This window comes from Ostrinia nubilalis, chromosome 22 (genome assembly GCF_963855985.1).
Source record: "Ostrinia nubilalis chromosome 22, ilOstNubi1.1, whole genome shotgun sequence".
Lineage (NCBI taxonomy): Eukaryota > Metazoa > Arthropoda > Insecta > Lepidoptera > Crambidae > Ostrinia > Ostrinia nubilalis.
In genome coordinates, this window is record NC_087109.1 from 5,430,522 (window position 1) to 5,718,879 (window position 288,358).

The 288,358-nt window shown below is 37.1% G+C and overlaps 8 protein-coding genes across 9 annotated transcripts; 3 read left to right on the forward strand and 5 right to left on the reverse strand.

The window, feature by feature from the left end:
* The first annotated feature begins 433 nt into the window (after positions 1-433).
* On the forward strand, positions 434-19,977 carry LOC135082888 (facilitated trehalose transporter Tret1-like). The gene is made up of 7 exons (XM_063977650.1): positions 434-768; positions 8,975-9,204; positions 9,534-9,857; positions 10,536-10,668; positions 12,808-13,025; positions 13,526-13,711; positions 18,955-19,977. The coding sequence occupies exons 1-7, from the start codon at positions 705-707 to the stop codon at positions 19,189-19,191; spliced, it is 1,392 nt and encodes a 463-aa protein (XP_063833720.1). The 5' UTR covers positions 434-704; the 3' UTR covers positions 19,192-19,977.
* A 16,925-nt stretch (positions 19,978-36,902) lies between these two features.
* On the reverse strand, positions 36,903-83,105 carry LOC135083034 (sister chromatid cohesion protein PDS5 homolog A). Its single transcript, XM_063977798.1, has 27 exons — positions 82,861-83,105; positions 79,852-79,941; positions 73,560-73,754; positions 70,796-70,986; positions 63,648-63,855; positions 57,218-58,264; positions 56,698-56,875; positions 55,364-55,564; positions 51,561-51,654; positions 50,640-50,823; positions 49,822-49,974; positions 48,647-48,868; positions 47,478-47,615; positions 47,009-47,068; positions 46,600-46,763; positions 46,434-46,527; positions 46,251-46,364; positions 46,068-46,181; positions 45,885-45,998; positions 45,702-45,815; positions 45,519-45,632; positions 45,323-45,449; positions 43,673-43,791; positions 42,350-42,493; positions 41,490-41,654; positions 40,255-40,356; positions 36,903-37,056 (listed from the first exon to the last, which is right to left on the reverse strand). Exons 2-27 carry the CDS (start codon positions 79,930-79,932, stop codon positions 36,955-36,957), a joined length of 4,539 nt encoding a protein of 1,512 aa, XP_063833868.1. The 5' UTR covers positions 79,933-79,941; positions 82,861-83,105; the 3' UTR covers positions 36,903-36,954.
* A 3,141-nt stretch (positions 83,106-86,246) lies between these two features.
* On the reverse strand, positions 86,247-128,059 carry LOC135082891 (retinaldehyde-binding protein 1-like). 2 transcript variants are annotated; one of them, XM_063977654.1, is made up of 6 exons: positions 127,876-128,059; positions 96,114-96,376; positions 92,799-93,020; positions 92,207-92,400; positions 91,083-91,199; positions 86,247-90,750 (listed from the first exon to the last, which is right to left on the reverse strand). In XM_063977654.1, exons 2-6 carry the CDS (start codon positions 96,364-96,366, stop codon positions 90,508-90,510), a joined length of 1,029 nt encoding a protein of 342 aa, XP_063833724.1. In that variant the 5' UTR covers positions 96,367-96,376; positions 127,876-128,059; the 3' UTR covers positions 86,247-90,507. The 2 variants fall into 2 exon arrangements, with proteins under 2 accessions (XP_063833724.1, XP_063833725.1); XM_063977655.1 differs by lacking the exon at positions 127,876-128,059 and adding an exon at positions 101,731-101,807.
* Positions 128,060-129,438: 1,379 nt separating this feature from the next.
* Positions 129,439-132,363, forward strand: LOC135082896 (NADH dehydrogenase [ubiquinone] 1 beta subcomplex subunit 9). Its single transcript, XM_063977660.1, has 3 exons — positions 129,439-129,585; positions 130,073-130,215; positions 132,127-132,363. Exons 1-3 carry the CDS (start codon positions 129,485-129,487, stop codon positions 132,318-132,320), a joined length of 438 nt encoding a protein of 145 aa, XP_063833730.1. The 5' UTR covers positions 129,439-129,484; the 3' UTR covers positions 132,321-132,363.
* Positions 132,364-136,008: 3,645 nt separating this feature from the next.
* LOC135082751 (derlin-1) lies at positions 136,009-141,890 on the reverse strand. Its single transcript, XM_063977519.1, has 5 exons — positions 141,505-141,890; positions 140,679-140,882; positions 140,060-140,208; positions 138,555-138,665; positions 136,009-138,087 (listed from the first exon to the last, which is right to left on the reverse strand). Exons 1-5 carry the CDS (start codon positions 141,655-141,657, stop codon positions 137,946-137,948), a joined length of 759 nt encoding a protein of 252 aa, XP_063833589.1. The 5' UTR covers positions 141,658-141,890; the 3' UTR covers positions 136,009-137,945.
* A 1,367-nt stretch (positions 141,891-143,257) lies between these two features.
* Positions 143,258-156,063, forward strand: LOC135082748 (probable enoyl-CoA hydratase). The gene is made up of 6 exons (XM_063977515.1): positions 143,258-143,451; positions 143,804-144,036; positions 144,290-144,440; positions 149,826-149,975; positions 155,004-155,201; positions 155,779-156,063. Exons 1-6 carry the CDS (start codon positions 143,322-143,324, stop codon positions 155,967-155,969), a joined length of 1,053 nt encoding a protein of 350 aa, XP_063833585.1. The 5' UTR covers positions 143,258-143,321; the 3' UTR covers positions 155,970-156,063.
* A 492-nt stretch (positions 156,064-156,555) lies between these two features.
* On the reverse strand, positions 156,556-159,990 carry LOC135083116 (proteasome subunit beta type-5). Its single transcript, XM_063977882.1, has 6 exons — positions 159,764-159,990; positions 159,586-159,687; positions 159,321-159,420; positions 158,495-158,688; positions 157,480-157,618; positions 156,556-156,755 (listed from the first exon to the last, which is right to left on the reverse strand). The coding sequence occupies exons 1-6, from the start codon at positions 159,905-159,907 to the stop codon at positions 156,589-156,591; spliced, it is 846 nt and encodes a 281-aa protein (XP_063833952.1). The 5' UTR covers positions 159,908-159,990; the 3' UTR covers positions 156,556-156,588.
* A 70,654-nt stretch (positions 159,991-230,644) lies between these two features.
* LOC135083036 (uncharacterized) lies at positions 230,645-233,949 on the reverse strand. The gene is made up of 2 exons (XM_063977799.1): positions 232,232-233,949; positions 230,645-230,699 (listed from the first exon to the last, which is right to left on the reverse strand). Exons 1-2 carry the CDS (start codon positions 233,947-233,949, stop codon positions 230,645-230,647), a joined length of 1,773 nt encoding a protein of 590 aa, XP_063833869.1.
* Between the last annotated feature and the right edge of the window lie 54,409 nt (positions 233,950-288,358).

Consider the following 288,358-nt stretch of genomic DNA (forward strand, 5'->3'; position numbering starts at 1 on the left):
ATCTTATGTTCTTGTTCTGAAAAAAACTTTTATCTGCCGTACAATGGTATTAATTTATTCACATGCACATTTAAAATACCAATTTCTTGAATTATACGTTTCATTTCCATTCCACACAAACTCCCGTTGGAAAACTGAAACTGAATTCTTTGATTTCAAACAACATTGTTGTATTTTCCGTTAATCAACAATCTGATATTAGACCACGCATTAAGGTTGAAATTCTTATGAAATCTTTTAAAGTCATCGTCTATTGACCTTGGTCAGCATTTGTGGGACCAACTTAACTTTGCAGTTAGTGAAACCAAACGATTTCGTATTTTCGACTCTATCTCTCTATTGTTACCACTCTAAAAACGAGCGTGGTGTTCGGATCTGTTACTATGTAACTTGTCAGTATACGTAACTGTTTGAAGAGTATGAAGTTATTCAAACACATTCTACTAACTCGCATTCGTCAGTTCAGTCGGTGGTTTCGAACGGTGCGTTTCGTAAAAACAATAATCAATGAAAAGTGGAAAACTTATGAACCATGACATAAAATACTTGTAAAAGCGGTTATTACATAATGTGAACGTGTATTTGTGGATTTCAAATCGAGTTGTAAGAATCAACGTGAAATATAACCTCAAAGTGTGTTTATAAAGTATTCGTAATACGGGAGTAATTCTGTGAAATACAAATATTTACTTTTTGAGCTCAAAATGAACGAGTCGGCACGAAAAAGTAGAGGCAATGCCCGTAAACAGATTTTAACTGCATTGTTAGGTAAGTTTAAGTAGTTAAAATAAAAAATAAATTAAATAAACATCGTTAACACTCCCTCTACTCTAATAAGGTAACTCTACATTATCTTTTTAATGTTATTATCGCGATTTCGTAATGACTACGCTTCTTTGTAAGTTATGGAATAAAATATTTAACTCAATAATAATTTAATCAATTAAAATTACAACGGAACTCTACTTCAACGCACTTGAGTTAAGGTGAATGTAGCAGGATGGGTAAAGTTTTTTGTATTACAGGACATCGACATGTTAAGTAACTACAAATATTTTCGCGCAATTTCCACATTAATAGTAAATAATCTACCTAGTTACTACTACTCAATAACGTAAGCCAGTGTTAAACGCTAGATTACAGAATCAATATGAGTAAGTAGTAAGCTTATCAAGCAAATAAATGGATTTTGATTTGATTTAATAATAAAGAATTTCAGGAAAAGAAAAATTTTCAGTTCCGAATCTTAATACTCTGCTTAATAGAAGCATAGACATAGTATAGGTATTCGTTTTCGATATAGATTCGTTAGAATCAGTCTTAAAAGCGAAGCGAAGTCAAACAATCACGAATTATCCAGACATCCTGTATTTCAAATTCCGATGGTCTTTCTCTATGGCTTAATGCATTTGGACAAGTCATTAAAAAAGAATGTATAAATGCATAGTTTAAGCTCGATTAGTGCTTATCGTAGGATTTTAAACCAATAATTAACAATATAAATAGTTAACTAAGTACCTACTTATGTAATGTCTTCTTGTCTCTTTCACGTAAAACTAAATGGATTTTGATGAAGCTTCATAGTACAGGGTGGCCCAGAAGAAAGTTCACTTTTGAAAATTCAAGGAAACGAAAACTGTACATTTTTATAGAACTTTAACTATTGCAATTCAAAGGAAATTTAATGAAATTTATTTTTAAATTAACCTTTATTAAATTACATCGCCAAGGAGATTTCCTTGACGCTCACAACATTCGATCAACATACATCAAAATCTTGAAATGCGTTCGTTAGAATTACTCGAAACCTATTTTCAATTTTTTGCCGAATGCTCAGCTTTAGTTGCTCCATGGTTGTTGGATTATAAAAGTATACTCTATTCTTAATGTAACAACACAAAAAATAATTTTCTGGAGTGAGATGAGGGCTTCCTGGTGGCCAGGAGATGTCACCCCTGCCTGAAAATATTTTTTGTGGGAACATGTCTCTTACCATCTAAATGCTCTCATTTGAAGTGTGACACGTAACCCCATCTTGATGAAACCAAGTCCTCCGGTCATAGCCTTGTGAATCTTGCATCTTTGAAATCAAAAAGCTTTTCAGCCTACCAGTATAGCGCTCTTAAAAATTAATCATCCTTTCAATGCAAGAAACCAATTAACCAGGGGTGAAATCTCACTGCCTCTGAGAAGCGCTAATCTCATTCCAGAAGACTTCTTTTTGTGGGATTACCTTATGAGCAGAGTATACTCTCATAATCCAAAAACTCTGCAGCATTCATTCATCCTGAATCCATTTCGAGGTAACTCTAACGAAAGTTTACCAAACTTTTTATGTATGTTGACCGAATGTTGTAAACGTCAAGGGAATCACATGTACGATAAAATTTATAAAAGAAAGTAAATTTTCAAATAAATTGCACTAAATTTCCTTTAAATTGCAATAGTCAAAGTTCTACAAAAATGTACAGTTTTCGTTTCTTTGAATTTTCAAAAGTGAACTTTCTTCTGGGCAACCCTGTATTACTGTTTATTATTATGAGCATAAAGACAATAATTTACAACGACATTGACTGAGTTAATTGTTCAAATTATTATCATAACTGTGAAGTAGGTAAGTCGGTCTTTTTGTAACAAACTGAATTTCACGCGAAGCCGCGAGCAAAAGCTAGTATAGTTCTTGCAGCTCATGAAGGCGAGTGAGCTTTACTTTTGTGTGTACGTGTGCATGCATATAACGATAGTGTAATGACTATCAAAACTTGAAAAATGAATAGAAGCGAGCCACCACACATGTAAAGCTCACTCGCATTCGTGATTTGCAACAACTATACCTAACTAATAACTTAAGCGACAATACAGTGTGAGTCACGTTAAAGTGTACATATGAAAATAGATGAAACTAGACCTATTTTTATCGACAAAAAAGAGATCAATTTTTTTTTTAGATTTTTATTTTATTTTTTATAGAATTTTTTTTCTTCCAATTACTTATTGTAAAGAAAACGTAATAACTTTTAAACTAAGCGGTATATCCTGATAAAATAAAAACAGTAATAATGCTAAATAACAGACGATACTAAAAAAATACATAAAATACACAAAAAATGCCAATAAATAATAAAAAATGATACTTTTTGAAAAAAATCTGCTTTAAAATTCGTGTTTTTTTGGTTATTTGATAAATTTCTCCAAAAAATGCCCCTATAACAGGTGGTTTTTATTACTTTTTATTATTCTCTATCGTATTATCTTTGTAAAACCAAAAATCGCATGTCTCTATCCCTATCACAACATTTTCTATGAACGTTTGAACAAAGGCCTGCCACAACATTATTCTCCGCTACAGGTAGAGAGAATTTTAATTTTAACTAAAATGCTTATTTTTCTTCGAAATCTTTTGTTTTTATTTGAAATCTAACTTGTCTTTATCAAAATTACAAATCTAGAGCCATTTTCAGTTTCGTTGTTAACGAAGCTTTGAATGGCGCGCCCGGAGAGGCTTAGTTCAAACGATCATTGCAAACGTTGTGATAGGGATAGAGACATGCAATTTTTGGTTTTACGAAGGTAATACGATAGAGAATAATACAAAGTAATAAAAACCACCGGTTATAGGGGCATTTTTTGGAGAAATTTATCAAATAACCAAAGAAAAACACGAATTTTAAAGCAGTTTTTTTTTTCAAAAAGTATCATTTTTTATTATTTGTTGGCCTTTTTTGTGTATTTTATGTATTTTTTTAGTATCGCCTGTTATTTAGCATTATTACTGTTTTTATTTTATCAGGATATACCGCTTAGTTTAAAAGTTATTACGTTTTCTTTACAATAAGTAATTGGAAGAAAAAAAAATTCTATAAAAAATTAAAAAAAAATCTCAAAAAATTTTTGACCTCTTTTTTGTCGATAAAAATAGGTTTAGTTTCATCTATTTTCATATGTACACTTTAACGTGACTCACACTGTATAACGTCAGATGCATATGTTGACTCAAAAGGTCTGGCACCAGGTTTGTGACCTCATTCGTTCGCAAACTAAACTATGGAAGTAAACAACATAAACCTACTCGTACGTATGTGACTAGCTAATAATGTCAGAAGAATGCCCTGTTACTCGTACGAAAACCCTTTAAACTTTACCTACCTCCTAGGTGGTTGACACCATTAGGTATCCATCCAGTAATTTTAAAGCACAACATAAATATAAATGCACCAAATTACATAGCTAACAAACTGTAAGTAAAATTGGATTTACTTTGCTTTAAAATCAACTGTCAATTTGGATAGGTAGTTAAAGTGATTTAAAGGTTAATAAAGGATAGTGCCAGGGTCTAGACCAAGTGTTGCCCAGAATCAACCCATATTGCATTTTGTTCCTCAGGCCTATACTAATGTGTAAACCGAAGCGCACTGAAATCTATCCCTGGAGTTAAGAGAGAAAAAGAGTTTTGTTTTGAATTATTTTGAACTCTTTATGTTGAACATAACCATACTGCATCCGTACACGTTACTTCAGTGCGATTTAGACATTCTTTATAAACGATCTAGCGCTGTTTTAATTGTTTGGTAAGTTGACAGAAATTCATTATTTCCAAAATGAAGCAAGAAGTTTTAGTTTTCTATCCTTGCAAAAAATCAATATATTGGTGTATTACAATCGATTATTGAAGTTATTGTAAGCTAAAACTTGTTGCTCCATTTTGGAAATAATTAATTTCTGTCAACTAACCAAACTACTGCAACAGCGCTTGATCGCTTATAAAGAATGTCGAAGTCGTACTAAACTAAAGTAAGGTGTACGGATGCAGTATGGTTAAGTTCAACATAACGAGTGTTATTTAATGCCAAAATCGTGAAATCTTATGCGTAATACGTATACATCGATGATATTTTGTACGTAAATAAATAAATAAATAAATAAATAATTCAAAACAAAACTATTTTTTTCTCTTAACTCCAGGGATAGATTTCAGTGCGATTCGGTTTACAAATTAGAATTGGCCTGAGGAACAAAATGCACTATGGTTTCATTCTGGGCAGCACTTGGTCCAACTTCCATACATGGATTGGCACTGTCCTTTCATTTTTCATAAACTCTTGAATAGCTAAATCCTAGAAATTACTCGTATGTAAAATAAATATTGAAATCGGACGGCAAACAAAAAAGATAGGTTTGAACCAGCATTTGAACTTTGTAAATAGCTGAGCGAAAAAACATTGGAAAACAAGATAGTGACGACAATAATGACAATAAGCTTCCAAAAAATCTGTATAGATGACCCACGCTGAACTGTCCCGCCAAACTCAATGACAGGGGGGCGCTACCATCGTTCAACTATTATGGTTTCCAACATGGCAAAAATCGGAACCAGCGATCCGGTATGACGGTGGCGCCCCACTGTCAATGTCATCGATAGGACAGTTCACTATTTTGGAACTATAAATGAATCATATTTTGACAACTGAAAAAAAGTATCAGCCCCCCTAGACAAAACGCACTTTTTGATCGAATCGAAAATCGAATCCGTCAAAACTCCATACAAAAAAGGGGCTTTTCGACCACTTTTCGACTGGTTTGCGATTATAATTTGCACTTTGTCTAGACCCACTGAATTGATTAGCATTGTGAAATGAATTGCCCAATTCTCCATTCAATAAAACTACTTATTCTAGTTCATAAATAGTCCTGACACTCCTGACAGTTGGTAACTAGTTATCCAAAGAATAATGAGGTAACTGGGTCAATAACTGAATTGCATTTCAATTCCTCAATTTACGTTGCCGCAGTGCCGTAAGAACGCTACGTGGAAAGTCACTTACATTTTTTATATGCGATGTGTACCTGCCTAGTTTCGTATTTCTTTGTTGATTTTTTTATCGCTACCTACATTATTACACTCATGGTATTACGAGTAGGTACCATAGGAATAGCCTAAATGAATATTGACTCTATTCTTATGATAGAGTCGCTGATTCTTTCTTGGTAGAGCGTTTCGTGCCCGCGCCAAAGCTTTACTCACGTAGACGTAATGCTCATTATTATTAAGTGGGTAAGTAGGTAAGGTTATGTTTTACAAGAAATATTGATAATATTAGGACTGCAATACTTATGAGTTTTTGGTAGAGACGGGGACAGAAACTTTCTTGCTTGGAACAAAGCGATAAATAATATGCAATGGGCATTTTTCGTGCGAATGAAAGTCATCAAAACGTAGCTAACTTTTTTATTGTTACGTTTAACTACTCAATCATTGTCACGACTCGCAAGTGGTCACGATAAATCGGCTGTGTACATAACTGTCAGCGAACAGCGAACGAAATCGAGTGCAGAACGCACTCTCGCCGCGGTCCTCATAAACAACAACGGCATACAAATTAACCAAACTGTCGTCATCAGACAGGAAGTAGCTCGACAGCATTTGACTTCCAGCATAAACTTATCAATACAGGTTTCTTGTTCTTATTTTTACACATAACATAAAAATAATCTTATTCAAACTCCAATGTTCTTCCGTAAAACAACGTCATTTGCTAACGAAGGAGAACTCCTGTTCTCGTATCAAAAATCTATCAAAAATAATGAAACCTGCTATTTGTTACAAAGGGACAAATGCCCACGCTCCTAAAACTGCTCTGACGAGAAGAATTTGGCCGCCAATGTCAAAAATAGTGAACACTATGGTCTTTAATAAGTATACCTCCACCGTGGGACCGTACTATGAAGAAAACCCTGGTGTATTAGACTTGGCTCTAGGGGCAGACTATGTGACACGGAAATCATCTTTACCATCTGATTTTCCAAATTTTTATAAAGCTGCTACATTCTCCCACTACTAGGAGGACCGACGATCTGGTGAAGATCGCGGGATACGGACAATGTATGATCGGTTTTTCTTTGTGGAAATCCTTGAGGACCTTTGACCCGCAGTGGACGTCATTTGCCTTCTATATATGTGGGAATAAGGAGTTTGCTTTAGTTTTTATTTTTTAAATAAGTTTATGGTGAGATGTCAGATTTGGTTTTAGAGATGACGTTAGCTGTCTGTGCAAAGATGGACGATTTTGTAAGACGATTTTATTAAAATGAAGAACGAATAAAACCATTATTTTCAATAGAACAATCTCACAATTCCACAACTTTTTTTGGGGGCTCGTCCGGGATTAGCGGGATTAGGGGGATATGAGTGGATTGATCATGGGGGTCAAGCTCATCATTGAAAATTAGTGGTTCAAGACGACGGAAGACGAAGATTCAAGACGTAAAAATAAGACGAAAGATGTTGAAGGTGACTTGTTACGACGGTGATCATTTCTGATGAATTCGAGTAAAGTATCTTACTGTACACGACGACGACTTACGACGAAGACGAAAAAGACGATAGATATTTTACCGAAGATGCCGCTGAAGAAGAAAGGTCAGGAACCGAGCGAAAATGAAGAATACCAAGAATGTCAAGATGTTGGGGTTCAGATATCGTTCCGAGACTTAGAGAAGTCAATGAATGTTTTTACTGGCGATGATACCTATCCTGTAACGGAATTTATAGAAGAATTTGAAGACGTTGCTGATTTGATGAAGTGGACTAATGTGGAGAAGTTAGTTTATGCGAAGAGACTGCTGGGAGGAACTGCTAAGTTATTTTTGAGGTCTATTGGTAGAGTTAAAGACTACACTAATTTGAAGAAAGAGCTTATAGAAGAATTCGCACCCAAACTAAATAGCGCGACGATCCACAAGAGACTAGTTGCACGGAAGATGAAGAGTGATGAAACTTACCAACAGTACTTTTTGTCGATGAAAGAGATAGCATTACATGGGAAAGTTGAAGATGCTGCCCTGATGGAGTACGTTATAGACGGAATTAGAGACGTTGAGACGAATAAAGTTATACTTTATGGTGCCGCGGATATTAAGGAGTTCAGGAAGAAACTACAGATATACAGCGAGTTTATGAAGAAGTTAGCGAAACCAACACCCTCGACGTTAAATCACCAAGGAAGTCAAAGTAATCGAAGATCAGGCAATGATGATAATCCGAAGAGAAGATGTTATAACTGTGGAGCTTTCGATCATCAATCTTCTGCATGTGAAAAGGGAATTAAATGCTTTAGATGCAATAAATTTGGACACAAAAGTGATGATTGTCCTAATAATGAAATAAAGAAGAGCAAAGACTATCAGATAGAACACCGACCTAGTACTTACCGAGACGACTGCACGACTGAAGAAGGCACAAAATGAAGACGAACCTATTCAGATGCTGAAAGAATCCTACCAGAATGACATGTTGCCCAAAGAGAGAAATGAAGATGGATTATTTGTAGTACCAAAGAAGATGCATGACGAAATTATAAGAGAGAATCATAAGGGAGGGAAAGAAGGACTGTTTGACCGGATTAATAAAGGAGATGATGAACTTATTACGATGATAGAAGAGGAAAACGTAGAGAGGATGGACGTGACAAGACAAGAGTTAAGAGAAAAGGCAAGAGAATCTATAAAGACAATCCAGGATGGAAGTGTTAGAGTTTACAACAAGAAAAGAAAGAAAGCTACAACATATGACGACGGCCCTGATAACAAGACTAGTTCTGCTGATTTTATGAAGACGTTGATTGTTACCGAAGACGAAGGTATTTCATCTGGGACAGATGAATAATCAGGAAGGCCGTGTGGGAATAAGGAGTTTGCTTTAGTTTTTATTTTTTAAATAAGTTTATGGTCAGATGTCAGATTTGGTTTTAGAGATGACGTTAGCTGTCTGTGCAAAGATGGACGATTTTGTAAGACGATTTTAATAAAATGAAGAACGAATAAAACCATTATTTTCTATAGAACAATCTCACAATCCCACATAGGTATTATATTCTGCTGTTGTGTTGTACCTAACTTAGAGACATGCGAACGTGTCATTGTCTCTATGTCCTGCTCCACATAAAGCATATTTTCCACTTTACCTTCTCTCTTGCAGCTACCATCCCGACCTTCACCTACGGCATCCAAATTGGCTGGCTGTCGCCCATGGGCCCTCTCCTCAAGTCGGCCGACACGCCTGCGCGAGCGCCACTCCGAGACAGCGACATCTCGTGGATGGCGGCCGCACTGCCTCTCGCGGCCATCTGTGGCATACCTTTCTTCAGTTACAGCTCCGACAGGTTCGGAAGGAAGATCTGTGTGATTGCTGTCTCTTTGCTGTCCTGTGTAAGTTGTTATTGTAGCCTAGTTTCAAAATAGCTGTCCATTTCATATCTTGAAACGCTTTGAATTCTATTGCTTCTTCATAGATTCTATAGTTATAAGCAGGTAGTAAGTACGAGTTCAAAATTCTTTTAAAAATGACCTATTCAATTCACTCAGCTTTTCTAAGCAGTCTTCCTTTTATCCCCGAGTTGTCTGGAAAAGAATGCTTCCTAGCGATAGGTAATATAAGAACGCCTACTCCTACTGTAGTAACATAAAGAGTACCTCTACATAAATACAGGTATATCTATCAATCTATTCCCTAATATAACTAACTTTTTCTTTCGCAGATATCATGGATCCTCAAGCTTTCAAAAGTGACGGTTCCCTCCCTAATAGCAGCCAGGATCATCGCCGGCCTAGCCGCCGGAGGCTGCTTCGTGGTCGTCCCGGTCTACGTCAAGGAGATCTCAGAAGACGCCTGGCGGGGAGCCCTAGCGTCCCTCACTATGACCGTCTGCAAGATGGGAGTCATCTTCGTATATGCTATAGGCATGCTCCTGTCGTACTCCGCGAATCAGGCGGTTTACCTGGCTCTGGCGGCGACGCATGTAGTCGTCTTTTGCTTTATGCCAGAGTCACCGAATTATCTGCTCAAGATTGGGAGGGATGAGGTACGTTTTTGAATGGCATCATACAGATTCTATGTATAGTGAAGAGGTTGAACAAAACATGTCGTTTAATGAGACAGATAAAACGTTGACCTTATTGCACATTTCGTTTGCGTGATTTAAAGTTATTTTGGGAACCGACATGCGCCGAATTTTTTTACATTATGTTGCGTTCTCAAGTAAAGTTACTGAAAAATGTTTAGGAATTAGGTTGCTAAGTTTACTGAGAGCACTTTTACTACCAAGATAGATGCATATATACTTCTTCATCGGGATATCACACATTCCTTCATCTCTTGTATTATCGTGTATGAGTTCATCACGCATTCAGTGAGTAATAGCACTGCTTTATCTCATGTAAATTTTCTAAACAAACATTCCTTTGTATGATTACCAGCCTTATGTATGTACAATGTTGCCTACCCATTTTAGAATTTGCCACCAATGTTGCTTTCATGTGTTGTGGGCTAAAGGCTATAAGGACACCATTTTTAATGGGAACATTATCATAGGAGGACGACCTATGATCTTCTGAAGGTACTTACCTGGATGCGGGCAGCGCAGGACCGGTCTACGGAAATCTTTGAGGGAGGCCTTTATCCAACAGTAGACGTGATTTGACTGAAAACTAAAGAACTTAAGATGCTATGCACATATAAAATATAATCATTTTTCACCCAGAAAGCCGCCAAGACTATCAGCTGGTTGCGCAGCGTCAACCGCAAGAGCAAGCTCGTGCACGAAGAGCTGGCCAAACTACGTGAGGAGCAGCGACTGTACGAGGAGGCGCCTTCTGTCACTCTACGGAGTATTGGTAAAGTACGTCCAAGAGTCATTTTAAAATCGTAAAATCTTTTCAGCCAATGGCAGTTCTGGATGTAAGCTGCGTAGAAACACCACAAACCAGGGGGTATTCCTCGAAGCGCACCCATGTTGTAAAGCGCTAAGTACTTAGGTGCGCTTCACAAAATGGGTGCGCTTAAATGTTATGTTGCTCTGGTTCTTTTTATTCATATATTAGTAAACAAAGTTGATATCTTTTAATAGTAACACAACAAAGTAGATAGTTTAGGAGCACCTCAAAATGGGTGCGCTTCGAAGAATAAGTACTTCCAAAGTAAGTACGATCTTCCGATGTTTAATATTTATCCAGGACTGGAGACCTAATGATTTATTTTGCAAAACCCATCAAAGTTTTCGTAGGTATTAAACGAAGCACAAAAATTTTTAAATATAGATAATTTAAATAGGATATCTAAATACGTTAGTTAAATAAGTATAAAAATCTAATTAAACAACGTTAGATTAGACTATACTCGTACTCACTTAATGCTTGCATGATGATTTTAATAATACAGTTATTACTTAAGTACTTATTTACCGTTTCGTACCTGCTATAAAAATATTAAGTAAGAAATCTTATTAAATACATTAATTATACAAGACGCAATTAACTTCAATATTAAACGGGTAATTAAATAATGATGAAATCACTTTCTTTCAGTTTTATGTAATTGTTTTCGCGTTAATTTGACAATACTTTATACAGGGTGTTAGGTAAATGGGTATATGAGCCGACACTAGCCCATGTTAACATGGGCATATAAATGGTATGGTGAAGTCAGAAATTCGATATCATCATTTTTTTATTTTATTTTCATACAAAATAAATTTTATAAAATCCGATATGTATTAAAATTAAAATAATTAAAATGAAGATATCAATTTTCTAACTTCACCATACCATTTATATGCCCATGTTAACATGGGCTTGTGTCGGCTCATATACCAATTTACCTAACACCCTGTATAGAGTTATGTTTGACTAAAAGATGGATATCCGGCAGGGTAGCCAGGGACAAAAGTCGTTGAAAGGTTGGAGGAACCCCAAAGGCTGTAGATAGATAGATAAGATGTTTGACTAGGTACTTAACTAAGTAGGTATACAAAAAAGTTAAAGAAACTGAAAAATGTCTGTCAGGAGGAGCTAATACTTATTATGATTCAGTAGGTCAATAAATTATGGAATGGTTTCATCACATGCAATAAAATTGAAGTTCGGAATTCCCGATGATGTCACGGTAACAGCAATATTAGGATCGTTACGGGAACTCGTTTTAATCAGCAATGAGTTGGTCATTACATTAGATGTCTGATTGGATCAGCAATTCAATGAATGGCGGTTCTTTCACATTCTTAATAATATTTAATAGGTAAATGGGAAGTGTTAGAAATCAGGGGAGTGGGTAACCATTATAACGAAAATTCGCGAACGAAATGAATAGTTAACATACTCGTAGGAAAATGGAGGATTCCTTAAGTACCCGAGCCTACCCAGCCAGCGTAGGAAAAACGGGTTGTAGTCCGCATATTTTTTCTTTAACTACTTACATAGTCGTCTTCTACGACATCCACACTTCCAAGAGTGTGTGGTCACATGCTCTGGCGAAATCTCAACTTGCATCTTCCATTTGTAAATAATAAAGTCATGCTGACGGTCGTGCTTGGTTATGCTCATCTAGTTCGTTCGTTCGTTTCAGCCGGATGACGTCCACTGCTGGACAAAGGCCTCCTCCAAGGTTTTCCACAATGAACGGTCCTACGCTGCCCGCAACCAGGCTCTTCCCGCGACCTTCACCAGTAGGAGGCCTGCCCACGCTACGTCTTCCACCCGGCACCCGGGGCGTCCCTCCCCCCCGTCATATTATATCCTATTAGGCACCCCCTGGTCCCCCCCCCCCCCCAATTTTGGGGTTACCTACCGATTCGAAGATTGAAAGACAATCGCACTCCCCCGCCCCCCCCCGTATCTTGACATAGACCGTAGACTTGCCCCCACCGCCCCCCCCCCCCCTTTACCTAGTACCTAGAGACAAAAATTACCTGAATGGGAATGAAAGCAATATTCGAGACCAAATGGCCAGATTGATGAAAGTTTTCTTCTCTTCCACAGTAAAAGACAAAGCGACCTTCTCAGCGCTCCGCATGACGCTCACGCTCATGGCGATGCAGACGCTATCCGGGTGCTTCGCCCTCATGAATTTTGCAGCAGATGTGTTCCGTCGCGCGGGCACGGACTGGAGCCCTAACACCCTGGCGCTGTTCATGGGCTCGCTGCAGCTGGCTGGGTCCTTCTTCACCACTATGTCTATTGAGAAGTTTGGGAGGAAGGTAAGAGAAGAGTTTAGAAAAGTTTTTTGAGTTTTTTTTGTTATACTAAGTACTTACTCGTAACTCGAAAGGAGTTGAAATCCTTTCTGATTAAAATGTTAGCTGGACAGGGCAATCAACCCTTACTGGTTGGGTTTCATTCATTGGAGTCCAAGCTGTAGATCCTGCCAGGAGGCTATACAGGAGTTGCAGTGGTGGGAAAGAGAGGAGTGATAGTATTAGATGTCCTTGTGTAGACGTAGCTACCAACTGTCGAATCGTCAGTCCGACACTGATACCATTGCTATAATTGTCGCCATTACAAGTTTATTTATGAAGCTCTCACCTGATGGAAAGCGATGATCAGGCTGAAGCTAGAAGCGAACTTCACCCGAAATTTTCAACCACAAAAGAATTGGCTATCTTAACCTCCAACTGCTGAAACAAATCAATACTTTTAACATTAATTGTTATCACAACTCTTTCAACATTATTATTAAAGTTTTATTCCATATCCACAGTACCCGCTAGCCTGCAGTTCCCTGGTCGTATCCATCTGCATGGCAACCCTGGCGACGGGTTTCCTGGTCAGCACCAAGTCGGTCCCCTGGCTGCCCGTGGTGGCAGTGTGCCTGTGTATCCTGGCCTACGGAGCCGGGCTGGCGCCGGTGCCTATGGTCATCATGGCTGAGGTCTTCACTTTCCAGGTAAGTTTCCACTTTAATGATGATTATGAATTACTACGAGTAAAATGACTTCTTCAAGATATCTCGTCTGAGCTGACTTCTATATGACTTAGATCGAAATTAATAAATGAAAGTGACAGAGACCATTCAGTATTTATTAAAACTTTAATTTAAAGGAGAGTAAAAGGCGAACTTAAAGCCAAAAGGCATTCTCTGCCAGTAAAGCCTAGCGAACGTGCCTGTTATGACTAGCTGACATCAAGCTAAACGGTCTGTGGTGTGGTCTCTTATTTTTTACAGACGACAGCACATCAAGCTGCTCACAGCTCATTCTAATTCTTATCTAATTGCAATAGACGCTATTTTCGATATTGATAAATAAAAGACCCGTCGTGCGTTCTATACTGCGTTTATTATTCGACTGGCAAGAGCACTGGACAAACAGAAATGTGGATACCCACTTTAAACAATATATTGTGTCACATTACTTTTATGTGAATACCTTACAAAACTTAATATTCATAACATCTCCACCCTTATTTAAAGATACATACACAAAAATATTATCTAAGTATATTATATTATACTAGCTAGGTAGGTAGGACGTATTTTCGATACATTATAAACAAAATGTATTTATTCACTTATATCTAAGTAACTTACTACAAATAACAAATCAATTTTACACAAATTAGACAAATACTAAATTATTATTTTTTTTACTGATCGTGTGGTTAACCTACACCGCAAAGATAAGAATGATACTAACTAATCAATTTCAAAACCATATCGAACTGGTGGTCTACGTATCCTACATTCCCGGTGTGGCGGTCCCGGGCTCGCCGGCGCCGCCTCCCGCGGGCCCGCGCGCGCCCCCGCGCCCCCCGCGTCCGCGGCGGCACCGCCATCGCCGGCGGGGGCAGCCGCGGCGGGCACGGCGACGCACACTGAGCTCGCGAGAGGCCGCGGTTCTTCCGCGCCGAAACCATCGAGCCCCGAACCCTCCGATCTAGCCCCAGCCACTGTTTTCCCTGATAATCGCTCGCCCATTCGCTCTTGAGTTGAATCTATCTTTAGCTCACGCCTTTTTAATTGGTCAACATGACGATGTACGATTTGCCCATCTAACGAACGTATGTGGTAATCGGTGTCACCTAACTTTTTTACAACTGTACCCTTTTCCCACCTAGTTCCTGTTCCAAAATTTCTATACCACACGTCTTTCCCTTCCTCAAACGAACGTAACCTACCACCAGCCATACTTCCTTGCTTTCGTTGTAAATTATCAATTTTCTTTTCCCGATCTGGTTTTATACAATCAAGTCTAGTTCGCAAAGAACGTCCGAAAAGAAGTTGAGCGGGACTTTCTCCCGTGGTACTGTGACTGGTATTTCTATAGATCAATAAGAACCTATTCAAAGCTATATCTACATCTACTTGTTGGACCAAGGCTTTCTTAATAACCCTTTTACAAATCTTTACTGCATTTTCTGCCGCACCATTTGAAGCAGGATGATATGGGGCTGTAAATATTGATTCTATACCGTTACATTTATAAAAATCATTCATTTCATCACTCGAGAAAGGTGGACCGTTATCGCTGATTATTTGTTTAGGCAGGCCAAAACGTGCAAATACTTCTCTAAATTTATTTATAACCATTTTTGCGGTAGTGGTTGTCATTTTAAAAATCTCTATCCACTTGGTGGTCGAATCTATTATGACTAAGTACTTAACGCCATGAATAGGTCCCAGAAAATCAACGTGGATTCGTGACCAAGGCCGCGGCGGCCACGGCCACGCGCGCGGCTCGTGCGCCGGCGGGGCGCTCGCCAGCGCCGCGCACACCTCGCACGCGCGGCACCGCGCCTCCACTGCCTCGTCCACTCCCGGCCACCACACATAACTCCTAGCCAAGCTCTTAGTTTTTACCACCCCCATGTGAGAATCGTGAAGTTCGCGCAATACTTTATTTTGACAACTTTCCGGTATGACCACCCGGTGACCCCACATAATGCAGTCTAATTCGCAATATAATTCCGACCTACGATTGTAATACGGTTTTAATTCCTTTATATCGACTTCATGTGGCCAACCATCACGAATATAGCTTAACACCCTACTTAGAATATGGTCTTTTTGTGTTTCTTTACGAATAATATTATAATCAAGTAAAAGGGCTTCAGATGCAAAATGAAGGTAAGTTTGCTCTGGATACTCTTCGTTTTTACCTGAGTTATCCTTATATGTAGATATCAATCGAGATAATGCATCAGCCGTGTTGTCGTCCGACTTTATGTATTCTATCGTAAAATTGTAGGCTGATAATATTAGTGCCCAGCGTTGTAAACGACTGGCTGTCATATTTGGTATTCCTGCCACCGGTCCGAATATACTTACTAATGGTTTATGGTCAGTTTTTAATGTAAAATGGCGACCATATAAATACTGGTGAAATTTTTTTACCGAAAAGATTATGGCTAAAGCTTCTTTATGTATCTGGCTATAATTGATTTCTGGCGGCGTGAGCGCGCGCGAAGCGTAGGCTATGACGCGCTCGGCGCCGGCCGCGTCCCGCTGCGCCAGCACCGCGCCCAGCCCGTGCGGGCTCGCGTCGCACGTCAGCACCAGCGGCCTGTTTATGTCATAATATGCAAGCACTTGCGCCCCTTTTAGCAATTCTTTAACCTTATTGAATGCCCTTTGCTGACTTGGACCCCAAGTCCATCTAGAGTGTTTTTTTAATAAACTATACAAAGGGGCTAGCTGTTCACTCAAGTTTTTAATAAATTTCCCATAAAAATTGATCATTCCTATAAATGATCTTAACTCACTGACATTATTTGGGGGTGTCATTGATGTTATTGGTTTTATTTTCTCTGGATCTACCCTTATTCCCACTTTATCTATCACAAACCCTAAATATTTCACCTCATTTGAAAAAAAAGAACATTTTTGCTTTTTAATTTTTAAACCATATTTTTGCAAAATTTCTAAAACAATATTTACCGTTTTTATATTTTGCTCAAGGGTAGGTGTACTGATTAAAATATCGTCTAAAAAATAGCTAACATTAGGCACGTTTTTTAACAATTCATTCATCAATCTTTGAAAAATTCCCGGACTGGAAGCTAGACCATAGACTAATCTGTTATATTTAAAAAGTCCTCGATGTGTATTTATCACAGTTAACTGAGTTGACTCATCATCTAAAAGCACCTGGTTGTAAGCTTGCGATAAATCTAATTTCGAAAAATATTGACTACCGCTAATTTTAGAAAATACATCCTCTATCTTTGGAACAGGAAATTTGTCAACGAGCAGGGCTTGATTCAATGTGACCTTATAATCGGCGCATAGGCGAAGCGATCCATCAGGCTTATGCACAATCACCAGTGGCGTGGCCCAGTCGGAGTGGTCGACGGGCTCGATGACGCCGGCGCGCAGCATGGCGTCCAGCTCGGCGTCCACGCGCTCGCGCAGCGCGTACGGCAGCGGGCGCGCGCGGCAGAACACGGGCCGCGCGCCCGCGCCTACGCGGAGCCGGGCCCGCCCACCGGAGAACTTCCCTAGCTCTTCATTAAATAGCTCCTTGTACCTACAAAACATATCCTTTATTATTTTATCACTATCTACATTTTCAATGTTATTAAAAGTTGTTTCGGTGGAAATTGATATTTTTGGTATAGGTATGTTTAACTCTGCTAACCACTGGCGACCTAATAAATTTGTTGCGCCGTTCTGAATTACATAAAGATCTAATAATTTTGTTACTTTGCCGTAGGTAACATTTACTTCAAAAACCCCTAGGGGTTTCGCTTTTAAACCATTGTAAAATTTTAAAGTTAAATTACATTCTTTTAACGTGAAATTAGTGAAATTTTGTCTATATTCTTTATCGCTAATACATGATAATGCCGAACCTGTGTCTACTTCCATATTAATTAATTTATTTTGTACACAAATTTTAATGTTTACCGGCTTGTAGTTCCCAAGTGACATTAAGTACATGGGCTCCTCCTCCTCCTGTTGCTCGCCGTGCTGGCCCTCCCGGCCCTCGTCGTCCTCCTGCACGTAGTGCGCGCGCGCACCGCCACCGCCGCCCGGCGCCGCCCGCCACCCGGCGCCGCGCCGCCCGCGCCCGCTGGCGCTCGCCGCTCCGCCACCGCGCATGCCACCACGCACCGGCCCCCCTCGAACCTTGTTTCCGTCCTGAGGTTTCTTTCCAAGTGGACATACCCTTCTCAGATGGCCTATTTTTCTGCACCGACTGCACTCAAAAGTACGATAGCGGCATTCGTTCCAGTAATGTCCTCCGACGCCACAGGCGAAGCACCCCGTCACTTTCATACGGTCCATCTCACTAAAAAGCCGATGTACGTCCTCTGTTTCATTCGAGCCGGCGATGCTGGAACGCCGTCCCCGCGCTGCTGACGTCGCTGTATAGCGGTCTCCCGCGCTGTTGTAGGTAGTTACCTCCGCCGTATCCACTACCGATGCATCCCGGGCCGCTGACTCGATAATATTGGCTAATTTATTTGCATTTGCCCAATCCAAATTTTCTTCTGCGAAAAGTCTCTGTCGTATAGTATCATTACGTAGCCCACACACGAACTGGTCCCTTAGGTTTTCGTCTAGTCTGTCCTTGAAGTCGCACGACCGTGACAATCGTTTCAACTCAGCCACGTATTGAGTGATTGTCTCACCGTTATGTTGAAATCGCTGCCTAAACACATATCTCGCAGCCAGTATAGATGTCTTTGGCTGCAAATGTTCCGACATAAGCTTCACTACGTCATCATATTTCATTTCGAACGGTTTTCTCGGACTACACAAATTCACCATCAATTCGTATGCCGATTCACCAATAATAGATATTAATGTCGGCAATCTATTTCCCGCCGCGATGCCATTCGCCACAAAATGCATTTCTAATCGTTCACAATATGAAGTCCAGTTTCCTGTGTCCATGTTAAATTCACCGAACTTAACCGCCATATTTTTTTTTTACCGTCCTCGTTCGCCACTGATAAATAAAAGACCCGTCGTGCGTTCTATACTGCGTTTATTATTCGACTGGCAAGAGCACTGGACAAACAGAAATGTGGATACCCACTTTAAACAATATATTGTGTCACATTACTTTTATGTGAATACCTTACAAAACTTAATATTCATAACAGATATCATCCGTACCTACTTGTAATATGGCCGATTAAGCAATAAAAATGTATGTCCTATTCATCTTTTTCTATCTCTTACAGATGCGTGCGCGCATGGCCGGCGCTTCCATGGCGTTCTCTTTCTTCTGCAGTTCCATGACAGTGCTATTCTACACACCCGTAGCGAACCAGTTCGGAGAATACGTAGTCTTCTATACATTCGCTGCTGTAACTCTATTCGGAGTTGTGTACACTCTACTATGGGTCCCAGAGACGAAAGGAAAAAGCTTGCAGCAGATACAAAGGTACTGGAAGGAACCAGACCCTGAATTTGTTTGATACTTGCCTATTTACCCTTGAGCAAACTGCGGATTTGTGCTTCCCATATCAATGAAGGCTATCGTTTTAGCGCTCACCATTTGGCGCCACTATAGAGGTAGAGAAAGGCGCCAACTGTACGGCTAGCACGAAAAACTTTCGAATTCGAATCGTTTGCGTATTCGAATCGCCATCGAAAAGATTTAGTACGAAAACTACAACAGCGCCCTTGTGAACGTGTCGTAAAGTGAACTTAGTATGAGAAATGGTTGCACTAAACTCATTTTGAGAATCAAAATTGTCACGTTATCGTTTAATTTGAAGGTTGAGTTGATCGGTCGAATACGCAAACGATTCGAAGACGAAAGTTGTTCATACTAGAGGTACTGGTGAGCACTGAAGCACTTTCGCATTTGCTCTTACCAGGATGGCGCCACTGTAGAGTCGGGTCATGTCAATAGCCGGTGGTGCCAACCTTTAGGATAAAAACGATAGCCCTCATTGGAATTTTGGAAATCTGTGCTGTGAGAAGATACGGTTACAACCAATGGAAATATTATATTTTAGGACTATTTAGGGGTTAAGGGTTTTGTATTCAATTCCGGCCAGTGTTTGTGAGATTATAAGGTTAAGGATTATGTATATTATAGGGTGTGTATGAATTTATTTATGTAGGTGTAAATAAATGTATGCGGCTGTTGAACACAAATACTCGAAAGTAATACGAAATCGTCACAAAGGAGAATAGGAAATATTTATACCTGTACCTGCATTTTTAATGAATAAATTTATACTTCAACAAAACTATGTTGTTTAACTTTAATAAAACCGTCTCTATAGTAAATTAAAATCTGGATGAGATTAATAAAAGTGAAAATATATTTTTGAGTAGATCTGACATAAAATATAACGCTATTTAACAAAAAGTTTGGTTTTTCTGCCAGATATCTATGATAGATTAATAATAATCTATTTCAGAATAGCTCTGAGTCCGGTACTTTATATTATGTTGACTATTCGACCATTTTAAAGTTACTGGAAAATTTAAATAAAATCACCAAATATTTGTTTATTATTTTATTTAATACATAACAGTAGATGAAGATTAGGGTATCTGGATCCAACCATTCAGGATCCAGATACCCTAATCTTCATCTTTTCAACATCGTATATTTTATGATCAGACCTAGATTACTAGATTATCTAGACAATAAAAATCTCTATAATGTATACTCGAATCGAGAGTTTGACAAGCTTGCATTCAATTTCACTATCGTCATTTCGTTATTTGATCTACATTCTGCATCGACTCTAAGAATGTAAAGGTTGAACGATGGGTTGAAGTTTCTTCCTATTCGATGGTATTCTATTCGAATTATCTACTGCATTGCATTATCATAAAATAAAATCACCTTTTCTAATTAACTGTTTATTAAATTACATTATATTCATTCTTATTATTTATAAAATTACATACATTCATAAAAACATGTTATGTACTAGAAAAAAAAATTAAAAAGGTTGAGACACAAAAATAGTTCCTATACTTTTGATAATATCTTTAACTCGAGCATAAATGTTATCATTGAACACGTTTTCCACAACGTGTTGAGCACAAATTTCTGCATTACACTGACACACAGATTTGGTAGAGTTTTCAAACTGTTCCGCATCGTAAATTTCTATTCGAATCACTTTTGCTCCATGCGATACCGTTCGAATACTCGAATACAATTTCTTCTGTTGGTTAATGATGATATCACCATATCGTTGATTTTCATTTTCCATATTGTTTATTATTCTTTGCACACTCGTAGGACTCATCCTTCCAGATGCTGGTGGTGAGAGCGGTGTATATGATGGTGAATAAGACCAATTTTCGTGCTGAAACAAATAAGTAATATGATTAGACATTTTTTTTACAAGTGTAAGAAAAAACATTTGTAAATAAATATTTTATAACTTACCGCCATTATTGCTAGCAATTATTCGTTCGTTATGCTTTAGGTACTAAAAAATACTAATTAATTCCACATCTCAGAACCCTTCCTTTATATTAAAAAGAGTGCTTACGAAATAGTTTAAACACCCGAGGTAATTGGTCTATATTACGTTATAAGCAGTTTTTAATAATAGACCTAACTTTACACTTTTCTATAAAGAATATTACGTTAGTAGTTTAGTGCTATGTAGAGCTTTTCTGTATTTGGTGCTGTCCAAATACGTACGCTGACGTCTGTTCAGTTGCTAGTCTATTAATGTTTGATCATGATACTAACTAATGTCTACGACTTTGTCCGGTATATTAAAAACTAATTTTTAGTTTACATGTTGAACATACTTCCGTATCCTACAGTTATACGTAAATACGAAACTTTGTATGTATAAAAGTTTTGTTACTCTTTTATAAAAATAACTGAACGGATTCTGATAAAACTTAACAGTTTTATAATAACAATATAGGTTATTAAATAAATATTTTAATAATGATAATTATATCCTTCTAATATTTTATACGTAAAGGTTTGCAGGTAAGTATAGATGTTTGTTAATCTCTCATACAAAAAAAAATACTGAACAGATTATGATAAAATTTTACATTATTATTATTGTTTTATATATCAGAATAACCTAAAGGCTATAATTCAATACAATCAACAACATATGGTAACGATCTATGACAAACTGAATTTTATATGGGTAAAGCCGCGAGAAAAAAGCTACTGCCTCTTAATCTTTTAGGATTAATCTATTTCCATACAAGTTTAATTTTGATCAGTAAATTTTTATAATGGTGTACAGACGTAAGAAACAAACAAACCCTTTGATATAATATTATAGACGACTAACTTTTGCTTGCGACTTCATCCACATGCATCACACAAACTGTATGACTTACTCCAACCCCCTTCAAATGTTATTTTATTAAGATAAAAAGTAGCTCGATCCTTACCCAAGCTCTATTCCATCTATCTTTATACCAAATTTCATCAAAATCGGTTTAATGGTTTAGCGTAATTAACAGATAAAGTTACTTATGCATAAAATATTATCTATAGTGATATTATAAATACGAAAGTTTGTATGTTTATATCAAGTTGTTAGGTACAATCATGCAGCAATCGTTGGATGGATTTGTATGTTTTTATATACATATATAGACTATGATCTGAACTAACACGTGTTGTTACTCTACGAATAATCGTGATCGAAACCATGTGATGATAGTTAGTTTACCAATATACTTATAGGAGAAGGTTAATAAATTAATAATGTAACCAAGTAAACATAGGGTGTAAGCATTGTTTAGATATTCTTCACTTGTCAACACTTTACATATTTAGAAAACTGCAGATTGCTACTTTTTAACATACGAACTTAACTAATAAGGAAAGGATCCACGTCACAAATCTTTTATTTAAATAGCTCAAGTGCTGAGTGAAAATCACACAGATCGATTGTTATCCTACGGGAAGCTAGTCATTTGAAGATCTCTAGTACCAGCCAGCCTCAGAAGAACCTAAAGGTTTTCTCAATAATAAAAAATGTAAGTACCAACTATTATTATCTACTCTGTATTGTTATTTTACTTACTGAATTGAATATACTTTTTAAAGCTACTACAAGACTCTTAGGTTCGATTCCTAGACTGAACATTCGTTTTCTGATCTATTCATGTTTTCTATTCTGATCTATTCATGTCTTCATTCATTTTGTATATTCAATTCATGCTATCTATTCTATTTATTGTCTTTATTCGTTTTCTCTATTCTAAGACTATGTCTTAATTAAATTTCTTTATTCGATTCATGTTCTCTATTCTTTTTTATTGTTTTAATTAATTTTCTGAATTCCATTCATGTCCTCTGTTCCGCTCATATTATCTATTTATTGTTTTTTGTTCATTTTCTGTATTCAATGAATATTCTCTTATATTCGTATTAAACTGTTTTTTTTTATTGTTTACAGGTCGAAATTGTTGACGAAGGATCTATTCCTCTCCAGTGACGACTCTGAAGTTGAGTCAAAACCTATAGAAAAGAAGTCTAATAAGCGCAGAAGCTCAAGCAAACCGAGAGAAGAGTCGAAGGTGAAAAAAACGAAGACAGCCATCACACCGTACACCCCACCACCTCGACTTACAGCGAACGATCTATTCGGTGAAGACAGCGATGAGGAACATCGGGTGAAACCGTCTACATCCAGCAAAAGCGGTAATATACCACCTCTACTTTCTTCTTTTACAAGAAGAGAATCAAGAGGGTTCTCCAAGCAAATAAGTGAGACAAAGGAGGGAAAGTATTATGTGGAATTAAAGATATATAACACGGAGGAGGTACAGAAAATAGCGCCAATGAATAGATGGCGATACGCCATCACAACTATTAAAATGAAACTTGATGAACATAAAGATTCATGGCATACTTTAAAGGAGTTCGTAAATCTAATAAAAAAGGACTTTAGGAATTGTCCAGTCTCATTGCTTGGGTCATACGAAAGTATCATATAATACGTTATAATATTACCTACTTACATTATTATTATATACTTACCTAAATAACTATGCTATTTACCTACTATAATCTAACCGAATAAGTTATGTGACAGATATTGTAATCTTTGTTCACTGTTATTTTAATTTATAGAATTAGTGTCTTCAATAAATATCAGTATTATTATTTATTTTTTCTTTTCACAGTTACTGTTGCACACCCTTACGAGACAGCAAGAGCTCAAAATTCTATATACTGTGACAAATGCAAAGTTCTAGTACTGAAAAGACAATATCCATATCATATGAAAACGAATATACATAAAGCTAATTCTTTATTGAATACACAGATTGAAAATATTAATATTGTTGCAACTGCATTCAGAAACAGAATTGTTACATACAGATTAAATGTCGATCAGCAAGTCGAGTACCTCGGCTTAGAGGCGATGCTGTATGACAACCAAGAACAATTAATAGATTTGATCAATTTATCGTTAAATAAACATGACTGCATTAAACTAAATTTTGAATTGTTTGCCTATTTTATGTTGCCAAAATCTGATGAAACACAATTAAAGTCGTTTAATACAAAATATATGATTGTATATAAGAATACTGATTTGAAAATGTTAATAACGAATATGATGAATACATTTAATGAAAAGTTAACCGAATTTCAACATTGTCAATCTGGGTGGACCTTTGTTTCGTTTAGTCATATCGAAATTAATATTAATAAATATTCTCCTATGAGAGGATACTGATAGCTTATAATATTTAATATACACACACGATTTTTATCATGAGATGCATAATGATATTCAAATGTATGATACTAGCAATTTTGACATAGATAACCCTTTTCACATACCACAAGTTAACCCCTAAAATATCCGGATTATGGAAACATGAAATGGGTGGACGAGTTGATTACAGAATTTACTGGTTTACGTGCAAAGTTATATTTTATAAATAAATAGTGTTAAAACTCAAATAAAAAAGCGAAAGGCGTGTCTAAGTCAGTAACTAAAAATCTTGAATCTATTGAACTAAAAGTCTTTCAGACTAAAAATGAAGTACTCAGAAGTAAAATGAATATGATAAAATCAATTAAGCATGTTTTATACTCTCAACAAGTAGATAAACAAGTTTTAGAGGGAAATGATGATAAAGTTCAAGTATTACAAGATCAGATTCACACCATACCATGGGGTCATTGTGATTCAATTCTTATGGATTAGTAACGATGTGAGAAAAGAATTGTATGAATAAATTAAGATTGTCAATGGAATAATAACCTGTTTCATAAATAAATTTCCTATATTAATAGATATTGTAACTAAATTATATTATAATTGATTATTTAATTTTAAGAATTATTATATTTTGAATAAAATGTGATGAATAAATGATTAAATGAAATACCATTGGTGTTTTTTTAACCGTAATCTTTTGTTTTCTGCTCATAGTAAAAACCACTACACCATTGCGATCGATGTCAGTTCATTAAAATCTATCAAACAATACAGTCATATATCAAACCTGTTATGAAATTTCTTAAACAAAAAGAATCACTTAAATTACAATGTATCGATCCTACATCAAGAAACGAGGTTAAACGTCATGGAAACTTACTACCAAACACTATACGCAGTATTGTCTGTGGTCCATCGAATTGTGGAAAAACTAACTTAGTTATCAGTTTATTGTTACACCAGAATGGACCACGTTTCCGTAACCTTTATGTATATTCAAAGTCTTTATATCAACCTAAATACTTATTTTTAGAAAAAGTATTGCAGAAGGTATCAGGCACATCTTATTACACGTATAATAATAATAGTGAAATTTTGAGTCCACACGAAGCTTCACCTAACTCAATTATAATATTTGACGATGTAGCTTGTGAAAATCAGAACAACATACGTGATTATTTCGCTATGGGTCGACATAAGAACATTGACTGTTTTTATATTAATCAAACTTATACTAAGATACCTAAGCAACTAGTAAGAGATAATGCAAACCTGATCATATTGTTTAAGCAAGATGATATAAATCTGAGACATATTTATGATGAACATGTAGGGTCTGATATGACATGGTCTCAGTTCCGTGAAATGTGCTCAACCGTATGGAGTAAACCTTTCAATTATGTTGTTATAAATAAAGACTGTGAACGAAATAAAGGCTGTTACAGAATGAAGTTTGATACATTTATACTAGTAGACTAAACCTTTTAAATAGCTGCTATATCACAAAGCCATCAGTTTAATTTGATTAGTTGAACAGAGTAGAATCAAACAATGGAACGAGATCTCAAGAAACAAATTGTAAAATCTGCTACAGCTGTAAAAAGAAAGGTAGAAATGATAAAAGATGCAAGAAATACAAAAGATCTGGCTTTGAAAACAATATTTAAGCCTATCGTTGATCCGCTTAATATGCTAACTAGAAAAACTAAAGAAAATAATAATTTAAATGAAGATCCAGAGCAAAATCGTCTTATAAAAAAAATTAAGTGCAGCGAAAGTGAGTCATCAATTACTTCAAGTGATGAATTTGAGGATCTTGTTAATAATGAAGAAAACTCTGATAACGATGTTTACACAACATCCAACAAAACCCTCACTACCTCGCTTTCTAAGGATGATTACGATGCGAATGATTTTTCGTTTAAATCACTTCAGTCATCACCAAGTATTCCAAATGATTCTTTATCATGGTCTATATCATCTGAAGTACTAAAAGATGTACCCTATGGTGTTCGAAATGAACATGGGAAACTTATGCTTGGTACAACTCGCGTCTATGACGATGATGACATCCTAAAAATCGGGAATCATAGTTTAAAAAAAACTCTTGGCTTAAAAGAGTTATTGTTTAAAAAGTTACCAAATTTAGATATCATAACAGAAGAGGACTTACACAATTATAAGTTAGTACTTATGGATACCAATGCCCACAAACGTAATTACGATCCATCTAAACCTATAAATAGTAACAAAGGATTTAAATATATGAATGTGATCAAACCTTTGTTTAAGTTCTCGAGAAATACAAGCGGTGTAGAAAGTCGAAGTAAAGGTGAAGGAATTGATATTTTGAAAGAAGTTAAGAAGGATACTGATTTGGTTTATTGGGATGATCCAAATGAATTAGTGGAAAGGTTAAAATTACTACTCGGATCATGGGCAGCTGGTAACACTGGAGTACAAAATGAAATTTATGCAATAATAGAGGAATTGTATGAAGCTGGTATCATAAAAGATATGAAATATAAAAAGCTTCCAACAGGAGGTTTTGGCAGTACCATTACACTACAGAAGCCGAGCAGACGGTAATGAATATAGATAAATTCGGTCACCATGTTCATAAGCGTTTAAGACTATCTGAATTTACTAATATTCTTACTGACACATTAGTAAAGTCAGATTCAGGTGATTTTGATTTAAAATCATCGAGATTAAAAGGACTATTAACTCCAGAAAAGGATAATGAAGCTGTAAACAAACAGTATGTGGATAAATGTGTCCAAGAACTTAAAAATGAATTGAAAATCATACAAAGTAATATAAAAAAATATCTTAATAATTTGGAAAAATCAACTACTAATAATTTGACTACATTTTATTACACGAAACAAGAAATTGATGTGATGATTGCTGCTAAATCTAACAAGAATGAGTAAACAAGATCTGGTAAACGAGCTTCATAAAGCAGTGAGAAGAAACTTCATCCGTCGACATACAATTATCAAAGGAATAGATGATTTATGGCAAGCTGACCTCATGGATTTTCAGAAATACTCAGCATTTAATAAAGGATATAAATTTATGTTCTAGTCGTAATTGATGCTTTGTCAAAATACGTATGGGTTAGACCATTGAAGTCTAAATCCAAACAAAATGTTACTAATGCAATGCATAGTATATTAATCGAATCGAGTCGAAAACCTAAAAATTTGCAAACCGATTTTGGTACTGAGTTTTATAACGATTCTTTCAAACAGTTAACTAAAAGTTATAACATAAATCATTATTCCACATACTCGATTAAAAAGGCAGCCATTGTGGAACGAGTAATAAGAACGATAAAATCTTATCTCTATAAACTATTTAGTTTATGTGGTCGATATCAATGGTTTAAAAATAATTTAGACACCGTTGTACAGCAATATAACAGCACTATACATCGCGTTACAAAATTTGAACCAATAGATGTCAACCACTCCAACGAGATTGTTGTTAGATCTAATATTATTAAAAATCAAAGGCCACAAACACGTCAACGATCAAATTTTCAAGTTGGTAACTTTGTTCGAATAAGTAAATTCAAAGGAGATTTTTATAAAGGTTATACGCCTAATTGGTCTACAGAAATTTTTCGTATTGTAAAAGTTAATCAAACAGTTCCTCAAACATATCAAATAGAAGACAAGCATAATCAAATTATTCTTGGTTCTTTTTATGGATATGAATTACAAAAAACTAAATTGACTGACCTTTATCTTATTGAGAAAGTTATAAGGAAGAAAGGAAACAAACTTTTTGTAAAATGGCTGGGTTTAAGTGATAAGGAAAACAGTTGGGTGGATAAAAGTGAAATTGTGGTGTAGTTATATAAATAACATAATTTTCACTCTTTAACTCACTTTATGATTATCGATGAAGGAAGGTAGTGGTATAATTGATACCTTGATAGATCATTTACCGTTTGAGTTACATTTACCTGGATATCAATATTGTGGTCCTGGAACTAAACTCGAGAAACGAATACTTAAAGGCGATCGAGGGATTAACAAATTGGATGAGGCTTGTATGCATCACGATATTGCTTACTCGAATAAAGATTCTAGTTCTCGACATAAGGCAGACTTAGAACTGTTAAATATGGCTAAAAGAAGGCTTAAATCAAAAGATACTGGAAAAGGAGAAAAAATTGCTTCATGGATAGTTAAAAATGCTATGAAAGCAAAAATCAAAGCAGGTCGAGGTATAACATCATTTAGGAAAGGGATACAGAAAATAAAATCAGAATTAAAAAGAAATAAATGTAAAGATAACCATTCTGCTATAAAATATGCATATGCAGCTGCAAAGAAACTTTTTGTTAATAAAAAAGGAATACGTTTACCTCGATGTATTCCTCTTCCAAAAAGTGGAGGGTTTTTACCACTTATTCCTATATTTGCGGGGCTATCGGCTTTAGGTTCTCTTGCTGGAGGAGCAGCTGGTATAGCAAAAGCTGTTAATGATTCTAAAGCTGCCCAAAAGAGTCTAAAGGAATCAGAAAGACATAACAGAATGATGGAAGCGATGGCTCTCGGTAAAGGGTTGTATATAAAACCACATAAAAATGGAGCAGGGCTATATCTGAATCCTTCAAAAAACTAATTATGCGGCTACCTAGACGTGCGCTCACCGATGTGGATATAATAGAACATGGAAGTAATATTCCATTCTTTCGTGGTGTATTCATGAGAGATACATTACCTGCAAAACCCAAGAAGACAGAATGTGCAATCATGAATTTGGATAGTAACAAAAATCCTGGTACACATTGGGTAGCCTTTGTAAAGCAAAATGATTATGTTGAATATTATGACAGTTTTGGTAATTTAAAACCACCGTTGGAATGAGTTCAATATTTGCGTAACTTACCTATAAAATATAATTATGTGCGACATCAAGCCTTTGGTACGATAAACTGTGGTCATTTGTGTCTGAAATTTTTAAGGAATTATTGGAAAAAGCATTTAAATAATGAAAATTATTAATAAAATTGTCAGTATAATAATGTCTTTCACTGTGTCTATAACGGGGACAGGAGCCTCATTAACAACCAATTATTCACCGACTTTAGAACTTCGGGGAGACTATGAATGTGGTCTTTTATATTTTTCAACCTTCAATTCTATTCCCAACATAGATGAAAGAAACAACAAGTTTTACTATGGTGAAAATGAAATCATTGAAATTCCAGAAGGATCTTACGAGCTTCAGGATATTTGTGATTATTTAAAAAATAACATCAAGAACACTGCATTACAACTAACTTGCAATAATAATACATTGAAAACAAATATCTATTGTTCTAAAGACATTCATTTCAATAAAAGTAAATCAATTGGTAAAATTTTAGGATTTGGAATGGAGACAATAAATGCAAATATAAGTACTGAATCACAGTATCCTGTAAGCATTCTATCAACGACTATTGTGCGGATCGAATGCGATGTAGTTAGTGGTTCATTTGTAAACGGGAAAGCTAGCCATATAATTTATGAATTCGTGCCTAATGTACCACCTGGTTATCGAATAATTGAAATACCTAAAAATTTAATTTATTTTCCTGTCAACCAAAGTTCTATAGTCGCTATTAATATAAGGCTCTTGGACGCTGAAAACAAAGAGATTAACTTAAGGGGTGAAGAAGTACAGCTGTATTTACATTTCAGAAAAAAATGATCAATTTCAATAAAAGCTCTTCTACATTGAGTACTTCAGTCAGTTCTAAAAGATCATTTCACAAAGACAGACCGCTTCAGCTAAAAAAGAAGCTAACCAAGACTAATAAAGAATTTCTAAAGTTAATTGGTTTGATAAAATGAATATTTTAAATATATCTCAGCAAACATCATACGATAACAGCATTGAAAGTTTTGAGTATCATTCATACAAACCATACGTGACAAGTTTTAACAAGAATGATGAAATACGAATACCTATCAACCAACAAGACTTGTACGTGTTACCTTCACTTAGTAATCTTTATATCGAAGGAAAAGTAATTGTGTATAACAGCACCACCAAAGAAAAAGTATCAAATGTACATTTCATAAATAATCCAGCTCTTTTTCTCTTCCAAGATATTAGATATGAACTAAATGGAGTAGAAATAGACAAAATTAAGAATGCAGGCATTACTACAACAATGAAGTCTTACCTATCGTTAAATGACAATGAATCTAAATGTAGTCGAGTTTGGGGCTGGTCAACCATAGGAACAAACAATGCCAACGGTGGATCATTTTCTGCATCTATACCGTTAAATAGGATACTAGGATTTGCCGAAGACTATGAAAAAATTATTATTAACTGTAAACATGAGTTAGTGTTACTAAGAAGTAATACTAATCTTAATGCGGTGAAGTTAAATGCAGGCGAAGTTGTGGATGACATTATAATCAATAAAATTATATGGCGAGTTCCACACATAAAAGTTTCGGACCGTGAAAGGATTAACCTATTGAAACACTTGGAGAAAGATCGAGCTATTCCATTAGCGTTCCGTAATTGGGATCTGTATGAATATCCATTACTACCTAAAACACGTAAGCATACTTGGTCTATAAAAACTTCTTCGCAAATAGAGAAACCACGATTTGTTGTCATTGCCTTACAAACCAACCGTAAACATAATGTTGCAATGTCAATGGCAGAGTTTGATCATTGTCATGTGCGTGATGTAAGAGTGTTTTTAAATTCATCATATTATCCGTATGAAGGACTAAATGTTAGTTTTTCAGAAGATAGGTATTCTTTATTATATGATCAGTATGCAAGATTTCAACAGTCGTATTACGGACGTCGGTCAGAGCCGTTGTTAAGTTTGAAAGAATTTAGAGACATAGCTCCTTTAATTGTTATCGACTGTTCGAGACAACACGAAACGTTAAAAGGTTCAATCGACGTGAGAGTTGAAATCGAAACAGACCAAGAAATACCAGATCAGACATCTGCTTATTGTTTGATTTTAAACGATTGTATATTCGAATACAAACCTTTGAGTAACATCGTTAAGAAAATATCATGAATAGCAATATAGTCATCGATCTGCAAGGATTTAAAAATAATAGAAATGAATTTATAATAAAAGAATTTGCTATAGCTACTCAAGAGCATACCCATCTATTTTTAGTCAAGCCTCCATACCCATTCTATTCATTAACTGTTGAAGAGAAAAGACAAGTTTGCTGGATTGAAAAGAACAGAGGGTATCGGTGGAACGAAGGACATATTGACTACAGAGAGTTTCAAAGAATTATCGTACCTTATTTAAAAGGTAAACATATTCTTGTGAAAGGAGATGAAAAGATTAAATGGGTGCATAATTTATGTGATCAAAATAGTGTAATGGACGTAACTTATCTAGGTGCTCCTAGTTTTAATACTCTTTACAATCTTTATTGTTTAGATAATCCTAAATTATTTAACTGTGTTATTCATGAAAAAATATGTGCATTAAAAAATGTAATATGTATAAAGAAATGGTGTGATGAAAAAAATGTAGCAATATGATTGTACTGTAGGTACTTATTATTATTCTAGTGTTACTTTAATTATTGTGTAAATAATGAGACCTAATTACTGTTTTATAAATATTTTAAATGATAAATAAATGTGTTTAATCAATAATAAACTGTTTCATTTTAGCTAAATCTAAATTATTTAATTAAAAAAAGTTTAATGTATTCAATTTTATTAAGAACTTAACTAAACACAAACCTCTTATTTAAGCTGAATTGTATTACTATTAACAAATACCCAGATATTATATCTTACTAGCTGACCCGGCGAACTTCGTACCGCCTTAGCGTAGAGATTTTCTTAATATTTTTTTCCGTAAGAACCATCCTTGGACTTCCACAAACATTTAAAAAAAAGAATTATCGAAATCGGTTCAGCCGTTCACACGTGATGCCGTGACAACGCGAAACGGGTTTCATTTTTATATATATAGATAGATTAATCAGTTTCATATACGTAATAAAAGTCTAAAGGTTTAGATATGATTTTATGATTTTTTTACACATTTACAGTTAAACGGATAGTTATATGGATGAAATTTCATAAATATAGAAAATAGTCTAAAACAACACATAGGGTACTTTAACAACATTTAGCTGACTCAATTACGTTAGAACGGGTGAACGGATATGAATAAAAATTTAATGAATTGAATTGTTATACATATGAAACTTTGAATGTTTAGTTTTTTATTATTATATTTTGTTTACTTTAATCGTATCAGAATAGCTGAACACTGAAATTTCACTAGCTCTCGCTTCGCTAGAGTTGCGTGCCATAGAGGCTCTCCTACTTATCGTAGATGAATTCTTTTAGCAAGTGATCAAGTCTCACAAATGAATGCAAGCTAGTCAAAACTCATGATTCAAGTATACATTTAAAAAGAGATTTTAATTTTCTAATCTAGTCTGATCATAAAATATATGCTATTGTAGTCTGATCATAAAATAAGTATATGCTGTTGAAAAGATGAGGATTAGGGTATCTGGATCCGTTCAACCTTTACATTCTTAGAGTCGATGCAGAATGTAGATCAAATAACGAAATGACGATGGTGAAATTGAATGTAAGCTTGTCAAACTCTCGATTCGAGTATACATTATAGAGATTTTTATTGTATGATCTAGATAATATGTAATAGTCTAGATAATCTAGTATCTAGGTCTGATCATAAAATATACGGTGTTGAAAAGATGAAGATTAGGGTATCTGGATCCTGAATGGTTGGATCCAGATGCCCTAATCTTCATCTACTCATAACTACAGAGAATCATCACTGCGCCGATGCGGCCGACGCCCCACACTTTACTCCAGACGTTTTTGGTAAACTTACAAAACAATTTTAATCGACAATGTAATAAAAACCAAAACACTTTGCGTGATAATATAATGAATCAATTACATAATAAATACGAGCACTTTTTGTGGTATAAACCAATTCATTTTGATCTGGTTGCTCGATTTGATAAACCTTAGCTGATGCTTGTGCGATTCTTTTTACTAGATGGTGCTCGTCATACTAATCCATGATAGTTCAAAGTAATAGGACCCAGCGCTGTTTAAACATTCTACTGGTGGGTATATTGCCACCATCATTGAACTTTATTACGACGAAATAAGACTCAAACCAATAAAACATATTTCTCTCCATACCGAAATGGTACGGTTCCAAATTATGAAGTAAAAAGAGTCGCACATTAAAACTTATAGAAAGCTAACATTTTATAACATTTTACAAATTAATAGCCCTACATCACACTAATTAATTACTTTAACATAAACGTAATGGCAATTATCAACTAAAATTGATTTAACTCTGGATTGTTTCATACCAAACTTGTTATGAAATCAAATGCAAAAAAACACGATGTTTTTGTATAATAATACGTAAGATCTGTTATAATCCATTTTATGGTTTATGACTGTGTTTGTTAAGATTTAACTATCAAATGTAATTACTGGAATTATAACTGCAATATTTCTTAAGATAAAGTCAGTTATCTGTTGAGGGGCTTAGCTAAGCCACTATCAGAGAGAAATTGAACTATATTTGTGACAACTTTGGTATGAAACGCCAACGAAATGAGTACGCAAATGACGCAACTATCGTAACTATCAGGAAATGCCGATGCCGACGAGGCAAGGAGCCAAATTATACAGACAATATAAAATTACAAAGGGATCGACCAGCCGAATTCGAATTACAACTAAAACAACTTTCAAACAAACATTATGATAGTAAAACTTATGATTTAAAAACTATAATACAGACTCATCTCTCATTGGCCAATGGCCTAGTCATCATTCATTATTCTTTACTCAAATAAAGAAGCTGTGAGTTAAAAAGTGTTTGAAAAGGGCATAACAGATTGAATTAATTATATGAGATACTCAATGATAACTTTCAATACTTGTTTTTGTTTTTCAGTACTGAAACACCCTTTATTACACTAAACAAACATTTACGAGGTCATACAATAAAAGTATAGTTTCAAAACGATTTAGACTTGTCTGATTTTATAATTGGAAAATTAATTACGCAATCTAGATTTGGGCATAATCTTCACGAATAAATAAAAAAAACTGCGGATAATTCTGGTTTAAAATGAATTTGTAACGCACACAATAGTGAATTAAATTATTCAGATGGATATTTTAATATTGAAACATAATTCAACAGAAATAATAGTTGGGTTTACATCTGACGAAGTATAACCACATGATTATCTCATAATCATCTTAATTGTATTTTTATAAAGTTCTTTTTCGTTTAAGTTTATTTATACATTATAAAGACGCCAAAGATTCTAAATGCGTATTCTCTCAACCATTCCTTACGAAGTAAACTTATAGGTACATACAATAAAATGTGGTTACAGTGTAACCAGCGTCTCAAACGATTTTTATCTTTATTACAAAGATGGTGGTGTCAAAGTCCAATGGTTTGATGTGATCGGCTAACACGATACATCGTGGCGATGCGTTGGCGTTTCGTAGCGAGATTTTTGACCAATATTAAAGACAAAGTTTAAACTCAAACATACAACTGAATGGATTAAATTATGATCCAAGAAAGGTGCAAAAGTGATACTTGCCCAAAGGACGCATTTATGCCATAGTTAAATAAGACAGTTTAAATAATGATTAAGCTAACGAACACGTTTCTAATGTCTATCTATTTAAATAGGTATTCAGTGGTCATAATGACTTTATTTGACAACTCATTCGAAGAGATTTGTGGTTTGTGCCTGATAGCGTAGTACTTATTATTATTCTGTGCTGATAGCAAGTTTTAAATCATTTCTTAGAATACACAAAGCCTAAAATTATGGGCAATACTTTGCGACGTGAATGAAAGTCGTTAAGAAGTAGTCAAGATCGCTACAATCTCGTTACGATAACGCCAGCACCGTGCTACGTGAACAGTCTTCGTAATGTTAAGCGTATTGATACCTCGGGTCGGTTTACACCCAACGAGACGGAGTGTTTGTCTGTCCGATTGTGTTGAGCGACCCTGTTTTGATAATACAAACTTTTTTAGATAAATGATAATACTTTTTACACCTAAGAACATAGGTGTTCTGGAGATGTTCTAAAGGAAACGTCTTTAGTTTGTTCCTATGTATGGTTCCAGCCAGATTTTGTAGAATATTTAATTGTTTTAAAAATATATCATTCTACAAAATTTAACCCTTGCTGTGTCAAGAACACAAATGTAGCACAACTGCATAGTGAAGGTGTTAAATATCGAATAGTTTGGTCAACAAAATAAGATCGCTCTTACTGTCTAAGGATCTTCATCGCGCACGAAATCGTAAGTATTTATTTCTTACAAAACGTTTACATCATGAAAGTCTCAGAAAACGCTACATGTTAAACCTTTAAAAGGCAAAGGCAATAATATAGTGTGGACCGAATTCCAACTGGGTCTAAAACCGATAAATATTTCAAGTTGCCTTGCCCGTTAAAGGGTTAACAAAATCTGAAATTTAACTGTCACATTGACAAGCCGTTGTACAGTCAGCGTCAAACAGTTCGTGACACCCAAAGTGGCCAAAAAGATGACAACACAACCTTATATTGGAATATTGTAACAAAGACGCGTTGCGAACTTATTGGCTTTGGGTCTCACGAACTATTAGATTGTACAGTCACTGAAAAAGTTTTTACAATGAAATAAATACATGGTCTGGCGCGCGATAAAACACTTGATAAATAAATAAACAAATGCTACCAGTTTGTTTGCAACATCACATAATCAGTGCCTAATATGGCGGGTCACGTTAGGGTCTCTCATAAATAATTCAGCCATGCTATTCTCAAAGTAAACCTACAAAATATTGTGTTCAAGTTGACGATTTAAGTTGGAGTTAATATAAAGTATTGAAAAGTCAAGATCTCAGCAATCTTTTATATTACCTACTTTACGTTTAAAAGTAGTAAAACAAATCAACCGAATTCAGAACCTCCTCCTTTTTGAAGTCGGTTAAAAATGTAGTGAAACAAGACTGATCTACAAAAAGGATATTATCAACATTTTCGCGGCAATACTTATCTTTATTACAGTATTTTTATAAATATAGCTTTAGTTTTTAGCAACTAGTTAGACAACACTCGAGCCCTCAAATGTTGCCTCCTAGATGGCTATAAGAAGAGCTATTTTATTTAGTTTCAATAATAAGAACTGCTTTGAAAATGTTGACCATCCATTCTAGCAGGGCTAAGATACGCTATGATATAATCTTTTCGAGGCATTTTATCGATTTTGTACCCTAAGCCCATACATTTGTCGACAGATATCGTCGATAAAACTTATCGACAGATGATAAAGCCATACATTTATCGACAAAATCCTCGATAAGATTTTATTATGACGCATCATATCCCAATCCAATAAAGTAAAAACTAGTAAGAAAACAAATGTATTTGTCTGTGTTGTTATACCATTTATTGGAGAATAGCTTAGCTCATGGGTGTTCACTCGCTGATGGTGCGTTTCGCCTGAGGCTCCTCTAGATCCGTCTCTGGCGGTTGTTCAAGGCCCGGTAGTTGGATCTGGGTGTCAGACGCTTCTGATGGCTGTGGGGAAAACGCGTAAGTATGAAAATTCAAAAAAAAATTAAGACGGTTTGCTGAGTTATTTTGCTTATGATTTAGGACCTTTTTTTTTAGCGCATATTATATGGGACTTTCTCCGCCAGAAGGGCAGGGCCTATCATAAAACTCGACGACTCCGGAGCCAATGAAACGGAGCCGAGAGTTATTGTACAACTTGGAAGATTTAGGGCTTACTTTAACATGACTTAGTAGATCGGTACTACTTTAAAAGCGCAAAACCTTGGACGAATAAACCACTGGACGCGTAACGAGTGACGTTTTCGTCTTTACCCCGCTAGCACTTGCCAAGGCTAAATTAGCCATGGTAAATGTTTTCAGGTTGTCACTTTGTCAGTATGACGCGAGCTCTCGAAGAGTAAAAATATCACGAAAAATGGGTAAATGCGCCGTACTTTATTGCAAAAATTATTCCGGTCACACAAGAAATGTTTCTTATCACGCGTAAGTACATTTTAAATCTATTATAGTAGCTATTTTTTCGTAAAATAAATAAAATTTGATATGTAAACAAAATATGATTACGTCATTTTAAAAAGTACTCATTGTACATGTAAATGCTTAAAACATGTAGCATATTTAATTTGGTTGGATTATAGGTTTCATTCATTCATTCACATCTCATTTTTTATGACGTAAAGGGCTTGAAAAATGTCGATAAGTTTATCGATATACCAAACAAACTGAAACTTTATTTTATTTTACATTTAAACTTTTCATTGCATCTAAATATTAATAATATCATCACAAAAATACGCCAAATGACTACGATTACATATTATTATTTTTTATTTTATTAACAGGTTTTATTTTCGGTATGCAATACCGAGGTGGAACCTTTTAGATCTGTGTCATCCGTCACGTTTACTGAAATACCGGGGTGGTTGGAACTTGATTTGGTCCATCCTGTCATCAACTGTTTTTCAATGGGACGACTTCTGAACATACGTAAATTAGGCCACTGAACTCTTCAAAACAAAACCAACACAGGTGAAATATCTGAGCATCTCCCTTGACAACAAATTGAACTGGGCGAGTCATATCGACAACATGCATAGTGCCTAGCAAGCATAGCGGCCACGGGTTGTATGAGAACCACTTTATCGGCATCACTTGACTTCTTTCTGAATCTCAGACATTTAGACCTCATTATTCAGGAGGAAGCACAAGCACCCACTCTAAGACTTAAAGGAAACGATCTATGAAAGCAAAACAAGGAGACAGGATATTCCGCGATTCTGCACAAAACCCTAAAAGAAATACCCCTCATCAACAGGATAGGTACCCTGTGTACACATCTTCGACCAAAGATAATATCCAGCTTTCAGCGGAAACGCGAAATTGCTCTGGAATCAATGAAGTTAGGATATACCGACGTCTTCAAAACCGAAATAAGTACTGGGAGGTGTCTTCTCGAATGACCTAAACATAAGAATATCAACAACATTAGATAAGAATTAAATAATCTCAGATAGTGCATCCGTACTGCAAGCGCTACAAAGCAATACATTGTCATAATGTTATCAAATTGTGTTTCATGAAATGTATAGAAATAGGCTATTGATGAAACTTTTGTCCGTGACGTGAGACAGATTATAACATTTTTTGTTGAGACCAAAAGCTAGTTAGCAGTCGATCGTAACAGAATATTACTTGTTTATTGTTTTACGAATTTGATAATGATAACACAGCAAAAAAATATTTCACCTAGTTACCTACCTATATGAATAATTTGTAATATTATTTGTACCTATGATTTACCAATGGCACTATAATAAACACGATACAATAATTAATTATAGTCTTTCAATTAAAGAAACTTTCAATATTAAATCAATCCATAATTCATTTATCTCGTTAGGTTCATTCATTCATTCATTTACATAACTATCGATAAAAATTTACGATCTTTTCCCAGCACTAAATGTCATCATTTGACAATTGTCAAACCTCTCCCCCCGCAAAAAGTGGTTGATCGTGTTTCCTTAGAAATCTTGTAGGTTTCGTGTCCAGTGGTTTATTCGTCCAAGCGCAAAACATACTGATGGTATCAGAAATATTCCAGATATTCTATGAAATTGGTAGTTATAATACAGTATAGGTAGACAATTAACCAGTAATTATTTATAAGATATCTTTTTTACAAAAACATTTCATTCTAGCGCTGTAAAATTAAATTGAGTGTACTGTCAAAGAGACAAAAAGAATAACTAATGTTACCTCAATATCGATACTTCCTGAGCGTCCAGAGGAGAGCTTGGAACAACATCACGGGACGTTACAGGGACAGACAGGAGTGGGACACATGCTTTAAGCTTACAATTACTAATACTACCACAGAATAATAATAAGTACTACGTACAGAAGTTTTACTTCGCGAAGGTATTTAAAAAAATTATGCTCAATGTTATTAACAATATGGTGTAATTTAGCCTGTCTCAAGAGTCAAGCACCATTTTTTTGACAAACGTCAGTGATCGGCACTGCGCCGAAGCTATAGGGCTGACTTCGGTAAAATGATGTGACGTGAGGTGCCAAACTGCGGAAAATGGCGGAGGAAATACATGATATAGCATGAATTATCATGAATAATATTAACTACTTATTTACCTCTCAGTGTCTTCAGGCAACTTAAAAAAGTACATTCTGTGTTTTTATTATTATTTAGGCAGTTAAATACTGCACAGTATTTAGTACACCATTTTCTTTATTTTTTTCCATCATACACAAGAATACGCGTGCGTGAGTCAAAGTTCGCTCGTATGTGAGGCCTTGTCGAATAGTACTCCTGTAGGGGGCAATCGTGCGTGTTTTGTTTTCGATGTAAACTCGCGGAGATGAACAGGCCTGATACTACTAATATTTCTACAACAGATATGCGAGTGAATAGTAATTGTATGTTTATTAAATGTTTTATGAAGTGATAAATCAAAATTAGTTTCAAACATAATAAGATTAAAGCCTACAATTTATTGTTAAACTTTAATATTTACACCAAGGAATAAGTATTTTTCACTAATCATAATTTTACATGAATTTCGACTGATTGGTATAATTTTAAATCAGGCGGAAACATTTTAGACTGATTTTTTGCAGTCAAAAGTGCTTTTGACCAGAGACATCGGTCAAAAGTGGTTTTGACCGATTAATGGTTTTTCTTACCTCGGCGTCGACGCTAGATTCATCGGCAGGAGAGGCGCGCGGGCGCTTCTTGCCGCGCGGCGCCGGCACCTCTGTCGTTGTAGGTGTCCGCTTCGGCTGGAACTGAATATTACACCATTAATCTATACTAATATTATAAAGCTGAAGAGTTTGTTTGTTTGTTTACTTGAACGCGCTAATCTCCGGAACTACTGGTCCAATTTGAAAAATTCTTTCAGTGTTAGATAGCCCATTTATTGAGGAAGGCTATAGCTATATACCATTACGCTGCGAGTTATAGGCGCAGAGCAAAAATGAAAAATGTTGCGAAAACGGGTTTTCACGCGTACGAAGTCGCGAGCACAGCTAGTATTTTATAAATCTCATTTTAATTTTGCAAGTAGACTTAAACCTTACTAAGTCGAAATTTTTCATTGTTTTTAGACCTTAAGACAAGGGTTTAAGGTTGAATTTAAGGTGAGAGCTATATTCCCATAGCCTTATTAAGGGTTAAAAAGCACTACTCATGCTGCGAAGAAGCATCGCAAGAAACTCGGGTACTTTTGTCAGCCTCCAATAACAGTTTATAGCGTAAACCCTTCAAACATCAGCCTTTCTTTTGAGTTGATACAGTTTCTTGTGTTGCTTCTTCTCAGAACTGGCCCATTTATTATCCCGAAGCACTTGTAAGGTTGTTATACTGGGGGTTGTAGGGTTGTTATATTATGCGCTTTTTAAAAGCCGTCCCTAATCGGGTAGTGACAATGATTCCCTGAATGCGAACCCTATACAAGATTTCAGTTAGCAGGACTACTGAGCCCCGATTATGGTAACTTTTAACGTCTACAATCCAGACACGCTTCATCGATTCTGCGATACGATAGGTCAAAACAGCTGACGTACGCTGTTTACGCTGGCGTACGTCAGCTGTTTTGACCAATCGTATTGCAGAATCAGAAACGCGTCTGGATTGGAGACGTTAAAAATTACCGTAATCGGGGCTCTGGTCTAGTGAGACGTTCACCTACAAGGTGGGTAGATGACCTAATAAAAGAAGCAGGAATGCTAGATACTGGTCGCCGTATCAGGTTGCGCATGAAATATTGAGCGTTCTTTGGCTGAAATGATGATGATAATGATGAGTTAACTAGAACTAACCCACAGCTAGAGCAGTAGGAACACGCGCGTAGTACTCGGTAAGAAGGCGCCCAGCTGATGATGATGATGCAATGATGATGATGATGACTAGAACTAACCTGCAGCTCTGGCGGCAGGAACACACGCGTATTGACGAAGTACTCTGACTGCGGCGCGAAGTACATAGTAGGGATGCGAGCGTCCGATAAGAAGTCTCCCAGTTCGAAGCTCGACGAGCGCACCCAGATCACCGACATCGCCAGGTCGCATACCGCCCACAGTTTCTGCGGAAAAAAATTGTTATTAATAATTATGGTACAATTAATTTTGTGGACAGTAAGGGGGCGTCCATTAATTACGTCAGATTTACGCGATTTTTGGAACCCCTCTTAGCCTAGGCGCAGACCGACGATTTTTCGTCGGCCGATAGTTTAATCGGGTAGTTGATCAGTATGGGTATGTATGGAAGTGCGCACATTACACCGATTTGATTTGGCCGATTTTTCATACAATTGAAATCGGGCTCAACTATCGGCTAACTAAAAATCGATGGTCTGCGCTAAATAAGATATCGTGAGGGTTGACTCTACCCATTACCACTCCCTTTAATCTCACGTGAGGTTGCTCAAAATGCGTGTAAATATTTTAATAGGCATGTTATTCACACTGTTTCTTGACCCCCTTTCCCCTATAGACTAAGAGCCAGTGCTAGACCGACGACATTTTATAAAAGCTGAAAATTTGTCAGCGTATGCTCACAATATAGGTTAGAATGTTGGTGCATCATGAAGTTTGGGTCATCGTGGCTTTGGCAGCTGGGTAGCAGCCTCGTACAATTGTCTAGCAAGAAGTTGGAACTGTCAAAACTGTCGGACTGATGAGAAAACAACTTCTTTAAACGTATAGCTAATAAACGTTCTCTCTGTCTGCCAAAAAGGACAAATTCTCATTGTAATTAAGTAATTAATCATATACTTACATAGTTAACAGCGTCGTCCGTCTCGTTAAGAGCGTCCTTGTGGTTCTTCATCCGCTCCACCAGGCTCTTGTAGAAGCCGTAGCAGTAGAAGTCGTTGCGCGTGATGAGCGGCTCCAGGATGAACCAGAGGCATTGCTTCACCACCTGGATGGAAATGTTGAGTTTAATGACGTAGCACACTTATCAAGCCGGAAAGGTTGATAAGTCTGCTATGGCTTTTAATCAAACAGTTAACTACCGAAGTTCCAGGATAAGCCACAGGCAAACTTTACCACCTGGATGGAAAGGTTATGGTTTAATTATAGTGTTAACTAACGAAGTTCCTGGATGAACCACAGGCATTGCTTCATCACCTGGATGAAAAGGTTACGTTTAATGAAAGACTTAGCTAATTTTATCATCGAGGATGATGATCGTCCAGTTCATTGGTTTTGGCTGACAGGACGCCCCTCTCTTTTCCATTCGATTTGGGTTACAGGACATATTAGAGAAGTTTTTAAAGAAATCAATATATTGACTGTGGCTTCGCAATACATATTTGATAACATTATGTATGTCCGTAAACATATACATTTATTTACTAAGAAAAGTGACGTCCACTCATTTAACACGAGACATAAAAATAAACTTGCTGTTCCATCATTTAGGTTGCATAAGATAGGTAATTCATTCTTGGGGAAATGTATTACCATATTTAACAAAATACCACACAACCTTGTCGAATTGCCAATAAACAAATTTAAGATACATATAAAAAATACCCTTATGTCCAAAGGGTACTACAAGGTTCGAGACTATATTGATGACAAGGATGCGTGGTCAGTTCAGTCTGCACATATTTGATGTACTTAAATTTGACTATTCTTACCGTTAGATAACTTATAAAATTCCTGGCAATAAGTGGTGACTGAGTTTGTTCCGGCGTTTCTTCTCAGCACTTGCCATATGTTTGTCTCGAAGCGCTGGTAGGGCCCAAAAGATAAGGAGACATGTAAAGTGCCCCATAAGGGCTACCTTTTCTTTTTTTATTATTTTCTATTGACGTTCATAAGTGCCACTTGTGGTCTAAACTGAATAAATATTTTTGATTTTGATTTTGATTGATTAAGGCCTCCCAGAACTGTCTGGCATAGGGAGCGCTGACAGATGGGTTGAGGAGGCCCGATGTTTGTATACTTACGAAATTCACGGAAGATGTGAAATGACTACTTCAAATGTATTAGGTATCATTATAAACGACTAGTACATCTCGATCATCAGCTCTAAAAATAACAAATCGAAAAACGCGCACAGCAGTGTCCCCGGCCAAGTTGAGCACATTACCTTGAGCTGAGCGACGTTGTCGTACGCCGTGAACGCCGGGTCGTGCGTCAGTACCGGCACCGCGAACACCAGCATGTAGTCGGGCAGGATGTGCGGCAGCTGCGATACTGCGCGCTCCACTGGAAATGATATAAACGATTGAAAAAAAAACGGCCAAGTTCAAATTTTACGCGTCACGTGGTTATGAATAAATAAATAAAATAAATAAATAAAAATTCATTTATTTCCAAATATACTTGTACAGAGTTATTACCGAGTCTTCCCGGTAAGTAGTCAGAGACACTTGTATTGGGAATAACTCGCTACTTCCCATTAGGATATCTCTAATTAATTCTAGGAGTATTAGTTCACTAAGTAAGCATTTACTTTGGTATGTAAGAAAATTACAGCAGTATATTGTAATAAGTTATGGTTGATATGAGATTATATTATTTATACAGTTATCATCGAATGTCCATTTAATCTATATATATAAAAATGAAACCCGTTTTCCGTTGTCACGACATAGCATGAAAACGGCTTGACCGATTTGGCTGATTTTTTTTTTGTAGTTTTCTAATACTCTGTACAAGGTTTTTACGGAAAAAAATATAAAGAAAATCTCTACGCTAAGGCGGTACGAAGTTCGCCGGGTCAGCTAGTGTTAAATAAAAATAACTTTAAGACTAATGCCGACAATGACAAAAACAATCTTAAAATGTATAACAATTGTGCATCGCTACAATGATTCTGACTTCGTTGATAACTTCCTAAATAAGCATACCTGAAACATCACTATTTACCATGAAACAAACCTTACCTTTAGGCCCAGAACAGACGGTGAAACGCAACTGCAACGAAACTGCAACTTTCTGATGATTCTTATGAATGAAACTGAAACTGAGAGTTTCAAACTGGTCGCGTCATGTGTGGTCTCTCAACGGACGCTATGGCAGAAACTTAGATGCAACTCAAAAGTAACTAGCAGTTGCAGTTTCGTTGCAGTTGCGTTTCACCGTCTGTTCTGGACCTTAGTGCCAACGGCCCGCAAGCGCGTACATGCCCATATGAAGTCCATGCCCATGAAGTCTAATATGCCCATGAAGTCTAACATCCCCTTGAAGTCTAGGCCAGGCCAGGACTCACCTTTGGTGCCGACGGTGATGTTGCGGATGTACTCGCGGCGTCGCACCACGTCCGCCAACATGAACTGGCGGATGACGGAGCGGATGCGGCGGTCGGGCTCTCGTCGCTAGTACATCCCCATGAAGTCTAGCATCCCCATGAAGTCTAGCATCTCTATGAAGTCTAGCATCCCCATGAAGTCTAGCATCCCCATGAAGTCTAGCATCTCTATGAAGTCTAGCATCCCCATGAAGTCTAGCATCTCTATGAAGTCTAGCATCCCCATGAAGTCTAGCATCTCTATGAAGTCTAGCATCCCCATGAAGTCTAGCATCCCCATGAAGTCTAGCATCTCTATGAAGTCTAGCATCCCCATGAAGTCTAGCATCTCTATGAAGTCTAGCATCCCCATGAAGTCTAGCATCTCTATGAAGTCTAGCATCCCCATGAAGTCTAGCATCTCTATGAAGTCTAGCATCCCCATGAAGTCTAGCATCTCTATGAAGTCTAACATCCCCATGAAGTCTAGGCTAGGCCAGGACTCACCTTTGGTGCCGACCGTGATGTTGCGGATGTACTCGCGGCGTCGCACCACGTCCGCCAACATGAACTGGCGGATGACGGAGCGGATGCGGCGGTCGGGCTCGCGGCCGCTAGTACATCCCCATGAAGTCTAGCATCCACATGAAGTCTAGCATCCCCATGAAGTCTAGGCTAGGCAGGACTCACCTTTGGTGCCGACCGTGATGTTGCGGATGTACTCGCGGCGTCGCACCACGTCCGCCAACATGAACTGGCGGATGACGGAGCGGATGCGGCGGTCGGGCTCGCGGCCGCTAGTACATCCCCATGAAGTCTAGCATCCACATGAAGTCTAGCATCCCCATGAAGTCTAGGCTAGGCAGGACTCACCTTTGGTGCCGACCGTGATGTTGCGGATGTACTCGCGGCGTCGCACCACGTCCGCCAACATGAACTGGCGGATGACGGAGCGGATGCGGCGGTCGGGCTCGCGGCCGCTAGTACATCCCCATGAAGTCTAGCATCCACATGAAGTCTAGCATCCCCATGAAGTCTAGGCTAGGCAGGACTCACCTTTGGTGCCGACCGTGATGTTGCGGATGTACTCGCGGCGTCGCACCACGTCCGCCAACATGAACTGGCGGATGACGGAGCGGATGCGGCGGTCGGGCTCGCGGCCGCTAGTACATCCCCATGAAGTCTAGCATCCACATGAAGTCTAGCATCCCCATGAAGTCTAGGCTAGGCAGGACTCACCTTTGGTGCCGACCGTGATGTTGCGGATGTACTCGCGGCGTCGCACCACGTCCGCCAACATGAACTGGCGGATGACGGAGCGGATGCGGCGGTCGGGCTCGCGGCCGCTAGTACATCCCCATGAAGTCTAGCATCCACATGAAGTCTAGCATCCCCATGAAGTCTAGGCTAGGCAGGACTCACCTTTGGTGCCGACCGTGATGTTGCGGATGTACTCGCGGCGTCGCACCACGTCCGCCAACATGAACTGGCGGATGACGGAGCGGATGCGGCGGTCGGGCTCGCGGCCGCTAGTACATCCCCATGAAGTCTAGCATCCACATGAAGTCTAGCATCCCCATGAAGTCTAGGCTAGGCAGGACTCACCTTTGGTGCCGACCGTGATGTTGCGGATGTACTCGCGGCGTCGCACCACGTCCGCCAACATGAACTGGCGGATGACGGAGCGGATGCGGCGGTCGGGCTCGCGGCCGCTAGTACATCCCCATGAAGTCTAGCATCCACATGAAGTCTAGCATCCCCATGAAGTCTAGGCTAGGCAGGACTCACCTTTGGTGCCGACCGTGATGTTGCGGATGTACTCGCGGCGTCGCACCACGTCCGCCAACATGAACTGGCGGATGACGGAGCGGATGCGGCGGTCGGGCTCTCGTCCCGCTAACGCGTACATCCCCATGAAGTCTAGTGGTAGGCACTTGTTGGGGATGCCCTAAAGAGAATAAATATTTAATTAATGAATCCCGTACCATGGGTAGGTACTATTTGGAAATGCCTTAGGAGGATTAATTAAAAGGGTGCTTCTATACAAGAAATGTGTGAGCAAACTGTGCTATGATACATAGCAAGTATGTTATTATGTCTAAATGAGCGCGGTAATAGGATGATGCTCTTTTCAAATATTGTTTTTTAAATACTTCAAGTGTATAACTAAAAATTGTGATGAACGATTTTTACCTTTGAAAGTCCTTTGTGTAATTTTGTTGCGAATAATTCTCTCACTTGTGGTACTTCATCCTGAAATAAAATTAATCTCAATTAATGCTAATGATAGTGATGATCTCTTTATAGTATCAAGTTCAACAACTGACAGTGAAAAGAAACATTGAATATTACGATTGAGTTGGTTTTATCGCTAAAGTCCGGTCGCCGAGCACGTAGAATTTCGTTCAATGATCCCATCCCAAGCTACCCATCCTTATCGCTCGCGCGCAATCATATTGCTGTCGCGACTGTGCGACGGGCGGCCGCAGTGAGTGTGCGAGTGCGACAGCAATATAATTACGCGCGAGCGATAAGAATGGGTAGCTCGAGGTCATTGGACGAAATTGTACGTGCTCGGCGACCGTACTCTAGAAATGAACCTCTTCCAGATAACTCTAGAAAAAAACAGTTATAAGAACTATCTATTTTATAGTAAACTCACAATCATCAAATGCGACAGGTTATAAAACTGTTCCGCCGTGAACTGGTCGCCGACGCCCTTCTGCTCGCAAATCTTCAGCATGGCCGCGCCGGCTGCCAGCCGCAGATGTGCCATCTCCGCTTTCGACAGCTGGTTTTGCTGTGAACACAAATGTCGGCTTACAACTAGCCTCGGCTGTCCGCTGTTGACATAGAGCCTTATTTGATGCTGTGACTAACTGTGATTTGGAAAAAACTGTTTAAATTTCTATTTTTTTTTTTTTTTAAGATTATTAGTCATTTGTATTGCACAAATTACTAAGGTTAAGAACTCACGGCGCGATTTTCACCCGCGCCCGCGGCGGTTGTGGAATTGCGGTTTTATTTCAAAACTCACGGGAGCGGTTATTTGCGCGGTTATTTTAAGTACAAAATGGTCGCCCGCCGATCGGGCGACCCGATTACAACCGCGCCCGCTGCGGGCGAACACCGCGTCGTGAGTTGTGCATTAGTTCTTACATAAGTATCTGCATTCTACAGAAGCTGCGGGCTCGCAACCGCCGCGGGCGCGGGTAAAAATCGCGCCATGAGTTCTTAGCCTAATAGTCTCGTTAGCCCCTCGTACTAAGCTAAATATGCTTGTGTCACGAGTGGGCTCACCACAATAGTCGAGCGGTAACGGGATTCAAACCTGCGTTCCCCGGATCACGAGTCGGCCAGTCCGACCCCTTCACCGTTCGTATCAAGACTTCTAAGATACATAATAAGTTACACCAAAAAATAAGAATTTACATTCGTGTGTTATTTCAAAATCACAGTGTGACACAGCTAATTTTAATGGGAATGTTGAGGCAATAGAGTGGACTTTTTTAAACATCATCATTCTCATTCGAAGCTGGAGACCGCAGTTGAATATTTAACTACTGGCAAATCCACGGTAGCATTAGGCCGTCAGTCATAATATGACCGCCTTACAATCAGTAGGGACAATGACAGTCTTAAAATGCCAAAGATCCTGAAAAATGACACCAGTTATTAAATTTAAAGTAAGTAGGTAGGAACACGTTGATCGGTGTTGTCATCACGTCTATTGCTAGTGAAACTTTATCCTACATCGGCAGTATTTCTTCTCACTTCTCTGCTAATCCTTAATGCTGTCGGCTGCCTCTAACATCAATTCACAAAACTTACTTGCAACAAGTCGCCCTTGTGAACTATAAACGCGTTTAGCATCCTGAAAGTCTTCTGTGCTGATAGCTCGTCCTTCTTCAAGCCGAGCAACCATCGCGCCATGCACTTGAGTCCTTCTAGTTTGCAGCGGGTTTCTTCTGGTAGGTCCTCCTCTTTGCACCAGTCGCCTTGGGGCGCGTTTGGGCCGCCGCCCCCTTCGCGAACTAGGAGCTCTTTTACTATCTGTAAGATAAAATAATACGGTTTAGAAAATAAAAAGAAAAATGTGACTGATCAAGGTATCTTTTTGGGGCCTAGATATGCATGGGGCAAGTTGGCAAGTTGTGGCTACCAGGCTGTTAGGAGCTAATAGCAGGTGGCAGCATCATATCTCGATGTCCCTACCTTCCTGGAGACGATATTTTACATGCATGGGGCAAGTTGGCAAATTGTGACTACCAGGCTGTCAGGAACTAGCAGCAGGTAGCAGCATCGTATATTGATGTCCCTACCTTCCTGAAGACGATATTCTTGGAACAGGTGGCCCACGAGGGATCTAGATACCGTAGCAGCTGCCTAGTTGAGTTTCACTGAGTTACCAGGCTGTCAGACTCTAGTGGCAGTGTGCCTACCTTCCTGGAGACGATGTTCTTGATGTGCAAGGGAAAGGCAAGTTGTGTGTAAGTACCAGATATTGTGAGCAGGTGGATGCTACATTAAATAAAACTCCCTACCTTCCTGGAGACGATGTTCTTGATGTGCACGGGGAAGTTGTGACTACCAGGCTGTCATATATTGGAAGCAGGTGGAGGCAACATTACAGCCGTGTGCCTCAGTGTCCCTACTTTCCTAGAGACGATGTTTTTGGCACAGGTGGGACCTAGATACCGCTGCATCTGCCTAGTTGAGTTTGACGGAGGTACCAGGCTGTCAGACTCTAGCGGTAGTGTCCCTACCTTCCTGGAGACGATGTTCTACATGCATGAGGCAAGTTGACAAGTTGTGACTACCAGGCTGTCAGGAGCTAGTAGCAGGTGGCAGCACCCTGTGTTTGAGGGTCCCTACCTTCTTGGAGACGATATTTTTGTCACAGGTGGGACAGCAGCTGCCTAGTTAGGGTCCATTTGGGGCCTAGATACGATAGTTAAGTTTGGATGATGTACCAGGCTGACAGACTCTGGTGGCAGTGTCCCTACCTTCCTGGAGACGATGTTCTTGATGTGCACGGGGAAGTTGTCGGGCAGGTTGTGCGCCACGTGGCCCAGCGTGACGATGGCGGTGCGGTAGTGCTCCGAGTGCGGGCTCAGCGTGGCCTTCAGCGTCTCCAGGATCTCCGTGAAGATCTGCGTCTACTGCTCTAAACCATTTACTTAGGACTTTCGATGCAACCCAACTGCTAAGCAGCCCTGCCCTATAAATAACCTGCCAGGAAAATGCGACCCCAACGCTAATTCGCCCTGCTTGATTCGACCCAGACAGTAGAGTAGCTCTGATCATCTCAACCCTGCTGATACTCGACGCCAGCACGTGTATAAAAGTCGTGTCGGGAGCGCAGTGACGACAGTCTCTCGGGAGTCATCATGGTGACTAGACCTTGACTGATCTAGGAATCCACCTGGGACCTAAAAACCGCAGCAGCTACCTGGTTGGATTCATCTGGGAGACTGGGACCTGGATATTTTAGCAGCTGCCTGGTTCGGTTTGACCAGGCTATACGAAGCTGGGAGGAGGTGGAGCCTAAACTATAGGGTTCTGGTGGTAGCTGTTCGTCTGAGGATCCCGACCTTCCTAGAGACGATGTTCTTGATGTGCACGGGGAGGTTGTGACTACCAGGCTGTCATATATTGGGAGCAGGTGGAGGCAACATTACGGCCGTGTGCCTCAGTGTCCCTACCTTCCTAGAGACGACATTCTTGGAACAGGTGGTCCACTTGGGACTAAGATACCGTAGCAACTGCCTAGTTGAGTTTGACGGAGGTACCAGGCTGTCAGATTCTTGTGGAAGTATCCTACCTTCCTGGAGACGATGTTCTTGATGTGCACGGGGAAGTTGTCGGGCAGGTTGTGCGCCACGTGGCCCAGCGTGACGATGGCGGTGCGGTAGTGTTCCGAGTGCGGGCTCAGCGTGGCCTTCAGCGTCTCCAGGATCTCCGTGAAGATCTGCGTCCGTTGCTCTGGTACGTTCACGAATAGGCACCTGGGATGGAATTGGGTATGAGTTATAGCTTTGTGGACCCAGTAGCTTTTGAAAACTAGTCAATTAAATATTTACATAGGTTTAGAAACTGGTTCTTTAGCTAATTCTTTTTAGAAATATACTGGTCATCACAAAAATCGGCCCACCTACGTTTTACAGGAAAACTCGTTTCTACTGACACAATCATGGTACCCCAAAAATATTGGAGTTATTTGAAAGCCCAATAAATATCCTTAAAGAAAAACACATTTAATTTCTTAATAAACGATTTAAACGATTAACATATACAATAAATGTGACTTAAAAAAAAGACCTCACTTTGGGCTCACCTCTGGGATCAATTAGACCAATTTTTATGGTTATAAAACCAAATAATGATCTCACGTGTCCTCTTTAACAGATTGATAGCGATTAATCCCAACTTAACAGTTTTATAGCCATCAAAGTTGGCTCAAGCGTAACTATCTATTTTTTGAAGAAGTGACTCTGCTCTCTTCTTCTACAGACACATTTTTGGGGTAAAAACCTTTCCTTTAATGAAATGAAGTTTAGAACTAGGCTTTTAAATGGTGCCAATATTAGTGGGAAGTGGGGATGCATACGTTTGAAAGTGCTTGTCGCAGGAGGGTCGATTTTTGTAATGACCAGTGTAGTTCCTTCCACAAAATTAATTCTTCTAGTTTCCTTTTAACGTGCTAAATCCTAAAAGATAGGTAGAAGAGAAAACACCGACATACCTGACAGCATTCTTGGCTTGTTTGGGCGTGCCGACCTCCGCGTACGCTTTGCAAAGTGTGATTAGTTTCGGGAACAGCGCTGGACATGCGTCGCCTGAAAATAAAATGACATGTCAAAATACTTATTGCATTTCTATGCAAAAAGTAGCCCCTTTGTGACTTTTGAATCGACCTAAGCTATAATCCAGCTGTATACTAAAGATTTCCATACAGTTAATTCAGTACTAATTTAGGTTTCCAGAGCAGAATTCAGAGAGCAGTAGCCCTAGAATGCGCGCCGCGATAAGCGGTTATCACGCCATTTTATCGTTTTTGCCTATACATTTCGACGTCGATAAAGTTTATCACGGCGCGCATCCTAGCTCGGCTGACGGCGGACTTTTAGAGTAGCTGTATTTAAGGTTTCAACTGCCAAATTCTAATATGTACCGAGATGTTAAAGTATATTAATATTATAATCTTCCGAACGTTAAATACTTACTGAGCGGCCTGTATTTTCCAAGGAACGTGAGCGCGGCCAGTATGTGAGGCTTCACTTTCGTTGTCGAACTCCAGTAGATTCGTCAGCCGGTTCAACACGTCTTCGTGCAGTAAGTAATAAAATCAACACGTCTACGTGTAGCGAGAACCAGAGAAAGGCACTAAAAAGACTAATTAACTTACTAAGCGGCCTGTATTTTCCTAGGAACGTGAGCGCGGCCAGTATGTGAGGCTTCACTTTCGTTGTCGAACTCCAGTAGATTCGTCAGCCGGTTCAACACGTCTTCGTGCAATAAGTAAGAACAAAGTACTAATAAGGTTGAATGACTTACTAAGCGGCCTGTATTTTCCTAGGAACGTGAGCGCGGCCAGTATGAGGCGCTACACTATCTCCAGTAGATTCGTCAGCCGGTTCAACACGTCTTCGTACAGTAGGTAAGAACAATACTAATAAGGTTGAATGACTTACTAAGCGGCCTGTATTTTCCTAGGAACGTGAGCGCGGCCAGTATGTGAGGCTACACTCTCGTCGTCCAACTCCAGTAGATTCGTCAGCCGGTTCAACACGTCTTCGTGCAGTAAGTAATAAAATCAACACGTCTACGTGTAGCGAGAACCAGAGAAAGGCACTAAAAAGACTAATTAACTTACTAAGCGGCCTGTATTTTCCTAGGAACGTGAGCGCGGCCAGTATGTGAGGCTTCACTTTCGTTGTCGAACTCCAGTAGATTCGTCAGCCGGTTCAACACGTCTTCGTGCAATAAGTAAGAACAAAGTACTAATAAGGTTGAATGACTTACTAAGCGGCCTGTATTTTCCTAGGAACGTGAGCGCGGCCAGTATGAGGCGCTACACTATCTCCAGTAGATTCGTCAGCCGGTTTAACACGTCTTCGTACAGTAGGTAAGAACAATACTAATAAGGTTGAATGACTTACTAAGCGGCCTGTATTTTCCTAGGAACGTGAGCGCGGCCAGTATGTGAGGCTACACTCTCGTCGTCCAACTCCAGTAGATTCGTCAGCCGGTTCAACACGTCTTCGTGCAGTAAGTAATAAAATCAACACGTCTACGTGTAGCGAGAACCAGAGAAAGGCACTAAAAAGACTAATTAACTTACTAAGCGGCCTGTATTTTCCTAGGAACGTGAGCGCGGCCAGTATGTGAGGCTTCACTCTCGTCGTCCAACTCCAGTAGATTCGTCAGCCGGTTCAACACGTCTTCGTGCAGTAAGTAAGAACAAAGTACTAATAAGGTTGCATGACTTACTGAGCGGCCTGTATTTTCCTAGGAACGTGAGCGCGGCCAGTATGTGAGGCTTCACTCTCGTCGTCCAACTCCAGTAGATTCGTCAGCCGGTTCAACACGTCTTCGTGCAGTAAGTAATAAAATCAACACGTCTACGTGTAGCGAGAACCAGAGAAAGGCACTAAAAAGACTAATTAACTTACTAAGCGGCCTGTATTTTCCTAGGAACGTGAGCGCGGCCAGTATACAGTGTGAGTCACGTTAAAGTGTACATATGAAAATAGATGAAACTAGACCTATTTTTATCGAGAAAAAAGAGGTCAATTTTTTTTTTAGATTTTTTTTAAATTTTTTATAGAATTTTTTTTCTTCCAATTACTTATTGTAAAGAAAACGTAATAACTTTTAAACTAAGCGGTATATCCTGATAAAATAAAAACAGTAATGATGCTAAATAATAAGCAATACTAAAAAAATACATAAAATACACAAAAAATGCCAACAAATAATAAAAAATGATACTTTTTGAAAAAAATCTGCTTTTAAATTCGTGTTTTTTTGGTTATTTGATAAATTTCTCCAAAAAATGTCCCTATAACCGGTGGTTTTTATTACTTTGTATTATTCTTTATCGTATTACCTTTGTGAAACCAAAAATCTCATGTCTCTATCCCTATCACAACATTTGCTATGATCGTTTGAACAAAGGCCTGCCACAACATTATTCTCCGCTACAGGTAGGGACAATTTTAATTTTAACTAAAATGCTTATTTTACTTCGAAATCTTTTGTTTTTATTTGAAATCTAACTTGTCTTTATCAAAATTACAAATCTAGAGCCATTTTCAGTTTCGTTGTTAATGAAGCGTCGAATGGCGCGCCCGGAGAGGCTTAGTTCAAACGATCATAGCAAATGTTGTGATAGGGATAGAGACATGAGATTTTTGGTTTTACAAAGATAATACGATAGAGAATAATACAAAGTAATAAAAACCACCTGTTATAGGGGCATTTTTTGGAGAAATTTATCAAATAATCCAAAAAAACACGAATTTGAAAGCAGATTTTTTTCAAAAAGTATCATTTTTTATTATTTGTTGGCATTTTTTGTGTATTTTATGTATTTTTTAGTATTGCTTATTATTTAGCAATATTACTGTTTTTATTTTATCAGGATATACCGCTTAGTTTAAAAGTTATTAGGTTTTCTTTACAATAAGTAATTGGAAGAAAAAAAATTCTATAAAAAATTTAAAAAAAATCTCAAAAATTTTTTGACCTCTTTTTTCTCGATAAAAATAGGTCTAGTTTCATCTATTTTCATATGTACACTTTAACGTGACTCACACTGTATGAGGCGCCACACTCCCGTCGTCCAACTCCAGTAGATTCGTCAGCCGGTTCAACACGTCTTCGTGCAGTAAGTAACAAAATACTAATCAGTTTGAATGACTTACTAAGCGGCCTGTATTTTCCTAGGAACGTGAGCGCGGCCAGTTTGTGAGGCTTCACTCTCGTCGTCCAACTCCAGTAGATTCGTCAGCCGGTTCAACACGTCTTCGTGCAGTAAGTAAGAACGAAGAACTAATAAGGTTGAATGACTTACTAAGCGGCCTGTATTTTCCTAGGAACGTGAGCGCGGCCAGTATGTGAGGCTTCACTCTCGTCGTGTAACTCCAGTAGATTCGTCAGCCGGTTCAACACGTCTTCGTGCAGTAAGTAAGAACAAAGTACTAATAAGGTTGAATGACTTACTGAGCGGCCTGTATTTTCCTAGAAACGTGAGCGCGGCCAGTATGTGAGGCTTCACTCTCGTTGTCCAACTCCAGTAGATTCGTCAGCCGGTTCAACACGTCTTCGTGCAGTAAGTAAGAACAAAGTACTAATAAGGTTGAATGACTTACTAAGCGGCCTGTATTTTCCTAGGAACGTGAGCGCGGCCAGTATATGAGGCGCCACACTCTCGTCGTCCAACTCCAGTAGATTCGTCAGCCGGTTCAACACGTCTTCGTGCAGTAAGTAATAAAATCAACACGTCTACGTGTAGCGAGAACCATAGAAAGGCACTAAAAAGACTAATTAACTTACTAAGCGGCCTGTATTTTCCTAGGAACGTGAGCGCGGCCAGTATATGAGGCGCCACACTCTCGTCGTCCAACTCCAGTAGATTCGTCAGCCGGTTCAACACGTCTTCGTGCAGGAAATGTGCGGGGAACACGAATGATAGCATCACTAACAGCTTCAGACCGCGCTCGGCGCATTTCTTTATGTCTATGCCTGGAAATGAAGTAGGTATTGATTTAGTAGTGTCTCTGTGATTAGGAGTATCTCCTTTTTTGGTAAAGAACAAATTTAAAATTGGCCTAAGATCCAACAAAGTTTGACTGTTACGAAAGTTATCGTCTTTTTTTGCATTTAATTAATATTCATTTTACACACTTAAAAAGAAAGTATAAAATAAGCTTGTAGAGGCTTGAAATCGATCATCATCTGTCGCCATAACAACAATGTTAACAGCATTGTTGTGTTCCGGCAGTTAGAGGTAAGATAGCCAGTTCCTCCGTGGTTGAGGATTCTGGGTGAAGCTCGCTTCCACCTTCGGCCTGATCATCACTTACCATTAGGTGACATACAGGCCAAGAGCTTCCTTTTCTTGAAGCTTCTTCATCACCAGCAATGACTTACCACACTCCTCGGCGAGGGACTGGTCGGTGCCTTTGACGGCACCGTCGACGTAGCCCACCAGTATCAGCAGAGACTGGTGATCGATCATCACCGAGCTCACTCTAGCAGCATCTTCACCATACTCTCATCACCAGCAATGACTTACCACACTCCTCAGCGAGGGACTGGTCGGTGCATTTGACGGCACCGTCGACGTAGCCCACCAGTATCAGCAGAGACTGGTGATCGATCATCACCGAGCTCACTCTAGCAGCATCTTCACCATACTCTCATCACCAGCAATGACTTACCACACTCCTCAGCGAGGGACTGGTCGGTGCATTTGACGGCACCGTCGACGTAGCCCACCAGTATCAGCAGAGACTGGTGATCGATCATCACCGAGCTCACTCTAGCAGCATCTTCACCATACTCTCATCACCAGCAATGACTTACCACACTCCTCAGCGAGGGACTGGTCGGTGCCTTTGACGGCACCGTCGACGTAGCCCACCAGTATCAGCAGAGACTGGTGATCGATCATCACCGAGCTCACTCTAGCAGCATCTTCACCATACTCTCATCACCAGCAATGACTTACCACACTCCTCAGCGAGGAACTGGTCGGTGCCTTTGACAGCTCCGTCGACGTAGTCCACCAGTATCAGCAGAGACTGGTGATCGATCATCACCGAGCTCACTCTAGCAGCATCATCACCATATTCTCATCACCAGCAATGACTTACCACACTCCTCGGCGAGGGACTGGTCGGTGCCTTTGACAGCTCCGTCGACGTAGCCCACCAGTATCAGCAGAGACTCGTGGTCGATCATCACTGAGCTCACTCGCTCTAAGAGCATCTTAACCGTGTTGTAATACAGATTCGTCATCACCGGCTGGCCTAGTTTCTTGAGAACGCTTGACTGCAACAAAAATGATTAATGAATTCAAAGTATAAAGCTGTTGTCACTAGAAAACCCCCACATCGTGGAATTCATGGCGTTCATGAAATTAAAAACGTTCACAACTCTTTATTTTTTCTTTTTTGGTAGAAAATACATTTATTTATACTGACTCGAATTCCGAGAAATTACATAACTAAATTACTAATAGTGACTGAATTTCTTGCGCTGCTTCTTCGCAGCATTGGCCCATATTAGTCCCGATACAACTAGTAGGGTTGGAACGTGTACGCGACTCTTTGAAAGCCTACTTATTACTAATAAATACGTTTTTATGACTATAAAAATACTATAGATACTCACAGTAGTGCGTACGCACACTTCGCAGCTCACGTTAGGGTTCAGAATAGTCTCCATTCCTTGCAACAGTTCAGGAGCTTGCTTCATATGTAACGAAAATTTGTTCAGGAACTCTTGCGCCTTTACCGACTCCGGCAGGAATTTGGAGCTTATGTGCAGCACTTTAGAGATCATTTTCTTTTGTACGGCCGGCGTGGGAGGTTTCCTATGCAGCTCTATCCACTCTGCCACCGTGCGTCGAACGGCCAATTGGTGTTTTTGGAGTTCAATGAACGCTTTTGTCGCGTTATCGTCGACATTTGACATAAGGTAATATAGCTTCTTCATCCGCACAGAGGCGGGTAATGTGTACGGAACCAGTGAGGTGTTTAGTAACCGTTCTACTAGCAGCCGGTCTTCTAATGCCGTCATGTAGTATCCATGAAGGATTTTGTCTTTGATCCACCGCACTGCTATTTCTGTCGCTGGAGGCACGCTTTCTTCTGTCAGAAACTTTTTGTATATCATCGCCAGTCCCGACATGGCCTCTTTTCTAATTTTGAATTTCTTATCAAGTGTTCTTTCTCTGACGAAGTGTAACAGGTCTTCCGACTCGGCGACTGCTTGGAAGTCTTTCTGCGCCGTCGCTATTATAGCCATGACCACTTCATAGCGCACTTGCTCATGCGCATCGTGCTGTCTCATCTTGAGTGTTTCCGTTATATCTTTCCTCAAATCCGGGTGGTGTACTAGAAAGTGCATGCAGTATTGCACGCATTTGATTCTAATGGGTACAGATAGGTCGTTGAATCTTCCCAGGAACGCTCGCCAGAGGCCCGGGTACTGTTTGGCGAGTTCTGACCCGGGCTCTGAGAACATCCTAGCTAGTAAGGCGACGCCGCTGAGTCTCTCTTGGAACTGTGCGGACTTGAGTTTGCACTCCAGCTGTGGTAGTACTGACAGAAGTAGGGCAGGACAGCACTGGTAAAGCTCGTAGATAAGCTCGTATACTTTGGAGAAGATTAACAGCTCTTTTTCTTCTTTGCCGAGGATTAGGACGTGGTTGAAGAACTGTAACAAAAATAACACAATTAGTATACAAAAAGATAATAATTTAACGACATAATGTTACGAGTATTATAGGTAAGTAAAGTAAGTATCTACGATTTATTATAAACAAATTACTTTGTATTTCATGTCAAACGATAAACAAATCGTTAGAATGACTCAAAGATAACTGATAAGCCAAATATCATTCATGTTTGACAATCTCATGAAATCAATCTTATGTTAATATCAATTAAGCACAATTGAAAACACACCCACGTACCACTAATGAAGAATGTTATTTGATTGAGTTTGCACCTTATTTTAAAGATATAAAGTTCAAAATACATTGTAGATCGTTGTTTTGCTTGATGCTTGTGCTATCGACAGTACATAACAACTTTATCGTTTAGGAATGTTGTAATGATCTATGCATAACTAAAACACAATTTGTTTTGTATACCGTGACAAAAATAATGTCTATTTTCAGGTCTTTGCGTGTCTTAAACTATTTTACAGTCAATTTAGACTGGTGTCTAAGACAGTACTTTGGATAACCCTGTAAAAATTTGCGAATTTTACATAATCTAATAAATTCGTTTTGAGATCAATGGAAGAAAGATTAATTCGGATGAGTTCGCTGTTCGGCACCTAAAAAACAACTCCCGGATGCCCGTTTTCACGTTCAATCCCTAATTTTTAAGTGACCCCTTTGGTAACACATAACAGGCATTTTGTTTTCATAGGGGTTACTTAAAAATTTGGGATTGATGGTGAAAACGGGCATGAAAGAATTTAGTTTCTCTTCTTGCCAGCTATCTCTTGTGAGCTAGAGATACAGATATGGAAAGAAAAAGATAAAAAAGAGTGAATAAGTTGTCGTCTATCATGGCTCAATTACATCGATCGACAACATGACGTGCACGATTTTATTTTTCTTTATCGGACAATGATATTCATTCAAGCATGCTATTTTTCAACAAAATTATCAACTACATTCAATAAGTTATTTTTCTTTTTATATATCACACTAACGAACTAGAGTCTAACCCCCTTACTAATAACAGGCTCGTTGAACAGTGTTTTTGTTGTTGTGACGTTTAGTATGGAAATGTCATTTTAAAACCACTAGACATTAATTCTTTAACCACTAGACTTCACTCAATTACAGTGAAAAATCTATACATTATAACGACATTCAAGGGACTGAGCATTAATCGACGTTATAGAGAGAGGACGTTAAATAGAGTGACACGGTAGAGCGGATAGAAAACAAGGTAGCCCAATAAAGTCAAGCAAATTCGACGTTTTGAGGAGTTTGTCGTTAAATCGAGTGACGTTATAAAGTTTACACTGTTATTCTTAGAAATACATAATATATTCCATGCTTGCAAGCGAAATACAATCTCTGATGACAACACGTGCAATCAGTATGTAAAAGAAAGGTGTATTATCTATTATGCTGAAGCAATCAATCCTTAAACCAGTATAGAGAAAAATAAACCTTATTTCATCTTCATATTGTTCAAAATTAAGTGACAGTTAAACGACTACTACGAGAGTCAAAGATAAGCAAATGTTTAAAAACTCAACATAAAGTAGGTATTACAACACAGATGCGTTAAATGAATTCACTGCATTTTTCATCAACCATCTTTACAATTCGGTTCATTGACGCGTCAAAATTGTAAACAGCTCTTATCCCGTTAGCATAAGACTCAAATTAAACTGCGATATCGTTATCAAAACCTAAAAGTCAACAACCAAGCTTCATCGTGCACTAACCCAAATACATTCAAAGCTAGTATAATAATAGGTTGTTTGCTCGAAAACACTTCATGTTTATTTGATTTACACCGTTTTCCGATATAAAAGGATAATGGAAGAAACGAAAATAGATCGAAGTATTCATAAGGCTGAGGCTACACTAGGCTGAGGACCGGGAGAGCGAACGATATGGTTATAACCCGGTTAAGTTAACCGGGCACCTGGCGGCCGTGACGTCACATCGACGCTCTGATACGAACGGGAGACGGGAGATGAACATGAACGTACAACCGGTCGTGTTAACTACGCACCTGACGTAACATCGACGATCTGGACGAACGGGGCAAACACGGGGAGATGTGCGGGTGAGTGCGAGGAAGAGTCGCATAAAGGGTGATTCATTGATAGGTGAACAAACAAAAAAGATGGATTACCTACTTTAGCGAAAATTAAGAAATAGCATGGGTATATTAATTAGTAGATTCTGTTGAATTTCAGTATTTCTAAATTAATAGAAGTTATTATAATATTTGCTCAGGAGTTTTCTAAAGAGTGAAAATAAATTAGAATCTGTATTTTTTATCACATCACAGAGTAATGTAGTCTCATCCTAAGGTAAACGCTCTGCTACAAGGGCTTAGCTGGTTGCTAGGCAACTACATATTAAGTTGGAGATCGAAGGACATGATCGACTGAAGTTAATACTTAGATGAAATTGTAAATACCTTTGCCTATTACTTCTGCATGAATGGTCGCGAAAAGACGATATTCCCCGATAGATATTAAACTCTATAACTGTACTACAGAGTTCAAAATGTGTGTTGTGCTGGCGTCTGAATCTACACAATACTCACATTTCGAGCATATAAGATTTTTTATTTATTTTTTGTATAGGTTCTCTGCGTGGGTTGAACTTTGACATCTAAAGTAATAACAACTATTTATACTTGAGAGCCATGAAAAATAAAACAATGTAAATTCAAAATTGTGACTTGTGTGTGTACAAAAAACACTAAGAATAATTGTTACTAAAAACACTAAACTAATAAAGATGCAAATCTGAAATGAATTATTTTACAATTTTATTTATTGGCCACAGATTAGTCACCAACCAAACTTCGACTTTATAGTGTATTTATTTTATTTACTTGTCAAATTCACAAACAAACTTCACTATAGTGTGTTCCCAGCCTTAGTGACTCCATAAATAACGTCAGCTTAGAAGGGAGAATAAAGTGTGCGGATAATGTTCTATGTCCTGTAAAATATGACTCCATTCGTATGACGTGTCTCAATCTATACGTCATCTATACTAATATTGTAAAGCTGAAGAGTTTGTTTGTTTGCTTGAACGCGCTAATCTTAAGAACTTCTGGTACGATTTGATAAATTATTTTTGTGTTGTATAACCCAATTATTATTAAGAATATTATTAAGAAGGCTTTAGGCTATTATAACATCACCCTAGAGCCAATAGGGGCGGAGCAGTAAAGAAATATTATTCAATTTATTTTTACGCGAACGAAGCCGCGGGCACATCTAGTCTGATAAATAGAATTAGGCTTATAATAGGCAGGTAATTTTCTATAAGGTCAACAAGAAAATCGTAAAAAACCTCTGCAAGATACAGCTGCCATTTTAATGTAAAAGTTGTTTGTATTGATGAGTGTATTCGCTTCCGTGAGTATGGCGTAAATTGGAACCGATTCTGGTTTAATTTGCAAAAAGTGACGTCACATTTACATAGAAAATCTTTGGGGAATCACGTTTAAACAGCTCGTAATAAGTATGTCAACTGATTGGGGGTGACAACTACCCCAATTATCCAGAAGATTCACTGACACCTGCATTACATAACACCGTATTTACATATGTGTGCTCACGCCTCGCGCGTTGAAATGTTTCACGAGATAATATGTACAGTCTACCGCACAAAGACTACACATTTTCGTTGAATAATAGTACCTATTACGACTAAAGAAGGCACGTAGCTGGATGTGCAGTCGACTGTACGAGAACCGACGCGAGTTGCTTGTTTATAAACATTCGCGGGATGTTCATTTTGACGCTCGCACGCGAGTTCCTACTGGGAGTTGTTATCGGATGACACGATTTTGCCAGTAAGTTCTTCGTTAATTTGTTTGCCAGTTCCTTCAGTTACTTCGTGATCATGGCGCTTGCAACAGTGTCGAAATTAAGGTACATGGTAGCAATCCCGTCAATAATAATTATTTCGTTAATTTGAATTCGTCATTAATTATTGCCGTTATATTGGAAATAGGTCATATTCATCGTATTACTTTTTCGTGATCTTCATCGAGCAGAGCCTTATTATTCGTTAATCGAAGCGATTTTAACGACATTTTATATTTAGACTTACAATAAATCTAATGACACATCACATGTTGTAAAAAAAACACTCAATACCCGAAAGCGCTCAAAAACTTTTTACGGCAGTTAAATAACAAACAAATAGCTTATTTGCCAGTAAAAACATGGCAGAAGGCACGGTACGACCTAGTTTGATCATTATCCCCTTAACAAACCACTAAATCATGCGTACTGCATATTTAGTAGATTAATAGACAAAATGGTTTAAAAAAATATTGGTGGTTTGGGAGTCTGTGGCTAAAGTTCACTATACAGGGTGTCCCGTAAATTTGGAAAATGTGAAGATTTGTGGCAACACGAGTAAAAAGACCGTCACCTGGAGTAGAATTTTTTGAATTTTTTTATATGCCTATTATTTTGAAAATATGCCACATAGATTTTTTTTATATTTTTCTGATAACCAGCACAACTTGCCTCAACACCCAGTTCCGGCTTGACGTTCCATTACGGGACACCCTGTATATTTACGGTAATGTATGTAATCAACAAAGAATCCTATAAAGTCTACCTTTATACACTGCCTTTGACTTTAGTACTTAGCAGCAGTATAATGCCGTGATATTTCGAATAATTCGTAATTTCGTATTCATTCGCTTTTGTTTGTAGTAACTACACACTCTTTTGTTGGTGTTGACATTGAAAACTCTAAACAAACAGCCAGGGTCAGCAGGTGTGGATAATTATGCAAAATGGATATGTATGTAATGTGCACATTTTGCTGTGACATCTGAGAAGGTATTGAATTGAACATTATTTATTTTATTTTATTATGTATAATTATTTAAGCAACTCGTTTGTCTAACAAGCTATTTCTACAAATTTTCACAAGCTAGTTCACGAACTTGATCGTTTTCTTTCAGAAATACCTAAAGTAGCTCATACCGCCTGTCTATACGGCTCAGCTGTCTCGAAGATCTTCACTATGAGTTATTGAAGAACATGTACGCGTGCTTTAATTCACAAACTTCTTCACGAGCAGATTCATGAATTGTCAGTGATAGTTCTTTAATGGTCACGCAAGCGTGCTTTAGCTCGTGAGCTAGTTCAGTAACTAGTAAACGAACTAGCTCGCGAGCTAAGCGAACTAGCTGAAATTATAGAAATTATCCAAAAAACCTCTTACCGCCTAAACATACGGCTCCAGTCTCACTTATCTTCACTAAGAGCTTTTTAGCGAGTCATACTGCTTGTTCACAATCAAGCTCGCGAGCATTTGCTGAAAAAAATATCAATCCAAAATAGCTCTTACCGCCTGAATATATGGCTCCAGCGTCTCGCTGGTCTTCACTATGAGCTCCTTAGCGAGCGCGTACGCGTACTTGTGTTCGCGCTTGTTCGGCTCCACCAGGTTCGTCAGGATCACGTTGAGGAGCTCGTTGGAGACAACATCTGATTCTGTGATGAGGGGACAGAGGACGTCCAGCATGAAGGACTTCACTTTCGTCGAGTGTTCCGTACTGTTGGGAAAATAGAAGTAATATTAGCTATGTGAATGTAATTCGTCGTGTGGTTCCGGCAGAGCATAATAGGACCCCACTTCTAGTGGATATCGGTAGGTTACTAAAGCACCAAACATGCGAAGATCAGGCCTCATCAAGCTACCTCCCCAGTGTAGGCCAAATTCTCCTTTTGCCTCGGGTATAAAAAGATCATTAAGATTCCATACATTTTCTCACTAAAAATTATCTCCTCTGAGAAGGTCAAGCTCCTGCAGTGGAAAATGAATACCAAATAGATGATGATGATGTACAGAAACAATTATAGAAGCCATCACACGTTAAACGGTTATGTCGTTTGCGTGCGATGTAGTTACACATTTGACAATGTAATTTTCTAGAAAAAAAATTCGAATATTCTTTTATTCATTCGAAATGTGTACTTCGATAATTAATTTCTATATCGGTCCAGTCATTCTCCAGTTATCTTATCAAAACGCTGTTCTCATTTAATATAAATAGATGTTAAACTACTATATTTGATATTGCTTGCACTATTAAATAAAATACTTAATAAACATTTTGTCTATTCAAGCATGTAAGGTCATATCGAAATACACTGAAAAGAAAATGTTTTAAATCATTTGTTAGCGTAGTAAAATAATAGCTGCTTGATTAGGCATTATTAATAACGTTTTCAAGGCTACATTATATCGCTTGTGCAATATTGTAACATAAATGATGAATGAGTACTAAATCTTACTTATTTTTGTTTGGAATGAATAGTCGATTTCGGTAGCACATCAGCTTAATTATTGTTTTGTTTGAATTCAAATCATTTAATTCAATACTTATGCCCTTTCCAGAGCACTTGTACAAGTCCCAAATATAGCTTGCCCTACCACCACTTCGGAACAACAAAATGCAATATCACACTTTCAACTTCATAAAATGTCACAGTAAGGAACGAATTATGACATTTTTTAACACTATACCTTTGATTGTCATTAAGTCGTATTACAATTTAATTAACCTTTAACTGGTGACATGGTTTTTGTGTAACGTAACTGGTGACGTACGGTCTGAGAGGCCGCTACCGTATCAAGACTGTAGCTTAGAAACTAGGTAAGGTAGCATACCACAATCTTTAAAAACAGATTATTAGCATATAGAAGAATTAAATTAAAATAAAATAATAAACTCTAAATATCATTTTTAATGCAGAACATGCTGTTAAATTATATTTAGTAATAAAATTAAAAAAACTAGAGATGAGATCGATAATCGCAAACAAAGAAATTTAAATCAACAAACTATAACAAAATTAGTATTTTTTATTATAGTCCAAATAATAATCAATTAAAAAAAACCTATCACACCTAGGTAACCTATCATTTTAGAAAACTGGCAGTGGTGAAACTTTTGTATTTTTTATTGGCTGTCAGGGCATTTATTGTTTGGCATAAAGATGGACCGTCATTTTCACTTTCTGACTGATTCTCGTCAATTGGTCCTTCATCTTCAAAAACACTTTCTTCGGCTTCCGAATCATGGTCACTTTGCTCCTGAACGATGTTTTCAGGGACATATTCGGCTTCCGACCCAATTGAGTCTTGATTTTCCAGATATTTTTCAACTGGTCGAATTTTCAAGTCGTTTCATAAAGTATGGGACTATATTCCCAACTAATGACAACAAATGATCCAACGCACTTTTTTGGAGTTATTTAAGTATAAATTGCAAGTAAAAACAGTAAAAATACAAATAACCTGTATGAAAAAAATGTCACGTAACTGGTGACATGCGGTCTGAGAGACCGCTGCTGAACTTTACATCGATGTAACTTGCCGATTTGGAGCTGAATGATGCAAATATCCTTATCTACGGCGTAGACACAACTAAACTCGAAGCTACTGAAGCGGTGAAACATAGGAAGTACGGGGAAGGGGGTGAAACGATGTTTCACTGACGCCGCCCGGCCTGTGAGACCGCTTGTCACCAGTTAAAGGTTAAGTATTAATTCCTCTGATAAACAAGAAAGTGATATAGAAAAAATATGATAACATCTTTTTTCATATAGCCTTGACCACATTTTAATACTGTGTAAAAGTTCGCAAAATATTGGCTCTCATGTACAGTCAGCGTCAAATAGTTAGTGACACTAACGCCCGTATTCACAAACATTACTATGAGGTCTCTCGGTGCGCGTGAACGCACAGGGTGACATACGAACCAATTACAGAGCTCTATTCAACGCTGTGCGTTCGATTTGCTGCTTCATTTAAGCAAGCATCGCTTGTGAATACGGGCGTTAAGAGCGTTTACGCCGTTTGGCTCAAAAACAGTACTTTTTCAACTCGTTACAATCATTAACCAGTTACATTACAAATATGTTATAGGCATAAATAATTAGGCAATTTCGTCGTCTAAATAGTTAGTTGAGAAAATATTTCGATTAGTGTAGTATTTAAAAATTCTATCAAGATAAGTCCACACAGGTTTTCAAATTTCCACTTTAGCGTCAGTTTACAAGCTGAAATTTTTATAAAAAATATTGTGAAAACGATATAACAAACATTTATATCCTATATCATAGGTCCTTAGGCAAATAGTTAATTGAGAAAATTCTTAGATTTAAGCATTTTACAATAAGAAATCACAAATTCAATGAACGTGAAATACCCAAAAATCAAAGTGATTTTTACACCATTATTCTTCTTTAATTCAACATAAAAATAGCTTAATATAATAAAATAACATCTTCTTTAAAATATTTACTTTGAAACGATATATAATTCATTGTTATTGTTTTGCTATAAACATTTGAAAACTATTAAAAAACGCCGCGCGCGAATCATTTCCAATGATGCCCCTTGAAACGCCGCGCTTCGCGTAAACGCTCTTAAGGTACCGTAGTCAGTGAGTTTGTAACACGTCCTTGTTTCAATTGGAATAAAAATGTGTTGTCAACTTTTTGAACATTTGGGTGTCACGAACTTTTGACACCGACTGTATCAACCAATTTTCAGTTCACCCTTTCTTTTTTCCAGGAATCTGGTATAAATTATACTCCCTTTTTCGTAACAAGCCATTTATTTACCAAAATTGGGTCAACGCCTGTCGCCTAAACTAGTAGTTACTCGTATATTAACGGATAGGAAAAGTTTTTATATTTATAGTTCACAGTTAACCTCATATTAAGAAGTTTGTTGTGACGTAATCAACGTTTCTGAAGCCATACAGTGTATGTTGATAAGTTTACTTGATGAGAAAAGCCTACCAACTTAAGTCTACGTGACCTAATTGTAAATAACTTGCTATTGGCTGCTTGTTAGATGAAGGAAATAGAACAATAAGTTCATTTAGACTGCGAAAATTTTGAAAGTATTTTAGAACAAAAAGTGCCAGTATTTAGCATGATGAACGATGGCACATACACACTATAATGTAGATATCAGTAATACATGATAATATCAGTGATACAGAGCAATGAATTAAACTTAGGTCTTAGGTACTTCTAGAATGATCTCATTCTGACTCAAAAATATTTGCTCCGATGAGGTCAGTCATTAATCGTCTTTATAAATAGCTTTAATCCCATAAAACAAACATTGTCACTATAGTTTTAAAAATACAAGTGCTGCATTACTACCATTACTACAGTCCTCTCAACTTAAGCTGAGAATTGCATTTGTGTGAGTGCACATCGATAGTGTAGAGTGGCAATCGGCTTGAGGCGCGGCGCGTCCCGCGCATGGTTTAAACCGGTTTATACTAGTTTATGGCAATCGGCCTGAGGCGCGGCGCGTCCGCCACGCGTCACTTCCCTGCCGCTCACATACTTCACTTCACCCCCGGTACTGGTAGCAGAACTAGCAGATAGACGTGTAATTTTATGTAATTGTGTTCCAAATATTAGTGAAATGGCTCCTACTGTAAGTGAATTTCCTGTACGAAAACCATTAAGCAGGCAAGTGAAACAAATTTTATGCTAATTGAATACGTATTTTAAAGGTGTGAACGAAAAGTTTTTAGTCTGTTTTTATTTTGTAATTTTATAAATTTGTTTGTCTTTTTGTTGTATTTTGTAAGGCTGGCTGGACACCCTCTCTATTTAAACGGTGCTCGCAGAATATCAGCGTCGAGGTACTTCGTGCCTTGGCAATTGGCATAATATGATGAGCGAGGACCTGTTTTTATTTATTTATTTAAAAGGATGTGTCAAGTGTCGTTACATCGGCCCAATTGGTAGCTAGTGTTTTATGGAGTTCCTTTTAATAAAACATTAATTTTATTTGTATGTGTTTTACTAACTGTACCTTTGGCGATCACTCACACAAATGCAATTCTCAGCTTAAGTTGATAGGACTGTACCGTCTTATGACTGTTGTTTGTTTATTGGCGGCGGGCCAACTAGACTGTCAGAGCTGTCCCGGTCACCAAAGAGAACTGTCACTTGGTTAATGAACCTTCGCGTATGACAGAGTTCATGGTATAAACAAGTGTGTTACAACGCCGATGCGTATACTATAAGCACAAAATATAACAGAAGGTAAACTCATGTATGTACCTCGCTTTGCATACCTCTCTCGCTCGCACGCTCGGCCGTCGCGCCAGGGTTGTCTTGTCATGTGTTGTGTTTATTTCGTTATGATAGAAAAATGTTACTCTTAATACTATGCAAGAAAGACAATAACAGATATCCACGTATACTTATTTATATTTAGTACGTTATTATAGTAATAGTTTGCAAACAAATACACGAGAAGGAAGTAGTATTTAGTTGAGTGGTTGACACTATTATCCAACTAATATTATAAATGCGAAAGTTTGGATGTCTGGATGTTTGTTGCTCTTTCACGCAAAAACTACTGAACGGATTTTGATGTAACTTTACAGTATTATTGTTTATAACCCTGAATAACATATAAGACGATCTGTGACAAACTAAATTTCACGCGGGTGAAGCCGCGGGCAAAAGCTAGTTATCCAATAATTCCTAAAACCTCTCTAAAACAATTCGATATTCCTAATAATTGAGTTGGCTTTCAATTTCAATTGAAATTCAAATAAATAACTTACTTACCTCCCCGAATCAACTGGTAATTTAAAAAATGAAAATTCGGTATTTAATGATGAGTTTAAGCAACCAAATACCGAACAATTATAATACGACTTTTTCTGTTCACTCATTTTCGTCAATTTCGCAAAACAAAATAATATCACAGGCGGTTGACCGGCGCGTGACTCAAGCGAACCACAGCGAACGTGTGGCGAACATCTGTCGCGCCACGTCGCGCTCGCATTCGTCCAAGACAGTCTTGCTAGGAGCGGTGTCTATGTGAATAGAATAATGTTTCCTAGCATAAGACTGCAATTATTTAAACGAAGCCCCTATTGTATGGCTATTAAAATATATAACAAGTTGCCTGAATTTTTTAAACTGTTGCCACTAGAGTTGTTTAAAAAAAAGGTCCATATCTGGCTTTTGAATAAATGCTATTACTCAGTACAAGAATACTTTGACGACAAATTATTATGACTAACAGACTATTTAATTTTCTCGACTAGAATTATTTATTGTAAAGCATGTTAATATAATCCATTGTAATAATAATCCTGACATTCAAACGCTGTAATTTATTATTGTTATTTTGTACTTACATTTTTTTTTCTCAATATTTGCATGACTAATTAAGTCAACATGTGGACATGCCAATTGTAATAATAATATCTTGTAAAACCATGTAAAAACAAATAAATATTTCTGATTTCTGATTTCTGATTTCTGTGTGCGTGGCTCGAGCGCGTTTAGTATGGAGTTTGTCTTCTGTTATATTTTGTGCTATAAGGCTGAGTTGCACCAACATATTTTACCCGTAACTTTAACAATAACCGGTGCTTTTTGTATGGAGTTTGACAGTTTTTCGACGTTTGTTAAAGTCAAAGTAAGATGGTGCAACTAAGCCTAGTGTATTTTTCCTTTGATGCGGATTTCGGCAACCGTACGATTAGCTAGTATTTGTACAGTAATGAACATAATCCATTTTGACACTTTACCATCTTAAGCAGGTGTAATGTGTTATTTTGAAACAAAATTAATCTGATGAGACTATGTAAAGTCATAAAGGAGATCGTACACAATTTGCAATGCCTTTGAAAAGGTGATTGTTACAGTCAAGTACTATCGTATCTACAGTAACACATAATAAGTGAAATACCTGAATACTTTTGGCAAAATGCCACAAGTAGGTACGTTGTCACGTAAATTGCGTCATGTGATGATCACAAATTATATTAAAATATATTGTATACGTATCTTCTATCAGTGACGGAATTTAGTTTTGTTTCAAGGAAAGCAGTAGATACTCCCCTAAAATTCATTTTCTTCAACAAAACACCTTTTACCAGATTAACTATTTCATCGCCTACACGCATCGCACTCAAATTAGCTTGAAAATATTTTCTAACGCTGCCAATTTTCCTTTGATCGATTGGACATTCCACTACGGTTGAAATCGGTTCGTAGTTGTATTTCTGTAGAAAGCATTATCATCATCTTCTTCATCATCATTAGATTCATTAGGTAATTTAGTCTCCACTCTAGGACTAGAAGCAAAAGAGAGAATATAGCCTACAACCCCTTACTGGCCAGACGGGTTAGGGAAGCCCATGTTCACATATTTCTTCTTAATTACGACTAATTGCCTCTTACGACATCCATCCAAGAGTGGTAGATGGTTCTATTCTACTCTGCCGGAACCACGCAACTTGTCAATATTGTTTATTAATTTGAGTTTCTTAGCTACCGATACTCACAACAATTTTAGAAAAACGAATTATCGAACTTAGGAATTAGGAAATGGTCCTATACTCTGCCGAACCACACCGCTTATTAATTTTGTTCATTAATTTAAAAGTTTCTTATAACAATTTTAGAATAATAAATTAACAAACTTACTTGACAATCCTGAACATAAGCGAGAAGAGTGCACAGAAGATCTCTTGACAGTCCTCCAGTTCGAAACACATGTTGAAGGACTTCACGTAGGCCAGGTTCTCTAACAAGTAGAAGTATCGCTTGAACGCCGGATCCTTTGGGTCTCGCAGACCTTGTAGTTGCTTGATCAGGAACAGGAATATCGTCTTGACCTGGTGATGGAAAATGAGGTCAGTTGACATTGACATAAATACCATTTTAGGTTGACTCATAAGTTTAGCACCCCCGCATATACCAAGGCCAGTAGCATAAGATATCAAGTTATTATTGCAAGAGATAAGACCGCCTAAATTGTCGTGATATTTTTTTCTGTAAGTCTTCGATAGTGAATTGGAGTTGAATTATAAAACAGTAGCATTATAATAATTTAGACAACAAAATAGGTCAGTGACTATGCAGTTGTTGATGGGGGGTAAGTAGTGTCATTAACGCACGAACATTCCACCACTTTGGCCTGATCATTATAGAATAGAATAAAATAGAAAGATTATTTTCTACATTATTTTCTTTGTTATGAGAGAGATAGACCAAGAGCTTTTCCGTTGTAGGTAGAAAAATATCATAATACTTTTTATAGACGTTCGCCGCTCCATCGTCTTCCGAGTGTTCAACATTACATATTTTTTGATCCTTGAAACCTTGCTTCTAACTTAATAGTTCCTGATCTTTGCCCGGAGCTTCTGGCACTCTAAATACATCCATTGCAGCTGCTTATTCCAGCATACCTGTTCCTGGTCTTTGTATGAAGGTTCTAAACAATAAACTCTAAAGAAGTCTATTTTTGCAATGCAGCAGGCTGATTCCTAGTAAGAAGACCACCTGTTGCTGGTCCATTGTGTTCCTTTTTACCAACATACCTGCTCCTGGTCTTTATACGGTGCTTCGGGCGCGTACACTCGCAGCACGTCCGCGATGCAGCACGCTATGAGCAGCTGCACGTCGCGCGAGGCGTGCGTCAGGAAGAACTCGTCGGCCAGGTGCAGCGCCAGAGGGATGTACTGCTGGTGCATGCCTCCCAGGCCCTGGAGTACCGTGCCTCCAACGTACCTGCTCCTAGTCTTTGTACAGAGCTTCTGGAGCGTATACTGCAAGGATTCTATGGTACCAGCCTGATTCTTAGCGAGAAGACCATTTAGACTGTTTCGTCCCATTGTGTTTCTTGTAATCTAGCCACCAACTAACCTGTTCCTGATCTTTGTACGGAGCTTCTGGCACTCTAAACACATCCATTGCAGCTACTTATTCCGCCACCTAGAAGACCGCCTGAACTGTGTCGTTCCATTTGTGCTACACCAAGCTACTTCCAGCATATTCTCTTCAACATACCTGCTCCTGGTCCTTGTACGGCGCTTCGGGCGCGTACACTCGCAGCACGTCCGTGATACAGCATGTCCCGATCCTAGAGTACCTATGTTCGGCATCAGCATTCTTCTTGGCCCCAAGTTACCTGTTCCTGGTCTTTGTACGAAGGTTCTGAACCATAAACTCTAAAGACGTGTACGTCTGCAATGCAGCAGGCTGATTCCTAGTGAAAAGACCACCTGTTGTTGATCCATTGTGTTCCTTTTCACGAACTTACCTGCTCCTGATCCTTGTACGGCGCTTCGGACGCGTAAACTCTAAAGCACGCCTGATGCTGCTGGTTATTTGGCTATCTAGAAGACTGCCTAAGGTTGTCGTCAAGCTGCATTTTAGCAGACTGCCTCCAACATACCTGCTCCTGGTCCTAGTACGGCGCTTCGGGCGCGTACACTCGCAGCACGTGTGATACAGCATGTCCTGACCCTAGACTCCTAGAGTAACTATATTTGGCACCAGCATTCCTCTAGGCCGCAAGTTACCCATGGTCTTCTAAGCTATTAACTCTAAAGACGTGTACGTCTGCAATACAGCAGGCTGATTCCTGTTGAGAAGACCACCTGTTGTTGGTCCATTGTGTTCCTTTTCACGAACACACCTGTTCCTGGTCCTTGTGTACGGCACTTCGGGAGCGTTAACTCTAAAGCACGCGTGTTGCTGCTGGTTATTCCGCTACCTAGAAGACCTAAGCCCTGTCGTTCCATTTATGCTACACAAAGCTACTTCCAGAATATTGTCTCCAACATACCTGCTCCTGGTCCTTGTACAGCGCCTCGGGCGCGTACACTCGCAGCACGTCCGCGATGCAGCACGCTATGAGCAGCTGCACGTCGCGCGAGGCGTGCGTCAGGAAGAACTCGTCGGCCAGGTGCAGCGCCAGAGGGATGTACTGCTGGTGCATGCCTCCCAGACCCTGGAGTACCGTGCCTCCAACGTACCTGCTCCTGGTCTTTGTACAGAGCTTCTGGAGCGTATACTGCAAGGATTCTATGGTACCAGCCTGATTCTTAGCGAGAAGACCATGTAAACTGTGTCGTTCCATTATATTCTTTGAAACCTTGTCACACAATTATCTGCTCTTGGTCTTTGTACGGCGCTTCAGGCACGTACATTCTAAAGCACGCCTGTTGCAGCTGCTAATTCCTCTACCTAGAAGGCCGCTTAAGCTGTGTCGTTCCATTTGTGCTACACCAAGCTACTTCCAGCATATTCTCTCCAACATACCTGCTCCTGGTCCTTGTACGGCGCTTCGGGAGTGTAAACTGTAAAGCACGCCTGTTGCTGCTGGTTATTCCGCTACCTAAAAGACCACCTAGGCTGTGTCGTTTCATTATCTTTGATTCTTGTAATCTTGTCACCAACATACCTGCTCCTGGTCCTTGTACGGCGCTTCGGGCGCGTACACTCGCAGCACGTCCGCGATGCAGCACGCTATGAGCAGCTGCACGTCGCGCGAGGCGTGCGTCAGGAAGAACTCGTCGGCCAGGTGCAGCGCCAGAGGGATGTACTGCTGGTACATGCCCTCATCCTGGCCCAGACCCTGGAGGGTGTGAGCCAGTACCTGGGTGAGAGAAAGTTGGATTAGAAAGCTTCATTCGTTCGTTTCAGCCAAATGACGTCCAGTTGAACAAAGCGAAGACCTCCCGAGGATTTACATAAAGATCGGTCATGCGCTGCTCGCATCAAGGTACTTTCCGCGACCTACACCAGATCGTCGGTCCACCTAGACATCACCTGCCCACCTGTCACTTGATTGATAGATTAGCAAGGTTAGGTAAGAACAAGCAATCTGAGATGTATCTTCACGAATGCCAGCTCTTTCGCATTTCGTATTGTCACAGAAAGTTATTATAAAATCTAATCTATTTTAAAACATGTTTTATTTGTTACTAAATATAAACGTTCATATCCCCAACTTGTGAAATAATGAGTTCACAATACAAACGTTCCTCCCCTATTTCAATTCCTTCAAGTTTTTTGCGACAAAAGGATGCCTACGTCCTTCCCCAAGGTCTAGTGTTTCTCTAAAGCCCTTTATACGCTGCTAGTTTTTTGTAGCGATACAAACGCGTGTTTCACAGCTGCCGACTGGAGATAAATGCTAAGATATAATAGAGAGTATAATTATGCGACTTCATCGATGCTACATCGAGACTGGATTAAGTTAAGTAGTATCGCTACATAAGTCCTAACTTACAATGTGTATAGGGCCTAAACTAAAATTCAATACACTGGGATCAGAACGGATAAGGAAGACAGAAATTATTTACTTTTACATTTACTTAGTCTTTTTAACATTTATGTATAGATGGTACTTAAAAACATTGTATCTATAGCCAAATTATACAAATGAATAATTAAAACGTTAGCTTTACTTGGGGACCAAGGTTGATAAGGTCGTCCATGACCTATACCACTCTTGAATACTTGATCCGCTACCGTCATTACGAATAGAGGATCCCAAAAGCTATCGATTAGGAGGGAGGAGTGTATAAACAAGGCTTCTAGCCGGGTCTGCAACGCGTGTTTTGCAACAAAATTGCCTACAAAAATGTTGAATGTTGACATGTTTTTGTTGATTGTGTAGAACAAAACACGCGCTGGAGACCCGGCTTTACATTATCCAGAAAAGATAACGGGACTATTCCCACCTCTCTTTCCCACCACTGCAACTCCTGTGTAGCCAGGATCTACAGCTTGACCGCCAATAAAAACCCAACCAGTAAAGGTCAAGTTGGTCCCGGGGGAAAATTAAACTGTCATTGGACCCGCAACGAAATTAATCAGAAGAACATAGGAATTTGAAGTTAAGGTTCGACTTCCCTTCGTTGCAAAGATAGATGAATTGTTTTTCTCAGTACCTAAAGAAAGTAAGAAAAATGAATTGTTTCTCTACGTAGCAGGGGAAACAATAAAATTCAGGACTATAACAATAACTGCCTACGTGGCGCAGATAGCTATATCAACATTGCTGTAGCATTTTATTTTCATCTACATTTCATAGCTGCGTACTATTTTCGAAAGGTATTTCTATTCATTTCTTCATATTATGCAATAGTTATTTTAAGAATACAAACATAAAACTGGTACAAAAAGTTTACAGTCAAAGCTCGACTATAAATCCTGAAAATCTAAGGCTGAGTTGTACCACCTAACTTTGACGGTAACTATAACGATAACCGGTGCTTTTTGTATGGAGTTTGACAGATTTTTGACGTTTGTCAAAGTTAAAGTAAGATGGTGCAACCCAGCCTGGTGCAAAAAAGAAGTAAAAGTTTACTTTTTTTAAGTTACTAATTTGGATTACATACAATGTACTGCCACTGGGAGGTCGTCCTTCCTATTTCCTAAAGATATCAGATAATAATATGGTCTTTCAAACTGACGACTTCTTATTGATCTATCCTCAACTTTTCCAAGTTACAACTCTAATCCGTGAGCTCAATCGGGATCGGAAATCGCTGATGGCACATTTATCCGGATTCCGGATATCCGGCTCGAAGTATTTCTGGGACATTCCACTTCCGGTACTTGAGATCCGGATAACAACATCGATCTGTGTGGAAACGCGAACATGTGCCAGTAAGGCCCGCCATACACGGAGTTAGCCAGTGATCAGCAGGCCTACTACGAAAAACTAAATCCGTCAAAACGACAATCGAATTCGAAATTGCTCACTATGAAACATTTCGGATCCGAAATAGGAAACGAAGTCCATTCTATGACGTATTTTGATGTTCCCTCCGAAAAGTACTACTATGAAACACGGACCGCTCTTGCAGTCATAGTCACGATGAAATTTCACCGTGAAACCGCCCGAAGCAGTCACAACTGCTCGAGCGATTCCTTCTATGTGTGTACGTAGAGGACTTGTTTGCTATGCAGTCGCAGCTTGAAGCTGTCGATGCTAGCTGCTTCAAGCTGTCCGTGTATAGCAGGCCTAAAGTCCGGTAAATAAAACTAGTTCAAAACTATAATTGGGTTAAGGCGTAACTTATTGAACAAGGTAAATGTTAGTTTTACAATTGAAACGGTCGTTTTCCACGAAGTTGGAAGGAAGCAATAGTTGCTGATTAATAGTAGTAGTGCTGTGGTTCTACAAACTTTTTGTGCCTGTTCATAACATAAGTTCAACTTCAAATTACAGATTTTAAAAGCCTTTTAAATATGGATAGGTAGACTACGTAACTAATAAAAGATTTCATAAACATCAGGAGATTTACTTCTTGACCCTGAACTTTTTCCAAAGGCCAAATTGATCCCTAATGATAACACGATAAGAAAGAACTTGGATTGCGACGAATGTTTGCTCAAGGAGACGATTTGATTTTGTTTTTGTCTATAAGAAATGAAGAAGATAATGCCGTTGGTCATCGCCTTCAAATAGAAAGCGTTTAAAGGCGCTCAAGTGGCGTATGTCCCTATCACACCACTGTGTCGATTCTATCAACTAGGTTTACTCTTTCACGTTTGCAACACAAAAGTATGAAAAATGAAAAAGATCATAGTTACGCCACTGCAGCGCTACATCACGCTTCTATATTAAAAACGCCCACAAAATGAGGATTTAATAAAAAAGCACTAACTTACAAAAAATCTTATTTAGGCTAAGTCTTATCTTCATTCCTCCATAATCTAATTACGTAAGCCCGTATTACAGCAGTCTCGTACACTGCCCGTAATAAGCAAGTTATGCTGCTGTACAGTCAGCGTCAAATATTTCGTGACACCCAAAGTAGCCAAAAAGTCCGCAACACATCTTTGTTACAATTGGAATAAGATTGTGTTGTCAACTTTTTGACCACTGGGTGTCACGAAGTATTTGACGCTGACTGTACAACCAGGTAATGCCTTAAATTAATTCCGGCGTTTCTTCTCAGCACTTGCCATATGTTTGTCTCGAAGCGCTGGTAGGGCCCAAAAGATAAGGAGACATGTAAAGTGCCCCATAAGGGCTACCTTTTCTTTTTTTATTATTTTCTATTGACGTTCATAAGTGCCACTTGTGGTCTAAACTGAATAAATATTTTTGATTTTGATTTTTATTTTATTTTTTTAATTCTGGCAGCATATTATGTTTTTGACACAAATCTTGTTTCGCGCGAATCTAATCTGAATATTGCAGTGGCAGCACCGTTATTGCATTTAAGGACTTGCCACACTGGATGCGATCTGCGGACAGCGGTCAGGTCAAAGTGAATGCCGCCCGTATCATGTATGAATAACATTGTCGGCGTCTCTCTATACATTTTGTATTGATGCGATCTGACCGTGCGGGCACGAGCAAAGAACGCAAACCAGAGACTATAATCCGGGCCTTTTCAAGGCGATAGTGAATAGGCCCTTACAGGGCAGATATGTACCATCCTAGACTGCATCCCTTAACATCAGGTGCGATTGTGGTGAAATACCTGCCTTGTTATGCATAAACTGCAACGCTGACAGATTGACAAGGCAATCTGACCACTGACAGATTGTATTGCCCGGACCACTGACCTGACCGACAATAATGTTCATACGTGATGCGGGCTGCGTTCACTTTGACCAGCCCGCTGCCCGCAGAACGCATTTAGTGTGGCAAATCGTTTACGACTAGGTCTGCCAATGTGTGTATAAATGATGACTCTATAGAATGGCGGCAAGGCAATTCTGCTGAACCATTCACTAAACTTTGACCTTTCAATATTGGTCAAGTTATCAGCAGATCGCCTAAAAATCTATTTGCTTTTAGAGCTTCTGCGTTAGGCTTATTGCGATAAGTGTGCTATTTTGAATTACAAGCTATGATTTGATAAATGTTACATCAAAAACCAGTAGTTACGAGATGAGCTGGTATGAGTGATTGTAAACGATGACTCCGAATGTAAAAGATAAAACGGTAACAGCGTTAGAAAGTATGCTGATTCGTGGAAGCTATATTATTTACTTTTTTCGTTTGACAGTTACTTATTTGCTTTTGTTCACGACGGAGAAAAATGGACTATTGACTTTCATATAGGTAACTTTAAGCCATATTATGTCTCTCTCACTATAAAGAACTGTTGAGCGCAATTCCAAAGCTTTTTTCCAATTACCTAAACGCGAGTCGATTAACTATGGCTTTTTAGCCTAGGCGCAGACCATCGATTTTTCGTCGGCCGATAGTTTAGTCGGGCAGTTGATCAGTATGGGCATGTATGGAAGTGCGCACATTACGCCGATTCGATTTGGCCGATTCTTCATATAAATTAAAATCGGGCTCAGTTACCACAGATATAAACAATGTAGGTCAACCATAATATTCAATTAGTTCTAAAACCATAATATTATAATTTATTGAATACAAATAATTAACCTCTCAGAACAGGCACATTAAGTGATCAATCACGGTTGTTCGTCTCGTAGCCCATTGAACAATATGTTGCACGATTGCTATGATTTAGGGCGTAGTTGGATCCGACGAGCACATCCTGTGATAGCACCTGCTTCTGTTTCATTACAATAAGGCTAGGAATACACGGTAGTGAATATTACAAGTTGGTTATCTACATGGAGTACCTAAGGCTGGGTTATACCATCTTACTTTAACAAGCGTCAAAAATCTGTCAAACTCCATACAAAACACCGGTTAACGTTAAAGGTTATAGTTCCGGTTAAAGTTAGTTGGTGAAACTCAACCTAAGAGCCTACTAACTTGTAAATATAAATCGACATGCATTTTAAGAAATATCTAAAACCAAATTCTCTCAGAGATTTTGTGACAATAGGAACCTATGTGTGACGTCCTTGATGGCTTTAACGCAATCGACTGCGTGCTCCAAAATGGCTAATGTGATTAATTCATTTATTTAATTTGTGGCCAATCGATTAAGGCCGGAAACGCGCTAAGATAATCAAAAAAGATTTTAAGCGCTACTTCATACACGATGAGTCAATGACTGTGCTATCACTGCTACCATACAAAATGTGGGTCATTCTAAAAATACGCGCGCAAATATCATGTCAAAGTGTATTCTTTTGCAAAAAATACTCTGGCACGGTCGTCATTCACGAAACATGCTGGGATATGTTAACAAACGTATGCATCGGCAATATTGTGCAATGCGACATGTTGTAAGCTTTGTGGACAAAGGATGTATGTTACATTATATTCTGTCACATTGTATTGGTTTGGTAATTAACATAGAGAGTATTGTAGTAGAAAACTAAAGTTCATAATTTTAAATAAAACAAAAAGACTAAAATCAAAAAACAGAGAAGGTGATAAGAAATATTGTTTATTTTTTCAGACTATCCTATTGATGCTATACATGTAGCGATACACCTTTGTGACCTTAAAAATGTTGAGCACCGCTGGCTTCTACTGTTAAAACCTCAGATCATAGAACTATGATCTGAGGTTAAAACCATTCACTATTCTTCTCTTTCTTTTTCGCCAAAACAAATGAAAACATACTGTTTATTATTTATGGGCTGTATCAAACTAAAATAGGCCTTTTTGTTAGACTATAACGAGTCATTTATTTTGGAAGATCTTCGTTACCTAAAAATCTATCAGCTTCTCTATTGTGGGTACTCCTTAAGAGTAAAATGACGATTTGTAAGAACTATTTTAGTCTAAACAAATAAAGAAATTTTGACTTTGACTTTGGGTAAAAGAAATCTTAATGAGGACATACCTTGAGTCTCCGGACCAGCTCATCAGCTCCAAGGTCATCGGTAATGGGGCGGCAGCCTTGCGGGTACACTATTTCCGCCATGCTGCCAATCTGTACAAAAAATATATTTTTATTACTTTTTGGTGATCATGATCATTTATCATCCTTTCCTAATTTACTTAAGGCAAATTGAGGGTTATGCCTACACATAAAACAGTAGTTATTACAATGTGCTGTTCAATGTATGTATGTATCTATGTCAGAGTTGTTAGTGACCATGAAGGATAAATGGAATTATCAAGTTAAATCATTTTATTAAAAGCTTTAAATCACTTTAATAAGACAAAATTTTAATAGAGACCCATATTTTTAGGTGGCAAGGCAAGGTTTGATTTAAAATTTTGCAACAGTTGTCCTCAAAATTTTTCCTCAACGTTAAAAATAGTTGATTATTCTCATTTGATGCCAATATCAATTCAGGTTTAATGTCACACTTAGACGATTCAACAAAAATAAGTTTATTTAAGAAATCATTAATTATATAAATCACTACACCAGTCGTTCATCTATCAAGAAATTATAATAAGAAAATAATCATGATTCACAATCAATTACACTCCATTATTTTTAATTGACGTTTGATACATGATATGGACACGCAAAATAATAAGAAGTTTAGGTAAATTATTTATCATGTACCCTTATCAAATAACTAATGTAATACATTCATTTCAAATCAGTAGAGATACTGTTATACAATAAACTTTGTGGATGACTTTGTAACAATGCATTTTTCCTGCAGATCTGTACTATTACAACGGAGTGGGATATTTTCATGCATTTAAATTAAATATATTCATTAGAATCTGTCAATTTACAGTGTACTGAAAACTTTATAAGACAACATCAAAAATTCATTAACTAACAATACCTATATCTGTAACATCTTAAATTTATTTAGCTGCTAAAAGTCAATAAACCAACGCCACATACAGTATTTCTAGACAGCCTTCCATGTGAAGTCAAGATCAAGAACACTATATGCCAAAAATAGAATTTGGCAACCTTTTTAAAAATGTACTTAATGAACGGCTCACAGAATCTGACACTATGACTGTGAAACCCATTTTCTGTTGGTGAAGAGGCTATAGGAGGCCGTCAGCGCAAAAGTGGCCTAACCCACATTTTTCATATTCGTACTTATCTATTGCAATTTATTCAAAACCTAATACATTTTGATGCTAAAGCGGCCTATCCCTAGTTTCACCCTTAGTAAGAGATGGGGCGTTGTAAACATTATTTTTGCGCGCATTGTTTTTGCCTACGAAGCAGTATAAAAGTGGCCTAACCAAGTTTAGGCTCCATACTAATATGATAAGCTTAGGCCACTTTTGCGCTGACGGCCTCTACAATGTTAGAATCTAGACCAGTCCTATAGTTACAAACACCAGTCAAATTCAACTCTGTTAAATGTACGTTTATGTGCGTTATCAGTCAATCAGAACACTAATTGACATGAGATTTTACAGTTGTGAATTACAACTAAAACTACGAATTAATGCCAATTCCAATTAATACTTCTTTATAGATTTAAATGTTACAAATTTTCATTACGGTACATGTTTGTTTATTGCTCTTCAGATGTATATTGATGGTTGTACAGTCAAATATAACCAAAAGAAAATTCTCCTTTAACAATTACTTTAAATGTTTACTGAAAAATATTTTTTATTTTCATAATATCTATAAATTACTGTAGTAGAATTTTAATACTGACCACTTTGGTATAATTTTCTAAAGTACAAAAAACTTGTTAGCTTGCTGCCAATTAGGTAGGTATTTTTTAAGCAATAATCTTAATAGTGGGGTTTTATTTAATTCACTTGTTTAACCAGTTTTTAGCAAATTAGTAAGCTTGAATGTTTAATTTTAAAATATGCCATAATTGTTATTATTATTTACTTTACAGTTCAATAATTTGTTAAGTACTCTCACAGTCGTAACATCGTAAAGCATTATGAGCTGTAAGAATGTAATTTCTCCATAGATATTAATTCAATGGCCTGGGTACTTCAATAAGTATTAATCAATATAAAATCGAATTTCACCTAATTGAACACAGCCTTATTGGGTCATGAACAAAATAATATTTTACTATTGATAAATATTGATATTAAAAAGAAATTATAATTAATACAAATTAAAACTTTATATCATCTGTTGCCCCGTACTTATCTGAGTATATAGAATTAAAAAATCTTATGGGAATATTTACAATAGAGAGAGATGTGATCAGAACCACAATCTTTTGTTGAGGCAAGTATTTAGCTAAAATAAAGATATTTCTGTCAACAGTGTGCTATATGACCCCGTTGAATATGGAGTTCTAGGGACAAAAAACATGATATTTACCCTAGCCTCTGACCATTGGCACTAACAGCCTAGTCTTTTCTAATATCATGTTTTTTTATTACAACCCCAAAACATTACCTTTTCTATGAGTTTACTTTTGATGTATGAAATGAATTCTTGTCTAAGATACAGTTCTTACTGTGTGAAACAACATCAGTGCTCCAAGCCCAGTGTCAACAGGCATCACTAACTTTCTTTGCAAGTGACATTTATTGACCAATAAACCACAACTGTTTATTGATTACCAAATAACCTAACAAATGCCATACTATTACGAAGTTGCCAAACAAAATGAACCTCAATTGTTGCTCAATCTATAATCATGATCACAAACCATCAAAGTATGATCATAACAATATTTTTATGACAACCAAACGAGATTTAAATACGTACACGATACACGAATGCAAGTGCATTGTGAATACGAACAAAACTGCATTCGTGGTTCTACAACAAACACTTCCAATCATGGGAGGCCCATCTTTTATTGCAAACCAAACATCAAAATTTCGAGGTTAAACTTTGGGGAGTAAGAACAAATCTCACTATTTATACACTTATTTTGAATAAATAACATTAAAATAGTAAGCGTATACCGATAATGGCTAGGATACGTACAAGAAGTCATAGACGTGGGGCAATGTTCCTCCTGATGTTTACAAAAATCACCACAGTACACGGGAACAAACAAAACAATCACAGTAATAACATCGTCGTCTCATCAAAACTGCACTGGAATATAAATCATATAAGTTCTGAATTGTCCTATTGATCTAAATACATAGAAATTTCTTGTAATAATTTTTTCAATCTTGTGGACGCCAAACTGCGGGAAAAACTACACCGAAGTTAGCAACGTTTCTCGTGCAATTCAAGGTCATTGCGCTGTCTATGGATCAAACACTATCTATAAAGTCTATTGTCTATTATTTTAGAACGAAAACGTCAAACTGGTAAAAGGAAACATACTGATCAAAATGTGTTCCATTTTTGGTAATTTTACACAATTTTAAATAATTCGATTTAAAACTAAAGCGCTCTATACACACCAAAGCACTATTGGCGGCATTATTTGAAAGTTGGTAACTGCCAATTTTTATGCAAATAAAAAAACTCGTAATTAGACATCCTACTAATATTATAAATGCGAATGTCTCGATCGACTCTTTCACGCAAAAACTACTGAACGGATTTTGATGAAAATATACAGTATTATTCTTTATAACCTAGAATAACATAATATAGGCTATAATTTATGACAATCTGTAACAAACTAAATTTCACGCGGTTGAAGCCGCCGCACTATGGAGCGAAATTGAGATTTATGGACATAGCGATTTTTTTCACAATTTCTATTTGAAAAAAATACCTATCGATAGGTTACGTTATTCTGATGAATAAATGCTTCACAAGTTTTTCTCTAAAACCAATAGTTTGACTGGAAAAAAATATTTTCCATTTTCGTTGTATGGAATGAAACATAAAGTGGTCGATTTCGACTAAGCCTTGACAGATCTTGCTTTGAAACTACTTAAGCCTTGTTCTATGGCTTGTTGACTGTAATCCTACGCTATCAGCGCGCATCCAAAGTTGCCCGTTCACAAGTTATGAGGTTCTGAAAAACTAAAAAAAAGTAAGTAAAAGTGACTTTTTTTTGGAATATCTTTTAAGATTTAACAAAAATATAAAGATTTTATACGTTAATAATGTAAATTAACCTTAAATTACTGCTAAAAACACATTTTAATAAACTTAAAAGGAATTAAATCAGCGATTTTTTTTTCACAATTTGTTTAAAAAAAATACCTGTCGATAGGGTATGTTATTCTGATGAATAAATATTATGAACGTTTTTCTCTAAAACCAATAGTTTGGCTGGAAAAAAATATTTTCCATTTTCGTTGTATGGAATGAAACATAAAGTGGTCGATTTCGACTAAGCCTTGACAGATTTGCTTTGAAACTACTTGAGCCTTGTTCTATGGCTTGTTGACTATAATCCTAGACTAACAGCACGCACACAAAGTTGCCCGTTCAGAAGTTATGAGGTTCCGAAAAATGAAAAGTAAAGTAAGTAAAATTGACTTTTCTTTAGATAAGACGACAAGAGAAAGGTTAATTACATTACTAAAGTATATAATTTTCATGTTTTAGTTGAATCTTTAAAGATTTATACCCAAAAAAAGATACTTTTACTTACTTTAATTTTCATTTTTTGGAACCTCATAACTTCTGAACGGGCAACTTTGGGCGCGCGCTGTTTTTGCAGGATTATAGTCAACAAGCCATAGAACAAGGCTCAAGTAGTTTCAAAGCAAAATCTGTTAAGGCTTAATCGAAATCGACCACTTTATGTTTCATTCCATACAACGAAAATGGAAAATATTTTTTTCCAGCCAAACTATTGGTTTTAGAGAAAAACGTTTGTAATATTTATTCATCAGAATAACATACCCTATCGATAGGTATTTTTTTTAAACAGACATTGTGAAAAAAAAAATCGCTGATTTAATTCCTTTTAAGTTTAGTAAAATGTGTTTTTAGCAGTAATTTAAGGTTAATTTACATTATTAACGTATAAAATCTTTATATTTTTGTTAAATCTTTAAAGATATTCCAAAAAAAGTCACTTTTACTTACTTTTTTTTAATTTTTCAGAACCTCATAACTTCTGAACGGGCAACTTTGTGCGCGCGCTGTTAGTCTAGGATTATAGTCAACAAGCCATAGAATAAGGCTCAAGTAGTTTCAAAGCAAATCTGTCAAGGCTTAGTCGAAATCGACCACTTTATGTTTTATTCCATACAACGAAAATGGAAAATATTTTTTTCCAGCCAAACTATTGGTTTTAGAGAAAAACGTTCATAATATTTATTCATCAGAATAACATACCCTATCGACAGGTATTTTTTTTAAACAGAAATTGTGAAAAAAAAATCGCTGATTTAATTCCTTTTAAGTTTATTAAAATGTGTTTTTAGCAGTAATTTAAGGTTAATTTACATTATTAACGTATAAAATCTTTATATTTTTGTTAAATCTTAAAAGATATTCCAAAAAAAAGTCACTTTTACTTACTTTTTTTTAATTTTTCAGAACCTCATAACTTGTGAACGGGCAACTTGGGATGCGCGCTGATAGCGTAAGATTACAGTCAACAAGCCATAGAACAAGGCTTAAGTAGTTTCAAAGCAAGATCTGTCAAGGCTTAGTCGAAATCGACCACTTTATGTTTCATTCCATACAACGAAAATGGAAAATATTTTTTTCCAGTCAAACTATTGGTTTTAGAGAAAAACTTGTGAAGCATTTATTCATCAGAATAACGTAACCTATCGATAGGTATTTTTTTCAAATAGAAATTGTGAAAAAAATCGCTATGTCCATAAATCTCAATTTCGCTCCATAGTGCGCCGCGGGCAAAAGCTTTTACATATTTTAAATGCGTATCTAGGGTTGCCAGGTCCAAAATCACAAAAGCCGGACTTTGTGTTTCATTTGGCCGGACATTTTACCCTAAAAGCCGGACATGTGACGGGGGGGGGGGGGTGCAATTAGTGTCAGCTCATGAGTGAGTACTATCATCATCGGTTGCTAACCAACATCCTGATGCGTGCGCTTCATAGATTCTGTGGCTCGACTTTCGCCTGGCGCGGCAACCAAATAAAAAGCCTAACAAAAGCCGGACAGGCCGGACAAGGCAATATTTGGCCGGACAAGACCCTAAAAAGCCAAACATGTCCGGCTAAAGCCGGACGCCTGGCAACCCTATGCGTATCCCAACTTTTTACTAAAAATATCGTAATAAGTTTATTTTGTTAGTCATCATTATCATTTTAGCAATCAATCTTGTTTTATTTTAAACTTTGATGTAATTGAGTATTACTATTTATTTACTTGGCAGGAACTAATAAAATAGCTATTGAGTAAGGTAATTAATAGGCTTAACAAAACATTAACCTATTGTAGGTATAGTAAGCATTAACAGAATGAATAAAACAGCATTGTTAATTATAGTTTTTATTTATTTAAACCCTATGTTGTAGGACATTACCGAAGATAGTAGGTCTCATAGATTTTATAACTACAAAATACCCTAACTAAAATCATGTTCACATTATAAAGCAGTCACATTTCGTAAACTTTATATGCAGCAGTCAGGTTGTCATGTCGAAGGCACCGTAGGATCTTGAAGCAAAATACCACCAGTCGTATTACGAATTCTCTAAATTATGACAAAAAGGTAGGATTTCATATACACATACGTGGACCCACAAATTCATGCTCAAAAACATTTCAGCAGTAAACAACAAAGTAGCGATAGATGAGTAAAGATCTTAAGAGCCATTTTACATTTTCGTGCGAATTTCTAAGATTTTGGAAGCATGAATTACTATCTTAAGCAACACCCAGAGATTATTTAATAACTGCGAAAGATAGGTCAATCCTTGGTGTTGACCATTAATGAAACGGATTTACTAAAACTCTTTTGCTTAATTCACAGTGCCCCATCTCCCACAACCATTTTACGGAAAAATTGCCGCAGACTCATTTTCAAAGTCCTGTATCTATTATTTATGCTCATATAATAAGCTTAAAAATATATAGTAATCATCGGACATATATTCTTGTAGTCCATTAATGAAATAGATTCTTGAATTTCATTACCATTATTGAGTAAAATCTAAAAATAATTTGGCAAATTTGAAGATTAACGTCACATTTTGATCGTGGTTTTTGGTTTAAAAACACAGCAATAACTGCAATAAAAGTATCCCAAAATAAAGAATATTCATTGTAGAATAGATTTCTACAGTTATTGTTTAAATATTAGTAACCACTTTGTCAAAATATTGATGTGAATATCAGTATAAATTACAATACGCAAGCCGACATCGATTAGTATGGCGCGAGCGCCCGTCAAGGCAGGACCTGTGTCATTTTTCCCGCCGTGACGTTTACGTGCGTTCGTGTCGTGAAGCGGTGATTTGTACGGCGACCAAATGCATTTGATACTATGCCGAGAGGCTGTTTCGAGTCGGCCGGCCGAGCAGAAATTGAAATGATGAATTTTAATTTCTTTGACGGATCTGGGTGTAACTATGTATAATATGTAGGGACCATGTATTTAATTTAATAAATAAATTATAAAAAAGTATATCCATTATGCTAGCACCCTTAACACAAGCATATTGGTTGCCTACTTTTGGACTAGATGGCGCTGTGAAATTGTCCAAAGATTTGTTTATTTATTTATCCGCTTTGAGTTTTGTTTCGTGAAGAAGAAAAAGAAGCGTTTTGTTTCGAGAGGGAAGCTTTGTTGTTAAATCTATACTAATAAAAGAGGAAAGATTTAATTGTTTCTTTGTTTGTTTGGAGGCAATAGGCTCCGAAAAAAAATTCTTTCACGATTTAGAATCCTAATTTTTTTCTATGTAGGCTATAAATATTTTCAAAAACTTTAGTCCAAAATCTTTGATAAAATTCGACGTTTAATAAATAAATTAGATAACATATTATTAATACTTTTTTTTTCAGTACGATTTTAGTACTTGTTTTTCAGAAATTCTACGATTTAACTAAACTTCTTAAGTGTTTATATTTTATGCATAATTTATTAACTTCTAAAATATACATATATCCTATTGATAGATGACGTGCTTCGTATTTTATTAAAATTATTACCTGACTAGGTTAAAAAGGTGTGGAATGTTATTTTGGAGATAACTTGGTTCCATAGAAATATAGAGAGATGCTAATTAATGCGCTGAGTTCGAAACTCAGTGTCGTATTAGAAATTCACACACACAAAGAAATCAAATTATGTGCTCATTATCCACTGCGGTATCAGTATTCAACGTTCGAATAATCTTTAGTACTATGCAAGCAATATAAACTGTTTACATAATGACGTCGCTACTGTCATCATTGCTTTCACAAGCAATATGTTCCATTTTGTCCCTTGTCACATTTCCCTTTAGTTTCTGTGATCTGTGCTTGTTTCTAAGTTGATATCAATGAAATATTCCTTAGTACTTTTGATTTAAATTATTTTTTTTTATTTTGACACGTGTTTGAAAAATCAAGGTCAGATAACAATAAAATAACAAGTGAAAACGTAACATTGCATTGCAACTCGCAATTTCGCAATATTGATGAGGAGATTCTATTGGAAAGTCTGTATTCATTCTTAGGATTCCCCTAACACCATCAAATTCAAGAGAATTCAATAGAGTGCAGTTTCCCATCTCATGCTTATGGACCACGGTTTAAAATAGTGTGGTTGCATAGAGCCTGCAACGGGCAACCGCGTGCGCAGCTGCTCATACTAATTTTCAATACAAAAGTACGAGTAAGTGTTGGCGCCCTCACGAGTTTTAGCGGAGTTCATATGGTAGCGGAAGTAGACTTAATGGAAATCTATGCTTCTCCGACGACCAGTTGTATGTGGAATACTCCAGAGTATGCGCACACAATAGCCTGGTGATTTTAGCACCTGAAGGAAAAACAAAAAAACATTGTTTGCAAAGAAATCTGCGGCAGGTGTAGTGTTTTAATTTTGTTTTAGAAAGATCTCATAATTTTGTAAGTATTCAAATATTTAAACAATAATTTGTAGATTTTATATCAAAAAATATAATCATTTAACAAAATTAATTTTCTTAGAATATTTTAATTCTATTAGAACCATTTTCCACTTCATCGCAGAAGAAGTCGCGGGCAAAAAGCTAGTATGAAATATGTAGTATTGCCCGCGGCTTCACCCGCTTGAAATTTAGTTTGTCACAGATCGTCATAAATTATAGCCTATACATTGTTATTCTGGTCGACGCCAGGGTTGGATGAGCGTCGCTGTCGCTGGCGACAGGGTCTTCTGGTTCAGGGTTCATAGCGTAGGTCTCAGTCAAAATGAAATCCACTCGTAGAAATTAATAAACTCAGTGTATTCACGAAAATGATTACACACAGCACTAGAGTCGTATCGGAACTGAGTGAACCAAAGGTCTTGCGATAGGAACGTCCGACCCGAGTGATAGTTGAACACAGACTGCCTAGTACTGCTGTACTGTACTGTAAAGTTTCATCAAAATCTGTTCAGTAGTTTTTGCGTGAAAGTGTAACAAACACCCAGACATCCACACAAACTTTCGTATTTATAATATTAGTAAGACTAGTAAGAAGTAAGATAGTAAGATGAATTATTTTAGTTATTTGTTTACTTATAATAATATTTATTTATTTATTTCTTAGCTCTGTCTGATAATGGATCTGGAGGAGATGCAATGGCCACCTCCGTAACAAAACAATAGAACCCTATGGAGTTTGGGCTTGTGTGATTCGCCTTGACGAATAGTTCGTATCCAGGGTCCGATGATGGAGCTGTAAGGGGGCAGATTTTTTTTTCAGTATGTGACTGTCTTTATTTTGTACTTAATATATATTTTACATATTATACCTATTCGTGTTTCATTATTCGTATCCAGGGTCCGATGATGGAGCTGTAAGGGGGCAGATTTTTTTTTCACTATGTGACTGTCTTTATTTTGTACTTAATATATATTTTACATATTATACCTATTCGTGTTTCATTATGAATCGAAATATAAAAGACTTAATAAACTCTATTAAAAATTAATTTATCAAGTTTGAATACCTCATTCTACCTTAAAATTAATAACTTAAATCAAGTCTTAATACGGTCACGGCTCAAGATTTTTTTGTCCATTTCAGCGTTCTTTTTACTCTTTTGACGTTGCGTTGACAGCTTTTACCTAAATTCGCGCGGAATATTTTTGTGAAATGGCTCTTAATTGTTACGTTAAAATGCAAACTGAAACATCGGTTGGCAATGAAAAACAGATAAGAATGGTAACGTGACACCACCGACGGCTGCCACTAGCTCTCTAGTCACTTAAAATAGGTAATTAAAAGTTAACACGTAAAATACTCCTGCGATTAAATGGAAAATAATATTTAATTAAAAGCAAATCTACTTCCGAAAATCTTACGACTAAACAATGAAAGCTTGAGATCTATTTTACGTCAATGTGGAATGTGTTTACCCACCCCGTTATGTTTCAAAAATAATAATTGAAATTAAGTGTTGATTTAAGAACACGTTTTTTGTAAATTGATTCACATTAAGAATGTAACAAATAACTTACAAAGCAATGAACTTAACTATCGATGTAATTACTGTTAATCTAATTATAAATTGTTTTATTACTCAATGATACGTAAAATTATTGAGTTAAAAACTATTTTCTAATCCAGTTCTAATTTCCGGAATGAACCAGCTGTGGAATGGATATCTTGAGTGAGGTCATTCTTCTCCAAAGCATAGAGGTCGACGCACATGTCATCTAGCGCCAATAGTTCTTCTCTGCGTTTCAATAGATTCCGTTTTAGCTCTTCAATCATATCCCTCAACGGGACTGTGCCCCCGTATTCTTTCGGCAGTATTGATGGATCGACGTGCTTTGTCAAATCCTCACTTGAACGGTGGAACTGAAAAATAAAGGTGAAATTAATAATTCTGATGATATCGCCGTTAAAATAATGTCGCGTTATTTTTTATAATGAATTCGCTAAGTCAGATTTAACACACATTGCTGTATTTTATACTACAAGAATAAGACAAAAAAAGTTGGTCAGTTGATTATTGTTTTAGGGTAACTTATGTAATAGTGTACACTCAGCTTAATACTTTTATTTATTTATTGTATTGGCAATAAACTGACGTCACAACTTTTGATTGGGCATGACAAGTGAAAATAAAGATGGAGGGAAACTTAAAAATTGATAAACTTTTTTTACAATGAAATGAATATTTTTCTTACCATTACGCGGTCTTTTAGTTTATCGCTAAGCAACGACACTGCAAATTCGAAGAATCTGACTCCGTAGGTCGGGATGTTGACGAAGTGGGTCCGCTTGTGACGCATTGGCGTGGAATTCTGGGAAGGAAAATAAAGTTATTTAAAAAGTTTATTTACTTAAGATAATAATTACAAGACCATTATTTTTAATTATCAGAAAGTTCTTTTCGTATCAACCAAATGCCTTCCACTGTTCGACAAAGGCCTCCCCCATGGATTTCCAACGAGCGGTCTTACTTTTGGCGCAAGTACACTATGCGGGAAATAGGCCAAGAGCCGAGATGATTGTAATAGTGTAAACACCATCTTACTTTTTCCTCCCACCCGTGCGTCGCCCATACTTCGTCTCGGTCAATTTTCCGCATAGTGTACTTGCGCCATTTGTCCGCATCCAGGGTCTTTCCGCAGTTGGGTGCAGCAGCTGTGACCGCGGCTCGTCCAGCTGATGATGATGACGATGATAGTCACCTGGATGCAGTTGAGCATGATGCGCACGTCGCTCAGCGACCACAGGCTCACGTGCGGCATCTGCATGCCGGCCTCGTCGTTGACGTGCGTGTAGCCCAGCAGTTGTGAGCGTGGCTCGTACAGATGATGATGATGATGATGATGATTATGATAGTCACCTGGATACAGTTGAGCATGATGCGCACGTCACTCAGCGACCAGAGGCTCACGTGCGGCATCTGCATTCCAGCCTCGTCGTTGACGTGCGTGTAGCCCAGCAGTTGTGAGCGCGGCTCGTACAGATGATGATGATGACGTTGATGATGATGATGATTGTCACCTGGATGCAGTTGAGCATGATGCGCACGTCGCTCAGCGACCAGAGGCTGACGTGCGGTATCTGCATGCCGGCCTCGTCGTTGACGTGCGTGTAGCCCAGCAGTTGTGAGCGCGGTTACTGCTGATGATTATGATGATGATGATGATAGTCACCTGGATGCAGTTGAGCATGATGCGCACGTCGCTCAGCGACCACAGGCTCACGTGTGGCATCTGCATGCCAGCCTCGTCGTTGACGTGCGTGTAGCCCAGCAGTTGTGAGCGCGGCTCGTACAGATGATGATGATGATGATAGTCACCTGGATGCAGTTGAGCATGATGCGCACGTCACTCAGCGACCACAGGCTCACGTGTGGCATCTGCATCCCAGCCTCGTCGTTGACGTGCGTGTAGCCCAGCAGTTGTGAGCGCGGTTCGTCTAGAAGCAGCTCTACGATCATGGAGTGCACGCGCGCCATCACGCAGCTGTCGAACACGTGCGGGTCAAAGCGGCCTGGAACAAGGAAAACATTATGTCGTAAGATTTTCAATTTAACCTTAAAATTGAAGATATTCGAAGCTAGAAGTTTCAGAGCACAGACAAGGTGATTTCGACTAATAAACACATCATAAAAGGCGTTGTAGAACTTATGTGGATGCAAAAAGTTTGTATGCAAGTCACATTAAAAGTAACCTTCGCGTACGAAGTAGCGTAAAACAGCTAATAAAATCAACATTGTAACATTGAGTCATGTTAAATATTATGTACCTGCGTTTTATTTTTATATCTTATTTGTGTTCAAGTGTAAAAAATGCATCTCTACCTTTCTACCACCACCGCGCCAAATTTTCACCCAACCCTCCTAGCTTATAGCTCCTATGAAAGAAAAAACATCCATTCTAACAACTTACCCATACAAGACAGCACCACCCTTCTGCCTTCAGCGTCTCTCTTCGGCAACGGCACCAGATACCCAGCATCAATGACAGCGGCGATTTTAGGATCCAACGGGTCCAGCTTCTGGAACCACTGGGGGTACATCTGCCGGATGGTCAGGTACCGTTCCAGCATGGAACAAGCTTGGGGGATGGAGTACTTCTTGGTTCGGAGGAAGCGGAGCAAGAAGGGGGCGTCTGGGGAAGAAAGAAGGTACATGGTTACTCAAACACAATCTTTTTTATGATCATTGCACTTTATTCTGGGAAATAAATGCTACTCGTATCTAATCTAGCTGACAATTGGGAATATGGACCTTAATTTTTACCTTTTTTTTCTACCACAATGTGAAAATGGGCTAAGTTAAATAATAATTAACAATACATAGTGATTAACAATGGGGGTTGGCCCCCAAGAACTTGAGAACTTTAAGAACTTGGGTTCTCAAGAATAAGATTGACTCAATTTTTTGGGTCTGGCTTGGCAAAAAAACAATACCTTCCTAAGTAACTTCCTCATCTGCATCGAATATATTACTAATTTATATGTTTTCTTAAACCCAAGGTTAGTCTGTAAAATAGCCTGTAACAAATACTGTAAAACTACTATAATATAGTTAAGTTCTGAAAAATTTAACGCTACGAGTAAGTATGAAACAAGTATTTTACTTTCTGCATTAACCATGAGTCCTATCGTAGTTTTCGAATCGATTCTCAACTGTCCTACATAGTCTGACATTAAAACAATTGCCTTAACCGTATCACGTATTCCGAAGTGCAAGTGAACCTTGGTGGAATAGTAATGGCTTCGCGCTGTGATTTGAATAAAAATCTGTTGCGATGAGCATTGCTTACAATTTCACATGCATCGAAAGCTGTATGCTGGCCGTCGCACTGTCATTTAAGGTTAAAGAACTTTATTCTCATAAGAAATTTACATTTCACTTATAATGAGATACTAAAATATTTAATAAATAAGTTACAAATTAGCCACTGGTACTAGTAGCTGCTAGCCTGCTATGTGTATCTTAAGTTTCTTTTTAAAAATATGTAAACTTTCACAATCCTTCAAGTCGTCAGGCAAACTGTTGAATAGCTGTGCTCCCTCAAACAGTACAGTTTTTGTTCCGTAATTGGTCCTTGGCGTTATTGTTTTGAGTTTAAATTTATTTCTTAAGTTATGTGTATTACTCTTTATGTTTATTTCTATATTAGTTTTAATATTGTCAGTTATAATTTTTTTAATCAAAATGCATGTATTATATCTGTATAGCTGTGATAAATTAAATAATTTAGTTTTTACGTATAGTTCATTAGTGGGCGTGTGGAAAGGATAATGGAATAAGACTTTAACAATTTTATTTTGGGTTCTCTGTAATGGATGAATAATGGTTGGTGCAGCAGATCCCCAAATTTCAATAAGATAATTCAAATGAGATTTTACCAGGGAATTGTAGACAGTATGTTTAATTTGTTTCGGAATACAATGTGAAATCTTTCGAAGTGCTCCTAGTAATGATGTTAGTTTTGATTTAACATAGTCAATGTGCGGTCTCCAAGTTAATCTGTCATCTATAAGTAACCCTAAGTACTTTTCCTGGTAGGATCTTTTGATAGTTACGTTATTTATTCTCAGCGCATTATATTTGGGTATTACTTTATTTTTTGCAGATAAGATCATATATGACGTTTTTTGTGTATTAATTGTTAGCAAATTCTGCAGAAACCATTTATTTAGCAAGTCCAGGTCTTTTTGAGCGTCGGTGATGATTTCATGGATGGATTGACCAAAATAAAATAAGCATGTATCATCGGCGTATAGTGTGAGATAGCCGGTTAGGCCTATTTTATTGATGTTATTAACATATATCAGGAACAACAATGGCCCGAGTATGGATCCCTGGGGTATTCCAAATGAGATACCTTCAGAATTGCTCTCGAAATCATCAAGTTTAACAATTTGACGCCTGTTTTGCAGATATGATTCAAATATATTTAGCGCTTTATTTCGGATACCTATGTCGTTTAGCTTTAGAAGTAGCTTTTGGTGACTTACAGTATCAAAAGCTTTTTTTAAATCAATAAATATACCTAACGCAATATTTCTTTTGTCAATATGAGTTTTAATTTTAGTTATTAGGTCTATGGCAGCTGTTAATGTACTTGATTTTGGGCGGAATCCGTATTGTTCGTCGATAAGAAAATGCTTTGAGGTAAGATAGTCATTAAGCCGATTGTACAAAAGTTTTTCAAATATTTTTGATATTACAGGTAACACTGATATCGGCCTGTAATTGCTGGGGTCAGTTTTTGGACCCGATTTATGTATAGGACTAACCTTAGCTAATTTAAGTGTATCAGGGAAAATACCTAGTCTAAGACAGGTGTTTATTGAAGATGCTAACTTTTCAACGATTAGACTCTTAATACATTTAATTGCTTTAGTGGAGATTCCATCTAAACCGGTGCTTGTGTTAGCATCCAAGTCATCTATTATCTTACTTATTTCGTCTGTACTACAAGCTTGGATTTCATTTAGCGTAATATCATGTGAGTGGTTTTGTCCATAGGTTAAAATATTTTCTGTGCAACTGTGATATTCATGTGGTATTTTACTAGCTAGTTCTGAACCAATTGAAGAGAAAAAACAGTTAAACAAGTTACATATTTCTGTGCCGTCAGTTATTAATTTGGAATTAGATATTAGGTTTGGGAGAGCAGAGCTACTCTTAGTTTTGTTTGATGCAAGGCTATTAATTTCTATATTTAATTCTAAAAATATTACTGGTTACGACGACACTGGCGCGTCTATTGTACGAAAGGACAACTTAAGTTTCCGAATGATGGTCAAGATGTAGTTTTTAGTTCTGTTTTACGTGATGCTTTTCATTCAAAGTGAGAGTTCAAAAAAATAGGTAATTTAAGCCTTATGGTTCCCGCAAAGCAATTGGCTCACCTGCATCTTTCCCGTATAAATCGTAAAAGATGACAATTATGGGAGTATATGGCCCGCTTTCAGCATTAATCTCTAAATTTTAAGTGACCCCTATGAAAACAAAATGCCTGTTATGTGTTACTTAAAGTTAGGGGTCACTTAAAACATAGGGATTGATGGTGAAAATGGGCATTAGGCTCCTAAATCCGTCCCCAACATCAGGCCTCCTCTATCTACCCGCGAAGGTAATGTAGGCCAAATCAGCCAAATCCTCTGTCTCTGGTACATTGAGAGGGTCATACTTCCTCAGTAGAGTCAAAGACTTTTAATAGGTATTTATGAATAACACAACTTACCAGTCCTACATTTCTTGATAGCAGGATGTTTGTCAATGAAATGCCTCATCTGCGTCAGGGCCTGTTCCCTAAGCGCCGTTTCCTCTCTCAGTTCCACTCTAGCCCTCTCCCTCAGTTCTGGTGGGAGGTCCCCTGTCTCCCTCTCCTTTCCCTCGAGGATGTGGAGGCGCTCCTCGTCGGTCACACGTGGCTCCAGGTCTGGTTTGGGCTCGTGCTTCCGACATTCTTCTGGCTGGAGCACTGTGGTTGCCATTTTGAGTTAACTGGAAAGAAATATATGAATTTCAATAGGATTCTTTTCGTCACAGAAAAACTTACTTCTGCTAAAATCCATTTGATTTTGACTATGCATTGGAAACAAAGTTCATAAATTACTCGGAAATTCGTCTTTTACCTAATTCTTTTGTTCGGTAGGTTGACTTGCTGGCGAGGGCCGACTCCACTTAAGTACAAATTGAGCAAGGTCTAAAGCTCAAATTGAAAGAATTGTACCTAGTTTCTTTGTCATTTTAAAAAGGTTTTGTACACAGAGCAGCAGGTCAGCTCAGGGTCACAAATTGCATTAAATTAACAAACATTTTATTATGGTCAACAAGAAAAGAAGTTCATAATAAATGTATTTCCGCAAAATGTAACTGGTAATAAAAACCTTAACCTTCACTAGAATTTAAACTTTAATAAAAATGTTTTGGAGGTAATTTGCATTTTTCAGGTTCCGCGGTACCGTTCTTTTGTTTCCACTACTTAATAGTAGGTGCTTATTTTAAAATATAAAGCACTGGCAATACCAGTTTTCGACTTTATAAAGTATTGTTCAAAGTTTTGTAATTCTATTAACTAACCACCGCCATGTGACTTTTAAAACTGGTTCCCTCGTTTTGTCATACGCAAGTTATACAGTGTGTCCGGGCATGTAGTGATCAAACTTTAAAGGCGTAATCTATGGACAATTTTATCGATGAAAATACTTCCAATTTGGGGCCTGACCCATTTCTCGAAAAATTACATCGATTTAAGTTTTTAATTTTTAGTTTACAACTCTTCTTTCAAAAACAAGTGAAAGCGTGGGTAGCCTAACATTAATAGGCAAATATTTTGTATCATGCGATAGCCAATAAAATTATCTATTAGTAGAAGAAGAAAGCAGACACAAGTTTCATACATTTTATGGGAGTAAGAATGGATTGAATTAGAAAAATACATTAGTTACTTTTTTAACTTCTTTTTCAGTTATTTTCCAACACAAGAAAAACCAGGTCGTTAAGGTATGTTTTATTTGGATTGTATTTTTAGTATTTGAGCTATTCTACAAAACGAATGTAAATTTATTAGTCTACGTCTATTAGTTTCGACGTAATCGTTGAACAAAGATACCCCTTCCCAGCGGTTTCCATAGTAATCGGAATAGGTTGTGTGATTCTTTCAGGCAGTGCATTTTCGCATGTCGCGTGCGCTATGGAAACCGCTGGGAAGGGGTATCTTTGTTCAACAATTATGTCGAAACTAATAGACATAGACTAATAAATTTACATTCGTTTTGTAGAATAGCTCAAATACTAATAATACAATGCAAATAAAACATACCTTAACGACCTGGTTTTTCTTGTGTTGGAAAATAACTGAAAAAGAAGTGATAAAAGTCATGTATTTTTCGAATTAAATCCATTCTTACTCCCATAAAATGTATGAAACTTGTGTCTGTTTTCTTCTTCTACTAATAGATAATTTTATTGGCTATCGCATGATATGAAATATTTGCCTATTAATGTTAAGCTACCCACTTTTTCACTTGTTTTTTAAAGAAGAGGTGTAAACTAAAAATTAAAAACTTAAATCGATGTAAATTTTCGAGAAATGGGACAGGCCCCAAATTTGAAGTATTTTCATCGATAAAATTGTCCATAGATTACGCCTTTAAAGTTTGATCACTACATGCCCGGACACACTGTATAATTTTATTTTAAAGTATTTGGTCACACAAAAGTTGTATTGACGACTCTACATTTTGGTTAATAGAGTCTGATAAAGAGAAAGAGAAGAGTTAACTCTCAGTCTCTCATCCCATCAATTTTGTGCTTGGATTGTTTTATTTTTAAGGCCAAAAATATCCTTAATTCCACGTAGTTACATAAGCCGCCACAGTGTTAGTTAAATTAAATGAATAAGAAAATGAATAATCCAAAAGAAACCAAGTCACGCCTACTTAATTAAGAAGAACCGTGTCACGACGATAAATATTAGTAGAATGATCTTACTGTACGCGTAATTTTAGTGATACAGTATCGATTAGTTCGATAATAATTTGATGCTAAGTTTGACTAACATTCAATAGAATTCAATAGATTTACGTGACTGCTGCGTACACGCAGAACATGCAAGGCTGCATCCAATAATATAACTACCTAACTAGTATTATATTATCTGTGCTTAAACTTAATTACTTAAATATTTTTTACTTAGTAGCCGACTTCAAAAATGTTAAAAAGGAAGTTTAGGTCTTGTTGTTACAATTGAAATAAGGTTTTGTTTTGTAACTACATGAAAATAAGGTAAACTTTTTGGCCACTTTGGTTGTAACGAACTGTTTGATCTGTGAACTGACTGCCTACCTAAAAGTACCTAGTTTTTGACTGTGAAAAGGTAAGTTAAAATTAGTTAATTTTGTAGGTAATTTTATTTAGTTATCAAAGACAGATCCCATTCCAGTCTTCATTGTTGGTCTATCTTTAATCCAAAATAAAACAAAACTACAAAAATACAGCGAAAGTATTCCAATTCATTCTTGACCATTCTAATGACCACATTCTCAGCACATTGTTACGCAAATGGCTGCATTATCCGACGCCACGACAAAAGAATTCGTTTTTTGTGTGTACAAACAGACTAACTCGCTCTTTAAATGTTTGTCTACGCCCATGCTTCGTTTGTTTATGAGTCATTAACATCTATTTTGCGATTTTAATTTAGAGGTCATTTAAAATGATCTTTCAAACCATGTTTTAATACGGTTGTGGTAGAGTTCCTAAGCCAACAAATCCAATGTCATAAAATCATAAGCTCCAGGCTACCAGCGACAGACCATCCGAAAAAAAGTCTACTGAATTTCAAAAGTTTGCATCGTGCGGTCCACTCAGCTTATGACCGCAGTCTGTGGAGGAACACTATCAGCTGTGGTCGCGATCCTCATCAGTGAGGGCCGGACTGAGGAAGAAGAAGAATTTCAAAATACCTATACTGTCCCATTTACAAATGACTGAAAAAACCGTTTAGATTTGAATTTAAGTCGGAAGAAGTCATTTTAAATTGGGATATTTTAAAAGAGTGCAGGAATATATTATTTATGAATATTTTGACGTCGTGTCACGCGGAACGTGCCACAGCACACGCGAGAGATGTGAATCCGACTCTATTAGTGACACACGCGAGCTTACATTACACATTATAGATAGGTACTTTTAATACATAATATTGCTAGTTACTTGAAAACAGAGGGTCTATGCTAGACAAAGTAGCATATCGAGATGTTACAGAAAAAGCGCCGAACGAAGCAATTTCGGGATGAAAACTTTACGATGGGAACTTTTTCTAGAGGGGCAGATCCTAAAATGTCGTTGCTTGGCGCGTTTTTGTCTTAACTTTGTCTTTGTTCTTACATCATTAGCTTTGCCTAAAATATTTCCAAACTGTAAATTGCGCGTTCTATTCCGGCATGTCGTGACCTTCAATCTTGTGGCACAAGTCCACAACTTTCACTTGCGCTTTCCAAGTGTTTTGGCAAAGCACGATCATGATAGACAGGGCCAGTAGAGCTACAATACAAAGATTTGACAGCAACTTTTATAGACGTATGTTACAAATCGCGATAACCTTTACACTCTTTCGGAGGCGTGTCGTGTACTGTTTACCTATTTATAAATGGGTAATAATCAGTTTGCTTAGGTGGGTACATTACAGAGGTGTGAAAATGAGTTATTGACGAAAATCGAGCTCTGTAAATCTATACTTCTATACTAGTCTATACTAATATTATACATAATTGCGAAAGTACTCGTAACTCTGTCTGTCTGTCTGTATGTCTGTCTGTCTCTCTCTCTTTCACGCCTAAACCACTGAACCGATTTTGATGAAATTTGGAATAGAGATAGTTTGAGTCCCAGGAAAGGACATAGGATAGTTTTTTTCCCGGTTTTTGAAACAGGGACGCGCGCGATAAAAAATTTCTGTGACAGACAAAATTCCACGCGGGCGAAGCCGTGGGCGGAAAGCTAGTAAGATATAAGTTGGCTTATGTACTATAACTAACACTGAAGACTTACTGAACAACTGAAGGTTGAGATTTATAATAAGAGAGAGACCATAACTGTTTAACCACGACAGGCTGTCTACATATGTAGTTATAGGGGGAAAATTCATACTTTTAAAATAAGACTCTACTCATGATACATTTCCCTTATTTATTTATTTATTTAAATATGAGACAGATCCAATGAGTTAAAATTGCAATAATTATAACCTTGCACAGACATTGAGCACTTTGGCATCTAATTTCGATGTAATAGGGCCACAATGAACGGTCCTACGCAGCCCGCATCCAGGCTCTTTCGGCGACCTTTGCCAGATCTTCGGTCCACCTAGTAGGAGGCCTGCCCACGCTACACTTCCAGCCCGTGGTCGTCACTCGAGAACTTTTCTGCCCCAACGACCATCGTCTCTACGAGCTATGTGCCCCGCCCACTGCCACTTGATTTTAGCAATTCTTCGAGCTATATCTTGGGAGAGGCCTTTGTCCAGCAGTGGACGTCATTTGGCTAAAACGAACGAACGAACGAGGGAAATTTCACCCTGTATAGACATGAATTTATATTTCTGATGTCAACGGTAAGTAACGTCGAATCTTATTCAAAACCATTCATTCAAGCCAGATCAAAGCCCGATCATAAAGGTGCAGGCGCTCCTGATGCGTATTTGATATTCTATTGCCCATCAATAGGCCATTTGAAGTCGGCAGGCGTGTCATCGGGATGTCAACGTCATTGTTTGAAACAATGGCGTATTTTGAACTGTATCCAGGTGAAATAAGATGCATAATGTGGCAAATTGTTTCGAGTCTTATGATAGTTTAATAAGACTTTCCTGTTCTTTGGGATTTCCATTATTAAGAGTGAAGGTGAGAGAATGAAGCAAAAGATTAGTAATTAATTCTAGCCACAATTTTTTTATTCTTAACATAATTGAACTAGGTATTCAATTGTCATTTAAAGAGGCTTAAAGCTACGACTCCGTAATGCAGCCGGCAGAGGCGCCGGGTTCCGGGTTCGATTCTAGGTATGGGTCAATTGATATTTTTATCGCGTTTGTTAGGGGATCTGGGAAAAGCTATTAAATAGTTTTTAAATTAGATATTACCCCGCAACAACAGTGTTAGCTATAAACAAGGTTAAAAATGCTATTTCTCAAATTGCAAATAATTTATCAAAAAGTAGCACTTTAATAAAAAAAAGTTATTTTTTTGCTTTCAATGTACCTAAACTCCGTCAACGCGACTACCTTCAGTAACATACGCATTTCATAAGAACCGCACTATAAAAGGACAAACGCGACACAACACAGCACTTACAGGTCACATCTCTATCCAGCTCCGCTGCGGGCACATGCCGGCGCGACACGACCCTCAGCAGACGTGGGCTCACTTCGACTGAGTTCCAATTTCGATTCAAACTTCGAACGCCCGGTCGATGCTCCCGGTCCTGACCGTTAACTCCCAAAATATTGCGACAGAGGTTCCACTCGAAACCGTTCCCGTATTTTTAAATCAATCCATCTCTCTCACTCACCTTCTGATGAGAACGAAACAGGTAGAGTCGAATATAGTCAAATCGATTTGCAGATAGGGCCTCGAAGTTCAAGTATTCTGGTGCGTTTACCTTTGCCTATCTGCCGTGAAATCGGGTAATTAAAAAGTGAGAATTAATCAGTTGACTATTTGGGAAACACCTTTGATTGACATAGTAATGATAGGGTAGAGCGTGCTTACCAAATGTTGATGATAGTAAGTAATTCAATACTTACTCATCTAGGTATTTCATATGGATGCTAAACATCGTTTAGGTAAATCGATGTGTACTAGTAGCCATAAAATACGAGTCTTGTATATTGCACACGTCTCTATCTTAATGATCAATGATCAATATAAGCTTTACAGTAGTAAATTTAATGAAGTAAGTTAATAAATTATAGAGACATAACAAATAAGTAATCATAAGAATTTATTGTGTACACATAAAACTAATTACTTTACTCTACCTAGGTATAAAACAGATTAAAACATAAACTAGATATTTGAAATATAAACTTAAAACTGTTTGCAAACTACAATATTGATTAACCTTAAGCTTAGTAGATACGAAAAAAACAATCAGTTTTTCGCCTTTGACTGCTCTACGTGGGAGTCGAACCATCGACAGTCCAACTCAACCACCAGACCATGGAGGCTAGGCGTGACGTAACACACGCAACAATAAAATTGCCGTTACATACGACTACAAAACAGCTATAGTTATAATGTAACTGTTACATCATGGAAACTGCATTTTGCAATGTATTAAGAGCATTTTCAATAAGTGTATTGCAATAGTGGATACAATGCAATATATTGCAATCAAACTATTTCTAACTCCGTTATGCTTGACCGGTTTTAAGACGAAAATATCCGATCTTTTGGCAATATTTTGCAAGTGCTAACATCAGACTAAACCTACATTTTTGTTGCAAGATCTATTTCAACAGCGGCAGATGCCATAACTTTACGCATAATGGTATTTACAGTAGCAAGCAAGGGATACTATGACTTCAATTTCCACACACTTGGGCTAGCCCATGGCAAGTCCAAAAAAATAATGACAAAATTCTCTGAAACCACTATATCTACAAAAAGCTCACTCACTCATCAGGAAATCTCAGAAACTACAAATGCATAATGCATGGGGGTTCCTTTTAGAACGCCGGTGCTCACTAAGACGGGATTTTGCAAAATTCAACTCCTAAGGGGGTAAAACGGGATCCACGCATACAAAGTCGCAGGCGGCCGCTTTATTTATTTTATTTATTTATTTATTTATTTACGGGATTATCCTACCTCTCGTTACCAACCGCTGCAACTCCTATGTAGCCAGGATCTACAGCTTGACCGCCATTAAAAACCCAACTAGTGAAGGTCAAGTTTGTGCCTAATACTCTATTCAATAAATTCATCTAAGGTTTTGTTGGCGACACGACAAGAAGAAGATCTATTAACATCCAAGAGGTCCTGTATTAACCTGAAAAACGATACTCGTATGAATTACTTGTCACTGGCTGAACGTTCAACAGCCAGAAGCCATAAATGAAGAAAAAAAAAACCAAAAGAACAGTTTGATTTTAAGAAATCGTACTGATTAAAAAAGTGCAAGTCAAGTGCGGTCGACGCACCCGTGCACCGTTACTGCCGAATTGCAACATCCCGTGGGACATCGACTGGTCGGGCGACTTGTTTGGAGATCCCTGGCAGTGGCTGAAGACCACCGAGTGATATATTTATGTTCTTTCCACAAATTGTTTTCCATTTCCGTATATTGGAAGTCAAGAATTAAGGATAAGAGTCTTCAATCCAAACCATTTCACACTTCAATAGAATTTAAAAACACACGAAGCAACCATTTTCCAATTAAGACCACCTATGGCCCACTGCTAAAGGGTGCCCTCTCAGACGCATAACATTTTTCATCATAATTTAGTTTGGCATAACAGTATTTGCATAAAGTTTTTTCGCATAAACTTTGATATGCATAGTATTCTAAATGCATAATGGTTTCTTAGGCATAATAATAACTTTCTCTAATTTTCAATACCATAATTTAAATAATCATAAATGTAAAGAACATAATTTTTATATACATAAAGTTTGTTTTTCATAAAATACTATAAACATAATTTAATTATTTATAACATTTAAAGTCATAAATATTGTCTATAAGAGCAACCAACATTGAAGAGTAAATAATTATGTATTTGTGATGTTGCGAACTGTTAGGCCGGGCTTTGATAGAGTCTTTTTAAAAAAAGGCTAATTATTCTGGCTAAAATAAAATACAATGATTGGATTTGAAAGAGGCAGCCGTCACGCACGAGTGGTAGCGAAGAACTGGCGAGCCCGTGAAGCGGGCGAGCCAACTCGGGCAAAAATGCTGATGCCGCAGGATTTTCTGGGCATCAGGGGTTTTATGTACATCAGAGGGATGTAACACCTCCCCCCATCAAGAATAAACTTAGGGGTTAATCTCCTAAGTTTATGGGTTTAAGTAAATTTATCTAAAGGTTCCTGCGAATTTTGGGGAATGAGGTTCCCGGGTTCTGTTCGGATTTAGATTCTGCTTTAGGAGCGGTACGAGTAATCGCGAGTTCGGTTTGTTCGACATCGTGAATGCTGCCTGTTTTTATTTTAGTAAAATTATTATACTTATAGACTATTACAATTATTACAATTATGATTAGGAATAGGATAAACGACGAATAGTGTGCCCCGTATTTAATGATATGTGGTTCTTGAATAACTTTATTTAATTCGGTTAAAATTTTATCATTAGTGTATTTTCCAAAATTTACTTTATTCAGATCGAGATCTTTTAACTTGATGTTGGGTACACCATCAGCCATTTCCTTGAATTTACGGATATTACAACAACTGTCATTAATCAAATTAAAGTCTAAGTTAGATGAAGGTAAAGTTATATTTAATACATTATTTTTTGGTATCAATTGGGTATCTTTACAATAAGCTTTACAAGATGTTGGAATTTCTATGATTCCGGTTCCTATAATATTAGTTTCTAACGTTTCGGAATTTGAACAATCTATTGACAATTTACTCAAGGTGGATTGAACAAATATCCACTTATTATTCCGGAGTGGTTTCCAAACGTCCAAATTACCACGGATGAATTCCGTTCGACACTGATTAGGTAGTTTTGTTATTACTTTAGATAATAGTTCACTTTCACAATTGGGGTTTTCACTGGTTGGGAACACATTCACTGATTCACAGATATAGTTTTGTTTATTGGTATGTTTGCACTTTTCGAGGGAATCCAAGTTATTGTAGTGTAGTTTGTCCTTTGTTATAAGGATATACTTATGGCTAGGTATTACAACGCTGAATGAGTCTGGTCTTGTTAAGTTATGAGGAGTTGGTAACGGTATATTATTATACAAGTAAAACTGGCGTGGACCTACTAGGGGCACTTGTAGTACAAACATTATCTTATTACTAACATAATAGCTAACTAAATTACTAAGATTTAAAATAACATGAATCAAACTTATATCTAAGTCTACGGCAAGTTCCAAATCACTGGGTAAGTGTCGGTAGTTATCGGCAAGCTCTCTATAAAGTTGTTGCGGAGTTATTACTGACGGATGAATGACGTTAACATTACTAAATAAGATTGCATTGATTATGTCTTCGATCTGAAACGATAAGGTAAGCAAAGATGATTCTAAATTGGTGAAAATTTCATTTATTTCAGAAGTTATTAATAGACTATTGGTAGTATCAGAGATATTTATAAGTTTGGCTGAGAGCTTGTTGATAGCTGCACTGAGATTATCTTCGTTAACCTTGATTTTACTTAATGTTTCATTATAAGCGGATAATACAGATGTAGTGACTAATATGTGGTCTTTCATTAATGAAGCTAATCTCTTTTGGTTGTTTTGTACATGTTTTATAGCCGCATCGTATTTGATAGCATCATCTTCGTCCAGAGTACCGAAGATCTGCTTCATAAGGGAGCCTATTCCGGGGATCCATGCGCTACGTTTTACTCTACTGTCTATTAAATGAGTTATTGAAGAATAATCTTTGATTATATCTTTAAAACGGATTGCAAAAGGTTGAAGGATGTTAAAGCACTCGGAATTATCTAGCGGTTTTATTTTTTCGCAAATGAATTTGACCTTATCCAGTTCCTGATTAATATTTTGTATATGCGGCCTTATATATGAAATATCTAATGGAATCAGTATCCTTAAATTTCCACTAATGATTTTGGCTTTTCCAATATAATCAAAATAGATGCCCGAACTTGTGGGTATCGGTGTTATGAAACTTGGCGTAGCCGTAGCCGACACGCTGAAAATAAACAAATTAAAAGTAAGTTCTAACGTCTAGTGATAACTAACGATAACTAACCTATATTACTTAACTAAGGAGAACTGGGAAAGACGCCAGCTAATTTCACCTCGTCGCAGTGATGTTTGACGTGACGTCTATTGATTAAAAGAGTGAGGGTATTGTTGTTGTGAACAGCAATAACCTTGTATGGACCTTTCCATATAGGTGAAAGTGCTTTACGCAGTCTTACATGATTTTTCAAATATACAAAGTCTCCCACTTTGTATTTAACGGGACGAGTCCTGCTATCGTAGTAGCCTTTGGATCTTTCTTTGGATTTTTCAATGTTTTCAACAGCCCGTTCCCAGGATAATTTAAGTCGGTGTTGGAGCATCCGGACGTAGTCGGGATAAGTAGTGAGGTCTTGACTGTAAATGGAATCGGGAATAAAGGCCTTGTGCCCAAACAGTAGTTCGTAAGGGGTGAAGTTCGTGGTACTATGAATGGCTGAATTGTAAGCTAGGATAGCCGTGTAAACGTAACGGGGCCAATCATCTTGGTTCTCGTTAACGTAAGACTTCAGATATTCTTTAAGCGTCGAATGACTTCTTTCCAGAGCTCCTTGAGTTTGTGGGTGGTACGGAGTGGACCATATCTGTTTTATTTTGAGGAAAGAACAGGTCTTTTTAAAGAGGTCAGCGGTAAAGTTTGTGCCTTGGTCAGTAAGAATTGAAACTGGGATGCCGAATAGGGAAATGAAGTGGACCAGACAGTCGGTTGTTTCTTCGGAAGAGACACTACGTAAAGGATAAGCTACTGAGAATTTGGTTAGATCATCCTGTATTGTTAGAATATATTTAAGTTTTGCGGGACCTGATTCGGGAAGTGGACCTACAATGTCCAGGGCTATTCTTTGAAAAGGGCTAGTAGAAGTGGTGGTTATCTGCATGGGCGCCTTGTTAGTTCGTCTTAGGGCTTTGTTTTCCTGACAGGAAGTGCAGTTTTTAATATATGATTCTACGTCGCTTTTCATTCCTTTCCAGTAATAGCGTTCTTGGATTCGGCTTAGCATTCGATTGCAACCCAAATGGCCAGCAATCGGGAGGTCGTGATTTTCTCTTAGGATTTTCTTTATCTCACTAAGGCTTGGATGAATTATATTGTTGTGGTAGATATTTACTGTAATATTAGTGTCGTGGAAAAGGTAGACAATGATGTTGTATATTTTAGCAAAAGAATGTTTTTGGAATGGATTTTTAAAGTCGGGTAATGCGATTTCGATTACGTCATCTGTTGATTCTAATAAGTGGTTTCTTACAGTTTTCAATGTTTGGAATATTTCTGGGTAAGTACACTCGTCAAAGTGATTTACTTTCGGATAGATGAGATAAATTGATTTATTATTAATGTCAGGGATTCTCTCGAATGAGTATAGTTGTTTTTCTGAATACAGTATTTCTTTGGGGTCTGTAGCTTGTTCAAGAATTTCGGAGATATAGGCATTCGATTCGTCTAAATCGATGGACGTAGGGACTAGTAGGATTTTGGCATGAGATTTCAGAAGGGATTGATTATGTTCTAACACCTTTGTGTTATAATTTCTGTTTTTATTATTGATTTCTTTCAGGAATTTGGAGTAATCATCACCGAGGGCTACGTGTTCTGGACTGGAAGGTAAGTTGGGACTTAGGTTAAGTGTTTCAGGATCTTGCAGGGGAGAGTCAGGCGTTGGGATGAGCTGAGGTAAAGTATCTTGATTTCCAGGTGATGGATCGGGAGCATCTAGGAGCGGCTGAGGAGGTAAGTTTTCTTGCATTTCAGGATTCGATTCGGCGGGAATGTTTTTACTTGTAGAAGGTGTAGGGTCAGGAGTAGTTGTAGTAGGAATTGCAGGTTCAGAGGATTGAGTCGGGTTAGTTTCTTCAGTTCGTTTGGATGTCGTCTGTCTACTAGTATGGACAGGATACGCAGAGGTATGAAGAGGTTCCAGGTGAAGATTGAGATTTGTTTTGATATTTATCGGCTGTTCTGAAGTATTGGCGACTGTTATGTTAATTTTATCATTTTCCTTGACTTTTACTAAGCAGTTTGATATTAGTAGGTTCTGGGATATATGCTGATCTAGAATGACACCTTCTTTAAGGTCAGGATTAGAAACTGAACACTCTATTACTTTCTCTGAGCGTGCTGGAACGGTGTAATAAGGATCCGTAAAGAATAACTTCAGGATATGTTTTCCAAGCTTCAGGGCTTCGCGCGTGAAGTCGATGCTGCCATTGAATTGGTTAAGGAGGTCGTTACCCACGATGCCGTCGTAGGGGAAATCAATGTCTCCCACTACGTGGAATTTGTGTTTGATGGAAACTTTGGGTTTGTCTTTTATGTATAACGCCAAATTAAGTGAGCCCAACGTTGGGACGGATTCGTCAGCAGAGTTAAAGCCCTTAAGTTTGAGCTTTTCCTCGTTCAGCGGAGTTTGAGGTTTGATACACGACTTTTTGAGTAGGCTTATTGAAGAACCTGTGTCAATTAAAAGCGACAGTGGCATTTCAGAAGCGGCTGTGTTGATTACAACGTGTGGTAACGATTTGATTGAGGGATCAAATGATATTTCGTAAATTTGTGTGTTTTTTCCAGTTGGCGAAGTCGTCAGGGAAGGCCTGCGCTTGGGTGTAGTAGATTTTGCATTTGGTACGGTGGTTGACTTTGATGCAGTGGATACAGGGGTCGCCTTTGGTTTGGCGGATACAGTGGATGCAGTGGATGCAGTGGTCGCCTTTGGTTTGGCGGATACAGTGGATGCAGTGGATACAGTGGTCGCCTTTGGTTTGGCGGATACAGTGGATACAGCGGTCGCCTTTGGTTCGGCGGATACAGTGGATACAGCGGTCGCCTTTGGTTCGGCGGATACAGTGGATACAGTGGATGCAGTGGATACAGCGGTCGCCTTTGGTTTGGCGGATACAGTGGATACGGTGGATACAGTGGATGCAGTGGATACAGTGGGTGTCTTTTCATTTGGAATCAGGGTTGGTTTGCGTTTTGGACTCGCGGGACACCGCCGGGAGTCCACTACTCGTTTAAATTTTCTGAGGGATTGAAGTCAACTTCGTCATGACCCTCGTCGTCCTCCTGTTGGTCCTGGTTGAAGTTGACCCTACGGAACTGAGGATTTGGGGTGTTGAATGGAGGCCTTTGACCCCTCATTCTGTTATTGTATTCTCGTTTTCGACAGACGTCGATAGTGTGCCCTGGGGCTTTGCAGTATCGACATACGACAGTGGAGTTGGAACCCGAAGGTTGAGGTTGAGATTGAGATTGAGAACTTTGTTGTTGGTTGTTGAAATTCTGACGGGGTTTCGTGAATCGATTATTGTTGTTGTTGTTGGGTCTTTGGTCGGGAACAGGTTTTTTGTATAGAGTCTGTTGTATCCGTTCTTCGGATACGGCGAGGTTTACGGCTTCGTTGAGGGTTGATGGTGAGCGACATCTCACTATATTGGAGATACGGGGATGTAATCCCATTAAGAGCCATTTTACATTTTCGTGCGAATTTCTAAGATTTTGGAAGCATGAATTACTATCTTAAGCAACACCCAGAGATTATTTAATAACTGCGAAAGATAGGTCAATCCTTGGTGTTGACCATTAATGAAACGGATTTACTAAAACTCTTTTGCTTAATTCACAGTGCCCCATCTCCCACAACCATTTTACGGAAAAATTGCCGCAGACTCATTTTCAAAGTCCTGTATCTATTATTTATGCTCATATAATAAGCTTAAAAATATATAGTAATCATCGGACATATATTCTTGTAGTCCATTAATGAAATAGATTCTTGAATTTCATTACCATTATTGAGTAAAATCTAAAAATAATTTGGCAAATTTGAAGATTAACGTCACATTTTGATCGTGGTTTTTGGTTTAAAAACACAGCAATAACTGCAATAAAAGTATCCCAAAATAAAGAATATTCATTGTAGAATAGATTTCTACAGTTATTGTTTAAATATTAGTAACCACTTTGTCAAAATATTGATGTGAATATCAGTATAAATTACAATACGCAAGCCGACATCGATTAGTATGGCGCGAGCGCCCGTCAAGGCAGGACCTGTGTCATTTTTCCCGCCGTGACGTTTACGTGCGTTCGTGTCGTGAAGCGGTGATTTGTACGGCGACCAAATGCATTTGATACTATGCCGAGAGGCTGTTTCGAGTCGGCCGGCCGAGCAGAAATTGAAATGATGAATTTTAATTTCTTTGACGGATCTGGGTGTAACTATGTATAATATGTAGGGACCATGTATTTAATTTAATAAATAAATTATAAAAAAGTATATCCATTATGCTAGCACCCTTAACACAAGCATATTGGTTGCCTACTTTTGGACTAGATGGCGCTGTGAAATTGTCCAAAGATTTGTTTATTTATTTATCCGCTTTGAGTTTTGTTTCGTGAAGAAGAAAAAGAAGCGTTTTGTTTCGAGAGGGAAGCTTTGTTGTTAAATCTATACTAATAAAAGAGGAAAGATTTAATTGTTTCTTTGTTTGTTTGGAGGCAATAGGCTCCGAAAAAAAATTCTTTCACGATTTAGAATCCTAATTTTTTTCTATGTAGGCTATAAATATTTTCAAAAACTTTAGTCCAAAATCTTTGATAAAATTCGACGTTTAATAAATAAATTAGATAACATATTATTAATACTTTTTTTTTCAGTACGATTTTAGTACTTGTTTTTCAGAAATTCTACGATTTAACTAAACTTCTTAAGTGTTTATATTTTATGCATAATTTATTAACTTCTAAAATATACATATATCCTATTGATAGATGACGTGCTTCGTATTTTATTAAAATTATTACCTGACTAGGTTAAAAAGGTGTGGAATGTTATTTTGGAGATAACTTGGTTCCATAGAAATATAGAGAGATGCTAATTAATGCGCTGAGTTCGAAACTCAGTGTCGTATTAGAAATTCACACACACAAAGAAATCAAATTATGTGCTCATTATCCACTGCGGTATCAGTATTCAACGTTCGAATAATCTTTAGTACTATGCAAGCAATATAAACTGTTTACATAATGACGTCGCTACTGTCATCATTGCTTTCACAAGCAATATGTTCCATTTTGTCCCTTGTCACATTTCCCTTTAGTTTCTGTGATCTGTGCTTGTTTCTAAGTTGATATCAATGAAATATTCCTTAGTACTTTTGATTTAAATTATTTTTTTTATTTTGACACGTGTTTGAAAAATCAAGGTCAGATAACAATAAAATAACAAGTGAAAACGTAACATTGCATTGCAACTCGCAATTTCGCAATATTGATGAGGAGATTCTATTGGAAAGTCTGTATTCATTCTTAGGATTCCCCTAACACCATCAAATTCAAGAGAATTCAATAGAGTGCAGTTTCCCATCTCATGCTTATGGACCACGGTTTAAAATAGTGTGGTTGCATAGAGCCTGCAACGGGCAACCGCGTGCGCAGCTGCTCATACTAATTTTCAATACAAAAGTACGAGTAAGTGTTGGCGCCCTCACGAGTTTTAGCGGAGTTCATATGGTAGCGGAAGTAGACTTAATGGAAATCTATGCTTCTCCGACGACCAGTTGTATGTGGAATACTCCAGAGTATGCGCACACAATAGCCTGGTGATTTTAGCACCTGAAGGAAAAACAAAAAAACATTGTTTGCAAAGAAATCTGCGGCAGGTGTAGTGTTTTAATTTTGTTTTAGAAAGATCTCATAATTTTGTAAGTATTCAAATATTTAAACAATAATTTGTAGATTTTATATCAAAAAATATAATCATTTAACAAAATTAATTTTCTTAGAATATTTTAATTCTATTAGAACCATTTTCCACTTCATCGCAGAAGAAGTCGCGGGCAAAAAGCTAGTATGAAATATGTAGTATTGCCCGCGGCTTCACCCGCTTGAAATTTAGTTTGTCACAGATCGTCATAAATTATAGCCTATACATTGTTATTCTGGTCGACGCCAGGGTTGGATGAGCGTCGCTGTCGCTGGCGACAGGGTCTTCTGGTTCAGGGTTCATAGCGTAGGTCTCAGTCAAAATGAAATCCACTCGTAGAAATTAATAAACTCAGTGTATTCACGAAAATGATTACACACAGCACTAGAGTCGTATCGGAACTGAGTGAACCAAAGGTCTTGCGATAGGAACGTCCGACCCGAGTGATAGTTGAACACAGACTGCCTAGTACTGCTGTACTGTACTGTAAAGTTTCATCAAAATCTGTTCAGTAGTTTTTGCGTGAAAGTGTAACAAACACCCAGACATCCACACAAACTTTCGTATTTATAATATTAGTAAGACTAGTAAGAAGTAAGATAGTAAGATGAATTATTTTAGTTATTTGTTTACTTATAATAATATTTATTTATTTATTTCTTAGCTCTGTCTGATAATGGATCTGGAGGAGATGCAATGGCCACCTCCGTAACAAAACAATAGAACCCTATGGAGTTTGGGCTTGTGTGATTCGCCTTGACGAATAGTTCGTATCCAGGGTCCGATGATGGAGCTGTAAGGGGGCAGATTTTTTTTTCAGTATGTGACTGTCTTTATTTTGTACTTAATATATATTTTACATATTATACCTATTCGTGTTTCATTATTCGTATCCAGGGTCCGATGATGGAGCTGTAAGGGGGCAGATTTTTTTTTCACTATGTGACTGTCTTTATTTTGTACTTAATATATATTTTACATATTATACCTATTCGTGTTTCATTATGAATCGAAATATAAAAGACTTAATAAACTCTATTAAAAATTAATTTATCAAGTTTGAATACCTCATTCTACCTTAAAATTAATAACTTAAATCAAGTCTTAATACGGTCACGGCTCAAGATTTTTTTGTCCATTTCAGCGTTCTTTTTACTCTTTTGACGTTGCGTTGACAGCTTTTACCTAAATTCGCGCGGAATATTTTTGTGAAATGGCTCTTAAGAAATGGTGGAGAGCGAGATCCTCCATTGCGGCTGTCCTACCGGGAATTTCTTTGACTTTAGTTTGCGACAACGATATCTCCGTCAGGAGTTGGGACAGGCATGTCTCGACTCGGAGCGCGTATTGGCTGACGTTTTCATTACCGCTCTGCTTACTCTCTTGGAGGTCCATTAGCAGGTGCGCATAATGTTTACGCTCACTGAATTGAGTTTTCAAGAATTCCTTCAATTGTTCCCAATTGGTGAATTCTTTTATGGAGCACGCGACTTCCGCTTTCCCTTGAAGTTGGCATAATATGTATTTAAAGACTATATGTTTTTGGGTCTCCGTGGCTAAGTTGTAGGCGTTGTTGCAGTTTATGATAAAAGAGTTTAAGGTTTCTCTACTGCCATCGTATGGCTTTATGAATTTTAGGAGGATACTGAGGTCTAGATTCATTGCAATAGTTGAGGGAGCAGGTTTTCTGCCCCTTTTTTCCCTTTGGACGTCCGCTACTGGGCTTGTGGCTCTATCGTCCTCCGACATTGGCAAGTCCACGTCTACCGGTACGGGGAGCACGTCCTTGGGTACTCTGAACTCTGATTTTGACATTTTGAATTGATGTAAAGTTAAACTTCTTAAACCGTAAATGATTACAAAAGGAATACACGATAAAATTGGTCACAACGCCACACAAAGAATTGAATCAATTGAATATTAGATAAGGTACAAAGAACAAAGGCCAGACTCACTACAATGTTGCGTAGACGGCGAACGTGAGCGCGACGACGGGAAGCGGCTGCATTCCGGAGCGATAAGGGCGTCTCAGGCACGGTGTTACGCGTTGATTGTCTTGAGTTAGGATGATATTTATTTCAGGTTGCGGCAAATCGGGATACGGCGGAGCAGGATACAGCGATGAGATTCTTCTTCAGGATGCAGTGGAGATGGTAAGTATTTTCTTTCAGGGCCAGCGATGATGGTGAGTTCGACGACGGTTGCGGGACACAGCGGGAACAGTGGGACACAGCAGATACAGCGGGACACAGTGGGACACGGTGAAATGTAGCGGGACACGAAGAGGTACAGCGATGATGCAGTGTGATGCGACGAGAAACGGTGAGATACGGCGAGATACAGTGAGATACGGTGAGATTCTGAGTTCGAACTTGGATCACTTGCACACACACTGTTTGTTCACTATACTATACTTCGGACGCGGTACCGAGGATTTTATAAATCCCTTGAGCTGCCACCAATGTTAGGCCGGGCTTTGATAGAGTCTTTTTAAAAAAAGGCTAATTATTCTGGCTAAAATAAAATACAATGATTGGATTTGAAAGAGGCAGCCGTCACGCACGAGTGGTAGCGAAGAACTGGCGAGCCCGTGAAGCGGGCGAGCCAACTCGGGCAAAAATGCTGATGCCGCAGGATTTTCTGGGCATCAGGGGTTTTATGTACATCAGAGGGATGTAACAGAACGATCCTCCTTCCACCTTTATACTCTTTCGGCCTATAGATTTGCAAAAACTAAATTCTCTGTATCATTGTCATTTTTGTTCTTAATTTTTGACCTGTCTCTTAGAAAACTTAAGCTCGTGAAAATACATTCTGTTTGATCTCGAATCCCTCTTATCTATTATAACGCACATATTATACAGTCCACATTTCTTTTACAACATTAAGCTTGCCTGGTCTGAAATTATGTTGATCCCGACTGGCCGTGATCTCTTTCACGTGGTACTAGTCTGCCCTATACTAGAGTGTAATTTAAAAGCCGGAGGCGCGGAGGGAGTGCGGTCCTCGCTCGCTGTAACATATATCCATATATGGCATGCCGGGTATATGTTACGCCAGAGCGGAAGGACCGCACTTCCCGCAGCGCCGGAGATAAGGCAATCCTAATGCTTGCTTGCATGCTTGCTTGCTTGCTTGCATGCGTGCTTCCTTGCTGCTTGCTTGCATGCTTGCTTGCTGCTTGCTTGCATACTTGCGTGCTTGCTGCTTGATTGAATTCTTGCTGCTTGCTTGCATGCTTGCTTGCTGCTTGCTTGCAGGCTTGCTTGCTGCTTGCTTGCAGGCTTGCTTGTTTGCGTCCTTGCTTGCATGCATGCTTACATGCTTCCTTGCAGCTTGCTTGCATGCTTGCTGTTTGATTGCATGCTTGCTGCTTGCTTGCATGCTTGTTTGCATGCTTGCTTGTCTATTTATATTTGTTAACTTATATTTTATATGTATAACATTTTTATATTTCATATTTGTTAAAATTATGGTATATTGTATATTATGAATGGTAATATTTATGGCATTGGTTTAGATGCCAATAAATGTTATGCCTAGAAATCGTTATTAAAAAAACAAGAATACAGAAAAAATATATACTAAAATATTATTATAATGAAAGTGGTTATGGCAAAAAAAAATATGCATTATTATTTATTCTGTATGAACGTTATGCGAAATGATGAGTATGCCAAAAAACTTTATGCACTCTTAAATTATGACAATATTTTTTATGCAACCGAATATGGACCCACTGCTAAACACCATGATTGGATAGACTGGATATTATGGTGCCCGGATATTCATCTAAATGTGAAATAACCTTGAAGACTATAGAAAATATACGATTTAGTCGAGGAAAACTTAATATCCTCGTCGACCACTGGTGGACTACATGGTGAACCCTCTTCTAACATACAATGAAATATAGTTTGTTTGGGAAGGGTAACATTAAATTAACAGGGATATTGATAATTGTTTTCGTAAAATAACTAGTAACCTTTAAAAAAATTAACACGAAACCTTCGCCCGGAATTCCCTTCCATCTTGGCTGACAATTTTTATACTTTTTGTCATGGCCGAACTCGTTTCGTGGACTTCCGCGATCGCCGAACCCGCGGACATATGGCCACAGCGCCCACTTAATTGGCCCCTGAATAATCGGACAGTTAGGTACCATCGACTGGTTTTTATGATGATGAGGTGAACACGGGCGGAGGCATGGTTGCATATTTCGCCTCCTTTTATTGTTCTAATTGTAATAAAAACAAATGAAAAGTACAGCTCGATACTGGCTTGCGTAAGCAATGGAGAAATAAAACAAATGAACAAAGAACTTGAAAAGAATTAATAGTCCAGTAGAATTAGCTTTTAAATCGGAAATAATTCCTACAAAAGATTTTATTGTTTTAATGGCTTCTTTGGTTGCCCATTAAGACTCTCCTAAGTTTTCGACTTCGACGGAGTTGTGCTTAAGTGGTGGGGGCCCCCGAAAGAGGCATTTTTTCGGTTTTCCGGTTATACCGCGTAAAGGACTTACCCTATCAAAAAGTGGTCTTCATGACGGTTGAAGGGCACTTAATCCTGCATTGAATAAGACCAAATTCATATGTTTTGGACAAACCGTTCTCGCGCTAAAGTTCGGCAAAGTAGAAAATATACGTATAATTAATGACCCTCTCCACGTCCAATGGTTTGTTACCCACAGGCTTCCAAGTCTTGAAAAGGGCCACCTCAACCAGTGTAACCCTATCAAGGCTTACGAGCTTGATGCGCCTATCCTTGTTCGTCCCAGACGTTCCTTAACTGCGGTTGCTGCACCTCTTCCTGGCACTCACCTGAACGACTCTGTCTTACCTACTGTGGCTGCCCCTCTTCCTTGTATCCTCCTGCATGACTACGTTGCCTAGCCGTATGCCTGGTCTAAGGTTCGACGCCAAAAATCAACAACAACAAGTTCATATTAAAACGCCGAAGAGTTTTTTGTTTGTTTGTTTGAACGCGCTAATCTTAAGAATTACTAGTTTGATTGAAATCATTATTTTTGTGTTGAATAGCTCATACATTGAGGAAGGCTATAGGATATATACAATTACTCTACGACTAATAGAGGCGAAGCAGTAAAGAAAAATGTTGCAAGCACGGGAAATAGTATTTAAACTATTTTAACTCGTACGAAGTTGATTTTGTGGCGTCGAACCTTGGACCAGGCATATGGCTAAGCAATTAAATCGTACAGGAGGGTACAAGGAAGAGGGGCAGCCACATTAGGTAACACAGAGTCGTTCAGGAGAGTGCCAGGAAGAGGTGCAGCAACCGCAGTTAAGGAACGGCTGGGACGAACAAGGATAAGCGAATCAAACTCGTGAGCCTTGTTAGGGTTACACTGGTTAAGGCGACCCTTTACAAGGCTTGGAAGCATGTGGGTAACAAGCCATTGGACGTGGAGAGGGTCATTAATTATACGTATATTTTCTACTTTGCCGAACTTTAGCGCGAGAACGGTTTGTCCAAAACATATGAATTTGGTCTTATTCAATGCAGGATTAAGTGCCCTTTAACCGTCATGAAGACCACTTTTCGATAGGGTAAGTCCTTTACGCGGTATAACCGGAAAACCGAAAAAACGCCCCTTTCGGCGGCCCCCACCACTTAAGCACAACTCCGTCGAAGTCGAAAACTTAGGAGAGTCTTAATGGGCAACCAATGAAGCCATTAAAGCAAAAAAATCTTTTGTAGGAATTATTTCCGATTTAATCAATTTTTGTATTTAATTCTACTGGCCTATAAAGAAAGATTTGAAGTTGCAACAGCTGTCTCGAGAAAAAGCCCACGTGGTTTCGTGATGATCAACTACGCGTATTTAATTTTGTAAAACTGAATTAACTAAATAAAAAAAAAAGCCTGGTAACAAGCTTTTAGAGCTAGCTACGGCTGGATCTATGTATAATTAAGGCATACCATAAATTAAAAGCACATAAAATAGATGCGGAGGGGTTATACTGCACACAGACAGGGCGGTACAGAGTATGGTTTGACTACATTTTCACAATGCATTTTTAACACGTGAACTCCAATCATCAGATGAGAGTAGTCTGTCCTTAGAACAGAATGGTTGTAGTGTAGAAATCTGCGAGAGACCATTTGTCCAGCTGGGTAGTAAATAGGAGTCGGATCATTAGTCTCCATTGCAGGAGCACGACTCTCAGATCTATTTGTGACAAATTAAGGGTACCTACTTTTAATATCACTGACAAATCAACAGCTTCAGAGCTATTTAAAACGCATTTGACCTCTCTACACCTATCGCCTTTACTACTGTTTTTAATCATTAATCAACTTTATGGTTGTTCCTACTTCGTAACGGCGTATTGTTAACCAATATAATTGCTTCTTAATATGGCAGGTTATTGTGTCCATTCCAATGACCTAGGCAAGTTGTGCGTCTCAAAATCATTGACGCAACTACTTCGTGAAATGTTGTGACAATGATTTGATTTATTTGCTTCGTTCAGCATTGGCCGGCGTCTTTTGGCATCGTGACGTAAGTGGCATGGCTTGGGCTTAGTGACGTTTGTAAATTACGAAATGCGGTAGTTACAAGAGTTTTCTACGATTTTTTGGTCTCTGCTCGTAACCAACTGTATTTTGGCGAAATTGTTGGTAAACCGAGACTGGAATCTACATACGAAACTGTTTTTCATAAAATAGGAAAATACAGGTAGATACAACCCTATTTTAACTTCTATATCCTAAACGCGAAATACCACTTACTGATTAATCACGATAACTCAGAAACAAAAACTACAAACATGGAATTTGGCAGGTAGGTACCTAATAGGGTTTAGACATCCGCTAAGAACGGACTTTACAAAACTCTACCTCTATCCACGCGTACAAAGTCGAGGGCAAACGCTAGTAGCACATTACACACTCTTTAGTAACAGTCTGGGATAAAATATTTAATTGTAGACCCTGAAAATACTCGTAGCTTGATCAGTCTACTGATTGTAGTCCTATACCTACGGTATATTCATAAATGAAAGATCCATGATGACTGGAAAGTAATGTTGACAATACGGGGTCCACTCTGGAAAACTACATCCTCACACGTTACAAACACAGCAAGGAAATAAAATAAAACAATTCCGTTCAAGATATCGTGTAAGATTCGTCTCGGGCGCAGTGAAAGTCGGCAGTAGGCGCCCAGCAGAGCAGAATGGGGGCGCGTGCAGGGTTGCCAGGTCCAAAAACACAAATGCCGGACTCTGTGCTTAATTTGGCCGGACTTACATTAAAATTACTATTAAATAATCATGTATACGTAGCAGACGAGGCGAAGAAAATTGAAAAGACTTGGAGAGCGATCAAACGCGAAGCTCAAAACTAATAATATTGTCTAAAATGTTGGTGTTAATAAATAAATAAAAGCCTAAATAATAATACTTTATCATATACCTTAATTCTTTAGAAATTTCCTTAAATGTAAACAAACACTTCTGCACACAATTCCGCACCATAATTACTTACGTGTTCATAATATCATACACATTATTTCACAAGCCCATGAAACCAACTTTATTCTCACGATTATACAAGTTTGGAATCAATCTTTAAACAAATTATTTTAGCAAAATTATGTGAAAGATGAAAATTTGTGAGACTTGTCAAATTGACTTGAAGTTTAAAATTATGTGTTATCTCCATGTTGTCTCTGACACATCAGTGTTGTAACCTGTAAGTCATAGACAATAATCGGTAAATTTAATCGATTTTATTTCAAATATTCAATCATTTTTATTACTGATTGCATTTAAATAGATTTAAATAGGGTCTTAATCAACAATGTATTTTTTCTTCATTGAATGTACTACTAATTGTTTAATGCATTGCTTTATAAAGCATTATAAATTATTTCTATAGGTACGTAAGTACTACAATAATTTCAATCCGCGATTAACGAGAGGTTTTGTCGTCTCACTAGGGCACAGATTAAAAATGTTTTTTTGTCAGTTGGCCATATTTGTTTACATTTAGGGAAATTTCTAAAGAATCCGACTTTAGCTTCTTAAAGTTCTTAAAGCCGTTAATTCTTAATATAAAAAATTCTCGTCATATTTTCACTTGAGCAGTTTTAACTGGCGCGGCAGCCACATAAAAGCCTAACAAAAGACAGGCTGGACAAGAAAATATTTGGCCGGACACTTCCATAAAAGCCAAACATGTCAACCCTAGACTCGCGTGAGTCAGCCGCTGATCCAGTAAGTAACGCAGTTTCAATGTCATGAACGGATTTTTGTACACAGCACCAGACGATGCCTAGATATGTACATGTTTGTTGCAAAATAATATCAATAACAACGGCATAAGATATAGTGGTTCGATGAGCGTGTGTACCTACTATATTGGACCAATATTAGACGTAAAGTTTTCTCTACATTAGCAGATTTAGGCTGAGTTGCACCACCTAGCTTTGACCGTAACTTTAACGATAGCCGGTGTTTTCGTATGGAGTCTGACATATTTTTCACGTTTGTCAAAGTACAAGTAAGATGATACACTCCAGCCTTAGAGAACTATCACATCAACATCATCAGGGTAGGGACAATTAATTTGATTTTTTTTGTCGAGGGAAAAAGACGTAGGTAATTCTTACACATCACATCATCATACGTGACGTAGTCGGGTGTGGTGGGAGATGGATCCATTCTATTTATCCGACTGCGCCAGAAGGAGGGTAATGTTTTTACTCAATGTTTCCAATTTATATGTACTTAGGTAGAGTAAGCAATTGGTAAATAAGTCAACTATCTGAACCAACCGTTTGATGTAAAATTGCAGAAAATTTTGAAATTACAAGAGGCAATTTCAACTTCTTAAACGGTGTAATTTAGTAGCTGTAACCTACCTACTTATTATTTTTCCATTCACTTTCATACATCAAAATACTATTTCCGTAGAGTCATGTTATTATACCAGATAAAACTTAGAACTTAATTATTGGTTTAGGTTCCACTAAGTTGAAATTCCTTTAAAAATTGCGCCACATAGCGGAAATTTTGTAACGTTGAATGGCTCAGATTTTCTGGCTGGTTGACTAATCGGGTACAACTTCAAGTTTTCATTGAGTACCTACAAGTTGAGCACTGCGTGGCATGGAAAACCCATTAAGGTAAATTTACACTGGTAAAGGGGCGTGTGCGGGGAATTACTACGAAATTACATGCGACATATTATTTTGTAAAAGACACGGACTTTAAAAATAAACAAATTGTTGAGAATGAAAAAGCCTCCGGTTACCTTTTTCTGATGAACTTAATCTGGTGAATAAAATGTGCACGAATGTAACTACAACCTTCGCACTATGCTTCGCTCCGGTGAAGTCCGGTGCATATGCTTCTAAGATCTGCTCTCTCGTTCGCTCATTATCTACTAAATAATACTTAGCCAATGCTGAACATATAAGCCTTACACCTTGTGGGTGGATGTCCTACACTGCGCTTGCCGGTACGTGACCTCCACACCACAAACCTGCCACTTCAGTTTGCTTATCCTTCGGGGTATGCCAGTGACTTTAGTTCGACTACGTCTAAATAAGGCTTAAAATTCTTTCCACAAAGGGACAAGACGACCCGCGCACGCCCCGTAGCTATGTGACTCTACCTTTACCGACCCGCTCAAGCCCCGAAGCTATGTGACTCTACCTTTACGGTTACCTAAGTGCTGGTTCACCGACTGACCAAGTGCTCGACTATAAAGAATGTCGCCGAGATTGCACGGAGGAGGCTGGCTACTTTCCCCTTTTTACCAAGCAATGGTCTGTAGATTATAGTTTCTTTTTTTATTTTATTTTATTTTTCATTGTCGTTGATTCACTACGGTCTTGTTTTTGAAATGCCTATTTTATTTTCTGTTTTTAAAAACTATTAGGTATATTATTAGTTATGCAAAAGATGTACCTACTACCTACTTATTTTTTGCATTAAGAATAATTGCATTGAAAATTTATTTTCCCGGAAAAGTCCTTACTTCCTTACATGAAGATTGTAATATCCATATTTGTAAAAAAATGTTCTTTCATTAGTTGTGCGTAATTGAAATTCAAGAAGTCATTAAGTATTTTTTTTACTATGTAGCCATTTTCAATTGCAAGTTGTTTACCATTTAGGAAGTGTTTCGACGCATCTGATCAATATTCCTTATTTCGAAACCACTAGTGTTCTCTGTGAAAATAAGACAGAATTTGTATAACTTAAGCAAATGGAAACTCGCTACTATTTCACAATTACTCAATATTCTGCAACCTAAAACGACATTCAAATGTAAGGAAAGTTGACTTTTTGACACCAAGTTGCTGAAATTTTTTAAAAGTGTAAAAAAAAGAAAATCGTGTGTAAAAGAAAGTAGTCGAAAAAGGTTAAGTTACCTACTATTATTACTTAAGTTGACTGACATTGTTACAAAATTAGTTAAAACTACACAAACAACCAAATACAAAGATAGAGTTGCTAAACGTAAAAATCAAATAAGTTTTTTCTGGATTTTCCCACATCGAGGAAAACTAGTTTATGTATCACCTCTATTTATTTCATAATCGTCACTATGCAGTTATGGATCCTTCCATATGCAAATTATGAGGTAATAATTAAAGACAAGTTTGTACAAAACCGGATTTGCTCGAAATCAAAAGTTCTATTTTTTAAAACATCGGGCCGTTTTTTTCAAACATGTTGTTTCTTATTTTTGTTGCTAAACTATTTAATGACTCTACTTTTATGTTGCCAGCCACGTGCGAATTGACGATTGACAAACTGCTCACAATTCGTGAAGAAATATTTTCCATGGCATGACATGTCCAGAAAGCATGATTTCCACTTAAAAGAGGCTAAAAGGAGATTGGTCAAATACATCTCGGAGTCTTCATTACTAATCTAACCAAAATGTGACTAATCAAAACAATAGTTGTTTAGTGTCTCGTTTTGAGTTAGATCTTGTGCTATCAAATAATCAAGTCAATTACATAAAAAACACAGGCAAAAATTTTCAAGTGCAGGCTGCTACTAACCGGGCGATGTGGAAATCATTGGGAGAGGCCTATGTTCAGCAGTGGACGTTTTGAAGCTGAAATTTATGATGATGATGATGATGACACTGGTCTCAAATAAGACTCAGCCCAATTTTTTTTATTCCAGTTTCATTTTATCCAGTACAAATCCAGTATTGTTACCTAAATGGAGCTGATGTTGGCAACGAGTGATTTTATACTAGCCTTGAAATCCGCGCTATAATGAATAATTCATAGTGTTGACATAACCCATCCAAGCTGTTGCGCTACGGTATGTTTGAGCAATCAATCTGCTGCCATGGGTTTAGCCATGGCTAACATATGAGTATTTCTCAAAAAAAATGTACGTAACGAAACGGTAGTAACGAAATAGTAAGGCCATAAGGCTTGTTATACATTGGCGAAATATTGTGAATGCTCTTCATTTATTCAATTCGAGATATTTGTAAGTATGCACCCAAATACGGGGTAATATTAAGGGGTTAGAAATAAAATAAGGGAGTAATCATTCATACTATTTTAATAAAATTATTTTTGTTCCATCATGTTTATCCATTTTGAGTCGTTCTCTGTAAGCTTTTTGCCTTTCGGCATTGGTTTTTGGCGGCATTCCTAAAAAAACAAAAGAAGTAATCACCTAAAAACGTAATCTAAATGATTTGATTATTTTTTGCTGGTGGCACTTCTGTAAAGCAGATAGTATCCAATCCTTTTGTTATTGACGCTCTATATTTTTTGAAATAAATTAAGTAGTTAATATTACTATGCTTAGTCAGGTAATAACAGTATACACTCAGCATTATGTTGTACTTTTTCGTAACGTAACGAAATTCGTAAAAAACGTAACGAAATATTAGACAAAATGAGATCAGACACAAGTATTTTTTTGATAAAAGCTGTTACAGCAAATATAAAAGCTTACTAAATGTTCGTACCACACGTATTACAAAAAATGGTTAAATGAAGACTTACCGTTCTATATAAAATCGCTGATTTTACTTCCTGTTACGAAAAAGTAATCCCACAAAACACACACGTTTTCACTAATTTTCGCGATAGATGTAATGGCGGAGACGTCAGGCCAACAGCCATTCAGAGTGCAGCTATTGTTGTCCGTGTAAAATAAATACGGTATTGTTCAGAAACCATGGGAAAGTAGAAATAAATCGTAACTAAAGAGTAAATAACGAAATAGTAAATGAGAGCGACTCATTTTGTTTTTTTGCTTTAAATTGCCAATTCATTATGACACCCCATAGAAAATCAATTTGATACAGAAACTGCGATTACTGTAGAACGATAATACAAAGAAATTTACAATAATTTAGTTACGTATCGCATTTTATGAAACAAAAATACATGAAAAAGCTAGGGTGGCAAACAGGTTTTTGTATGAAAGGTAAAAAAGGACTATTTTTAAAATATCTAAATATTTGGTAATAAGTAGGATTATAGCTACAATTCTTCGTTATCTTAAAGATTAATAATTATTCATCCTTCAAAATTGTGTGTGTGTTTTTTTTGTGTGATGATTTATAAACATAAAACTTTTGAACTGTTTCAAAGCACACTTTTTTTTTCAAAATGTACATTTTTTTTGAGAAATACTCACATCGCTAAAGCAATACAAACCTTATTTAATTAATATCAAAGACAATTTTCTTTTGTCTTATTATTTACTTAGTTTTCAGCATGCGGTATGCTGCTCATGAGTGAATATAAACGCCCGTATTCACAAACGATGTTTTCTTAAGTGAAGCAGCAATTCGAACGCACAGCGTTGAATAGAGCTCTGTGATTGGTTCGTGTATCACCTTATGCGTCCACACCACGCGCACTGTGAGACCTCATAGTAATGTTTGAGAATACGGGCGTAAGTCACCTAAGCAGTATCAGATCTAATTACTAAGTCCTAGGGTCGATTTTAGGTTCCACAATTAATACATCTACAGGGTTTTCATTAAATTGTGTGCAACGATAAATTATTTCTAATTGAGCTATGATGAAAAGCATGTCGACTAATGTCGAGATACAGCATGGCGTTCAACTGGCCAACAGCTTAGAGATAATTTTAATTTATGGTATTATTTTAATTGCTTGCCGCAGTGCAAGAAGGTGTAAATTGCCATAGATAAACAGTGTTACAACATTAAATAAATGGTATTACTTTTAAGTAAGAGCTTTTAGTAAACTTGAGATTGATGTATTTTTAATTCACATAGTACTAACATAAAGTAACATAAAATACATAACTATAGAATACTTAGGTGTTTTTGTTGTAATTTAGTTTAATATTGACCTAAATACTTAACAATGAACATTAAAAGATCACGATGCACAAAATGAAAGCACTATCCGAGCTTATTAGAAAGAGAGAGCGATATTTTCACTTTCTACCGGTAAAAGTAACCTACCCTACATTTTTGGCGTTCGCAAATCTGTGCGAAGTGCTCGTATAATTTGCAAGAAAGTCATGATCATCATGATCATGACAGTGTTGCATAATGATCATGGCATGATCATGATGCAATGCTTATTTATACTTTTTATGATTGTGTTGGCTAAATCTTAAAATGTGTGTAATGCTTTTGACGACTTTCTCACATATACCTTACTCAAAAGATGTAAATATTTAGCAAATTCTGAAAACAAAACATTATTAACAGTCTATAATCATTTATAATAACGTTGGTTATTTTATTTCAGATTAAAAATAACGGAGTCTATTTCTCAATTTATTTTAAGTTAATCATAAGTTATTTTCATAAACATCTTATAAAATTATGATTTATTCGTAGACTAACAGATAAGGTATTTCAAAACATTAGAGAATCAATAGAACCTTATTAGGTCCTTATTTAATTTTGTCCTAACAAAATGGTAAATAAATAACTTCAGTAAACAATTGATCTTAAGTGTAAATTGGAAAACCAAATGATTGCAACCTTGGCATCTTCAAGTAGGCTACTTAAAACCTGAAAACCTTGATAGTACATGATAAGTTTCATAATACTGGTTAAGTAGGTAGGTACTTATAATTTAATTCTTATGTCGATGTGAAAAAAGAATGTCATTTTTATCGATGTCCATTGACAGGGGTCATCAGGGGTGTCGCCAAAAGTGCTAACGATTTAACAAATCAAATTGACTATCAAATAACTAAAAGCTTTTTCAAGCCTGTAATTAATATTTTTATTGAAAGAAACTCTATTAATACAAGCTTTAAGTTAGAATTAAGTTTGGTATAAATCATTGATTTTAATCAAGAACATTGTAATAGTCATGAGAACGTGGAACGTAACGTGGTATTCCAAGTAAAAGTTAATATTGACCTGTATGAAAAAAGCATTTAATTTTGTATTATTTGAAAATAAACCTGATATACAATTAATGATTCATGATTCAAATCTATAATATGCAATTTAGTTTACAAGATAGAATACGAATTGAGCAATTTATTTTTACAATATCAAGAACTAAACATAATTAGGTACGCTCCACGATTTAATTGTTTAGCTATTGTTGTCTACTACAATCATTTTATCTAGCTCAATCTCGAATAACGTACATACTAAATTAATGTACAAAACGTGCGGTGTTATTAATGCAGCTAGACGTTCTACACTAGTTGTCTTGTCTAATTTCAGTGTCTTCTGGAGTATTTTGCTATGCAGCTTTCTAAGATTTGTTGTTTTCTAAGATTAGTTACTTTTTATGAACTAGATTTCATTTTTGGGCCTGACAAACATATTATAAAATATGTTTTTATACAGTTTGTCCCAAAATTTGCACGTCGCACTGACATACTGGAGGTAGCTAGGCCTAAGATCCGACATCGAACACACAAGCCTAATACGAGTATGTCCATAGAAAAGTTTGGTGAGTTTGAACTATGTATGACTTTTTGGGACACCCTGTATAAAACTTAAAAAATATCAAGTAATATTAATTTCTTGTTTGACGTACAAAGAAAATTATGTAGGTAGGTAGGTATTAAGTAAATCACCGGTAATGGCTCTACTTATTCTTTATCGTCCTAATAAGCATCATAAAATATACTACACATAGAACCAAAATATTCATCTTTAGGTAAATTAACACAGAACCAGTAGGTAGCTTCGCTCAATAAAACCAATCATCTTGTGATACCACCTACTAACGTTTACGTAAGTTATAAAATGCCTTCTCACTCCACGACAGTTCCTTATCCCAACCGGTCCCGTGGCACCATTGCGGTGCCCGCCTCACCCACTTTCCAATACGGGAAATGTGTGCTACAATAGTCTGTTTACTCTATGGATGCGATTTGAATTTGGAACATTTTTATTTTTAAAAGGTTCGATGAGAAGAAAAAAGTTTTGTTAATGTTGTAGAAAAAGAAAATAATGCTTTGGAGTGGCCAGGTTCTTGTAGATTTTTTTTAGATCCGTACCTATGGACTCTTATAACACCGAATTAATATTTAATAGAATTACTATTTACGAGCGATATGTTACAAATTGTAAGATTTATATTTATTTACATCGATGTTACTAATGGATAAGCAAATGGCCGTAATTTGATTAATTAATTACAAGAAATAACAATTACTCTTACTTTAAATTATTTGTTTGTAATTTTATAAACATTTATTGCACAACCTCATTCATGCCTTTCATTTATTTGTAATGTAACGACTTTACATTCTTTAGCGTGCTTATAATTTCCATTTATTAAATTAACATTAATAATTACAAAAATAAGTCGATAAACAATACTGTTTCAAACTAATTTAAAAACAAAAAATATTTACCTATTAACAGTTGCAGTAGAAAAATTCCAAAAAGGTCTGTTCCAGGATAGGTGTGTTCACTAGTACGGTTTTTGAACTATATTTTATTTTAAACACTACACGTAAAGAGGTACTAGGAGAGTAGAAGTACTAAGCGATGGCTACCCACCGCACCGAGTGTCGGCATAACACTGGCCACCGTCACGTCTACTAAAGCTATCGAACAAGACCGTGATTATCTTTAGACTTTCTACCAAGAAAAACACCTGAAATAGCTGACATTATAAATGACCTAATTGGAAGAAAACCTCTTTGGAACAATTGTTTTTTAAATCTTCAAAAAAAAAATTGGCGCGATTTCATCACAACCGGTTGCATGGTCATCTCTCTTAAAAACTTTCTTTGACCCCAATTACATGGAGCTGTTACATTTTTGTGATCAGTATTTATTCTCAGGAAGCTATTTTCAATAAAAGTAAGCTCTGTTCACAAGTTCTGCGTATTTATTAGTTTACGAAAAACGAATTTCATTATTTAATTATTAAATAATAAGAGCTAACGCGTTGAACTCTTTTCTTCTTAAATTACTTTTTCTTCAAAACGTCTACTATTTTCTTCTGATTAATTTAACAATTTAACTTCCCTTGGGACAAATACAGCCTTTACCGATTGAGTTTTTATTGGTGGTCAAGAAAAGCTTAATACCTTAAAGAATTCTCTTCCAGCCAACTGTTTGGTTCAACACAAATTTAATCCTAGACGTAATGTATGATTTTTGTTGTAATTTCTTTCTATTTATGACACACTGTCTGAGTGGCGGTGATACGCAAAACCATGGTTATACAACAATCTGTGTCACACAAATTATCACTTTCCCGCCACTGCGCCAAGGTTGTGATCTGTGGTGCGCCCGCGCCGCACGAACGCAACGCGCCCTTGTGCCCGATGTGGCGAATCTCTGATGACCAAGGCTACATGCATCATTTGTATCGGATGATGATTGTGCAGTTGCGTGCGATTTTATTTTAATAATATGAATTGATTATGTTTGTTTTTTATATAATTAAGTTTTGAGGAGTTTCCGCGCAAGATATAATCAAAATGTGGATCCGTAGGAGAATTAAGTGACCCCTACAGTCCACACAACCAAGTGGCAGTGGGCGGGGCACATAGCTTGTAGAATAGATGGCCGTTGATGCAGCAAACGCTCTTGAGTCGCAATCACAACGCATGGGAAAACGTAATCACAGAGTACTAATAATTAGACGTATTTCAGATCCAAGCAGCATACGGAACCGGATGCTGTGGAACTCCTTGGGGACCGTTCTGCGGACAGCAGGATTTTTTCTGGATGAGAAGGAGAAAGAGAAATATAATTTGAGATGATTGTATTTACAAAATTAAAAACAAGTAAGGTCTTTTTAGTAATTAAATCAAACTTTTAATATGGCAAACCTTAAAGTTTTAGCCGATTCTTAATTAATAACAAATAAAAAAAAACAACAGACTGAGATTATTACATTTTTTCTAGTTAAAACGTAGTAGGCTTATAACGGACCGCAAGCAATCGGGGTGTCATCGCCCCAGCTGGCTGTCAGTGTCATTACTGTCATATGTGAAAACAAGAAAAATGGCGGCGCAGGTTCCTCTGGGTATCAAAACCCATGTTCAAAAGATTTGCTCTGTTTACAAGCAAACCTTACGCAACTTGGAGGCATTCTATGACAGGCGGTAATTATTCTGCTCTTTATTAAAGGGTCCTCTGTACGTCCTGTATTTACATTACATAACATAACCTATTCTTCAATTTTATTTTCAGATTTCTTGAAGATTTTCATTTTACCTGAGCCCTATTTTATGCCTATCCTTATTCTCCTGAAGGTCTTTTATTTTAATATTCCTTTAATCCTTTACATACTTTGTTTTGGAATAATTATTACTTGTATTATTTATATTTTGTTATCTTAGATTCAAAGCTAAACAATGATCTTTTTTACTTGAATTTTTGTAGTTTTATCAATTTAATTTGATCAAAACTTATGTATTATTGTCTATTCATGTAGTAAAGTAACTTTTATTAGTTAGCCATTATACCTAATTATTGTTTATTGTTGTTTGATCAGTCTACTAATACCTAGTTTACCAATAATTCTGTATGTTCCCTAGTTACTCAGGGCATAAATTGAGTATAATCAATAACTAATCTTCTATTTTCCAGTAATGTCTACCGCTACCATGCTGTGCAAATGCGTGTGCGTTTCGATGAGATTGTGAATGAGAAGGATTTCCGCAAGTCCCAGGAAATGCTGAAGCAAGCACAAGAGGAACTGTTCCTTACGCAGCATCCTATCCCTAAGAAGTGTAAGTTGATTAGGTGGAATTAATTACTTAATAAAGATTTTAGATTGTCTGTCTAACGGCCGAATACTGAAACACTACTCAAATCTGTCACTCAGCTGACGGGCTCCTAAATTTAAGTATCCTTCAATTTTAAATGGTATTCTCAAACGCTACTCAACGGATTTGAAGCCGTGATCAGCTAAGCAGCTCTCAAATGTTTACATAATGGCAACATTTACCAAAAAAAGTATGTTTTCATTTACACAAATGATAACTTTACGTCTTTTATCCATTACACGCAGCATCGTTTGGTTATGTATTGTCTTTTATGGAAATATACTCAATCAACTTAACATAGAACAGTTTATTTTTAGTTTCTATTATATATAAATCTCGTTTTATCATATAAAAAAATTAATGCTTGCATTTTTATTTAATTAAAAAAATAATTTTATAGGTGATACTTTTTATTGTTGAAATCTATTAAGTGGCGATCGTGGACCGAAACGTAACCACAATTGACATTTATCATTGTTGACTGACAGAGCATCAAATTGACAAATCAACAACTCTTGGAAATGCTGCCCCCCTAGACAAAACGCACTTTTTGATCGAATCGAAAATCGAATCCGTCAAATTCCATACAAAAAAGGGGCTTTTCGACCACTTTTCGACTGGTTTGCGATTATAATTGCACTTTGTCTAGACCCCTATAGTTCCAAAATACTGAACTGTCCTATCCATGACATTGACAGCGGGGCGCCACCGTCAATACCGGATCGCTGGTTCCGATTTTTGCCATGTTGGAAACCATATAGTTGAACGATGGTAGCGCCAGCGCCCCCCTGTCATTGAGTTTGGCGGGACAGTTCAGCGTGGGTCATCTATATGCGATGTCCCCTTTATCCTCAGAAATAGGCATGTTTATGTAAAGCGATTTCATAGCAGCTATTTTGGTTGTTACTTCGTGCACTATACGATGCACAGTTGGCTGTTAGATTTGGAAGATATCACCTAGTACACGTTCATAACTTCCCGTTGCGTAGAATAGTAGGGTTATAATAAGTATTTGGTCCACTGGTTGTAAGGCATTTGGTGAGGGGTTTCAAAGAGCTTCCAAACTATGAATCCAGAAACAACACCGTTTCTTTAGGGACGCGGAACCTCGCTCGGAATTGCATGTCATTATAATAATATTTTTCAATAGCGTTCAGCCTTATTGCGTTCCTGCGATTAGATCTAGGTATTTCCTCGAGGCTCGAAAGAAATGATAACGATGACACACATTATTTACCACTATTTAGGTCGATTTAGGTATAAGAATAGGATTTAAGATACCGCGCAAGCACTCTCAAATTTAACAGCTGCTTAAGACGATTTGACAGTTGTTTGAGTAATGCTAAGCGTTGAATGGCGTTTCAGTATGCGAAAATTCATTTAAGTGGCGTTTGAGTGCAACTTAATTTGAGAGGTGCTTAAAAATTGAGAACTGCTCAGATATTGTTTTGAGTTATGCGAAATGTAAGTTTAAGAGCTGCTTAACTATTTGAGAAGCCGTCAAATATTTAAATGGCGTTTCAGTATTCGGCCGTAAAACTTTGAATAAAATAGTACCTACTTAATCTATGATAAAAATTACAAACCATATTTTTGGGTAACTTTAGCCCTAGAGGGCAACTTTAGCTCAAGACAAAAAAGAGGATTTAATTTCCTACCTCTTCACAGCAATGTTGATAAATGTTACATAGCATTACTGGAGCCTATTTATAAAAAAAGGTAGCAAGATAGTTTGCTCAATTTCAACACTTTTGTTGAGCCAAAATTGCCCTCAAGGGCTAAAGTAATCTACCAGGATTTTTTGATGGTTGCCAGAAAATTTTGTCTTATAAGTCTTGCTCAGCAACAAACCAGTAACCTTTCTCTTTCTTCCAGTCCCCCTCAGTCCTGGCGGTGTCGCATACGAGCGTATCGTGAACCCTCCAGATTGGGTCCTGGACTACTGGCATCCTCTCGAAAAAGCCCAGTATCCGGAATACTTCAAGAAACGTGAACAGAGGAAGAAGGAGTTTATAGCCATGTGGGAGAAGGAATATGGCAAATATGACCCTAAGAGCGAACACCATTAAACATTGTATAGTAGTTTATGATAGTAAATTAATTGTTAGTGTATGTTTGGTATTTTTTTATTTCTTCCATTCAAAAATTATTATTTTCTACCTACTTTCTATCTACTTTTATGAACTTAGCGCCAGGTGAAAATAGGTATTTTTAAATAGGTTCTAGTAGGTAGTTTAAAATACATGCACAGAAGTTTTATAAGTCTCAATTTTTTTCGCATTCGAGAAAAAATACAGACCGCCTATAAAAGAAAAATGGACAGCAAGCCAATGTAAACTAGAGTTTTTTCTTTGATCGATCATGCTGTTTTTTGTAGCCAACCAAACTAATATGGTTTACCATTTAATAACTTCCCCTACCATAAAGACGGACACGAGGAGTCGAATTAAACCAGAGCCCCGATTACGGTAACTTTTAACGTCAACAATCCAGACACGCTTCTCGATTCTGCGATACGATTGGTCGTTCAACAGCGTACGTCAGCTGTTTTGACCAATCGTATCGCAGAATCGAGAAGCGTGTCTGGATTGTTGACGTTAAAAGTTACCGTAATCGGGGCTCAGAACCACAGACAAGAGAGATTAGAGATAATATTTTTAATCTGTGGTACCAGTGATTCAAACAACAATGGCGGCTGAACATACGGATCAAAAATTTAATAGAAGCGAAAATAATTCAAGTACAGCTCCATATTTGCGTGAAATGATCGAGTTAAAAGACAGGTATTATGACAAATTATTAGAATCGTATAATTCTCAAACGGGTCCAGTAGTAAAACCGTGGACGAAGGATAAAGTATTTGAGGTTATCGAGCATATCAAAGCCGCTAAGGTGGCCATGGAATCTGATCATCGACGGAATACTATCCGATACTGGCATTTGAGGTACGATGTTATTAAAATTGCAGAAAAAGATGTTCTTATTATGAAAAAAACCAGCCCAGATTGCCCAGTTGTACAGGTGATGCCAATGGAGGATTATTATGACGTTCTTTTAGATATTCATACAGAATTTGGACACTGCAATAGCGCCAAATTTCAGGATATTATCAAAACTAAAAATCTTATTATTACCAAAAAAGCAGTTGACGTATTTGTGTCCCTATGCCCCATCTGCGATTCGCAATTAAGCGGAAATTACAATAAAAGTGGTTGCATTGGTATTATTGATATGCAATCAGTGCCAGATGGTCAATTTAAGTGGATTCTCTACTATCAAGATCAAGCTACCAAGTTTATTCATGTCAGACCGCTCTGTTCAAAAGAAGGGAGCGAAGTTGCTTTCGAATTGCTTAAAATATTTCTGGATTTCGGAATGCCGTACATTTTACAAAGCGATAATGAATTGGACCCTACTAAAGTCGTTGAGGAATTGATAAAATTGTGGCCTGAATGTAAGAAAATAAATGGCGTTCCTTTGCCTCTGCAGACGCATCGCAGTGAAGATTCCATTAGTCAGGAAATTGAGAATTTGATTTGGGCTTGGATGCGGGATAATATTACATCCGAGTGGGTTACTGGTTGTTTTTTCGTACAGTACAATAAAAATACGCTATTTGATAGCAAATTGAAAAGAACGCCATTTCAGGCTACTTTTAGATCAGAGCAAAATTGTTCGGGTATTTCTTTGATTTCACAGGGAACTAACACGTCAATTATGGTAACTGAAAACACAGGAGGGTCTCGAACTATATCCACACAAGTTTCTCCTAAAGCTAAAAAACGGAAAATTAATCCAGCTTCACCAATATACGTATCAATGTCACCAGGATACTCACCCACGACACCGCCACATCAAAACCAGAATAATGCAGCAGATCAATCGTCCACAACTAAAGAGTCACCAGTATATGCACCATCGTCACCAGTATATTATGCACCAGCGTCACCACGATACTCACCAACGACACCACCACATTTAGCAACGTCTCCAGTTTACACTCCAACGTCACCTTCATACCAAAACCAGAATAATGAAGCGCAATCGTCCACAACTAAAGCGTCACCAACATATGTAGCAATGTCACCAGTATACGCTCCAACGTCACCAACATACGGAGCAACGTCTCCAGTTTACGCTCCAACATCACCTCCATACCAAAACCAGAATAATGAAGCGCAATCGTCCACAACTAAAGCGTCACCAACATATGTAGCAACGTCACCAGTATACGCTCCAACGTCACCAACATACGGAACAACGTCTCCAGTTTACGTTACAACGTCACCTTCATACCAAAACCAGAATAATGAAGCGCAATCGTCCACAACTAAAGCGTCACCAACATATGTAGCAATGTCACCAGTATACGCTCCAACGTCACCAACATACGGAGCAACGTCTCCAGTTTACGCTACAATGTCACCTTCATACCAAAACCAGAATAATGAAACGCAATCGTCCACAACTAAAGCGTCACCAACATATGTAGCAATGTCACCAGTATACGCTCCAACGTCACCAACATACGGAACAACATCTCCAGTTTACGTTACAACGTCACCTTCATACCAAAACCAGAATAATGAAGCGCAATCGTCCACAACTAAAGCGTCACCAACATATGTAGCAATGTCACCAGTATACGCTCCAACGTCACCAACATACGGAACAACGTCTCCAGTTTACGTTACAACGTCACCTTCATACCAAAACCAAAATAATGAAGCGCAATCGTCCACAACTAAAGTGTCACCAACATATGTAGCAACGTCACCAGTATACGCTCCAACGTCACCAACATACGGAACAACGTCTCCAGTTTACGCTACAACGTCACCTTCATACCAAAACCAGAATAATGAAGCGCAATCGTCCACAACTAAAGCGTCACCAATTACATATGTAGCAACGTCACCAGTATACGCTCCAACGTCACCAACATACGGAACAACGTCTCCAGTTTACGCTACAACGTCACCTTCATACCAAAACCAGAATAATGAAGCGCAATCGTCCACAACTAAAGCGTCACCCACATATGTAGCAACGACACCAGTATACGCTGTAAGGTCACCATCACCAACATACGGAGCCAAGTCTCCAGTATACGTTCCAGCGTCATTATTATACACATCTGTGTCAACTTCGTGTCAAAACCAGAATCCTTACAGCACGAGAATGTCTTCACCAGTCTACATAGTACCTCCTTCACCACCATATCAACTAAATAAACCAGACCCTGTACAACAGAGCACACAAAAGTTGGAAACAGACAACGCCAAAAACGAAGAAATTAATCAACAAATACTACAATATCTCAAAAAACATCTTCCCATCACCGCCATAGACCAATTATTTCGTAGTTATGCAGAAACTTATAAATCGTTTCCACCTGTAATACAAGCAGAACTAATGATGGAGATTGCGAAGTTGTTTTCAGAGAAACAGATGGAGGTTCTACGAAATAACACCAATGTGAACAATAACGCTTGTACTTCAATGGATTTGGACTCAAATAGATAAACGAATAATCTAAATGTAATCTACAACTCATCGAGCTAACTGCACACCTCGCTGGAATGCAAATTTCTCCCTCACACTCACCCGCACACCTCGCGTTTGCCCCGTCCGTGCCCGAGCGTCGATGTGACGTCACGGCTGCCAGGTACGCAGTTAACTCGTCCGGGTTGTAAGATGTGTAAACGGGTATTGATTGACCTAAATCTGATTTGGGTGAATGAGTGATAACAAAAATACATTATACAATTTTTATTGTTAAAACAATTTCATACAAAGATATCTTCCACATTATGTACACAAGTGAGACTGATGAAAGTTAAAAAATAAGTTTGCTCTAGAGACAATAACTTTTTATTCTAATTTCGGTTATTCCAGTTGATTTCTACAAAGATGATCACAAAAAGTGTATGCTAGATGTTTCAATCCTTATTAATATTTTTGGATTTATTATGTTATACAAAGTATTTTTTCTGAGTAAATGCTTTAATACAGCATTGATTTCAACAGGCACTGCTTGTAGTAAGTGACCAGACTCGCACACCTATGACCTAACGAATCAAACTATGTTATTTGAAAATAGCACTTTACAACTAACGCCATAAGGTTTAGTTTGATGTGTCGACGTCTGTACTACTTTACGACTCGATTATAGCAGCTGCCTTGTCCGATGCCCTAAAAATATGCGCACACGCAGTCTGTCAGCTTTATAATATCTATCACAATCACCTGCTATGCCATGGCAGGTTAAATATTTCTGCTTACAATCTATGAGCCGTCCCTGGTGATATTAGTTATACAGGGTGATGTTTTATGTCAGACATTCCGAAACTGATATAAAAGTACATATTTATGTAGGTATATTATAACATCATTTTGAGTTAAATATTGTTCGGAAAAATAAATACTTCATTACTATCGCTAAATATAGAACTGTTGATTAATTAAACTAAAAACCTCAGTTGATAATTACGTAATTATAGTTATGACGTCAAATATTGAAAAATATAAGTTATACAGAGTTCATTACTTTTATTAAAAACAGCCAGTTATAACTACAAATTACCCACAGTTTTCCAAAACATTCGTTTTCACCTAATTTCAAAACACCTTCATACATTTTAAGACATCCATTCGTCATAAATATAACATCAATTTATTATTACATCTAAAGTGGAGGTTGAATATAAAGTATGTAGTTCTATACTTTTGAATAAAACCAAAGCTTAGAGCCATGATAGTAAAATTATAGTTTTTTACATTTTTGAATACCCAAAAACCATAGCAAATGATTGTTATTCTTGACCTTTCGAAGCAAATTTAAATATAACTGCATACAAAAACATGCCATGCCATCCTTATAAAACAAAATTAAAGATTACTAAAATGCAAAATCTTTCCTAAATAAAAACCATCTTCATATAGAACCTCCGTTCGAACATCGAATACCGTTTACAGCACAGACTATTCAATTTTGTTGTGAAATAGCATCTATTCCCACTACATAGATGCCACAGTTTACCTTGACGTGCTGTGGTCTGTATAATACATAAAGTTAATTCTTCGGAATAGAGCAACAACCACGAGCTGTCAAACGAAACCGATTTTAGGATCATTTGTGTGTCATTTTTCAGGATTATTTCACTGTTTTGTAAATCCCAACTAATATTATAAATGCGAAAGTAACTCTGTCTGTCTGTCTGTCTGTTACGCTTTCCCGCTTAAACCTCGCAACCGATTTTGATGAAATTTGGCATAGAGATAGTTTGAGTCCCGGGAAAGAACATAGGATAGTTTTTATCCCGGTTTTTGAAACAGGGACGCGCGCGATAAAGTTTTTCTGTGACAGACAAAATTCCACGCGGGCGAAGCCGCGGGCGGATAGCTAGTTATTAAATAAATCAATCACTGAACCTCATTTTTACCATAGTGTTGCTGCTAAAGCCCGGTCGCCGAGCACGTAGAATTTCGTCCAATGACCGCAAGCTACCCATCATTATCGCTCGCGCGTAATTATGTTGCTGTCGCGCTCGCACACTCATTGCGGCCGCCCGTCGCACACAGCTTGGGGTCATTGGACGAAATTCTACGTGCTCGGCGACCGGACTATAGTGACATCTCGTTGCTCTATTCCGCTAGGTATAACTTTATGGTACAATAGGGTGACCATGCGTTCAGTTGCCGCCGAGGACTTGCCCGCGACCCCAGTGGTGTCCGCCGAACATGGTGTCGCCTGGTCGCGCGCGCTCGCCGCCCACCGCTTGGGGCGCGGTGCCGAAGCCTCCCACGAATCGGGAGTCGGGGAACATCCTTTTCCTGGTAAAAAATATGGGTAAATGTATAATTTTCCCTGAATTCCCTAGTTTCTCGTGTTAGCTTACAGCTATCTGATACATATTAGACATTTATTTATTTATTTTAATTTATATAAACTTGAGTTTTAATAAAGCTTTACTCTACAGAGTCAAAGAATGTGTTTTATTAACTCTTTGCCTCTCTCTCTGCTAGTCGTCTTGGTGCAATCCAAGAGTACCACATTATGCTGAGCAAATAGCATTTTTAGAACTTTAGGTTTAATTTTCAGACAAGATATTCTTTTAGTATTTTTTTCAGTGTTGCTTTAGTTGCTATTTTTTTTTCTTTGGAATTCTTAATTTTAGCATGATTGTGCGAACAGCAATTTATCCATAATCCCAAAAAGAAATCGCTTTGCATCACGAAAGCTTATGTAACAGCTTAGTTTAAGTATGTGGGCTGGTCAATAATACAGAATAAATACTTACAAGAAAGCAGGTGGAGTCAAGATAGCAGGGCCGCCGAATTCTTGCGGGTATTTGAACTGCAGGAAGAACGAGAGGTGACCGATGAGAATGCCCACCAGCTCCATTGCACCACTGGAAAAGAAACAATTTATAGAGGATGTGATTTCTTCTTATTGTAATTAGTGACTATAGTGACTTTCTTGCGCTACTTCGTCTCAGCACTGGCCCATTTATTGTCCTGAAGCAGTGGTAGGATTATTACTGGGACGTGTGTTTTTTAAAAGCCTACTTGTAAAAATAAAATGTTAGTTTTACTGAGTTTTTTTTTGTTAAAACGGCCATGTCTGGGATATTACGGCCCACATAGTGACGTCCCCAATGATTTCCGCCGAAGTCACGTTGTTACCGCTTATGCTATGACTTTAGGCAACTTTAGGCTTATTATGACAGCAAGCCACAATTTTTTCAGTTCTAGTACACGAAATGTGCAGATAACAGCACATCAGACTATACATTTTTGTAGCAAAACCAACCCTGTTACAAGTATATAAGAGCCCAGTGTTTTAGCTTGACATACCATCATCTATTCTCTAACATAAAGTTTGTCTAATGTTGCGTCCAGACTGGGCGCACCATAATATAGCAAAAATGGTTTTACTTTATAAGTAGTGCCAAGTCATTAATTCTTTAATTATAACTTTAATGTCCCAGTGACTCATATTTCAGTAGATAACCAGTTGTTCTACATTTGTGAACCAGATAAGAGCTTTGAAATTGTACAACAAACGCATTCTGTCGTAATTTAATTACGTTAATTAATTTACTCCATATTGGTCATTGCTTACTGTTAATACACACTAATATTGAAATAGAAACATATTTTATCCGACATTAACCTAAATAGGGATAGAATACAGTGTAAACTCTTTATAATGTTACTCGATTTCGTTAAATCGAGTAAACTTACAAACAACAAAACAAACAAACTCATTAAAACGTCAAACTTTCTAGACTTTGTAAGTTTCCCTTGTTTTTTTTTATATGCTTTACTGTGTCACTCCATCTAACGACCACTCTTTATAACGTCGAAAAATGTTTGTTTCCTTGAGTGTAATTTATAGAGTTTACGCCACATTTCACTAGACTATAAATCTTAACCGGTATAAGTATACCATGTTTTATGCAATAAACAATTTTATGCTATTCTATTAGGTCCAAAAACACAAAAGCCGGAGTCTGTGCTTCATTCGGCCGGATATTTTACCCTAAAAGCCGGACATTAGTGTCATAGCTTACGAGTGAGTACTATAATCAGTTGCCTTACATCCTGATGCGTGCGCTTGATATTATTCTGTAGGTCGACTTTTTCGCCTGGCGCGGCAGCCACATAAAAACCCTAACAAGCCGGACGGCCGGACTAGCCAATATTTGGCCGGAAAAGACTGTAAAAAGGAAAACATGTCACCAACAATTAGGGTTGATACCTGGCAACCCTAATTCTATTCTAAGGATATAAAAAGCCTCACCCTCCGCTAAGGATCATGTTGAACGCTAGCAACACCCAGGGCAGATACATCGCCTTGAAGCGGGTGCCGAACCAGAACGACACAACTACGTCCTTGTTCAGCTGGCACCACACGTACAGCACGGACAGGACTAGCGGGTCCATGATCAACTGGAAAGATTAAGGATTTTGTATGAAATGAATGAATTAAGGATATTGTTAATAAGGTTCATATTCGAAAGCTGGAGAGGTAGGTTTAGATGTATTGATACTCAAGCTAAACATTAAGGCTGAGTTGCACCAACTTTAAACTTAACTATAACAATAACTGGTGTTTTTTGTACGAAATTTCACAGATTTATGACGTTTATTAAAGTTAAAATGAGATTAACAGCCTAAGAGTGTCAGATATAATTAACAGACAAGTACACACATAAACAATCTATTCCTTCACTCTTCCATTGACTAGTTTTTGGTATCAGATAAACAATGAAATAGAGAAAAAGTAATGTTAAACATATCTCATTTAAACATTGCTATCAGGAACTTACATATTTTTACAGTGAGAAGTTTAAAAAAATTAAAGAAAGCCACAACACAAGTAAACAGTTGTAATGAATACCATTACAGTTAGAACTTACCGGCACATTAATCATCAGTCCAATAATAACGCAGCACACCCAGTTGAAAAGGAGCATGTACAAGTAGTCTGCAGGCTTGCCCTGGAACATTCCGGTCTCCAGCCGCTGCGAGTATGTGTACAGGAAGTAGCAGTTGATCAGGAAATGGAAACCGGTGCCTGGACCGATGGGGTAGTAGAACGCTGCGGTTAGCGGCCTCCATATCTGGAAAGTTTTAGGGTTTATGAAGAGACAATGAAACATCGTGATTGAGTTATTGCACTGCTTCTTCTTAGTGCTGCACCATATTATTGCTGCATCGGGAGCAGTGCTAGGTTTGGGATATGTAAATAAAAGTGCTCATTGCGAGCCTATTTACAGAAAATAAGTGAGTTTATTAATTTATATCATACAAATAGTACTACAATATTAATTTTCATGAGGAATATGACAAATAATACCCTGGTATCCTTTTACTCTGTAATACCTAAAAGTCAAATTCTTTATGCACTTTTAGCACTAAGAAAACATGATTCTCTCAGTTCTGCATATAGAAAGAAATGCTATTTACAGAAAGTAACAAAATATTCATACTATAATAAGAGAATAAAAACAATATGTGTGTATTCTTTTTAACATTTAGAATCTATTCTAGAATTACAAAAGCAATTAATTAGCTACCTAAGGATACTTTTGGCTGTAAGAATCTATAGGTACCACTAGAATGCTAAAAACAAGATGTAAACAAATTGCTTTGATTGATCTAGAGATTGATTTCTTGGTTCCGATTTACCTAATTACAAAAAAGTTGATAAGATATAAATTTTATTATGACATCAGCACTTACCTGGCACTCAAACACGAAGGGGTAGAAGTCGAGCAACAAGTAATAGGGGTTAACAAGTCCAAACCGGCCGATAAGGCTAAAAACTATCGTCAAAGTTAACCAAGTACGCGTAAAAAACGGCACATTCCTGTACCAGTCCTTAAACTCAGACATTTTTGTTGGTTTTCCTACAAAAACACAATAGCTCTACAGACACACTAACATCCACAAAACACTAAGTCTCAACACCCGAAACCACTTTGGTGGTGACTCTTTCGGCTTGATGAGCGCAATATTTATGTTGGTGATGAAATTAAACACAAATTAGAAGCAAGTACACGTGTCCTATGAGAATTTGTCCAGAAAATCGGAGAAGGATGATTTTTATTTATTTTGACATTTAAAATAAGGTGTTGCACTATTTGAAAATAATATTGATTGATTGATAATGATAATTGAAATAAAACACTGTTGTTTATTTGCATAATTAACAAACAATTCCAAATAGTAAAGTATAAATTATCGATCTGCAGTTATGTCTTAAGAATAATTTTATATAAAATAGCTTTGAAAGCTTTCCATTAACATAATTTAAATGCTGTATATCTCCTAATTTCCTTGTCTTCGTCTAACCAAAAATAAAAAAAATTCAATGTTACCAGCTTAAAAGTTTTTGCAAAATTTAAGGGAAAATATCCACTTTGGAGAACTTTATATTAAAACAAAATGTCAATATTTTTTTTATAAATTTTTTTTGAAAGTAATTTAGATTATGAAAATTTAAATTTGCAATTCACAAACATTTTCAAAGTAGCGCTAGTAATAGAAAGGACTTGATATGATAAATCAACTTGACGAAGGGGCCACGGTAATATTATCATACAGTATTGTAACTTCATATAAACGGACGAAACGCGAGAATTCCTTCGAAATTCAAATCTCGGTATACGCTCGACATGCAAAAGTCGGGGGTGTCGCGAATGTGCCACTGCAATAAACGGACGATGTGTTGTTTTTAAACAGTAAGCGCTCTTTTTTTATAAAAATAATTATAAGTACCTATTTATACAGGGTGTTAGGTAAATGGGTTTATAAGCCGACACTAGCCCATGTCAACATATGCATATAAATAGTATGGTGAAGTCAGTGATATCATTATATTTTTTTTAAATTTCCATACAAAATAAAATTTATAAAATCAGATTTGTAATAAAATTCAAATTAATAAAATGATGATATCAATTTTCTGACTTCACCATACCATTTATATGCACATGTTAACATGGGCTAGTGTCGGCTTATAAACACATTTACCTAACACCCTGTATAATAATCAAGCATTTTGTACGCCTCAGTCGAGACGCATACATTTTGCGGTCGGTTTATAAGATTTGTTACTAAATCATATATCATTACAAATATATTTTTCAAATGAAATCTACTAATCACAAAACAACATGCATTTTTATCCTATTTCATTCACGAAGTATTTTGTTTTTCAAAATAAAATTAAAAATTACAATCACAAAATTAGATAGAAATTATTAGTAGGCAGATGTAATGAAAATAGGGTCTGCAGGTGGGCAGCCCTATCGCATGTTGTCATACCGTGACGTACCGCGCGGCTGTTGACATTTATTTGAAAAATATGACCGAGTTGGAATACTGTATAGATTGTATTACCGTGAAGGGGCCCTGTTTTTGGGATAATACATAAATGATGGTAAAATGATTGGTAATGCATTGGTATCCCTACCAAATTTTGACATTTCCTCAGCTGTCTGCTCTGTCAGTCTTGCTTTTCAATTTTTCATTTTATTTTTCCGGTTTTCGCAAAAATGAGAAGCGTTTTCAGAAGATTAGTTTCTGCTAGCAATTTGTCGTTAGTTAGGAGTAATAATGTACGCTATTGCTCAAAAGAAGTGGAGAAAAAGAAAGATAAGGACGATGAGGATGAAGTAAAGAAAAGTAAGGTTATTTTTGTTTTCTTATTTATTTACCTTCAAATTACTATGATAATTCGTTTTACATTACGTATTGGCTGATTATTACTTAAGCCTTATTACTTTTCGTCATCAAACAAAGTAGAAATTATGGTGTTTATATGAATACTGCATCAGAAAGCATAATGTAGATTTTGTACTGTAAATAATTAAGTACCTACGTAGTTTGACCATAAAATATTTATTTATCTGTTTTGTCAGTACAATTTATTAAATTTCATCCCTTCTTCTCAGAAATAAGATTCTTTTCTCATTAATAGGTTGATATCAATGTACACGCAGTGTAGAATGTCTATTTTCTTTTTTATATTTTTCAGATATCGTAATAGAAAAGTTTGGAGCCATTACCACTCTAAACATTGACCGTCAGCACACGAGGAACAGTTTAGATGAGGTAACTCTCCGTGAAATGACTGCTGCAATCGAAGCCTTTGATAAAGATGAATCGGCTAAAGTCCTGGTGTTCAATGGAGAAGGAGGCTCCTTCTGCTCCGGTTTTGATATAGACGAGATTGGGGAGAAAGGGTACAATAATGTTAAAGATGCAGCAGTAAGTATTATGCTTAATAAAAGGTCTATTCCTTAGATTTAGTTGCCCTTGTCCTTAACTTTAAGCAATTTTAATCCATCCAGAATATTTATACACAAATTCATGAAATTTTGCATTAAAAAGAATTAAGCATACAATAATTTTATTGGTGTAAAATTTTAAAATTTTCTTTTATACTTTTCATTCTCAAGTCAAGTTCATATTAAGTTTATAATTACTGCAATCATTCAACGTCTATTCTCTGCATTTACAGTCGCGTCTCTTACGCCGCCCACTCTGTGACAAAGTGACCATAGCAGCAGTGTCTGGGTATGCAGTAGCCGAGGGCTTCGAGCTGGCATTAGCATGTGATCTGCGTGTTGTTGAAGACACTGCTGTGCTGGGATGCCTGGGCAGGAGATTTGGTATGAAGACAGTTATTTTTAAATTTATTTTGAGCCAAAACTAAAAACAAAATATGTGAACTAAAAACCTGATTAAATATTAAATACAGGGATGATTATGTATTGCAGGGTCTAGCTAGAATCCCAATCACAATTTATGGAAATGCTTGATAGGAAATCTCCCATTTAATTCCATCTTTGACAGTATTACTTCTTAGTATTAATAAGAAAATGTATTGAAAATTTGACATGTAATGAACATTATAAATATTAAATTCATATTTATTTATTTAATTAAAATGAAAGTGAGCTTACAGACTTATTCTTATTCAAAATAATCTAACATATACTGGCAGAAATGATTAAATCTAGCATTATAATAATACTGTTAACATCCCTGTACTGCAGAGTCTAGCTAGAATCCCAATCACAAATTATGGAAATGCTTGATATAAAATCTCCCATTTAATTCCATCTTTGACAGTATGACTTCCCAAAATAATCTAACACATACTGGCAGAATAATGATTAAATCTAGCATTATATTACTGTCATCATCCCTGTATTGCAGGGTCTAGCTAGTATCCCAATCACAATTTATGGAAATGCTTGATAGAAAATCTCCCATTTAATTAGTCATTTATATATTTTTTTCATTTAATTAGCCATATAGTCGGCCGTTTGGTGTAGTGGTTCAGAACGGACTACTATGCCGAGAGGTCCAGGGTTCGATTCCCGGCCGGGCAGAAATTGAAATGATGAATTTTAATTTCTGTGACGGGTCTGGGTGTGACTATGTATAATATGTATGTATTTAAAAAAAAAAAAAGTATATAAGTAGTATATCCGTTAAGCTAGCACCCATAACACAAGCATTAAGTTGCTTACTTTGGGGCTAGCTGGCGCTGTGTGAAATTGTCCAAAGATTTATATTATATTATATTATATTATATATTTATATTATATATTTATATTATATTATATATTTATATTATATTATATTATAATTCCATTGTTGACAGTATGACTTCCCAAAATAATCTAACACATACTGGCAGAATAATGATTAAATCTAGCATTATAATACTGTCATCATCCCTGTATTGCAGGGTCTAGCTAGTATCCCAATCACAATTTATGGAAATGCTTGATAGAAAATCTCCCATTTAATTCCATTGTTGACAGTATGACTTCCCAAAATAATGTAACACATACAGGCAGAATAATGATTAAATCTAGCATTATAATACTGTTATCATCCCTATTTTTTTTTTTTTTTTTTTTTCTTTTATATCCGTGGTCCCAGCGGCAATCTGTAGGGAACTACAATAATCCACTCCTGTGTCCGTTTGCACTGTTCTTTGTCATGGGTAGGGTGGAGTCCAGTGACTCAGTTGCCCTCAGTGGTCATGGTTTCTCAACTGTCCTGGAATCTACTAAGGAGACCCCTGACACTAGCTCTTTGCAGTCTGCTGAATAGGAAGCCTTCAATGGTCATGAGTTGTTGTACTGAAGAGTTTGGATGATTTGAAAGTCTATCCTTGTAGCGGAGTGTGTGGCTCTTTATTTCCTCTCTGACTGTGGGCAATGGCAAGTCCTGATAGATGAGCTTGTTGCTGATATACCATGGGATTTGGTAAATCAAACGTATGGCTTTTGTCTGAAAGCGCTCGATTATGTCGAGATTGGAGTTGGCAGCTGTTCCCCACAGCTGTATCCCGTAGGTCCAGATAGGTTTAAGGATGGTTTTGTAGACCATCATTTTGCTACTGGTGTTCAGCTGTGACTGGCCTCCGACAAGCCACATCATGTTTCTTAGTTTGGCATCTAGGTGCTTCCTCTTTGTCCATATATGCTTTCTCCAGGTTAGCCTGCGGTCCAGGTGCAAGCCCAGATACCTAACGTCCTCAGCCTGAGGTATTTGGATACCATTAAGTTTGACCGGTGGGCAGGAGTTTCTTCTGAGAGTGAAGGTTACATGCACAGATTTTTCTCCGTTCGCTTTAATACGCCATGAATGGTACCATTTCTCCATTTCCGTCAGGCTTTCCTGGAGATAGAGTGAGGCCGTGACTGGATCGTCGTGTGTTGCCATTGTTACCGTGTCGTCAGCAAAGGTTCCTGTGAATGTATTTGCAGTTGTTGGCAGGTCTGCGGTAAACAATAGGTACAGCACAGGCCCCAAGACACTACCCTGGGGTATACCGGACGCTATGTTGCATAGGGCAGAACAAGAGTCTCCAGATCTGACTTCAAAGCATCTGTCTCCCAAATACGACCTAAGTATTTCGTAGAACGGGCATGGGAGGTTCTGTTTCAGTTTGTACAAGAGCCCTTTATGCCAGACCTTGTCGAAGGCTTGACTTATGTCCAAGAACGCAGCTGAGCAGTATCGTTTCTTTTCTAGTGCTTCTGAGATGATGTTTATGGTTCTGTGGACCTGTTCAGTAGTGGAGTGTCTTTCCCGGAAGCCAAATTGGTGTTCAGGTATCAGATCACTGATGTGGGGCTTCATTCGTTTCAATACAATTTTTTCGAATAACTTCGACAGCAGCGGTAGAAGACTAATAGGTCTGTAGGAAGATGTAGCGTTTGGGGGCTTACCGGGTTTGAGAATCATGATAATTTGAGCAATCTTCCATTGGCCCGGGTAGAGTCCAGTTCTCAAGATGGCGTTGAATATATATGTTATTAGCATGATTGCCCTTCTAGGCAGCTCCTTCAATACCCTGCCAGTGATGAGGTCATAACCTGGCGCTTTGTTTGGCTTTAGGTCTTTAATTATGTGCTGTATTTCTCTCGGCGACACATGTCGAATTGGCAGGGAGAGCTGATTGCAAGACTCGAGGTACGTGTCCATCTCAGTTTCGCTCCTGGAGTAGTTAGTCGGTGGATTCGGTTTGAAGACGTTAGTCAGATGTTCCGCAAACGCATTGGCCTTTTCTTGGTCACTACGGGCCCATTCCCCATTGGGTAGTTTTATGGGGGGAGACGATTTTATCGGGCGATTCAGTGTCTTGGTTGCCTTCCAGAGCGAGTAGTCCGTGCTGCTATCCGGGGTAAGATTTTTTAGATAAATTTGCAAGGACTCATTCTCAGCCACCGAGATCAGCTCAGTAACCTTCCTGGAGCAATGATTGAAGTTCCTCTTATCGTCCGGACATCGTGTTGTCTGCCAGATTTTTCTTAGGCGTCTTCTTTCCTTAATTTTATCTCTAATTAGGTTGTTGTAAGGCTTTTTGTGGTGCATTTCTTTGGTGTTATATTGTGTTGAGTTCCAGGCTGCTTGTTGGATTTTGACATTCAATTGCTCTACGCCTTCTTCAATGTCCTTGAGTGACTTTAACGGGACATTGAGGTTTAAGTTTGTGTCTAGGTTTTCTCTGAATTGATCCCAGTCTGTCGATCCATTGTACAATCCCGGAGGACTCACGTTGAGTGCGAAGTTACCACTGATACTTATGATAACAGGTGAGTGGTCAGAAGATAGATCAGCCACGCTTTCAACGGTAGCGTAGTTTCTGGATATGCCTCTCATTACAAAAAAGTCCAGGAGATCAGGGACTTTGTTTGTATCCGCCGGCCAATAAGTTGGTTGCCCGCCTGAGAGCCACTGGATCTGTTCTTTCATCAAAGCCATGTAAAGCTGTCGCCCACGAGGGAGTATCATGCGGGAGCCCCATGCCGTGTGTTTGGCGTTCCAGTCTCCACCTGCAATAAAGCGTAGGCCGAGTGTATCGAAGAATTTGATGAAGTCTTCATGCTTGATGCTATGCCTAGGTGGACAGTATATTGCTGATACTGCAAGGGGTCCCGTCTTCATCTCAACCGTCACCGACGTCGCCTGGAGGAAATCCTCACTGAAGTGTTCTCTTTCGTGGTGTTTAATGTTGCTTTTTATGATTACTGCGGTACCTCCATGGGAATTTCCAGAAGGATGGTTGGTTAGGTAAGAGCTATAGCCCTTGAAGTTAATGTAGTTCCTTTCTGTGAAGCGGGTCTCGGCTATTAGCATTATGTCTATATTGTTAGTTTGAAGGTAGGATTCTAGTTCTTGTCTTCTTTCAGACAAGCCGTTGGCGTTCCAAATGGATATTTTTATGGCAGTCATGGTTTAATTAGCTTGGACACTAAGTCGAACATACGGTCCATCATTTTGTCGATCATTTTCTCGATCGTATTTTCAAATTTTATGAACATATTTTGCATCAGTACTTCCATGTCTTTTTCTTTGTGGGCATTACCCTTCACTTTATCAGCGTAGCTGCTTTTGGCGTGTTCTGTGTAAGTTTTGTTTACATTTGGTTTTTGATTGATGTTAGTATTACTAACAGTTTCTCTAGGTGTTATTTCTATTTTATTCGGTTGAATATTCGCAGATTTATTTTTTGGTCTATTTTTATCAAATATTTCCGATTTGTACTGCTTGTATTTAGTGCAGCCTTTATAGCTGGCAGGGTGGCTTCCCTGGCAGTTTACACATGTTGCTGGTGTATTTGGTTCTTTCTTGCAGTAGGATGTTGGGTGATCATCGCCACATTTAACACAGCGGTGAGGCCTGTGGCATAGATTTTTGGTGTGCCCAAATCTCTGGCATCGTTTACACTGTACCACTTCATTTCTTTTGTAGGGAACTTCGAATCTTACGATGGTGTTACTGATAGATTTTATTGAGTAGATGTCTTTGTTATTTGAGTTTGGTTCCAGTTCTACAAAGTATAGGGGTAGTGGGTCTTTTGTTTTATTGTGTATTACATTGGTGATGTTTCTGACAGAATGTCCAAGATTCCTTAATTCGGTTTTTATAATGTCTTTGTCTTCTGTAGCATGGAGTCCTCGAAGGACTACTCTGAATGCTTTTTCATGTTTGAGCTGGTATGTATAGTGACTGACATTAAGTTTGATAAATGTTTCTCTAATGATTTTGTACATTTCAATATCGCCTGGTAGAATTTTTACAGTGTGCCCATTTCTTAGAGTCGTAAGGGTGTAATTTTTGTCTGTGTTTGTGATTTCTTTTAACATTTTATGGAGTTCTTTAATGTCATTTACTCCTGTTACAAATATTGGTTCGGGTTTTGGGATCGTCATCCTTTTTTTATTTGAATTATCCGTATTTGTATCTTCATTGGATTCATTCTGTAGTCCTTCAAAGCTATTTGATGTTGGTATCGCAAACGTAGTTAGAGTTTTTGGCCGTTTTTGAGTTGAGTCCTGTGGTGGGCTTGTGTCTTGCCTTTTTCGTTTCATCCCTATATTGCAGGTTCTATCTAGAATCCCAATCACAATTTATGGAATCTACCATTTAATTCCATCTTTGACAGTATGACTTCACAAAACATGTAACACATGCAGATAACGTAACAGATGGCAGAAAAATTTTAGCATCAAAATTTCTTTATACAGGGGTTCCCCAAGGCATGTTTGGTGGCAGGAAGCTGACTGCACTCATCGGTCTGTCACGAGCGCTAGACTTGCTGATCACTGGCAAGCTGATTACTGGGACAGAGGCACACCAGTTCGGACTTGCGTCTAAGCTCACGGCTACTGGTACAGGTTGGTACTAGAATATTTTACTGCTGACACTGTTTTGTATCAAAAAACTAATTTATAATATCATGCTAAGAACAATTTAAAAACAGAGATTTTAATTTTTAAATTATGATTCTTTATAGTGGTTCTAACTTTTAATAAGTGTGTAACACAAAATCACAAACCTTGTTTTATAAAAAAATCTTTCCTGAAAATACTTCAGTAACTTCTCTTATTTTTTTTTTGTTTTTTTTTGTTTTATGGTTTAATCATGCGATCAGTCCTCAAAAACTATAAGCAGATGGGGTGGATTCTTTTCGTCATTTAGAGCACTGCTCCCAGCGGAAACAGGCCTTTATTTTTCTTAATCTCAGGTTTATTTTCAGACTAATTCATTGTCGAAGATATCCCGCCGCTTCTTAAGCCGCCGTATGGTTTCTGGGATAGTGAGCTGCCCAGCCAACTGGTTCGGGTGCTTTGACAGTCTTAGCTTGTAGCTGTTTCCATGGGTGTCTATCTCTTGCTTCACCATAGGCACGTTCAATAACTCGTGCAGCTCTGTTGTTCTTATAAACCATGGTGCATTCGATATTTGTTTCAGGATGTAGTTTTGCACTCTCTGAATTATCATGATGTTAGAGGCACTTGCAGAGCCCCACAACTGGATGCCGTAGGTCCAAATGGGCTTCAGAATCATTTTGTATATGAGCAGCTTGTTATCCAAACATAGTTTTGAATTGCGCCCCAGCAGCCAATAGAGACCCTTGTATTTTAGATTAATTTCGTCTCGTTTGGTTTTTACATGTTTACTCCACGTAAGTCTACGGTCCAAGTACATGCCCAGGTATCTTACAGTTTCTTGGTGTGGTAATTGGACGCCGTTTAGGGTAACTGCAGGACAGTCTCCTTTACGGAGGGTAAAGGTTATGTGCACCGATTTGGATGCACTGACTGCTATTCTCCATTTGGCCAGCCATTTTTGAACTTCATTCAGGATGTTTTGCAGGATTCGAGAAGCTTCGATAGGACATTTGGAGGATGTCAGTAAAGCCGTGTCATCAGCGAAGGTTGCGACGGTGACTTCTGGGCTCTGCGGTAGGTCGTATGTGTACAGGGTGTATAGGATTGGTCCCAATACAGAACCCTGGGGGACTCCTGCCGATATTTGATAGAAGTTGGAGGTGCAGTCATTCTCATTCACTTGAAAGATTCTGTCAGACAAATACGATTCCAGGATTCCGTAGAATGTGTGTGGCAATATTGATTTGATCTTACACAATAGGCCTTTGTGCCAGACTCGATCGAAGGCTTGTTGGATATCAAGAAACACAGATGAGCAGTATTCTTTTTTCTCCATTGAAGATCTGATTACTCTGCACACTCTATGTACCTGTTCAATAGTTGCGTGTTCTTCTCTGAAGCCAAATTGATGTTCCGGGATTATTGATCTTTTCGTTATCACTTTCATCATTCTTTGAAGTATAGACTTTTCAAGTAGCTTTGACATTATCGGCAAGAGGCTGATTGGTCTGTATGATGTGACTTCGTGAATAGGTTTCCCAGGTTTATGGATCATTATGATACTCGATACCTTCCACAGGTCTGGGAAGTATCCAATCCTTATTATGGCGTTAAATACCATTGTTAGGTACACAGCCACTTTACGAGGGGACTCTTGTAGGACCTTTTTGTCTATGAGGTCATACCCCGGAGCTTTATTGTTTTTGAGCGACCTAAGGTTTCTATGTATTTCTCTTGGTGTCACCAGTCTCAGGGGTAGATCAAGTTGGAAATCTTGATTCAGTACTGATGCGATTTCAGTTTCATCCATGTTCATTACAGCGTCATTTGGCGTGAACACTCGGCTGAGATGTTTAGCGAAGGTTTCCGCTTTATCCTGAGTCGTTCTTATCCACTGACCGTCACTTGTTCGTAAAGGTGGTTTTTGATGTTTTGGTTTATCAATGTTTTTGCATGCTTTCCATAGTGAATAATTGGTCGTTTTCGTGGCTGACAGGCCCTCCAAGTACTTATCCAGTGCAGCATCGTTAGCGTCTTTTATGAGTGTCTTAAGTTCTCGAATGGCTCTGTTCAACTTCTTTTTGTCGCTTGGATGTCTACTAGTGTGCCATACTCGACGTAGCCTTCTTTTTTCAAGTATCTTCTGCCTTATCAAATCAGAGTACGTTTTACTCTGTGGATGTCTGTTTGAATCTTCAGGCGTGGATAACCAACAACATTCCTGAATGACTGATGTTATTTTACGAACAGCATTATCAACATCTGATTTGGTTTTCAGATCTATTTTCATATCCAGTTTTTCGTGAACCAATTCCCGATAAGAGTTCCAGTCGGTACGCTTGTTGTAGAGTTTTGCTTTATGTTCTATGTTTAGAACTGTATTGCCGATAGTCAGGATTACCGGAACGTGATTAGTGTTAGAGTCCAAACAAGTTTGTATGTCATGAGAGAATCTTGATAGCCCTTTGACGATGAAGAAGTCTATGACGTCAGGAAGGCGATTAGGGTCAGTCGGCCAATTGGTCGGTTCAGTGGGCGAGATTACAGTCAAGTTGTTCTTGTCTATAGATTTCTTGAGCTCTCTTCCTCTCGTGCTGGTGAGTCTAGAGGCCCAGTGTACATGTTTTGCATTCCAGTCACCACCAGCTATAAAGCGCTTTCCAAGTGTGTTGAACAGTTCATTATAAAGCTCTTCCTTTATAGTATGTTTGGGGGGGCAGTATATGGCTGCCACATTAAATGTTCCATCCTGGTCATCTACTGCAACCGATGCTGCTTGTATATGTGGTTTTTTAAATTGTGGCAATTCATAATGTTTAATATTTGACTTTATAATTAGGGCAGCACCTGCATGTGCTGTGCCGTCTGGATGGTTTGTAGTGTAAATGTTATAATTCTGTATACGGATACTACTTTTATCAGTTAAGTGGGATTCAGACACCAGTAAGATGTCTATGTTGTGTGAATGTAAAAGAACCTCTACCTCAGCTAAGTTTGGAGATAGCCCGTCTAGGTTCCACGCAGCCATCTTTAACGAAGTCATTGTGAAATTTTAGCTACCAAGGTTGTTATGAGGTTAATTAACGTGCTCATTTGTTGTAATATGATGTCAAACTTTTCTGCTTGTTTGAGGAGCATTTCTTCGATTTTATTTGATGTTGTTGTTTCTTCGTTCTTATTCCTTCTCAATGCATCTGCGTAACTTACTCTCTCATTTCTGTTGCTGTCTGTTAGTTCTTGAGGTTGTGTTTTTTGCTTTCTGTCGGTTTTAGCACCAAGTGTCCGATTTACTAACACTTGCTGGTTATCTGTGTTTTCCGATTGTATTATTCTTCCTCTAGCCTTTATGTGTGCCTGTTTGTTTGACTTCCTGGATAGTATTTCCTTGTATACCTCGCAACCCTTGAAGTTGGCTGGATGTGCACCAAAGCATAGGGCGCATTTTGCAGGAGTATTCCGATCGGTTTTAGGACAGTCTGCTGTTCTATGTCCTTGGGCACACTTTACGCAGCGGTATGGTCGCATACAATAGTTTTTGGAGTGTCCATATTGCTGGCATTTTTGGCACTGAATAATTGTGTTTCGTTTTCGTGGTTGTTCTATGACAACTGATTGATGATTAATGTATTTGATGCTCCTAACGGCTTCGTTGTTGGGGTTTTGTTGCAGAGTAGCAAAAAATGTGGAGGTGGGTTTCTTTTCAGGTCCATATTTTGCATTTATTATCTCTCCAATAACTGTGTTCCCTGTTTCTTCAAGAGCTTCTATTATACTGCTAATAGGCGTTGAGTGATGAAGATTCTTAATAACAACTCTAAAAGGTCTGGTGTCTTTTCTGTTGAATGTGTGTCCAATGAGTCCTTTCTCTCGGATAACATTTAATATGGATTTATATACTTCTACATCAGCACAATTCAAGCGAAGTTGGTTTTTGTTAATTATTTTGTATATAAAGTCGGTTTTGCTGGCAACATTTTCTAGTAGCTCAGTGAGCTTAGAGAGATCTTCAATTCCATAAAGGATTATAGGAGGTGGTTTCGAGATCTTGGGAGGGTTTTCACTTTCGTTATTTTCCTCTGGGTCTACAGGAAGCGAGCTGAATTGATTTGTGACTATAATTCTTTCTGGCGATGGTGAAGAAACCGCTTTTCTTTTTTTGGCATTGTGTAGCACTGGAACTCTCTGCCACTTGGGGGGATTCGAGTTTTCGGATTCGGTATCCTCATTGTTGGAGATGGTAATCTGGCTTTGAGTATCTGCTATGGAGCTCAGGGATACACTTCTGGGTCTGGCCAGGAATAGGCCAGGGTGGAAGACTTGCTGTACTAGCTCCTTGTGGCTTTCTTTTAGACCAGTAGCATTTACTGGTAAGGGGGCCTGGGTACCCACCCTCTTACAGTCTTCGGTAACCAATTTCTCACTTGCAGGCCCGGGTACCTGCAAGCGCCGGGTGCTAACCGGTTCGCAAGGCAAAAAATTCTCATTATTAGTACTCATTCTCATTTTTAGTAGTTGGGAGAATAGTGCAGTGCTTTCCCAAGGCACTACACATCAGGATATCGGGGTGACGCCCTAGCCTTTGATGAACCAACATCTTTCCACAAGGCAGCGGTTACTTTAATTTCGGAGTATGTATCTCCTAGACCAATTGCCGTTCCAGGGCTAACGAGGTAGGTCTCCCCGGGTCAGAGCTTTGATTTGAGTGGCGGCTCCTGCTCGCCACTGTCATCCTCCGTCATTGGGTTTAGTGCCTTTTTATAGAAAAATCCTCGCCACGAGTATTTCCCAGCACCCCTCGAGATAGATCGCCCAATTGTCCGCGACTGCCAAAGCAGCTAGCCTCCATATCTGGAGACCGATTCGCTATCCGCAACCTGCGACGCGGCGGGTGGCATAGGGCCATGCCCCTGGGAATTTTCCCCAGAACCCACTTCTCTTATTTAATTAACTTTGTAAATAAATGTACTTGTCTTAGTTATGAGCACATATTTTCACACGAGTAGACTATAACAAATATTTTACCTCTTACAGCATTAGGCGAATCAATAAAACTGGCCAAATCTCTCTCGAAGTTTCCACAAAGCGCGCTCATAATGGACAAATTAGCCGCAGTCAACTCGCAACTCAACCCCAATAGTGAGGAGAGCATGCGAGACGAGGCCGTCATGACCAGCCTGTTGGGAAACGCCATAGATGACATCAACCAGGGCGTCAAGAAGTTCCAAGGAGGTAATGTTCTTAAGAACTATGGTCTAGGGCCTTTTTTCGTCAAATAATATAAACATTTAATTTGAGTTTTAATGTGAATAGCTAGACTCACTGCCTGCTGATATCTTTCCCGAACCCTCTTAAAGGCGAGAGCGAAGAGGCATTTACTGGGAAGATAATTTACCGCTCTAGAGCTGTTTGTTCGTTGCTTTCAGCTAAATGACGTCCACTGCTGGACAAAGGCCTCCCCCAAGGATTTCCACAATGACCGGTCCTGCGTTACCCGCATCCCACATCTAGACTTGTAGATTTACGCTTAACATCAGGTGTAATTACAGACAAAAACCTGCCTTTTGCGGCATAAAAAAACGAGATTTTTTTTATCCACAACGAGGAAGCTCTTGGCCTGTATCTCACTTGATGGTAAGTGATGATCAGGCCGAAGGTGGAAACGAGCTTCTCCCGGAATCCTCAACCACGGAGGAACGGCAGATCATAATGTCTTAAGCGTCAGCTTATTGCAAGAAATCACTAAGCGACCAAAATCAAATAAAGAGAAATCAGTGCTACTATAACTAAAAAAAAATTACACTTACAGGCATCGGCAAACACGGCAAGTTCTACAAACTGACTGAAGTGCCCCTCAAGGACTGGGAACTAGAAGATACGTTTGAAGAAGTAACAGTGGAACACGTAGACTCCCCTGCAAAACCCCCCAAACCCACAGAGACTAAAGAAGACGCTCAAAACAAGTGTGATAAGTTCACAGAAGAAAAGAAAAAGTCGTAAACTAGTATTAAGATTACGGTTAAGTTTTTGTATTGTTTTTTTACTTAATGCCCTCTAGTCAACCGTTTTGGTTTAATAAAGTTAGTTGACTAAGTTGAAACTGTTTTTTATTGTTGAAACTTGACCAAAAGTTTCCTCTGGACATGTAACTCCAGCCTGCAGAGTTTAGAGAGATCAAAGGTGTATTCCACAGGGCTAGGTTTTAGGTTTGGGCAAACTGAAATATGGTTTGAAAAAGGAAATGGGATTTCCGAACCGAAGCCGAGCGGTGACGTAATGTAGAAATAACGAAATCCATCTCTTTGTTGGAAACCGAGTCTAGTAGGGATTTGTAAAATTTCCACAGTTCCAGAAACTTATAAATTGGTCGCGCACCTATACGCCAATGAGTATCGCTGACGTTTGACTATCACATAAACACCCTCCCCGTACCGCTCCCATACCCCAGGCACTGAGTCAGTTAGTTTAACGCTAGACCTTTTTTTGTGTGTTGTTCTGTATTCAAGTAAGTATTACATCAGCGTACACTATATCTGTCGTGTACACACCTCAACTTTTGTACCGAAAAGCTTAAAAAAACACGATATACATTAAAAACCATTTATTTCAAAAGCCCCATCTAGTCGTCCTCCTGCCCCTTCTCGGCGCGGTACTTGTAGTGCAGCATGCTGCAGTCTTCGTTGGACACGTTGACCCAGCCCTGCTCGCTGATGTGGTACACGCGGATGATGCCGCCCGAGTATGCGTCGCGGTGCGTCGCGTGGTAGATCGCGCGGCGGCCTAGCTCTGGGAATATAAAAATAACAATAAATAAATATTCTCTGGAAATAAGGGACCAATAAATTACGTCACACGTGGGCGAGGCAGAGGTTGACGAAGTGTAACATTGTGTGACAAGGCGGTGGGAATTTCGGAATAATTATTTCTCGATGTAAAATATAAATATGGTCAAAAATTGAAGCCACGATAGCCGAACGGTGAAGGGGTCGGACTGGCCGACTCGTGATCCGGGGAACGCGGGTTCGGTCCCCGCCGCCGCTCGACTATTGTGGTGAGCTCATTCGTGACACAAGCATATTTAGCTTAGTACGAGGGGCTAGCGGGAGTCTTAGTAATTTGTGTAGTAACAAATTACTAATAATCTTTAAAAAAAAAAAAAAAACATAAAATTCGTGTGACGTAATTTATGGATCCAACAACATGTATAAATAATTTTATATTACCAAGAATTATACTTTTATGAGCCTGTCATGCCTGCCACTAAAAGAAGATTTTTGTATAGGAATGGGATGTCCTGACACTTGTTCGAAAAAAAATTAGTTTGTTGGAGATTCTGTGCCTTTGAATTTGACACTATAATGACACAGACCACAACTGTGTGACACTAATTTTCTACCATTACATGACTTATTGAACTATATTTTATCTTTATCAACTGCCTCCTATGCTGTCATACCTCATAGTATTACATCAGAAGTTTCAGTTTGCTTTGAAATAAACCAAATCTTACCCTGAGCTTCCAAGTCAGACAGATCCCAGCTGTAGCCGGAGTCAAGGACACCAAACGCATACACTGATCCAGAACCAACTGAGAACACCTTGCCTGGCGTGCGGGTGCCTTCACTGTCCACGTAGTACAGCTGAGCTCCCTGCAAGAATGAGATAAAACTTTATTGACACACAAAAAGTACATAAAACAATAGATTAAGTAAGTAATTAGCAGATTATTCAGCATTTTATTTTTTGAACTTATGATGTTGTGCAGTTTTGTTATTCAAGTTTCATAACAAAGATACAATTTTCAGGTTTTTTTTATGCATAACAAGGCAGATATTTGACCACTATCGCACCTGGTGTTAAGTGGGATGCAGTCTAGGATGGTACATATCTGCCCTATAAGTGCCTATTCACTCTTGCCTATGTTATTTTGGTGAAGTGACTTGCAGTTTTTAAATACTGCAAGTCACTTCGTTGACTGAATAGGTTGCAGTGGCATTAACAGAGCTGTCATGTTACACTTTTGAAGTCTCATAGTATTTGTCATAATCACAAAATAAACCCTCCCAAGCTACTCCACTACTTCATGAACCTACCCAGTTATTATGCCCTACACTTATACTTTTTGCACCACCTTAGTTTCTCTGCTTGACCTGAAGTTGACTGGCAGATAATGCCACCTGGCATTAAGTCTGCCATTGTACATCAGTATTTTGTGCAATTTTTTTTTTAATTTTATTATTATTGTTATTTTTATTTTAATGTGAATTTTAATTAATTTGAATTTATTTTATTATATTTTTTTGCCCCTGCGTACAAGGCACCCACTGAAAACCAGTGTCTTGGCACTTGGCAGTAAAATGTCAATTGTCAAGATAATACTGAGTGGGTGACCTCTTTGGCAACTTTTTTTTTTACTCTCCGCCTCATTGTTTTTGTACTTTTTAGTTGTCAAATAAATAATTTTTCTTTCTTTCTTTCAAAAGTATAAATAAACGTACTTGGAATATCAATGTAGTGTTTCTTACCCTCTTATCAATCCCAGCCAGCATCATTCCCATGCTGAGCCCCATGCCTTTGTAGTTGTACACCATATTGGCCATGAGCTTGCTGGCGGCTGCCACCGAGATGCGCTCGCGGTTCCTCAGCTCGTAGAGGCGGCACTGCTTGGCGAGGACGCGGTCCCAGTACACACAGTCCGCTGCACCGCCGGCCAGTGTTCCTGAGGAAGGTGGTTATATGTTTCAATGCCACTCCAGGTTACTTTACACCAGTGTTTTTCAACCTGTGGGTCGCGGAGCCTCTATAGGGGGGTCATGAGAGGTCGTAAAAACCACCTCAGTAAAAAACATTAGTTATAAAGACAGATTTATCCGAAATCTAACTATGAAAATGTATTAAAATGTTGTATGGATTGAAGTGTTCGGTCCCTACAAACATTTTTATAACATTATAAAATGCATGAAAAAAAAAAAGCGAACGGTCGCCAAATATTTTTTTAAACTAGGGGGGTTGTGTCATGAAAAAGGTTGAAAAACACTGTTTTACACAAACTGGAGTTCTAGGAAAGAATAATACATAAGTTTACCATGATGATAATGAGGGATTATTTTTATGCTGACAATAAATAACAATTTTAGAGCTGGCTAGCATAAGTTATCTTTAAGACATTTTTTATAAACAGGACATTCAGGCTAATGGCTATAGGCAACTAACTGTTGAGCATTGAATGTAATTGTGGGACATGAAAAGATAGTGTTGGATCTAAGTAAGTTTGGATAAGGGCTGTGTGTTTTAGCAATGGAGGAGATTGATAGAGAGATTTTGTTAGAAGAAAGGGAAAATTTTACTTACCAAGCAAATAGTCATTGATTTCAACAATCTTCTTCATGGATTGTGAGCCGATGAACTGGCCGCCAGTCGCTCGGGAGTCCACCGCCAATAGCACTCCACCCTACATACAGAATAAACAACTGAATAACAAAAATTGAGAAAAAAAAGATTACTTTTTGCTGCAAAAAAAGCCGTAGAATTCAATACATTTAGAAAAAACAATTAAATATGTCTTGTTAATCTTATATTGTCTTGAATTAGGCTTTAAAGTGCAATTTTTACTTACTTTGTATCTAAAACCAAGAGTTGTGGTACCATGGTCGAACTCAATTTTGATCTGTTTTCCAGTCTCATCTTTTGTGTTGAACTGGGCCAATGTTTCAACAGGCTGAAATCAAACGATGAACATTATAATAATGGTTATTTTATGATCAATTTTAGAGAAAATAGCAAAGTAACCTTACGTTTGCAAATGGAGGGGTCGCAAGTTGGTAGCCGTTTTCGAAGTTCTGGCTGAATCCCATCACATCATTTTGAAAAGAGGCAAGCGAGTCCACGGGTTTCAAGTTAATCTTTTCATCCAAGCGGCAAATATCCAGTAAAGCCATTTTAATTTCACAAATAATACAAAACTTTGTTGGATGACAAGCGAAAAACGCCGATTTTCAGAAATATGATTTGACAGTTTTTTTTTTTTTTTTTTTTCCCTATGATGGCATGCACGGCTTGTGCGTCAGCCACGACGAAGTAAGGTAAAGGTTGGGAAACGTATAGGAAAGTAAAAATGGAAAACGGAAAAAAAAAAGGTTTCAAAGGATCAGGAAAGTAAAGGAGAGAACAAAATGATAAATAATCTGGAAACATAAAAATTAAATTACATAACAAATTAAATTTTAATGTTATTATTATTCATATATACAGATAGGGTATTATAAATATCAATATTATCATGCATGTTTAAGAGGCAGGCTATGGAAGTAGGAAATGGTACTTTTAAAGATATAAGGGATTCGAGGAAAGAGGATCGGTCATGTAATGGACAAGTGAAAAACAGATGATTTAAATCACCTGTGCCGGTGCCACACTCACACAAATCAGAATTCACGATTTTAAGTCTAAAAAGATGCGTAGGTATACAAGCATGGCCAATTCTCATACGGATAATATTAGAGGTAGAAACCTTTCCCAGTTTCATTTTAAAAAACCATGGTTTTATAGGAATGGTAGGTTGAATGAACTTATACCATTTTCCTTTGGTTGCACTACTGTGCGCCCAATCCAATTCCCATGATTCACGCAAGTAGGACTTAGGGAGGGACAAAAGGTCATGGCAATAATTTTTATAACTGATCATATCACCATTCACAACAGCTTCATTCGCAAATTTATCTGCTTTTTCGTTACCGAAAATATGGCTATGACTCGGAATCCAGGCGAAGATAATTTTGAACCCCAAAGTAGAACATTTATGAAGCAATTCCCTGCATTGGATTACGATTGGATATTAAGTATTGCATTTAAAGGGAAATTTTTCTAAGGCTTGTAAAGCGCTCTTAGAATCTACAAAAATTACTGTTTTTTTCAGTTTCATAATTTGGACATATTCTATGGCTTTATAAATTCCACAGCACTCCCCGGTAAAAACTGATGTTTCAGGAGGTAATCTGACCTTTTCATGAATACCATACTGATGATGGAAAAGCCCTACTCCGACCACACCATCGTTGGAGTGTTTAGATGCATCGCTATAAATATGATGCCAATCAGCCCAATTATCTTCAATAATTAAGTTAAATTTATATTTAGCGTCAAGTGAATTTTTTGGGATATCTAAATCATATATTATTTCAGGAGAAAAAATTAAAGACTCAAAACTAGCAGAAAATATGGGAAATTTTGGAGTTCTGTAAGTCGGAGCTTGAAAAGATATAAATTTACGGTAACTTAAAACTAGACAGGGAAGGTTTTTATGAGCCCAGTAAGGAGATGTCCCAATAGAATCAGATAAAAGTTGTAATTTTAAAAATAGAGGATGATTTGAATATTGTAAAACTCTAAATAAAAATTTGTCAGATAAGAATTGACGGCGCAATCTAAGAGGAGGATCAGTGCATTCAATCTGTAAAGAATTAATGGGGCTAGATTTCATTGTACCAGAAATAATACGAAGAGCCTTTGATTGGATGCTGTCCATTTTTTTTAGACCGACTAGATTGCAAGGTTCCAAGAAGTAAGCTCCATAATCAAGAACACTACGTATTATAGCGTTATAGAGAAGTTTTAGGGAGGAAGGGTGAGCACCCCACCAGACCCCTGAGAGGCAGCGCAAAATATTTAATAGACGCTCACATTTGGCCGTGACATAATAACAATGAGGAACCCCTGATAGTTTGTCATCTAATATTATACCTAAAAATTTTGCCTCCTTACAAGCCTGGATAGTGATATTATCATAGTAAACAAAAATAGGAGGTGGCATCCGCATTCTACTAAAAAGTACCACAGAACTTTTGGGGACCGATAATGAAAGACAGTTATTATCTAACCAGTTTTTAAGGGAACCTAAAGCTGAAGTTAAGCAATGACATAATTCGCTTACTGAATAACCAGAAACATACAAAAGAAGGTCATCAGCGTACTGTAGAATATTAATTTTGTTACTAAAAACAGATTCAAGGTCGTACGTATATACGTTATACAACAATGGGCTTAAAACAGACCCCTGAGGTAATCCCCTCCAAAGAACTCGGGTCAAAACTGTTGAATCTTGAGTAGTAACGTTAATAGATCTTTCTGATAACATACTAATAATGAAATTGATTAGGGTAATCGGTACTTGTAGCTTTACCAGTTTATTTTTAAGTATAGATAAATTAACACCATCGTAGGCGGCTGTGATATCAAGAAAGGCAGCAAGGAGGCATTGGTTATTAGTAAAGGCTAAGCGAATATCTGTAGTAAAAATTCCTAAACTATCCATAGTACTCTTCCCTTTTCTAAAACCAAATTGACTGGTAGCTAATATACCTTTGTTTTCTAAATACCATTCTAATCTATTTTTAACTAAATGCTCTGCAATTTTGAGAAGAACAGACGATAAAGCAATAGGCCGATACGAAGTGGAGTTACCTACAGGAGAGTTCGGTTTGAGGATTGGTATTACCTCTTGAGATTTCCATGACGGAGGCATGTTACCGTTAATCATAATGGAATTAATTATTGAAAGAAAATACGAAAGACAAGAATCACTTAAATTAATGAAAAAAGAATAAGGAATACCGTCAATACCAGGAGCTGAATCTTTCACATACGACAAAATGCCTTTTAATTCAGAAAAAGTAAATGGAGCATTTAAATCTGTAAGGTTTTCAGTGCAAATAGGATAGATTAATTCATGATGTACTATATCTATAGGAGGCACAGAAGGTGGCGCTAATTTATCTAGAAAGCAATCAGCAATTGATTTATCTATGAACGAGGGAGTGCTCTCTCGGAAACAAGATCTAAATCTCCGAATATTTTTCCATACCTCAGATGGGGAAATGTCTGGTGATATCGAAGTGCAGAATGATTTCCATCCTTCCCATTTTTTTTGTTTAAATAACTTACGGGTGCTGTTTATAAGTTCAGACAAAGTTTCTAGGTTTTCTGAAGAGGAAAATGCTCTGTAAGCACGTTCGGCTAATTTTCTTTTTTTAATAGCTTCAGCGCATTCTTCATCCCACCATGGGGGAGGAGGAATATATCTACTACGATTCTTTTTAATAGGAAAAATATTGTCCGCCACATCAATTAAAACTTGAGTGAAAGTATCAGCACAATTGCTATGATTGTCTAACTGTAAGGAAGGAAGTGACTCTAATCTTTCCTCTACTTTTTCTTTAAAACGTTTCCAATCAGCATTAATCAATTGGTACTTCAATCGAGGGGGACGCATTGGGATTGATTTGTCAGAAAATGGTAAAGTAATAAATAAAGGATAATGATCACTGCCATATGAAGAGCTAAGAGCGTGCCAGGTTAAAGATGACGCTAAGGAAGGAGAACATATAGATAGATCAGGAGCGCTGAATCCTTCAGAACTAGCAGTGCGACGTGTAGGTTCCCCGGAGTTCAGTAAGCATAAATTATTCACATCTAAAAAATCTAAGATTCTTGAACCATAATAATTAGAGGAAGAACTACCCCAAGAAGCATGCTGGGCGTTAAAATCTCCCATTATTAAAATTGGCTTTGGAAGGGACGGTAAAATATTAAGTAAAATTTCATCATATATAATAGAGGATGGATGTGGAATATAAATGGAAACAAAACAAATACCATTTATAGAAACTGCTATAATGGAATAATCATCGTTATGAACAGGAATAGGAATGTGTTTAAAAGACCAAGAATGCTTGACCAGCAGTGCAACACCGCCATAGCCGTCTAGACGGTCCTCTCTAATGCAGGCATAGCCTGCCACCTTAAAACAACTACTAGATTTAAGCCAAGTCTCTTGGAGAGAAATGGCTAACGGGTCATATTTATTTATCAAATGGAACAAATCAGATTTCTTACTGTAAATACTGCGGCAATTCCATTGAATTACCACCGAATTCATTATTATTTATAAAATTACTATCAAATGAATAATTATTTTTATTACTTACAGGGTTTTGGGATGAGGCAGCGTTGGGCGGTGTGAAGTTTGAATTATAATGAGACAATGAATTAATAAGTGTAATAATAAGTTCTTTAACAGACATAATATCAGACAGTAAAGAGTCTTTACTTGAATCTTTATAAGCAGTGCCAGATGAAGGAAAGTTTATGTTGAAGTCTTTAGTGAGAGCATCATGAGAGGCCTTATCATATCCAGGACTAATTACTGGTGGGGATCTAGGCTTAAGAAATACTGTTTTTTTATATGAACTCCTGCTGGGTAAACTATCAGATGAATTTTTCAAAACTGGTCTATTTGTGTTCACTGGCGCTACTGTTGTCAAAACATCAGCATAAGACTTACCAAGAGGAGGGTGTAATTTTAAAGCCTCAGAATAAGAAATACAATTCTTAGCCATTGTCTCTTTGATTTGTTTTTGGCGGGAAAACTCAGGACATTTTTTACTGGTCGCAAAGTGAGACCCAGTACACAGACAACATTTGACAAACTCTTCATCAACTGAACAGCTGTCACCCGAGTGGTCATGACCACATTTAAAACATTTGGGAAGAGATCTACACTGTGATTTAATGTGACCATATTTACAGCATTTGTAACATTGTATAGTGGGGAAAATGTATAAGTCCACGGGCAGAGAATTGTAACACATAAATACTCTCTTTGGAAGTACTTGTCCATCAAATGTAAGAACTACAGTCTCTATAGGTATGTATTCAACTGTGTCTTTTCCAATAGTTTTCCTTTTCAATCTCCTTACTTTAAGAATGTTGCCACAACCTATAGGGACTGTAATATTCTGTATGACTTCCTCATCAGTCCAGCTGGTTGGAATGCCCCTCACTACTCCCATGCGAGTAACATTGGATGTTGGAATAAACGCTTTGTAGTGATTATTAGTCAAGACAGTGCTGCTTATGAATGTATTGGCATCCTCATAATTAGAAAAGGAAATAGCTGCACGATTTCTGCCTATACGTTTTAAACTGCCATTTATTATGTTTTTAAAACCATGCTTTTTCAAAAACAAACCAAGAGAAACCGGGTGAATTGAAGTATTTTGATTGGAAGTTGTCTGTTCTTTTTGTATGTGTATGACATATGGAGAAACATCAGATGCCTGGTAAAGATTCCTGCCAATTGGTACACGCTGAGAATTCGAATTATTGTTCTCAAACTCAACATCAAGTGAGTTTGGTGAGTTTGACACTGGCACAGAGTTTTTAGCAGTAGTATCATTGAAATTGTTTGGTTGTTGTTTTGGCTGAATTAGCGTGTCGGAATGAGATTCCGAGTGACATTCACATGAATCAAGCGAAGGAACTGTAGAGCTTTTATGATGACGTCTCCTCTTTTTATTACAGTGTTTACAATACTTAGGTGCAGAGGCCCGTTTTAAACGTTTGGATTTATTTTGAGAATGTTCAGAGCCATCCGTGCATGAACTTTCAGTATCTAATGCTGAATAATTATTAGCTATAGTGACATTGTACGAAACCTGGGGGACAGAGCCCCCAGGTTCGTCTGGGTCGTTCATGTAACCAGAGAAAAAGGTAAAAACTTACCAGAGCACTGCCAAAATCACTAACTATTAAATAAATAGAAAGATAAACATAAATATACTACACTCCACTACTTAACTGATCTCTATTTACTAGATAATTTATAAAAATCGCAAAAGCAAAAATTGAGACAACCGCCTAGCTTGACGTTTCCCGCGCTTTTTCTTTGACAGTTTTTTTTTTTTTTTTTTTTTTTTCTATTATGGCATGCACGGCTTGTGCGTCAGCCACGACGAGGTAAGGTAAAGTTAGGGAAACGTATAGGAAAGTAAAAATGGAGAACGGAAAAAAAAAGGTTGCAAAGGATCAGGAAAGTTATGGAGAAAACAAAATATTAGGTAGATTAAATTTTTATGTTATTATTACTCATATAAACAGATAGGGTATTATAAATATCAATAGAATGCATATTAAGGAGGCAGGCTATGGAAGTTGGGAATGGTACTCGTAAGGATATAAGGGATTCGATGAAAGAGGATCGGTCATGTAACGGACAAATGAAAAACAGATGATTTAAGTCACCTGTGCCAGTACCACACTCACACAAATCAGAATTCACAATTTTAAGTCTAAAAAGATGCGTAGGTATACAGGCATGGCCAATTCTCATACGGATAATATTAGAGGTAGAGACCTTTCCCAGTTTCATTTTAAAAAACCATGGTTTTAAAGGAATGGTTGGTTGAATGATCTTGTACCATTTTCCTTTAGTTGCACTAGTGTGCGCCCAATCCAATTCCCATGATTCACGCAAGTAGGACTTAGGGAGGGACAAAAGGTCATGACAGTAATTTTTATAGCTAATCATATCACCATTCACAACAGCTTCATTGGCAAATTTATCAGCCTTTTCATTACCGAAAATATGGCTATGACTCGGAATCCAGGCAAAGATTATTTTGTACCCCAAAGTAGAACATTTATGAAGCAACTCTCTGCATTTAATTACAATTGGGTATTGAATATTGCATTTAAAGGGAAATTTTTCTAAGGCTTGTAAAGCGCTCTTAGAATCTACGAAAATTACTGTTTTTTTCAGTTTCATAATTTGGACATATTCTATGGCTTTATAAATTCCACAGCACTCCCCGGTGAAAACTGATGTTTCAGGAGGTAATCTGACCTTTTCGTGAATACCATACTGATGATGGAAAAGCCCTACTCCGACCACACCATCGTTGGAGTGTTTGGATGCATCGCTATATATATGATGCCAATCGGCCCAATTATCTTCAATAATGAAGTTAAATTTATATTTAGCGTCAAGTGAATTTTTAGGGATATCTAAATCATATATTATTTCAGGAGAAAGAACTAACGACTCAAAAGTAGCAGAAAATATGGGAAATTTTGGAGTTCTGTGAGTCGGAGCTTGAAAAGATATAAATTTACGGTAACTTAAAACTAAACAGGGAAGGTTTTTATGAGCCCAGTAAGGAGATGTACCAATAGAATCAGATAAAAGTTGTAATTTTAAAAATAGAGGGTGATTTGAATATTGTAAAACTCTAAATAAAAATTTGTCTGATAAGAATTGACGGCGCAGTCTAAGAGGAGGATCAGTGCATTCAACCTGTAAAGTATTAATGGGGCTAGATTTCATAGTACCAGAAATAATACGGAGAGCCTTTGATTGGATGCTGTCCATTTTTTTCAGACCGACTAGATTGCAAGGTTCTAAGAAGTAAGCTCCATAATCAAGAACACTACGTATTATAGCGTTATAGAGAAGTTTTAGCGAGGAAGGGTGAGCACCCCACCAGACCCCTGAGAGGCAGCGCAAAATATTTAATAAACGCTCACATTTGGCCGTGACATAATAACAATGAGGAACCCCTGATAGTTTGTCATCTAAAATTATTCCTAAAAACTTTGCTTCCTTACAAGCCTGGATAGTAATATTATCATAGTAAACAAAAACAGGAGGTGGTATCCGCATTCTACTAAAAAGAACCACAGAACTTTTTGGGGCCGATAATGATAGACAGTTATTATCTAACCAGATTTTAAGGGAACTTAGAGCTGTCGTTAAGCAATGACATAATTCGCTTACTGAATAACCGGTAACGTACAAAAGAAGGTCATCAGCATACTGTAGAATATTAATTTTATTAATAAAAATAGATTCAAGGTCGTACGTATATACGTTATACAACAATGGGCTTAAAACAGACCCCTGAGGTAATCCTCTCCAAAGAACTCGGGTCAGGACTGTTGAATCTTGAGTAGTAACGTGAATAGATCTTTCTGATAACATACTAATAATGAAATTGATTAGGGTAATCGGTACCTGTAGCTTTAAAAGTTTATTTTTAAGAATAGATAAATTAACACCATCGTAAGCGGCTGTGATATCGAGAAAGGCCGCGAGGAGACATTGATTATTAGTAAAGGCTAAGCGAATATCTGTAGTAAAAATTCCTAAACTATCCATAGTACTCTTCCCTTTTCTAAAACCAAATTGACTGGTAGCTAATATACCTTTGCTTTCTAAATACCATTCTAATCTATTTTTAACTAAATGCTCTGCAATTTTGAGAAGAACAGACGATAAAGCAATAGGCCGATACGAAGTGGAGTTACCTACAGGAGAGTTCGGTTTGAGGATTGGTATTACCTCTTGAGATTTCCATGATGGAGGAATATTACCGTTAATCATGATGGAATTAATTATTGATAGAAAATATGAAAGGCAAGAATCGCTTAAATTAATGAAAAAAGAATAAGGAACACCATCAATACCAGGAGCCGAATCTTTCACGTACGACAAAATGCCTTTTAATTCAGAAAAAGTAAATGGAGCATTTAAATCTGTAAGGTTTTCAGTGCAAATAGGATAGTTTAATTCATGATATACTATATCTATAGGAGGCACAGAAGGAGGCGCTAATTTGTCTAGAAAGCTATCAACAATTGATTTATCTATGAACGAGGGAGTACTCTCTCGGAAACAAGATCTAAATCTCCGTATATTTTTCCATACCTCAGATGGGGAAACGTCTGGTGATATCGAAGTGCAAAATGTCTTCCATCCTTCCCATTTTTTTTGTTTAAATAACTTACGGGTGCTGTTTATAAGTTGAGACAAAATTTCTAAGTTTTCGGAAGAGGAAAATGCTCTGTACGCACGTTCCGCTAATTTTCTTTTTTTAATAGCTTCAGCGCATTCTTCATCCCACCATGGGGGAGGAGGAATATATCTACTACTATTTTTTTTAACAGGAAAAATATTGTCCGCCACGTCAATTAAAACTTGAGTGAAGGTATCAGCACAATTGCTATGATTGTCTAATTGTAAGGAAGGAAGTGACTCTAATCTTTCCTCCACTTTTTCTTTAAAAAGTTTCCAATCAGCATTAATCAATTGGTACTTCAATCGAGGGGGACGGATTGGGATTGATTTGTCAGAAAATGGTAAAGTAATAAATAAAGGATAATGATCACTGCCATATGAATAACTAAGTACGTGCCAAGTTAAAGATGACGCTAAGGAAGGAGAACATATGGATAGATCAGGAGCGCTGAATCCTTCAGAACTAGCAGTGCGACGTGTAGGTTCCCCGGAGTTTAGTAAACATAAGTTATTCACATCTAAAAAATCTAAGATTCTTGAACCGTAATAATTAGAGGAAGAACTACCCCAAGAAGCATGCTGGGCGTTGAAATCTCCCATTATTAAAATGGGTTTTGGAAGGGAAGGTAAAATACTGAGTAAAATTTCATCATATATAATAGAGGATGGATGTGGAATATAAATAGAAACAAAACAAATGCCGTTTACAGAAACTGCTATAATGGAATAATCATCATTATGAATAGGAATGGGAATGTGTTTGAAAGGCCAAGAATGCTTGATCAGCAGTGCAACACCACCATAGCCATCTAGACGGTCCTCTCTAATGCAGGCATAGCCTGCTACCTTAAAACAACTACTAGATTTAAGCCAAGTCTCTTGGAGAGAAATGGCTAAAGGGTCATATTTATTAATTAAATGAAACAAATCTGATTTTTTACTGTAAATACTGCGGCAATTCCACTGAATTACCACTGAATTCATTATTATTTATAAAATTACTATTAAAAGTACTATCATGCAAATTATTATTTTTATTACTTACAGAGTTTTGGGATGAGGCAGCGTTGGTCGGTGTGAAGTTTGAATTATAATGAGACAATGAATTAATAAGTGTGATAATAAGTTCTTTAACAGACATAATATCAGATAGTAAAGAGTCTTTACTTGAATCCTTATAAGCAGTGCCGGATGAAGGAAAGTTTATGTTGAAATCTTTAATAAGAGCATCATGAGAGGCTTTATCATATCCAGGACTAATTACTGGAGGGGATCTAGGCTTAAGAAATACTGTTTTTTTATATGAACTCCTGCTGGGAATACTATCAGATGTATTTTTCAAAACTGGTCTATTTGTGTTCACTGGGGCTACTGTTGTCAAAGCATCAGCATAAGACTTACCAAGAGGAGGGTGTAATTTTAAAGCCTCAGAATAAGAAATACAATTCTTAGCCATAGTCTCTTTAATTTGCTTTTGACGGGAAAACTCAGGACATTTTTTGCTGGTCGCAAAGTGAGAACCTGTACACAGACAACATTTAACAAACTCTTCATCAACTGAACAGCTGTCACCCGAGTGGTCATGACCACATTTAAAACATTTGGGAAGAGATCTACACTGTGACTTAATGTGACCATATTTGCAGCATTTGTAACATTGTATAGTGGGGAAAATGTATAAGTCCACAGGCAGAGAATTGTAACACATAAATACTCTCTTTGGAAGTACTTGTCCATCAAATGTGAGAACTACAGTCTCTATAGGTATGTATTCAACTGTGTCTTTTCCAATAGTTTTCCTTTTCAATCTCCTTACTTTAAGAATGTTGCCACAACCTATAGGGACTGTAATATTCTGTATGACTTCCTCATCAGTCCAGTTGGTTGGAATGCCCCTCACTACTCCCATGCGAGTAACATTTGATGTTGGAATAAATGCTTTATAGCGATTGTTGGACAAGACAGTACTACTTAAGAATGAATTGGCATCCTCATAATTACAAAAGGAAATAGCTGCACGATTTCTGCCAATACGTTTTAAACTGCCATTTATTATGTTTTTAAAACCATGTTTTTTCAAAAACAAACCAAGAGTAACCGGGTGAATTGAGGTACTTTGATTGGAAGTTATCTCTTCTTTTTGTATGTGTATGACATAAGGAGAAACATCAGATGCCTGGTAAAGATTTCTGCCAATTGGTAGCCGCTGAGAATTGGAATTATTGTTCTCAAAATCAACATCAAGTGAGTTTGGTGAGTTTGACACTGGCACAGAGTTTTTAGCAGTAGTATCATTGAATTTGTTTGGTTGTTGTTTTGACTGAATTATTACTTCGGAATGAGATTCCGAGTGACATTCACATGAGTCAAGTGAAGGAACTGTAGAGCTTTTATGATGACGTCTCCTCTTTTTATTACAGTGTTTACAATACTTAGGTACAGAGGCCCGTTTTAAACGTTTGGATTTATTTTGAGAATGTTCGGAGCCATCCGTGCATGAACTTTCAGTATCTAATGCTGAATAATTATTAGCTATAGTGACATTGTACGAAACCTGGGGGACGGAGCCCCCAGGTTCGTCTGGGTCGTTCATGTAACCAGAGAAAGAGGTAAAAACTTACCAGAGCACTGCCAAAATCACTAACTAATAAATAAATAGAAAGATAAACATAAATATACTACACTCCACTACTTAACTGATCTCTATTTACTAGATAATTTATAAAAATCGCAAAAGCAAAAATTGAGACAACCGCCTAGCTTGACGTTTCCCGCGCTTTTTCCTTTGACAGTTTTATACCTGACATTTATGCTTTTTTATGTTTGCGAGGCTAGCACAGGGCGACTGGAAACATAGAGTTAATAAATCGTTTAATACGTTAATTTATTTTTCATTTAAAATAGTTATCATAATTACTTAAATTAATAATTAAAATTAAATTGATTTAATTCAATTAAAGTATAATATCTGTAATAGAATAGTATAATGCTTAGACTGCCATCTCTCGTGATAAAACAGTACTACATGTATATCAAATTAGTTTTTCTACTCCATCATAGATGTCGCTATGCACCATAACTCTAACATGCTTGATTTAGCATCATTGCATTTTGTCATCTACTCCCCAATAGATGTCGCTACTCGTAATTTTATAAAATTAGACTTCGTGTGTCGTAAAAAAAACTAAGCCGGAGCTTATTTTTGTTGCAAAAATATGCATTCTTATTTATTAAAATTCAAGTTTTAACAAAATTGTAGGTAAGCAATAGTGCTTAGACAGAGTTAGAATTTCAGCTTAGAGGATCCGGGTTCAATTCCTAGGTGGGGCACATTTATTTAATGCAATAATATCTATTTTTGTTGAACACTGCGGGCTTGAATTAACCTAATTATTCGTAAAGAAGATGATTCTGTGCTTTGGAGAGCACATTATTAAAATCATGTTTGAATTGTATTAATGTGGCTCTTAAACCTTACACCGCTTTATGAATCTAAGCCTACACCATAGAATGTGTAGGTAGTTAAATAACAATAGAAGAATTTGAAATAAATGTTTGCCCATTAACTAAGCATCTTATACTTAGGTACATACATTTAACATTAATAAAATAAGTATCATAAATTAACAGTTACAAGTTCTCGAGAAACCCATAGGTCAGAATTATAAAATTCAGCGAATGCGAGCGCTATAGATAATGGCGGAGGAGTTAGTAAGGCTATCATTACGCGCTGACTCACAATTCATCGATATAATCTTATTGGTGGCATTCTGTTGGACCTATCGCTAAACTAAGATCATAATACAATCTTTCTTATTATTCTTACCTATCTTTTTAGCAGCTAATACTTATTTTCAGTTTCCTAGTTTTAAACTGGGCAAATCTTTGAATGAGTTGCTGCACCTAACTTTGACCGTAGGTAACTATAACGATAACCGGTGTTTTTTGTATTTAGCCTGAGAGATTTTTGTCGTTTCTTAAGATGGTGCAATCGTTAAAAAATAAGACAGGATGTGGACATCGATATTTAAAAAAATATTTAAAAAACATTTGCTCCTTATTAATTTTCTTAAAATGCTCTTTATTAAACTGAAGCCACTCTGTCACCAAACATTTGCTGTACTGTGGCGTATCGTATAAACGTATCTATATAATATACTAATATTATAAATGCGAAAGTAACTCTGTCTGTCTGGCTTTCACGCCTAAAAACCACTAAACCGATTTTGATGAAAGCCATAGAGAAGGTTTGAGTCCCGGGAAAGGACATAGGATAGTTTTTATCCCGGTTTTTGAAACAGGGACGCGCGCAATAAAGTTTTTCTGTGACAGACAAAATTCCACGCGGGCGAAGCCGCGGGCGGAAAGCTAGTTTTAAACTAAAAGAGTTAAAAGCTTTTTTAAAATTTGCACAACCGAATCGGAACCATTGATCTTTAATTCAAATTACTATCGTCATTACTTACTGGGGGTAGGGACGCAGCCATTCGTACAGTTTTAGCTATTAAATTGATAAATTGTAGACATTTGTAGCGCTAATATCTATTCGTTATACGGTTCAATAGATTCTTATCATTCTAAAGAACGGCGTTAGTCTAACTAAGGTGGTTATTATTTTATAGTTATCTTTATGAACTTCAATCAGAAGTAGTATCTACAAGGAATGCGGATTCACGAGTTGCGAAGCTGTTACAAAGTTGCAAGTTGTGTTTACCAGTGAGAAATGAGTAATTGAGCAAATTGCTTAGAGTTTAGTCGTTAATCGGTTCCCTGTTCAAGAACGTTTGATAAGTTTTATTGTAGATCAAAATCCTGGAGTGAATAAAATCCTGACGTGATCAAAATCCTGCTGCAGATTCTAAAAGGTAATTATTACCTGAATAATGTAAAACCTTTTCTAGATTTATCGAAGATGAGATTATAGGTAAGTACTATACTCTCTCTACTCTCTACTACGTAGAGATTGCTTTTTCTCTTTAATTCCTAGTGGAGTTTTAAGTGTGGAGAAAATATGTAAAAAGTTACTAAACAATTTAACCATACACTAGTTACACTTCAATGCATTTGTAGAGTTCTTTCGCTAACTCACCTCCTATTTTATTCGGCATAACCTCGAAATCTTTTCCAAGTAAAATCCAAATAAATACTCAACAATCAAACCGATTCCAAATCCTCGCACTTACACGCCTTGAAACATGTTAATCCATCACTTAAGCTCTCTAATTTGGGTCTCAGCAGTCTTCCCGATGTATAACAGGCATTAGTGTGGCCAGACAAATTCAAAATTCGTGAACTTCACCGCCGTGGCAGTCACGACCGGCCAGTCAAAGTCCAAGAGTGCATATTTAACAAATGGTAACCTAGTCCGACGAAAATGATAGCCCAAAACTCATAATTGCAAGTTTTAGAGGTTCACAGTTACACCGGAGTGTAACAGAACGTTCTTTTTCAAATGATATTACCAATGCCTTTGGAACTTTTCAGGAGACTTACTAGAAACTTATCCTACCGAACTTTGAAACAAAACTATGGGCATGGGATGAGAAAATGCAGCGGAAGAAACTCAGCTTTTTATTCGAATCGATCTTAGTCTGACTCTAGCAAATTAAATATGAAAAACTAAAACAGTACATTATTAATATTGATAATTAAAATTATCTTCTTTAATTTTGACGATAGCAAAGGGTTGATATTTAAAATGCTCGTAATTACGGCGCGTTTAAATATTGATATTAATTTAATTGACTAATTGATGTTTAACTAATGGATAACGATCGGATAATCGAGCGGTTATTTACTCTGCCTTTTTTCAGGTGAATTATAATATGTGTACATAAGGCACTCTGAACAAAATTAAATAAATAAGAGCTAATTTTTTAATCAACTGATAACTTTTTTCAGTCGAATAAAATTAACATTTTGAAATTATTGTCCATTTATACTGGCAATTAGTTAAGTCGAAACTTATCTGAATTGAAAAATTGGCTTTTTGTTACTTATTTTCTTTTGGCATGGAGTCTTTATCTAGCTAGTAATTATATTTTCTCAACCCAAACTGAAGAAATGATGTACCTATGAACCTTTATGCCTTATGGACTAAGAGCCAGTGAAAGCCAGACCTTCGTTATTTTATAAAAGCTGAAAGTTTGTCAGCGCATGCTCCCAACATAGGTACGAGTAAGAACGTCAGACCATCAAGAAGTTTGGGTCATCGTAGGTTTGGCAGCTACCGTGTGATCCATCTCTACACAAAAAATCATCAAAATTAAGTCAAACGTGAAAATGTAACAGACAAACGTTACCTTCACAATTAGTAGTTTAGATTTTGTAATTTCTGTAATAAATTACGAGTCGGTGTAAGCGTAGGCCACAGTTGGCACATACCTGACAGTTGGACTCTCCTGAGGTTCAGGGCGTTAGGCTGTTCCCATGGGGGCGTCACGCAATCCATGGCCTACCCTGGTATTCCAGTGTGGTGACCATGGAGTTTCAATGTATCAGGTTGTATTGGACAAGTGGAAGTTCTGAAGGAGACAACTCTATAAAATCATATTCTCATTTATTGATTTCGTAGCACAGAGTAATTTTTCAGAAAAATGTGTTTTCAGGGCTGAAGTAAAGCTTTTTTTTTAGGGAAGTTAGGTATGCCATAGAGTTATTGGTTGGTACGGTATTATAGTTTCAACTACTTACACAATTATTTTATTGTCAAGACGTGCGTTGAAAATGAGTTTACTCAAAGAGCAACACAGCTATCTATTGATTGATCCATTTCAAAGCACATAGGTACATTTTTTTTCTAATCATCTAGGACAATAATTTATTACTTGGAGAGTACTTACTTATGTATTACTTACTGATATATTATTATTATGATAAACGTTTTACAAATTGGAGCTTTAAAACTTCTGCAATTGTCTTTCGAAATTCAGGAACAGAGCGAAATACGGTAATTTTTCATAATAAGCTTTCCAGATATTTCTTACAGCAATTGTCAACTGATTTAGTCGAATACATTCCTCAAATTATGGTATACCCACAAATAACAGTGCATTTGGGCAGCCCGCGGCCGAGTTGCTTATTTGCCGCTTTAATAAGACAATAGCGCCATGCCCGTCTATAGTCCGATTTTTAATTCGACGGAATTCTGACAGCTGTCATTTTTTGACAATTCAGATGTAATAAGCCTTTTTTGCTTTGAATTATTAATAAATAATATGAAATGAAATTTCATCAACTACAACTTACAAAAATGAACTATTGTTTGTTCCGTGAATTCAATGTACACTAATTATTATGTACATTTTAGAGATTAAGTAGAAAAAAACGTGTTTTTAACACAGTAAAACAACATATTAACATAAACGAAAATATGTATTGATCATCAATCATCATTATCGTCATCATAATCAACTTGGATTATAAAATTGGCATCTTGTTAAATTTATTATTTTATGAAGCTAAGATTTTATTAACTAAAGGATTTTCATAAAAAAGGTTTGTAACCCATGGATTATTGGCCAGGGAGTCCAGTAATAGAAAAATAATTTCCCAATATTTTTTGTAACTTCTAAAATATGATAATAAAAATTCAAATAACCATTTTGAAATGATCAGTACATTTTTAAGCCTTAGTTTTTTAAGTGAAACTTTAAATTCAAGAAAGGATTATTTTTTAATTTGTGAAAATGCTCTCCATCCTTAGTGGGAATGTTTCAATGTTGGCAACACTTCTGAAATGTCAAAATTCCGTCGAATTAAAAATCAGAGTGTAGTTTGACAATAAAATCGCCCTAAAACGGCGTGAATAATTGTATCAGTGTACCATAATTTGTTTTAGACGGTAATTTGTGTTGAATTATGTTTGTTCTTCTATTATACAGCTGATGGGGGCAGCAAGGTTCTGGAGTGGAGGCCACGTACCAGAAAAGGCAGCGTGGGACGTCTACCAATAATGGACCGACGACTTATAAAGGTAGCAGGAACGTCGCTTGATGCAGGCTGGCTGGATTGGTCTATGTTCAGCAGTTGATGTCCTGTAGCTGAAATGAGGACGATGAAAGATTGTATATATTCTACAAATAGAGAAAACTTTTATTTATAATCTGAAATAACATACCGCTTCATATACATTATCTTAAACATTAATATTGTGTCGTAGTGTGGTACCCATATCAAACCACCGCACAAAATTTTACCAAAAAGTTTTTTTGCGACCTCGCCGAACCTGCATGGTGAAAAAAGTTTTTGTCTTTAGGACCCAAATCTCTCCAGCCAGATACATAGCAGAGCTTCATGCAGTGAGTTCAAAGAAGTTTTCTACGTTTCCTTTTTAAATAACAGAAAAAAACAATGGAAAAACACTGGCCGTTAAGCACTAAGTAGAGTTTAGGATGATGCAGTGTTTTTACTCATAAATGCGCTTTTTGAGTAACTCTAAAGAATTGAAGTTGGAAGTTGGTGTCGCTAACCGAATTGGAACTTTTTTTATCATCCATCATTTCAAGCGGTTGCAGTCTAATGCTGAAAGGAGTAGCTTAAAAACATGATCTCCCCTTTTCTTTATCGAGCCATTTTTGGTCCAAGATCTTGACTTGAGCTGAAGATATTGAAAGCATTGGGTCATAATTCTTAATGCACTTCACTTTGATCTTAGCCAAAAGGCCGAGAAGCGATTGATGATGGATCTCATGATCTCTGACATAGTATTAGTTATCTGTGATTCTTAAATGCTCTTCTTGAATGGCATGGTTAGTGATGTTACTTGACTGTACCTATCTATGTGGTTGATGAAATGCTGAGCTGCATCGTAAATAGCTATTACATAATAATAGTAATAGCATATTTGTGTTTTTGTTGTTTTTTTTCTGTATTGTGTCTTTTTTATTGTGTCAATAAACCTATTCTATTCTATTACAAGGGCACATCAAGCTAAAGCAAGCTATTGTGGCGTTATTTATTTATTTATTTATTAACACCAACAAGACATACACCATTTTAGACAATATTATACATGCTTATATAATAGGTTAAGTGCTATCTTAATTTATTGTGTTATTGATTTATAATACTTAGGGATATCGATTTGATTGTGCTTATGGGTTGCATCCAACGGATTTCATTAAGGGGGTGATCCTTCTGTGTGACTGCCCAATATTATGCAGATACCGTCTCCTAAGATGTGATTATATAAATTTTGGACATTAGAAACGTACGGATATACGGTTAATCGCACAGTGTGAGCGGGACAAAGCATGTTGATGTTACTTGATGTGAAATACGGTGTAATGTTGCACGCTTCTTATTAATATTCGAAAATAAAGAATGTTGCCATTTGCCCTCGGGGTTTTGGAGTATATTTTATGATAGTGCTGCCAGTTGTGATGTTATCGATAGTATTTTATTGTCAACATGACTATAGTGGTAATAGTGGCTCTTTCTTATTTCCTCTCAAGTTTAAAACTTACAAGAATTTCTACTGATTTACTCCCAAATCAAGAAACAATGTAATGGCACTCCGGCTACAACAAATGGGCAAAAGAAAGAGATTTCCGTACTCTTCTGCTATCGTGGGTTTAATATTTAATATCTAAACTCAGACTGTAGAGCCGTTAGACGCGATGATTTGTGCGACAATGCAGACTTTAATTTTGATTTCTACGTGGTACTTATTAATAAGTTACTAAAACCAAACTACGGAATGTTTATAAGTTTATTTGTAAGAAAAAAATCTCTGAAACTCCTCAACCGATTTTGGAAAAATCTTTCACCATTAAAAAACTACGATATTCCTGATTTGTCGTTAAAATGATTATTAAAGAACAGTTGCCAAAATCATGTTTCTCTATGTTGTTATCGATAAAATCGACGTCACCACATCCCTACCGGGAGCTGGCTCGATGGTGAGCGATAGTAGTGGTCGCGCCGCGGGCAGCGTGCGCGCCACCCTTTCATTTTCTAATTATATAACAGGCAACACTGGCCCGTGCGCGACCGCATCTCCGCAACTTCTACAATTTTGAATTTAGAATACAGAGCATTATGCGTCCCGCCACCGCGGAGGGCGGACGTGTAATGCGTGCATGTCTTTAACTCGTTATTGTTATTTTAATGATATTTACAGCTTTTTGCTACGAGCTATACAGGTTCTTGAGTCTTCTTATTGTGTCGTGAAGTATAACAATATCGATTTGCGATTGTCACGCTATGACCGCGGGCTGGAACGAATATGACATTATTTAGTAGTACTGACTTTATTCGTATTGATTTCATGCATTATTATAACTATGACCTCAGTAAATGTTTCATGTGATCGTTCCAATTTTATTTAACTCATCTATACTTACCATAATATTTATTACAATAGATTATCTATTATGATGTAAAGACTTTTCGCGAGCTCTACCAATATAGAGTTATTTCTGAAAATACCTTCGTTCGGAGTATATTTTATATGTATTATCTGCTCTAATAACTCCAACCCATCCTGACATTTCCCAAAAGTTTTATCCCAGCCACATTCATAAACATGAAAGGGGTACATCATTGACTCCCTTAGATTCGCGGGTGCATATTTATAATCCGCACCGTGAAAATGGCTAATCGAATGGTATTATTCAAATTACTCGCCTCGGGCGCGCGGCCGCTAGGTGTCGCTGCCTCGCTGCCATCATGGCGGATTGGCGGGAAGCTGATAGGCATCATCTAACTTTTTATTATAGCAAAGGAATGTGCACAGATAAAACTCGAGTTAATATTAAAGGCTATTAACGATTGCAGCACCGTGACGCAGATTGGCGGATTATTTTCTTGGTTTTAATAAAAAAAAATTACAGATTATAAAATATAATTAACTTATAGTAATAGCAATAGGCCATAATTTGAGCTCAAAGAGAAGAAGTTTAACTATCTATTTTAACCAATTATTTATGTAACCTTCCACCTTCGGCCTGATCGTCACTTACCATCAGGTGAGTTACAGGCCAAGAGCTGCCTGGTTGTGGATAAAAAAAACAACTAGGGATTGCTGAAAGTCTGTTCTATCAAATTGAACCACCAAAATTACCCTAGATTATAAACCAAAATGTACAGTTTTCTTCCTGTAATTTTATAAAACATTTCTCTCGTACCATTGAGATAAGTGCGAAAGCTTTAGCTTATAATCTTTAGGCGCCATTACCGCGTAATTATTTCAATGTCCATCAGTCCCAGAGAAAGTTTCAAAGCTGTGATTACTGTCAGTGCGTGGTTATGCTATTCCATACTTGACCTTTCCCAAGTAGCAATTGGTATTAATGGCAAAATCTTACTTGTCTTAACTCTATCTAAATTTACACTTAAGCTAAAACCAAATTAACTTAGAATAGAGATTTTTTTCTTTAAGACTTTATATTCTTCATCGAGCGCTACTTAAGCAAATTAAGAATACCCAAAACCAAGTTAAGTATTCTTTAGATAATTTGGTCTTAAGTTATTCTAAGCTTAAGTTAAAAAAATCTTATTTTACTAAATTAAGTTTTATTGTATGCTCACTTAATACTAAATAGTATAGATAAAGTATTATTTAAGTGTTGCAAAGTAAATAAAGTATTCGTAGATTTACTTAGGACTTTTTAAAGACCATTGTCTTAGAAATAGTTTTCTGAAGATTAAGTTAATTACTTTTTGACTAGAATTAGTACATTTTGAGAAAAAATACACTTAACGGGACGATTTCGATAAAACAGGATCACGCCTATTAATTCAAGGTAATGCACGAGCACCTGCGTGCGTATTAATTATTGATACAAAATGCGTGCGGTCGCCCGCAAACTAAATTATGCTATTATAAATAAACTCAAAATATGATTTACTAATTAAGTATTGTCTAAATTATTTTCGAAATTGTATGGTAAAGTTGGGTACAACATGATATTATACAATTTAACTAACTAGGTGACAGTAGGCCTGTGACCTTTAAAAAATCTTAACATAATAACTACCGAAAAATGTTTCTAATAATTGTAATCCACACTTATTTACGCTTCTCAATCTTCTCATTTAATAAATTAGAAACACTGTGTGATTAAATTTAACAAAATCACAAATTGTTAAAAGTTCCATAAAAACAATAAAATAAAAACTTTTTACAACAAATACGGCAAAAATGACATATCCGATATTCAATAAATTTAATTGCTTATCTCTGAGTGTTGCAATTACAGAGTTCAAAGAATACTTTACGAAATATGCGGGTGTATGTTATAACAAAACTAAAAACGTAAAAACCAATTAAAATCCTATTAGAACCATTTTCGACTTCCACACGGACAATCCGAGGGAGAAATCATGTAATTAATAAATTAGTTAGTAAATGAATTGTTCTTTAATGTATAGCAGCACCAATAATTTAGCAAGACTAAGACAGAATGAAAACTATCTAGTTTTAACTAAATAAAATTAAAGATCTACTTGATACCATATGCACTTAAGTAATACTTCATCAAGTGAATTTTAAGTGTAAGTTAAATCTAATGTTTCTAAACTAATACTAGGTAAAGTATAACTTGACTCAACTCTTTCTAAACTAAACTTACAAATTCAAAATCTTCTATACTCTTGCTACATTAAGACGAATTAGAATTACCGCCATTATGAGCTATGTGTAACAAAAAATAAATCTGAAATTAACCTATAATATTATATCAAGATGACATTTAAATTGAAGTACGTCTTTGTTACACTTTTTCTAGTTGCATAAATGTCTAAGAACGTTTGCATAAAATAAAATATTATTTTATAACCTCAAAGTTTTCTTTATACAATACAATTTCGTAATATTTTATTTATCTTATGAGGTCTTTTTCAAGGCCCTCCTGTTTTATAACATTATCCATTGATTTGACACGAGAAACCACAATGCGTTTTATATTTCCTATGCAAAAATGACATTCACGGTCTATTCTAGACATAATATAAATTAGTTATTAAAATAATTTAATCGCCATTTTCATTAACCTTTATCTAAAGTTGATTTAGTGTTAAAGATCACAATGTTTACTAAATTAAAGTTCCTCTTTAATAAAAAATGTCTTACATAGTTCTTCATGAAGTTAAATAAACCTTAGCTGTAAAAATAATTATTACTCTTAAATAAGTATTCAAGATATCTTCAACTCTATTTCCTAGTCTACAGTCATACTACAAGTTATATTATAGTACTTGTTTAGAAATTCTTAAAACTACACTCTTAATTAGGGTTTAAGTCTGCCTTAAGCGTTGTCTTAACTCTGTCTCAGTGATTTCCAAAGGATTGTGCCCTTTTTTGCTTACCATTGTCTTGGGGCATAACTTCAAGATTTCTTGAGTGCGACTATTGTCTTGGCCAAGACAACGGCTGGAATTAGGCTACTAGTCTTCAAGATATCTTCAATGCCTTATGAAGATAATCTGTTGCTACTTGGGTTTGAAAGCTCAAAAACTCAATCTATATAGTGATTAATTGGGCAAAACCACTGTAATTAACTATTTAATCACTGACCTAACTATTATAGATTACATTGTTAGTATCATGACAAGATGGCGCCCGGAGCGTTTTCTAAACGTTCGGAAATCGGTCACTCGAATCAAAGTGGCGTCGATTTTTCAATGTTTGGCAATTTGTTACGGTTATTACAGTGATTTGGTATGTTTTATTTCATTATTTGGCCACTCCTTTGTCCCCTGAGGTGCTTGTGAAATGGGCAGTTTGGACATGTTCATTTATTTCGCTGTATGATAGCAAGAGAGATTGGCTGAAACAAAAAACCCAGGTTCAGGTCAAAAGCGTTTTTTAAACTATCTCGAACTCATTGTGTGCCTATTCCGTATTTTAAAGAAATTAATTGTAGGCGTTCCTATCAAAACTAAAACATTTTTAGCATTTTTTTTTGGGCTAATCAGCTCTATGAGACTTATTAGGACTTCATTTAGCGTTACTGAGTAGAGTAGTAATAAAAAATCATGAAAATCCTCGAAACTTATTACAACTTTAATAAAATCGAAGGAGAAGAGTGATTAAATATTTTAATATTAGTAGACAATATGTGATCAAAAGTCGGAATGAGACAAACGATTGCACAAGTTTATTTGTCAACAACACCCGCTTGTCAAAATTGCGCGACATCAAAAAGCGCGAAAGCACCGACCATAGACAATTTCGCGCGCCAAAGATCGCTATCTAGTCTGTGGCCGGTCACGTGGCCCGCCAGCGGCGGTCACGTGATCATGTTTACATAGTGAGTTTCCCTTTATTAACTTCCACTCGGTGGTTTTGGGAGTCGAAAATCTATTTTCGATGTGGGAGACGAGTGGAGTTATAAGCCAACTTTGCATAAAGATTTTAAGATAGGGTAAAAATATTATATTATCCCAGTCTGATAGGTAGTCGGTATCAAATCAATAGATAAAGAAATCAGGTTTTAAGGTTTAATTATTTATGTTAATCAATAATAATTATACTTTATCCACGGCTAGTTTATAACCCCATTAAGACTCATATTTATTAAAATTTATCTACTGTATTTTTAACCCCGACTCTATGACTAAAAATATATGCCTATATCACTTTAATATTTGAGCTCTTTGTAAAACTGTAGAACTCTTCATTTCTATGAACTTATGTTCGTATTTAAGTTTTGTAGTTCTGAGTATTTGAGCAAACAAAACGCACTCAATAATATTCGGCTAATAAGCTCGGGGCAGGGCCGTAATCTGCATTGTCAACAGTTCCCGCCAATTTTGAGTGACACTTGACGTTTAGCCGATACCTAATCCCGGAGTGGGTGAGGGAGGCGCGAAAGTTTTTGGACATGGCATTCAACACTAACAACTCGAAACTGAAACTTATAATTCATTAATTTGTTTTTATTGACTAACCAAAGTTCTTAATAACGTACCTATTTAATAATGGGCAGCCGATCCTGCGCTGCCCATTATCAAATACGTCGATATGGAATTGGGGGAGGTCTTTGTCCAGCAGAAACGAACGAATAACGTTAAATACTAACTTTTTGAGATTATTAGTCCACAATAAGCTTTAATTTTCAAACAAATAATGTTATGTATGTCATACGAGTCTACAGCACTAACATCAACAAAACACAAATTAAACACATAAAAAACAACATAAAAAATACCGAATTAAGAACCTCTTTTTGTTAAAGTCGGTTAAAATGCCACATCCACAACTAAACCAAACTCTAGGCTCTCAGCTCTCCCCCAAAATGAGCATCAAGACGACACACTCGTTTCCAAGTGTTGATTTTTGTACTCAATTCGTACTCCCGTTTCCCACACCAGGGATCCCTGGGGAGATGCGTGGACATTCTAACACTAAGCCAGTTATGGCCCTAGCGGTTTTGGATTCCGTACACGTAAATGGGATTATTATGTGCTGACTAATACGGTTGGGAGAATTGCTTGCGAGACTCTAATAAGATTGTGTTATTTCTAAAAATGATAATTTATAAAGTATCTTTATACTTATCGATTTTTACGTTCCCCTATTCGGTCTCTCACAGAAAAATGTATTGTAATTTGTAGCTTTTTCACTCAGGAATAATGTAACATTGTGATAGAATAAAATCAAAATAGATTCAGCAGTACCAGAGACTAATCACAAACTTTCTCGATTGCATTACTCGTACGTACATAATATTTCTTAAATTAGATAACTAGATACATAAACTACCTAGATTAAGTTATGCTATCGCATAAGGTTTTAAGTACCTGTAAAGATAGTGATAATGTGTGTGGAAATAAATAAATAAATAAAAAATGCAGTTCCAGACTGCACTGCAGCCTTTCCCTACCCAAGTGAGAAATAATGCTACACAGTAAAGGATCTATAGTAGCTACGCACACTTATTAAAACCAACAATAAGGCTGGCTGGGTGCACTATCTTACTTCAACTTTGCAAACGTCAAAAATCTGTTAAATTCCGTACAAAAAACGCCGGTTATCGTTATAGTTATGGTCAAAGTTAGGTGGTGCAACTCAGCCTGAGAGTGGAAATTTCTTGATGAGTACACATATAAATATGTGCTGAAAGAACTTTACTTACAGATAAAATTAGAGTAGACGACCTACTTCTTATCCTTACTTCTAAGTTACATCTCCATCTATTTCGTAGTATGGCAGCTGCTACGCGCTACGAAAACCGCTACGGAATTTTCGTAGTCAAACGTCTAATAGTTCAGTAATCATCATAAAACCGTATCATTTGTCGGTCTGTGACAAACGAAACGCAACCGGCATCATTACGAAATCTGCATAACTGCATTGCGCGTGTGGTATTGTCGCTTACCGCTCTCTTGGGACTGTCAATCCACTTATCAAACCTAAGAACTTTTTACATTACTCTAAATTGAATTTAGTTTTAAGAGCGACACATTTGGTTATTGCGTGAGTGGATTGCTGTTTGTGACGTTTTGTTTTTGAATTGCAGAAGACGGTTGACGGGATGAGTTTATGCAATATGAGGTTTTGTGTTAGTAAAGTTAAAGTCGCTTTTAACTTGGTGTTTTCTGACAGATGTAGCGTTTTGTTCCTGAATGAAGAATATGTCACCCCCGTAGTTATTATATGCAAATAATACGCATAATTTAGGGTTAGCCCTATTCCGTGTTTTATCTACTTATCTGTGAAATGGCTCAATTAGCGATGCGTGCCGGGGGTGGACTATCTAAACTTGTATGGAATATGTTAAATGATTTATTGAGGCGATATCAGTTTTGAATGTGAATATGAAAGGGTGAATGGAGATGAATAGACATTAAAATACATCATAGCTTACATTTCAAAATAAGTGTATATTTATTACGGTTAATATGATAAATTGAAAATTATTAATAATAACCGGTTATTATGAATAATTACCGACAGTCGCGGTAAAAGTGATAAATTAATCACATTTAACAGTGATTATTTAATAATTCAACCTTAGTACTAACAAATTTCATAAAAGAGAACATCATCTTGTGTACGTGCTCGTGTACAGCCAAACTTTTGAACGTTTTGATATCATATATTAATATGTATAATTTGGCATAATGAGTTTGGAATGTTTCTTGCATAATATTACTTTTCCATGATGCCTATAACATAATGTTTTGATTTAAAATGAAAAATAGGTTAAGGTGCGGCGGGGGTGGCCCTTGGGCCACCCCTAAGCCGCCTATTTAGTTTTATACACACATAAATGACCTCATATTAATCACATTTACCAAATCATGCGGTAATTATTCATAATAACCGGCGATTATTCATAATTTTCACATTTATCGTAACATATTCATAAAACTTGTTTTTAATCGTATCGATTTAATTTTTGATAAAATATAGAGTAGAGAGTACCAATATTGTGATATCATAAAATACAATGATCTGCTTGATTATGGACAAAACGATTAAGATTCTTAATCATTGAACACAACTCGTAGAATCAAGATTCAAGACCACACCTAGACCGTTCAAAAACCAACTCAAAAAGACAACAAAATAATACTAGCGGTCACACACATTTATAACCATTAGCGGCACAGCCAAAACGATTCAACCATCAATTTCACTGAATCTATAAAGCCAAATAAATCAAGAAAAAAGCAAACACGTTATTAATATCTCTATCCGTATACTTAAAATTTGTGTGTCTATAATTAGAGTTTTGAACGCGAGTTAACGTTCGGAAATTAAAAGGTTTTTGGAACGAGCCGTATCATTATGTTTGCATTGTTTTTTCTTTTTTAAAGCGACCTAAGGTTAAGCCGGGTCACGACACATCCCAATTAGGGGTGATTAGGCGTCGTAATTTATTAAGTGTTTCGAGCGTCGTGGCTGCGGCGCGCTTTGTGCCTTTGCCCGTGGCGCCAAAATGGTTTTAAAAAAGTTCACGTGTTGATTTTTGACGCGTGCAAATATTGGTTTGTGAATCACAAATACATTATCTGACTAATGAGATTAACGATTAATGGTGTGAGTTGAACACTGCATGTAATATTATAGGCGGAAATTACATCGAAAGTTTAATATAAAAACTTTTACCAGTTTTTTTAAGTTCATTGGTTAGTCTTTGCACGTAATGTTAAAGGTAGAAAGTTAGATAATGTAGAAAGGTCATCACAAGAAATAACTTTGTAGTTAGTCCCTCATTATGGTCCAATGTGTTTTAATTTAATCAATCTAAATTTTAACATTCCCGGCAAAAAAAGCCAAAAATTAAAAAAAAATCTCGTGCCCCATAGCGCCCCGTTTTCTATACAGTGACCAAAACATCATCATATAGTGTTCATAACACCCATTTGAAACATTTTCGATTTGATAACATCGTTCCTTCTTTCACCACTATAAATCATCATGAAAGTATGACAGAAATTAGTGTCTTAGGAAGATTTCCGAATAGTGACACTATACTAGGGTTGGTCAGCTTTTTAAGTCAGAATTTAAATCTAAAACTCCTTTAAAGTTCCACAAATGTAGACACAAACACTAAAGCATAAACAAAACAATACACTAATATTTTACCAAGGTTTTTTGAGCTAACCTTGTGTTGTAACACTAATCACAGGGCGGCGGGGAAAGCTGCAATTAGCACGACAAGGGTTGGGGCGTGTGAACTGGGTAATTTGTCGTATTCTTATGGTATCGTGAACTTTCGAGTTTAGCTATAATTGTGGGTCTTTGTTCATGAGAAAATACGTTTTTGGATGTCGAGGGTACGTTTAGCGGTGTAGGTTTTAGGCACTTAAAAGCCTTAAATAAAAATCCGTAATCGAAATGTAATGAAACGAAATCACAGAAACTACAAGTGCTAGGATTCTCAAATTTTGCATGGGTGTTCCTTTTAGAACGTAGGTGCTCACTAAGACGGGATTTTGCAAAAATCCTAAGGGGGTAAAACGGGATCGACGCGTACGAAGTCGCGGGCGGCCGCTAGTCTTAGTACAAGGTCAACTCATGTCGATAGTCAGTTTTCCTTTACTTACGGCCAAGGAGCCAATAAAAATTTTATTACTATTTTTTATGCAAATCATTTGACCGCAATCGCACCTGATATTTGAGATGCAGTTTAGTCTCTCGCCTTATAAAAGTGTTAAAGGCCCAGATTATAGTGATTGTCAATTTTATAAATGAAATATGATAAAAATTTACTCTATGACAGTGTCACAGTATCCTTAACACGTTCCTAGATCGTTCTACACATCAACTATGGACTACTGCATTCACTGCACCACAGAGTCGTCAAATTAGAAGTAGAAATTTTAGCAATGCTAATCCTACTAATATCCTACTAATATTATAAATGCGAAAGTTTGGATGTCTAGATGTCTGGATGTCTAGATGTCTGGAAGTCTGGATGTTTGTTAGTCTTTCACGCAAAAACTACTGAACGGATTTTGTTGAAACTACAGTATTATTGTTTGTAACCCAGATTAACATATAGGCTATAATTTACGAGGATCTGTGACACAAAATTTCACGCGGGTGAAGTCGCAGGCATAAGCTAGTGTAATTTAATACAATACAGTTGACAACACTTCAGTACATGTTTGTAGCAAAATGGCAACTATTTCAAGTACACAAAGTACAGTGTTTAATTTAATTTTCCGTTGTACAGTCAACAGCAATCAGAATATTCACTTTTGCTGGAAAATGGCCTGTATTACAATGAAATAAGCCACTGTTTTAGCTTCATATGCCGTTGTACTAATGGGGGTAACGGTCGGCCGCTCATTAGAAGCGCGTGCGCAGCCCAGAGGCGATCGAGAGCGGTTAGGCTTGGTACACAATGGAAGATTTTTTTTTAAAGAAAAAAATTTTGTTTTGCTTTTTTATGAGTGAAAGATTTAAAAGAAGAAGAGAGCAGTCTCTTGTGTAAGGTTGGAAAACAATCATGTTTTCACCATAAAACTGTAATGTATACTGAAAAGTGTCTTACTATTTGTACCTACTTGCAGTAGGTACTACGTAGTCATGTTGATAAGACTTTTAAGAAAATTATACTTATTGTCTCTAAAAAGAAGAATGTCTTGAAAATACATGTTTTAAGCCACCATTATACGTCCGACAATTAATTATTTTTGCACAGCATAGTACGACACTATACTTTATTATAAGATCTGTGTGTAAACTAAGAAAAAGAAAAAGTTATGAAAGTGTAAATTGTATAACAAAAATGTAAAATCTTGTCATTCCTTTGGTAATGAAATAAAGATTTATTTATTTATTTATTATTACGTGCAATAGATGGTACTCGTAGGTATTTAGTAAAAAAATACTTTAAAAAGCGTAGGTCCAAACTTTTTGTAGCCGCGACGTTCTGATTTCCGGGGTCCACATATCGTGGGCGTATAGAACGTTCCGTCCACTAAGGAATTAAGATTTTATTTTATAACCCACTATTAAGCTTAATGCCGCATAAATTCAATATTGCGGCCATCATACATCTATGCAGATGACACGACTGTATTTTAATATATTAATTGATGGTTAATGCTTTAATGATAGGGTACTAGGTGAAAATCAGTTATGGTAATGTGTTTTGACATTTTTGGATTTGTACGGAGATAATAATATAGAGTACGAGTATAATTTCTCTCATTTAACTATTACCTGGATAACTAAGTACTTCAATTTTTTAAATCAATGTAGCCAGAACTGTAAAAAGATTTTAAGTTTGTACTTGAAACTTGTAGGTAGTTTCATGCTACCAAGTACACAGACTTTTATCTGTTTTTCTCACAAAGCTCTGAGTTTATGATGAGGCTAGATGCCTCATGTTAGGCCATAAAATGATACCCCTATTTTGTATTTAGGTATGTTCATTTCTTTGTAGCGACTCTACTTTTAAAGTAAAAATCCTTTTGAATTTTTGCGGTTTGTTTCTAGCTTATTATTGTTATTGACCATTAATTAGATCAAAAATGTATTTTCTTATTTAGATTTATTGATTTACACCTTTACATAATGTGTACGCAAACTTCATACTAAAGTGACCAACGAATTTAACTGATAAATCAATATTTCCAAAGCTTTTCTTACGTCGTGCGCCCACGCATTTTCTCCACGTTTAGATCATCGGATTAGATACGACTGATTTATTGAATTACTACACAACGATGACTTTCTTTGAAGCAACTAACATGGAGGTAGTAATTTGGTACTATTTATAATTTTCGATGCTTTAGATTGGATTGAGATATAGGTACCTACTATTTGGTTGGCCAGAAAGGCTTATTTTGAAAGGTGTGGGTTGTAATAACCGAGGTTACAACTAAAGTCAGACTTATTGAGATCGTCATAGGTGAACGTGACATTGCTCAAAGGGACATTTCTTCTTCTTTTTTGATGATGTTGGCAATGCACGTCGAGGTCGACTTGATTTGTGCCATTTTCAAGTTTATAGGTGATACGAGTTACAAAATGAGATCAAGTAATGATATAATGAAGGATGATAGATGATACCCCTTCCCACCCTTTGAGTCTCAGTAAAGTTGTGGTGCTTTACTGAGACCTCCTATGGACAACTTGAGAGAACCAGAAGAATCACGATGCACTGTTTTGCTTCACTCGCCCACACTCATGCACGTTCACGAACACTTAATGGTTAATAATCCACCATTATTACACATTAATAGTCGCCCAAACACGAATTTGAGGAAATCAAACAAAACCGCTAATGACGCTTCAGATTCCCGCCAAGAAGTCTCAAAGGGACTCACTGCGCCCGTATTCACAAACATTACTATAAGGTCTCACAATGCGCTTAGACGCACAATGTGACACACGAACCACTCACAGAGCTCTATACAACGCTGTGTGTTCGATTTTCTGCTTCACATAAAGCAAGTATCGTTTTAAACGGGTGTTAGAGACAACTGATAGAAAAGGCACTATCTGTATACCAAAGTCTCAATATTACGAGTAATTATGGGCACCGTGTAACAGTTTTCGCAGAATACGGAGTTTTGGAGCAAAAAATCGTCAGAAAAGTCAACGGGACGTTCTATTTATATGATTAGGTAGAAGTCTATACTTGTTTTATCTCGAGCAGATTCAAGATAGGTATTTGAATGTAGACTAAACAAAGGCTTGGATTTATTCTTGAGTGTACATTTCTTTTTTCTATTTAAGTTTCGTTTCATAATAGGTATATGTTTAAAATCTTATGCTTAATTCTGAAGATCGATTTTTTAGTACACAAGTCTAAATATATTTTATCAAATTAATTCAATAGACACGATGATTTTAGTACAATTATCATTTACTAGAAACTATTTAAGTGGAAGATATTTTTAGCGTACAACTTGCAATTTCGTGACCTTTAAATGTCTGCCATTACCGTGAATATTAAAGAGGGAAATTATCGGATGATTAGATCACGACAATGTTATCGCCCTTTCATTTTCAATGGATAATTTCTCGATAATTTCCGATAATATCAGGGCCGGTTGACCTGACCACTGATTAGGCTATTACCTCCGTGACATCAATCGCTGATTGTTACTTTCTATAATTTCGTATTTTGCGGTAAACGATTAGTCTGCGACATTATTGTGACCTGTGTCTAGACATTGATATTAGGAATATTAAAAGCTTTAAAGCGCTGCTTTCTAATTTGATTTGATCGCCACTTTTGTAGCGTCTGCTGAAGGTGGCAACTCACTGGGAGCGTTCGCGTGTAACATCAAGATTCCATTTTGGGTGTTTCCACATCTATTTTTATAAATTATTACTCAAAACAAAAAAAGTTGTAGGTACATTTGTAATTTTTACAATATTTGCACATCGTAGGTATGTATGTACTATCGGCCACAGTGTTAACTATCCATTTCCGTTTTTGCTCTCGCTCTCATCAAATGGTGATTCTTTGCGATAGAACGAGGCGACATGATCGGCAATGGGTAGTTAACACTGTTGCCGATAGTACGATATAATATGTTGGAAACTTCTCTTTTACAACCATTTGTAACCCATTTCTTATTTTATTATTATCGGTTTACCATAGAGTACAAAATAAGCTAACCCACCATCGCCTAATTCTCAGCACTCAGGCACGTTCACTAGACCCGCACGCGGCGCCGCTTGATTGTGCCAATCGACACCCGCGGTGACCGCTGGGACAGCGTTCTCTAATTAAATATGCAGGGGAACCCCCCGCTATCGTGATTATAGACTTGTGGGTAAGAGTTTGGCTTAAATGAGTTTAGACCTAACAGAGACACAAGAGATTTAGCTCCTAAGTTTTAAATCCTACTACTAATATTATAACGTAGGTAATGAAACTTTGTAAGGATGTATGGATACATCCATACATCCTTAATAATAATAATAATCCATAAACCTACAGGTTTGCTTACTGTTTCACACAAAAGCTCTTGAACGGATATTAATGAAACTTTTACACAGAATAGCATATTATAGGCTAGTAATGATCTGTGACAAACTGAAATCCACGCAGTCGAAGCCGTGGGCAAAAGCTAGTTTTTTAATATAAATTCATCATTTGAAACGGCGAATTCCCCAGTTTTGAATTATGAAAAAGGAAATAATATTTTGCGGTTGTTAAACGGTTACAATATCGCTTCGGAAACCAAATTGTCACGTGATTATAGTGAAGTGCCGTGTCATCCCGTGCGTGCATCGAGTATCGAGTGATTAACAAATGCGCGGCGACCCCCGCCCGCTAAATGCCCCTTGATTAGCGGGGGTCACGCCCTCGTTGCGGATTGTTTTTTATTTGTGCTGTACCCTTCTTTGTCAATATCGACTGTTGAAGAATTAATATTAAAATGATGAATAACATTTTAGTTAGGATATATTGAATCAAAATGTGGTAAACTTGAATTCTTTACACGATTACAAACAGATATAAAATCTGCGAGTTATTTTACATCCAGAAAATAAAATTACTTGACTGACATTATAAAAGTGTTAACTTTTAATATTGAATAATATTAAGCTGTTTAAGAAAATGAAAATAAAACATACAATGTTATGAATGCAATGATTATAATGATTGGTGCATGACTGACTCGACGTAACAACGCTTAGTTCCGAAAAAGAAATAAATTTGACACTCTACCTTTATCGATATTATCTACCCCATCCCTAGCATCAAAGGCTGAAATAATTTCGTAGTAATATTATTTGGACATTATTTAAACCGCTCTTTGATCTCGGCTTAAATTATAAGCGAGTAATGTATTGCGAAGGCTTTCTTTTATCTTCGTAATTAGCAGGACAACTTGCAAGTAGTACTTTATTTTATGTTAATTTAGATTCAGATTATAATGTAAATTGTAAAAATTAGATTGGGTAATCGTGTTTGAATTATGAACAAACGTCCAATTCATACGATCATGCCACATATGGACTAAGGTAAGGTGTAGAGCTAGTGCGTTTAGAGTTAGAAGCTTGGCTCTACATGAGATCTTACTACTCATCAGGGGCTGTGTGAGCTTACATCAACGTGTCAACTAGTGACTGCGTAAAAAAATGACATATATGTCGGACAGCGACCCTAGCGGATACTTTCAAGAACTAAAATCTTCATAGATTTTTTGACTCGCTCTCTAATGACGACGTTTGATGTAAACTCACACTAAGCCCTCTGATAGCGCGCGGATTTGTAGGCCTAGGATACGCACCGCAATAAGCTTTTATCGCGCCATTTTATCGATTTTACGCGATAAGCCCATACATTTATCGTCTAAAATTATCGATAAGATTTTATCATGGCATGCATCCTAGCCCGGTTGGTCCGCATACGGGCTGTCCGCATTTTATTATTTCATACATGTTTTACCGTTCCGCGTGGGTGTAGCCCGTGTTATAGGAAAAACGATCTGAGGTGCAATTGTGTAAAGCAATCGTAATCATTTGACAGTTCATAACGTACGATAAAGTCAGTTAAACAAAGCGTTTTACAGAATAATCGTACGTTAAATGATAACGATTGCTTTACACAATTCCACCAGATAGGCACGCGTGGCGAAATCAGCATCCCAAGAAAAATACACTTAAATCGTAGGTAACACCACAGACAGAGTAATTTTCGCATTTAAACGCTGACCTAATCAAACTTGCTGTTATTCCCGAGTTGCTTGTTGAATTTGGCTTTGGGTCTGATAACAAGTTATAACTACAGTTGGAAGTTTTGTAACAACGGTATTAATTTGAACTAAGAATAACGTTAACGTTAGGCAAGAGCGCTATTATCAGCATGTTATGTAATAAGTTGTGAAACGTGATTCTACTATAAAATAACTAAGGAGCTCATAAGTACTTAATATACATAAAAAGTCGTATTTAATAAAGCTTGACATGCCAACCATACTGCATAGCATACTAAAGGATTTATTCTGTCAATGTTGCAAAGAAATAACTACTTATTACCTACGTAAATACTTATAAAAATTACTATTATGATACCATAAATATCATTGAAGGATTGTGTAAACTTATTTTTAATTTCAAAGTGAAAATGTTGACGAAACTGAGATCTTCATTTCTGTTTATGTGAGTCTATTAGCTCACATACAGAAGCAAATCGTCTGTATTTGCTGTTGAAAGTTACCTGTAAGAAATGGACATCCTGTATTAATATTTCACGATAGTAAGTAGATGGGTATGCTTTACGTAGCTTAATTATATTTTTTAAACCCATGCACAAAACGTGTACAACAATCTCTTCGAAACAAAAAGTTAGCAACAGCATTGTTTTCAAAATGCCAATCCGCCATCAAGCGCCATTACCACAGACGCAAAATGCGCGCGAAATGCTTGGAATATCCAAACGCCGAAATTGCGAGGCTGTATGCGTGGAATGCCTTAAACAGCGAGCGAAAAAGAAGAGTATTTGGAGCGAAAAAGTCGTGATAGTTATTCGAAAAAGGAACGCGGGGCAATTACTGGCACGCGAGCGCGGTCGCGCGCCGCTAAGGACGGTTGCACACTGGAGCTAAATTGTGAAGTTCTTTTTATCCGACTACGCCGGAAGGAGGGTTATGTTTTACGAGTGCTATTATTACGAATATGTATCTTTAGCACGCATTGCTAACCTAAATTAAACTACTAGCTAAGTCGCTACGTGAAGAGATCATGAAATCAAAATTATCAGTTTTTTACATCTGCTGACGTTCGCCCCCCGGCTGCCGCCCTGACACTATGCTAGGAGATATAGGTAATACGAGAATTCACTGCCTTCACTAGTGTTGCTCCGAGCCCATACGAGCCTTCCCTGCTTTTACTAGTGTTGCTCCGAGCCTATACGAGCCCGCTTGTTCCCAACGAGTCACACCCAAACGTGTAACCCTGTTACTTGATTGACTGGATGCGCGTGTTTTGTTTTCGATGCCTACTCGGGGAGTTGAACAGGCCTAGCTGTATGGGTGGACGCGTCCTTACTCGCCCAGCGTCGTGACCGCCTCGAGCTGACAGGCGCCCCTCGGCCCCGGCTGCCGCCCTGGCACTACGCAGATATACGAGCCTTGTGAAGACAGTGTCACTAGTGTGGCTCCGAGCCTATACGAGCCTTCACTAGTGTGGCTCCGAGCCTATGCGAGCCTTCACTAGTGGCTCCGAGCCTTCACTAGTGTGGCTACGAGCCTATACGAGCCTACACTAGTGTGGCTCCGAGCCTATACAAGCATTCACTAGTGTTGCTCCCAGCCTATACGAGCCTTCACTAGTGTGGCTACGAGCCTATGCGAGCCTTCACTAGTGTGGCTCCGAGCCTATGCGAGCCTTCACTAGTGTGGCTCCGAGCCTTCACTAGTGTGGCTACGAGCCCATACGAGCCTACACTAGTGTGGTTCCGAGCCTATACGAGCCTTCACTGGTGTGGCTCCGAGCCTATGCGAGCCTTCACTAGTGTGGCTCCGAGCCTATGCGAGCCTTCACTAGTGTGGCTCCGAGCCTTCACTAGTGTGGCTACGGGCCTACACTAGTGTCGCTAGTGCGCAGTATGGCCGCGCCCTACTCGCCCAGCGTCGTGACCGCCTCGAGCTGACGGGCGCCCCTCGGCCCCGGCTGCCGCCCTAGCACTACGCAGATATACGAGTCTTCACTGCCTTCACTAGTGTTAAGCGCAGTCTGACAGAATATTAATATGTATGTACTTACTACAGAACGTTTTCTTCGCGAAGTTATTTAACGAAGTGTCTACTCAATGTCGTCAATATGGTGCAATTACGTTCGTCTCAGAGTCAAGCACCGTTTCGTCTACATACGTCAGTGATCGGTACTGTGCCGATGCGATAGGGCTTACTGGTACCCGGCAGGTACGCCGCGCGTGTTTTGTTTTCGATGCCTACTCGGGGAGTTGAACAGGCCTAGCTGTATGGGTGGACGCAAGCCTTCACTAGTGTTGCTCCAAGCTTATACGAGCCTTCATCACTAGTGTCGCTCCGAGCCTATACGAGCCTTCAATAGTGTTGCTCCGAGCCTGTACGAGCCTTCACTAGTGTAGCTAGTGTATGGCCGCGCCCTACTCGCCCAGCTCGTGACCGCCGCGAGTGCTGACGGGCACCCCCGGCCCCGACTGCCGCCCTGGCACTACGCAGATGAACGAGCCTTCACTGCTTTCATTAGTGTTGATACGAGCCTTCACTGCCTTCATTAGTGTTGCTCCGAGCCTATACGCTTGTTCCCAGCGAGTCACACCCAAACGTGTAACCCTGTTACTTGATTGACTGGATGCGCGTGTTTTGTTTTCGATGCCTACTCGGGGAGATGAACAGGCCTAGCTGTATGGGTGGACGCGTCCTTACTCGCCCAGCGTCGTGACCGCCGCGAGTGCTGACGGGCACCCCCGGCCCCGGCTGCCGCCCTGGTACTACGTAGATATACGAGCCTTCACTCGACTATCTATTCTTACATAATTTCATTATTTACTGTACTGGCAGGGTCTTTATCTTAGTTCGTTACTTAATGTTAGATTTAATAAGTTACATGTGGAATATAAAAGATGATGGGGATGTTGCGACACGTTCAGCTTCTAGAGTTGAAAGAGAAAATACATTAATATTGAGGAAACGAAAGAATACAAAGATCAGCTCGCAATAAGCAATTTGATAACTCTTTTATAATGCGAATAGCTAGGGACTGGAATTCGCTGCCTGCTGCTGTCTTTTTTTTTTTTGTTTTTTTTTTTTTACCTGTCTTGTCATGGAAAATAAACATAATTTTGACTGAAAAACCCAAGCAGGTGAATTTTCAAACAAAAACCATCTTTTTCATCGTCCGCCTAATAATTGTTTTTAATCAGTTTTCTCTTTTTCTCAGTCAGTTTTGCATTCTTGATCAATAAATAAATATTCATCATGATCACACTTGACAGGCCTTCACCCGTATCTAATGCAATGAAATGTCCAAGAAGTTATGCACTATCCGATGACCTGAGGCATCGGCCTGATGGACGGCTGCAAACCGCCGTAAACGCGAGTGTTTATGTATTATGTAGGTACATTATTTACTGACAGCCCACCAGGCCCCCCAGGCTTGTTACGTAAGCAATCTTACAACAACGTTACTATGTACTTAATGCTGGCTGGTGCATTTCTGAATTGTGCATAAAAAAACAAGAGATTATTTGAATTTAGAACTGTCAAACTGAAGTAGTGTTTAGTTTGTTTTTAGGGTTCCGTACCTCAAAAGGAAAAAACGGAACCCTTATAGGATCACTTTGTTGTCCGTCCGTCCGTCTGTCAAGACCCTTTATCTCAAGAACGCGTGAACGTATCAAGCTGAAATTCACATGAAATACTCAGGTCTATTGTCCCTTTAAGCTGTGAAAATATCAAACTTCTAAGCCAAGCCAATCAAAAGATACAGCCGATTATGTCGATATTTTCAACAAATTTTCGACACTCGCAAAGGAATCAAAACCTACAGGATACTTCCCGTAAACTCAGAATCTTGAAATTTGGCATAAAGCATTGTCATATAATGCAAATATAGGAAAAATTGCGAAAATTTCATTTTTTTAGTTATATAATATAATAAAAATATTTTAATAAAATGAAACCTACTACCTTATTTCTCACGAACGAATAAAGGTATCAAATTGAAATTTATACCAAATACCTAGATCTATTGTCCCTTTAAGAAGTAAAAAAATCAAACTTCTAAGTTAACGCGATCAAAAGATACAGCAGTTTATACCGACACCTTAGACGAATTTCCGTCACACGCTAGGGAATCAAAACCTACAAGGTACTTCCTGTGAACTCAGAATCTTGAAATTCGGCACGAAGCAACGTTATATAGTACAGATAAAGGAAAAATTGCGAAAATGATAAATTTGAAGTTATATAAAATTTTAAATATTATTTTTGCTTACATGACATAAAATATTTTTTTAATAATTATAAACTTACTACCTACCCTTTTTCACATGAACGCGTAGAGATATTAAAGTTGAAATTCATATCAAACACTTCTTAAATCTAATTGCCTCTAAACTGTGAGAAATTCTAAATCAACGCAAAAATTCAAAACGCTGAGGTAGGTACCTACCTATAATGCAAATATAGGAAGAATAAATAAATAAAAAATAATCATACCGCATATTTTGAAATTCGCCACTACTCGCAACGGAATCAAGTAAGTAATTTGATTTAATACGTCATAAATTGTAAACCGCTACGTTTGTACGGCGGAACCCTCGGTGTGCGAGCCCGACTCGCACTTGGCCGGTTTTTTTATTTTTAATAGAATTGCTCTGTTCGGACTTCATTGGACATCTTTTTGCTGTTCTTTTTTATTCTAGATTAGCTGATCCGGCGAACTTTGTACCGTCGATGTTCATCAGAATTAATGTAGGATTCTAGTGGTGAAATAATTTTTGAAATCGATCCAGTTGTTTTGAAGCACTGTTCAATACAAACAAATAATTAAATCTTTCCTCTTTATAATATTAAGTGTAGAGGAAGAGACAATACTCATTGAATATAAACTGGTAGGTACAAAAATGAATGGCCACTGCCACCATAATGGCGCTACTTTCGATACAATATTTCAAGTTTTAATAAGTATACGAAATCAAACAAAAGCATAATAACAACGTGCCTACTTGCACGGAACTCATTGTTGCCAAGTTATTATAGGGGGCCAGATTGTCTTATTCCAATATGCCTGCACTCCTCTAAAACCAAATACCTCCAGGCTACGCGGTCCCCTTTCAAACGACCCTATAAAAACCCAGAGTTACTGGCAGCCACGATTGATCGCCTCGAATATGTTCCAATTAAAAAGAAACCTATTCTCTTTTCGAATTTGACAAGCTGCGAAATGAGGCGGCGGGTGGCGGGAAAGACAAAGGACGATCGGGACTACAGATTAAACGCATTTTTATAATTGCTTTGTTTTTCATTTTACGCCTTAATTTGTATGGAGACCGATTTTTCAATCAATAGTTTTTTATGTTCATTTACATCTTGACTTAAAGTTTTAAGCGTAACAAATAATGTAGAGTATTTTATAGAGTTCCGCGTTTTTTACAGTTATTGTGACAATATTATCTTACTCTTTACAAACAAACGAGTCCCACGCACTTAAAAAAAAGATGCAAATAAATCAGCTGTTCAATAAACAAAAAACAGCCAATCTCGAATAAAAAAGAAAGGATTATCTTTTCACGGGCAGAGATTAAAAAAGATTCCAAATTCGAATTTCAAAGCGCCCTCCAGTACAGTTGCTAGAGGCTATTTACACTTACTCTATGCCAAACTGCACGCTAGCTGCGCCGGATTACCAAGATCTTTCATTAGGTAATGGAAATCCGAGGGGTGGTTCATTTAGTTTTGGCGGTTATTTTTTGTGTGCAATTTCGGGCGATTGTTCGGTTAAAGTAAGTAGTACTTATTTGATGATGTCGCTTGGGGTGTGTAGGAGTCTAGGAGTTACAGCGACCATTGTGTAATGCAGGTCTTAGATTATTCTCGAAAATGTGTCTTCAAGTGAGAGCCTAAGGAAAATGGAAAGTCTTATAAAGTTCTTTGGAGTTATAACGGGAAAACCCCGACCAAAACACTACAGATATTTTTAACGGACTTCAAAAAAAGGCGGAGGTTCTCAATTATACTTAGCAAGAAAAACCAATTTACTAAAGAGTATTACTTAACTTCTCCGGAGATTAATATTTTTTTCATTCGTGGTGAAAAATAAGGCCAAGCGAAACATAGCCTAGGCCATAGCCATTTTAGGCTGCTACGATTAGCTTGTTGAATTCAGAAGTCTGTCAGATCGTGGTTTATTTTCACAAAAATAAATTCTTAATTCATGTTACCACTGTGCTGAGTTCTTACATTAAAAAAACAACTTCAGTAGTACCAACATGCGGTTACAATCTTGTTAGGCCGCACAGCGGGCGGCGGCGTCCAACAGCGAGGGCGCGACCGACGCTACCGCGCGTTCTTATTTTGAATTTTGACATATTGATGTGTTCGTAATTTGAAATGAGTTGTTATGGCTACTGTGGTTTATGGTTTTTGTGTTTGTGGACAGGTGAAAGGCAAAGGCATTGGGTTGTGGAGATTTGGAATTTTATGCCAGATCAAGCAACGCTTACCAGAGATTAGATCAGCTTATCTCTTTTAAAGTAGGCTGTAAATGGAATTGGTCACAATATTGCACTTTATGGTGCTAATTTATTATGATTAAGTCAGATACAAGAATCTTAGTTTAATCCTATACAAGCCATACAAGCCATACAAAGCCTTCAAATTATGATTGAATTATACAGGATTTTGAAACAATATGAGCTACCATAGGCATCTGAAAAGCTCCAATACACTGGTAAGCATAGCACAAAATAATTACAAAACAAACTGGAAACTGAAACACGTATTCAACTATGTAATGTAATTATATAAACCAGGTTTTATCTAGAGTCTAACTATACTTATTAACCACTAAACCAACACTGTGTTGTTTGAATGGACTCCCATCAAGGTCAAAGTGTCATTACACTACATTGTCGTCTCATTTAACCAGCTGTCAAACTTGACACAAGGTGCTTCATCAAGCAAACCATAGACAAAGGTAGCGTCAATAGTGCCACATGTTCACCGCGCTCGTTATTGTGAAACAACGAGCGCGTTTGTCAATTAAAAATGTCTTGAATAAGTAATTGGGGGAGCGGGTTATGTGAGATGCTGCCAACCTTAAAAAATATACATGATTTCATTCTGAAACTTATGAAGAATGTCTTGATGAAAAAAAGCGGAATCGTGCTTCGTTTTGCGTGGCGCTTTTTAAGAAAGCCTTACTTCCAGCTGCGGCAGGGACTGCCATGGACTAAATGATAATTTAGAACATGACTAGTCTTTGTAAGTATTTACTTAGTATCTACAGACAAATGTAAATACAATAAATGCCTTTTGGATGTTGAAGTTAACTGTCATGATATTACCACCTTGATGGGTGGACGTCTCACGCAGCGTTTTCCAGTGCGTGCCAAAATTGCATTCCGATATTTTGGTAAGCATTGTCATTCTTGTCTCACTCCTGCATGACACCAACCGTATCGTTGCGCAATAATCACCGATGATCACCCTCGATCGCACCCCTCGCACAAAAGCGCGCGGACGACGCGCGATTGTTTTGTTTCGCGTTCCAATTTCGAATGCAAGTGTCTTTTTGAAAAGGTGTTTTATGACGTCAAATGAATTTTAAATACACTTTCCATTCTGTGGTTAATTTGTTGTATGTAGTTGGTAATACGTTACTTTATGCCAAATCTTGTAAGCATGTAGAGACGACAGAAAATTAGAATACATTTTTGTAACAAAATAGCATAACTTATGTATGCATATCCCTGTTTCATTACATTTACATGTTTAAGTTACATTTTTACAAGAGAGGCTTACTTAACTTGATGTAGAGAAAGATGTGCCTTGATGTATGTCGGTAGTTTGAAATTGCTGCCACGCGCCACAATTTTCACGACATAAAAATTACCTAATTCAGTGGCATACGTAGTGTATTACTCCAATTAAGAATGTGGGCCTGGAATAAGATGTTCAAATGCAGAAATTAGGCAAGAAAGTTATACACATAAAAGTAACGAAGAATGAAAACTTAAAAGATATTCTCGAAACATAAACCTATTTCACACCTATTTTGACTGCGCTTCATAAAAAAAGAGAAAAAGAATCACACCCTGAAACCCGCCAAACCCCGTGAAAATTCAAATTTGGAAGGCCGTAGCAATAGAGCGGAACGATTGTCAATATGTACATCTCACTCGACGTCGACACGGCTCTTCGCCGCCGGGGAGCCATCTGTCAGCTCTGTGGTAACTATTCCGTGAGCACTAGTGAAGTCTAGTGTCGATTAATAGAGATGCGATGCTGACAAAGCTGTTTTCTATGATCCTACTGTGTTAATTTAACTGTTTGCAATAGAGTGCCATTAATAGTTGTTTTGATTATTATTTATTATTATTATTGGTTTTGGGCCTTCATTTGCTCGACCAGGTTTGATCTATTGTGGCAGCCCTTGTCTTTAGAGTTCACTGCTTAGTCCCGTTGAGTCTATAAATTTCCAGATTCTTTGGAGTGTGATATCTGCTATCTCATCCGGGTGCATGATGTGTCGCCCGAGATGGATACTTCTTTTGCTCATAAGCGGGAAGCATGAGCAAAGAACATGCATGGCCGTTTCTTCTTCTGTATGGCAGAATCTGCACATAGTTGTTTTGATAGTTGTGTCTCTTGTTTGATTTGATAGATATAGGTGTTACCTATATCACTGCTCTTCAGGCTATAAACATTTATAGCAAAATAGCACTTATTTATAATCACAAAAGAAGCCATAATTTTACCTTGATCGAAACTACACTATAAATTGCCATAAAACAACCCATAAATAATTCATACACAGTTCTTTACCCATCATTGCCGTTTAAGAGGGCGACAGAGTCGACAGATGGCGTTGTTTGCACAAAATTAGCTGTCAAATTGTGTGTGAGCGAGCACAGATACTAAACTGAAGATCAGCAAATATTTATTGACTTTAAATCGTTTTCTTCGTCTTTAGTTTAGACGGGGAGCTAAGGCATAAATGTTGGCTTCTTTAGTTTAAAAACAGTTTACCTACTTAAAGGCACCATACCGTAAATCTAAAAAGAACTAAATTATTTATTATTTATACCTATCTATTTCATACTAAAAATCTATACATATATTAAGTGTCTAATTGATGAAGGCAACTAGTGAAGACTTGTAAGTAGCAGATTCTCGCTAAGTTGGTCCAAAGGGTGTCTAAGCTGAACTGTTTTTAGACCCGCAACGAAATTAGTTGGAAGAGACTAGGAGGAGTTTGTGGTTTCGTTTGGTTAACTTCCCTCCAGGGCTAAACGAATGCAAACCAAAATTTAAACAACGTTAAAAAACTTGTAGTTAACTGTAAACACGTAAAAAGCGTGCGACGTCCACCTACAAGGTGGACCGACGACATCGTAAAGGTAGCAGGGAAGCGCTGGACGCAAGCCGCTACCAATCGATCAACATGGAAAGCATTGGGGGAGGCCTATGTTCAGCAGTGGACATCCTATGGCTGAAATGATGATGATGATGATGATGACGTAAAAAGCCAGTAATATTTATGGAAAAACGTCAAAGCCACGAGTATCATGCCTTATAAACATGCCTTTTCATGTTCAACGTCGATAAGTCGCGTACATCATGTTCGTTGAGGTCTTTATGAAAGAAGGCGCGACACGTGACATTAATTATTACACCTGCGCTCAAGCCGGGCCGGGCCCAGCGTGTGGGCTTTGGGCAGCAAGCTAGCCCGTACACGTGTTAACTTGTACCATCAATTTGTGATGCTTGGAGTTTTAACTTGATGTTACTTTTTAAACTAGCGGCCGCCCGCGACTTCGTACGCGTGGATCCCGTTTTACCCCCTTCATCTAACTTAAGCGGTTTAGATTTTTCATACAAAAGGATTTTCCCGCTAATTTCGGGAATTCCTTTCTTAGTGCACGTGCCGTTGTACGTTAATATGTCAGTGAGTCAGTCAGTTTCTCCTTTTATATATTTAGATTTTATAATAATACCTATCTATAAATTCATACATAAGAAATCATACTAACGATAAACAAAATGACAATAAACATTTTAAAATTTTAAGCTAAATGTAATTATATGTCCAGTGTTCATTACCATATTACAAATACTAGTACAAGCATCTAAGTCTGTTAATCTGCTTTTTACTTCTAAAATACTGAGCCAATTTTGATGAAATTAGCATAATTTTGAGATTGAACCTTTTAGTAGAAGTAGGATAAACGGGACTATTCCCACCTCTCGTTCCCATCACTGCAACTCCTGTGTAGCCAGGATCTACAGCTTAACCGCCATAAAACCCAACCAATGAAGGTCAAGTGTTTGCTTGTCAAGAAGTACCATAGGCTACTGTCTTCTGCAGAGAACCTTGAAATGGCTGAAATAGAGTGATGAAAGGACAGCATCAAATCGCAACACACAATACCCTAAGGCCTATGTACAAAGCCATAATAATTACTGAATGTAAAGATTTGCGTAAAAAGCATATGAATTGAATGTTGATTCGTTTCATTCGACTGATTTACTTCACCAACATTTATCAAACATGTAAACTTGCTTCTCAATGACCGCGTGAGTTGTGAACGCGCGGAAGGAACGCGTGAGCGAGCCCGTGATGTACTGCCGTCTCTCACGGCACCTGGCGACTTGGCCAATAGTGTTGTAAGTTGTACAGGATACCTAACAGTCATAGTACAGAGGGCCTAGTGTGAGTTTTCATCAAACGTGCTCACGTCAAAAAATGACATTAAATGTATGACGGATTGTACAGCGCCCCTAGCGGGCGGGAAACGATCAATAACTAAAATTTTCATACATTTTTTAAACGCGTTCACTAGTGAGCGCGTCTTATGTAAACTCACACTCAGCCCACAGGTAACAGCACATCAAGATAAGCACAGCAACTAGTCAAGTTAACAACTATTCCAAAGATATATGGAATAATTTTGAATTTATCAAACATTTATAAACTTCCTTTTCAATGACCGCGTGAGTTGTGAACGCGTGGAAGACGTGACCGAGCCTGTGATGTACTGCCGTCTATCACGGCTAGAGATGGTTATACTAGGTAAATTTGATACTAGGTGCACCTATTCCCCTAGTATTTATTAATACTCGATCCAAATACCTATTCCACCTAGTACGTAGTAATTTAGCATACTTGACGCGACTAGTGCGGACTAATCCACGTAATATGACTTTAAAATACATTTTTTTTTAAAAGATACAACCGTAGTATGAATAATGCAATTTGAAATTGAATAATAATTCCCCCCTTCATACTTCAACAGGCTTAGGACTGTCAACTTAAAAGTTGGCGTATTTAAAAGATATCAATTTCATAAAAATATTTACATACCTATTTTTTCTTATTTACATGAATATGGTTTGACTACGTTTGTGTGCGTTTGCTTCGTCGCGCTCAAAATTGTTTGGTCAGACAGAGACGGAGTGAATCTCTACGTTCGCACATAAGCTTAGCGAGAAATACTAGGTGCGCGTAATACACGACTACGGATTACGCAATAATAACCTCTATTACTTTGATGGTAGGGTTGGAAATCGTGTAATTTATAAAATACTAGGTGAATCAAGTATTTAAAAAATTGGAATAGGTGCCGCCTAGTACTGTAAAATACCTAGTGTGTGGATCTGTTCTAGTAAATACGTCTCATCTCTAATCACGGCACCCTGCCAATAGTGTTATAGAGTAGGTATACCCACTAAGTTACTTTGTCTTATCATCATCATCAGGTCATTTAGTCTCCACTATGGGACAATAATTACGACACAAGTTTCCGAGTACCGGTACATAGTCTTCGAAGTTCAAAAGCTCTACCTCTCTCTCCGAAGTATAGAGAGCAGAGCGTACTATAGCAATAACAATCTTAAAAATCACATAAGTATTTATAGTTTCATTTAGTTATTAAGTTTACGCGGTTTAGTGAAGGCCAAGTTATGTAAACGCAGTAGTGTAATCTCATTGATTACACTACTGCGTTTACATAACTTGGCCTTCACTGGTTGGGTTTTTATTGGTGGTCAAGCTGTAGCTAAATCCTGGCAACACAGGAGTTGCAGCAGTGGATACGAGAGGTGGAAATAGTCCCGTAAAGCGTTTACCGATAACCGTAATTTTACATCACTACCCAAGACATGAAGATACTGGTAATTCAATTGTAACTGTACCGATTGGCGCATCTTTAACATTAACATGTTATACGCATCGCTGTCACGCCATGTTTCCATTTTATTATGCCTTGTATCGCAAATAAAAACAGCTGTTTTATAAGTTTCGAGCAAGTGAGTTATCAACGAGTCATAAGTATTAGTAGTATACTATATTTTGTCGTAGTCAAAAATGGAAGTTTCTTTCTTTCTCTGATATAATACTGCACTCATAATGGTTAAAACTCTATTATAATAAACTTGTTACTTGAAAAATCAATGCAGTCAATAGGTCAGTTATGTCGCTAATACTCGTATTAGCATAGGTATTCCTTCATTTTCACCCAAAATATTTCTTTCATCATCATTTCAGCCATAGGATGTCCACTGCTGAACATAGGCCTCCCCCAATGTTTTCCATGTTGATCGATTGGTAGCGGCCTGCGATCAGCGATTCCCTGCTACCTTTAGATGTCGTCGGTCGACCTTGTGGGTAGACGTCCCATGCTGCGTTTTCCGGTACGCGGCCTCCACTCCAGAACCTTGCTGCCGAATATAGTCGAAGTAAGAAAGTAGATTATTCTGATATTGTCTCATGCCAATATTGTTGTTTATCAAATGATGACGCTTTAATAAGCCATAGTCAGCAAAAGCCTTGTCACTTCAATTAGGAAAATACGAGTATACCTGTATCACAATTCACAGATGACATTTGTGATATTAGGCCGGGCGCAGACTGTGGAGATCAAACGCGGGCTGCGCGTGACACGCCTTTGTGGCTTATGGCCCTCGCCCACTCGCGGTAATTTGGATTCGCCCCAATATACAGACGTGGATGAATTTTCACTCACTTTAAAGGTTTGTTTCTATTCGATTAGCGAAATCTACTCGTATATTGATAGAAAAAATGTGTGTTTTAAAATTAGTGTAATAATAAGGTAGTTCTTGGCCTGCATATTTATTTATTATTAATTAAATTTACTACTTATGGACTAACTGTTTTACCCAAAACCTGAAGGAAAGTGATGATCAGGCCAAAGGTTAAAGCGAGCTTTACCGGAATATTTTACAGGAAAACTGGCAAAACAAAAAAAATCTTACCTCCAGCTGCCAAAACACAGCAATGCTGTTAAAATTGAAATGTTATGGTGATAGACATTTAAAAGATGGTAGACTTAGAACAAGCTCTACAACCAACAAAACCGAGCAGATATTTTTGGCCTCACTGGGAATCGAACCCAGGCCTCTGGGTCTGACTGAGGCAAGCGGTCCGGTGGACTAAATCCAGTCGGCGTGTTCAATACTTAGTTAAAACAATAAACCGTGTGTAAATCAACAATATTTTATTTGTTGGCAAATTATTTCACTAGTCAAACAATAAATAAATGAAAACGACTGTTTACAATGATTGTTATGACACGTCTTTAAATCAAACTATAGTTTTGTATCAATACTTATTATAATGACAACTTTATTGTTAAGTTTCTGCCAACGTATCCTTTACAAGAACCTGATTCTACCAATAGCATGGTATTAGGCAATATTATCAATTTATTTCCCGCCTGGATTAAATGGGTGTAATTTAAATAGGCAAGTGCACGAAAACAAGTTGATATTTCAAGAAACCTAAGTTTAGTCTGTAATCGCAATGGTAATTCGTAGCGGTGCGACTAGCGAACGAAGAAAAGCGATTTTCGTAGTAAGCGGGTGAAAATATCGCTATAATACATGCAATAAGTGTTTGCTTGTATTCGGACTTCTCGAACGGTTACTTACCATTGCATTTATTATCACTGCAGACCCACGATACCCCTGGCGATACCCCTGGTGGTATCGTGGGTCTCGTTAAAGAACTACACTTCAGACCCACGATACCCCTGGGAGTAAAGTTGACAAACGAGGACCGGCGCGGGCGCGGGCGGGCAGGGAGGGGACGCACAGTGCACACGGCCAGTGCACAGTGTTGTGGAATACCTCTATGAATTCTAAATTGATTTCATTGAACATGCAATAAAAATATCGTTAAAAATAAAAATAAAATAACAACAATTCATATCTACTTACTCGTATAATGATTAATTAGTATCAGGTAAAGTACCAGGGCAACATTACCATACAGGAGCTATTTTGTGATACATATTTATTTCTCGGGTCAACCAAGAAGAATTTGATAATAGCTCCCATAAGGTTATGTTACCCTGGTACCTTTTATTTACCGTAGTGAATTCCTGTTTTCCCCACTGCTCAACTAGACTGCTCAACTGCGCAACTGTTCAACTGGTTATATTTCCCATACCACACATACAAACTGTTCTACTGGAGAAGTTTTGTAATGTTAAAAAAACTTTATTTTGACTTCATAAAATTAAAATATAGCCTAAAATTAATATTATATGAATAAATATTTTATTGATAATGTCTCTTTTTTTCCCAAGGGCAAACTACTCATTTAAATCATTGTCACACACAACGTGGTAGATGAAATTAACTTTTTATCACATCAAATAACATAGATTAAAGTACCAGAACAAAAATAAATATTTAAAGTCAAAAAGTTATTTTATAAGTGCTATTAATTAATTTAATTCGTTGTAGGTATGTAGGTATGAATTGTTGTTATTTTATTTTTATTTTTATTTTTATTTTTATTTTTAACGATATAAATTTTATTGCATGTTCAATGAAATCAATTTAGAATTCATAGAGGTATTCCACAACACTGTGCACTGGCCGTGTGCACTGTGCGTCCCCTCCCTGCCCGCCCGCGCCCGCGCCGGTCCTCGTTTGTCAACTTTACTCCCAGGGGTATCGTGGGTCTGAAGTGTAGTTCTTTAACGAGACCCACGATACCACCAGGGGTATCGCCAGGGGTATCGTGGGTCTGCAGTGTTTATTATAAAACCATGCTCGAATTTAAAGCAAGAATGTCTATAAGAAAAGCAGTACGGAAAATCTTGTACGTGTTTTTATGTTATTTTAAGCAGTACATTTTAGCGGCTACTTGAAGTGTCAAATATTTATAGCGGTGTTTTTTCTTGGTTCAAACTTGTAGTCATATTTTTTATGCCTAACAAGGCAGGTATTTGACCACAATCGCACCTGATGTTAAGTGGGATGTAGTCTAGGATGGTACATAATTTACCCTGTAAGTGCCTATTCACAGTCGCCTTGAAAATGGCCCATAAGAACTGGTGTGGTAAGCGCCGACTTTAAAACATTTAGCTAGAGCAATATTAAATACTTACGCTAAGCTGCCAGAAGCAGTGGCAAGCAAGATAGAGCTGCGTTATAACCTACATAAAACAATTAAAATAAAATTTCGATTGATCCCCTTTTCGCTAGCTGCAGTGCACTTACGTAACCTAATGATAATTTCTGTTAGGTTACCATCCCCCAACGCCCTAGGCCGAGGTCCGAGGGCGCCCTTAGGCTCGTTGCTTAAATTTTGAGCTTGAGAGCCATCCTGCGCTCACCTATTGCCCGGTGAAGCTGAGAAAGCCGCTCACGGCTATCAGCATAGTCCGAAAAAATGTTAATTTAAAATTTTTCCATACTTTAAAATAAAGACTCTCTTTACCGCTTATTCCAGCACTAAACCCTTCCCAAGCCAGGCAGTCCGGCACGCATGCTAACGGCACAAATTGATTTGTGCGCGCGCGGCCGCGAGAGGTTATAATTTTCGCGCCACGCCGCGCGGGCCCACGCTGCGCTGCCGACCGGACGCCGCTTTTTATGAATCTGTTAATTTGAAAATAGAATGTTAACAAACAACTGTTTATGGATGTGAAGTACTGGCCGCTGTGCGTGATTAAAAAGAAGAAGTCTACTGATCTTTTTGGACCTCTTTGGAATCGTTTTGCAATTTGAAACCTATTGAACCTCTTTTCTTTTTAAATAGAAAATGACAGTTTTGAGTCATTTTGTAATGCCATCTGAAGGGAAAGTAGGTAGTTACCTACTCTTAAAACTGTATAGAAAATTTTACTCAAAGAAAACATTCCTTTTATTTCTGAAAAGATTTCTAAGATTTCCGTTTTTTTTTGGGTTTTACAAAATTCCACCCTGTATCTATGTATAAGAAACCATGGCTCATCAGTCTAGTTCCTTTCTTTTACCACCTGCAAAAGAAACACGTCTTTTCCAACACCGCCCTGTTTGTATACCAGCCTGGCAGAGACGCAAAGCGTTCACAATACTGCGTGCGCTCGCTTAATGACCGCTGAATATTTTAGCGCGCGGCGCGCTGACAAACGAACGGCTGACAATGTGTGACATCTACACATCACTAGTCTGTGTGAAGCTGTAAATTATTAATGGTTTGCCTGCATGGTTCTATGCCTTTGCTATATTTTTAGATGGTTTCAAAAAGATTAGAACTATGTAGGTGTTTAATGCATAAATTCTTATGATGATCATATTGAAAATAAAGAAATGTTTACAAGAATAGCAATAGCTAAGTTGCATCACCTTAACTTTAACCGGTCTTTTTGCATACAAAGAGGTTAACAGACATTTGACGTTTGTTATAAGTTAAAGTAACATGGTTCAACCCAGGCTAAATATTTTCTAAGCTATCTAGAAGAAAATGCAGCAGATTCATTCAAATAATGAAACCCTAAAAGTGATAAAACAAAATAAAAACAAGTGAAAAGTTTGACATCTTAGTAACAAAAAACTACTTTACAAAAAGCATGTAACAGGCAGTTCATTCAGATATTAACTCCATTCTTTTCAAAAAAAGTTAATGCTACTTGACGTTTCGAAATTTAAAAAAGGAAAAAGAAACATTCACAGCTCACCTACGCCTTTGCAGCGTGTATTCAGCCAGTATCTTTTATTGAATGGAACAAATCGAGCAGAACAAACCAATCGAATATTTTGACAAAACCTTTATCGAGTATTTTTTCGTTCTTGTCCTTTGCAAATATTTTTTTTGGATTTATGAAGTAGTTGACTATTGTAAGTAACTGTGGTTTTGTTGCAAATTGAATAAAAATGTACAATCGAAGCCTTTGCTCATTATTTACAACGCTAACATTTTTAAAAGATGTTTCGCAATAAAAAACAATGTAACGCTAGTTCTCACTTTTGAGCTTCAGTGTAAGGAAAAGAGTTTATGCCATTGCTATTATAATAGGTTAATACATTGTTATTCCAAGGTATAGTGTAGTCCAGAGTTGACTAGTCCCCAAAGTCCTGGGAAATAGCTGGCTTTTGGACACCGCAAAGAATATAAAGGTGAATGACAAAAAGCATAATCGTCCTTCTGGCACAGTTCGGGTAATGAAGTCAGGTAGGCTTACTTGGCTGAAAAAAAAACATTGTTGTTTCAGCACTTGGAGGTAGACCCGTAAGATCCTTGTAGTTGAGGATCCTGGATGAAACACACTTTCTTCTTTGGCCTGATCTGACCAGCAAACCCTGCATAACCTTATAGAAAAGTGATGAAACTTCCACGTTGTGGTAAAAGAGGACTACCTAAAAAGACTTTTTCGAAAAAATTCACGGTTTTTAGTTTTGTCAATTCTACAATTACACGCTTTGTTATTCACCTGTCTGTATTCAATGTTCTGGTTAAAAAAAAATCGTTTAAGATGTTGCCTATAATTTGGGTGTGAAATCTCAATCCTCGTGGTAAAGTTATCTGCCATTGTCGTGCTACAATATCGATTCTGCCACGGCATCGGAACTAATCGATGGAACGAACGTTTTATCGAATATATATCGAATTGTGACGAACAGGTAAAAGTACAGGTAGCACTTGTTACATTAAAATACGGAGGAAAAAGTAAAGGCTAAATATTATTGTGTTCATCAAAAAATTGCGTTGCAAATCCATTTGCATGAAAATGTACTTTTGCGCTCTATCGAGTTGGAATTACAATTATTTGTCATACAAAAATCATTAATGACAAAAAATCGAGTAAGTAAATAACGTTTTTATGACCTCAAGTTGAATAATTTCCCTTCAAAATTATTTGAACTCTAAACAAGGTATGTTATGTTACAAGAAGTTCAAATATCATTTTATTCATGTTACTTTACGATAAATAATTTATTTTCTGTGTCACTTAATATCCAATCCAAACATATTATTTACAAAATCGATCATACCTTTACCGCTTTGAGCCAAGTATCTCAGCATAATCTAATCTCGTACCTCCTCTTTTCTGCAGTCGGTTAAAACGCGAGTGTTTTTTCACAAAACAACTTGGTCTATATCAGTTTACCTACAGCATAATTAGGTACGATACCGAGAAAAGTACGACGACGGCACGTCAAGGTAAACACTGGGCTCTTATGTCCTCGTAATAGAGTTGAATTTCCAACAAAAATGTGCAGTCTGATGTGATTTGTACACAGAGGGGAGTACCAACCGAATTGTTATCACAAATTACGTTTTTCAACTTCTTTGGGGGAATCTGTTCAGACTCTATAATAGAAACGAAACATTGAGATGAAAGAAAAAATCCTCAGAAAAACAACCCAAAGGAAAATAACCCTTGTGGCTTGAACATAAGATTGACTGAATTACTGATGTTATCCAAGATTTATTAATTTTCATTTCCGCGAATTCGTTTGCTTTTCTACGTTTTTCGTGCTTTGGCTCTTTTGTATTTGAACGAAGCCTACGCATTATTAAACGGTTTAGGTACGATTCATTATTCATTATATCGCTTTACGTTGTATAATGTTCGGCTCGCGAAAGAATTTGTTGCGTAACAAACGCTCGCGTAACGTATTTTTAGGTGACTTATAAACTAGAGCATTGTCTTGTAACAGAACAACGAGCCGCTTTATGAAATGTTCGTGTTATCATTACCCTTTCACAAAGCAAATGTCGTACATTTCATCAGAACTATATCATTCGTAAGAAAGTTACATTACATAGAAATGCTCTACTAGTCTATACTTACTTTTAAAAACACTTTCATGAAACGGTGTCTCTACATGAGTATGTTTTTTATATGCATCAATGTAGATTTTAGTTTAAGAGCAGTGCTTCCTAGAACCAGTCAAATTACTTTTAATTGACTTATGCTAGCATAAGTTTCCTGGGAAACAGTTATAATACTGTTTTAAGTTACTAAAATAAAATAAATTTTCTCTTAAAACTATACTTGTGTTTCTTGCCTAGGTAGTAGGTACCTACTCTTTTGTATTCTATAAATAAATACCTTTAATTTCAAATTAAACGGCTGAAATATAGAGCTTTCGTAGTTCACAGTTTAAATAGTTTACGATTCGCGGAAACCTTTTAATCTATTCGTAAACATAACAACAATTCCTGCGATAACTTAAACCGTTCAGTTCCAAGAGTTCCAAACCTCAAAGTTTAATTCCATAGAGCGGGACACGGGATAGGTGTAGTTCGCGAATTCAAAGCCCTTCATCTGGCAGCAATTCCGTTTTAGAGCTTTAATCCCGACTCCACTACGAATAAAAGGCATATTTCGTTCGCCGACGCTCACAAAATTGTCATCGCAAATAGCTTTTGCCTCAGGCGCTATATCGCACAACTACGAAACATCTTTCAAGTACCAAAAATACAAGCAAATCTCAACTTTACACTCAATCCCTTACAGCAGAAAATGCCACGAGCAAACCCACCTTCAGTAATGTAACAATGAAAATGCCAGCATTGCACACGTAAATACGATTCGTTGAAACGTTTCGGAGCGGATAGATTTAATGTCAAACCGAATAAGGTCCACAATCACTTGAAAGGGAAATCTGAACTTGAAAATCGTCGCCTGCCTGACGCTCGATATCAAATAAACATTGTTTTACTGACACAACGCCTGAAGCGACGGCCGATTTCAGACGCGGAAATGGGTTTTATTGTCTGTTTGTTACGGTTAAGAGTTGCTTGAAGGGTTTCGAGTGCTAGGATTTTCGCCGGGGGAAGCGAAAGAGATGGCCGTATGGGGAATTCAGCATGAGCGAGCGAGAGGGCGATATAGCTCGGAGCGCTGTGATTGGTCAGGAAGGCCGCAGGCTGTGAACAGTAGCCCGCCCTATGTCTACTGTAAATGGTGACGAATCTAAAGGAGAAAGACGCAAATGAAATTAGAAGACAAAGCTTAGTTTCAGGATATTTCAGAACAGTTTAAGAGTGTTTTAAAGTCGACAGATGATATTTTCACATTTCTGGATTAGTTTCAGATGTTTATACTGTGTAAATATTATATGTGAGTGTATTTACAATAAACTTTTATAAAATACGTTTGTTTAAATAAAATATGAACATATTTTAACAGACTTTTTGTAACAGTGATTCGCCATTGCTGTGGGTAAAGAAAAGCCTTAGGCAGTTCGATTTTTTCAAGTTATTTTTAATTTACAAAGAAAAGCTCTGTTTTCATGTTACCTACAGTAATTGTTAGGTTTAGTATTAGTAGTATATTATTAGCATTATTTAGGCAGAAACATTACTAATTTAGTACAATTTAATTCAACTGCATGGAAGGATGGATACACGTAGTTTGATGGTCTTTGGGTTTGGTTTGGGAAAACTTAAATAAAATAAAAATTAATAGGTTTAAGTGTAGGTATTCATAATGTATTGTGTACAATACATGTAAGGAATTAGTGTACAACAAAATAAAAAATAAGTAATTAAGGCTTGTGTAAGACTTGTTTTTGTATGCTATTTGTATTATAATATAAGCTGTATGTTTTTCTAATAAAGAAAATAAATAAATAAAATCCCAATGCAAAATCCAAGTTCCAAAAATAGTTTAGGAGTCAGTTACGGGGTTTTCCTCGGCGTCCTTGCCGCGGGCGCGCCGCGGGGAGCCCCGGGGGCGGTGCGTGCTGAAACTGTACGCTAGGACAGGGCTGCCTACATTAGTTTCAGGCCCTATCAATATTTTATGTAGTTTTTACAGCAGAACTTTAAAAAAACTGGATGTCATTCCCCTTTTATCTAAACCAACTGTTCGCTCTTTGGGTAAGCTTCCAACCTAAATTGTGCCGTTTCTGTTTTATACTTATTTAATTTGCCAGCAATGTATGGCGTGCAATAGAGCGTAATTTAGTATCGTAAAAGTAAAAGCTCATTTTAAAAACTTATTAAATATAATTATGGCTAGGGTTGCCAGGCGTCCGGATAAAGCCGGACATAGTTAGGCTTTTTGATTGCGTGTCCGGCCTGTCCGGCTTTGTTAGGCTTTTTATTTGGCTGCCGGGGCAGGCGAAAGTCGAGCCACAGAATAAGTAGGCAACCGATGATGATAGTACTCACTCGTAAGCTCACTAATTGCACCCCCCCCCCCCCCCCCCCGTCGCATGTCCGGCTTTTAGGGTAAAATGTCCGGCCAAATGAAGCACATAGTCCGGTTTTTGTGTTTTTGGACCTGGCAACCCTAATTATGGCTATGATGAAGAGCTATGGCCACATTTGATTAGCCTGAAGACTATTTTGGTGTCAAATCATACGGTAAAATGGATGAAATTAAAATAAACGTGCTGTTTCGGATTGAAAGATGTAGGAAACTGAAACGGTAGGTCTTTGTAAAAGCTATGTTACTATGTATTTTTCTCAATTTTGTCTAAGTCTGCGTAAAATTAAACAAATAAAATGAAAGCTTCACCCTGCCAACCCTACCACACCACTCACACTACATCGTTTTTATCTTCTTTGCGTTTGTGTGTCACTATGTAGTCCAGAGTTTTTACGCTTAGTTACTTATGTAATAAATAAATAGATATAAGTATTCTAGAAACGGACCCATTTATCTGGTCCTGGCGGTAAAGGACGTGAGTGCTTCGAAATCTAATATCTCTAAATCTATCTTTTAGAATGACTGAATTTGTATTTGTAATGGGTTTTTAGTTTGTTATTTTATTATATTTGTAAAATAGAAGAATTTCGAAAGGTTGCGATAATTTACCGTTAAAATAGATATTGTTGCAATAAATCCCGTGAAGTGATAATTTTATAGTAAAAATGCAACATAATAGTTTAAAATATTATAAAAATATAGCTGTCCGATATAAAAAGTAGAGACAGTTTAGAAACGTAATGTTACTATGCCCTATAAAGCTAATTCTAAAGTTAAATTGTTACGAATGTTACTTTACTTTGAATCATGAAAAAAATTACTGTAACTTTGAAACCGAAACCATACAACTTAGGCTGAGTCTCACCTTATTTTAACCGTGACTATAACCATAACTGGTGTTTTTATAATGGAGTTTGGCAGACTTTTGACGTTTGTTAAAGTTAATATATGAAGGTGTTCAACTATATAATAAACTTCCGGATTCAATCAAAAATAGTGAAAGTATACAAATCTACAAACGAAAACTCAAAGAACATATACTAACTATTACTTGAATGACAAATTAATTTAAAAACTAAATCTTACACCTACTTATAAAGTGAATAAAACGTAAAACAATAAATTAAAATACATAATCCTCTATTATTTTTTGCAATCTAATTATGAAACTTTCATCTGTAGAAAGACTCATAAAATACATTAAATAAATAAATTAATTAATTAATAAATTAAATATATAAACTTATTTTGAAATATAAACTACAAAAATATAATAACTAAACAACTATTTGTAAATATGAATTTTGGTACACTGTCTCCTACACTACACAACTCCAATGCTCACTGTTAACTTGCCAACTTGGGCGAACCAAACACTATCCCTCCCGCACAGTTTTCTACGAGTACCCGAACAGTAAAAATAAAAAAAAATCTCGTATTCTTTTACAATTTTATTTATTTAGTAGGTGGATACTTACTCACTACACCTAGTCACACCTACCTAGTCCTGACTGAGTAAATGATAGTTAGTTTGAGGGCCATTATTTCTGTGTCAACGGAGTTGCAGATCTGATGTTTACTTATTCGAAATAATGTTAATAATTATTTATGTACCTACATTATTTTTTGTTTGTGGGCTTTGCGCATGCTTCGTCACAAGACAATTGTTGTAAATTATTATAATCTCATGTAAGTGAACTACCCTGTTCTTATGAGAATAAAGATTCTTTAAACCGAAAGTAAGATGGTGCAACCCAGCCTTAATGTTTCGATTACGCTTCAACTTCGATTCAAAGCGAAATCTGCTTAATTTCACGATTAACTAATTGTTCATTAATGTAATATAATTGGCAGCCCTGGCTGTTCGCTACATGGCAGTACACGTTCGGCACCGAACCGAACATGAAACGTACGAGGTATCTGCCCGGGTCGGACGTAGATATTTTTGGGTCCATTTTGTAAAACGGTTAATACCAAGACCCTGGGGTTGTCGACCTTTTGGGATGGTAGAGCCAAAAGTTACATTTCCATGAGAGCCATTCCAAGTTTCATTTTTATATGCAGGCAATGGACTGCGCTGGACGCAGGCCGCTACCAATCGATCAACATGGAAAGCATTGGGGGAGGCCTATGTTCAGCAGTGGACGTCCTATGGCTGAAATGATGATGATGATGCAGGTAATGAATTGTCGAGTTGCGTACACACCAGTTATGGAGTTGCCAGCTCTGACGATTAGGCGCAGACTACCGACTTTTAGTTGGGTCCGATTTTAATTTGTTTGAAAATATTTTAGGTCACCACAACCACAGCCACAACCTTACTCGTATAAAAGACTTCATGATCAGAAATGACTCGGTCACCAACGACACTTATGTATTTAACCATAGTGGTACTTCTATTGAACTGATTTCATTAAATAACTTAGCTTAAATATAGGAAAAATCTTCGAATAAGAACCAGGTAGTTCAGTGTAGGTGCTTGATGATTTTTCGTAGTTCAATTAATTATATCTACTCGTTCCACTACAAAAAAATCAGAACTCTCAAAACAATACATTTTTAATTATTTACTCAATTCCTTTTGTTCATCACCTGGAGCAATATCCAGAAGTTAATTTAACTTTCACAAAAAAAGCGGCCATAAACCAATTACTCAATCCGAGCAAGCGGTGTCTTATTAAAATTATACAAAAATAAAGAAGGTAATCACCGCGCCCTCTAATCCCGTTACACAAATGTTTGTGAAATAAAGCGGGTAATTATTTAAGAAACTGTGGGAGTTACAAAGAAAACTCCCCGACTCCCCACTTCCCTACTTCCCCACCTCCCGACAAGTGGCGAAAGACGGGAGCGACCCCATTGTAATTATTTTTCGCGAAAACTTCTTCTCTTGAATTTTGTTTTCGTAATATTTTTTTCGTTGGAATGGAATGGACATGGCTTTAATAATCATCAGACCTCGACTTAATCCTGAACCCAAATAAAATACCAAGCTAAAAAAAATTTTTAGAGAAGTTTTAACTACGATAAGTTGTATTTTATATGTGGTTGCGCTCTCTACTTAAATAATGTCACTGCTGTTGAACTGGACGCATCAATTGTAATAACTGAAAGAAATTGTTACATCTACTTGGTACAAACAAAATATGTTCTAAGTTTTTATATAAAAAAACCTTATTCTTAATTTTGTATGTAGTTATTTCTCCAATTTATCACCGTGGACACAGAATATTTCATGTAATCATTGTAATGTTGCAGTCATCTGTCCTGCATTTCCACCATTCATAGTATTGGAGCATACTTACATTACTTACTATTTTTTCCCAAATTATTATCCATTATAATTTAATCTTACCTACAGGTATATCCATATTAATTCACCTCAAAAGGCACCGTTGTTATTAAAAAGTTTTTCAGTAACAAATACTCGCATTATAATACTGGGGTTCTCAAGAAAAATATCCTACGGTTCCTTCCTTATCTCCGAGGGGCCGACAGGTCTGAGGGTGGAGCAAGAAGTTGTATACTATACATGTGTATATTATACACCTACCCGTTTAGGGTACATAACGTAAAATATTGAGAAAAGCGAAATTGAGGGGACCCCGACACATTTTAAGGGTCATGTGGTTTTACAATTCGGAAAAGAGGTCATAGTGAGCTTTTAAACAGCATTACAATTGTCACAATTGATCTGTATTTAATTATGACTAACCTTACCTACCAATTGCATTCTTCAATTGGTGTAGTTCTTGAATGAAGAACATGAAATGTCGCTTACGAAACCTGGATGAACAAGATGGCAGAGTATTCATGGACATTGAACACGTATTTCAGGATTTGCGCGTCTCAGTTAATAGATTTAACTGAGGCATTCTGCAAATCCAATCCATCCATTTTAACATAATCTTACTTTTAATAACTGTCAACCTTCAAAACCGGCTGCTGATGATAATAATAACTCTATCTACTGAACTAAAGTGTTCTGCAAAACCTACTTTTATCTTTCTTTCTTACAATATTGCTAAAAAGATAACCAGCGTACTTTGTAAAGAAAATTCCGTTAAAACCATTTTCTTTTCACAACCACCGACCGTCAAATCGGTTTACGGTCGGAAAGGAAGTAAACTAAATAGTGCGGCACCTGTACCGGTAGTGGCCTCATTGCCGGAAATGGACCGGCCGGAACAGCAATTTGGCGGCATAACGCTTCCCCGGGTATTTGGACAGGAAACGCGTTTAGGACATTGTCGCCTTTTTGTTGGGTTTCGCCTTTTTGCTTAGTTTTCAGGACTCGGACTAAACTTTGTGATAAATTGAGTGACATTTTTATCTTGGTGTATAAGCATACAGATTTCCCGAGTATTTTGTCAGGAAACGCGTTTAGGACATTGTCGCCTTTTTATTGGGTTTCGCCTTTTTGCTTAGTTTTCAGGGCTCGGACTAAATTTTGTGTTAAAATAAGTGTAATTTTTATCTCGGTGTATAAGCATACAGATTAACCGAGTATTTTGTCAGGAAACGCGTTTAGGACATTGTCGCCTTTTTATTGGGTTTTGCCTTTTTGCTTAGTTTTCAGGGCTCGTAGCACCGTAGCTAACTTTGTACATAAAACGAGTTTCATGGGTTTAAGCGATAATAGCGCCTGCATCGAACTCGATCAGCAGATGAATGTTCGGCGTGTGAATGTTTTTATATTAAATGTACCCACTTTTGTGTTCGCGCGTTAACATAATTAATATTTTAGTTAAATTGTATTTTCTCTGTAAGTGATTTTTGTAATCTTTTGAGAAAATAAATATCTAAACCATAATAGAAACCGATTTTCCACCCATGCATTTTGCTCTGTAACATAAAACCCATCGCGTGCACCGACCTTAAGCACTTTATTTTGATAAATACGAGTAAAACGGTCACAATATTTCAACGCATTGAAGTTTTAAGACATGTCCTTTCATCTCCAAGGTCCAATCTCTGTATCAAATACTCATTTGTTTAGTGGTTTAGGCATGAAAATGTATCGTGCTATGCTCGGAGTTTCCTGCGTGATCGAATCAGAAATGACATAGCCCGCAGAATCGCTAAAATCAAGTGGCAGTGGGCGGGGAACATAGCTCGTAGAGCTAATGGCCGTTGGGGCAGGAAAGTTCTTGAGTGATGACCACGAGCCGGAAGACGTAGCGTGGACAGGCCTCCCATTAGGTGGACTACGATTTGGTGAAGGTCGTGGGAGGTGCCTGGATGCGAGCGGCGCAGGACCTTCGTAGAAATCCTTGGGGGGAGGCCTTTGTCCAGCAGTGGACGTCTTTCGGCTGAAATGAACGAACGAACATTTTACTTACACTGTAGCATTTTATTTAGTTGTAGTAGGTGCAGTAGGTAATGCAATAGAAATGTGCTGTAAACTGTACTTCACGCCCAATTTGAGTAACAAACAACTAATGGTCGGTTTATCCATCAGATAAGCGATTGCTATCGCCCCCGTCAGCGAGCGTGACTAAACGCCGCTTACTGACTACTTACTTACCCAAGTATTGTGATTATGGAGAAGATTATTAAGTTAGGGTTTAATTTAGTTAGGCCACGGTCACACGAGTATACGGTTCAATTTTTTTATGTATTTACGGTTTTCTCGCATTCAATGCCTGATACTGTTTAAGTGTTTATGAGTGAAAACTCTTTCAAAAGGTTTTAAGGTGTATAGATACACAGTGATACTATCACGAAAGCATGTCACTATTGAGCAATTGCTACTTTGTAGCATGTGTGTCGAAACAACTGCTAATAATAGGTAAGCATTCTCATTTCGAATTTTTGAAGCATGCTGTTTTAGGAATGCTAATAAGCAGGACATTTTATAAAAAAAGTGTAATTGTATTGTTGTAGTTCCATAATTGGGTTTTAGGACAAGGTTGCGAAACAAAAGTTCCTTTATGGTCTCGTAACTATTTCTCGACTAAGACCCATAGGAATTAGGATGAGAAGCTGAAAAAGCTTGAATCTGTAGATTCTTTCATTTCCGCAAATGTAATTATGTAATATTAGGAAGGTATTGTAAAATTAATTTATTTTACACCACACACAACTTACGAAATGTAAATTATGGAACAGCTCAATTTAGACCTATAATAGAAACTACTTACACTCTAAGGCGTGTCACTGGGCCCATCACGAAATCAATTCAAACGCTCACTTCGTTACGTCATTGAGTTTTCATTTCTGCGTCCAGGGACCGTGAACGATCTTCTTACTGCAACTCCACCTCATGTAGACCTCATGCTACATTATTGTAAACCCTATTCTAATATCAATAGAGTTGGTAATTTATACAAGTTGAGATCTAGTTAAACTGGTTGTCGTTAAGTGTGCTCACGTTTGCAGTAACTTGATCAGCGTTAAGGTGCAGTAAGGGATGTAAAGTTAGTATAAAGGTTACTTTAGAAGTAAATTTTATATTTAACTTCTTGCTGCTTATTTCACTTGTTGTGAGAGAGAAACATTCACTTATCTACAATTTTCTTCATCTTCTTTTCCATTTTATGGCCAAGTCTTGTTTGATAAAGCCATCTTTGTGGTCTTGTGGTAAATACAGGTGGTGTTTTTACACGGAGATACGAGTTAGATTCCCTGAGGGCGCGTTGGGTTTAGTTTGGTCATTTTAGACAAAATTATATTTGACAGTGGTGACTGCTGGATTATAAAGAGATTATGCTTTGTGGCATACTTGAGGAAGCTTAAACATCCAACTGTGGAGTTATTTTGGCTAAAATATTGAGACAGAGAGCTTGGTTCGTTTCGTATCCCTGATTGTGTTAGATAAGAAAAAGATTTCTTCGTACTACGCCTAACTATTATACCGAAAAACTTTCCTCTTGAATCACTCTATCTATTGAAAAACCGCATCAAAATCCGTTGCGTAGTTTTAAAGATCTAAGCATACATTGGGACAGACTGATAGGAAAACGACTTTGTTTTATGTAGTGATGTGCTGTACCTACGAGTATACCTATTTCCAAGATATCCTACAGTTCTACACGTGATGTGACGCGTGAGATACGAGGGCGAGGCGCACGCGGTCGCCATGGCAACCGCATCGATCCGCTTCGCTCCGCTCCGTGCGGAGAGGTATGTAGCTGACGTATTGCTTTTTATTTGAGTTCTGGCCGGCACAGTGTCAGTGAAACTTGGTTAATGGGTACTTTTAAATGTGTGTAAATTTATTGTTATCTAATAAATTAGATGAAAAGGTTTTTCCTTAAAAACACAAAACAAGGATGACAATAAATTAAAAGAAAAGGCATAAGAAACATAAACAAGGACGGTGATATTTGATGGCGACTTATTTTTTAATAATATCGTCTTGGCTATTGCGCCATTGATTATAATTTTGAACCGGTTGAAGAATGGAAGATAACACAATAACTATACTCTATTCTACTTGTTCGCTACTCCCGGTAATGAAGGGTTAATCAACCCTCCCGTTTTCACCAAATGTGAGCCGCACAAACCTCACATAATTTGTACCTTAGTAATGTTATATTCTACAGGTGCACAATATTATTAAAATGTATAATTATTTAAAAAACTGTTTTACTCGTAGTTATGTTAGTTTAAATCGACAGTTTCACTTAATTTGAATCATATTTCAGTTTGACTATCGAAATTCAAATAACCTGTTTTGTTCTATGCCTGATTCAACAGATTTTTGAGCTGCGGTTCAAAATACGGACCTTCATCATCATCATCATCATTTTAGCCACAGGACCTCCACTGCTGAACATAGGCATCCCCCAATGATTTCCACATAGCCTGTTTTCAATACAGACCTTGGTGACTTTTAATTAAAATCCAAAAACAGGACTTCTCTAAGAGCTTTCTTTAACTAAGTCCCCGTTTCACTGGTCTAATAATTACTAAGCTTTTATTAACACATTGACATTCACGAAACAATTGATTTTCCATTATCTGCTCAAACTTTGGAGAATTAAACTCAACCGAACGAATCACCCGTCGTAGTACTGCTGACAACAGCACGTCAACCTAAACACAGTGGCGTCTTATCTCGTTGTATTAAAGGCTATTTTGCGACAAAAATGCATAGTCTGATGTGCTATCGACCTTACAATTATTACGTCGCATCTATAGATTTGACTATAGCAGGGAAAGGGTTAAACAACCCTTTCTCTTTCGATCGACTGCTCGGAGCATGGTCACCAAAAGCTCTATGTTCCGTACCGATAGAGTTCAAAGTTGGTTAACATTTTGTCTATAGGTAGGTATCAAAATCCGCATACGAATGTTATTGTTACTCGACGGTCAAAAAGAGCAGATGTATTTTTGTATTCAAAAGGATTGGTCGGAATGAACCAGTATGATATTACTCTACAAAAGTAAGGTTTAGAAAATAATAGAGTTGTAAGATAGTGTAATTTTTAACCGACTTCAAAAAAGGAGGAGGTTATAAATGTTCGACTGTATGTATTTTTTTTTTCTATGTATGTTCACCGATTACTCCGTCAATTGTGGACCGATTTTCAAAATTCTTTTTTTGTTCGATAGGGTATACTTTTGAGGTGGTCCCATTGTCACCAAGTCAGGATCTGATGATGGGATCCTAGGGAAATCGAGGGCAACCCTCAAATTTTATAGGCACGTATATCGTTTTTCAAACTTTTTCTTAAGTTATTCAAGTATTTGCTCCTGGAAATCATCATCTCATATTGATGAGCTGATGATAGAAGGTAAAACTCCTTAATGCTTAGGAGTTGGAGGATAATTCTTTAAATATTATAAGTACAAATAGACCAACAGTTGTATTCTTTCATGTTTTTAAGGTGGGCTGACGGTTTAGGGTCTTTTAGGTTTCCTATATGGTAACCTGTATTTTGTATGGAATATTATTTACACTAGACATGAAGAATATGGTGTCAATGTACTGCCTACCTTCAGTGGTAACATCAAGGTAATAATTCGTTCGTTCGTTCGTTCGTTTCAGCCAAATGACGTCCACTGCTGGACAAATAATTAGTTAACTAAAAAGCAAGAAATAAGTAAAATTTTATAAAAAAAAATAAAACCGACTCCAAAAAACCTACACTAAAAAGTAGAAAAATAATTACTAATTTCCTACTTATTTATTAGGACGAATTAATATTTATATAGGTATACCATGATTGATACTTTTGGAGTCGGTGCAGGCAAACTTTACATGTTTCTTATCTTGGCACCGACTCCAGAAGTATCAATCATGGTATACCTACATAAATATTAATTCGTCCTAATAAATAAGTAGGAAATTAGTAATTATTTTTCTACTTTTTAGTGTAGGTTTTTTGGAGTCGGTTTTATTATAGAAATCTTTAGGGAACCATTGATATGTCCATCCAACTTAATTAGTCTTTTAATTGACAACGAAATAGAGCGTTATAAATGCCATGCCGTATGTAAGATGTTTTTTGCGAACAGATGCAACAAATACTTATTAAAGTTATGTGCCATTTTGCAATAAAAATTGTAGAGTTAATATTGGCAATTTCATAAAACATTTTGAAATGTTAATGCAAGTATATGTATTAAGGGAATTTTAGAAAATATAATGTAATTGGAACTAGTTCAAGCTAGAAATTGTTCACGTAACACGAACTAGACTGCAGACTGACTAACGCCCGTATTCACAAACGATGCTTGCTTAAGTGAAGCAGCAAATCGAACGCACAGCGTTGAACTGAGCTCTGTGATTGGTTCATGTGTCACTCTGTGCGTCCACGCATGCCGCGACGTAAAACTCGGTAACCCAATCGTCTTATTTTAATCGCTTTGTCTCATTCCCCTTTGGAAGTTTATGATTTTTCTGAATGATATAAATAACAAAAGGAGCAAGTAATAAGTAAAATAAAATAAAATAAAATAAGAATCAAGATGATCTCGCACCGGCAGGCAGCGGACCGGGCCCGGGGCGCGGATATTTCGAAACAATAATTAAACGGATACATTTATTATGGTGCACGCATATGTAATGCGCACGGCTCTATACGTACAGGGTGGTTCGACCTACATTGAGAAATATGACGATTACAAGGAATAATGTCTAAAAATACATGACAACGAAAAGAAAATGGTTTTGATCTACTCGTTCTGCTCGAATAAGAGTGCGTTCACCTTCAAAATGTAGCCTATAGGTTACTTTTAGGTAATTAGGATGAATAGTTTAGGCGCTACGATGGAACATACGGGAATAGATAAAATTCTAAAATAATAAACTTTTTTTGGCCTAGTCGGCTAAAAATAATCATCATTTCAGTTTATGGCAGTCTGCTGTTAGACGTAAGCTGGCAAAAAGCGCTTGATGCGCTTTCTAATAAACATCAACAATTCATTCATTTAGCTCTCAATCGATCGAACGAAAGGAAATTTCCTATCCATGTGCCATTAGACTTGTAGTATAAAGTAAAAAACGCTTTTTAAAAGCTTATTTGCAGAAAAAAATTACATTTGTGACTTAACACTCATCTCGTTTAATGAGATGGATGAAACTTTTGTTTAGGTGGAATTACAAATGACTAGAAAATGAACTTTAATTCTGAATAGCACTCTAATAGCTAATAAGAATCTGCCTGTCGACTATAAAAACTGGTAACCTACGAGTATGTAAATGAAACTGAAGTCAAAACAATCATCGTAATAGGCCCCAACTAATTTAGATTTTGTCGTTTTGTTGGCTCGAGGCTATTTATAAGCCTGGGGATATTAAGTCAAATGTATGAGCACTAACTACGCCTAGGGGACGATGGTAAGATAAATATTGAAATGTGTTTTGTACCTAATTAATTAACATAATTGATTACGTTATTTAATTACATTTGTTAATCTAGATGTTAGTGATTATTGTTAATTATTGTAATTGCTGCAACGATGCGTTTTGCAAAGCTGGTAATGAATGGCGTCTCGTTAGTCGTATAGCTATTATTTATTTAATAGATAAGAATTATTCTACAGTTGACCACACATCAACCTACGCGTACGTTTTTGTTGAAAAAACATAAAATTCATTTATTTTCTGTTAGTGGGCTTTTAAAGGACACTTACGTAAGATAATTGTCACAGGGTTTAGCTTGGTGTGCTGTCATCCGTAAATCCCCTCAATCTAGGAATTTGTCCGGCGATTTCTTATAGTGAACTTAGCTACTTGGATATCATCATCATCATATTATAACAGGACATAGGCACGGGATCCTGACTAGTCGTTGTAGTAATCCTTGGAGACCTTGGTCCAGCAGTAAATCTAAATCTAGTGTGGAGTGTAAGTCCTCAAGAAAAGCACCCCGTAAAGTAGGAAACGCAAGATCGGACGTTAAGGTAATCCTTCTGGGAGGCCTTGATCCAGTGGATATCCTTTTGTTCTTCTTCTTCTTTTCCCTAACCTTTTTTCCCATTATTTGGGAATGTTCTCTTTTTGAAACGAAGCAATCAGTACCCATCGCTAGGGTGGAAAAGATCGAAGTCCTCAATAGTAACACTCCGTGTATTAGAGCAGAGCTGGACCGGTCATTGTGGATATCCTTGAAGGCCTTTGTCCAATGATCTCCTCTGGTTCATATCAATATGCTAAATCTTGTAAATCCTCAAAAGAAGCACCCCGTGCGATGAACCTGGACTCAGCTTAGGACCGGACTTTATGGAAATTTTTGGTGGTGGGACCAATATCCAGCAGTAGACGTCCTCTGATTCAACGAAATCAATACTCTAAAGCAGGGTTTCCCAATTTTTTTTTGCCAAGGAACCCTAATTGATTATACTTTTCCTAGCGGAACCCCCGTACTACTCCGCCCGCACGCCCTGCCCCTCCCTTGTGCGTAAACAAGTCGGTGCGAGCGAACAACGTCGGTCACGAAACGTGGGATAATATTTTTTACGGAACTCTTGCGGCCTTTCCACGGAACCCCAGGGTTCCGCGGAACACCATTCGGGAACCGCTGCTCTAAAGAACTAGTGCGGAGTATTATCCTCAGAAGAAGCATCCCGAGAACCTGGGCAACGCACGACCAGTCGTTGTGAAAATCCTTGTCCTCTGGTTAAAACTGAAATCAATATTCTAACGCCCGTATTCACAAACAATGCCTGCTTAAGTGAAGCAGCAAATCGAACGCACAGCGTTGAATAAAGCTCTGTGATTGGTTCGAGTGTGACCTGTGCGTCCACGCGCACTGTCAGACCTCATAGTAATGTCTGTGAATACGGGTGTAAATCTTGTAAGTCCTCAAAAGGTTTACCTTTTTTTTTTTAATTTGGGCATTTTTAATTTCAGAGAGAGCGCGGCGCTATCGGTTTACGCGTTGCTCTCTCCTACGTGATTTAGAATTTTAATTAATAATAATAAATCTTTGGACAATTTCACACAGCGCCAGCTAGCCCCAAAGTAAGCAACTTAATGCTTGTGTTATGGGTGCTAGCTTAACGGATATACTACTTATATACTTTTTTTTATTAAATACATAAATATTATACATAGTCACACCCAGACCCGTCACAGAAATTAAAATTCATCATTTCAATTTCTGCCCGGCCGGGAATCGAACCCGGGACCTCTCGGCATAGTAGTCCGTTCTGAACCACTACACCAAACGGCCGACACAATTGTTGAAAGATTTTAGGTTGCTAACTATGTTTTCAATGTGGGTGGTAAATGTTGTTATGGAATCTTGCTTGGTTATAATTTGTTGGAAATTGAATGGGTCGATGTTGTAAATTTGGCAAACTATATTATGGCTAAGTCTTGTTGATTGAAATCTTGGACAGTCCTGAACGAGATGCAACATTGATTGGGTGGTTATATTATCATAGGGACATGTGTCATTGTCAGTAATCTTGAATCTGTGGAGGTATTATTTATGGTATCCGTGGTTTGTGAGTAACTGACTAATAGAAAAGGAGGGTTTGATATGTGATATGACCTCGATAAGATTTTCATACGAAGGGAGCCAGGATTTAGTGTACGCGCAATTATCTGGTGTAGAGTAGAGTTTTTTGGATTCCTGTTCTGATATTATTTTATTTTTGTGTTTAATGTAGCTTATGGGAACTTTATTAAAATCGGGAATTGTCTCTACCGTGAATTTTGGGCAGCGCAGGACCGGTCGTTGTAGAAATACTTGTAGGAACTGGGAAAAGGTTTCCAATAGTGGACGTCCTCTGGTTAAAACGACGAAATCAATATTCTTAAATCTTCCATAGGATCTGTAAGTCCTTAAAAGAAGCACCCCGTGCATGCGCGCCATTACCGCGGCAGCTGCGTCGCCGCGGGCGCGTGCACTACCGCCGGGACGGACCTGTAAACATAAGTTATTTAGGGACCACTACTAGCTATATGCTCAAGATATTGCTCTTAATATATTTTAAATAATATTAGAAATGTGTATCATCATCATTATCATTTCAGCCCTTGCATTATGCGGGTTTCAGACCAAGAGTTCTATCCCCCTCTACAACTGATGTGAACGCCTCAACGTGACGACGACCACTCTGCAAACGAATCCTACTAATATTATAAATGCGAAAGTTTGGAGTTTGGATGTCTGGATGTATGGATGTCTGGATGTCTGGATGTCTGGATGTCTGGATGTCTGGATGTCTGGATGTCTGGATGTCTGGATGTCTGGATGTTTGTTACTCTTTCACGCCAATACTACTGAACGGATTTCGTTGAAACTTTACAGTATTGTTTGTAACCCAGAATAAAATATAGGCTTTATATTTATGACGATCTGTGACAAACTAAATTTCGCGCGGGTGAAGCCGCGGGCAAAAGCTAGTTTTAAATAATATTAGAAATGTGTACCTATCATCATCATCATTTCAGCCATAGAACGTCCACTGCTGAACATAGGCCTCCCCCAATGCTTTCCATGTTGATCGATTGGTAGCGGCCTGCGTCCAGCGCTTCCCTGCTACCTTTACCTTACGTACAGGAAAACGCAGCGTGGGACGTCCACCTACAAGGTGGACCGACGACATCGTAAAGAAATGTGTAGGTATGTATTGTACAAATTACTAATAATTCCCTTAGCCAATCGCACTAAGCTAAAATGCTTGTGTTTCAAGTGAGCTCACCACAACAGTCCCGGCGGGATTCGAACCCGCTTTCCTCGGATTTCGTGTCAGCTAGTCCGACCCCTTCACATCTCGGTTGCATAACAACCGGAGACCAAGAGCTAAGTTATGTCTCATCTAGGAATCGAACCCAAAACCTCTGGATCAGCATAGTACACACTAACCACTGGACAACTATAATGTCTAGCACTTAACTAAATCATGAGATAGGGAGCGTAAACAGAGAATGTTTTTCCGACTACGTATGGAAGCGATACGGGAGGGGTAACATTGCAATATTATTAATGTAACAGAGCATACAAATCTGTGGGTCTAGACAAAGTGCAAATTATAATCGCAAACCAGTCGAAAAGTGGTCGAAAAGCCCCTTTTTTGTATGGAGTTTTGACGGATTCGATTGTCGATTCGATCAAAAAGTGCGTTTTGTCTAGGGGGGCTGAAAGAAATCTGAAGTCTCGTTGACGGTTGACGTCTCAAAACACCTTCCCGCGTCGCTCCTGTACCTCAGGCACGGACTCAGTTAAGCACCAGTCGTTGTCGTTTCAGCCAAATGACGTCCACTGCGAGACAAAGGCCTCCCCCAAGGTTTTCCACAATGAACGGTCCTGCGCTGCCCGCATCCAAGCTCGTCCCGCGACCTTTACCAGATCGTCGGTCCACCTAGTAGGAGGCCTGCCCACGCTACGTCTTCCAGCCCGTGGTCGCCACTCGAGAACTTTCCTGCCCCAACGGCCATCGTCTCTACGAGCTATGTGCCCCGCCCACTGCCACTTGATTTTAGCAATTCTGCGAGCTATGTCGGTTACTTTGGTTCTCCTGCGGATCTCCTCATTTCTGATTCGATCACGCAGGGAAACTCCGAGCATAGCCCGCTCCATCGCCCTTTGCGTGACCTTGAGCCTTCTTATGAGGCCCATAGTAAGCACCAGACCTTATAAGATACTTTATTATGGGACTATTCCCACCTCTCGTTTCCACCGCTGCAACTCCTGTGTAGCCAGGATCTACAGCTTGACCGCCAATAAAAACCCAACCAGTGAAGGTCAAGTTGGTCCTGGGGGAAAGTTAAACTGTCATTGGACCCGCAACGAAATTAATCAGAAGAACATTAAGAGAAGTTCGAAGTTAAGGTTCGACTACAAAATACTTTATTAGGCTATTCCAAAACGTTTAAGTATACATATTAAACCTATACACGTACTTACACCACTTAATCCAAGATACAAATCACACACGGTATCACCCGATTGGTATGTATTGATAATACTCCGTTCGTGACTGCCATATGTCAAACACCAGGGCTGTTATTAACTTGATGAACTACCATTATTTTGACATAACAACGTTATACCGCCGCTTAAATCATTAACAACCGTATTTCTTTGCAATAAGGTTCATTTAGGCTGTGTGGTAGAGTCGAAGCTGGTTTGGTAAGAACCACGATGGTATCTGGGGACAATTTAGAATATCTTATAAGTGGTCTGAATAATTACATTGTCATGCCTTTGTTTTACTGTGAAGTTACTTACATTTGATTATGTCTTTATAATAATGCGCTTATTAAAGCTCTATTACACTAAGAGCTAGTGAACGCCAGACCTACGTCATTTTATAATAGCTGAAAGTTTGTCAGCGTATGCTCCCATTCCCAACTAATATTATAAATGCGAAAGTAACTCTGTCTGTCTGTCTGTCTGTCTGTCTGTCTGTCTGTCTGTCTGTTACGCTTTCCCGCTTAAACCTCGCAACCGATTTTGATGAAATTTGGCATAGAGATAGTTTGAGTCCCGGGAAAGAACATAGGATAGTTTTTATCCCGGTTTTTGAAACAGGGACGCGCGCGATAAAGTTTTTCTGTGACAGACAAAATTACACGCGGGCGAAGCCGCGGGCGGAAAGCTAGTATAGGATATAATGTTGGTGAATTATGAAGTTTTGATCATCGTGCCTTTGGCAACTACCCTAAAAAAATTGTCTGGCAAGGAGTTGGAACTGTCAAAACTGTCTGGCTGTTAGGGGAAAATACTTCTAATTATTGTCCAAATATTATACCATAAAATCTGATTTTTATGTACATCATTCTCTCATACATAATTCACCAACATTGTATCCTATATTGGGAGTATACGCTGACAAACTTTCAGATTTTATAAATGCCGTAGGTCTGGCGTTCACTAGCTCGTACTCTATATTGTAAGTTGCGAGAAATAATAGCTATAAATTGCTGCTACAATTATAATTATCGGCTGATAAATCAATATCCTTAAGTGCGAAATTATTCTCCTTGCTAGCCTCAGCTGTATCGAAATAGTGTGGAATTAGACGACATAAGACTGCAAGTATACAGGATGACAGGGAAAACTCGATCTTCCTTGAAAAGCCAAAATGTAATTTATAAATTTTTAATGTTATAAATATAATGTTAACAATATTTGCATGCCAGCTTCTGGTGGACTGTGCGGACATCTTAATATTGTAAGAACTTGTAGACCACTTTTCACGCAAATAAACTGATTTGATTTGATTTGATTTGAAAGGGTTATACTAGAGATGATTAGCATTCAAAATTAAAAAAATCTAAGGCTGAGTTATATTTTAAACTATTATGTTGCATTTTTTACTATAAAATTATCACTTCACGGGATTTATTGCAACAATATCTATTTTAACGGTAAATAATATTTACCCTTCCGACGTTTCGGCTCGGTTGCACGAGTCATGGTCGCGGGCAGACTGAAGAGATGCGGCGTCGTCTGCTCCGGCGCAATGAGTTTTCTTCACCCACCCGCATTTGCACAATATTTTCGTCAGTGGTACAGTCAGTCCGACAAACTACACTAACAGTGTCCGGGTTTCTCTGAGACGGCCTAGAACGCGATTTGTACTTCGTTATCACCGGATTCCACGCTGATGATAGGTTAAATCCATCTTCTCGATTGAAATTCTTATGCTTTTTAATTTCAATGGCTTCACGTATCAACCTAACATGGTAATGCCTATCAGTTGAGAGGATTTTCGGGTCATGAAGCTCCATCCAGTGATTAACGTCCGAAGTTAACAAATGTTCAGCTATCGCAGATTTGCACGTCTGTTGGTTCTTTACAGCCGCTATGTGTTCTTTGACTCTTTCAGCTATAGACCGCTTAGTTTGTCCTATATAAGAACTACCACAGCTGCAATCGATCTTATAGACACCCGGCGTCTGAAGAGGTATAATATCTTTTGGCGAGCGAATTTCCTTCGTTACTTTTGACAACGGACTATATACAGTCTTAATGGAGTATTTGTTGAGTACTGTTCCAATTTTATCCGTTACCCCTTTCACGTACGGAAGGAAAGCTGGTTCCCTGCTCACCATTGGTTGTTTATCCCTCTTGAGCCTCCTCTCCATTTGTCTTGTGGTAGCACTGTAGCCATTCCTTCTTAGTACCTCCTTCACATGTTTTAGTTCCCCTTCCACATGTTCAGGGTCGCATAGGTTATATGCCCTATTAACCAATGAGGAAATAACTGCTTGAAGATGACGGGGATGGTGATGAGAAGAGGCGTGCAGATATCTGTCCGTGTGGGTCGGTTTCCGGTAAACAGAGTGGGCCAAAGCCCCATCCGGTCTCACTGTCACAAGAACATCAAGGAAAGCCATGGATCTGTTCCTCTCCATTTCATACGTGAACTTAACCTTTGGATGAACAGAATTTAAGTGCTGTAGATATTGTTCCACTTCTGTTTGGTTTCCGTTTATGATGCAAAATATATCATCAACATATCTCTTCCAGAACTTAACAATACCGGGGCCGCTCGCTAATGCTTTTTGTTCGAAATGTTCCATCCAAATGTTGGCAATCACTGGTGCTACAGGACTTCCCATAGCAACGCCATCAATCTGGAGGTAATATTGGCCTCGATACAAGAGATAGTTTCCGTCCAAACAGTTTTGCAAAAGGACAATATATTCATCGGGCAGCTCATTGTCAAACAATCTGTCCTTGATGACTTCCAGGCAATCCTTCAGTGGCACATTGGTAAACAGTGACTCGACATCGAAACTTACCATTATGTCACCCGGCTCCACTGAGATATTCTTGATAAGCTCAATAAAATGCATCGAGTCTTTTACGTAGGACGATGTCTTCCCAACTAATGGCTGCAACACTCCAGCAACATGTTTTGCCAACTTATATGTAGGTGAATCAATTTGACTCACGATCGGCCTAAGTGGAACGTTGCTCTTGTGTATTTTAGGCAGACCATATAGTTTTGGTGGCTGTACGTTTTTTGCTTTATGCAAGTATGTATACACGTCTTCTGTAAATAGCTCTCGGTGCTCCTGGATGAGGGCGCGAATGCGTCGTGTCACTCTGGCAGTAGGGTTGTATGACACTGGTTTGTATACTGTCGTGTCAGCTAGCATATTTCCAATTTTACTGGCATAGTCCTCAGTATTCATAATTACAGTGGCGTTGCCTTTGTCAGCTTTCAGAACGAGTATATCCTGGTTCTGTCGCAGGTCTTTAAGTGCTTGGCGCTCTTCTGCAGTTACGTTACTTTTCGGGAGCCTAGACTTTCGCAAAATCACTGCTATATCCTGCCTTAAAATGTCAGCATCCGTTGGCGGAACTTTATTGCGGATAATAGTCTCCTCTACGCCACAGATTATGCTCTCATACGGTATTCTCTTAGGAGTTAAAGCAAAATTCATCCCCTTCGCCAACACGCTTCGTGCAGCACTGTCCAATGAAGTATTCGACAAATTGATAACTGTGTGAGTATTTAATGTGTCCGACTGTACCTGAGTGTTCGCACAAATCTCATTCCGCGAAAAATTATCACGAAGTTGGCGGGTACACAGCTTTTCGAATTTTCGATTATGACCATTCTCACACAGAACATAAGTGCGGGATGCTTGTAGGTACGTTACCCGATCACATCTGTCAAAATCCTCACGAGACCACACTACACTGCATTCCAGATGTAAAACATAAAGCTCACTCTGTACCTTGTCTAACTGGCTATACGTATTTTTAATAAGCTGTTTTAGCAAACGAACACTCGCGTTCCTTAGAATTCTATCCGAAAATGCAATCCCAATACGCGGTTTCAGACGCACACACGTAGGTAATAAGTTCAAATCGCGACAGTTTTTTAAAAATGTCAACGATGTTTCAAGGCGCACTTTTTTGTTTCGGAGTAATTCTAGATGTTTTAATTTTGTTACACATTCCGACCCGTATCGGTTTGCTATATAATATTTTAAACTATTATGTTGCATTTTAACAATATCTACAGCACTTAAATTCTGTTCATCCAAAGGTTAAGTTCACGTATGAAATGGAGAGGAACAGATCCATGGCTTTCCTTGATGTTCTTGTGACAGTGAGACCGGATGGGGCTTTGGCCCACTCTGTTTACCGGAAACCGACCCACACGGACAGATATCTGCACGCCTCTTCTCATCACCATCCCCGTCATCTTCAAGCAGTTATTTCCTCATTGGTTAATAGGGCATATAACCTATGCGACCCTGAACATGTGGAAGGGGAACTAAAACATGTGAAGGAGGTACTAAGAAGGAATGGCTACAGTGCTACCACAAGACAAATGGAGAGGAGGCTCAAGAGGGATAAACAACCAATGGTGAGCAGGGAACCAGCTTTCCTTCCGTACGTGAAAGGGGTAACGGATAAAATTGGAACAGTACTCAACAAATACTCCATTAAGACTGTATATAGTCCGTTGTCAAAAGTAACGAAGGAAATTCGCTCGCCAAAAGATATTATACCTCTTCAGACGCCGGGTGTCTATAAGATCGATTGCAGCTGTGGTAGTTCTTATATAGGACAAACTAAGCGGTCTATAGCTGAAAGAGTCAAAGAACACATAGCGGCTGTAAAGAACCAACAGACGTGCAAATCTGCGATAGCTGAACATTTGTTAACTTCGGACGTTAATCACTGGATGGAGCTTCATGACCCGAAAATCCTCTCAACTGATAGGCATTACCATGTTAGGTTGATACGTGAAGCCATTGAAATTAAAAAGCATAAGAATTTCAATCGAGAAGATGGATTTAACCTATCATCAGCGTGGAATCCGGTGATAACGAAGTACAAATCGCGTTCTAGGCCGTCTCAGAGAAACCCGGACACTGTTAGTGTAGTTTGTCGGACTGACTGTACCACTGACGAAAATATTGTGCAAATGCGGGTGGGTGAAGAAAACTCATTGCGCCGGAGCAGACGACGCCGCATCTCTTCAGTCTGCCCGCGACCATGACTCGTGCAACCGAGCCGAAACGTCGGGAGGGTAAATATTATTTACCGTTAAAATAGATATTGTTGCAATAAATCCCGTGAAGTGATAATTTTAAGGCTGAGTTCACCTCCTTACTATAACTGTGTGTATAAAGATATCCGGTGTTTTTTGTATATTGAGTTTGACAGATTTTTGACGTTTGTTAAAGTAAGATGGTGCAACCCAGCCTAAGGACGTTTTTAAAAGACCTCTGGTTTACTATAGACTTAATTTGTTGTTAATGACCTCTTGTATAATTTTTTTCAAGGTAGGTCGACTTTCCCTGTAACCCTGTAGACTGATGTAGAAACTATGCCACATTCTCTAATCTTTCACATACGAGTAGTAAGTATATCCACTTTTCATTCCTTATAGTGCTCCTTTAAATGGACTTTGTAAAGTCTCATATAGAAATAATAACACTCAGGGTATAAATAGTTTAAGTTTTTTTATGCAGAACCAGGCAGGAATTTGACCGCAATCGCAGATGATGTTAAGGCTGGTTTTAGTGTCACGCGGACCGTCCGGTACGGACCCGCTCCGCACGGCCAATCTGTATGAACTTCTAGGGAGCGTTTTAGAGTAATACCACAAAATGCGGTCCGAAGGAACCGCTCCGAAGCTTCGCTCCCTAGCAATTCATACAGATCGGCTGTGCGGAGCGATCCGCACTGACAGTCCACGTGACACTAAAACCAGCCTAAGAGAGATGCTGTCTAGGATGGTACATATCTGCCCTATAAGTGCTTATTCACTCTCGCATTGAAAACCAAATATCTATATGGGAGCTATAAAATCACCCACAAATATGAAAGCAGTAAAAACCTTTGCACCATACCCCATCGGTATCACTTACGTGCTCGCCTTAAAGACGCTAAGTATAAGCGCAAATTGCCATGACCCCGGGGTTTCCTGAAATCACGACCTATATGCGCACGCGCGGGTCTGACGGTAAAAGACTAAAAGTACTTATTACGGGAATTCGAAGTTCGTAAATTGTTGAGCAATTACAAGAGTTTGGGGTGTTTGGGTGTTATTGCGATGGTTTATGTAAGTTTTAGTAGGTAAATTAAAGAGTTTTTATGGTCTTTTGTGTGTGGAAAATAGTTTTTTGATTTTTCGAATAGTTATTACCTATTTCCCAAAATTCTTAAGGTTTTCTACATGAACTATCTAAAATATAGTACGCTGTCGTGCGTGCATAAAATTATGTCACATTAAAATCTCTTGCCCGAATTCTGAAATGACTCTAAAACTTAAGATATACTTATATTATATTGAATTAAATGTACTCTAATAGTAATTACTCTGTATTAAAAAGGTGTTTAGTGTAATAGTTTTAAATTGACACGTTACATGCGAATGATGCGAAGAATAGTTTCAGCTCAGTGAGTTCAGAGACTCAAATAGATTTTACTGGAGGTAGGTAACATCTATTTCAGTCCATTATGGTCCAGTGCCTAAATCGAAACGGCCACCCATCAACTTATGACCACGGCGTGGCTTGCTTAGCTTCGGTAAGCTGTATCGCATGCACCTCTATTATTTCTTTTAACATCGTGTCATGTAGAGTCACGCGTACGCAGGCAAATTAAGAAGGCACGTAGACTCTTACAATTTAGTTGGCAGCCTTGGGCACTCATGTTTGCCGCGCATGACCGCCGCGAGTGGTGGGTAGTCTAATTATTGACGCGTATTGGTCCTCCCTGAGACCCCAAATGGTCAGTCAGTGGTTCATTTGCCTCTGGTAAATTAGAGAGGGTCATGTTCCTGCAGTGGAGACTAAATGACCATGATGATATAAATGACAATGAGAGATAATAATGATTGGCTAGGAATTAAACTAACATTCACACTCTTTGTCTATCTGTTAAAAAGGTTATAGGGGCCATGGCACATCAACTAAATATACAGTACCTACCGTCTACTTCGAAACTCTATTTCCGTAACTTAATTTTTTACTCTTCCCTATGACAGCATTTCAAGTATAGTAAAAGAAATGTAGAGTTTTGAAAAATGAGGACTTACTTAGACCCGTTTTCACCATCAATCCCTAATTTTTAAGTGATGGTAACAACTAATCAGGAATTTTGTTTTCATCAAAAATTAGGGATTGATGGTGAAAACGGGCATTAGTCTTATGAAGATGAAGTAGACCCATAGGTACGGATAGGGTTGCCAGGCGTCCGGATAAAGCCGGACATAGTTAGGCTTTTTGATTGCGTGTCCGGCCAAAATAACCGATGTCCGGCCTGTCCGGCTTTTGTTAGGCTTTTTATCGCGCCAGGCGAAAGTCGAGACACAGAATAAGGCACGCACGCATCAGGACGTTAGGCAACCAATGATAATACTATCACTCGTGAGCTCACTAAAATTGCACCCCCCCCCCCCTCGCATGTCCGGCTTTTAGGGTAAAATGTCCGTTCCTTTCTATGATCTGAGGTCCGGCCAAATGAAGCACATAGTCCGGCTTTTGTGTTTTTGGACCTGGCAACCCTAGGTACGGACTATACAACGCTACAAGGTAAACACTGTGGCATCTTACTTAGTCGCAATAGATGCTATTTTGCAATAAAACTATACTCCGATGTCCTGTCGACTGTACAATCGTAAAACGTACGTAATAACAATGAGGCGAGTCCAGGTCCTGCGCAGACGCACGGCCTAAGGCGCGCGTGTCCCACTCGTCATGACCGCCGCGAGTGTCCCAATTAGCGTCCCGTCCCGGCAGCCATTTAGATCGGATAGACTAATTATGAAACGACTTCTGAAAACTTTGTGGGAATGTGAGCGTGGGATATTCCGGTAACGATCGATGGGAATCCGTTTGCGGGTTTGTTTTCGCACGCACGTTTTTTTGGGGCTATGGCCTCCGACAAATTAGACTGATTTAGTCTGTAGTTAAAGAAACGCGCTTCGGCAATTCGATATTTCAAATTCGCTTGGCAAATTTTTTTTCAGTTACAACATAGGTACAATGTAAGTTAAGTAGATGTCGTGATCCTGCATTCATCATATAATCTTGGCTGAGGAGAGCCAAAAGCAGTCCACTGTAAAAGGTATCCTACACAAGAGTCACCTTAGTAAAACCGTAATTTCTTTTTAAAGATTATGGGATACTATACAGAGAGTAAGCCAGCATATTGCACCATCCGATGGCGTAGTACTAATACGGGAATCAACTTCTAAGTAACAAGAACTATTCTTGCAACTCACGAAGGCGAGTGAGCTTTACTTGTGTGTACGTGTACAATATACATACATGCACATAAAGATAGTGTAATGTCTATCAAAATTTTGAAAAACGAACAGTAGTGAGCCACCACACATGTAAAGCTCACTCGCCTTCGTGAATTGCAACAACTACACTAGGGTTGGTGTTTCATAGGGTCAATTATAGAAATCAATTAGTCTCAATTGGTTGGTGTATTCAATCGAAATTGAATATGCCCTTGGCACAATTCCCCTGTATATACGGGGTATCCTAAAATCAATGGATAACCTTACAACTATCGATTGGCCACCTCAAGATCTCTATAATATCAAAATTTTGACCTTACCACAGACTTAAAAATTATTATTTTAAGAAAATGCCAAATGTGTTTAGTTTGTCTCATGAAATTCAACAAACTAGTTCCAAAGTATTTAAAAAAAAATGAAAAAGCAGTAAAGGAAAATTTAATTCGTAATCTCGCATCACGATCGCATGTGACAATTTTATAAAAATACGAGTACAAAAAAACTTAAAAATCGTGATATTTTACCTGGACAAAAATTTAAATTAGAAAGTGCGGCTTATCGATTAGAGATTCGAGTTAGAATGTTATCCATTTTGTTGTTTGTAGACACCCTGTATATGAGGATACAGCTTCTTAGATTAGTTCCGATACATGCAATAGTAAATCCGAACCACACAATTTGTTGATCTAAGCGAGCATTGTTCGCCGATAACTCTGTTTACTTTGGTTACTCATTATTTGCTGGCCGCCATTAACCTACTAGATGTGAGATACTGGATCGCCTCCAGTGCTCCCTTAAACTTTAGTGTTTACTATTATTTTACTCACTTTCATGGTTTAAATCAAATTAACTTTCTCAGTTTATTGGGAAAACCTTCATTAAAGTTGTTATAACAGACAACATGAAGAAATCTTTTTAAAATAAATCGTAGCTTATATTTCATAAAAGAGTTATTGAAAGTATTAATCATTCCATTCAAAACCTATAGGTAGGTTTGGTTCTTTGGTTTTGGACCTTAAAAACTATGTTATCTGCGATGCCCATTATTTTCTAATGCGTTGCATTTTACTGGTATTTATGACACCGGTCGACAAAAAAAAATTTTTTTGCGCATGGATTTTACTTATTATATTCTGATTATATAAGCAAATTTATATAAAAAAGTGCGATTACAAATCGAAAATATTTGCTTTTTAAAGAGTTATAGCGATTTGAATTTTCCATCTTCATAGTAGAATGTCTCTAAAGATGCAAGTCACATTCTCATTGGGATATATTTATAGATAATTATGGGGGCTTATTCGCAAGAACAAGGGGCACGCTTTCATCAAAATATAGTGGGATTTGAGAGACGACGTAATACGACGCCAGTAAACTGAAAGTATGATAGGGTTAGATTTTTATGAGAAAAATCTTCTATGGAACTTGACAGGAAATTAGAACTATTCATTTTTAATAAATATTTGGACTCTATTTTAAATTTTCTCTTGTTGAGAATGAATCTTAAATGGATGTTTGGTATGTTTTAATAATTAGAAAGAATGAAAGAAAGAAAGAAAAAAATATATTTGGCAACCAATTAAATCATCTCTATGTTCATGTTTCATACATTCATTGATATGGATTTTTCTATTTTTTACACATAATAGCAAATTCAGAATTTTTTTTGTTGTTATTCTTATTTCTAGGTATTAAAGCAATAAAAATAAGCTATGCATAACCCGTGCGCAAAAATGCTGTAGACAGTTGTTATTAAAACAAAGTATCTTCAAACAAAGGTACTTACTTAACTTTTCTTATAACCTGAAATTAATAAGTAGTATTTCCTATCCTACGAAAAATCCAGATCAATAAAACTAAAGTTCCAACTGCTTGAAATCTTCAATTGCGTAGTTCGCAAAGCGACGCATGCGCATCTGCGCATTACGTCGTTGTGAGAGCTTTCGGGTCACCTTGATGGGCTGCGTGAGTTATTATTGCGCGTTTGGAAAATTGATCCATTTGATGTGTGAACTGGGAATTCACGTGAAGAATGTATAATACAAACTCAAAATACTTTTGGTAAGAAGCTACTAATATTATAATCTTATCTTTGAACCAATTACTAAAAAGATGTAATTATATGCATTTTTAAAGGTTTACAAAAATAATGGGCATAAAAATTTGGTAAACTTCTATTTTAACTTGTCCTCTAGCTAGATATTTCTGAATGTGAATTCTGGATTATTTTTATTTAGCAAATCCTACGTAGCAGAGGATATTAAGGACACTTCAATAAAGTTTGGCGACAATATAAACTTTATGACATAAGTATTTATTTATAGGTAGATATTTGTAGTTGAACCACTGATAGAGCTGGGAAAATGGAAAAGCTATTATCACTCATTTTGTCCAGTCTTCTACCACGGTAAAGACAGATACATGAGTATTTCCAATCAGGTAGTTTTGCTCCATCCCAACAAAATATATTGAGTAATCTGTAACTTACGTCAAAAGTTTCGAAGAATGTAAAAATTTCGCTCGTTTCCGTGCTCTGCCTCCAGTGCAATGCAATTAGTTGATGCATTAGGCTCACATTTATCACCACAACTGTATTTTACACTGTAGGATCATATGTACTTGTAATACGAGTGATTTTGCAAAAAAATTGTGTAGTCTGACGTGTTGTGTACGTGTGAACTCGGCCTTAGATCGCACGCACAACGTCGTTTAGCCCAAAATTGGTTTAAATGACCTCCTGATTCACTTAATCATTTTTGCTGTAACGTGAATGTCATAAATGTCAAGAAAAATCATTAAATATTAGTTATGCGCTTTTTTAACTTAATACTTTAAGGTCATCAAAACAAAAGACGGAATTTAGGGCCGTTTTCCACTAAAAATTCTAATGGTTGCATTAAAACGAGATGTGTTTATGCAACCATTCATCATCATCATCATCATTTCAGCCACAGGACCTCCACTGCTGAACATAGGCCTCCCACAATGACTTCCACATCGCACGGTTGGTAGCGGCCTGCATCCAGCGCCTTCCTGCTAAGTACCTTTAGAATGCATATGCAACCATTAGAATTTGATTATATTAATTTGCACATCTCGTGTCAGTATCAGTTTTTTTTAACACATCGTTACTTATCGATCTCAAACATAATTAGTGTTTACTCGTAAGTGTAAAAATGTCTTTTAACGATCACACCTTATTTAATGTTAAATGTAATATGGCTAGTATGTAATAACCATAATGGTGGATATAGCTAATACAGCCAAAGACTAGTAACTAATGCCTGAACTAAATGTTTTAAATGACTGTAGGGATAGCCGCGGGGAACGCCTATTTAATATTGTTTTATATTATGCGTTTTTAAAAAGATCAGGGTTTGGTAACTTACACTGTGTACTACTTAAAAAACAAGAACCACTGGAGTACCGTACTGGAATGTATCGCTACCTGTGTTTTCAAGTTGGAATCTTGCGAAAGATTCAAATCCATCACCAAGTCATAATAGTCTTCACTGCAGGAGCACAACCCTATCTAATTTATCAGAGCATAATGGAGGATTTGGTCTACACCCTCCTTGCTGGCCAGACAGATGGGTTGAAGAGACTTGATCTTCACACATCTTCGTCGATTTAAATATGGATGAAACAAAAAGACTATTCTACTGCTGTAACTTTCTTACAGAAGCAATATTGAAAGTCTAAAAAAAATATGATAATTTTCATAGAAAGATTTTTTTTGTAAGAGTTGAACTTACTTTTCTTGGGGAAAGCTGATGCATTTGAGCCGTAGAACCAATACTCATTTGTATTTACTCTGGTAGAACCAATCCTTTTTTCTTTCTTTTTTTCATTGTATTCGTCGATTAGACAAACTGTTGCCAACCCCTGCTCTAGTTCCGCGCGATGAGTAATGACTCGTTTAGCGAGTGCGAATGCGCGGGCGCATGTCTCCAAGGAATAACAGGTGCGCCGCTTGATTAGGCTTAAATTATTATCTTTGATAAACTACGAATACTTATATTTATAAACTTTAATAGAAAAACTAATCCCTGTTTCCCTTGGTACCTACTTATTTTAAAACTTTTTATGTAGAAGGTATAATGAAATCAACACTAATGTTTTATGCTGAAAAGTTTGGTTGTTTGACAGAACGCGCTTTATCGGGAGCTTTATTGGATAGTCCATTTATCGAAAAATCTATATTAGGCTATATACCTACCATCGTGCTGTGTCCATTAGGAAATGGGTCAATAAAAAATTTCGCAAAAACGGGAAAAAAATATTCATATTAAGTCATGGACCTATAAAAAAAGTCGGACGGATTCTCATCAACAAAATACTGTGACATTAGGATACACCAGCTTGCCTGTACGTACAGGCCGGCACGCACACATTCACACCCTGACGCACCACTTCGAGTGCAAACTTCACACAGTTGACACATTTAGGCGGCGAAAAAACAACACGAATACGACATGTCTTGTGTGATGAAATTGTGTAAAAACCGTTCTGTTCGAACAAACAAAAATTAAGGAATCACATTTCACAGGTAAAATAATAACCCAATCACTTATTTCCCGACATTAAAATATTGAAATTAATTGAAATCAAACGTCATTCACTCGAAAAAAATACGTCAAAGACCAGTGTTCTCAGTTATTTACGTGGGAAAATTACCCGAAATATGGGAAATTAATAATAATTTTAGGACTTTTTTAGTTATTTATTACGCATACTATAGAAATAAAATAATTTATCATAATAATTGTGTTTTAATGGGATATATTTTCATAGGCAGATTTGATCCTTCCCAAAAATGTGGAACTGCGAAATTCAAATTTTCTTACACTGCAAGTCAGTGTCAGGTTGTATGTTAATAAAATCTATCAGAGATAATAATAATTATATTGATGATGCATAAGATTATGATTATAATGTACACAAGATTCGTAATTTGTAACTGCTTGAATCATTTTTGATCAACATTATGTACATACCCTGACACTGACTTGCAAACAATGTAAGAAAATTTGAACATTGAAAATTTCGCGCCTACCTCAACGCATTCACCTTTCATCCTTTTTAAATTCTGTCTACATTTCCAAGTAACATCTGCCGATCTATGTTTTTCTTAAAATAAATGGGTAAAATGTTTTGGCTAACATGGCATCCCTAAATTCACTCACACAATAGACAGACGCCAAAATTTTGCGTCACAGTTTTGTTGTAGCGCGAGTTCCGTCCGCCTTTTTTTATAGGTCCATGTATTAAGTATTTTAAATTGTACAAAAACGCAGGCACATCTAGTGCTTCAATCGTGCACAAGGACGCGTCACTTTGACACGAAATATTTGAGAATTGGGACAAATCGATTGTAGTAAATTGACAATAGCCCAGGCCCCAGAATTATTTTAGTGTCAACAAAACCATGCGAAGTAGCTGCTGTTGCACTTTTACTTATTACAATTTTTAACTAAAATAATTACATACTAGTTTGAACTAAAAGCAATTCTATAAAAACCCGGAGGCTTCACCTTTTACAATATTATATTATGTAGGTATTAAATGTGGAAAAACGTTATCGACGATAACTAAAGTTATTGAGCTTCTTTTTTGTATACTATTAATTTTCCCGGTAAAAAAGTACTATAGATACGGCCAGCACTACATCCAGGTAACTATTGAGTTGTTAATGGTTAATTTTTTACCGACTGTACCATGATTTTCCATTTATCTTGAACTAGCTTTCCGCCCGCGACTTCGCCCGCGTGGAATTTTGTCTGTCACAGAAAAACTTTACCGCGCGCGTCCCTGTTTCAAAAACCGTGATAAAAACTATCCTATGTCCTTTCTCGGGACTTAAACTATCTCTATGACTTTCATCAAAATCGCTTCTGTGGTTTAGGCGTGAAAGCGAAACAGACAGACAGATAGAGTTACTTTCGCATTTATAATATTAGTATAGATTCAGGCTGTTTTTGTCCATTAAGTCTAGGATGTGCGCCGAAATAAACTTTTATCGCATCATTTTATCATTTTATGCAATAAGTACATTACATTAGTCGTCTAAAATCATCGAATTGGAAATTCAAAAGGTTTGGTTAAAAATGTAACACCTGGCTGGGTTGCTGCACAATCTTAAAATTCAACTTTAACAAATGTCAGAAATCTGCCAAACTCCATACATAAAACACAGGTTATTGTTATAGTCACGGTTAAAATAAGCTGGTGTAACTCAGTCTTAAACATTTTAAAATTAGAAGGCAATAATTAGAAGTAGTTTCCCCATCAGCCAGACAGTTTTGACAGTTCCAACTTCTTGCCAGACAGTTTTTTTAGGGTAGCTGCAAAAGCCACTATGACCCAAACTTCACGATTCACCAACATTCTATCTTATATTGGGAACATACGCTGACAAATATTCAGCTTTTATAAAATGACGTAGGTCTGGCTGTTCACTAGCTCTTAGTCTATTAGGTTTCTACAGTCCACCTGAAGAATATTGCAATAGCTTTTCTCTGCTTGTAGAAATGTAGATAATAGTATGATACTATATGTACACATAATATAATGTACTTGTAATGCCCGGAGAGGCGTGGCCTCAACTCGGCCTACCAGTGTCCGCATCGAAGCCACTGCTAGTATGAAATTGTAGGAAAAGTTTTAAAATTACCAGTCAATTACTTCTTGATGCACTTTTTGTTGAAACGATCAGCCAATGCTCTTGTATCAGGTTACTATTTTGAATGGCTCCATATTCAATGAAATGTCTTTAGCAGTGTCACTTTCTTGACTCTCAGGAAGGATATGTGAAAGCTAGAGTTATTTTCTGGGGGATAAAACTGTATTTATCTTAGGCGCGCTTGAATCTCTCACTAAACGTATGATTCTGGTTCTAAACCCTTGGTATTCAATATGGCACTCATGACAGACAGAAGCCACTGCTTTAACCCCTCGGTGCGCTATTTTATTTACTTACTTTGGTGTGATAGAAAGATCCGTTTAAAAAGTGATATTTTTTCGTGTAGAATAGGCTCCAACAACGCTGAGTGTTACAACATGATGATGTTACAGTTGTAGTTCCGAAATCTGAAATCGCTTCGCTCCGGCGTTTCTTTGTATAAAGTCACTTCGCTTCGTGAAGTAATTTTCAAATGAAAACTGTCTCGAATTTACTTTGACTTTGGCCCTCTTATGTCACATAAATGCTTTGAAACTGATGAAAACCGTAAGTTTCCCAAGATCCTCATTTCCCAGTCTACCCGCAACATCTGCCGGACATTCAACCTGGAGCTCGATTACATCGTGGACTAGGCCGGACTTGTTTGAGAACGTCTAACGGACGGTAAATAAATGCAATAAATACTTTATTGTAGTTTAGTTTATTTATTCACAGAAAAATACAAAACTATAACAAAAATACAGAAAGTTTGACTTGTCTATACTAATATTATAAAGAGGTAAAGTTTGTGTGTTTGTATGTTTGTTAAATTGTAAAGGGTAATCTCGGGATCTACTACGATTTAAAAAATTCTTTCACCAATAGATAGCCATATTATTGCTGAGTGTCATAGGTTATATAAAAATCCGAAAAATTCTACGCGGGCGAAGCTGCGGGCGGAAAGCTAGTAAACTATAAAGTAATACATTACACTACAAACTTCAGACATGTTAGCTTAATTCTAAAACTAACGGTATTGGGAAGATGGACGCAGGGTCACTGAATATGAATAATGAAGAAAATTTTATCTTTACGGCCATTCTCAGATGAGCTAGTTTTTGCGTGTCCGGGCTGTTAAATCGTTAAAAATGACAAATTAGAGACATGCAAGTATTTTTATATGTTACTTAACAACCCCATCCAGTTGTGCATTAAATCATAGGCCTCTATTTTAAGTATTTGTGACTTAATTAATTTCATGAACCTCTGTTCTCTAATTACCGTTACGCGTCCGCACACCGACTTAATGTTAAAACTTGGCAGTAATTTTTATGTCGTATTGATTTGGTTTACTCCATTCAACATTTTAAAGAGTACAAAAGATTGTCTTACGCATAGCAAAATATCTATTCAATAGAACCATTCTGTAAATAATTAGAATTAAAAAACTGCTTGTCCGAGCGAAAGTCCTAATTCCCGTGACGTTTTCTGTTTTTGGGCACACAAGCCTAAATAATAATATTTGATACATCATTTACGCGCGCGGTGCGAGCCCTTAGTTAGTTCTAAGAACTGTTAGCAAGTTGACGTCTATTGCGTTGGCGTACCGTCGATGAATTGCGTAAGAGTATAATTACCATATCTTTGGTTTTCAATTTTTCTATTTACCATGTCCTTATTTTTATACTCAATTTTTGAAGGTAGATCCACGTTGTTAATTTAAATAGATTCAGTACTTTGGCCTTCATACGTTGTAGTAAGACAGTATTTGCATACGCTGAAGATTTTGGAAATTTTGAAGAAAAACTATCGTTTTATAATTTCCATGTACTAATTACCGTATATTTATAATCACCGTTGTATGAAATTGTTACCTACAAATTGCACTCACGATTGAATAAGTATGATGATAAAATATGAAATATACCTAGACTTTCGCATAACAATTGTACGGACTTTTCTTCCAATCTGACAATCAAAATTTTTAAAAACTTTCGTTAGAGTAACTTCGAAATAGATTCGATTTCATGACGAATGTTCAGCTTCAGTTGCTGCATGGTTGTTGGATTTAAGAGTATATTTTAACCCCTAAGGTGTCCCCACAAAAAGAAGTTACCTGGAGTGAAATCGGAGCTTTCTGATGGCCAGGAAATGTCACCCCTGCATGAAACATGTCTCGTACCAGATATTTATTTTTACTATTGGTATAATTGATATTAACATCTTAAATCATTAATTAATTCTAATATAATACCATTAACATCTATCTATAATACCTTTGCCCTAAGAAGATGAGATTTTCCAACAGTAACACTTACCTGGCGTGATCACATTAAGAACAAAAGAGAACAAATCAACAGACAATGGGACTTTTCAAGGCAAGAGTGTATAGGCACTTTGTACCATTCTAAACTGCATCCTACCTGCTTTGTTATGCATAGAAAAAACTTCGTGATATGCAATGGGTACTGGACAGAAGAAGCTTGGAGAACAAACTATATACAAATGGATCCTAAAACCCATGTAGACATGGCATCGACTTAGCCTCGCAAATGTAGAAATACTTTAACGTTTTCAAAATAAAGTTTTAAAAATCTTGATCTGTGCACCTTGGTTTACAAAGTCCACTGAAGTGATACCAAACGTCAAAGAGGGTGTGGAAAATCCTGTAAAGCTTACAACCAAAGACTAGACCTTCATGCAATCTATTTGCTGCATCCCTTCTAAATTCTAAGAATTCTGCATTTAGGCTCAGGAGAAAGCGAATAGCATCAATCTGAAAACTTATTGTAAAAGAATCGAGGTGACAAATTAAATCATGGGATATGCTGAGCTGGAACTGTCATTATTACAAATTCAATTTAATCTGATAATGGGTGATGGCTGATCGCAGATAGATTAAAAAGAGGAAAAATCACTTAAATCATTAATTAATTTTTCGATATATGCATATCCGAAAAATCAAATTTGTGAGATCTCCTGATCCATTATCTGTACGTTAAATAGTTTGTACCACATTGAAATCAAATAAATGATGATTAAGATTCTGATGAAATGTGACACGTAGCCCCTTCTGGCCGAAACTAAGTGTTCCTGTTATAGCCTCGATTATTGCAGTATACTGAAAGAGTGTATATCATAGTTGCGACAAACAAAGGTGCTACAAACGTAGTGGCGACAGTACGTTATGCCGACAATCGATGGCGCGACTGCACATTAGCTCGACGAACGTTAGCGCGACAGAACGATGGGGCGACAAACGAAAGCACGACAGTACTTTGGAGCGATAAACCTTAGCGCGACATTACTTAGGCTCGACAAACGATTGCACGACAGAACCTCCGATCGACAAACTACACTGTGACACAACTTTTTACTCAACGACCTAAAGCATGACAAACATAGAAACAAGTTATTTAAAAAAATATGTATGTGGATATTTAGGTTTATTTTTAATCTTACATTTTCAACTTAATGTTAATTATTTCAATTTAATTTGCCATAAGTACGTATCACTTAACTTTAAACTATTATGTTTACTTTAATTATACACAAAAATAGAATAAAATAAATTATAAAATAGAAATAATAAACGTTAACAAAAATGTACTCTCTGTATTTTTAATATTTTTGAAATCACATTAATGTTATACGAAAAAATATTTGATAATGCATAACTAGGTTTTTTTTTTACTTTCATGTTTACTTTCACATTTTTATACAATTACATTTTTGTTAACGTTTATAATTTAATTTTAAAGTAAACATGTAATTAAAAAATAAACCTAAAGCCTAACTATTATTATACATTACTAATACATCCACATACATAATATGTTTGTCATGCTTTAGGTCGTTGAGTAAAAAGTTGTGTCACAGTGTAGTTTGTCGATCGGAGGATCTGTCGTGCAATCGTTTGTCGAGCCTAATTAATGTCGCGCTAAGGTTTGTCGCTCCAAAGTACTGTCGTGCTTTCGTTTGTCGCCCCATCGTTCTGTCGCGCTAACGTTCGTCGAGCTAATGTGCAGTCGCGCCATTGATTGTCGGCATAACGTACTGTCGCCACTACGTTTGTAGCACCTTTGTTTGTCGCAACTATGATATACACTCATAAAATATCTTGATACAATAAATATTAGAAATGAGTGTTTTCCTTTTTTCAAAGGGTTATTAAGTGTACCTATAGCGTTTTTTATGACGCTATATATTTATATACAAATTTATCAATGCAAGATATTGTTTTCTTGCTATTTTACATATTTTTTCTAATTACCGTTAGATTAAGTATTAGCCTTATCTAATTACCGTGACCATAAAATTTTTGGGTCTCATTTACGCGAAAACCGCTTGGAATAATTTGACGCCTTAACGATTGTTAAATTCGTACTTTTCATGTGTTTCATATTTAAATGCGTTTAAGTCAATTAAGCCAAATTTCAAAAATGATATGGTAATTAGGCTGAGAACGCCTAATCGTGAGAATGACCGTTTAATGCCTATATTTTAGCATGAACATCTTGGACATACGAGTATAAAATGAAACTAGCTAATCAGGCTCCGTATATTCCCCACCACCCTGTAAGGTGGAACCATGCAAGATATCTATTACTTAAAAACGTTCTTAAATTAAACAAAAATCACTTAAAGAAAAAAGTTTCTTGTAATTTTTGTGTAATTTTTAATTTTCTTTAATTTGTGTTTTGCTATCTACTATGAAGTTACTGTTGTAGACAACATAACAGACAACACAGCATAACAGAAATACTTACAAAATGTGTTAAAATTTCAACTGTCTACCTAGTACGGTTCCTGAGGGATAAGCCGCTGAAAATCAGTTTCAAGACAAACTCTGGCGGTCTTGATGTACGCTGAGCAAAAAGACACCCTTTTTGTCAGAGGGGCACAAGCAGTTAATTGTCCACTTGTTTATTTCTCTCTGTTTGAATCTATGTCTTGGCTGCTTGTATACCTTTCTTGCAAATAAATAAATAAAAAGTTTTCTATTCTAGTACGGTTCATGAGGGATAAGCCGCTGACAGTCACATCCAAAAGGATTTAACAGAGGGAAAGCATAGATAGATAGACTTAAATATAGTACCTTCGCGTGCGACTACTCGCACATGTCTGGATTTTCCTCCATGTGAGCGCGGTAGACTAGTGTAATCTGTGGCTGTTGGAAGGATGCCGTTTCTCGTACAGGGAGATATTATTCTAATGCGTCGTTATTCTTTCATCATCTCATTAAAGATAATGTTAATCAGCTTAATTGCTACACGGTGTTAACATGAAATTTCTTCCTGAGAAAACTGTCCATTATGTCATAAACTATTTTTAACATTCATCAAAATATTACATCAGAAGGTGAAAAAAGATAGAATGAGAATGAAAAAGAAAATTGAGTGTTAGGTTTTCTACAAAGGGCAGATTTTACCATCGTCGGATAACTTTTAACTGAAGAATAAGTTTGGCACATTGACAGTTTCAGTATGGGAAATATATCAATACTAGCGGCCGCCCGCGACTTCGTACGCGTGGATCCCGTTTTACCTCTTTAGGGGTGGAGTATGCCTACGTCATAACATCTACTTGCATGCCAAAATTCTTTCAGTTATCCGACGCGCGACGATGGTAAAATGATCCCTTAAAGTTATTCAATTAAGAATCATGATGATTCGCCCGTTTCTGCCAAATGACGTGCACTGCTTGACAAAGGCCTTTCCCAAGGATTTCCATAACGAACAGTCCTGCGCTGCCCGCATCCAGGCACTTCCCGCGACCTTCACTAGATGATTAATTTTTTCAAAAGTGATAACTAATTATAATAGACATGTTGACACCACCAATCAATTGACGTACTTTTTAAAATGTCAAAACGAAACTCTCCCATAGATTTTGTATGGTACTACAGGCAAGTGACGTCACTTTTTTGTCAACTCAATTAAACTACTTTTTTCAATTACAATGCGACCAAAAATCGTAATTTACTTGTAATTTTAAATTAATTAAGTTTTTAAGACCAAAATGAAGTGTATTTTTAGAAATGTTGTGATTTCGAATTATTGGGGAATGGTGTCAAGTGGTCTATTTTATCCTTATGTCGCTCTCAATATACAACCATGACAATAGCATCAGGAATAGTGAGGTTACAGTTTGTCTTCGCCATACATGGGAAAATACAACACACTCCATGGGAAAATTACGTTTTGACAGCTCATAAAGGAATTTTCAACCACCCAAGCTCGCCTTTATTCCCATCCACCCCCTTTAAGCTTGCCACCGGGGTCGTGGCTGGCACTAAATATCAAGCAAGTAGAGCAAGAAAGTAACTGTACATTTTAAAATATACATCACTGTCTGGGCATTAAAACCTCTGTCCTCTTTCGAAAAACATTAATCGACTCTGGAACTTTTAACTGCAGATGAATAAAAATCAATTGTTACTAGTGTCATCGTGCCTATAGAATAACACGAACAAACAATCTTGACCATGATTCAGTATTGCGTAGCTAAGGGTGGCGGTGACAGCCTTGCCAGAGATCAAAGGCGCGGAGGGCGCGTCCAATATGGCGGTGCACTGGCGCGCATGCAGGGCTGTGATTAACCTGTAAATAAAATCTCCTTGGACATTTTAAACTTTATTTCACCTTTTTACTATGTAGGTACCTACATGAAGTCCACAATTTAGCTAGGATTTAAATTTTAAACCCGAACTCTGAATTTATTGATGTTTTTCTTTTAGATCAGCAATCAAGATCGAAATTGGAGCTAAGTCACTCGGTGACGGTAAGAGCATAGAAGCAAGCTTTATTCCAAAATTTTAGGACCACTTCTGGATTCAAGGAACTTAATTTTTTTTATGTGACACGAGGCAAACGAGCATCGACTTACCTACTTAACTCTGAATCAAAATATTGTGTAACAGAATTTTTGCATTTGGTTTTAAAATTGAAAAAAATGTGTCTGTCCAGGTAATTTAATACAACGTCAACCTGCCTTAACTATGGTCATAATTTAAGTGATTCGTTAAATGACTAAACTGAAATCAAAATGTAGGACCACAAAAAAAACTATTTAAAAATGTTGACATCCCTGTTCATGAAAACGAGTGCATTCTGACAGAATTTGTTTTTAATCGACCTCAAATTGGGCGCGAAATGAGTGTCGGACCCTCTTCCCTCATAGATCGCTTTATTTAAATTAAAAACTAATTGCGCGGCTCTCCCCTCCCTCCCCTCGATACCGTCTACCAGATGAATAATATTTTTGTAAATCAATTTGGAAAAATACTATTTTAAAACGAATTACTGCGTTACAATACTTAAGAATACATTATGGTTATATTATTTTATCCAGTTGGTAAAATAAATTGAAAATTCATTTTTGAAAAGTCCGGCTGCTGAAGTTATCACGAACCCATCCTCTTATAGCGACCGCATTCATAAGTTTAAGTTAATACAAAAAAGATAAGAACCAATATAATAATAACTAGCTTTTGCCCGCGGTTTCACCCGCGTGGAATTTAGTTTGTCACAGATCGTCATAAATTATAGCCTATATGTTATTCTGGGTTATAAACAACAATATTGTAAAGTTTTATCAAAATCCCTTCAGTAGTTTTTGCGTGAAAGAGTAACAAACATACAGACATCCAAACTTCTTTCGCATTTATAATATTAGTAAGACATCATTATACAGTTACTTTGATAACAATAATCATCGCATCGGCAGCGATAGGTAATGGAGAACTAAAATGGATATTTTAAATGAAACCCTCAATTAGCATCACCCTTTCAATTTCAATGTGTAATCGAACGAGCAAAAATAGGATACCAAAAACAAAATGGACGACGACGTTAAAATAAATCACACACATTTCGAATTCCAAAATACAATAAAATTGTTTCCCTCCAAAATCTGACAGCTCAATTACATTGTCTGTGACGAGAGACATTTGTTCAAATTGCCAGTGTTTTATAGGGACTACAAACTCTTTGATTCGGATCACAGAGTAGCATGTGACATTTACTGCTTACAGAATAAAATTGACTTTACAAAAGCAAGTTTATAAGTTTTGGTGAATAAATGTTGTTAAAAAAGGTCTTTTTTTACGTCCCATTTCGCGGTTAATATGGCGTGTAAATGAGTTCTTTATCGTGGCTTGTTTTAAACGTTCTGTTTGTATAGTTTTGGAGGGTGAATAAATTAAAATAATAGTGTTAGTTTTAGGCTTGAAGACCGTTTAGTAAGTATCGATCACAAAAAACAGATCTTAATGAACCTACCATCTGGGCATATAAAAAATAATTATTTACATTTGATTAAATGATTAACTAACTTTAAATATTAATTTACATAAATTACCTGTGTGTATACCTAGACCATTGCTAAAAACAAGTTCTTATCACTGAAAAAAGAAATTAATAGTTTCTGAATATTTATCTGGCTGACAATAGCATCCTTTTGATTATGATTTGACTTTTTGCCTAGTTTAATTCAAATTAATATTTTCAATGCTTATAAAAAGATCAATAACAAAAAACAGTTGAAATAACACAAGTAACAGACACTCCTTTTCATTTAACCTGTACTTATTTGAAAAGTCGGAAAGCGAATGGAGTCGCAGGAAGTCTTGCAATTAAAAACACAAAACATTGTCATACACGGCGATATTTAATACAGATACAGTAAAGAGCAATGTGCAGGGTTGTCAGTAGAATATCAACCATACCTACTGTCTTATTTACTATCAATATAAAAAATAGGCAAGCAAAAAATTATTGTCAGCATCTTGTAGCTTAGAACCAAGACAACCAAAATACGAAGCTACAAAATATCTATGTAGATATGTTTTTTTTTTCTTCTTTATGGCTCTACTTCTTTACTCTTTAACATTGTTACTGTTTTTTCAGATCTATCTTTCGTTAGCACTCATACCGGCATCTCTCTATAAGTAATAGAGAAAATGGAAAATAGGACAAATGGGAAAGCGATCGGAAAAATAAACACTATCTTAGGAAGTTGCCATATCATAGGAAGACCACACTGTCGCAACGAAAGCTAGACAGTGGCTCTCCTTTCTCGTTTTAAAGACTGTTGGTGTCACTGGAAACACATAAACTGCTTTGGTTGAAGCGAGCTTATGTCAGACTTATTTTGTTTTGTAGAGCTCACCTCGTCAGAAGAACGAGGTATACTGTCTAAAATAAGGCTCTGCCACTCGCTTTAAGTGGGAGGAACTCACAGTCTTCAAATACCACAGTCCCTCCCGGCATAGGCAGCCCTAGCCTAACGCACATAGCAGCTGCGTGCCGTATGTAAGTACATAAAGACATTTCGCACCGAACATTACGTTCATATCATACACCTGCCATTCAAATCACGCCTACAAACAACAAGCACGATTCGTCATGCAATTGCAGACTTTAAGTGGTCCACATAAGGGCTGCAAAACATCCAGATCGTAGTGAAAGATTGGCTGTAATAAGAACAACTGAGACAAAGAGTGGATTAGGACAGAAGTTCCTAAGCAGTGGACTTCAGTCTAGGTGTCTGTTTCTACATCATGAAACACGCGAGTGTATAGCATATTAAACTAATAAAAAAAACTACTTGATTTTACTTGTAAAACAGGTACCAGGGCCGGATCTACCTATGGGCTGATTGGGCTGCAGCCCAGGGCCCCTGGGTTACAAGGGGCCCCCAGATCCCGCTAAAAAGTAGGCAATAATTTGAAAAAATAAGTTGACTGTAAAGTCGGTTTACGGACGATATTTTTACGTGACAACGTCATAAGAAAATATTGATTATTAATTGCATACTAAATTTTTGAGATTTTTTTAAAAAAAATTTTCTTCCAATTACTTCTTGTAAAGAAAACGTAATAACTTTTAAACTAAGAGGTATATCCTGATAAAATAAAAACAGTAATAATGGTAAATAGCAGGCGATACTAAAAAAATACATAAAATACTCAGAAAATGGCAACAAATAATAAAAAAAATTATACATTTTGAGAAAAATCTGCATTTTAATTCGTGTTTTTTTTTGTTATTTGATAAATTTCTCCAAATAATGCCCCCATAACAGATTGTTTTTATTACTTTGTGTTATTCTTTATCGTATTACATTTGTAATACTAAAAATAGCATGTCTCTATCCCTATCACAATGTTTGCAATGATCGTTTGAACTAAGCCTCTCCGGGCGCGCCATTCAACGCTTCGTTAACAACAAAACTCAAAGTGGCTCTAGATTTGTAATTTTGATAAAAACAAGTTACATTTCAAATAAAAACAAAAGATTTGGAAGTAAAATAAGCATTTTAGTTAAAATTAAAATTGTCTCTACCTGTAGCGGAGAATAATGTGGTGGCAGGCCTTTGTTCAAACGATCATAGCAAATGTTGTGATAGGGATAGAGACTTCCGATTTTTGGTTTTACAAAATTAATACGATAGAGAATAATACAAAGTAATAAAAACCACCTGTTATGGGGGCATTTTTTGGAGAAATTTATCAAATAACCAAAATAACACGAATTTAAAAGCAGATTTTTTTCAATAGTATAATTTTTTATTATTGGTTGGCATTTTCTGGGCATTTTATGTATTTTTTAGTATCGCCTGTTATTTAGCATTGTTACTGTTTTTATTTTATCAGGATATACCTCTTAGTTTAAAAGTTATTAAGTTTTCTTTACAAGAAGTAATTGGCAGAAAAAAAATAAAAAAAAATCTCAAAAATTTAGTATGCAATTTTTAATAAATATTTTCTTATGACGTAGTCACGTAAAAATATCGTCCGTAAACCGACTTTACAGACAACTATTTTTTTTTTAATTATTGCCTACTTTTTAGCGGGATCTGGGGGCCCCTTGTAACCCCTCGGCCCTTACGTTACCTAACGTAAGTAATTGGCAGAAAAAAAATTTAAAAAAATCTCAAACATTTTTTGACCTCTTTTTTGTCGATAAAAATAGGTCTAGTTTCACCTATTTTCATATGTGCACTTTATCGTGACTCACACTGTATGTATAAGAATAATATATCATTATAGGAACAGTTTTTTGGCATGGCTATTAGTTGAGTACTAAGATAGGCCCCCAAGTAGTTTCAGCCCAGGGCCCCACAAATTCACGATCCGGCCCTGACAGGTACAAAAGAATTAAAGCAGAGTCAGCACATCATCAGAAAGCAGTGTCAGATTCACATACATAGCTACACAATATTCGAACATGGTCGCCATTAAGCTCTTATAGATACTCGTACTTAGTTGTAGAGCATGGCGATGTAAGATATAATTTTCATTAAAATTCACCTTTCTTCACTTTTATTATCAATATTTAAGATTTACCCATGTGACTCTATATGCCATTTTATAGTAGTTTCTTCATTATAGGTATCAACTAAGAATAGTGCTCTTCTGTCTTCAAAATAATCTTTGGCCACGCTGTACCGCTCGCTTACCGAAGTAGCAGTATGTAAGCCACAGCCTCGAGCCGTCACGACCAGCGATCATATACTGCAGAACACGGCACACAATCTACGAGACCATTATTGAATTGTTCAGGGACCAACAGGTGGAAGAGACAATGGCACCAAAGGAGCTGCTGTGGAGATGATACTCGTAGGCTCGCCGATAGATTAGGCAGAATATTATTAGATTGTCCCACCATTTGGAAACTAGTGATGATCTTTGGCAAATCGGGTATTCGGTAAGTATTTTTTGTGTTCTCAATTTAGAAATTTAAATGCCTGTTCTAAAAAGAGGTATCGTAAATGAAAGACACTTTTGTCGATGGCTACTTTGGCTAATTCACTCACTATAGCTCATTTGTATATTGTTGCTATACTTATCCCATTTATATACAACAGTACCAGATAAACATACTCACGTGGCTTTTTTATAACAAAATGTTTTAAGCTTTGTAATATAAAGTGCGTAGTTAGTATCTTTTAGCTTTGTTTTAAATTAACAACCCTTATAAGTTCCTAGGTAAAACTTGTTTATATAATTTCGAACTTATGCAAAACTTGGCCTATTTTTCACATACTATATTTTAAAATATGTATACTTTATGTAAGTAAAATCACGTATAAGTTCGGAACTCATTAAAATAATTTATTGGATATCAACAATGAGCACTCAGTTGCAAATGCAAGTGTAAGATATGGTCCGGCCGCGCATGAATATGTTATGCGGGACCGACATAATCGGGGATTCGGTTGGTACCGACAGCAGATCAAGCTTACCACAGACAATAAAACTAACCAAGAAGACCCAAAGGGAAATCGTGGTCTCTGAAAATAAGAATCTTCAACTCTATCTGTTCAGTACCACCTCTCGCCAGTTATCAACGTGTAGCTCGCGCAGATCCATTGCTTGCAACTTTGTTTGCAGAGCGGTACCTGGAGCCAGACGATGGCATTATAACTTAGGGCTGATTTTTCAACTGTCAGATATCTTTTAACTGAAGAATAAACTTGTCACTTTGACATATTTCCCATACTGAAACTGTCAATGTGCCAAACTTATTCTTCAGTTAAAAGTTATTAGACGATTGAAAAATCAGCCCTTAGAGAGAAAGTAGGTGATGCAAAAATTACAAAAACATTTTCTTTTTTATTAGTATGTAGACCCATTTCAGGGCACTTAAAACTTCCCAAAAATAGCTTGCCCTACCATCACTTCAGGATAGGTATCGGGTGGTGCTGAGATGAAGTGCCAGAAGAAAATTATTTACCTGAGTAACGTATGTACAGGTATGTATATTATGTTGAGACGACAGCATAATTAAAAACCTGTGGTTTCTTCCTGGACATTTGGCATTGCGTCATATTCTCCCAGATACAGCAAACTTTGGATCATTTCAAGTTTAAGAACATTTCTTCAAGGAAGCGTCGCACATCTATTTCCATTTATTTTCCAATTTAGTACGGAACATATTAATTTGTATCCGATTTAATTTCGCTGCTGTCGCTACCTAAGCCGCCGGCAGATCTGAATATTTAGGTCCGTCGAATTTCCATGTTCATCATTATAATTACTTGCAAAATAGTGCGAGTACAGCAACTTTCAACCTTAGTTTCATGCAAAAACGCGAAACCCCCTTTCCATTCCTCCGGGATTCGTAATTATGTCAAAAACAAGATGTAAATTATTTCCACAAAGTGTGGAATAATTGATTTTTTTTACAAATCGCCTCTTTGTTACTTTAATTATATTAATACAAATTCGGAAATTATTCCTTGTGCTGAATATTAAGCTTCATGACCGAAATGACGCGTTTAAAATTACTAAACGTCTTAAAAATAGCTGTAATAAGCCTACACTTACGCAAAGTTGGAATGAACTTTATTTAATTAAATTAATATAATGTTGGTATTGCTTAATTAATACAGTCTATGAAAGTGATATAATGGTCATTATTTATACATAAAAAAAAGAACTAAAAAAACTCGCTATCATAATTATTAATCATAGGAAACCAAGAAGTATTTATTCGTCTTCACAATTTGCATAATAAACTTAATCAAATATTTACGTTTTCTATTATTAATGCAATTATCTCATACATATGTAATACGTATTTGTATGTTTAAAATTATTTTGAACATTTTTTTTGTTGCGTTCAACTATTTTTTTCTCCGCGCCCGAGCTCCTCCTGTAGACGCTAAGGAATTAATCATACGCAGCCTTTGTTTTCTTGCGTTACTCTTTTTAAATTCTCTATGGTTGGTGCCCGGTGCAGCCGCGCGTTGTTTTTTTTTTCTTTGTTACAGCAAGCTGAAATGAAGAAGGAATACATTATTATCGGCGTTAACGGAATATAGTATGGAGTAAAATGTTTATAGCGCACATTGTTGATGAATTTTGAGTAGAATGTCTACGAAAAATTGATTAAACATCAAGTCAGTAGAAAGAATGAAACTTTTGTACGCGTTCAAATTAATGTTAACCAATAGAAAAGAAAATGTAAAAACTAAACGTAAAAAATCCAACCAAGTTTTAGTTTTCTTTTGGTGAAATTATAAAAGTGGAAAAGTGGAAAAGTGGAAAATTGGAAAAGGAAAGAAGGTAAGTGTTATATTAGTATTTTTTTCTGGAATCTTTACGATGGTATCCCTATAGAGTCTATGTCTTTAGTTATTAATCATCTTAGTTTAAGGTCTAAAAGTATACCTATAGGTATACCAGCTCAGTTGTTCCAAGACTCTTCAAAAACTGTATAAAAAAACTCATAAAACTCATTTATTTTTGCAAATAGGCTTTTAAAAAGCACTTTTACATCATTTATTATCATTTTACGTTACGTACCTGCTCTACAAAATGTACCCTCAAACGCTGTATCATTTTACACTCAGGTACAAACCTGCGTACCCTAGTATCATACACAGATATCACTTATCTGCGCGGGGCTAAATCAGCCATAGCCGTAGCCTATTCTTTCCTCGGCCCAACAAAACGACCGAACAGTTTACGTACGCTATGGATACGCAGCGAGGAATTTTCCCCTGAAATCGGGAGATTTGAGAATATTTGAACTTTTTCTTTTTAATTCATTTTATTTTCCATCAACTACTATAATTCAACTAGGACCAACTAACACCATCTAGTAATATAGAAATACTAATGCATTCTGGTTTCTGCAGACTAAGTAAGTATGTTATTAAACTAATCACAGCATTTAAACCGAACAGCTGAGCTATTAATTTAAATCATATTATGAATAATTATAACGTTTGAAATATGAATACTAAGGAAGGATGTGCTCTATACTCTACAGCTGCTTTATAAGTGCACTTCCTCTTCTATCTTTAAAAAACATGTAAAAGTATTTTGTTTAAGCACCTACTATTGAAATTGGCTACTTATCTCATGGCGACTAAAATGCTGCGTATTCCACTACAATTTAATCACCACCTCTACCTTCCAAATTGTTTCTTAAGAAATTAGCAAACTAATAGACACACAAGTACCTACTGCGTATTCAGAAAATGTTAAACCGCCACCTCTAGCTTCCAAATTGTTTCCTATCTTTGAACGAACTAGCCTATGATTAGGGTGTTTGCAGTTCCTCGTATGGCAACCCCGGCACGCGGTAATAGCCGAGTGGCAGTCTGTGGCTGCGCGGCCGCCGCGGGCCGTCACGACGCGCCGTCCACGTGAAAAGACCCTTTATTCTTTTCAGTTTTTTGAAAAAAGAACACGGCTTGTTTTAAGACTGTATCACCGTTGGCTGTAAGATAGTGGTTACCTTCGTCTGTCGCGGATGAATGATGAAAGGTGGTTTGTTTTTAGGTTGGTAAGGAAAGGAAGCTTTTGAACGACAGTTTTTGTTGTACATCTCTAGACTAGCTTCATAGCTTGAATGACATAAAGGGTTTTTCTCTAATATAAGGCACATTTAGGACAGACTGGATTGTACAAGAGGGTGCAACTTTAACTTTAACAAACCTTAAAAATCTTTCAAACTCCATACAAAAAGCACCGGTTATCGTTATAGTTACAGTTAAAGTTAGGTGACGCAACTCAGCCCAAATATATGGATATATCGTCCAATTGTGTGAGTGTATTTTACAATGTAAACAAGTCTAATGACACTGGATTTTTAAAGCAATTTCTATCAGTAAAAATATAGATCAAAGTTTATTTAGCACATATTCTTGCGAAAAAGCTAGCTCTACCAAGGCTAGAGAATAGAAACTGTCTCAATCTCGCACCAAATGAACCGTTGTCTATGACACACGGCGCGTTACCATAAACTAATAGGTGCTTTAACGTGCGCGTCGAATCCTGTCATTAGGCGAATTAGATCTGTGCCCGATACGAGGGAGGGCAGATAAAAAAGCCGATAGGGTTCCGTGATTATAGGCGGTGGGACCGCGTAATTTTGGGGTCCGTGGTGACTGGGGTGAGGTTTTTTAGCTAGCTTGCGGTTTTTGTTGTTGCCCCGTTGTCAAATGATAGAGATATGAACAATGACTTAAAGATTTATAGGACGGAGTATTATTTTAACAGTTGTATGAACTTGTAAGTGGAGTTTTTAAGAGTTTAGACTGTTTAAAGTGTTATCCTACTAATATTATAAAAATGCGAAAGTTTGGATGTCTGGATGTTTGTTACTCTTTCACGCAAAAACTACTGAACGGATTTGGATGAAACTTTACTGTAATATTGTTTATAAATTATAATCCAGAATAACATTATAGGCTATAATTTATGACAATCTGTGACAAACGAAATTTCACGCGGGTGAAGCCGCGTGCAAAAGCTAGTTATAACCATAAATAGAAAACCTACTTACGTACAAAAAGCAATATAATACTGAATCCTGCGTTCGATCAGTATTGAATTTTTTATCCAAACCCGCATTATAGAAGCAAAACATTATAATTAGGTCATTAAATCCACTTATTCTCCGTTGGGTCCTAAATATTAAAAAGGCGACTAATCCAATCCATCCATGTCAAAAGTGTCCTTGAATTGCAATAGCCCAAAATGAAGTCGCATCGGCGGTCAATTATGTTAAAACGTGTCCCAATAATAATGAGGTCCTTCCTAACGCCTCTAAAACGCAAATTATCATATTATCACCTGTTAAATAATCGATAAACAAATGATTTGTCGGCGCCCGCTGCGCGCGGCGGGGCTCCGTCTCGGCACGACGCCATTGTCAGCGACACGTTTCGTTTTTTTATGTTGGTACTAAGTTGACAGCTACGTGCTTCTGGGGCGAAGGCATACTTATTGAGCGCTTGAAGTTGGTACACACTGCGGGTTGCTGGAGAAAGGGTGCATTTGCGGTGGTAATGGGTTATCAAATTAAATCTGACTAGACTGAGCTCACGGCTCTGTTCTAATTTTTATTGATAGTTCTTGAATACAATTTCTAAACCAGTTCGTTAGACCGTGGAACCCCTAGATTAGGTAGGTACTAATACGAAAAGTATTTCATACAATTCTCCTTTACGTCAGAAGAAATTCAATTTCCAGAATTGTTTTGGATAGAGGATAATCGAGCAACTAACGATTTTCCCAATCTCTACAACTAATAATTGTATTAAATCTACGTTACCTGTTACAAATAGCACACCTATTATTACCTCACAAAAACACAGTTACCACAGCTTGATGTGCCATCATTATTTCATGTAAGAGAAGTATTTTCAGCCAAAAAGCTTTTTCTAAGCTTTCAACATCAAACTTTACAGTCATGATTCATGAAACAAATGACTTGCATTGTTTTCAGTCAACAAGCTTTTCCTAAGCTTTTAACACCAAAATTCAGTCATGAAAAAATATTTGCATTATTATCAGTCAACAAACTTTTTCTCAGCTCTAAATCCTACACAATCATGAAAAAGTATGATCTGCAAAATACATATAAGGGTAAAAAACATTGCCCCTTCGCAAAGCCCCATTTTTGTACACTCTGAAAATATTACGTTTTACAAATACAACGAGCAACTTCACATGGAAAATAGGTATGTAATAAGATAAGTAAGGTATAGCCTGACCAGGAACATAAAAACCCTGGCATAGAGGCGCGTCAATTGCATTTGATAGTGCAACACTGAGTACAGTCGTACCTGTGTTAAATTAATAAGCTAACTTTATGTATCAGGATTCAGGATTACGGGCTAATTTGATATTTTCATAAATTAACAAAAAATATTATTATAGGTAACCTGATTTAAATAAATTAAATGAAACCATCAATCGAGCTAGTAGAATTTATTTTATTATTCATCAATAATCAAATTCAGAACTTGAATATTCAACTGCAATGTCTGCTCATGAACGCTTCAAACTCGGTACTTCTTTCCCAATCCCATAAAATTCAACACTTAGAAAGTGACAAAAAAAATTAAAATAGGTAGTTGAAACAAACCACAGCTAATTTTCATAGTGGACTGTACTATACGATAAACATGTCAGTCAATTTGACAACCTTTGTCGGAAACATTATTCAATGAAAATATTGTCCGAATCCTTAGTATTTCTCTTCGACAAATACTTTAACACATTGTGAACCACTTTTCTTTCACGACTATAAAAATATTTTAGCAATCCCAACTAATATTATAAATGCGAAAGTAACTCTGTCTGTCTGTCTGTCTGTTACGCTTTCCCGCTTAAACCTCGCAACCGATTTTGATGAAATTTGGCATAGAGATAGTTTGAGTCCCGGGAAAGAACATAGGATAGTTTTTATCCCGGTTTTTGAAACAGGGACGCGCGCGATAAAGTTTTTCTGTGACAGACAAAATTCCACGCGGGCGAAGCCGCGGGCGGAAAGCTAGTTTAATTCATAAAACCAATTGCGCACATTTAAAATAAACTTTGTTTACACTTTGACAGCAATAGACTGACATGCAAGGTGACATGTCAATGAAGTTTTCAGTTACTGTTGCCATTAAAAGAAATTAGTACCATTAGTTTTCCGCAACATGGCGAGGGTTTTTATGTTCCCGGTCAGGCTATAAATTATTAAGGCAAACAAACCATTGCCCCTTCACAAACCCTATTTTTATACGTTTCCTTATTAAATTACCGAAAATGTTACAATGCAGCGAGCGTGCCCTCCGAGCCTAATTAAGTCACCGGCTAACTAACGAGCGAATTAATAAAGTAGTCGGATCGAGTGTCCACACGTGCCGAATGTTTTTAACCCCTGTTTCGGTGTTTTATGCCTACCACAGGCTGAGGAGAACAGCTAGCTCATCAGTCAGTTGATGGCTTTGATATAACTTTCTTTTCGTGTTGAGTCTTCTTAATGAAAGGTATGTGTCAATTCATAAAGTAATAATTACTTTATGAACGTGCAATAATAAATTACATAGGATCTTCACGATAAGTAATCAATTCAGAATCAATTAAAAATCTTTTTTCAGAAACCGGGGTATGAGAACGAGTACAATGTGTGGTTATTACTTTACTTTTCAAAATTCTTTATTTAAACAAAAAATATTATACAGTTACATTATAAAAATAATACCAGACAGTATAACTTACATCTAAATGCGAAAACACTTCACCAGGCCAAAAACACCTCTCAAAGCTTAACTACACTGAATTTATAAAATGTGTGGTTATTGATATGACTTGAATCTATTAAACTATGAAATGTAGAATACTATTTTTTTTATTTATAAAAGGGTCTAAGCTGGGAATCCATTTATAAGTACACAGTCAGTAATCCGCAGAATTTGTGCGTAATAGAAGGTATTCTTACTAGACAAAATAAACCAATATCCCAATTTTTCAAAAGTCCAATAACATTCTTGATCAAATTAAAACTGTCGGTTCTCCCTAAGCTGCGTTGAAACAACGCGCTAACGCACGGCGCGGCGCGTGGCGGGCCGAGTAGGTATTGTGCGCCCGCGACGCGACACGCGCGCGTAATGGATATCGAGGACCTGAGAATATGCTGCCATGGAGGTAGATAGAAAAACTTTGGCAAGCTTGTAAATAGATTTTGAGACTCGTACGCAGCGAACCAAACCCCGAGTACCCAAGTATGTGCCATTTGTGACACGAAACGCGCTCGTAATGGATATCGAGGACCTGAGAATATGCTGCGAGCCTGGGATGAAGGTGGAAAACTTCCCCTCTGCTAATCATACATTCTCTACTTGCTAGCGATTCCATTTGTTGCACTTGGATACACTACTCGTTTCAACCGAATGCCGTCTACTGCTGGACAAAGGCATCCCCCAAAGATTTCCACAAAGACCAGTCCTGTGCGCTACCAGCATTCAGCTTCCCGCGATCTTCACCAGATCTTTGGTCCACCTAAACTATTTACATATTTGTAACTAACTACTCAATAACGTCATACTAAGTTATTATCCCATCAAACCCCATACAGTCACTTTATAAAACCGCGTAACAATAAAATTGATTTAATTCTGATTCGATTCCCGGGGCTATAAGCACAGAATACATAATAGTAGCAACAGAAATTGCACTCCTTTGTGTAGGATCAGATGCCGACATTTTAACGGTAATAATAATAATGCAAAATATCCAACGCACATGGTGCATTCGAAATCGCACCTTACTATTACGCTCACAAGAGCGCACAATTTTTTTGTGTTCAGAATTCATCTACCTCACAGCTCAAGCGTCAGGGTTGTATAAGCAAAGTAAAATTAATAAAAACTTAATTTTAAGAAGCATTTATTGTATTTACGATTGGTAAACTTTAATCTAGTGGTGTTTGTATAATCGTACCATCTCTAAAGTACCTATTAATAAACTTCAGTGTTGTGATAATTCGAAATTGGACACACAGTTTTAAAAGGTGTAGTGTCGGAAAATAGACACGGTGAAGTTAAGTTAATGTTTTTATTAGCTAAAATAATTTTTTTGCTACAGTATTTTGTCATATTAAGTATGTATTTCAAAATTATTTAAAAAGTGTAGTTTTTTTTTTCATTATTTAAATTACTACAGTTAATTTTATTCCAAAATATTACGATTTTCCAGTAAAGAAGAATAACAGTGCTGTTGGAATAATTAACCTTGATTGCGACGATAATGGACCGAGCGTGTATAGAAATACGCGTGTGCTCACAGGCGCGTCACGGCGCGTGGCGGCCCTTACTGATTTGCAACTTGAAGTTGTCGCGCGCTGTAGGTAATTATCTCGGCCGGCATAGGCGAGTGACGGAGGCCTGCTATAAGTCAAATTATCGAAGAAGTATAAGTTGTTGCAATTCACGAAGGTGTGTCAGCTTTACATGTGTGGTGGCTCTCTACTGTTCGTTTTTCAAAAGTTTTGATAGACATTACACGTATACACAAGTAAAGCTCACTCGCCTTCTTGAGTTGCAAGAACTATACAAACTTAGAAGAAGACAAAATGTTAGTTTCATGTTTGTCTATTACAAGTATTGCCACACTTTCGCGCCAATATGCAAAATAAACATAAAGCACGCGCCACCTGCCACTTCAATTTGAATTTGAAATTCGAATAGAGCATTCGAATTTCGAAAGTTGCCAGTGATGCGATTTTCCGCACGCGAGTGTAGGGTGCGCCGTAATCGATGCTTGAAATCGTATTCGTATCTTGATTGACGATTTGATGCTTCAAAAGAAATCTTTGATGTTTAGCAATCTATTTGTACAAACTGTAGTGGGGTGAAAGTGATTTTTTATCTGTGAACGATCAAAATAAATAATAAAAATTGCTTACATTCCAATGTAGAGCGATTTTTAATGTTGATTAAAATTAAAGCGAAATTTATGTCTAAAACTAAAATAGTAAGACACGGGTCTTAACGCGACGTTTATTAATGAGTTACATTATTATTAATGAGACCCATGTCTTACTATTTTAGTTGAAATGGAACGCCAAAGTTTAAAATCTTTTATGTCTAAAAGTCAAAAGAGTATTTGCACAGGTATTTGATAGGTAAATCTTAGATAATATTACCAATATTACCATAATTACACACTGTCGATATAACAGGAAATTCGGTTTGAACAAACTAAATCTTGACAACATTAAAAATTCCAGCGAAATCTTGCTGATATCGTGCTCCGAGCACACCTGGATGTATCGATTTAGACCGAATTAGCATATCGATTATAGCAATTGGTGCAATATGGACGTGAACATCTGCGTTGAAATACAGATAATGCTGTATAATGTGCACTTCCTTTGCCGGCCACGTTTTTCAAAGAAAACCCATGCTTTAGGCTGCATAGCTGTTTTGCATTGCTTTGCATTACCCATGTATTCCACTTAAAAGTGATAAAACACGCATGTATTTAAATAATATCATACAATGCTACTTTTACTTTGGTAAATTTTGGAATTTTGATAGTAAAGAGATAAAGTAAATGATAAAATAAGGCTGTATTTGCATTCAAAATTTCGGCTGTTAACGCCTACGTAAACCACTTGGTTTAATGTTTTAGTATCGTTTCATATAAACACGTTTTATATGAAACCGTACTCACTGATTAATTCAAACTTAAGAATTGCGAACACCAAAAATATATATTTTTTTAAAGTTTAAGTTGGCATAAACCTTACTGTCACCACTGTAACAAAATACAAACATGCAAACTTAACAAAATACAATGTGTCCCTACAGTGTGTTTGGCCCAGAATAAGTAGGTAGTAGATCATTTAGCAACATTTAGGTATGCAAATCAATTCATCATCATCATTTCAGTCATAGGACGTCCACTGCTAAACATAGGCCTCCCCCAATGCTTTCCACAATGGCCGGTTGGTGGCGGCCTGCATCCAGTGCCTTCCTGCTACCTTTATGAGGTCATCAGTCCACCTTAAATAAGATTATGTTACTTTAATTTGAAAGTAAGTGCTATTTTAAAGTTTTTTATATTATTACCAATTTGATTTGGCCATTTTGGCTCTACCTCTCTCTATTAATTCAAAGTTACGATCGTTCTTCACTAATCATCCGTCATTTGCGATGCAATCCGCGAATTCACCGAGCCATAAATCACGGCTAATGTCCGAAACGACGGGATGCGGATGATGGCCGCGATATATCACAATTTGGTATAAATAGTCCCAATTTTCGGAAAAAGTTGAAATTGTGAATATTTTTGAGACACGCAACGCTTTTGGGCGAGCGCGGAGATTGTAGAGAACGTAAAGTGGTTTGCCATTCGCTTTATGTTTATACAGGTATTTTTCATACATATTTTCAAGTATTTTTCATAAAACCATATTCATTCATTTTCTGTAACGCTCCTGGGACTGCGGGTGTCTATGGGCGACGGTAATCACTTACCATCAGGTGATCCGTCTGCTCGTTTGCCTCCTGTCACATAAAAAAAATCATGCCTTCTAATGAAATTGACAAAGTTTTTAGTTTCTTAGGGATCGATCTGATTTAAAATCAGTAAATCACAACAAGTCCTATGATAGGATATGTGTAGTATGTGCAGGTAGCGCAGGACCGGTAATTGTGGAAACCCGTTGGGAATGCCTTTGTCATTAAGCTAAACGATAACGATACTGTGATTTACTCTCCACTACGTAGTGCCTTACCTTTTGGAACCAAATCCAAGCTTTTACTCGAGTGACCAAATCCCAAACCCTTAGTCCCAAGAGTTGCGCAGGCTCCGCAGCCCCTGTCTGCGCGTCGCTCGAGGCCGATTTATACGTCCCTGGCTGACGCAGCCCGACAATTTGACGCACGCGTAATGACGCACGTATTTTATTATAAGCACATCAAACAAAGTATTGGTATTGTAGCATCTTATAAATGTTGTAATAGACGCTGTTTTCCAACAAAATGCAAGCAAAGTGAGTGATGTACAGCAGTATATACAAATACAGTGAAAGATATATTTCTAAGATTTTTTAAAAATAATCTTGTGATCGTCAGTTTAATTATGAAATGGAAGAGAAATAAGCATGTAGGTCAAGTGATATAAAGCTGTCGGTAAGCAAAAGTTCTTATTCAAAAGTTTTAAGCTTAAGACTTAGAGGAGATATTTTCAAACTAGCTTTCCACCCGGCTTCGCCCGCGTGGAATTTTGTCTGTCACAGAAAAACTTGTTTCATAAACCGGGATAAAAACTATCCTATGTCCTATCCCGGAACTCAAACTATCTCTTTGACAAATTTCGTCAAAATTGGTTCATTTGTTTAGGCGTGAAAGCAAGACAGAAAAACAGACAGACAGACAGAGTTACTTTCGCATTTATATTATTAGTATAGATTCTTTATTAGTGGGCCCTTTTCAGGGCTTTAATCTTTCATGTGCTTTTTACCTGACTGCGCCAGAAGTAGGGATATTTGTATACAAGCAAACTGTACCTGAAGATTCAAAACCTACAAAAAGTGTTCTCAGTTGATAATTTCTCTGAAAATTTTTAGAAAAGTATGAAAATTTCCAAAGAACTTTTCATGATTCTATTCAAGCCATAGTCAATAAACTAAACTATCTCAAGCTAAAATCCACGAAACAAGAAAACCTTGAACCGCCAGAAAAGATAATAACTACGAACAATACTTTTAAAGAACATAAAATATCCAAATGACTATGTTTCTCAGGATTTAGAGGCAGGGGACTCTTAAACACGGGGTAAGAGGTGCAATTATAAAACGTTTTGTGGACGAAGCCGGGGCTTGCGTTAGGTCAGGTCAGTACCTTGGTTGTTATTTATTAATAAATAATAATGTTAAAGGTGAAATAAATGAGGAAATGTCAGCAATGTGAATCATAGGTATAAATAAAGTAGTGAGTAGGAGTCGGAGGTAGTATCTACTGAAAATAATAGTTTAGAAACTTCGCCAAATACTTGACGTTAAAATTAAATAACATTAAGATTTAAGTTAGGTACTTAAATCAGCAATTAAATACTTGACTTGTTGGGAGATACATTAACAATTAATTTGATTGTTGGTATTGAAGCTGTTTTCGTAAATATAATAGCTTTGAAATATTTAAATTTTCACTATTCAAATGTGTTCATAAACCTATTATAATAACAGATTCTTACTAACAAACTATGAATGAAAGTCTGAATTAAATATTTACTATTACTACTATTATTTGATACCTCACGCTATTTATTTTGAAAAGTTACCTTTTAAAAGTCGAAGAGACAAACTGTTGTCCTGAACCCAAATTATGATGGTTTATTTTATATTTTCAACCCCAAACTTAGGTAATAACTAACATTACCCCAATCTATTTTATACTTAATGCCTATTATTTAAGCCCAACCTTATTAGGACCCATAATGTCCCCATAAAGATTGGAGATCAGGTCGATTTCCTCATAAAAACATGTTTTTTAATACACACTTCTGCAGTTAAGTATAGGCTGCGCCCGCGCCGGTATGTCTCACTGTCCATTACTATGTGATGATGCGGACATTTACATAATCGTGATATAAATCGGTATAGAAAAAGACCACGACAAAATTGGACGATAAAAACTTAAAATAAGGATTTTTTGGACAATAGTGGTTAGCATACATTTTTAATTTTTTTAGGCTACCTTTAAAAGATATTTTACTTATGAAGTTGAGTTGACTGTTGAAAATAGCTGACTGCTAATATAGCAGTTAGTTTCCAATAGTCACTATTATAGTCTAATATACCTACTTCCTACGAAATAAGACGAATGATAAAATGATCCCATCAAAAACAATACTTGTCAAAAAAAACCAAGTCTCGCAACTCAGTTGTTCTACGGCAAAAAGTTGTGAGATCCATGTAATACCAAGTCCAGGCCAGGAAATCTTTAACGTTTTACATAAATTATTGACTTGGCCATCGCACTAAATAATTTAATTTACACGTGTTTTCATGCGATGGCCAAGTCAATATATTTATGTAAAACGTTAAAGATTTCCTGGCCTGGAATTGGTATTACATGGATCTCACAACTTTTTACCGTAGAACAACTGAGTTGCGAGACTTGGTTTTTTTGACAAGTATTGTTTTTGATGGGATCTCATTTCTTTTTGTATTTTGTAGACAGCAGTTATGTATCTAGAAAACTGGACCGAAATTGAAAAATTTTACTCGACTTGGCGGTCGCACTGCCGTGCCCCCAAATATTTTAGTTTTTCCTTGATTCATACACCAAACACTGCTTATATTCCAAATTTGGAGCTTCTAGGTCTGCTAGAAGTGCCTTAGAATTTTGATGATCGGTGAGTTAGTCAGTGAGTGACAAAATTAAGAAACTTTGACCCGTTATAAATCTTAAACTACTGGTTCAAATTGAATGAAATTTGAAATATACCGTGTCTTTACAATGCCTGCATAGCTAATGAAAATTCAGCCTTCTAGTTTTATCCACAACGAAGTTACAGGCGGTCGAAAATGGCCTGAATTGCTTCGAGAAAAGGATGGTACGGCCCTGCTCGACTTGGTGGGGGCACTGCCGTGCCCCCAGATATAATATGCCAAATACTGCGCGAATAAAGAAAAACATTCTTAAAGCTCTACCACTCTCTTATATCATTACAACAAACGTTTTGTAATCCATTCCTACTGTTTTCGGGTAGTTATGTCTTAAAAGGACGACTTAAGGACAAATACACGAACTTCAGGCCTCTCCCTAAGCGTGGAAAGTGGAGGCTAAATCGTCCAGTTGGCTATGATATATATAGGAATCGAATCGAAAGGACTCGACTTCGAAAGGACGACTCATACTTAACCGGCTTTTTTCAAAATCTCAAACCCACACATCCCAATTCCCAAATAACTCAACGTATCGCAATCAAAGACCTCATTACGTCCGAAACAGCTGTTGTTCAAAAACAAACAAAAATGGCGGCCGAGCATTACATATATCAATCACAGCCTCGACCAAACCACCTAAATGGCGCCCAAAAAAGTGCCCAAATTATTATAATTCCAGCGGGGATCATCTGCACTAATCTGATAATGCCTTGATTGGCCCGGCCCTTTCATTTTTTGATTAAACCACTTTGTAGTGACGGCACGATATCGTGTGATATGAAACGATACAGATAACCAATTGTGAATACAATAATCTACATACCATCTTAATAGGTAATACGCTCTCAAAGGGTGTATCTCTCATATGAAATGTGTGTTTAGTGAACTGTCCACTAGGACAACATGCATTATACTAGGTCTATGACAACTACATACGACGTCATAGACAGAGTTTAGCTTAAAATACATTCGAAAAAAAAATGTAGAGTTACGGTCACCATTGCTGCATTGCTATCTAAAACTCAGATTTTGGAATTTGTATCGTTTTAATTTTTTTTATAATACAAGCTGTGAACACGAACAAATACTATTTTTAGTTGTTATTATATCAAATCCAAATCTTGAAGTTACATATCCAGTGAATTCATACGCACTGCCCGATCCGAATCAGAGAAATGGTAGGCCCAAAGTAGCAGTAGTAACTAGTATTTGTATGAGAGATTACTACTAAATATTGAGTGACTACTGCATCAAATATGAAACCAAACTCTTATTTATTTCGAACCTACATTCTCAAATTCGCAGTTAGATTACTAACCAGTAAAACCTGAAAAAAGTCCTATTCCCACAATTTCCATTCCTCTAAATACCAAACCAAGTCCAGCTTAGCTAATCTTAAACGTATTAACAAACGACCGTCCATCTCGGCCAGATTGATCCCAGTCGTGTAACAATTTGACCGAGACAATATAATTTGAGTTTTGACTGAGTGATGGCCGCACGCGAACACGGGAATTTTGGAACAAAGAATTTAGATCGCCGGCGTATTAAATTCAATTACTTTAATTCACGATTGGTGTTCGATAAGTGCTTAAATCGATGATGACTTCACAGTACATCTTAATGAGAGACAATGTTGAGAGACATGGAAGAAAATGGATTTACATTTTCCAAACAATTTATTTAAAATCAATGAAAAATATAATTTCTTTCAGACATTCTATCTAAGTTCATTATACAATGAGTAGAGTTAAAAACATACCAACAGTTAACTTTAACAATTTAAAAATGTCGTCTTGCATCTACTGTCTTTTCTGTTGCTTTCAAATGCTAAATAGGAGATACTGTGCTTATGGCATTATGTTATCTTTTTTTTAGCTCTTACATAAAGTTTTTGGTAATACATATCAGCCTGTACCGGTACGCAAACCGGCACTTTTAATCGGTAACATTGGATAAATATAATTAAATGTCCTTCACTTTATACACAGCTATCTATTCCCAAACTAAGCAATGCTACGTATTTACATAATATTCTAGATACAATATAATAAATATAAAAATATTAATATAATTAACATATTATGACACCAAGACATACTGGTCTTCAAACAGATACTTTTCTGAACACTTATTTGTATTTTGCAAGGATCAAAGCCACGCTCTCCTCTAGCTTAGTAGACTGGTACACAAACGACTAAACCAAGCGTCTCGTAGCCTCGCTAATATTGTGCCCAAAACAAGTATCTTGCTTCTTTAACCGACTTCTTTCTATATCTATAAAAGCGAAAGGTCACTGACTGACTGACTCTCTCACTCATCACGAAATCTCAGAAACTACAAGTGCTAGGACTTAGGAGTTTCGAATTTTGCATGGGGTTCCTTTTAGAACGTAGGTGCTCACTGAGACGGGATTGTGCAAAATTCAACCCCTAAGGGGGTAAAACGGGCTCCACGCGTACGAAGTCGCGGGCGGCCGCTAGTCTCTATAGAGCTATAGAGAGAAAATTATTTTAATTATTATTCGGATTGTTCGCGTGCCGTAGCCCTGGCTTGTCTATAATGATGCTGGTGCTTTGTGGACAACACCTCCCATTACGCACAGCCATAATGCATATAAGATAGGGCTAGTATTAGCCGGGCAATGCGCGTAATGACGGATCGCGTGCCGCCCGGAGAAATACCGATGTAATTGTCCCATAGGCCAAAGCCCGGGGTGAACAGGCAGCTAAACTTGTTAACTTGTCAGAGAGCATAGATGCTACTTGGTCTGCTACTCTACTGAAAGAACTAAGAGGCACTAAGGTTGCCTAAAAATCAGTTACCTGCTGGATAAATATTTTTATACCTGGGATTAAGTACTATGTTTTTACAAGGGTCACAACTAAATGAAAATTAAGGAAAAGCTTTGGATTTGGAGATAATAATTTATTAGTGATGTCCAGACGAGTTGAGAACGGAATAATGCGTATTACTTGGCGAATGTAATTAATTGGTTGGCATAATTTAAATCTCTCAAACCATACCTACTTTTCCTATTTTTAGTCCCATGAGCTGGCTGTATACCCCTCGCGTGGGGCATTTTAGGTAAATGAGCCGGGGAATGTGGAGAATTCAGTCAAATTGCCCCGGATTACTGGGTCAGCCACAAAAACTTAAGGATCGTGTTCGGTATTTTAATGATTTATGCATAAGGGGTATTGATTAGAAAGCTAGAGGTGAATTAAAGGTTAACCTGTCTGTAGGGTAAAATAAGAAAATAAAAAACATGTGGACAGCGTATTTTTCCGAACTCTACACGTCGAATGAAGTCAGTTAAAGATCAAGCTATTTTTATACTTATTTATTTACAAATCGACAATTTTATGTGTCATGTCGTGTATGTAGCCTGTAGGTCCTATCTCTACCTATCTTTTTTTTAATAAATGGCAACTAAACCTCCTTGTGGGAAAGTTTATTGCTATTCTACCAATGTCAAATTAACGACCTGTTTTCATTCGGTACCCAAAAATTTTGTAAAAACTAAGTAAGTTTGTTTCTCTATATAACCTTTCTAATACCATTTTATAACGGCTAACTATAGCCAGATGAGAATATTCCGAGTTAAGCTATTCAAGAAATCTGTGAGAAACTATCTGACACGCGAACCATAGCGTATAATAGGTGTGATGTGATATAATTTCGTAAATGTGACTTATGCTTTTTTGCCTGCCAACACTTTAATGGAACGAATGAAGAGAAGTTGTTATTATGATAAATTAGCCTAGCCTAGATTATCCGCATACGATCACACGAATCGAAAACGAATCCTTTCTTTAATTTTAAATAGGTAGGTATGCAACAGATATTTAAAAAAAGAGAGTCTTCGTTTTTGTTACGACATTTGGTACGTTCGCTGAAACAATTTTGATAATTTTTGGTACCTAAGACATAAGTAGGTAGATGGGAACTAGGTAGAAGAAGGTGAACATAGTACCTATGGAAATTCACACAAAGAGTATGATTCCAATGAGGATGGTGAAAATCCGTATAGAATATTTAATAGTTGAAATATAAGACCATTACTATGAGGTCTCACAGTGCGCGTGGACGCACAGGGTGAGACACGAACCAATCACGAGCTCTTTTGAATACGGGCGTCAAACACATAGTAAGGGCTTTCTTTAGCTTTCACAGCGGTTACGGATTCGAATCCTGCATAGGGCAACGCTTGAGTGATGAGCACTAGCAATTATTATAAGATAAGAAAGATAAGATAAATATTTATTTATCCATATAAGTACATACCGATTATGTTTCCCGCATGTTTTATTTATTCCCGGAGTCACGGACATTTGTATGAATTTATTATGAATTATTGTATTTTCATTATTATCTAGTTACTGTCAACGGCATATTAAGCTAAATACCGTGGTACATTGTGTAGTTGTAATAAGTGTGATTTTACAATAACATATAAAAGTTTGATATGCATTCTATAGCCTGTAAAAGCTCTGCGCAGTTTCAGTGATAATTGAAATAAAATTACTTGAGGTTGCTAGCTTCATCCACTGGTTCGTATTTGCTAACTAAGTGGTCTAACGTAGGTAAAACGTAATTTTCATTCAGTAAGTAGTTCGTATTTCCTAGGTGGTCTTACATAGAATTTAAAGGTTATCAAAACCATTTAGTAGAATTTGCGAGTACAACCTAACAGAATTACTTACTTGGTAAGTACGATTTGAAACACGCTTTTTAAAATCCTATCTTAGTTTATAAAATTAGTTATAAAATGTAATTAAGGACATAAATTTGATAATAATCATAAGTAATTTTATTTAGACCGTTCATGGTAGATATTCTGTAAGTAGTTTAAACCGCATAAAGCATAATGCACCAAACAGATTAATATCTCAAAACAATGCCCGCAGTCCACTAAAAAAACTGTGATCATAAAAAGACCGTTCCTAATTTATGTATCTTCGCAATCCGAAAATGGAATGACAAAAAATACCGTTACTGAATCCGAAATTACGTAACACCGAGCGCGTCGAATTGCCGCCAAAACAACACGAAAACCGCGGGAATTTATCAAAACCTTCATAATTTTTAATTGATGGCACCGGACCCGTGTTAAATTAGACACAAATGAGCTGTTAATGTTTTTTTTTATAACAATCGACGTCTTTAAAGGACTGCTTTTGTGAAATATTACTGTTTAATTCAGTTTTAATCGCTTCCTGTGTCGTAGATTGGACATAAAAAGTAAAGAGGAGATAGTCGAATATAAATACCAAATGTTAATTATTTTACTGTCTTGTCGTTAAGTTAGAACTACTCGTAACTTTAGCTTTTAGCTAGAAATCTATTGCTGAACATAGTAAGCCATAGAACAGTGTAGTGAACAAGGGGCTCTACAGTATTTCGCTCATATCCAGCGGGTTTCTAGGCCCCTCATTAGGTCATCTGTCCACTGGGTGGCTGGCCTACCCATTGTCTTTCTTCCAGAAAGTCCAGTGAACCTAAATTTCATCCCTATTCGTTCATTCTTCAAACTAAGTGGCCTAATAGCTACTTTAACTTAGCAATTCGAAAACTTTAGGCCATCCTTTTGTCACAATTGATATAAGCAAGTACTACAAAAAAGATGCAATGTTGCCACATGTCCAATACATAACATCTGCTGACTGACAATGTGTGGTCTGCTATTTCCTCAATTTTTCACTACAAAGCAATGCTCCAAAACAATTTTCCACCTTTCTCTGGAACTGCCGACGCGCCGAAGGCTGCGCCGAGGGCCTGTGACAGCTGTCATGCGTGTGTGGTCCAATTGTGACAGCTGTCAATTGACCGCGAAAGCGTTTCGGCACGAATTTGCAGAATAGTCTGGCTTTTAATGTGTTGTAGGTAGACACTGAGTTCATCTTTAGATCATAAGTTTAAAATCTGTCAGCTTAAAGCAAACTAAGTAGGTTACGATACAATAACAAAGTAGGTTATTGTATCGCATTATACTAAGCAGAGTTTGCTATTAAATAACTGATTATTCCACAAAACGTCCTAGTATAACTCATAAAACATGTAATAGAGACATCCATAGAAGGATTCTAGTACTTAAATTCTCATACTCATGATCATCACTCATCCTGCCAGCATTTACCCAAATCCTGAACTAGAACTACGAGTCTAGTCAATATTGATCATTTAGCTCATCATGACTACGGAAAATATTATTTTTAATTGTGAAACATAATTAAAAAGTTATTAATTTTCATAGATTTCGCCCCAACTTTTTTTTTGCATTTCAAAACGCCACATTGTTAGAAACTTGCTAAAAATCCTTAATCCCACCACACGCCCGCAACAAACATTTTTACTTGAAAACGGACTGCTGGAAACACCCCGAGGTGGCAGACATTCGGTCGGAAAGTTCGGGGTTCATTACCGAGTTGATTCACCCTTTATAATGATAGCTATTTCATTTGATTTGAATAGCCAAGTTAAATTGGCGCGCGTTGAAAAATTATTTCAGGGTTTCCCGTTCGAAACTTTTTATTTGTATTTTCTTATCAGCGTTCGTTTCAGTTCAAAATTTGTTTTACTTTTTTGTATGCAGCCAGTGACAAACTCTTTGCAAAATATTTATACGTCTACAATAGGTATTAGTCACCCTTTAGAAAATGAAAACGTTGAAAAACTATTTCAGTGATCCGGCGAGTTTTCCTACAACTTTATTGTGTAAATTTTATTTTATCTAACAGCGTTTAATATTTTTTATATAGTTTTTATTTTAATTTTCTATTTTGTTTACAGCCAGCCATATGCTACGAAAAGTAAGTAAGTAAAATAATTTGCAAAATACATAATATGTAAGTAAGTATGTTTCTGTAGGGTTACGAGTATTTTAGGAAATATTGTTTGTTAGTTAGGTCCTAACTAAATTTCTTTCTTCCTAAGGCTTAGTTTCACCATGTTACTATGACTTCAAGAAACGTCAAAAATCTGTCAAACTCCATATAAAAAGCACCGGTTAATTAAACCGGTTTTATAAAGTTACGGTTAAAGTAAGTTGGTGCAACTCAGCCTAACAATTTCATCCATGGATTTAAGAAAATGGGTGATTCTATCTCATGAAGCGACCGAGTGAATCTGTTTATTTTAGCAAGCTATTTCCCACATTTCAAAAGTGAATATGAAAACAACACATAAACTATTTATTTCTTTAAATAGATTCACAAATCAACTCCACCTTGAATTGACTTTACATACGAATTTGGTCTGAATGCTCGTTTCATCCAAATCCGTTTATGCATTTAAGATCAAGATCTACCAACGTCTGGCACTTATTAGGAAGTAGGGTATAAATTAAATAAATTCATGAATGTATAAACTTGGTAGGTTTCCTATCATGGTAAGAAAATGTGTCAGTATATATTTATTTACTTTTCAACCCATTATCTCAGCGTTACCATAAAAGTCCAGCATAATTCCATAACAAGACTTAGCTCTCGTATAATAATAGTACGAAAGACTACACAAATCAAGTTAAACAAGCATCATAGGTAAAATCTATACTTCTTTACTAGTATAATATTATAAATGCGAAAGTAACTCTGTATGTCTGTCTGTCTTGCTTTCACGCCTAAACCATTGAAGCGATTTTGATGAAATTTGGCATAGAGATAGTTTGAGTCCCGGGAAAGGACATAGGATAGTTTTTATCCCGGTTTTTAAAACAGGGACACGCGCGATAAGGTTTTTCTGTGACAGAAAAAAATCCAGGCTGGCGAAGCCGCGGGCGGAAAGCTAGTGTAGTAATAAGGCTGGGTTGCACCATCTTACTTTAACCTTAACAAATGTCAAAAGTCAAACTTTACACAAAAACACCGGTTAAAGATAGTTACGGTTAAAGTTAAGATGCTGCAATTCAGCCTAACTGTTATCTAAAAATGTGTGTTAGATTTAAGTGTTTCACTTCATAATTTGGCTTCGTTATAATTACTTACATAGGTAGTTTAAAAACCTATAATAATTATTTACTTCTATTGTATGTACTATGACGGAAATAAGTTATATTTCCTACAGCTCTGTAACATGGCAAATCTTGACGATCACGAAACCACGTCACTAAACTTGTAAGTTCATATCCTGCTAGGGGTAAATACTAGTCTATAATAACATAAGCACAAGCATTTTATTGCTCAAAATATTCAAAATTGTTAATATTCCCGTTACTCCCTCAAGCTTAGCTGAAATGTTAACAGCATTGCTGTGTTCCGGCAGTTAGAGGTGAGATAGCCAGTTCCTCCGTGGTTGAGGATTCCGGGTGAAGCTCGCTTCCACCTTCGGCAAGATCATCACTTAGAGTAGGCGCACACTGTTGATTTTTTGTCGGCCGATAGTTTAGTCGGGCAGTTGATCAGTATGGGCATGTATGGGAGTGCGCACACTACGCCGATTCGATTTGACCGATTCTTCATACAAATTAAAATCGGGCACAACTCGGCCAACTAAAAATCAAAGGTGTGCGCCTACTGTTACCATCATAGGTGAGATACAGGCCATAACTAAAATTACTCTTTATTTGTCAGGTTATTTAGAGCTTTACAGACTTGAACAACATGATAATCCTAAGGCAGGGTTATATCGTTCTTCGAGAGGTCAATTAGCTGTCCATTAAAAAAAAATATGCCTAGGACGGAAATTAGTGATAGTATTTATTCTGATTGTTCTTCTATCGATAGGCCATTTGTCCGTCCTATGGGACCGACGTGGCTCAATCAGCCCGACACTTGGACATCTAAATGGCCTTTCGAAGAACGAAATAATCTCCCTTTGGATTATCAAGGTGTTCAAGTCTGGACAGTTCTGAATAACCTGGAAAATTAACAGTAATTTTAGATGTCTCAGCTAGGATGCGATTCCTGGACCTCCAATTCGACAAATCTAACTAAGATGAGCCACTGAATGGGACGAAATACTGACTTATTACATAGAGACGTTATGAAATAAACTGTCAAAGTACTGATGCTTTTCTACGAATAAACTTGATACAGAAGTAACTTCTTTTCTCTGACTGTTACAATGACTGATATAGTGCGATTTTCTTTTCAAACAGCGTCAAGCTCTTCAAACGTTTTTGACGTTTCATAAAATGTCACTGCAGATTTTATAATAAATCAGTTTTAATAAAAATATTTTTCATGTTTTCAGGACTAGAGTGAGTAGATAAATCAATTAGGCAGGTATGTAGAACCACTCTAGCCAACATTTAGGTTCACTTTTCATCAAAATATCTACCAAATAACCATATAATATCCCTAGTTCTTAAAAACATTCGTTTTAGTTCTTAAAAGCCATAAATTACCTAATTAAAACCTTGTTTAACGTAGCCATTAGATCTTCAATTTACCTAAAACTTTGTTAAAAGGTTATTTTAAAAGTAAAAAAAATATATAAACAAGTAGAAAATAAATATCTCATTGCTAAGGTAAGTACTCGTCATTCGCCCTTATCATAGCTATTAGTCCTTATTTTAATTGCACACTTTTAATTTTTAATTGGCGTTTGCAATTATGAGTTCAATTATCTAGTCATAATTACATAGAATAATTCTATGTAGTTAAGTCAATAATACATATAATTACGCCTGAAATATTCTATAATTCATGAGCACGACAAGGCAGGTGTATAAAATTATGTAGTTTATAGAAAAAATGTACCTATTATATCGTAAAATGTGAACGAAATCCACAAAATTGTTAAAATTTCCGTCTTGCAACATCAATGCTAATATTTTTGCGTAAAACTCGAACCATTTTTTTAATTGTGCAAACTAAACTCACTAGTAATGCATACAACCGCAAAAAATACAAATTCTCAAATTTTTCGGGACAATACATTCCAAAAAACCTTTTTCTCAACAAAAACTCTTCACTACTCCAAATAATCACCGAACAAACACAACGCAAACAAGCTTTTCAAAGCTCATAGAGCAGAAGCGTTACGAATTAAATCTCAGACACGGCCTCGACAAATAACGACAAAAACTGACACAACCATCCATACAAACTCACCCATAAGTGAGCAGTTAACCCTTACAATGGCGATAAAGAATTACAATTAATCGCCACGACATGGAATGCCACCGCGCGGGTAAAAATCGTCAAAATATTGCCTCGCGACACGTATCCCCACCGGGGGCAGGGGAGCCAATGGGGAGGCGCGGTGGGGGCCCCCTACCGCTTTTTGGCCAATGGGGCGCCCCGGGGCGGAGCCTCCAGCTACGCTCGGCGTTTCGCCCCCAGCGAAAACCTTTTCGCCTCCAGTCGTTTACCGATAAGCCTCAGGGATGGTCGATTATTATTACGTTTGGTACGCGTGATTGTGTGATATACACGTCGCCCCCGGCGATCGATAGCGATGTACAGAGACAAGTGTGCTAGTAATAGTTGCAAAAAACTTTTGTTGTTGTGATATGGGAAAGACATTCTGTGCTCTGTGATATGATTGCCTTAGTATAGATAGTATCGGCATGAACCTGTATATGCAGTGCCACCGTGAGGTATGTTGTCTTGCTTACTACCTAAGTGTATGGTGTACTTATGTGTTTTATGTACACAGTGGTTGTGCACTTGATTAACTTTAAGCTGATAAGTGAAACTTAGTTGAAGTTAAAACTTTAAGCTGTTAAATAAAGCTGTTCGGAACTTTTGATTTAGTGATTTTATAAACGCCTTGCATAATTAACTTATATTTTTGTGAAATGTTGAACGTTTTATAAATATTTAAGGCAGAATTTATAGATTTTTATTAAATTACGCGAGCTTTTATAAATGTTTAAAAACTATTTTTTAACTAATGTGATAAGTTATTTTATGTTTTCGTTTATTAATATTACATTAAGATGTATTTTTATAACGAAACAGGAAAATTAAAAACATTCAGAGAATACAATTTTTTTCTAACATTCTAATATTTCACGCGCTAAGGGTTAATAATATCCCAATTTCAACTCTTTTTAATCGACTTTAAAAAGGAGGTGGTTCTAAATTCGAATGCATGTTTTTTATATTTTTATTTCACATTACATAAAAAAAAATATAACAATTGAATGTCTTAATATTTTAAATGTGTTTTGAAGTTTAGCAGAGTAAAAAATACATAGGTAGGTGTCATTATAGACCTACTTACGAAAAATTTTACTACTTACATAAGCCGTCGGCACCTTGATATTTTATCATCCACACATGTTTTTAGTTCACTAAGTTATTTCTAAGAGCTTTATAAATCATTTTAAATGTATGATTATGCTTTAAGTCTCTTTTCCTCTTTTAATTTAATAACCACTACGAAGAAGACCAAAATCGTTAACTAGATAGTAAAAACCCTTTTACGAGTATTTCAATTCTCCAGCTCTAAATAATATAAAGCCGGTATAACAGCCTAACAGCTCATATACAGCCAGTGGTTTTACTAGCGCTGCAAAGTGCCACTTACAAGAGCGATCCTATGCGTGATTAGTGTCAAGGAATCAAATGTGAATGTTGAACCAGTTATTACTTGCTAGCTAATAAAAACTGTTAAGACATGTGTTTCAATTAATATTTAGTTTATTTGATTATTCACAAATGATTAAACTATAGTACTATATTATTGATAAACATTATTGATATCTTACAGCAATTTTTAATTTAATTAAAAGTCTAAAAACAATGATTTTCTATTATCAAATAGAGTCTTTTAAACTAGGTATTTGGTATAAAAATAAGTGATTATGAAAATTAATTAGGCGTAGTGCAGTGTTCACAATCAGCTATTATTGTTATAATTCGTATCTAATTATACTTAAAGAAATCTAAACGAACTATAGAATATTAGCATTTTAATTGGTGGACAACAAATCCAAAGCGCACATTCAATTATATTTTGTTATAAAAAAAAACAAGAAATAGATTGTATCATTTCAAGATTCTTCCGAAGGAAAAAAGAAATACGCTCTACCACAACATTTAAAATAAATAATTCTCCCAACCATTACATCAATTAACTAGAGCTTAACTAAACAGAGCTTGTTCTAGGGCGACGAGATAACGGCCAGACATATTTAAATACTTATAAACGTCCATGACTCAGTGCAGATAAAATCAGTGTGATATGTCGGTAGTAGAAGTTAATCTTGCATAGATAATTAAAAAATAAGTTAAACACTGGCAGCTCACTAACAAACTGCAAACATTAAAAAAAAATTGAGGTGTGAGACAAAATAGCTTTTCAAAACAAAATAGGTTTACCTAGGCAGTGATTTTTATGTATTTGCCAGTCTAATAAAAAAATATTAGTTACTTACGTTCGGAATATGAAAACACGCAAAAGCCATAAAAAATCGTGTAGCAACTTGAGGAATTTGATATTCAAACATACAAGGCACACAACCGCTAATTTGTAGTACGGAGCGCGATTCTGCAACTTGCCGCTCAACCGAAATTCAGTGATGTCACGCCACTACTGCAAGAAGTATCTCAAGCTCGTGCGTTGGTTCTTCTGGCGCGGGCAAAGACCTACTTCTTACACATTTTCCGCGATATACAAAAAATGCCTATAATTTGTCATGAGCCAGTTTTGTAAACGAAACGTTGTTGTTTTTTTTATCGCAATTTGTTTATTTATTCGCTGTTTTTATTTATATTTTTTTAACTATTTCATTTTAAAGTTACTGACTATGTGACGCTAAGACTGTCCACGAATAACGCTTGTTACACAGCATAATAAGAAAACACAGCCTATTTACTAAGCGCCATTCAGAATAACGACAACGCCTCTAGCGGTCGTAGCAGGAACTACGATGTGCCAAACAAAAATTTGCCGCGAGGTACGATTGCAACGAGTTTAATCTTAGCTTGAAGCAACAGATAGATCTGGATTTTAGGCTCTTAACTATTCACAATGTTTAACTGGGACGTGTAAAAGCCTACTTGCAAAAAATAATATGTTTAATGAGTTTTGAGTTTTATGAACATAGGAAGCATCAAATACAGGCCTTTGCTTAATATTAAACATACGTTTAATGAAACAAACTATCTTATTTCGCTGTATATTATTGGTAGAGCTCATTGGGAAGTGTGTAAGTATCTCTTTTGAAATGACACTCAAGTAATATGTTCCATTGCAAAATAAGTTCCTCAAGTGAATGATCATAATATTCAACAATCACAGACTTGAATGCTTAAAAAAATAATGCTTGCGACTGAATCGAGTTACGTTGTAGAGTTGCCATATTCCAGTAAGTTATCTGACATAAAAAGACTAAAATATCAGTGCACCAGGGAGATAATTGTATAATAAGCACTATGCAGTTATAAAAAATAAATCCTTGCTACATACAAACACGGTCTTCAGCTATTATTTCATCAAACTAATATTCTACTTTGAAAAGTGGTGACTAGGCTTTTTAAGTCCTATTTTTTAAAATAATTGTATAAAAAAACACCTACATAGGTACCTAATTATAATAAATTAGATATTTGGCTAAGTCATAGTGGATAGATAGTGGTTTGGACAAGTCATATAAATTGGTACGAGTGACATAGTTATTTTTAAAGTTATTTACCTACTAATGGTTCGTATGTCTTGTTTGGCTTAAAACTTTGTTCTGGTAAAATATTATTCAGAGAAGACGTGTTCCATAGAAATCGAATCATTTCCCAAAGAAACAAATTCTCTGCATAGGTATCCAAATTCGAGCTAATTATTGTTTTATAATAATGCAAGTTGTATTTGCCTGTAAATGTTTATTACGTTTAATATTTGATCAATTACTTTTATGTAGTTATTCACGTGAAACTAATATAAAACAGACGTTGGTAAATCTAATAAAATAAATAAATCCAGCAAGTAATGGTTTTCTCAAACCGCCACGGAACCTTGAGATGCGACTGTCATTTTATAAATAGAGCCAATCGTCGTGACTGTGACAAACAATCTTGTGAAACAAAGTTAAACGGTAAGGCCGCGGACACATTGCTGCGTTGGTAGCTGTAGCAGACAAATCAAATTATGAATGAAAACACTCGCAATTAATCAATAAACTGTGTAAGTAAATTAAATTAATACTTACTTTGGTACATTTAAATGTATTGTATGTTTCCTCAGCTGAAATTAGCTCTGAATACTGAGATACCTACTCTTGATGATTTTAGGTAGTATAAAGTCATCAGAAAATGTAATATTTTCCAATGAGATGTAACTTTAATAAACGAGGAAAGTCTTACCAACTGGCACTAGCACTTGAAAATGAAAAATCTTTATATAATTTAGATCAATATTTGGCACTTATGAGTGATCAAATTAAATAATAAATCTTCTCTCCTTATCTTTTGGGTTCTACCAGAGTTTTGAGACAAACATAAATGGCAAAACTTGTACCCAGTGTTGCCAACTTAGTGGATTTTCCACTAAATCTGGTGGTTTTGACTTACCTACTAGCGGACAAATATGGGTTTTAGTGGCTAGTGGATTTATCTAGTGGAATTTAAGAATTAAGGCTTTTTTTTCTTAAACATTGGAACAACGATTATATGGTCCACTCGTATCGTTTTTGGAGTTTAATTTCATCGTGCAGGCAACACTGTTCGAGCTAGCGAGTAAAGAGACCTAAGAAAAATGACAATAAATTATTATCGGGGATTCCCTGAGTTCCCTTTCCTAAAGTCGCAATTTTCGTTCGCGCTCATTGTGTTGGTGGCTTAGATTAATAAAACGTTGGTGGTTTTGACGGTTTTGTTTCATGTTTCGTCATTGATAACTATTCCAAAACCACAGTATACGCAAAAGTTTCGGGATTCTTGGTAATAAATCTTAATAAATATATCTTAAAAATATTGTTTTCTTTCAAAATGACCACAAATCTGCCAGACAAAAAAATAGTGGAAAATTTAGCGATTTTTACGATGGTGCGATTTTTATTAGTGGATTTCTGGTGATTTTAGAGGTCAATTCTGGTGGGGAGCTTGATACTTCGTTGGCAACACTGCTTGTACCATTGCACTACAATAGCGTGAACTCGCCCTAAGTAAACCGAGAAACTGAAGGTCGATATTTAAAAGATTCCACAAAGGATATAATTATGGGTAAAAAATAAAAATATATGTTCGTGTGCTTGCCTAAGTTATATTTTAAGGTTATAATTACAGGGCACGGCGAAAATTACTCTGAGACATCACGGCTTTGAGGTATTCTGTTGAAACTGTTCTTTTTGGGATGTGGTATTTTTTAATTTATTCTAGATATTGAAGTCATTTTAGATTCTGCAATGCTGACTGTTGTTGTTGTTAGGAGTCGTATCATAAGTAAATGTATAATAATTTTATTACTAACTAGCTTTCCGCCCGCGGCTTCGCCCGCGTGGAATTTTGTCTGTCACAGAAAAACAATATCGCGCGCGTATTTGCTCACCGTTTAGACCTACCCTGGACTACGACAAACATTTTGAAACTAAAATCAGCTCAATCGGCCCAGCCGTTCTCGAGTTTTAATCAGACTAACGAACATCAATTCATTTTTATTTATATAGACTAGCTTTCCGCCCGCGGCTTCGCCCGCGTGGAATTTTGTCTGTCAAAGAAAGACTTTATCGCGGCGTCCCTGTTTGAAAAACCGGGATAAAAACTATCCTATGTCCTTTCCCGGGACTATAACTATATCTATGCCAAATTTAATCAAAATCGGTTCCGTGGTTTAGGCGTGACAGCGAGACAGACAGAGTTACTTTCGCATTTATAATATTAGTATAGATTAGTATAGAAGTATAGATAATTAGTTTGCCGTGTGTTTTGGCAGTTATAATAGGACCACCCTCACTCTTTCTGTGGATGCCGTAAAATGCGACTAAGAAACCAACCCGTTTGGCCAAGATAAGGGAGTGTATGCCAAATCTTTATTTCCATCTGGTAACTTAAAAGAAGGTCGTGCTTTTGGAGTAGAGACTACAGATGCTGATGATGATAATTAAATAATAATAATAAATAAATAATAAAAAATCCCACCCACAAGGTCGACCGACAACATCATAAAGGTAGCAAGAAGGGCCTACCAATCGATCAACATGGAAATCGTTGGGGGAGACATATGTTCAGCAGTGGACGTCCTATGGCTTAAATGATGATGATGAAAATAATAAAGATATCAGAATATCTTCAAAAACATGAACAACTAATATATTCTTATTTAATTTCGCAGCAATTGAAAATACTTGAGACATTAAAGTTTCAATTATTAACTAGACTTATTAAGACATTGTTAATGAATCGAAATAATTCAGCCTGAGGCGTTGTCAACCAATCCAAGCTGGCTGTAGAGTAGGGATGTTGGATATGTAGTTTCGGTTATGGATACGGTTGCGGATATTGGAATAATATTATACCGGTTTCGGTTACGGTTACGGATATTTTTTTATTTCGGATATCCGAAAGTTACGGTTACGGATATCTGTGCTTTAGAATGCAATTTGCAATAGTAATCCAACACGGTTCATTCATCGCCGCGCACACTTTACATCGAATAAAAAGTAATAAAAAAAATAAAAATTGATACTAGATGGCATTATAAAGGTAAATCAGGCTGTTATGCCGTTACATATAATGCTATACAAAAAAAAACAATTTAAACTGCCTACATCCGAAACTATCCGAAACCTTTGAATCGGTTACGGTTTCGGATATTTTTTTTATTTCGGATATCAAAGTTTCGGTTACGGTTACGGATATCCATAACATCCCTGCTGTGGAGCTCTTGTGTACTCTATAGAGTACACACCAACTAATTAGGATAATCACGTAATTGTTATTGACTGAAGAAACCTCCTCGTTTATTATAGGTGTACCTATTTCCTGATTGGATGATACGTTAATTATATGTACTTCGAATTAAAAGAAAACACATAGGTGGGATCTGTTTAAATAAACATATTCTTATTTGGGTTTTTTCAAATAAATGAACGTAATAATTACATGTATTTTCTTTACTTATTTAAACAAAAAATCATTAAGCTGATAAAAAACAACCAGTCGGCCGTGAAGTAGACCGCAAACAGTGCAATGAATTAAGTTCATTATTAAAAACTTTATTATTTTCTTTAAACAATCCTTTATTTATTCGATTCTCAATTACATACATAACATCACTACGAGTATAACATAAAAATAAAGACTTGAGTAAAACATAATTTAACACTACTTTCGGAGAAA

Coding starts and splice junctions, on each gene's coding strand:
- LOC135082888 (XM_063977650.1), top strand. CDS start 705: ATGAACGAGTCGGCACGAAAAAGTAGAGGCAATGCCCGTAAACAGATT. Junction 9,205..9,533: donor CTGTCTCTTTGCTGTCCTGT/GTAAGTTGTTAT, acceptor TTTCTTTCGCAG/ATATCATGGATCCTCAAGCT. Junction 10,669..12,807: donor TGTCACTCTACGGAGTATTG/GTAAAGTACGTC, acceptor TCTCTTCCACAG/TAAAAGACAAAGCGACCTTC.
- LOC135083034 (XM_063977798.1), bottom strand. CDS start 79,932: ATGGCGGAAATAGTGTACCCGCAAGGCTGCCGCCCCATTACCGATGAC. Junction 63,856..70,795: donor CTTATGTTCAGGATTGTCAA/GTAAGTTTGTTA, acceptor TTTTCCCAACAG/TACGGAACACTCGACGAAAG. Junction 46,764..47,008: donor TACACAAAGGACTTTCAAAG/GTAAAAATCGTT, acceptor TATTCTCTTTAG/GGCATCCCCAACAAGTGCCT.
- LOC135082891 (XM_063977654.1), bottom strand. CDS start 96,366: ATGGCAACCACAGTGCTCCAGCCAGAAGAATGTCGGAAGCACGAGCCC. Junction 93,021..96,113: donor TATCAAGAAATGTAGGACTG/GTAAGTTGTGTT, acceptor TTTCTTCCCCAG/ACGCCCCCTTCTTGCTCCGC. Junction 91,200..92,206: donor TCATGCTCAACTGCATCCAG/GTGACTATCATC, acceptor TTTCCTTCCCAG/AATTCCACGCCAATGCGTCA.
- LOC135082896 (XM_063977660.1), top strand. CDS start 129,485: ATGGCGGCGCAGGTTCCTCTGGGTATCAAAACCCATGTTCAAAAGATT. Junction 129,586..130,072: donor GAGGCATTCTATGACAGGCG/GTAATTATTCTG, acceptor TCTATTTTCCAG/TAATGTCTACCGCTACCATG. Junction 130,216..132,126: donor GCATCCTATCCCTAAGAAGT/GTAAGTTGATTA, acceptor TCTTTCTTCCAG/TCCCCCTCAGTCCTGGCGGT.
- LOC135082751 (XM_063977519.1), bottom strand. CDS start 141,657: ATGTCTGAGTTTAAGGACTGGTACAGGAATGTGCCGTTTTTTACGCGT. Junction 140,883..141,504: donor CCTTCGTGTTTGAGTGCCAG/GTAAGTGCTGAT, acceptor AAAACTTTCCAG/ATATGGAGGCCGCTAACCGC. Junction 138,666..140,059: donor AACATGATCCTTAGCGGAGG/GTGAGGCTTTTT, acceptor TTTCTTTTCCAG/TGGTGCAATGGAGCTGGTGG.
- LOC135082748 (XM_063977515.1), top strand. CDS start 143,322: ATGAGAAGCGTTTTCAGAAGATTAGTTTCTGCTAGCAATTTGTCGTTA. Junction 143,452..143,803: donor TGAGGATGAAGTAAAGAAAA/GTAAGGTTATTT, acceptor TATATTTTTCAG/ATATCGTAATAGAAAAGTTT. Junction 144,037..144,289: donor ATAATGTTAAAGATGCAGCA/GTAAGTATTATG, acceptor CTGCATTTACAG/TCGCGTCTCTTACGCCGCCC.
- LOC135083116 (XM_063977882.1), bottom strand. CDS start 159,907: ATGGCTTTACTGGATATTTGCCGCTTGGATGAAAAGATTAACTTGAAA. Junction 159,421..159,585: donor CTCTTGGTTTTAGATACAAA/GTAAGTAAAAAT, acceptor TTCTGTATGTAG/GGTGGAGTGCTATTGGCGGT. Junction 157,619..158,494: donor TGGCTGGGATTGATAAGAGG/GTAAGAAACACT, acceptor TCATTCTTGCAG/GGAGCTCAGCTGTACTACGT.
- LOC135083036 (XM_063977799.1), bottom strand. CDS start 233,949: ATGAATTTTGCTTTAACTCCTAAGAGAATACCGTATGAGAGCATAATC. Junction 230,700..232,231: donor GATAGGCATTACCATGTTAG/GTTGATACGTGA, acceptor AATTGTCCCCAG/ATACCATCGTGGTTCTTACC.